At 40.0% G+C, this 288,358-nt stretch overlaps 18 protein-coding genes, 1 long non-coding RNA gene and 1 other non-coding gene across 73 annotated transcripts in view; 11 read left to right on the top strand and 9 right to left on the bottom strand.

Annotated features, from left to right (window-relative positions):
• Nucleotides 1–58,227, top strand: part of LOC120894174 (dopamine receptor 1) — a 68,225-nt gene extending 9,998 nt beyond the window's left edge. For 6 of the 9 annotated variants that reach the window (XM_040296607.1, XM_040296602.1, XM_040296604.1 and 3 more), the window contains exons 3-7: nt 39,736–39,913; nt 40,053–40,232; nt 40,310–40,439; nt 53,814–54,068; nt 55,311–58,227. In XM_040296607.1, the coding sequence (XP_040152541.1) occupies nt 39,736–39,913; nt 40,053–40,232; nt 40,310–40,439; nt 53,814–54,068; nt 55,311–55,848 (1,281 nt within the window). In that variant the 3' untranslated portion in view covers nt 55,849–58,227. Of the gene's footprint in view, nt 1–35,820; nt 35,990–36,026; nt 36,617–39,735; nt 39,914–40,052; nt 40,233–40,309; nt 40,440–53,813; nt 54,069–55,310 lie in introns of those variants that run through there. The other 3 variants (XM_040296610.1, XM_040296611.1, XM_040296608.1) reach the window with 3 other exon arrangements.
• On the bottom strand, nt 9,264–10,218 carry LOC120894176. The gene is made up of 3 exons (XR_005738178.1): nt 9,852–10,218; nt 9,618–9,636; nt 9,264–9,532 (listed from the first exon to the last, which is right to left on the bottom strand). It is a non-coding gene; the product is annotated as an uncharacterized LOC120894176 (long non-coding RNA).
• A 13,796-nt stretch (nt 58,228–72,023) lies between the features above and the next one.
• Nucleotides 72,024–74,554, bottom strand: LOC120895721 (hydroxylysine kinase). The gene is made up of 4 exons (XM_040299290.1): nt 73,920–74,554; nt 73,264–73,588; nt 72,631–73,053; nt 72,024–72,559 (listed from the first exon to the last, which is right to left on the bottom strand). The coding sequence occupies exons 1-4, from the start codon at nt 74,204–74,206 to the stop codon at nt 72,362–72,364; spliced, it is 1,233 nt and encodes a 410-aa protein (XP_040155224.1). The 5' UTR covers nt 74,207–74,554; the 3' UTR covers nt 72,024–72,361.
• Nucleotides 74,555–76,521: 1,967 nt separating this feature from the next.
• On the top strand, nt 76,522–94,267 carry LOC120895057 (Y+L amino acid transporter 2). Of its 6 annotated transcripts, none has more exons than XM_040298061.1 (7): nt 76,522–76,573; nt 77,899–78,175; nt 78,797–78,992; nt 79,996–80,025; nt 92,440–92,810; nt 92,896–93,345; nt 93,421–94,267. In XM_040298061.1, the coding sequence occupies exons 2-7, from the start codon at nt 77,991–77,993 to the stop codon at nt 93,749–93,751; spliced, it is 1,563 nt and encodes a 520-aa protein (XP_040153995.1). In that variant the 5' UTR covers nt 76,522–76,573; nt 77,899–77,990; the 3' UTR covers nt 93,752–94,267. The 6 variants fall into 6 exon arrangements, with proteins under 6 accessions (XP_040153995.1, XP_040153993.1, XP_040153994.1 ...); XM_040298059.1 differs by having other exon boundaries at nt 76,542–76,618; XM_040298060.1 differs by lacking the exon at nt 76,522–76,573 and adding an exon at nt 76,674–77,209.
• On the bottom strand, nt 91,726–91,847 carry LOC120899232. The gene has a single exon (XR_005739035.1). It is a non-coding gene; the product is annotated as a U2 spliceosomal RNA (small nuclear RNA).
• Nucleotides 94,268–96,737: 2,470 nt separating the features above from the next.
• LOC120895973 (signal recognition particle 54 kDa protein) lies at nt 96,738–98,886 on the top strand. The gene is made up of 4 exons (XM_040299740.1): nt 96,738–96,880; nt 96,950–97,838; nt 97,912–98,173; nt 98,256–98,886. The coding sequence occupies exons 2-4, from the start codon at nt 97,054–97,056 to the stop codon at nt 98,721–98,723; spliced, it is 1,515 nt and encodes a 504-aa protein (XP_040155674.1). The 5' UTR covers nt 96,738–96,880; nt 96,950–97,053; the 3' UTR covers nt 98,724–98,886.
• Nucleotides 98,887–100,153: 1,267 nt separating this feature from the next.
• On the top strand, nt 100,154–103,889 carry LOC120898892 (glucosidase 2 subunit beta). 2 transcript variants are annotated; one of them, XM_040305375.1, is made up of 4 exons: nt 100,154–100,236; nt 101,315–101,350; nt 101,410–102,879; nt 102,966–103,889. In XM_040305375.1, exons 3-4 carry the CDS (start codon nt 101,450–101,452, stop codon nt 103,213–103,215), a joined length of 1,680 nt encoding a protein of 559 aa, XP_040161309.1. In that variant the 5' UTR covers nt 100,154–100,236; nt 101,315–101,350; nt 101,410–101,449; the 3' UTR covers nt 103,216–103,889. The 2 variants fall into 2 exon arrangements, with proteins under 2 accessions (XP_040161309.1, XP_040161321.1); XM_040305387.1 differs by lacking the exon at nt 101,315–101,350 and having other exon boundaries at nt 100,178–100,218.
• Nucleotides 103,890–103,997: 108 nt separating this feature from the next.
• Nucleotides 103,998–113,165, bottom strand: LOC120898854. 11 transcript variants are annotated; one of them, XM_040305297.1, is made up of 9 exons: nt 112,948–113,158; nt 111,784–111,893; nt 111,472–111,724; nt 110,137–110,340; nt 109,848–109,972; nt 108,993–109,336; nt 108,788–108,911; nt 107,826–108,703; nt 103,998–107,632 (listed from the first exon to the last, which is right to left on the bottom strand). In XM_040305297.1, the coding sequence occupies exons 3-9, from the start codon at nt 111,591–111,593 to the stop codon at nt 105,965–105,967; spliced, it is 3,465 nt and encodes a 1,154-aa protein (XP_040161231.1). In that variant the 5' UTR covers nt 111,594–111,724; nt 111,784–111,893; nt 112,948–113,158; the 3' UTR covers nt 103,998–105,964. The 11 variants fall into 11 exon arrangements, with proteins under 11 accessions (XP_040161231.1, XP_040161285.1, XP_040161241.1 ...); XM_040305351.1 differs by having other exon boundaries at nt 103,998–107,157; nt 107,233–107,632; nt 111,472–111,893; nt 112,948–113,157; XM_040305307.1 differs by having other exon boundaries at nt 111,472–111,893; nt 113,061–113,165.
• Nucleotides 113,166–114,741: 1,576 nt separating this feature from the next.
• On the top strand, nt 114,742–116,837 carry LOC120898899. 2 transcript variants are annotated; one of them, XM_040305400.1, is made up of 6 exons: nt 114,742–115,031; nt 115,250–115,393; nt 115,496–115,730; nt 115,885–115,998; nt 116,148–116,400; nt 116,487–116,837. In XM_040305400.1, the coding sequence occupies exons 2-6, from the start codon at nt 115,297–115,299 to the stop codon at nt 116,793–116,795; spliced, it is 1,008 nt and encodes a 335-aa protein (XP_040161334.1). In that variant the 5' UTR covers nt 114,742–115,031; nt 115,250–115,296; the 3' UTR covers nt 116,796–116,837. The 2 variants fall into 2 exon arrangements, with proteins under 2 accessions (XP_040161334.1, XP_040161333.1); XM_040305399.1 differs by having other exon boundaries at nt 114,746–115,031; nt 115,882–115,998.
• Nucleotides 116,454–117,652, bottom strand: LOC120898923 (huntingtin-interacting protein K). 2 transcript variants are annotated; one of them, XR_005738746.1, is made up of 4 exons: nt 117,364–117,652; nt 117,169–117,276; nt 116,927–117,105; nt 116,454–116,759 (listed from the first exon to the last, which is right to left on the bottom strand). XR_005738746.1 is itself a non-coding variant. In XM_040305401.1 (3 exons), the coding sequence occupies exons 1-3, from the start codon at nt 117,514–117,516 to the stop codon at nt 117,010–117,012; spliced, it is 357 nt and encodes a 118-aa protein (XP_040161335.1). In that variant the 5' UTR covers nt 117,517–117,652; the 3' UTR covers nt 116,910–117,009. The 2 variants fall into 2 exon arrangements, 1 of the variants encoding a protein (XP_040161335.1); XM_040305401.1 differs by lacking the exon at nt 116,454–116,759 and having other exon boundaries at nt 116,910–117,105.
• A 503-nt stretch (nt 117,653–118,155) lies between these two features.
• On the top strand, nt 118,156–119,803 carry LOC120896962 (zinc finger protein 830). Of its 2 annotated transcripts, none has more exons than XM_040301502.1 (3): nt 118,156–118,235; nt 118,351–118,775; nt 118,903–119,803. In XM_040301502.1, exons 2-3 carry the CDS (start codon nt 118,642–118,644, stop codon nt 119,777–119,779), a joined length of 1,011 nt encoding a protein of 336 aa, XP_040157436.1. In that variant the 5' UTR covers nt 118,156–118,235; nt 118,351–118,641; the 3' UTR covers nt 119,780–119,803. The 2 variants fall into 2 exon arrangements, with proteins under 2 accessions (XP_040157436.1, XP_040157435.1); XM_040301501.1 differs by having other exon boundaries at nt 118,156–118,249.
• Nucleotides 119,804–122,761: 2,958 nt separating this feature from the next.
• LOC120901762 lies at nt 122,762–200,252 on the bottom strand. Of its 12 annotated transcripts, none has more exons than XM_040310010.1 (9): nt 178,377–178,421; nt 177,847–177,952; nt 177,012–177,231; nt 169,378–170,276; nt 159,963–160,115; nt 155,088–155,228; nt 154,882–154,999; nt 130,359–130,555; nt 127,649–127,794 (listed from the first exon to the last, which is right to left on the bottom strand). In XM_040310010.1, exons 4-9 carry the CDS (start codon nt 169,829–169,831, stop codon nt 127,649–127,651), a joined length of 1,209 nt encoding a protein of 402 aa, XP_040165944.1. In that variant the 5' UTR covers nt 169,832–170,276; nt 177,012–177,231; nt 177,847–177,952; nt 178,377–178,421. The 12 variants fall into 12 exon arrangements, 9 of the variants coding, with proteins under 9 accessions (XP_040165968.1, XP_040165987.1, XP_040165944.1 ...); XR_005739325.1 differs by lacking the exon at nt 177,847–177,952 and adding an exon at nt 128,606–128,952 and having other exon boundaries at nt 127,684–127,794; nt 178,377–178,488; XR_005739324.1 differs by lacking the exon at nt 177,847–177,952 and adding an exon at nt 128,610–128,952 and having other exon boundaries at nt 127,685–127,794; nt 178,377–178,488.
• LOC120901714 (multidrug resistance-associated protein 4-like) lies at nt 137,601–147,830 on the top strand. 7 transcript variants are annotated; one of them, XM_040309920.1, is made up of 13 exons: nt 137,601–137,716; nt 139,029–139,469; nt 139,540–139,747; nt 140,763–140,985; nt 141,388–142,110; nt 142,209–142,684; nt 143,579–143,947; nt 144,483–144,838; nt 145,492–145,906; nt 146,013–146,163; nt 146,259–146,489; nt 146,570–147,284; nt 147,359–147,830. In XM_040309920.1, exons 2-13 carry the CDS (start codon nt 139,135–139,137, stop codon nt 147,666–147,668), a joined length of 4,512 nt encoding a protein of 1,503 aa, XP_040165854.1. In that variant the 5' UTR covers nt 137,601–137,716; nt 139,029–139,134; the 3' UTR covers nt 147,669–147,830. The 7 variants fall into 7 exon arrangements, with proteins under 7 accessions (XP_040165854.1, XP_040165836.1, XP_040165821.1 ...); XM_040309902.1 differs by having other exon boundaries at nt 139,009–139,469; XM_040309887.1 differs by having other exon boundaries at nt 138,708–139,469.
• Nucleotides 147,948–155,287, top strand: LOC120901746 (probable multidrug resistance-associated protein lethal(2)03659). The gene is made up of 11 exons (XM_040309936.1): nt 147,948–148,236; nt 148,344–148,676; nt 149,829–150,054; nt 150,122–151,752; nt 151,816–152,116; nt 152,177–152,327; nt 152,399–152,629; nt 152,755–153,050; nt 153,826–154,086; nt 154,296–154,468; nt 154,541–155,287. The coding sequence occupies exons 1-11, from the start codon at nt 148,136–148,138 to the stop codon at nt 154,794–154,796; spliced, it is 3,960 nt and encodes a 1,319-aa protein (XP_040165870.1). The 5' UTR covers nt 147,948–148,135; the 3' UTR covers nt 154,797–155,287.
• LOC120901818 (putative defense protein 3) lies at nt 182,547–185,036 on the bottom strand. Its single transcript, XM_040310115.1, has 2 exons — nt 184,482–185,036; nt 182,547–183,052 (listed from the first exon to the last, which is right to left on the bottom strand). The coding sequence occupies exons 1-2, from the start codon at nt 184,919–184,921 to the stop codon at nt 182,971–182,973; spliced, it is 522 nt and encodes a 173-aa protein (XP_040166049.1). The 5' UTR covers nt 184,922–185,036; the 3' UTR covers nt 182,547–182,970.
• On the top strand, nt 188,766–190,339 carry LOC120901811 (probable phosphoserine aminotransferase). The gene is made up of 4 exons (XM_040310088.1): nt 188,766–188,941; nt 189,025–189,397; nt 189,477–189,646; nt 189,821–190,339. Exons 1-4 carry the CDS (start codon nt 188,766–188,768, stop codon nt 190,194–190,196), a joined length of 1,095 nt encoding a protein of 364 aa, XP_040166022.1. The 3' UTR covers nt 190,197–190,339.
• On the bottom strand, nt 190,208–190,964 carry LOC120901814 (guanosine-3',5'-bis(diphosphate) 3'-pyrophosphohydrolase MESH1). The gene is made up of 2 exons (XM_040310103.1): nt 190,767–190,964; nt 190,208–190,693 (listed from the first exon to the last, which is right to left on the bottom strand). The coding sequence occupies exons 1-2, from the start codon at nt 190,951–190,953 to the stop codon at nt 190,272–190,274; spliced, it is 609 nt and encodes a 202-aa protein (XP_040166037.1). The 5' UTR covers nt 190,954–190,964; the 3' UTR covers nt 190,208–190,271.
• LOC120901748 (pyruvate kinase-like) lies at nt 199,394–205,874 on the top strand. 4 transcript variants are annotated; one of them, XM_040309963.1, is made up of 5 exons: nt 201,736–202,007; nt 202,081–202,121; nt 203,513–204,893; nt 205,058–205,214; nt 205,299–205,874. In XM_040309963.1, the coding sequence occupies exons 2-5, from the start codon at nt 202,083–202,085 to the stop codon at nt 205,309–205,311; spliced, it is 1,590 nt and encodes a 529-aa protein (XP_040165897.1). In that variant the 5' UTR covers nt 201,736–202,007; nt 202,081–202,082; the 3' UTR covers nt 205,312–205,874. The 4 variants fall into 4 exon arrangements, with proteins under 4 accessions (XP_040165915.1, XP_040165906.1, XP_040165897.1 ...); XM_040309981.1 differs by lacking the exons at nt 201,736–202,007; nt 202,081–202,121 and adding an exon at nt 199,394–199,519; XM_040309972.1 differs by lacking the exons at nt 201,736–202,007; nt 202,081–202,121 and adding an exon at nt 200,357–200,466.
• An 8,752-nt stretch (nt 205,875–214,626) lies between these two features.
• Nucleotides 214,627–260,133, bottom strand: LOC120894252 (gamma-aminobutyric acid type B receptor subunit 2). Of its 7 annotated transcripts, none has more exons than XM_040296734.1 (12): nt 259,770–260,133; nt 255,220–256,780; nt 223,660–225,159; nt 223,289–223,507; nt 222,633–222,928; nt 222,118–222,481; nt 221,693–222,028; nt 221,254–221,557; nt 220,399–220,471; nt 219,829–220,255; nt 219,223–219,373; nt 214,627–215,671 (listed from the first exon to the last, which is right to left on the bottom strand). In XM_040296734.1, the coding sequence occupies exons 3-12, from the start codon at nt 224,587–224,589 to the stop codon at nt 214,782–214,784; spliced, it is 3,990 nt and encodes a 1,329-aa protein (XP_040152668.1). In that variant the 5' UTR covers nt 224,590–225,159; nt 255,220–256,780; nt 259,770–260,133; the 3' UTR covers nt 214,627–214,781. The 7 variants fall into 7 exon arrangements, with proteins under 7 accessions (XP_040152668.1, XP_040152663.1, XP_040152662.1 ...); XM_040296729.1 differs by having other exon boundaries at nt 219,208–219,373; nt 259,752–260,132; XM_040296728.1 differs by having other exon boundaries at nt 219,208–219,373; nt 259,770–260,132.
• An 18,215-nt stretch (nt 260,134–278,348) lies between these two features.
• On the top strand, nt 278,349–281,405 carry LOC120904740 (cyclin-dependent kinase 20). The gene is made up of 3 exons (XM_040315009.1): nt 278,349–279,201; nt 279,385–280,050; nt 280,476–281,405. The coding sequence occupies exons 1-3, from the start codon at nt 278,998–279,000 to the stop codon at nt 280,521–280,523; spliced, it is 918 nt and encodes a 305-aa protein (XP_040170943.1). The 5' UTR covers nt 278,349–278,997; the 3' UTR covers nt 280,524–281,405.
• Nucleotides 281,406–288,358: the final 6,953 nt, after the last annotated feature.

Raw genomic sequence — 288,358 nt, 5'->3', positions numbered from 1 at the left:
AGCGACTCCGAACCGTTGGTGCGGCGAGTTCGGGTCGGGTCAGTCTGACCTGTGGTTGCAACGAGTTCGGATCGACCCGAATGATAGGTGCGAGAAAACATAAACGACACCGACCCGTTGATGCAACGAGTTCGGGTCGAGTATTGAACCTATATTGACCCGACCCGACTCGAGCTCGCTGCACCAAGGGGTCGGAGTCGCTTATGCTTTCTTGCACCTACCAGATTCGTTGCACCTACTGAACCTACTAGTACCTTTTGGGTCGACCCGAACGACTCCAGGTCACTTACGGATGACTCCGACCCGGTAGGTTCAACACTACCCGCCCATCACTAGTTCACACCCGATGTGATTTCAGTATAGACGACACGTCATGCATAGTGTAGCACTCGTTGGTCCGACTCCCTAAATTGTTACAAATTGTTTTTGATTGATTTTTATTGGCGCACTATGTTATAACCGGTTCTGGTTTGGAACCTGCTCAGGAGCCGTTGGTTCGGAACCTACTCCGGAGCCGACTATAAAAATGTCTAGCGACGGTCGGAGCCGTTTTGCCCATCACTACCAGCAACATCGACAACAGAGAGAGAGAGAGAGAGAGAGAATGACAAAGAGCAAGAGTAAGAGAGAAAGAGAAATGATACGTTCAGCTCAATAGACCAGCATCGAACGGTTTGTCATGTGACCTGCAAAGAAAGCTTGCGAGAACCATATACTTCTAGGGATAGTTTGCCATGTCAACAAACGAGAATGCTTCATGGATACGTCAGAAGCAACTATGTCAATCTAAAATACATGCACATTGATGGTTAAAGGAACTGTACTGTTTCTACTGTTTTGTACTGTTTCTATATACGATGATTTGCATGGGAACAAATAATCAACAACTTCTCTATCAAAACTAGTTTTCTCTGCAAAATTACCTTAATTTTTGTGCCATATAAGAAACTTTCTCACAATCTAATGTTAATGATCTAATGTTTGGTCGAAAACATATTTCACAAAATAACAATATTTGAAAAATCGATAATTTGCACGATAACCCTGAATTTAACTTCCCTATCCTGTTTTAAATTTTCGTTCCTCGCTGATGCAAAGATCAGTGCAGACTCTGATCAATCTATAGTGAAGTGCGAAAATGTAAAATTATATTTAACAAACGATTTTTTTTCTGTAAGTGAACCATACGAGTGATAATAATATAGAACTATCCATCTATAATGGCGATCAAAATCAGTTCCATAAGCTCACCTGTGTTTTATTTAGCCACCTATATTCAATTAAAAAGCATGCCAAATAAAAAGCATTCATCTATTGAATTCCGACTGTGGTTGACTGACAGTTCAATTAAGAAGCATTCGTTTGAATGGAAAACAGGATTTCGTAAAATTCATAAACATGTTAAGGCCTTTTCTGTATGAAAAAATACACAAAAACTTAACAGCACAAATTCCAAGTTCGGCCGGTGAGGTCCTAGAAGGCTATGTATCGTGAGGCCAATACTCCAATGGTACAGTCGTCAACTTGAACGACTCAATAACATGCCCGTCTTGGATTCAGAACAGAGCCTAGAATGGACCGTCCCCCGTAGGAAGGATTGACTATTCGGCTGCGTGTTAATGAATTAAGTCTCGAAAGACTGAATAGGCCGGCATGTTCGCGTAAGACGTTCCGCCAAATAGAAGAAAAAGAATCGTGAACATACGTTCATCCATTCTTTGCAATATTTTGATTACAACATGTTTCGCAAGTGCATATCACTTCATGATTGTTATATTGAGGTGATGGAAAGACAGCACATATTGTCTATCAATAATACCATCTTTATGAACAATTTCCCCGAATGCATTGGGGATTTTACCGACATGTTTACATCACTGCATGACAACATACTGAGTAGAAAGGCATTCATCGACAAGGGCTGATAGCTCACTTCAAGTAAAGGATTAGTGCATCGATTATTTTCTATTCCATTTGACTAGCTATGGATGTGCGATTGGTATGTGCTTAGAAAATATTGCTATCGACATTGATAGCGACTGAATACGATACCATTTTTATATATTCTATTCCTGTTTGGATTGTGTATGTGACAATTGTATGATGTAATTTGGTATGATGACAACTCTTACGCTTTATGTAAGTCCTTTCCATATCCTTTAGCCATCATAGCAAAGGAGCAACATTCTATTCAAACGTGCCAACCTCCTCCCAAACCATACCGTGGTGATTTCTTTTCTACTTTGAATACACCATACGGTGAACGGGAGAGGGAGGCGATAATGCTTTAACATAATAACTATGTGCGGTTAGGCGAGGATCAATCAGGAAGAAATCGTAACGTTTTCCGTTTCATACTTCCGCCCGGACTCTCGTATCAATCATCGAACGGACGTAAATGTCGATGACTGTCCCCGACAACTCGTTACAGTGCCGATTCATTGTTCAATCAGTGTTCCTGAAGGCGTTTCGTTGTGTCTTATATTCCTTCCGCGTCATATGGTTGTCACGTGATCCCCTGCAGCAACGAACGTTGTGAGTCGATCCATGCTTATCTTCGACGCCTGTTTCACCATGCACAAAATGGTATGCCATGGCGTCTACGGCCATTAAGTGAAGCGTTACCGCCGTCGATTGCTGGACTACTACTTCTTTACTTCCTTTTCTTTCGCTACAACATATCGCAAGAAGATCTGGTTCAACGATATTACCAACAAGAGCCTGCAAGCCATATCTTTACGAGTTTCGCCTTACACTCAATGCACACCGTATCGGACTGTTTCACTTAAGGGTATAAATAAAAATAGCTGTTGAAAGCAGAGAGTAAACAAAAAGCTTTCTTCTATACTGTGGAAGGTTCATAATAAAATTTTATTCTTTTCACACATTCAGCGGACCATATCTTATATTTATGTTATTGTTAACAAATTTTGTCTAACAAATATGTTATGAAATGGTATCGGGGGAATTATACAAGTCAACAAGCCCATTCTGAACGAACAGAAATTTTATCCGTATTATACAAGTTTGATAGAAAAGTCTCAAGCCCCGATGTATTTTTCTTTCGTTGACTCGAGACATTACTGTCCATGTACTCTATTAATGGTTTTTATAACAAATAGCAAAAATGTTAAACCATCTTTTTTTGTTTGGTGCACTAGTTCTTCCAAATCTGCCATGGAAGTAAACATTTCTATAATGTTCATATTCCTCCTGTGGATGCTTTTATTCAGACTCTTGTTACTGTAATAATTATTCCTTTTTGGATGCAGTTTCTTGCAATTGGAGTTGTATACAGTATACGCTCGATACTTGATTAAGTGCAGATTATCGAATGACGTTTTGACGTGTTTTTTCAACTTCTTATTTTTGTCTAGGTTAATTGTTAACTGAGAAATTAATATGAGTTAATTGTTACATTAGATACATATCCATGTTGTAAAAAGAAAGCTTATAATTTAAAAATAATAGAAATATACTTATCTTTTTAATCATAGTTGCAAAAGTTCAGTTAGAGATGTCAAACACGAGACAAATCGAGTTGTACCACAACCATCATCGTACAAAATCAACATTTTCCAGTCCTTTTTTTGTAAAAATCGTGCCATAAAATTGCCCTTTATTTAATAGATTTTCTTTAGTTTCTTCCACCACATAAGTTCGTTTATTATAATTAAAACTACTTACTGTTTTCGAGGGCTGAATATCCATCGCAGCCGCATTATGTACGCGAAAATAATTATGAACTTTTTCCTGTCATAATTGGCAATCAATTAGACGACAATCTGCTAATTCCACTCACACATGTCTTAGTATTATGTCTGTCCGCACTATTCAATTCCACTAAAATGTACCTATACACCGTTCCCTATTACGTGCACAGGAAGGTGAGTGAAGTTTTCGGTAATGGTTGTCCACATCCCAAATGTCGCTCACTTGCAGAATGTTGGGTTGGGAATCCATCTTCATTATCGCAAGTTGTCAACGATGGTTGGTGGTATTCTATGCACATATACCCGCGAAAACACACATACATAACAGTTGTAGGTGCTTGGTAAGCCACATAGCAAATTTCAGTCCGTGTTGGCATGTTTCACGACGGAAACAGCAGCAACAGCGGAGTACCTTGCGGTGTTTTAGCCAATGATAAATTTATTCAAACGCGTACAGGTATGAATAGATTTGTGGTGAGTGTTGGTGTTTTTTAGCCCGGCGAATGGATACGGTATGATGCGAAATAGTAGCAAATCTCAGTATCCAGATTCACACAGCACCAATCTACGGAATTTGACACCGCGTGCATATTTCACTGAATGGTGCTCATGCTATCATGACTTGCGTTGGTCCTGCTCTTGCCCGCTACTGTTATTGCGGTCTAATGAAATTAATTATGGCTCATCATCATAATTTATTAACCACGATCTCAACGCCTGCACCATAATTCCACGTGACCTGCTAAAAGCCGGCGGTATCACTGTGGTCGAGTGTTAAATCCCATGATGACCAGAGCTACGACACTGCGTGGAAGAGAGGTCCGCTGTCGAACATGGCTTCAGAAGATGCGTTGATCATAAACCCTCATTTAACGTGTTATGCCCAATAATCAAGAAAGGACACATAATAAATATTGTTGTGTAAGCACAAATAAAAATGCCTTTAACATACTAAATTGATCTCGAATTACATGATGCAATCTACTTCAGGAAACTATGATTGTTGATTGTGGATAATGCAGCTATTGAATAACCATCAGAGATATTCAACAACGCAGTGTGTGCATGTGTTTGATTCGAAAAATATAAACTCTGAAATTAGTTCCAAACAGCCCGTTGTGCTCTCTAACAATACAGAAAGGGTTCTAATAAAAACAAAAAGTACACCTAACACAAAAACCCTGAGACAAATCCGCAGGCGATTAGCATCAATCAGCTACGCCTCTGTGCTGTCGCTTCTGTGAAACCGAATTGGGTTCGCACCCTGCGTTTTGGACATAAAAAAGTTTTTTTTTCCGTGCAGAAGAACATCAAGATGATCGAAGAAATTTTTCGTAAGGGAACTGAAACAAAAAAATCAGCATCATCAAGGACGGTGATGTTGCTGTAAAAACTCGTGTGCTGAAAGCTTAACTGTTTTTACTGTTGGTGCTTCTATTTATAAGAAAGGACTTCTGTTCTATGCTTTATTCTTACTTTTGTGATGATGCGAGAGCGAATGTGCATTATGTTGATTTTTTAAGTTTGCTTTGGGCATAAGGTAGACGAAAACGTTCATCAATCATTCTGACACAGGCAAAGCCAACATGACAGTACAAGATGTGGAGGTGAAACCCCCAAAAAAAAAACCTTTTGTCGTACGTACCAATCCCCTACCCGGTAGAGGATAAGCTTTATGCGTGCATTGAGTTTGTTTGGTAAATTTGCTTTATCCATTTCATGAACAAAACACACACTTTTCTCACAGAGGGTGAGTGCCCTTAGATCGATCAAAAACAAATTACACTGCTATCTTTCATCTTGTTTGAAATCTCGACCTTTGGCTTACATGTACCGTTCCGTTTGGTATAGAGTAACAGCTCCATTAGTGGGTCAATTAAATGTACTAGCTGGATGGAAAAACGCTCAATGGTAGGTCACTAAAACAGTAATTATAAATTAATCATTGATACGCTGTTTCAATTAAAACAACATTAAATCCATATGGTACAATATTAATAATACCACATTATCATCCGTCCTTGTGCTAAAGAGCAGTGCTTTCATTGTTATATTTATGTGCGTGCAATTTACCCTGCTATTTACTGTGTTACACATACACGTTGATTTCTTTTTAATCCTATGAAAAACGGTTGAACAACGGAATAAAATATCAATCTCATATGAGAGTAACCGCTGTATACATTATGTAAGGTATCGCAATAAACTGAAATATTTTGCACAAGATTGATTCACGATTATCAGCAATATAATGAATAATGCATGTTTAAGCAAAAAAAGTTGCTTTTACTGTACATTAAGCAACTAGAAAGTAGGTAGAGAAAGAAACTACTTTCTGTATGACTCTTTTTCGAATTCTTCTTCTTCTTCTTTGGCTCAACAACCGTTGTCGGTCAAGGCCTGCCTGTACCACTAGTGGGCTTTGGCTTTCAGTGACTAATTGATTTCCCCCCATAGCAGGATAGTCAATCCTACGTATGGCGGCACGGTCTATTTGGGGATCCAGCCCATGACGGGCATGTTGTTAAGTCGTACGAGTTGACGACTGTACAACGAGACCGGCTCGCAATTACATAATAAAAACAATCGAAACGAATCAGATTTTTTGCGTATCACTGTCACAATAAAGCTCTACATTATCAGCTCTTCTCGGTAGCATAGGTTTTACTGTACCACATAGCACCATTGTTGTACCATTCATTGTACATCTGTAGCTATTCCTTTTGCATACGAGAGAATTCATAATTACGTACATGGCAGACATATTGGGTTGATGAGTAGATTTTAAATTTAAAACAAATATACTACAAATTAAGTGAAAGTCCAAAAATAGTGAAAGTAAAAATAGAACTAATAAATAAATTAATCTGAATTAATGTATGTTCAAAATAACAAAATAATTAATGTTTTAAATATATTTCCAACTCTTTTATTGACCATTTTGTAACTCGTAATGCCGAGAAATAAGCCGGTCTCGTAGTAAAGTCGTCAACTCGTACGACTTTGACAACATGCTCGTCATGGGTTCAATCCCCAAATGGACCGTGCCGCCATACGTAGGACTGACTATCCTGCTATGGGGGAAAATCTATTAGTCACTGAAAGCCAAGCTCACAAGTGGTACAGGCAGGCCTTAACCGACAACGGTTGTTGAGCCAAAGAAGAAGAAGAAGAAGTGAATGCCGAGAAATATAAAAATTCTTTATGGTTAACTGGCAGTTTAAACTGTGCATTATTAGAGAGTTTTATAGGAACAAACCAAAAACCGTTAAAAATAAGAAGATTTGTTCAAAAGATATAAAAAATATGTATGTCGAAAAGATATAAAAGGATTACAATGGTGCTGAGGCTCTTGCGTGGTTGAAGTGAACAAATTTGAATTAGAATCTGGTATACTCGTTACAAGCCTACCTGTATGGTATGTCTAGAAAGTCTAGATACCGTTGGTTTAAACCTGTGGCCTTCGGCAAGCGAAAATTTCATCACACCTCCCACTTACTTCCAGCAGGACAATCTGGATGTTATTTCGTTTTTGATCTAGTCACCGAGTGAATATGCACTAGCCTGCCCCTGGGGCCCAATGAAATTGGACTTCTAGTGCATGGTAGCCGCAAGAGTGGAGAGATAATGCCTGTGAAGCGGCTAGCAAAGATATTACCAAAGGAAAATATTGTCTAGCGAATGCGGAAATGTATTCTGCACGACAACAGCACGTTGAGGTAAAGCACTAAAGTTCCGTGGTAGAAGAACAGTTTTTTTTCCTTCTGGTGTCAGAAATCATTTCGAGTTTTGCTCGTCATTCAATCATAACCACATTAAGGTATTTGACAGCCCGGGTGTGGCAAAGTAATGGAATAACCGACCGCCCATAGCATCTCGAGTAGCATACGAAAACGTCAGCAAGAACCCTTTCACTTATATTGCAACCACCGTACACGCAGGGTCACCTAGCATGGTCCTAAGTGAACATAGTGGTTTTAATGAATGTTGATGCCAGTTTGCTAAGGGCTGACCCGTGTTGAACCATCGTAAACTAGACCAAAACTGCGCTTACCAGGAACCATAGGCAAATGAAAGTTTAGGTAAAGGAGGCTGAAATTTTGCAGTTTTCCATTTCCACAGGTACTCTATTCCAATCTCCATTGTTCTCCTTGTGGTCATCCATCATTGCCACCCAGGCACACTGTTACTCCATACTTCTACCGAATCCGAACAATCGATATATTTCTCCGCTTCGATAACTGGGAGGTAATCGGAACGTAGTACAGGAGCTCGTTAAGAAAATGTCCTTTAAGTGGCATCAAATATGAATCGCCAATTGATTCGGACATAAATAGCAGCGTAAGTGTGTTTGTGCTCCTGTTATGGCAATCCACCTTATCTACTGACAGGTTGTCATACGCTGTATTGGACTATAGAAGCCATCAACGTACAGCACGATGAAAGCTTTTAACGAGCTCTTTCAAACCACGAGCTGCATGACTCCGTTGTGCCAAGTTTGAAGTGATTGGGATGTTTCTTTGTTCGCCAAACGAACGAATTGGAGATAGAAATTGTTCTCCTCAGAAAATCTCTTTACCGTTTAGTTGAATTTGACGTTTGTTATAACAAAAGGTAACTTACCAAGGCAACTAATGCTCTGAACTCTGGAGCTTCCCCACAGTCAACGCTGGGATAACGATGTTTCGCCAGACTATTAGGCAAGGAGGCATTTCGGCTTATAATGATTATTGGTTGTGTATACATCGAACCACACCGAAGCACCTTTATCGAAAGGTATTAAACAAATAAAACCGGTTTATCACACAATTATTAGCAATAAATTAAGATATTATACATTCTACGATTAGTGATGATTGATTTCATTTTATTCATTAGTATATGTCTCTAAAGGTTGCGTTGAAATATTATTATGTTTTATATATTATATTATATTATATTATATTTCATATTGTTTTATTTATAATATATTTTATATTGTATACATATATATATATATATATATATATATATATATATATATATATATATATATATATATATATATATATATATATATATATATATATATATATATATATAAATATCATTTAGTTCAGTGTTTTTGTTAATTAAATTTTATAGAGAGTTTGCGTTGACAACAATAATTTACTATTTCAATTGATTTTACGTTTTATGTTCCTTTTCATGATCAATTATACAAGGTGGGTTTTTTGCTATGACCTCAGTGATACACCCTTCTGCTTGCATCTATATTATTAAAAATTATTTATCCTTTTACATTGCATTATTTGAAACACTGCTAAACAGAAATACCTTAAAAATGAAACCGCATTCATATTTCAAGGACTTTTCTTTCTTTTGACAAACCGTCCTTGACCGAAGGAGAAATATCTGTTCTAGTCACTAGACTGTGATTTTAATTTCATCCACCTCCATTACTATTCTTTCTGTAGGGATCCATGATCTTGCTTCCTGTAGGGATAACTTCGCCATACCAATGAATCAGAATGTTTTGAAATGTTGTTGTTGTTGGTAACCAACATCCATCTTCGTTCTATCTTGTTACCCTTTCCCGCTTTTCTATCGTCTTCTAACTCTTTCTATATGTTTTCTCTTCTTTTGGTTTATCTGCAACTGCAGCGGAATATCTAGCATTCCAAGGATAGCACGAGAAAAACCAATATTTAATGTAGCAAACTGCTGGAATGGAAAACATATCCAGTAGCGGTTTGGAAGAATGCCTTCTCATTTCAATATCGTTTTGGATGTCTTTCGATATTGTTCAGTTTCTGTAAAGTTATTTCGAATAAGTGGATCTACAAGGAGGGGTTGACAAATATTAAATTATCTTTATGATTAGGCTTTTAGGTAAGAACAGAAATATGATAAATTTGGCATTACCTAATCTCCTGAAATCTGTCTGTATCATGGAGCAGCGACAAAATAAAATTGGTAGAAAGTTAACAAAATTGATGTTTGTTGAAGATTTTTTGTTAGTATTTTTGAAACGATTTATGATTGTTGTATTTAAAAGCCATTTCTTGTTAGGTGCATATAGACAAAACGACTAACGATCTCATGCAAAAAAATCAAATCATTTTTATTTTTATACAAAACAAGATACTGTACAAATACCTCAATGATTGCTGGATTTTATGATTTTTTTTTGTAATCTTTGTATGTCCTCTGTCTTCATGGCCTTAATTCTCAATTGAGTAATTTCTGTTTTGGGTTTCGTTTCGATGATGTCCGCCTTGACTTCATTCAAGAGGTGGTTCGTTGGGAGCTAATGCTCCCGACTTATTTGAAGGATTTACCGTAAAATAAAGATAAGGTATTTAGTACATTTGTTTTTGATATGTCCGAATTACTTCGGACTATTGCCCACAGGTTCTAGTTTAAAAGTGATTTATTCGGAAGTCAACTTAAGAGAGAGAGTGAGTGATGAGCTATGGAGATGCTTTTATACCGTATGGCTGCTATTTGTTTTCTACTGCATTTTCGTTTTCCATTATGTCTGTGGTAACTGGGATCCAACAGCTTACAACAATCGGTTTAATTGTTGCCGATATAATTTGTTTCGATCACCTGGGTAATGATCATATGAGTAAATGTAGACTACACATTACAAATCAACTACAAATTACTTATCATCTACATATTAAAGGAATTTGGATATTTGACATGAACTCTAACATCCTACATTATATCCATGGATTGGTTGATTTGCAACCAAAAATAAGTATTACACAATGTATCCCAATTTAACAATTCATTGAACCAAATCTAATTCAATTTATACTACGGACGTTGGTAGTGTATGAGTTGAGTATCATCGCAGGAGTTACGTTTCGACATAAATACGGTTAGGTTTTTCCTATTTCATTACCAATAGCTGTGTTCATCCTCGCATGGTATGTTTGAATACTTGAAGGATCAAATGATGCTAACAAACAATTTTATCGCAAACAACCACCTCGTATATGTAAATTTTTTGGCTATTGTGGCGGATTTTCTCAAACAGGCATGACATGAAAGCACATGAGACAATTTGCACCGGAGCGGAAAATTTTAATAACTCAGAATTTTGTAAGTCTTGAGCGAACGTATGGTACATGCAAGAAACTTTTATCTAAAAGAGTGACGAAAATTTGGTATTTCTGCTCATGGTTTAGTCACATGAATGTAGGATAAAAATATAAAATTTATATTGTTTTTTTTTTTAAATAAATGATACAGCCAACCAAGCCGTCCTTACGAGAAATATAAAAAAAAGTTTTTCAATAACTGTACTATAGATGAGTTGCCATGTTATTGTTTTTTTTCATGGCATACATTTGACATCATCATCATCATCATAACTGATCGTAACTGTTAGTTACAGTTGGCTAATATAAGTATAGTATCTATCGTGGGGTCGAGGAGTCCCGAAAAAAAGAACCCACCCTCCGCCCACAAGTAAATTTGCTTCTCAATCCTTTGCTCGTTTAAAATTCCTCATATATTAGAAAGGCCTGTGACCGATTCGTGCCGCCACTCGTGTTGTCATATTGATATTTTTCGCAGTTATTGATTTCGTCTTTTAATGTTTAAAATGTAATTTTAATAAAAAAAATATTCAAAAATGGCAGTTTGTCAGTCGAGTTAGTAATTTCACGAGAGCATTGTAGCGTTATCGATTATGTTATCAGTAATACTATACTGAATCAGCATTCCTCTCGGAATGAAAACTGTAGCGAAAACTGCATTGAAAATTTATAACTGACATACTACCATCTCCGTGGTCCGGTCTCGTGGTACAGTCATCAACTCGTGTTTTTAGTTTTTTTTTGCAATAGTCCCATTGCAACATTGCTTTTTGCGCAACAACAATGAACTCGCCAAAAATTGTTTGCTTAACCATTTTCTGTTATAAGCGTATAGAATGTCTCGATAGCCTGAGTTACGCCAAAAAGAACAAGCCTAAACACTTTACTTAATGATTAAACTAAATCGAAAGCTAAATTGAATCCGTATAAACAGCAACTCTAACATAGTGGTAAAAGTTGCAAAATTTTCCTCTTTTTCCTGAAATTTCTGTTTTTCAATATGAACAATCATAGGGAGTTTAAAACTATTTTCTAAAACCGATCTTTATTGTGATAGTAGTGTCGTATATTGTTTTTAAACAACGTTTTATATTAAAAAATAAAAACATGTTTATAAAACTCATCACATGTATGCTTCATAAGTATTTTAATCATGAAACGTGTAGCTAGACTGCTGTTATTCGTTGATTGCACCTACACGATTACAAAACTTGAAACTTGCTGGTTAGTATTGAAACAGTAAGAAGAAGTAAACCTCGTGAAATGAATGAAGTTTCTCCTTTTGCTGAACCGTATTCTCATACATAATTCATTTTTGATAGATCCCATTAGGTAGGTGCAAGGGTAGTAACAGTTACAGGGTATAGCGGTAAAACACGAACATGTATATTGAAACCCTGTGCAGTCCAGTGCAATAGGTTAGAATTCCTTAGTCCCATGCACGAAGCGTTAGGGCAATTCTTTTCACGTTACGTAAACCTGCCTCCAAATTCTACCTATTTTTCGCCCCGTCCATTCCGCTGCTGCAATGCAGTGCGTGATAGAGTCCTGAGAGAGTTTCATACTACGCTATGTCGTTTACTGCTGAGAGCACAACTAGCCAAAGTTACCCTGATGAATCTGCAGCAACATTGCCGCCGTGGTATATATGTCTAGGTTTTATGCCAGAAGGTAATGTTGTATAGGGGTTTTATGTGATGCGACCCTAACCTTTAAAATAAAGACGATGGAATTCCAACAGTGTATTGCAATGCCTACAACCTAGCGTCCGCACATTTGCGTGAAAACATTCGCCGTGAAAAAAATAGTTTATACGTGGACTTTTCATCGCATTTAATCGATTTTTGTTTTACACATCACAGCGCAAAGCTATTTGGCAGTGTGTTTAACGGTGGTAACGAGATTTTTTTTTCTTAAAATAATAATAATAATGTCCTAAAAACACTACTTGACATGGTATGAGTACAGTGTCACTTAGCAGAATGTTGAAGTTATATTCTAAATTGAATTGAATGGAGTTGAAGGGAACTGTAAATGAATTTCTTTTGTAAATCATATACATGTCTCCATATCAACAGTTTTATCAACCAAACCCATTCTACCATGTAATCAATTATAAAAATGAATCCAGCCTCCACGCAAATGGCTACTTCCTTAATCACACAAACAGCACAAAAAAGCTTCAATCCATATTGAATCGCTGTTCTTGGTTCATTTGTGAAGCAAAAGCATGGCTGCATGTTAAGCAATTCATTTTCTGAACACGTGGATCAAAAATCACAATGGATGACTTACTTCTTCTTCTTCTTATTTCACAACCTACGCGATTATGCTGGCCTTTGCTTTTGAGACATATTCAGTACCACGCAACCGAATAGTCAGCCCTTGCATATGAGCAGGGGCAGTCCAGATAAGTTAGTCTTAAGACCATTACGGGCCTATTGCTAAGTCGTGCGAGTTGACGACTGTACCATGGGACTGTACCAATGAAATGTAGACTTACTTAAATTCCAATAAATAACGATAGCGTATGCAAAGTTCGAATATGTTCTCGATACATTCTTATTGTCATTTTCACCATTGCATTAAATGCATTATAATAAGTATTGACAACTTAAAATATATGATCAGAGATGCTACAATTTGTATACAGTGGCTCACAGAAGTTTGGTTTGGTAAATTATTTTTTGGTAGAGCTATTTTCTTTTACTGTTGTCAATTGATTGAATAATTAACTCAATTAAAAAAGGGGTTTAAGCATCAATTTGGCAAATTTTTTTATATAATAAATGGTTGAAGCCATGTTTGAAGCTCGTAATGGGTTCAAGCTCCGGATAGATCGTGCGCTTATACGTAGGACAGACTATCCTGCTATGGGAAATCAAATAAGTCATCGAAAAAAGAATAATGAGTCTTTTCTATCGAATTGATAGTATTTATTTGGTAAACCGTAGGAATTTCAATATGCTTCGTTTGCAGTGCAGTTCTTAACATGTTGTTAAGTCGCGCAAGTTGACGACTAAACGATACCGACTCAGAAAAGACACCTTATTATAATGATAATAAATTGATTTGATAATTAGATATGGGTTTTATAAATCATATCGTTGTCTTCAATCTTACTCATGTCATATCTTGAATCAATTGGTATTTTTTCCATCTTACCTATTTTATTACAAATTTTCTATCCTTTATTAAATCATGAGTTAACGAATCCTTCTAGAATCATTTAAAATCTGTTAATACCCATAATTAGTAGACAATATGATTTAAAAAATCAGTTCAATCTATCATCCTATTTTTAGTGCAACGTAAGGAAGTGTTTTACCAATTTCCCAAAGGACTTAACAATAATTTATTGATTTAATATATGAGTGGTTCCTAAAGGCAAACAAAATTAAGCCTTTTAGATTTCTCAGAATTGTGCGATAAAGTTTTCCGTGTACTATCTCTCCTGCTGTCTATTCGTTGATTGAAGAACCCCCTCTGGATTTCGAATGCACGGAAAATTGGATCGTACTTGAGTGCATCGGGATTTAGGTGCCGAAAGTTTTCTACCTGTCGATGTTCTTCTATGGCATTGGGATGTAAACTGAAATCTGAATTTTATTCCACATTGCACCAGCGATTCAGATCAAGTGGCAGAGTGGTCCAACTTTGAACGTCACAGTAGGATGCATTACTACTACAGATGAAACGTTCTGGATGATTCGGTGTAATCGGCATGACACACCCTGAGCAAAGTAAATTTCATTAAATTGGGTTGAACAACAGCGTCGTCCCGCTTTATCCGCACTCCCTTAGATGGTTTCCAACTGCCAGCACAGCCTCTTCGTTAGGAGCTATTTTGTTCATCTTCCTAGTTATTTGAAGTTGGGCGGCTCTCGAACGCACCAAAAACAGAACCTAATATTACTGTCTCGTGAATGCATTATGCAGAAATGCTCCTTTACGACAAAGGATAGAATCATGCGGGATATATCAGAAAGCTTTTCCACATGGCTGTCGCGTTTAAAACTCCCTTGTCGTTGCATAACATATTTTCCACCACCTTTGACAAGTGATTTGTTCGGCGCTTCCGACCAGGTGACAAGCAAACGGTATGTATAATTAAGCGCGTAAAGGTAGTTTTATGGGTGCTGAAGGGTAACAGGGAGCATGTTGTCGGGGCGTGCTAGAAAATGTCAATTCAAACACCTTTATTATTAAAATTTTAACAGCAGTAGAACAATTTCCAGTCAGTAAGAGGATAGACTTATCATTATCAAATGAACCCAAACGGCCCAGTAACGCAAATGTAAGAACTGTTCTTATATAAATTTAATTTGACCGATTATTTAAAGTTTTTGAAAGTAGTCAATATCTTGCAGTTGTGGATGCATTACTTGACAAAACTGTTAAAATCCATTGATCCATTGAACTATGGATACTATAAGCTTTTTATCAGTTGTTTCGAAAAGTACGTCATTGCGACCCTTAGAGATTCGAGGGACCTTTCGTCCCAAACGTTCGAATGAGACCTGATCGCCAACTTTGTTACAACGGTATGCGCTCTGCTTCGATCGATCCCTTACTTAGACTCAGAGGGTTTACCTTCTTCATCAATCTGCTTATCTTTTAGCTTCAGCAAGATCTAATTACGCTCAAAATCTGCCCTCAAAATCAGAACTGTTCCTTGATTGAGTGTGCCCTAACTGGGGTAAATAAATTCTTTAAATCTCTACAACATGATTATCGGGACGAGATTTCAATCAAGCAGCTTCGCTGTGGCAAAACATTTTAACCTGTATCTAGTCTAACGTTCATCCTCAGCTTTCCTTAACCCACCCTTTAAATGGCTGACACAAAATGACGGTGAAATGATGGCTTTGAGTTAATGAGCTAAATTTATCCCTTCCTTTTGACGAGCAGACGACGACAAGTTCGATCTGAAGGTTAGTGAAGGCTGGGCATCGCAGTTAGAGTACACGGTAAACCTCCCTCCTTAAAATGGGTTTCGTCGTTCATCGAATCATTTGCGTCCGCGTCGTTACTCTTGTCTTGTTACGCACTCAGCGCTTTGCCATCTCTTTAGTACCCTGTATTCCTCTCTCTCTCTCTCTCTCTCTCTCTCTTCTCTCTCTCTCTTTTTCCTTGCTCTATAAGCTCTATACCACATTTTCGTATAACAGCTACGGGACGTGCTCCAACGCACTGAAGTGTTCCCATGCGTAAGAGAACGACACAACAACGATAATTCTGATCGAATCACTACCACCCAGCAGGCAGGAAGAACTCCTTCGACCGGAAAATGTAGAATCTTTTTCCGGAACCAACAAACGAAGCTAACATACTGCTAGTGTTACTGACTGAACGGAATGTTCTTTTTCTATCACATCATCCGTACCATTTGCACGAACTCTCGCTGCTGGTGGGATTTTTACTACCGCAAATGATCAATATCAAAGCAGTATTTGTAAGGGAACCTGTTGAAATAATCACAATTGCACATGTAGTAAGGTGGAACAATGGCACCGAGTTCTGGGGAAAACTCAGTAAAATTACATAGAAATCTTTGGAATGTGCCAAAGCAAACAATGTACGTGTTCATTTTCATACCTGAGCTGAATTTATGACAGTTTTTGCGTTTTTGTTGTGGTTCGCCGCACAGCTCTGCTCCTGTCGCCATTTATCAGTTGGCAGCTGCGTTTTTTTGTTTCATTTCCTAGTCTACCTTTTTCTAGTGCCATTCTTCTTCCAACGGCGGAAAGCGAATGTCAACGCACAGCCTTGTCATTCGGCTTGTGGGAAATTGGAAATGAGGAAAGCGTGAAATAAATTCAATCTCAGACTAAACCCACAGCCTCCATGGATGAAATGTATTGCTTCTTCGCACAGCGAAAAGTGAGTCTTCCCGCGGCTGAGACTCATACTTCGTCCTTCGTCTTCATACACCTCACCATTCCACTATCTTGCTTCTCTCATCCTCATATTTTTCATAGGCCAAGTAGGAGCAACTAGAAGGTAGCTACTTGGTCGGCGTCGGTTGCGGAAATGATGCTAGGGAAACCCAGAGTAAAATTTACAAGGTTTCCGACCAATTTTCACACCTGACTAGCGATTGAATTAAAGATGGGACGAGACTGTTCGCCTGTCGAACGAGAATGCCAATGGGGAAATTTTTCAGCTCGATGGATGAAGATGCGGCTTGATGAGGTTAGAGCCATGCCAGTGAGTTGTCCGTTTGGAGGCAATCCAAAAGAAAATGGGGCCATGAAACGTAGCTGAGATGAAAAAAATATGCGGATTTTTTCACATTTTTTATTGCTTTCTACCTCATTCTCACCTTCACCTAAACATTTTGCCATTATTACCCTCACATTCGACGTTCTTACCTATGTTGGGAAGACACAAATTCCTTTGATCAACGTTGCGCTGCTGATCGATCGACAAATTTTACACATTGGCTTCCTCCATCAAAGCAGTTACTTTGCTCATCCCCAATGAAGTGGATGGATGTTTCAAGACGTTGAAAAATAGTTAAAATCAATGCCAAGACGAGCCATGAACATCCCCAGACGCCTGGACTCAAGTGCGGTCCTATAAACTCGATGCGTAAGTGAGAGTTCTCGTTGCTCTCGGGTCTTCGATCTTGGGGTTGATTGGAAAGTGATAGATTTGCCCTGGAATTTCGGGATACTCGGTGAGGAATTTAAAACGTTTCGGTAATGGGATCAATTTATAACTCAATGGAGTAATGGAATGTGGCACCTTTTTTATATTTTGTCCCCCTTTTCCTGCTTGTTACCTTTCATTTCAAGCGTGACAAAGATATCGTCATATTTACAGGTGTTGACAAGTGAAAGTGTTCCATATTTTAGCTGTTAGTACGATACGAAACTGATCTTTGTTTTTTTTCGGAATATTTCAATTATTTTCTAACTCATGAATTGCTAAAACTTAACACACTCGGACATATTATCCTTGTTATCCGAGTATCTGTGTCATTAGAGGATAACCGGTGTCCAATTGTATTAGTATAAACATGAAAACTAGCATTAAATCTGTGGCTTTGATTATTAAAGGTTTTGTTGTCAAAGCAGAAAAAGATAAAATAATATGACTGAAATGATTGAGAAAAATGCTTCATTCAAATAAGGCCTTAACATCGACACAAATTGACTAGCTTGTGAATGGATTGTAGTTGAAATGTAAGAGATGTAAAATTGATTTATAAAATACTGCACGCGAATGCTGGCAGTAGAGAAAATGACAAGATCTACCGCAAATATTGTAACAGCTTTTAAATTCACACGAAATTGCATGTCATTTTGTGCCGCTTCACGAGACCGCAAATGCACTTCTTTCTTTTGCGTTACGTTGGCCCGGTCTCCACACTTGAAAAGAGACGGCAAATTTGAATTTCGTTCCGCTCGGGTTGATAAGAAAACTAAGAACCACTAGGTTCCGCTAAAGTGTAGTTTGCATTGCTGCCAAATGGATTTGAGGCGACGATTGAAATGTAAATTCTACGGGAAGTATGTATAAATAAAACACTCCAACACCTTCATGCATACAAACACACCGCCACCACATTCCGGAAAATAAATTCGCAACGCAGCATGGATGCGATAGTTGGCACTATGCCGCAGTCACGACGAGATCATTCCTATACCGTAAAAGCTAATTACAGCGGGACTACGACTTACAAGCGAGCTTTTTAGTTTTTTTCTTTTGTTTTTGTTGAAACTCATCGTCGTCTTTGTTAGTATGTTTGATGGAGTTGGCAGTTCATGATGACTGGCACCAAATATAACAGTTTTCTTCAGGAAATTGTTGAAAAGCTTTCAGTGCTAACCGTGTTTGACATACTTTTTAATTCACTTCCGAAACCATGCACTGAAATGCCAGAATTCACTTGCTGTACTTCTGATGTTCCTTACCTGACCTTGCCTCGAAAATCAGAGCAAAATAAATCAGAGAAAATAATAAAACCAACTAGAATACTTCTCGCCAGCCATAGTGAAAATGGTCATGAATACTAGCGACCCTTGGCCTTCATACTTGTGTTTCGCTAACTTGCTGTAATGAAACATATTTTTGCGTGCTAGGCATTGTGGTGAAATAAAATGAATGAAACGAAACTTTGTGTTCATGTTTAAGTTTAGTAGTTTTTAACTGCAGCAAATACATTCACTTCCCTTGCAGTTCCTTTCGAACACATCCCGTGTCATACTTCTTTACTAAGGGTTTCGCCTTTCGCAACATTTGTCACTGGCACATTTGTACTGCGCTTTCAGGGTTACCTTTATTGTGGGCAATTTTCATTTTCGTGTTTGCAATTTGCCAAACCTTCTTCGTGCCAGCCCCTGAGTTACGGAGTGAAAAGACTCACTCACACTACAAGATTCGTGCTATTATTACGACAAGAGCAAGAAAGTATAAAGTAAAAATAGGGATGCAAATGCATTTCGACTAAGCCTTTCCATTTAATTTAAGCTGTTCTTACTGGTAACAATGTTCATCGTAGCTTATTTCTTGCTTTTCGTCCTTATAAACCATTGACAGTTCCGGATGCAAAAATAGCTGCGAAGAGGTGCCATTCGTTACGGGTGCTTACCCTGCAGATACACATAAACCGATTTTTCATTAGAGCTTTTTAAGTAACTCTCTGCTTGAACATACGTCAATCTGATTAAACTAAGACAAAAACAAAATGTGCAAAAGCCTACCTGTTCGCTCAGCCGTTGGGACAAAGGCAAAAAAGAATGGCACACTTTAAATGGCAACATCGAATCGATGCTTCAATCGTATCCTGAAGAACACATAATACACCTAGCCACAATTTAAAGCTGCAGAATGTGCGGCAAATTTACACACATGAACGTTAATCGTCAACATAGGAAACACTGCTCTGCGAATCGTCTTCTGATGTTTTATTCAGCCCCGTTGTTTCACCGTCGGAACGGAACCCTAATGGGCGGTTTATTGCTATGCTCGGAAGTGGGTGTTACACCAGACGCTTGCTGGACGCTTCAGCTACTGAATTAGTCAGTACCCTGATGTGTGGGTGTTTGAATTGGAAATGGAAAGGGACACATTCTGAGAAACATTTGCGCTTTAATTTTTTCAACAGAAAGATCAACATATTTTTATAGAAAAGTATAAAAATAAAAAATGTCTACTGGTTTCCGTATGATTGTGGAAAAATATACGCATTTTTATACTAATATTGGTTTTACATTTATTTGCGTAAGATTTTTAAAGCGTAAGACAAACCAGATTTGATACAAAAGAAGAATACTAGAAATACAGCCGATGATAAGCCATGTCATGGCTTTAATACGGTGACATGTTTACTTTCCTGGGTGTATATTATACAAGCGTCGTGAATTTAACTTTGCACCTGTGTTCAGACGATTCCGACTGAAATTTACACAGATAATTATCTCGAAATAATTAAGTCCTCCGCGTGGTCCCTGTCAGGGCGTTGTGTTGCGCCGGTAAGCTTTAAACGGTTCCAACGCATCGCACGTTCTGTACTAAAGAGAAGAGGTAGCTAGTAGGAATACAACCAGAAGGATGTACCTTTGGGCACGGACGGATACACGCAAACCGGTTGCGCTAAAGAAAGGAAGAATCATCAACAGCGTTAATGTGGAACCAACACCCTCAGACGCGACTCGAAGATAAGTGATACTCATTCATTCCCTAACCATATTCTCTAACTGCCTCAAACCGACCGTGACCGTTGGTCGAGTAAAGTTGTCGGGTGAAAAGAAGCGGTGCTCGGATGCCATTGTTGATGCGGAACGGTAAAATCTCAAGTTACAACGTTACATACATTGGCTTACCTGTCGTGATCAAAAGAAACGTCTATTTGGGCCGCGATCTGCTCTGTTCGGAATCAAAACAAAATATATAAAAATTATAAATTATAAAAAAGCAAATATAACAAATACAAGCTAATGTAAAAATGTCTACGAAAATGTTTTTTTAAGTTGACGTAATAGCATCTAATTGAAATAATTGCAAGCTGCTGTACAAACGTGTTATGTGACTTAAGCAAAAAAGTTATTTTCCTTGTTACTTTGTGTAAAATGGATAATTGATTGTAAACTAGTTTGAATATTTGACAAATTTAATTTCAACAGCGTGAACATTGCATAGTCATTAAGCAATACGGCCTTTTTGGCTCCTGAACCGTTCCTCCTGAATAAAAAAAAAGAAAACATTGCATAGTCTGATCAGATTTAAATTTCATGAATGAATCTTACACGAAATAAAACAGTATCCGAATGCAAGATGATATATCATCCCGGGTAAGGATCCTTCCAATAAATGGCTCAAAGTTTACACTTCTCCAGTAGCTACAACAAACGAAACCAACCTAAACTGATCCCCATAAATTAGTTGATGATGCCAATGATGATGGTGTCGTTGATTGCGCTGCTCATGATGTTGCTAGGAAGGAGTGTTAGAAGGGTCTTGCTTTATCTCGTTTTAGTGTTGAAAGGGATGGAAAAGTTTGGCGAATGAAAAAATACTCACATTTCAACTTCCTTTTCAAGCATTGGCAGTAACTTCACGGAAAGGGTTGATAAACATTTTTTGAACAGTGGAACGGTTCCCTATCTTCCTATACCAGCAGCTTTTCCGCTAACTAACTTGCTAACTTTTCTTAGAGTTCACTTCACTCCAAGAAAGATCTCCAAGAAATCATCGACAACATCCACCATAATTTCAACCGTAACCATTGGGCTAAATTGACTGACACATCGAATTATGATTATTAAAAAAGGACCTTTTTCATCCGTTGTGACCCTTTCGCAAGCTCTTTTGTCGAATTCTCCATTCTTCTCAAACCTCAAATGAACGAAGCTAGATGAAACATCCAAATATTCGATTGATATTTCTCTTACTCAAATGTCTTTTGAGCTGTCTTCATGCAATCTCTAAAATGGATTCAACTTCTATCAAGAAGCTTATTAAGGGATTTTCTGAAACATAATTTAAATTCACGATGCATGACTTTCAGGAAGGGTTACTAAAGTATTGTCATAAAGAAACATTATTTTCCAAACCACACCGATAAAACCAAATAAGCTGAATTGAGTTGAACTTTGTAAACAAAAAAAATGTTGTAAAATGAACTTGACCGGCTAAATGGACTAATGGTAGACACATGTACTAAGTTCTCAAGTAGTCCTCAAGTACTATTAATCTGTATTTGTTATTTTTTATTTATTGTTAAAAATCAACAGACCACATGTGGCTCCCTTGAAGCAATCCTTATTTCTAATAGCTTCAATTATTACAATCTGGTCAAGCAGTGGCGGATCTAACGGTAGGCGGACTAGGCGGTCGCCTGGGGCTCCGCCGATTTGGGGGCCCCGTAGATCGCCATTCTATAGTATGCCGTATGGACAGAGTACTAGCGACAAGGGCCCCCGGAAGGATGGATGTTGGGGCCCCGAGGCTGGCGAATCATTTGCATCCCCCCTCCCCCCCGCCAGCAAAAATTTTAGAACCTGTGACTGATGATCGAAGGGGCCCCCGACGGCATTTCAAGTTTACTGTTCAATATCCCAACAGCAAGTTTAGTGCCACTACCTTGCTCATAACTCAGTGATCAAATCCCGATCCATTTACTCACTTGTAATTTTGTTAGTTGCTTTATTTTTGATACTAAATGCTATATATGGGAATCTTTAATCATCATGAATAAGGTAAAAGAACAAGTAATATATTCTATCAGGTAAATAATCGTTGTTGTTGTGTTATTTTTTACGAGGTTTTTTAGCATTTGCATGACATCAGAGAAAGTGAAATTCATACTTTATACTATTACAAAGGCATTGTCTGTTTTGATGTCAATTGCTGTCATCGATGAGTAAAGTGTAATATAAATTTTCATAGTGAGAAATACTGCTTCTTAATGACAATCTATAAATCACAAAGTCTTATCATACATTTGGTCAATATTTTATTCTGTTTGTGCTACCCATATATTACATATTGCAGAGAAGAACAACCCATGACATTTTCAAGCTAATATTGTCTAATAAATTTCATTTTTCGTTTGTTTGAAAAAAAACAACAACGCACTTTTGACGACTACAACATCAAACACTCAAATGACCACTGTTGAATAGTACATGAGAAATGTTTACGACTCAAGCTGAAGCATTACTAAGATAAGCAGAATAACAGACAAAAGATAAATTCCTTATAGCCCATCAAATTGTTCCCTAGCCGCATATTGAATATAAACCACGTGGCCGATGCATGAGAATGAAAAGTAGTGAACTCAACAATAGCTGACTCTCGGGATAGCTTTAATACGGGTCGTGATGCATTTTTTATTCATAATACATAGGTGTATTATATCAAATCAGCATTAAGATTATTTTCCGCAAAACCCGACGGAGAAAAACAATATTATGACGGTTGTGACGGTATTTCAGTTGCTATAGACATTGCAACAAAATATTGGTTAGCTTTGAAGATTTTTGTTTGAATTTTTAAGCTATAGACAAGATTTATCTGAACAACTTTAATATGGAACCTTTGCACAATAAAATATTATTTAAAGTTATCCGTCCGTTATCCGTTATTTGGACATTCAAATCGAAACTTGCAGTGTGTAGCGGTGTTAGTTGTGTTTTTTACTCTTGAAACTGCGGATCACTGGTACTCTTGCTAATCTGCACAATTATCCAGCACCTCTGTATATGACAATTTATTTTCAACACAACACAGTTGCCCATTAGTAATGCTGTCACTGTCGGTTGACGATTGTTAGGCTTTAGTTGCATTATATTCCTTAATGGATGTTTTTCTCCGCCCTTGCTCAAATTAGTAGCCTTATCTTAAAGAATGCAATTCCATCTATCAATCATTGCGGCTGTGCTCGCCAAAAAGGTCGTCTGCCAATCTGTCACTGTTACGATAAATAATTATCCTGGATATGGTATGACTGCAACATTAATTAATGCCAAATGGTTGAATGGTTCGGTTCTACACGCTGTGTCGACCAGCAAAGGAAATTCCCAGCTCCGGTCGCCTCTGTGCTACCTTCTTTCGATGCTTTTCTTTTGAGCATTGCCAACATTGGCCGCGTTTTTCACCCTTGTCTCATGCACTTACCGAGCGCTCTTTTGCGTTGGTGCATTGACTAAAATTTTCATCCGTTTCCTCGCCCGGATAAGACAATCAAAAGGCACCCACAATCAGAATACTGAAGTTCATTGTCAGCCATTCATTTCACACTCCATGCGAAGCTTCCCACTGTTACGACGAGTACATTTTTAATGAACCTTCCCAGTATCACACTACGAACAGCTAGGGAAGTGAAACTAGGACGGAAGCTATTCTATCTTTAGCATGAGCGAGCGAAACCCTTGTACGCTCAAAAAGGACAAGAATGATTTCTGCGTTGTTTGTATGTGTATACATGAATGTGTGTATGTACGCATTTACGTGTGTGTTTGTGTATGTGTAATTTGTGGTTGTTCCATACGGAGCTTTTGTATTACAATAATAATCCATTGCTTTTATGATCATGCTGTTGTATCCAGTAATATCAACTTAATAATTCGTCAGCCAAATAATGCATCATTCTTTAGCGCACGATATTTTGCTATACTTCAGTTTTCTGTAAAAATGTAAAAAACATTTTTCTACATTTACATAAACATTGTATAACACCCGAAACGACGAGCAGTTAACTCATGCAATATGTAAACATGTTCTATTTATGCTCCGGTACCATTAATCAGGGTTTAGCATTGTTGAAAATATTATAAACATTTCCCACGTGTACAATACTGTCGCTAGCGAACCATGACAAAATTTACCTTGATTTACGGTTATTGACAAATACTCCGGCCAGGGATGTTTAAATGCTACCCTGTTCGGTTCAGTGTTACTACTAATAGAACAAAGTTATAGGGATTTCCGCTGAATGGGACATTTTTAATTCCACAAATACATTGAAACCGCACCGTTCTCACCACTCCAAGCGCTAAATTCGATGCTGTCTGAACAAAAACCTATGAATAACAGCAACTGAGTTGCGATTTGTCTTCGAGTAGACTGTTTAATGTCGTCCTATTTATTATTATGAACCAACAACATCGTGTATACGAGCCTCTCAGTTCGTTTGTGTCGCGCTATGATGCCCCAAAACTGTTCTGTGGTTATTGATTGGCCCTTAGCAACCACTGGTTGCCTTAGTTGATACCAAGCGGCATGGAACAGGAAATGAAGAAGCGGTAGAGACATCCTATTCTAAACAGTTTTCTACCAACCGTGTAGCAGTGATGGGAAAACCTGCTCAATCGTATTAATTTATCACCCAACGCCATCATTGAAAGGTTAGGCGAAGGCGACAATCTAGCCACTTAAATAATATTGGAAAACTTTTTAATATCCTTTCTCACCCGTTTGTATTGTGTTGCAGTCTAAAATATGAAGCCAATGTCACCAGATTACGACGAAGTTGTGGGGATTTCTTTACAAGATAATGTCCCCTTATGTACGCGGTCAAATAAAAGCATCTTTGTGCAGCCTTTGTTCATCGGTTTCTTTCCCTGTTGTCGCTGAACCTTTTTCTATAGTGTTCTTTAGTCAATCTCATTTTTGAGGACGATTTTTTTCAATAACATCTGAGTTGAAAATGAAGAATCTCTGCTAAGCCGACAAACCACCAGAAAGGATTTTAAGCAAGCACGAAAAATCCTTTAAGCTCCAAATCCATTGCACCGCCCCCTAGCGGTTCAGTTTGTTTCAACCATCTATTCTGTCTAACAAGTCCGTGGAGACTTCGTGCCCGATGACTTCATCCATGCTTCCAACGCACACCTAGAGAGCTGCAGGCGACTGATTTATTGTTCCTATAACACCCTTTACCGTCAATGATTCTTTGCCCGACACACCTTTCACAACTTAGCTCGTCTTTGCACCTTTTCTGCTCTAACCAGGGGACAGTTTTACGTTAGAAAACAATCCACTTATCAAGGCGCGTTTCGTTTTATTTCCTCGCGCTCTATGCTTTATTTCTTTGCCTTTTCTTTGTTGGATACTCTATCCGAATCGGTTTGTCCTTTGGGATGTGAAAGTGAATAAAATCCTCAATAATTTATGATTCCAAAACAATTTGCCATCTACCGGTTGGTCTAAAAAGGTGCGCGGCCTGTTGATATTTGACGGTGGTCAGATTTTATGCTCGCTGTTGACTCTTCTCCCTTTTCAACCACAGCGTAAATATTAGTTAACTGTACACACCTAAGCCTTCACACACAAACACATCCACACACAGCCACACATATCTTACGAGCTAAAACCATACCACGACTTCAGTAACCCCATTCATTCATTCATGTAGCTATTATGCAAAAGGCTTAAACAGGTTCCGGTGTCTTTCATTTAGGCATGTTTTGGGACGAGAATTATACCATAAAGCACCAGGCTGCTCCATTATTTCTTTTTTTTGTAAAGTAAGGGTAATAATTAAAGTCTTCCTTGACACATTGATACTTTAAACCTTAACTTTTGCTTTTGATTTCCTGGTTTTGTACAGTCAGCAAAGTATGACACAACCTTTTGCCTCTCTTGTAGATTAGATTTAGGATGCCATTCTGGTAGAGAGACTGTCATTATTTTTGTGCCATAAAACTCTTGTGCATGCGTCTTCGTTTGTTGCTGCTCCCATTGTTGCGTGACACCGGACGATGAAAACCACATCCCAGCAGTAAAACACAAAGCATCACTGCAAACAGATTGACTGCGGCATGTCTGGCGCTAGTAAGAAACACATGGTTCGTGCAAGATGACCCCTATTTGCTGCTGACAGAAAACATAACTGCTCTGACATATGCTCGTCACCGGCGCTGGGTGGGATTGCCGCGGAGAGAAAAAAAAAGAAAATTTCCACCAAGAGCTGGATGCGAGAAACGCAGAGAAACATACACACAATATCTACACACGATTCAAAGAAAACCTACCGGAATGGCACGTTTAGGCTACTATACAGGCCACATAAAAGCGGCCGGCAGTTGGCTAGAAGCTGACTGACAGAACAGAACGATTCAATAATTCTACAGAGACGAAAGGCGCCCAAAGGAAGAAGCGTTGCAGAACAACAACGACAAAAACTTCTCATCGTTTCAATCCATCCAGCTCAGCCTTCCACTTTACTGTGTGATGGATCACTGAACGGGCTAGTCAACAACATTGGCAGATTGCGAATGCGAACGGGGACGTTTATGTGCTTTTCTTGGTTATCGCACAAAAACACACACCGACCGGGAGAAGTAAGCAGAACTGTGTGAAAAGATGAACCATTATTGCCACATGCAAGCACTCTGCACAACCCAATGTGTGTAGGCATTTTCGCACTGCACAGGTATTTCTAGCTTTCTTTTGGTTGTTGGTCGCAAGATGATCAGCAGCAATTTGAAAAAAAAAATACAGTAAATAACATTCCAACGTTTTACCGAAAATACCGAAAAAAACTGATGTACGGTTTCTTAACTCAGCGCGAACAGACAGGCCGTAAAGCTGCGGTGCGTTTTCAAGTTAAGTAATTAATCTTGTCAATCGATGTGTTATAGCGGAATCGGACAGTTAATTTAACTTCTTTCAAGCGGCACTTTCACGTCAGCTTCATCATTCTTTAAAATTCTATCTCAACATTGTATGCAACGTTTATTTTCACTCGTTGCCTGCCAAGCGTGATAAGCAATTCCGATTTGAACGAATAGCCACGGTTGAGTTCTCGGCTTGAACCGAGCTCAAAACGGAGAATGTTTATTTTCGTTTCAACCCAGTTAGTAGCCCATTAGTAACATAAATTGAATATGCCAACAGAACACCCGTTATCCCGATACAGCCGATAGGGAAATCAAGCGAACGTAATTTGTAAACCAGGTGAACCGAATGCTTGGTACTAATCGGTACCAACATCAAAGATTCCTTGCTATTTGTCTTTATAAGTTCATCTTTCGTTCCACCTTTGCTCAAGATGGCGCGTTTCGTTCACATGTAGCTTTCACATAGCGGCTGAATTGCTGTCGTAAATTTAACTCGCCTTTCCAGACTGCCAAGGTGGGTAGACTCGAGTTCCTGCTAATGTACACAAAACCCCATGCGCATTTGATTTCGTCATTAGTGATAATTGATATCGATGGTATCGAATGTGGGTCGACGACGAAATCCCGACGGAACGTATAAAGATCTTTAGTATCGCATAATCTCTAAGAACGTTACATTTTTCATACAACGTCTGTTTCTAAAGAGCTGTGCTAAAATTAATGGCTCCGCAAATATATAACATTAATTAATGCATCAGCTTCAGATTGTGGCACATGAAAAGTTTTGTCACATTTTTATTGGTTTCGCCAGCTTCCGTATAACGTGAGAATGTTGTTATTTTTGGGACACATTTCAGAGACAGTCACACTGTTTCGCCTGTCAACGAAGGCGAGACAAAGTGACCAAAACGTTAGGAAATGTATTGAGCCCTCAGCGTCCATCAAACGATCAATTAATTATGATTGGCTTTGTTGTTGAAACTTTTGACCCACACTAACGACGAGGGAGGGCCCATATTTACGACCAGGTAGGGCTTAACGAATATCCTGCTTCGTGTGTTCAATCTTAATAACACGACAAGCACTTAAAGTTCCATATTTTACCGGTGCTTACTTTTTTTCGAATCCTTATGCTCATACGAACGAAATTCGTGGTTTCGTTACTAAACTGTGAAAGATATGTACGAGTTAAATGACAGTTCATGCAATAAACTGCAGGATGCTACTGTTTTTACTGATAATTTATCAAGGGGTTACGTTTGTAGGTATGCTTCAATATAGTATAATATAAAATATGAACCAACGCAAGAGAAGAATGATGTTGTATATTACCAATTGTACATAAATTATGAGCTGCGCTCTTACAACTACGGTTGGTTGCAATAAATATTTTGTTAGCTTGGCATGCTGACAGTAATATTACTCAACATTTAGAATGCGTTCATTTACATGGTTGTTAAAAATGTATAAATTAATGCTTCATCGCATATATTTTTATTATATTATATCATATCTTTTTGATTTCGAAACTAACAAAGCATGAATCAGCAAATATCACATAGGTTTGATATACGATATGATACTGTTAGTTATCACAACGTTACAGAATCTAAAAAGTAGTGATATATGAACAATATATTGCACATGAATCGAGAAGCTTGGAGCTTGAAGAAGAAAAATGATGTCTATCTCAGAAAATTCAATTACGAGCATAGTTCGAGAAAACACGTTGTACATACGGATTGTATTGTACGCGGTAAAGAATGTAGCATCACCGGAAGCAGTAAAACACAATCAATAAACATCATATGAAAAAAAAATGTTCAAAGTTTCGCGACAATAAATCTAAACATGGATGTAAAATTTCTACATAATACAATTGAAACCACATAACAATTGTTATGAATACATGTTATTTATGATATCTGTGGAAAGATAGTATTCCGTATTACATTTTTATTAAAGACAGATCTGCTGAAAGGCAATAAAACATACTTTGAAAAGAAACGGTTCCTCTGCACACTCACACTCTGCAAAATAAAGGCAGGAATGTTTTCCAATCAATTTTAATGAAAATAGTTTCAGCAAATTTTGCTCTCCTACGAAATTCATCATGCAATCAGATGATCAACGATAGCGTTATAAACACAAAGCTGACGTACAACGTGGCATAACGTAAGCTTTCAACTCGATACCGCGTTCGATAGGGCTGAAAATTTCATTACCATCGATTTTTAATCGTTTGATGTTTGAATTAAGCTTCAGTAGAATTAATGTGGTTACCGCATACAAACGCTCTTGTAAAGAAGGAAGGCATCGGTTCGGGCATTAAATATAAACTCGGATTCTACGTACCAATCCACCAAAGTTGATGTTTTATCTCAGAATGGTGTGACCAAAAAAAATGCTGTAATTTTATCAAAACCATAATTTATTATTGTTCTACACAGAATAGTTGTGAATGTTACATCGTTTCACTAACTGTGATTCCAAATGGGCTATAGTTTTGCTTTTTTCTCTGTTATTGTGTTTGAAAGCATTAAACAATAAAGAATAACAAATGCTTACAAATGCTTCTTAGTAACAACAAATGCTTACCACAAACACAGACAGATGCAAACACAAAGATGCAATAAAATTGAATGATAAACAACGTATTGCCTGTTTGTGTACTACGTTGTTGCTTGTCTAAAAAATCATCCTTCCCGATTACTGTAAATAGTCATCGTTTCGAATGTGTACGTATATGCGCACTGTTCATTTATTTTATACTTAATAGTCTTTCAGATGAAACTCCTATTATGATATATTTATGGTTTCTTTTCGAACGGATTGATTCGTTTACAGGAAAGTTGATAGGCTACGACCAGAACTGTACCGTGTAAATTAACTCGATAGAGAAGAAAATGCTTAAGCACCAACATTTTACTTCCCAGAACCTACATTACTTAACTTCATCTACCCATCCTGTTGCTTTGTACAGCATAATTCATGCTAGATGAAGGTCATGTTAAAAAAAAACACTGCCAACTTCTCTGTTGCTTTTTATCTATATTAAATAATAATAATAAAACAAATTGGAAGTTGAAAGCTTGAACATCGTTAGAGAAGTTAACTCAATTCACCACCATTTAAATCATAGAGAACATTTTCAAACGATGTGAAATGAAACGTTAATCACCGAAAATATGGTAGCGTGTCTGCAATAACCTGTTATCTCATGTATGTTCGAGTTGCCTATTACAGTTCACGTGTGCGGATATGATTCATTTGTTTTGAAAAAAAATGGTAGGCATACTCAAAACAATTTTTAAAAACAAATATTGATATACTTCCTTTGAACCCACAGTTTTATGTCAGTAGAAATTTCAAACACAGACAGGCAAGATTCATGGATGAGTGGTTGTGCTACTTGAAGTTATGATATACTATACGCAAATACACATTTGACTCGAGTCATTTTATACAATTTTCAAGAGATTTGATTTAAAAATGCCTATAAATGGTAGGCTTAAACCGTAACCCCATTTGATAGTTCCATCGCTTAACCCTTTAAGTTGAATCATGAAAAAAGGTCTTATCACTTGCAGTCGAGTTTGTAGTAATTAATGTTAATGGTTAATCGTCTCGTTAGAGTATGTGAAACATAATACATATCTATTCAAAATGTAACTATGTTATAAGGATTTTTTTCCTAATTATGTAAAGCTTTACAACGGTCAAATGAATAATCGTATATAAATGCTTTGTTTCTCAATGCAAAGCCAAATTTACGAACAAGCTAAGTTTCCATCAAGTTCCAATGTCACAAAGCTGGGATATAAAATTAATTTGAAAACAATCATTTTTTTAGACTTTACCCATAATAGTTTATAACTGTCTCATAAGTTGTATTACATTTAAAGTTAATATATATGATATTAAGTGCTATATAGACGCTTCGTTATTCAATATATGTAGTTCTAAAGAAATTTTACAGAATATGAAGAGTATAAACCTAAATACTTGCTATAAGTGTGAGAATTTTTCATTATTTATGTTTTTCAGGAAAATATTTAAACATGTTATACTAAAACTTGTTAACCAGAAATTGTAAAGTAATCTACTTATTCGCCAATCGAACACTTTTAAAACACAGCACGATGGTTTCACACGGAGTTTTCATGTTTGGATCATTCGTTGTCATCATACTGTCTTGAGACAGTGGACCGATAGTGATAGACTAAACGACGATTATTGTTGCGGCGTACAACGCACCGCATAAACTTTCTCAATTATCCGTTTCAGTTAAATTTAAACAACTCATTTTATCAGTCCTATAGGCACACCACCTCCACCACCGTCGCAATATTTAACCTTGTGAGGGCAGTGATTCTAAGATTATAATTCTTAATAATCCCAGCAATTAATTACCACAGAGCGTCTCTGTTTTATTCATGACCGTAGGCCAATCGCTAAAAACTTTGGTGTTGCGGATCTTGTTGTTTACCTGCACACTTATATTTGTATTGTGCCTAATGGATCTTTAACAGAGTGGAAGTGGCACAATTGAACTAATTGACAAAAATTTAATAAATTTACAACTTTAGCATTGCATTGACCAAGTAATATGTTTGATACTGGAATCACGACAGTTTGCAGTAATTGGTAAAATGTTGATAAGTTTTTTTTACCTATCTTGTAACATTCGTATGTTATTAAAATATGTGTAACACATAAACACATAATTTATCATTATACAGGGTGGCCACTCAACCGGGAAAACCGGGAAAACCGGGAATAAGCCGGGAATTTTATTTTTCCGGGAAAAACCGCGAAAAACCGGGAAATTCTCCAAAAAAACCGGGAAATTATCACAAACTTTGGGTATCACCGTTAACCATCGTACTAAGTGCATTTTCAATTAATGGGATGTTTTGCATATTGTTCCCAACTTAGGCAGCGGTCAGAACCTAGCCGCATGCGATTTTGCCGTAAGCTTTTGTATGGGATTTGACGTCAATGACAGCACTTGCGAATCTGCCGCATGTGGCGATGCGGCAAAATCAAAATCATTTGATATTGCCGCATCGTTGCATGCGATTTTGTTTCAGATGTCAAATGCCTAAAATCATATAAAATAATGATTATCTTTATAAAGAAACAACAAAATATTATAATAATACCTTGAAAAGCTAGAAAATTGAGAAAACTCTTTTCTTGCCCCATGCGGCAAAATCGCATGCGGTGAGGCTCTAACCGTTACCTTACAACAGGCCAGCAACATCACACTAATGTGTAATGACAACATTTTCCGTTTCTCACATATGGTACTCAATAGATGTACTATACTTCTCATTCGCACTGGTGCAATACTTACATTCACCGATATCGGTTCTTGCATATTTCGGGTATGGTGTGCCTATTCGATCTACCTTGCACTCGTCTTTTGTTATTCATCTCTCGTGAAGTTGCGGTCATGTCGAATTTAACGGTGGATTTAGTGGGCGAATCCAATTTTTGAACATAACTGATAATTTTTGTCATTTTAGCAATTTTAAGGTTACCCAATCACACATCGCCTGTACATTGGCATTTTGCATTTTGGTTCCGGGCCTGTAGCTTCATTCCGCCCGGGTGACTGGGTTCCCACACTGGCTGGCACTGATGATTGAGGTGGCGTCGCTTCTGCAGTTCGATCGTTACTACTTTGTTTTATTATCACATAAAGTACACTTCCCGTAAAACATATTCAAGAAAGTGTCCCAAAATTAAGAAAATCCACTGAAATCTCCTGCATCTATTCGTGAGATGCATCATCATCGTCGTGCGAGTAACAGCATAATGCATGGCTGCTGTTTAACAGGAAATCCGTTCTTTGCAGATTTGTATGCTTTCTCCAGTGGCTGGTTGATCCATGACTTCCGGTTTACCTTTTTTAAGGTTGTGTGATGACATCTGTTAATCAACAATTGATAGCAGATGAAAAATATCTATGCCACGGGGTCTTTACACATTGTTGTCATGATGCTAAACCACCAAAAGGCAATATTTGTAGAGCTTTTTTTTCATTTTTTCATCAGTATTTTGCTCATATAAAACTTCCGAAAATATACAGAAATTCATATTTAAATAGCTTAAGATCCATAGTAGCCAAATTTGATCCACAAACGAGTGCACGATTGAAATTTTGTTTGTACAAATTTGATAGAAATCATGCCAAAATGGTTCTCAAATGTGTTGTCACACCTCCAGATTGGATATTATATTGTTGAATAATTCACTAATAACTTTTATCCAGTTTTTATGACAAGTGTCCACCTTTCCCGTAATGCCCGTGTTTACTTACCATCTTCTAGATAACGATTTTTGAAAACCTATGACATACTAATTTGGAATTGAAGTATCGATAAAACCGGCAGGCGAAGCATAGTGTACCGGGAAAACTTTAAAAAATCCGGGAAAAACCGGGAAAAAACCGGGAATTTAAAATCCTGATTCGAGTGGCCACCCTGATCATACATTATCAACAGTTGTGTACATTGTTACGTTTAATGCCAAATCGATAAAATGTGATGATTTTCAATGAGAATTGAATACATCAAAATATTATTCTTTATTTAAGGGACGTGAAACTATGTTTGCAGGCTCAGTTCGACGTCTTTTTCACGATACATAGCGCCAAAACGTGTCTAGGTGACTAAAAGTTATAGTTAAATTTTGATATAAATTCAATAGCACAAACTTCACGTCTGTTTAACTTTTTCTAAACAATACACGAAATAATTTTGAAATTGTATAAATATATAAGGGTATTAAAATGAAAAACTGTCAAACCACTTCCAAATTGGCAACGATCGCACCAAGATGGGAAAGGATCTCACCAAGAATTAAAAGCTGCTGGTCGTAAAACGTAAAAAATAAAATATTTGCTGAAAGGTACACATTGTAAAACGTAATTTTTAAGGAAAAGCGTTCTGGAAATACATAATGTTTTATGGTAAATAATAACTTTTGTGTGACCCATCACCATAATTTCGTGACCATATTGTTTTCACTAACTAAGGGGTAAACGAGGCAATATGAACATGTGGGGTAAAATGAGCAGCCTATATTTAAGCAGCTCAAAATTAAAAAAAATCCCGCTTATTATTTTACATTCTTTTTTAATGTTTACGTAATTTTTAGAGTCTATTGCAATTTTATTCCATCGATAAATAGTGGACGCATATTAGAATATAAGCATAATTGAATTTTGTGGAATTTTTTAATACTCATTAAACATGTTATTGGGCCGTATTTCTAAACGTCCGATAAAAATATTGCTGTTTTATGTAACGTTTTCGACTTGTCCAACCAGTATGTCCTAAGAGAATATGATGGAAAAACAAGCACAATAAAACCGCTATATATTTCACTAGTTGCACTACATAACATGACACAATGCTCGCTGTTAATGAGTCATTATTATTTTAAATCAATAGTTCATATCAATGTTGAAAAATAATTAGGGCACACCTAAATTTCCGGTTGAATACAATACCCGGTGCACTCGATATGACTGTGTACCTGGGGTGGGCATCGTTTTATTCAATTTTAATTGAAATGGAACCATTCGCAATGCCTGCAATGACAAAGTACTGTAAATCGCTGTTTAGCACTGAGTGAGCGTGTCTGGGCGAGAATGCGGCAGCAACATTCAATTTCACTTTGCTGCAATTGCTAATGCATTCATATCTATAACTATGGCATCTAGTGCTGCACATTGTACACGTTGTGCTAAGCAATAGAATTAGAAGACAACCGATGGAATAATATTATACGGTAGTCAGGAGCCGGTATCGTTTACCGGAAATCATTATCTTCTAGTGCACGTGAGACTACGAACACGAAGTTGAAGATAATATTTGCTCAGAAAAGAAGCCATTATTTACGAGACCGGAATAGGAAATCGAGAGTCAAACCATACGTCAACAAAGTGTGATGGTCACCAAATGGAGGGCGCCTGCGAGGGGTATGGAGGCGGAACCATCATTCTATCATTTATATCACAATAAGGATAGGCTTGAACACATACCGTAGCCGAAGCTTGATTGAATATTTCGACAAATTATAAAATTATCATGTTTGGATACTACGTTTGTTACGCGTACAAAGTATTGTTTAAAGAAAGGAATCAGTTGTGTTTAAACTTCATTTCTGAAACTAAAATTCGTAACCCATGTTCTGTTCTTTCGAAACACGTAATTTAATTATATGATAATACGGATCCTTTTAGAGACAATGGAATAGCTTAAATGGTTGGAGTGACTGCTAATTGTGTATTCTGCAATAAAAACAGATTGTGGTCGTTTTTTCCTAAAACATCCAGTGTACTATAATTGGATACCATTTACATAAACTCGAATGGCACATTAGTGCAGTACTTGTTGGGGTTGGTGTATAACTCGCAAAACACAAGAAAAATGCAGCGATCGATACCAAGTAGCGGCCTGTACTAACAAGTTGTCTTTCAGTTTACGTTTTTACTCATAGCAAGTCAGTCGAAACATGTATCAACCGGAGTAAGTAAGTAGCAACGCGGAAGTGTAGCAGCTTCGAGTAAAAGAAGAATCGCAGCACTGTCATTTAGGTTCGAACCAATGGGGTACCAGCACGAAATGATATCTCTCGCTTATTCAATTGAGCTCAAGAGGCTCAAACGCAATCTACTTTTCCAATTGAAGGGAATTCGTACAAACGATTCTTTCGTGACCCGATCCCGAACCTTTAGCTCTGCCGCTGCAATATCTGAGCAGATGAGAATCAGCTTATACGTGCTCTCGGTTCTGCTCTTGCTCGTGTGCCCAAATCTAAGTACACTCGCGTTCGGAATCCGAGATGGAAAAGGCCAACAAATGGATGGTCATCTTCAGTACACTTTCAAACCAATAATGGTGCGAATATCCACAAACCAGGCCACAGAAAAGGACCATTTTCAACCGGTATCACGTTTGCGATTGATTCATGCTATTGATTGATTCGGGCTGTGAATTTGTTAAAAATGTACCGTTTATGTGAAGGATTTGTAACAGTGTAATGTGAAATGTGCAAATGTGTTGAATGGCAACAGCATAGTGTAGAGAATTTGTTTGATTTGTGTTGTGTTTTTAAGGTGTTATTGCGTTTATAGATCAGCACAGGTTGTCAATTTTAATGATGTTAATAATAAAGGCTAGATGCAAATCTTAGTTATTGTATGGATTTATATTGGCACACGGTAGGTATGCATTGTTAAGATGTTGTTTAAATGCAATAAAATGTTTGACAGAAGATATGTACTTCACATTTCATATCTCAGTTAGAGATTCAGTTTGTTTGACATATTGAGTTGGATTCAATTACGCAATACTCGTTCTGGACCGGCCCAGCGGTACAGTCGTAAATTCGAACAAATTAACAATGTACCCATTGTAGGTTCAAGCCTAGTATGGACCGCTCTTCCGTAGTAAAGAATGACTAGCCGCCTGCATGGTTCTAAATAACTCTCGAAAGCCTCTCTAAACCAGCATGTCCGCGTAGGACGTTTACACCAAAAAGAACACTTGTTATATTACCGTAATACTTAAATTAAAACTATTGTAACCTTGAGGTTAGCCGGTCTCGTAGTACAGTCGTCAACTCGTACGACTAAACAACATGCCCGTCATGGGTTCAATCCCCAAATAGACCGAGCCGCCATACGTAGGACTGACTATCCTGCTATGGGGGGAATCAATTAGTCACTGAAAGCTAAACCCACAAGTGGGTACAGGCAGGCCTTGACCGACATCGGTTGTTGAGCCAAAGAAGAAGAAGAAGAACCTTGAGGTTTAGCTGCAATCTCCCATACAAAGGGCAAGATTATTGTTGTTGTAAACAAGTGCTATATGCATTTTGACACTCGGTGTAAGGTGCCTACCTGTTTATACGCGATGTAAAGTGCTCATTAACAACATGCCCGTCATGGGTTTAAGCCCCAAATTAACCATTGTGTTTTGTTTCCTGATCTCAATACTTATGATTAAGATTATTTTTAGTGTTACTTTTTAATCTTCTTGTTTAGACTAATTTATATACAGAGTTTATCTATTATTATGTTAGTAACTATGTAACCTTTCGCCATTTTTGTGCAGTAAGATAAAGAGTTCGTCTGTGGTCATAAGTTAAAATTTTGAGTATACTGATACCCCATACGTAGACCATTAGTGACTTATAGCAGTTCTATATCGACTACAATTATTACGTGATAAAAGATATGTAGCACACCACTACATTGCCACTTCCTCCTACAGTTTGCCAAGCAGGAAATCGAAGGTACTTGTAATTGTTGGCATGGTAACTTGCCATCGTAGCACAGAATCTTGCGTAGAACAGAACAAAGCCGATCACCTATAGAAAGATGCTGGGTATCTATCTCATTGTTAGCTACTTGTAACTTGTTACAACGTTTCGTATTTGAGATGTTCACCGTTGTGTGCAACTCGTTAGTGGTCAGTGATCTGAACAATCACTGAAATGTATTATGAAATAACCATAACCGGGCTTATCTAAAGCAGCTTCTGTAATTGATTAAACTGGAAGGCAGCTGTTTGGCTTCCGGATCATCATGAAATTTCAAGTAGATTTATTATAATTTCTTATCTTTATGGATAATGTTTGGTGAATTGAGTTTACTTTTCGCATGTTCCTGTTCAAGGTTTATCATTAATGTTATAACAGATCAAAATATCGTTTTAGAATAGAGTTATATTTAGTATGCTCATATGAATGGGGCCTTACAATTAGCGGAATAAAATTAAATGATTACTTTGCCTGTAACCAAACTACTACTGCTAATTTTGTAATACGTGTAATTATATATTTAAAATACCACTGTATATTATATTATAATCTAATCCTATGTCAGCTATGTGTCGAATTTTCATAAACATCTTTGATTTATTTAATTTTAACATACCACAGAATGTTTTTAGAGATAGACTCAGGACACAACTTAGGTAATAATTTTATTTTCAAAATACATTTTCTATTCTTGTGTACCAGTTGTTCCCTATCGATTTATGTACCTTACATAGTCTATAAGCACTATTTTAAGTACATTCATGTAGGATCTTCAAGATCCCGATGGATTAATCAATAAACATATTAAACATATTATATATGTAGATATATTCTTTTAAATATACTTACTCTTTTAAATAATATACCTGAAAATACAAGATTTGCCTCTTTGAAAATATAGGTTAACAGAAACAAAGGTATAGGTTTGCAGTCAAAAATCCTATTGACATTTAATGTTTATACACAATTTGCCATATTTGAAGCCAGTTATTTTACAAGAGATTGCTTTCATAACTTTACAACTATGCAAACCCAGGAATAAATGGCATTTCTTCTCGAATCGAATATTTTAAATTACTCTAGTCAGATACTCTAATTCAATAATTATTTATTCTAAGGCCAAAGAATTTTATGGCCAAAATTTCACCTTGTTGGTTGTTAAATGATAAAGTAAATACCTCACTGCAGATTTATGCCTGTTCCATTTGCAACCAACATAAAATGTGCTCATGCGTGTATTGCAAAAAAATAAACAAACGTGATGATTGACAGTGATTAAAGTTTGACTGACGAAAGCTTGTATGCTTCGTGTCATATCGAGTCACTTTCTAGCAGTGCTTTTGACAAGAGCACTGACGAGTGACAGGGCTACATTCAACAAAGTAAAATTTCGTTTATTTACCAATATTCCATTAATACATCATTGTTCTGCTGGAGAATTTCTATGTATATAGATTGAGTATTCCATCGTTTATTCCAACACGTGACTATCACGGAGCAAGTTTTGGTTTTTGTTTTATATCTCAACTCAAGACACGCACACTGTTTCGTCTAGGCCGGATTAATGTAACGCTATCTCTCTTTCGTCAAATCACATCCTAACATAAAACTTACGAGCGGTAAATTGAAATTCGTATCTTGAATATAAAATGAGGATATTAATTTCGCATAAAGATCGTGCTTGGCTAATACGCCAGGCCAGTGGATGAACGCACAGAAGCCGCAGTACGCTATTTCACTCGTCGACTCCAAAAGACTTTGTTTATCAGTCTCACCAAAACAAAAACAAAACAACAAAACATAATCATAGCCCCTGTGACCGTGGAACGCTCCTCATACACCGGTTATAAATATTGATGAAGTTCCAGCTACTGCACCTGTGCTTCCCCGTTTTCGAAAGATGCCTTTCCCTAAAACTGTTGCTTTGTTTTTCTCGAGTATCTTAAGTACTTTTCGTGCGCTACTTATCGACTGAGTTGCCCATATTCTACTATGATCACTTTCGCTTTTCTCCAGGTTGTGTCTGCAACGACAATCGGTAATCTGACGTCGGTGAATCAAACCGATGGCTCGGGAGATGGCAGTGGGAGTGGTACGGGTGCTAGCAGTGGGACAGGTATTCCGGGCGGACCCGGTGAGGACACCGATGATGACGATGTTGATGTCTTATCGCCCCTGTCGATGTCATTTCTCGGTAAGTAAGACACGTCGTCAACTTCCGGACACAGGCATTCCCTAGTGGGATACGCCTTTCTTGAAGGGGAAATAATCAAAACGCAAGCCAAGACCGGTATGAATACATTGTTGCACATTCGTTTCGTACGCAATTGCAGGTGTTTTCCTTTCGATTGTGATATTTCTGTCAGTTGCTGGCAACATTCTAGTGTGTATTGCTATCTACACCGAGCGAAGTTTACGGCGCATCGGAAACCTCTTCCTAGCCTCACTAGCCATCGCCGATCTTTTCGTTGCCTCACTTGTAATGACTTTTGCCGGTGTCAACGACCTACTAGGTAAGCATTGTATGCCTTTTGTCTACATAAACTAGCAAACGTTCTCATTTATGTCCACTTTTGATGCATCCCAATAGGTTACTGGATATTTGGAGCTCAGTTTTGCGACACATGGGTCGCTTTTGATGTGATGTGCTCAACTGCTTCCATTCTAAACCTGTGCGCTATTTCGCTCGATCGGTATATACACATCAAGGATCCTTTACGGTAGGTACACCCTTCGTGCTTGAGCGCTCTGCAACAAAAACAAACAAACAAACAAACAAACGAACCACAGTTCGGCGTTAAAGTAATTTCTAACGAAACAAAAATCCCCAACAGAGTTGCTGCATATAACTGTGTAAATGAGTAACCGTTCCTCTGTAGGTTAATTAGCCCTCATCTTCGTCTGTCAATCACAAAATAGACTGAACTGTGCAAGTCGATTGAGCAGTTTGCAAATGTACCGCTTGGGTCAACCATAAAAATGACAATCTAATACTAACAAATCGTACGACCATTGTATCCTAGTCTCCATTATTTTTATTGCCTGCTGCGGTGCTGATGGGAATTGTGTCATCCACCGAGCACTTCGTCGATACTGGCTCGATAATAGTACTGATGAGTGTTGTACACAGAGTGTTTGTCGAAGCTTTCAATAACAATCCGAAGCCCTTGCTCGACTTCTTTCTCTGTTATCCCATTTTATGTTACATCTTTTGGTTACCCATAGCCATCTAAAGGATTAACTGTTCATTTGCATAGCATTTCCTCTTTCTCTCTATCCCTCTCGCAAGAAGCTTTGGTAGGGCCTTACCTGAAACCTAAGGATGGCTTGTTAATCCGGAATCATTTCCGGATTGATTGGATTACACCCGAAAGTGTTTATCCTACTCGACCACAAGGTCGTTTTGATTGTGGCAAAAGGTCAGCTGCCAGCCTTCAGAGCTCTTCTACATTAACGTTGGGCACAGCCCAGTTCTCGTTGGAAACTGTGGATTACGTTGGGAACAAATATTTTGATTGGCAGCTATTTTCCACCATCCACCCAAGCTTACTTTGTTTACTTCATTCACCAACTTGGATCTAACATGCATGCTACACATAGAAAACAGTTAGAAAACATCAGATGGAAATAAAACAAAAGGTTTTTATAGCATTTGCGAAATAATATAAAAATAAACATGAAAGCATCGTTACTTCTGTCCCAATTGCAATAACAACTCACGGAAACAAAAATGGTACTATACCATGTGTTCTTCTTGCAATACTTTCCTCACCGTTCAGATACCGCACCGAGTAGCATCCGGAAGATGTAATGTACACATACTCGAACATACCACGAGAGCACGTGAACCGTTTCATGACCTGTCTGCATTCTCGTTAAATTATTGTACTTTGCATAAATAATTATACAGTACAAAGACGTACCACCCTTTATGTACTATGAATGTTGAATGAAAATCCCCCTATTGTTCTACAATGGCTATGACAGGGCAAAACACGCAAATTCTGGAACATACATGAGAATACTTGTAACAGTGATGGTGTGACAGTATAGCATTTTGATGATTTTCGTTTGACTGAATTATAAATAAAGGTATGAGTTATATGATGCACATAAGATTGAACGACGGACATAACTTAGAACATGTGGTATTATTTCTGTATTCCTATCTCAAATGAAGAGTCCTAATTACGAAGCAACATTATGTTTCATGTCTGTACCAAAACGATTATGAAACACTCAGGATCAATATGACTAGAGACTACAGTGGCCGCCACCTAAATTCGGACACCTCATATTTTCACCTTTTATCTTACTTTGCGGCACCATGGACAGCTCCCTTGATCATTTATCGGAAAAATTTCTTCACACGTCTTTGAAGATACTCTTTAATTATACATATACAAAAATCAGATCGATATCTTTTAAAATCTCGGAACACCATTGATAAATGTGATAAAAAGTATGAAATTTATGCGGTCCAGTAAAAGTCGGATAGTCCTTATTTCATATCAAAATGACCACGTAATTTGTCAATATTAGCTTGTATGATGCTAAAATAATTTAATATGAGTAATTATTGGCCCATTAGCAATACGGCCGAAGCCGTTCTTTCTGAATAAAAAAAAATTATTGGCCCATCGACTAAAGACATCGAAAGTTATGCTGATGCATACCTTTACCCTTTACTTGGAAATTTTATTGGACCTGGACAGTTCTTAGTTCAACCTCGTATATCGCCTTCACACACGACGAGACACGAATTACAAATGCTGCATTTTCACAACGCTAATGACTAATAACGATAACTCAAAATTTTAGCACTATTTCGGCAAATGTTTGCTAGCTCTATGGCCATTTTGCTAAAGAAATAAGACATTTATTTTACAGTCGACCTCATACAATTTACGCCATTTTAAAGTGCTTGGTTTCTTGAGATTTTTGCGGAACCATAGCACAGTGGGCAACCGCCATACAAACGCCGGGATGAAAATCAATTCCTCGTGCTATTGCAATTTATCTTCATTCAATACAATTGCTCTTACTATACAGGGTAGTCCTATACTAAAATCGTCAAGACAGCGAATAAAACTTAATAATTATCGCTCACAACATTGCATTATTGCGTATCAGTTAACAGCATCAATAATAATTGTTAGGAATTAAAACGAAGGCAGAATAAGTTTCTGACTGAAAACGAATTTTTAAAGTATTATGCACTAAAAAAGTTGTGTTTTTCATGGTTTGATTGGAAAAGAGCCTATTCCTATCTTACGACCTCATTTATGATTTATTAATCATTATTAATCATTTATGAACTTTAAAAACAAGTTTTTGCTAAATATTAAGACATAACATCAAAGTATGACAAAAAACCTTTCCAAAGACACATTGATTATCAAAATCTAACCATCATATACTAAAATATGATGGTTTATGTTCGGTCGAAAAATAGCTCAAAGTTGGGACAAAAAACCCAAAGTTTACACTTTGATGGCCTATATCTCAGCAAGTTTAAGATAAAAACGCGAAATATTTTGGTTTCAACTAAGTTTAAGTATCTATTTTAAGAAAATGATTATGTTGTAAACCTGCGATGAAGTTGGTTTTTCGATTTTTATACAGGCGTTTGCCCAATGTGGCATAGGTAAAGAGTACCCTCATCAATGAAATAAAGAAAGTGCTATTCCAATAAATGGTCTCCGTACTCACCAGAAATCCTCAAAGTCAGAAAATGGGTGAAAATGTGAGGAGACCGACTTTAGGGTGCCTCCAAGAAACAACTACTAAAACACATACTACATGCCATCTTCGCGAATACCTTCCCAAACAAGCAACAATCTATAACTTTAATGTAACGTGAATCGAGCTATAAAGACCAAATGTTGAAACCTTCTTCCTCAGTGTATACATATTAATACACCCGTTTTTCTTATGTTATAATGTACAACCTATTTCTGCTATATTCAAATAACTATCAAGTTCCTCGCGGGCCGTATGTTTGGCATGTCTGATCTAAATAATCAACAAACGGCACTGAGGCAATTAAATCTTAAATGACAGGCATTTTCATTACTCCTTTATTCGGATCTTCTAAAAAAATAAGTTACTCTAAAAATATGAAAAACATTAAGGTTATCTTTAAAATTACTATATTATTTCTTTTGGAACCTTGCAGAAACGGTATTTGGCTGAATAAGGCCATAGAGCGCTTGGCCTAGGTTATATAAAACACCCAAAATAGGCGATGGGCCAATTATAACTGATATTAAATTATTTTACCGTCATAAAAGCTAATATTGGTAAATTACGTGATCATTTTGTTATAAAATGAAGAGTGTACGACTTTTAGTGGCCGGGATAAATTTCATACCTTTTATCACATTTATGAATGTTGTTCCGAGATTTTAAAAGATATCGATCTGATTTTTGCATGTGCAAGGTTAGAAAGTGTCCTCAAAGACGTGTGAAGAAAGTTTTCCGATAAATGCATTGATAACGATCATTTTAAATTCGATGATTTTGTTTTTTTTTTGGCTATCGCGATGTATGTGCATATCGTTCGATGAATCGATGAACTCTCGCATCCATTTTAAAAATAGATGGTACATTGAACACTTAAAGATAAAATGTGGGACGGAATTTGACACAAAATAGATAATATTATCCAAGGGCCAAGGGCTCTTTTAAACTTTAGAAATAGATTTCATCAAACCCCACTGGTTGACTTTTTGTTTTGGCTAACGGACATGAATCCATCGTATCTGGTGTGAAAGGGGTTTTTTAACAAAATATTGAAAACAATTAATGGTAGCATATTTATAATTTTAAATATTTTTTTATATTTCTGGAGTATTTTTTACACTAGCAACATTACTTTATAACTTATATATTTGAAGTAACTTTAAACTTATTCACAACATTTTGTTATATTACTCTATTACAGTTATTTACATAGCACGATATTGAAGAAGAAGATATTGAGTTACAAATTTATATATTGAGACATGCCTTTACCACTAGTGGGTTTGGCTACTAGAGACTTATTGATTACCCGTAATTTTATCAGAATAGTCAAGACAAGTCAAGATAACGTTTTAGGAATAATTTTGGCAGGATAATCCTACGTATGAGGGTACGGTCCATTCGGTGCTTGAACCCATTACGACTGTGTTAAGTCGTACGAGTTGACATAAGACCGGCCTCCTGGTGATCTAACGGTTCTAAATTTGCTCTCCTTTCAGCAAAGCTTATGTCCAATAGTTACATTTTTTTAAACAAAACCCTTTTCACAACATAACTGCTCTATTTATCATTCAACCATCAGTGCATTCGACCACTGTATAGATTTTATCTCACCTCAATGTTATAAGGGTTCTTTGCTAGATTTTCATTTCATTAGCTAACTATTAACCACTGAGTGACACCATAACAATAACAACGCAAACTTTTGACCCTCTGCACCAAACCGGCGAGATAAGCATTGGAAGAGATATTCCACTATTCCTGCTAGCCGATTAGAACTCCTTCTTAATGGTGCTGTTTCCCCCCACAGCCTATAGTCTTTCAGACGAAAGCCTTAGCAGACCAGAATTGTTTTAGTAAAAGACAACACAACCTGACTCAACGAGCAGGGAGAATGAGCAGGTTAAGAGATAGGTAATGCATACCTACCACTTTAAAACGGACAATAGAACATAGCTTCAGTATGAATGGTTTGAACTATTCATGGGCATGTCGGGTCGAGGAAAACCCGGAATTAGCGAGGAAGATAATTGAATTAATTAATTAAAACTTTCACTACAACTTCCCAGTTGAAATCCACCAACAGCCAATCAAACACATTGTCCAACGAAAAGATAAGCATTTTAGTTTCGCCCAAAAATGTTTTGAATTGTTTCGTGAGCTTTATGTCCAACAAAAAAACATAAAAAACTTAAATTAATTGGAAGCCGCATATCTGCTGGAGGGATTTTGAGAAACTGCATCTAATATTTTATTTTTGGTCCACTCGAAATCACTGTTAGATATAGTATAATACCAAAGACAATCATTTCATCCGTTCAGATCATTCTTATTATCATCTTACTTTGTCGTACTTATGAACTAAGTTATCATTGAAACATTTTTTTTCCATCACTTCTCTGCTGTGATCATTTGTTTGACCTAATTATGCGCAATTATGCACGCTTAGGCTGTCACCAATTGGTTGCAAACTTAGTTCCTGTATGCAACGTACTTTCATCACATGCGTGCGGGTATGTCAAACGCAATTAATCACGAAGCAATGTAGACGATAATCTTATCGTGTTCCACTAAAGGCAACTTTATGCGTAAGGTAACAAAACTTCGAAACAGCAACAAATGTTACATTCACTGACAGATGACAGCAAAATTCTTCCTGAGCCAGTTTGGGGTGCTCTGAAAACAGAGAATGCTGCTCAAAAGATTATCACCACGGACCCCTTCTCAACCATGCAGTACCCTTTTCAGCTAACAATGATGTAGAATAAAGGAAGACCTCCTCTGTTGCTTCGTTATCGCCTTTTCGTTGCTGGATGGGTGTAAAAATATGAAAGGAAAGCATTATTTTCCAAAAGCGCAAACCAAGACTGGGAAACTTCTTTACCGACCTTGTCAAAACTGAACACTTTACCTCATATTCGATAGATGCGACACAACTGAAAAAAGATCCACAGACTGAACAGGGTGCCAAAGTCAGCCAACCAACCAGGCAGCCATCAAACCTGCTCGACATAAGTAAGGCTCAAGTATTCTTGAGGAATCACTTTACCTACACATTGCCAGCATAGGTCGAGTCACAACGTCAGCAAACAACACGGAAAGTGTGTACGGATATTTTTCCCTTTGCTGCATTATGCCTCAATATCGGAAACCAACTTTGGTGATGAACTTTCCTTTTACTGCGCCGTCAAGATTACTACCAACCGCGCACTCGTCTGTATCCCTGGGAATGGCTGGTATTCTGCACAAGGATGACTTTTTGAAAACAACTTCCTCTATCAAGTTTGCATGGACTGATCGGGAGTTATCAGTGCATTGTTAGCCGTTTTTAACATCCAAAGTAAAAACACCTTACACTGACTTTACGGTAGGCTTGTCGTACCGAATCGTTTGCTCTGCTTATGTTATACTTCGTAAAAGTTCATGTTTAAATCGTATGACAATAGCACATATCAGTTAGACTAAATGGACTCTTTAAAACGCACCATACTGATTATTGTTACCTAAAATAAATCATACAAAAAATGTCTTCATTCAATAATTTTTCTGGATGAATTTGTCTTTATTTCGTGCCTTCACTGGAGTTATATAGAAAACAAAACATTGAAATGTTGTTACTTGCTCCTAAAGCTCGTCAATAATGTCGTCAACAATGTGCAAAAGAATTGCGTTTGTGATGCATTACATGGGGAAGCAGCACAATTTATTGTTCAATTTTAGGGAACTGTTTTGCGAACCAAGCACCAGCGAACCAACACGAACGAAAGTGCAATAAAATATCTTTATCATAGCGACCTTATTTTTCCGCAATATATATGGTTAGCACCACATACGGCCGTCAAAATTTAATCAAACAAGTGTCCACCGCCAGTAATACGTTAACTTGTTATTTGTGTGAGTATATTGGCGTGCATATGTATGAAAATAAGAGGGGTTCTGTAGTGTTGCTTTTAAAACAATACTTGCTCTGGCCCTTTATGACTGAGCCCTTTTCTGGCCGGGTCCGTGTCTTGCCTGACCATCTGCTGCATGGTTCATCGATCGAGACTTATGCTTACTACTCATAATTTTCAATTGAGCTGTTTGAAAGTTTCAACAGCGTGCTGTGTATTGATGTGGCCAACGCGTCCCAACCGATATGCTCCAGTTCGCTTCATGTATACCACAGACGAGCGAACGTGCGGTTCTAGGATACGATAATCCTTCTTCTTCTGCAACGGGCAAGACTTCATCTCGACGCGTAAAAGGGAGACCATTCCGTGTTGCAACATACCAGCGCTATTCTGCTACCCGTATGACGGCAAACGGTCATAAACATAAACACCACATCCCTCAAATAACCCGCAAACAGCCAAATGGTGCTATACCGGAACCGGTAGACCTTTGCAACAACATTATCATCACGGTGATGGTGGAGCTGACGGCTGGAAGTAGAAGATATTTTCAAACTTTCTATTTTTAATAATCATCCACATGGGACGTACACTACGATACATCACCCTCCCTGCTGGTGCTCAATGTATATTGTGATGGTTTTACGACAGATGATAGGAAGAACTCGTACACATTTTCCACCGTTTATGTATCCACATGAAGGCTGTAGGTACATAAGGCTCCACCATTAATCGATAAACAGTTCCTAATTGATTTATAAATGCGCTATTGAACTGTATTCGATCTAATGAATCTATGCTCGCTTGAAATTGGATATGATAAAGTATTTTAATGAGTGGCACATTTTTGCATATACCATATTTATATGTACCAAATTTAATAAAATTAACACAAAAAAGATCTAAATTATTAAAACCATTTAAAAAATATGCCCAAATATCACGCTTCTGCTAAATTTTAAGAACACGCTTTAAGCATTGTGATTGTTGCTTAGTCTGTACTGCTACCACGCATTCCAGCAAAGAGGAATAATTATGGCAATTGATCATTTTTGTAGCATAAAATTGCATTCATTCATTCGTTAGTCCGAGCAGGTGTTTCGGTTAGAACTCGAAAACTGTATCGTTATCACACTACACCACGATTGCAACCCCTCCATGCTACAGTAGCATTTTGGTCAGCGGTTTCCGTCTGGGGTTTTGGGGTTTGTGTCAAGTTAAGCGCATTCGTCGAACGCCTGCTTCCTGCAAGCGTCGCGCTCGTAATGCTGACGCTGTGAGCAAAAACCTTCGCCTGTTTACATGCAACCGCAGTGTTGTACCACTGCATGAACCTACCATGCCGATAGTGTTGGCCTCCAAGGAAAACATTACTATTACCGCGTCACTATTGTTTTGAGCCAGCCTTTGTAATAATTATGATTAATATCGATCGTTGAAAAAACCTAGAAACGTTAGCTTGGCTGTGCTTGCAATTTGCAAAAGTACGTAACATTGTACACACTAACGTATTTCATGTCGGAATATTTGAAACTAGTGATTGGCAATGGTTAGCAATAATGGAAAAGCTGTGTGATATAATTACGTTTTGTTTGAGAAACGACGACGGTTTTTTGTACATTTTTATTTCAGTTTTACACCTTGAACAGTATTTGTTCGTGTGCTTCACGATCGTAAATGCGTTCCGATGTATTTTTGTACGCCGCATTATTTCAATCCGCACGAAGCAAAGGTTTGGATCACCTGTGCCACCATTAAATACAAATTAATGGTACAACTTTCGTCACTTCGTAAATTGAAAAGTTGGTTGGAAAGAAACTTTTACAAACTGTACCTCTTATGAAATTAACTTGACGCTGAAACAAACGGAGGTTCAGGAATTGTAAATCTAATTCGGCATGAGGACAATAATTTAGCAGTATACTATTAGCGAATACCGAAAAACGTGCGACGTAGAACGAAAACATGACAAGAGCAATAAAAATAATGTAGCTTTGTGAAAACAGTTTAAATTTTTATGTTGTAAATTAAGAAAAGTGAAATGAATATAGACTTATAAATTTATCTTCCTATTATTTAAAATTTTCTTTCTTTCCCAGTGTGTTCTTATGTTCATTGAAAAAAGAATAATCAATAATCTTGTCAATTAAAATCACGTAAGTTTGAACATTTCTCTGTATGTTTAGGCTTGCATCACGCAATAGTTTCAAGGTGGATAGAACCAAATTTGGACCAGATTAAAAAAAGGAAACACTGGTCCGATTTGCAAATTTGGAGATACGAGATGCCTTATGGTGCCACTTTTGTGTTGTAGATCAAACACAATTTACACTATCTTTGACAATCTCTTAACCCATCCCCTGAAACAAATGCACGTCTAAAGTTTGTGCAACGAATTCTAATTTTACCTTTTCGTTCCTTGAAGTAGCGTAACTTTTTTGGCCATCACAGTAAGAGGAGAGATGATAATGAGGGATATGTAAAATTTTGCCTGCTGATTCATGAGATACTATTACTGAAATAACATTTTGTTAGTGCAGTTAACACTCATGAACATTTAAAAACTGTGTCCATTTTTTAATGCAAACGTTACTGCAAGCACAGCAGTTTTACGCCGAGAAATAATTGAAACTTATTTTTTATGTTTTTTTTTCATTATTTCATCAATGAATTGAATCATTGCATTATTTCATCAATGAAAAATCCGCCATGGGTTCAAATCTTAAACTGATCGAGTACGGTGTTTGAATTCGGCTTTAAAACTTAAATAAAATGAATTTAATAAAATGAATTGGAAAACGGTGCACTTGCAATCGTATAACATGTTGCAGTCCGTAACCATTCCCATCGCATGTGCAGTGTACGTTCAACTTTTACGACTAATTGATTGACTTTCTTCCTAGCAGAAACAATCGTAACTATCTAACCCGCCCCCTCCCTCCATCCCTTTTTTCGTGTCACGAATACTTTTTCCTTTACAATAGTGTTAAAGAAACTTTTCACTACTACAAAAGTTTTCGCTCCTTATGCTTTTCCGTCTTTAGGGGAATACTCATGTGTTATGTTAGCTACCTGGACGCTTCAAGCCATCTAAAAGCATTTCTCATTTTTTCCACACACCGGCACGCAATCGTGTCCCTTTCGTAATGGTTTTCTCCAAAGTGTTTAGAAAGCGAACTGAAACCGTCTTTTATTTGAGTGGAACTAATAGAACCGTGACTTCAAACAGAACTTGCATGGCACCCTACCCAAAGACATGGTTTTGCCATTTTCGCTTTGCTAAATCTACTTTCTAACTCCCCTGGTAGTTTCGCAAGATTGTGTTTTTATGCGATCCAACAATTCTCCGGACTATATACACCGTAGATTGCGAGCCTGAGCTACATTCGCTAGGAATGCTGTCATTGCTTCATTCGCTCATACGACGGATGTAAATCAAATATAAATTAATTTCCAGCATGCCTTTCGACCCCGTATATGTGGCAGCCGTGTTATCAAGATTGTGTAAAGAAAACACGTGAAAAGAAATAAAACTGACTTCCATTTGTATCCGTTCTCCGATCCGCCACCGTTTGCCTGGAGGTAGCTTTTCGAGCTTCATTTTCTTTATTCACCCTCCGACTGCAGGAATTATGGTTGCTTTTGCAAGCTTAAGCATCTGCCTTACCGTGGTCCCAGACACAATGAACAATGATAATTTACAGAATTTCAATTTATTATCCTTTTTGCCACCGCCACCGCCGTCCGTTGCTAAGATAAGTGGGAATCCCTTCTCGTTTACCTCACCAAAGATGAAGAAACCTTGACAAAGCATATCTAATAAGGCATATTTTCTTTTGTTGCCTCACGGACCATCACGGTGGTTTGATTTATTTAGGCAACATTTTATTTACCACGCGAATAAGAGCTTCAATTCTCAGTTATTAAACAATGGTTATCGTGCTATTGAAATAACTTTCACTTTTCTAAATTCATCGTGCTGTCAAACATACAAGAAATGACACATCTTAGATAAATTATGGCTATTCTAGTTAAATACACATGTTTGGAAAATGCTGTAGACAGTTGGTTTTTTTGGCAAAATTCAACCTCAACAACCATACTTTAAATCATACATTAAACAGCTGCGAATGCCAAACATTCGCCGAAATGTTGAAAACTTCCGTTTGTTTATAATCTACAAATCCTTTGTGTTTCCCCGTACCGGCCCCATTCCATCATCTAGCTGCCATTGCACACACCTTATCCACGATAATCTTTAACAACATGCCGGCTCTCCCACCAGCTAACTATAGAAAAGATCCGAGGCTTCGTAGGATAAGCTTTCACAATCGTTGCTTGCGGCTAGAACAGCTCCGACAACTTTGCAGGCGCCATGATGTAAAACCTCTTCTAGTTTCAGTGTCTGATGTGGATGCACTTATACCGCTACAACTTTAACATCTGACTGATCAAACAAGAAGGGTCGCGCACGTATCCTATAAATTTTGCACTTCACAACCAGAACGCGGTTTAGTTGGTTGTTTTCTTGAACCTTAATACTTACCGCAAAGAAAGTATTACATATTTTTTTACTACATTTAACAAACAAACCAAACTTGAAATTTTTTTCGCGAAAAACCTGTCATGGATCATAAGCCTAGCACAGTTTTATTAAAATTTTATGCGTACAGCATTTGTTATTAATGTTATCAATCCGTATAAAGCTCTTCGAAAGGAACAGTTACCAAAGTACCATGAAACAATGCAGTTGTAAAATGTGGTATTACTTCTACTTACATTCAGCCCAAAAGGCAACTACAACATACGACTTTCTTATGTAATAACATTGCTTTCCTGCTATGATAATATTTTCACCCGCTGTTTACTTCGTAAGCTAGAATATTTCTCACACACTCCGATGAAAGATATCTGCGAAGTGTAATGCGAAACAACAGCTTTTATTGAATTCATAGCGAGTCACAGGTTGGCCACGATTCTGTGTTCCTTTTTTCAGCCAATTTGTTTCATACCCTATTCAACTTGCTTTCCAACTTCACCGTTCAGGCAATCCAAACGGTTCAAAAGTACAAATGAATACAAATGCTATCTAATGTGCTGCTTTAACATTCAGTGTGCCACCTGGTCGTGGCAAAATGGCTCAGTTATTGAATTTTAAGTTTTGCCTTATTTTGCTGTCGGCCTTATTTTAGAAGGGGAAAATGTGTTTGAATATAAATAGTAAAAGTTTTCCTAGGTTAATAATTTTTTTTTTTTGCAATATTCATACCTGTTTAAATTGTATTTCCTGTAATAAGGTCACATATTTGAGTGAAATTTGCGTAATTCGTAAATCAATAAATGTTTCAATTTTGAAAGTGCTACAAAACATTGTTTTCATCACGTGTAAATATGTTGCTACAAGCTTAACTGTAAACTGTAATTTTGAATAGCAAATATTAAACACTCTTAAAAATGACACATAATTACGTTAAAGCTACGAGGATTTCAATCAGTTCAATAATACTACATGTTTTACTCAACTTGCGCAAGTAATTTTAATGTTACGCAGTTGTTTAGTGCACTATGTAGGTGATAAATGCAAATGCGTTGCTACCTGCGTGTAGATGCGATAAGGTAATCCGTATTTTCACTGGATAATAATAATTTCACACCAGATTGCCAGTATGCCCCATTGGCTATTTTGAAAGTTCTTCTGCCGTAACTAGTAAATGGTTTAAATAATAAATACACAGCTATTTGCACACAGTTGCTTGGACTCGCACACTGCCACTATAAATACAAAATAACACACCAGGCTTTGCTGACTTCAACTTATGGGTACTTAACATATGTACTACCCATCCTGCTTTATTACGAATCATCGTGGGAACGAATAGAGCTTGGTTGTAGCGTTAAAAATAAATAAAATAAAATAACTACGATCCGATGCGTGCTTTTTGCTGTGCTTAATTCATGACACACAGTTGTAAAATGTTCACACATTTAAATTGGCGTCATTAATGACACGAAAATTTTACCATTTTGCTTGCTACTTACCGTAGTGGAATGGTGAACAGACAATTCAATCTCATTTCTCAGCTATGTAAAAAATGGCTCGTTATGTATCACTTTTTTGAATTACGATACATTTTGATGAAACTGATTACTTACTATCCATACGTTACTTTCTCGTTTTCATTTGAATTTCGAAATGTTATTACAATTGTTCACACACATTTAAAAGAGATACACTCGAAATGGGTTAATTATTTATGCTTACACCTTGGGTTGCTCATTATCGATCCTTGTCTTTCCGTTGCATTTATTTTAATTAACCGTTATCATTACTTAATAATTTTCAGTTTCTGTCACTGCACTGGGATCCTTTTTTGTATGTGTGTGTGTCATCAAAATGTTAAACAATTCCATTCACTAAAGTTGATTTAATACCCGTATCTTTCCATCTTTTTTCAGATACGGTCGATGGGTAACCCGACGAGTGGCTATCGGAACAATTGCCGTTATTTGGCTTCTTGCAGCACTTGTATCGTTTGTTCCAATATCACTCGACCTACATCGAGACAAAAGAGACAAAACGGACACATCGCTCAAAATCAATGGCATCAAATACGAGACCTGTGCTCTTGATCTAACACCAACTTATGCTGTTGTATCTAGTTGTATAAGCTTCTACGTACCTTGTATAGTTATGATAGGTATCTACTGCAGGTGAGTAATAAAAAAACACGCTATGCGGTTCTTCTCAAACTAAACATGAAACTAGTGTTTTTTATTCAGAACGGTGTAGTTTCATATATCGAATCAAAATTTAGCACAAAATGAAGTGATCATTTTCATGGATGTGTTATTTCAATGAACAAAGCGTATGTTTAATCTACATCGCGAGTTTCATGTGTTTCAAGCTCTAGCAATATGATAATGTTCTATGCTAGTCAAAACAATGATTTAATCCTTCTCGGGAGTTAAACGTTTGCTCGTGCTTGCAAACGTTGGTTTTCGTCCAGCCCCAGAACGACTGTGGTCATTGAATTTGGTCATTCTCAATTCAAACAACTTTGTAGAACAGATTAAATTCATCCTTCAATCCTTTCCTGAAACACTAGTGGTCCATGGTATTCTCCCACCTGTGTGAAGTAGCTGAATAAAGCAACATTCCTGCACTTCTATGAAACGGGATTACTGTGTACCGATAAGCGATACCAGTTTAATTTTCAGCTTAAAAATTTCGTTTCGAAAAGTTTAAATTAAATTTTACCTTCTTTGTTAGTAGGTTTATCTTAATTCAAAGTAGGTTAGGTAAACTTCCTTATATTGTGTAAAAGAAAAAAAGAAAAATATTAAATCAGATATTATAAATAAAGATATAGCCTATAACGTTTAATTGTGCTCATTTTTTGCCAATGTTGGTTGCACCTTTTGGCAAAATTGTATTCAAGAAAACATTCACACAAAGCTTTTTTTATTATTGGAAAATGTAGTAATTTGTAATATATTTGTGAAAATGTCAATCAAAATTAAGTCTCATACACATACTTTCAACTCACTTTTGGAGCATTATCAATCACATGCTGAGACAGAAATCTTTTCCAGTCAAAGACCAACTCTATACGCTTTTGGCCATCATCTCCTAGCCGATGTATGTAGATTGTAACGGATGACCACTAGGATGACCACATGACAAAAAAGAACGATACACGTTGAAAGGGAAAAAAAACATTGCATCTACGGGCCGGAAAAGTTGATAAAGAAGCATTATTATTTCCTTTCCAAATATTCGAAGAATCTTGTAACACAACCAACCATTGCTTCCAAGAAGGTTCGAGAAAGTCATCTGCCTGTAACGAACCCAAACAATGCGTATCCTCTACCTTTCCAAACGGTCGATTTGTGAAATAATATCGTGCGCTCGTTTGACTATGTTTTTCTACATTTCCTGCTCCCCCTTCCCAGGTTGTACTGCTACGCTCAAAAGCACGTCAAATCTATTCGTGCCGTTACGCGTCCTGGAGAGATTAGCGAAAAGCGCTACCGCAGCATACGAAGGCCCAAAAGCAGCAAGAACAAACTTAAACTCCGCCAGCTCGCACACACCGCATCATCACCGTATCACGTGTCCGATCATAAGGCCGCGATCACCGTTGGTGTGATAATGGGCGTCTTCCTGATCTGTTGGGTTCCGTTCTTCTGTGTTAATATCATCGCCGCGTTCTGCAAGACCTGCATTGGGCAGCAAACGTTCAAGGTGCTATCTTGGCTCGGGTATTCCAACTCAGCCTTCAATCCAATCATCTATTCGATCTTCAACACCGAGTTTAGGGAAGCTTTCAAGCGAATCCTTACCAGCCGAAGCTCCTGGTGCTGTGGCCAGGAAATGGGAAACATTTATCCCCGTAGCAGCGATCGGTACGTGACGGATTATGCGGCGAAAAACGTCGTGATGAATTCGGGCCGCTCATCCGCCGACCTAGAGCAAGTGTCAGCGATTTGACCTTACTAAGCAACATCAACAACTTTACATAGCACTAGAGCTCCCCAATCCCATACCCGTAACGAAGCAGCTGCATTCTAAAGAGCTTAACCATTCCAACACACTCACTGAGATAGTGTCATTGGTAGAATATCTGTAGAAACACGTAAAAGCAATCGCTAGCTACCAACAGACTTCTAGCGCTGGCTACTAAACGATCGTACGTACGAGTCACTCACTTTCAAATCCATGGAATGTTGTCCCTTGTCATACGATTAAAGTTGCCAATAGCTGGTGTGCGCAAAAGAGCTGTACTTTAAAGCGCACTCACTTACGCCGGTTTTGACCTGTCCAACACCACCTAATGCACAAATACACAGATTGCACACCTTGACAGCTAGGGTTTAGGGATTTATGTTCTCGCTGTTGTTGATGTTGAAATTGTAGAGTGTAAAATCAATATGAAGAAACCAAAACGGACAAAGAATCGAAAAGTTTAGCGTGCCGTTTGTAGTAAAATCCTTTTGATGCAGTTGCAAGCGGTCCAATACTCTACCGAGGCAAACCCTAATATAAAAAAATACTCACATATCTGCCAATATTTTCGAAGCTATGTAGATTCATTAGGTAGATTTATAAGAGATAGAGTACCACAAATAGGAAAAACGATCGAATAAATATGTAGAAGACTAAGATCGATTAATACTAGAACACCCCCAGTGATAGATAAATTAAATGTTTTTTTGTTTCTAAAAAATGCGACGTTTTTACCAAGAGGATATACGTGTAGAAAACTTCTAACATTTCCATAATAACTTCTTTGATGTCTCATTCGATATGCATGTTAGAAGTGATCCCCAGAGCGAACAGTTTTTCCATCACTGTACCCATTTCATAAAAGCAAACTTTTTAGCAAACACGAATTTGTTTTACGATAGTGCCACTGACGCTGAAGTGATATTCTTATCAAATTGAAACTATTTTATTTTGTCAATTGATATTATTTATTATATGTTTGTGTTTGTTGCATCGTGTTACCACTCACCGAATCTCTCACTAATTACCGACTATCTTCCGAACGTGATTCATGTACATGAACACTTGCTCTCATTTTATCACGAACATAATTACACCACTCGTCTAAAAAGTAAAGTTACTTGATGATAAGACTGATTACTGATTATTTATTGAAGCATTAGATGATAAAAATAAGTAAGGTCGAGCAAGAAACAAAAAACATTACCCGTTGTGAAGTGTATAAAGAGCGATCATGTTCGTAACGCTAGGGCAGCAGGGTTTACTGTAATGTTACTTTTGTGTTAAGCAACAGCCATTACACACGATTTAATACTATCCACCAATATGAACCAAAGTGCTGCACGAAACTAATACCCTGATACAATCATGTTTCTTTAGCGTACAAATTGTTAATCACTAAAGAATTTATTCACCATCTATCACGATAGTCGCCCTCCCCCTCCTGTACAATAGTTTTCAATTCTACTACTAGGGCGAAAACGATGTGTAAGATAACAGAGAGTATTTAGTTGATGTGAATGTTTAAGGAATCGGTATTAATATAGGTCTGTGTAAAACCGTGTATATGTGATACGTAGGTCACGAAATTTGCTGATAATCACCAAATATTTGACACAAATTCTTCAGGTCTAGCAATGTTCAACTAAAAAACAACATATTTTTTACAATAAAAATGATCCGTTGTATGGAAAAGTATTGTGACTAAGTGATCTTTTTTTTAATTTCAAAACATTTGCATCTACCTACCACAAACAAAATCGCAAATTTGATTTTCCTAAAAATATAAAGTTATATGATGTTAAGAAGATTCGCTGTTGGGTTTGTTGTTATAGTTGCTATAAAAACATTTATGCTATAAAATGAATTGGTAAACATTTTGGATGTTTACCTGTTTTTACCAATTCTGCACTGCTCCATATCGGTAATGTTTGAAATAAGTTACAACTGCAAATAAGTTACAACTCTACAAAAATCCTGCCTGTAAATGAAGTACTCACATTGCTCAGCCTAGGTAGCGGACATGGGACCGGAAAACAACGTATAGATTTGTAAAAACCCAAAGCTGTAATTCATTGATACAGGATTGCGTTCTAACAATCTCTTCCAAAAAAGCATTAGAACGAATTGCTCTCACATTTGCATTGAGCGCTCCTATTTTCAAGCAAATAATAATTTAAAAATAAGAAACGAGCGTTAGCGTAGCGAATGTTTCAATTTAGTCTATAGTTTGTACCTTCCGTAGTAAGACCAATGCCTACCGATACCATACCAAATCTAAAATGATGGAGTTTGTTTACATCCAACGGTTACAATAAAGATAACATTCGGGATGCTGTATGTTCAGCTATACCATTAGAAAAATCCTACCTTATCCCTTATTACCAGCAGTGTACTTACTTACTTATCCGACGCTACAATGACTTGGCGGTCTTTGTCTGCTGCAGTGTACTTATCTATTTAAACCAGGGGTCTCCAAACTTTTCAGTTCGCGCGCCGCATTGCTTCACATATAGTGGTGTTGAGGGCCATTTTTCCGTTGCCTGTATCTAATGCGAACGTTTCAATTTCGTTTTTATAAGAAATCACTTGCATAATATTCAAAACTCCTATAGCTTTCTATTATTTAAGCTTGGTCTATGTCTCTGAAAAGCAACAATTACATTTTCTTTAAAAATAGTCACAATAATTAACTATTTATTTTAACCTTCACAAAGTTGCCACGGGCCGCATAATAGGTTCTCGAGGGCCGAATGCGGGCCGCGGGCCGTAGTTTGGAGACCCCTGATTTGAATTAAATCAGAATCCCCATTTTCTAGTATAAGAAGAGAAAATGATGAATGGAAAAGAACAACAAATATTAAAGTAAAAAGTAGCCAAATGGTACAATAGGTACAGGGAAGTATACAATTGTAAATCTGACACTGAAAACTGAAGTTTGGATACAATTTTTGCACACTGTAAAACACAAACACACACATCCATGCAGATTGTATAAGGAATTTGTACAGCTAACAGGAACTCCAAAGGAAAAACATCCATCACGCTGATTTAAAAATGCAAACGATATGAATAAATATGTTGTCTTTGGATAATCAGCACTTCCTCTGAAATACTCTCAACGTAACACAAAGAGACGGTTTTCGGTAAGCGGATATGAAAGAAATGTAATCTACCATATTACTCTTATTACAGCTTCAGCATTTTGTCAATCGTCATTGTCACCTTCTTATAGGTACTTGTGCAGACATAACTAGTGTTGTGTCGTAAGTAAAATAGTTACCCTGATCGGCTAGCAAAATCAGCTAGCTCCATTCTAAGCAATGAGTGGGTTGGGAAATGTGCAAATTTTCTCACGAATGAGCTCGTGGAGCAGTGTACGATTTTGGATTCCATGAGCGGGCTTGTGTCATGTGCAAAATAGTCTTCGAAAACAAAACTAGTTGAATAGAGCGATGTGCGACTATGTGCGGTATATTTACTCGCGAGTTTAGAAGCTAACACTCAATGTGATTTCAATATTGACGGTTCGCTTTGCATATTATAGAATACGTTGGTCCCGATTCGCTCATTACTTTTTGTCTCGATCGGACCACCCGTTCTCGAGATATGCTACACTAAAGTTTCCTAACGATGTTCAAAATTTATCAAATATTTTGTCAAACATAAATTTCTTACAGTTTATATACTCGGTCATATACTAGCGGATTTTGAATTGGACAAACCCCTGAAATGAAAGGCAGTATATTTTGGATAATGAGCGTGAGCGTTTCGCTTCTCTCACTCAAAAGAGCTACTTGACTCCACACTAACTAAGTCGTATCATCGATTGTGTCGGAATTGTATGCTGTATGTATGTATGCTGTATGTATGTATGCTGTATGTTCTGTATGCTGTGGATGTGTTGCCTAATTTTTGTTTATATAATTTTTTTTTTCTTGATTTAATAAAACAAAAATCATTGTAAAAACCCTATGCGAAAGCAGCCGAAAGCTTTGTTTATTTCGCGTAAATGGGAAGAGTGTATTGGTTCAGCTTTTGGACGAACGGTTCAGCAACATTGACAGCATTGGATGAAATTCAAGATTCAACCGAGCCCCATATACGTCGAAGAGCTTTTCCTACTATTGATGAATAATAGTTAATAGTAATAGCCACCTAAAGTGATATTTGCAGCTACAGCCCTTTGCTAAGTTATTCAATAGTTAGCAATAGTTAGTCATGGTACATCATACTTTCATGGGAAAGATAGCAGACAACATGATTTTTTAACAAACTGCATAGGCTTAATCGAGGAGTTTTCCTACCTGTTTCTCATTGTTGCTAACATATTTCAGCAAAACAAACTTTTTTTTTCACAAGAATTAACACGCGTGTCTATAGAAAAGAGCCTAAACCTGGTTCAACCATGGTATCCAACCATTCTGTTAGCACACAAAAATTGATTTACTTTTCAATCAAGCTCTGAGAGTCCTCTCAAATCTCTAGCATGAGTGACAGGAGATAGGAACGGCAAAAAAAGACATGACCGATTCTTCAGTTTTCCAACTCCAACGTAGTAGTAACTTTCCTTTTTTGCAGATGCTTTGAAAGCGCAGCCGAAATGAATACGATTCGGAGTGGCGTTGTGGGTTAACGAAAATAGAAATTCATTACCCTCCGTTTGCATAGGACTAGTCGTGTCGAAAACCCGAATGTCTCAGCATAGCTGTTCTATCAAAACGCAACAGTACTTCATTATACGGGAAGGAACCTGTGCTATCGATTAAATGACTGCTAGTGGAAATGAGAAAGGTAAGTAATGTAATGAAAAAAGGACAATTTCTCCAAGCTGCGGAAGGTAAGGAATGACAATGTAAACTACCAGACTAAGAAAAAGGTAGTCCAATTTGGTGCCTTCTCTAATTTCATGATCCATGCCTGTAGAACCGACAACTTTTAACGAGTTTTTGACACTGTCAAAACACTAAAGTATTTCCACCGCACTTTTGTACCTGCATTAAAAACGTATATATATGAGACATTTTAATGTCAAAAAAGAAATAAAAGTGTTCTGTGGGCCATCTGCTGTAATAATTGTATTTTAATGCCATTAACCTATTGTTCCCATATTCATCAAGTAAACAGCTATCGCTGATTCATTTCGTACTACACAAGAACATAGCTACTGACTACGTAAAATCCTCGTCCTAACTTATTTTTACGGAATATTTTATGCATAGTAAATAACTCTCCAAAATAACTGTTTACGAAAACATTTCAAAACATAAGAGATGCTCATAATATCTTATGATGATTATGATGATGCTCGACGATTTCCAATCATCGTAAATTCATCAATGATACGCATCCCATACCAATTTGTTGATATACATTATTTGTTGAGTAGAGCCGCACAAAAAGTGGACGGAATTATTTAAAAATGATTGCAACCACATTGCTTATCATTTGTATTGATCTTCTTTTTTTTTAATTTAATCCAGGCTCATAATGTTACAATAAATATATTAACCTTGATCTCTTTTTACATTAAACTTTTATGTGTCGAACCGAATTGAATTAATAAAATTCTGAAAAGAGAAAATCAAAATATAATTTACACATATGCAAATTTCCAATTATTTCTATTTTAAGTCAAGAGATTTTGCTAATTACAATCACTCTCAAGAATGCTTCACTTCATTTTTATATTGCTAAAATTTTCAAGAATAGAAAAAAAACAAAAAAAACAGAACAAATTATATTTTTTTTTACTCATTGCTTACCCTATCCTACGAAATCAAATCGATATTTTATGTTTAATTTCAAAGAAATCACATTATCTGAATCAACCTTTTCATAAGAAGTTATTTAAAATTCCAAACATCAATTTACCAGCTTCAGGTAATCTACACCATTTACACGATTAAATTGAAATGTTGCATTTCGTTTTGCAGCTCTCCTCCGCTCTTCAATCAGTCGGACAGACGCATTCAATGCGAAATGTAATTAAGGTCCAAAAGCTAGGCCAAACACACTGACTATACAACCATTTTGTTAGCAAATCGTTTTTTTACGCGCCAGTTAGACCGAGAACATTTGCAAAGAAGCTGATACATTTGATGTAGCGCTCTTTTTGTACTATTTTCTATGGCAGATTCGATAATCTCAGTGTTTTGCGTTTTTTCTTCAATTTAACCGAGTTTTACGTAACAAATTGCTTCCGTTTAGCTTACCCACATAGACTCTTTCAATGTAAAACCGATGTAAAATATCACATTCATTCAATCTAATTTTGATAAGATTGCAATCGACCAAAAGTTAACGCATGTCATCCACAGAACTTAAATCATACATGAATGCTAAATTGGTTTGCAAACTGCTTTTTAATCCCTTTACACATAATATGAAGTTGTTACACATAAGGAGATTATTCCTAAAAACATATGATGTGTGAAATAAAAAATGACAATATCATAAAATACAATGATAGTTAACAAGAAATACACAAAACAAGCATGACTTAAAGAGTATGTCAATGTTTTATTTTTTATTTATTTGTAACTATTTCTCTAAACTGTGGTTGCATTCGAATGTGTTCCTTTTTTCACTAACAATTAATTAACAAGAAATTAACAACAAAATCATCTCGTGTGATAAAACATAACTTTTATTATTTTTTCAGTGTTTTCATTTTTATAGCAAAAGAAACATGGCTACAACAGCTAAAGAACAATGTTCAACTTTGCTTTCAAAACTTTTGATCGAATAATCATGAGGACATTCGTACCAGAATCTAACTTTTGGACCAAACACTTGGGAAAAGATGTGACCTTGATGATTTACTTGTACTAATATTTACTACCATCAGATACTAAACATTTGGTACTTTCCTCGTTATCTTCGTCATCCCAAACTACCTGAAACTAACTTTATTTATTTTTGCTGATTTCCGACGAGAATTCACCAATATTCGTTCCAACCTTCCCGACGGTGAAACGAGTCATGCTTTAAGAAATGGTGGCATGCTGCTACTCTACCGAGGATTCTGGTAATTGATGAAATGAAATACCTTTGCTGATTATTTCCCATATGGATATGAAGATGGAATCAAGGCTCAAAAAGTTCAAACGAATATGATCGAATGCGTACCCTGAGCCCTGTATGTTCGATCTTTAAATATAATCAGATTTATCAAAAAGGTGTGCCTAAAGCTTCATCAGTCGTAATTAGAATAGTTATGGATTTTGTGAGTAAGTATCCATTGAAAATACTTCATTAGACATTTTATGACCGTTTTGTGTATCTTATCTTAGTATAATGTATCCGATTTGTACATACTTTTGTATGATAATTATGTATCCGATTCAATTTGGAGTATAACTCAAAACTTTATGCATAAGGAAGCATGAACAACAGATAGGTAAAATAACCAAATCCTAGTGTTCGTAAGTGTACCCAAAATGATATTTGACGTGATCGGAATTTTTGTGTTACTGGTGCTCCTTGGCATTGGCCACCAACAGAGGGATCGTCAATATTCGATTGATAGTCCATTAATCTTCCCTCGCTCAATGCGACGCTGTAGAAGTTGTTTTACATAACTTCCAATCACTTTGTCAGTGCCTAAGAAATTCAACTACAAAAAAGGAACAAAAAAGTTCTACTCACCCATAAGCTCCCATTTTAGGCTTGCCCATTACTCGCTCCTTCCGGAAGCGGTGGAAAAAGAAATTGAATTTATCTATCACCGCCACACTTTGCATGTAATGTGTCCCTCCTTGACGCCCCTTCTGCTATCGATAATACCTTCGATCCGGCCCCGTGAAGGATCTCAAGCCTTTCGTGCGGTTCGATTCACCCTCGCAACCTAGAGATTGTTGCCACCGTACGTACGTAGACCGATTTTTCATGTCCCGAGCATATTATTTTCTTCTACTCGTTGGTCACGGAAACCCGATGACAGATTTGCGGGGGATTTGCGCGATGCAAATTGTTGTCCACATGGTAACGATGGTTCCCGAATTTTCTCAATTTAACCATTTCAATTCATAGGACAAGGTGTAATAACTCGAAGCTAGATGGCATTCCAAATCATAGAAAAGTCTCTCGGAATATGCTGTGATAAACATACGTATGTTGAATCACCGTAGAACTTTTGTCGGATGTATCGGGTCACTCCCAGTAACTATGTCAACTATCATGTTTGTTTGCTCATTTCAAATTCTCTACAATCTGTTTCTGATTTTTAAATGCTGTTATTATAGAAGTAACTTTTTTAGACAGAAAACTCTTTTTTGTTTCAACTGTTTTAGAACAAAAAACTTGCTAAGGTGCATAAAACATAATCATAAAATATGTATTAAATACCGCTGTTAAAAAAGACATAATTATGCATGGCGATAGTTCCATTCTACAACAAAAGAACACTTTATTGAAAAAAGAACACAGAAAGCTTTATTGAACCGTTGAGGGAAGTGAGACATCAAAGCAAAATCAATTTTACCCTTGTCGATTAAATGTAAGGATTCATTTTCTACCTTGAAGAACAATTCAATAAATCAAGACGGAAAATGCTATTTTAAGCAGCAAACAATCAAACTTTTTTTTCTTGTTTTGCCTTTGTTTCTACATTGGTTTGAAAAATATCAACTACAAGCTCCACAGACACTCGAATATCTACTTTGGAGCTTGCGCTCGCCAACACAAAGTTCTTCCGGAAATAATCAATCAAAGAACAAATATAAATACATTCACGAAGTCTTTCAAACATTCCGCAAACACGATGGAGGTGAATCGCTGCAAGCTGGTTGTAGTAGTGCTCAGGGGCAAGCTGTCTGGAGAAATTTGATTTATTTATAGCATGCTTACCACTTGCTCTCAGGAAATGAGGATTTTGCTAGCGCCATGCGATTGAACACACCGTGAATTTATTAATAAGCGCTATCTTTTAGATTTGCGTTTTTTTGCACCTAACCTTTTGCATCATTGGGCAAATAAATGAAAGGTTAATTGAAATTGCAGGGATACGAATCGAGTAGTATTAACCGAAAAACAAAATAGTATGTCATAAATGGTACTAAACATTTACCCGGCTCCAATTCCGCTTCTGGAGCTGATTACGAAATCGGCTCCGGAATCTTTAATGTATCCAAATGCACTGGTAAACGGTCAATTATTACGGATATTCCGAAACTGATTCCGATTCCGGAGCCGATTCCTATTGCGAGGCCGATTTCGATTCTGAAGTCAATTCTGGAGACGATTCCGATTCTAAAACCAATTATGGAGACGATACCAGAACAAATCGGAGCTAACCGAACAAGCTTTATATATCTCTTCATTAATTCCCACTAAATAACAAACAAATAACAAGCCGAACTTGCTGCTATCCCAAATCCAAACTCGCATTGCGTTTTGATGGATATTTATTGCGCTTATGTCTTGATTATGATTATGAAAAATTGTCGACTTGCTAATTTTGTTGATATGAAAGGTAAGTAAATTTGAAACCGGGGAAATTTTAAGCCGGGTCGTGGGCCAGTTCCCATATTTGTTCTAATAATTTGTTCAAGGCGGGTAAGCTGCTAGGCCAATAGGTTAATACACTGAGGGCAAAAAAAAACCTGTTTGTAATATTTTATTTTGTCATTATTTTATGAAACTGCACGTGTTATGATGAATTGGTTGAGTAAGATAAACTAAACGTATGTATAAAAAAAACTATTTTGCTAAAGAAAAACGGACAAAAAAGGCAAATTAAGTGATAAAAAATAACAAATTGTTTACTAGGTACTACCCAAGAATGTGTAAAGACGGACGTGTAAATTTAAATAAAAGCCATGCATAATCGGTTGTGATGCATGCAACATTAGCGTACATTCAAACATTTGTTCACAACATTTGATATTGTTGTAAAGTTAATAAAATAACAAAGGTAAAACCTCCAAAGATTCCATATCACTGAGTTACAGCAATGCAAATGGTAAACTCTAGAAAGTGCAGATAAGTCGACCAGGAAGTTACTGTAAACCAGATTCACCCCGAGTTTATTCTTCTTTGGCACATCAACCGCTTTCGGTCTTGGCCTGCTTTACCACTGTGGCTATCAGTAACTTGTTGATTATCCATAGGATTAGGATAGTCAGTGCTGCATACGGTAGTCACGGTCCATAATGGGCTTGAACCCATGATGTGCATGTTGTTAAGTTGTGCAAGCTGACACAAATCCGTCACGGATCATTAACATAGAGAAATGTTTTGTACAACATTATTCGTACATATTTCTATACAATTTAAATAATGAAAAGATTACTCAGTTTGGAAAGACAAGAAATTTTCTCAGTTTCATATACTTACGGAATGTCCAACAATAATTATCAACACGTTTTGTTACGCGCCTTTAACACCTTGATTGTCAGGGCTATCATACATAATAGCCAATTATGAATCCTGGGGGGCATGGCTATCATACATGATATCTAAGGGTAACTGATTTTAAATCTTAAATTCTTCTACAATATAAGGCGCATTACCATGATATTTTTTTCATAAAAAGATAAGAAAGAACGCTAAAGAAGTATAATGATTGAATATCTGAATAATGAATTCCTTTAAATAGCAAACTGATTCCCTTAAAAAGTCAAAAAATATAAATTGAAAATAAAAATTCTTTTGATAAACATATTGTAGCCACATTATTTCTTGTTAAAATTTTAATTTTCAACCCATGGATAGCCATGGATAGCAAATATAACTTAAAATATCTACTACATCACAACATCAACGTACGTTGTTTACATGACCGTTATATCCATTTGAATCAATGAACCATTTTGTTGAAATCAAATCAAAATACACCATAAAACTGTTGTTTTCCAAATTTTATGATCAAAATTAACATAAAATGAACAAATAACGAGAAAACCATCAAAAACTGTGGTACAATTCTTTTTTTTTCGTCACTTAATAATTTGTTTATATGCAATTACACTTTCCTGGCGGCAATGGGCATTATACAGGTATTCCCCGATATACGCTATTGATGCGGATCGGAAGCAATAGCGTATCTCGAATAAACGCTATACCGTAAGTCGAATTTCGAGGCTCTCAGTCAAATTGTAGCTAATTTTCGTGTAATTTTGCCTATAGTGGTTGGTTTTAGCCACTAAATTAGTTATTTGATCTGATTTCAACTACAGATTAAAATTACGATAGCAAAAAAACATAAACTAAGAGTACTTGAACCTCAGAGTAATAAAAATATTAGTCTGGCACTAAAATTGTACGAGATCCAATGGAAGAAAATATAAAGATGGTAAAATCCTGTCACATCCTGTCACATCCTTTGAAGATATATTCTAAATATATTGATGAATAATGCGTAAACATTTCATGTTGTTATATCATAGCGCCTAATAAATGAATTTTCTCTAGTTCCTCAAGTCTACAACCTACGTCCTTGAAACGAATACACAAATGACTAAAACACAACAACAGTCAACAGAAACAATTTTGTCAACTTATGCTTGTTTGAACGGAAGAAGGTGTTGCAATTTATATGAAGACGTCATTATTATGGATAATGTTGCACCTATGCTCAAAATAACTAATTACGAAACGTTTAAAAAATCACGAATAGAAAAAAACCATCACGAATCATTACTAAACGAATCATTAGTAATTGTGTGTTTCCCAGGGAATGGAAGGTGCTTAAAGTTATTCCAATTGAAAAAGTGACCGGTGCAGTTAATGCTTATGAATTTCGACCAATTAACATGGGATATTGGAGTTAGTAGATAAAAATCAATTGATGCACACATTATGTTTTAATTCCTGAGCAATCTGGAGACAGACAGGAACAATCCTGTGAAACGGCACTCAATCTACTGTTGTCAAAATGGGAAAGTTTTGTAGATCAAAAGCACCATGGCTTGGCAGTATTTTTGGATTTCAAACGTGCATTTGAATTTCTTTATTAATTTTAGTTGTACACTAACGACATGAAAAAAATGTTGCGTGCTTGTGAATACAGGTGTATTCAATGCTAGGCGTGACGTGAAGCAGGCCTCCTTTAAACATCGACCTAAATGCTGGTGATGGCTAGTTAAAGCATAAAAAATGACTTTAAATGTAAATACATAATACGTAAATACAATATACATGAGAATATCAAATAACTAATAGCCAGAATCCGCTCTCAATTTTTATCAATCAGGAACAAATAAAACAAGTCTCTGAAATTAAATATCTTGGAATAATTATTGATGATAAACTTACTTTTAGTCCTCACATGGACAACGTCATAGCAAAAGGAAGCTAAGAAATGTGGGGTCATTAGTACGTTAAATAAAGATCTCAAATTTCTTTGCAAAAGTTTAATCATACAAATCATTGATTTTACCATACTTTGATTTTTGGGAATCAAACCCAATTTCAGAGATTACAATGTATAAAAAATAAGATGATTTTAGTTTGGGCCTTGGTACTTTTCATTTGCTATTCTGTTTGACATATTACAACAGAGGTCAGTAATAGCAAAGAGTTGTGTCCTAAATGGTACATCACCAAGATATCTTGGAGGGCAATTTGTTGGAGGAACCGACGTTCATCCTACTCGTAGAGCAAATGAGCCAATAACGCATCACTACCTGTCTTGAAATGCTCACACCTCTTTATTTTTAGTAGTAAATGCAGTTTACCTTCGACAATATAAAAATAAATGTGTATCTTATATTAAACAAGTTGTTCAGTAATGTTGTGTTAAGTAGTAATAAATGTATTTAGATTAATGAGGTTTTTTGTGTAGCATTCATGTTTTTGTGTCGCATTCATCAACTGATGATGGAATATAAATTTGTTTTTCAATTAAATAGTTCTGAAAAAAAACTTAGATTACACACAAAACAATTGTGTTAGTTTTCATAGATTCGAGACACGCGCGCGTAAAGTGGACCATGTACATTGGTCAGTCCATAGCAGATTATTAAACTTAGTGACACCTGATCGGATTCCTTGGCCAAGGTCTTATGTATCATATCATCCACTCGTAATTAAATAAGTAGAATTATAGAAGAAGTAGAAGAATAAGTGAAGTAATAATTATTTTTTATAGTAATAATACAACATATCATAAGATAATTTCATCCTTCTCAAACCTACGAAAGGGAAAGGGTGGGGCCATCATCATCATCGTGTTTGGAACGATACTCAAAAGATTCATTAATGTCGTTGAAATCAATCATTTTGAAGATATGGCGAGTAAATTATTAAAAAAAATCTCGAATATGCCATGGACAAATTAGTTTGCGAAAAACAATCCACTACAAAAAACACTGCTGTAAATGGTATATAAAACAATAAGCCAATCAAAAAAGAGACAAATCTTACACAAAATATCTTAAACCCAATAGGGAACAACATGGGGAAACATATAAGATACAAAGAAACGAATAGAGTAAGCCAATTAAAATAACTCGAAAAAGTATTTTGGCTCATAACTATTGGAATATAAATATGACCAAATACAACATTTGAAACTATTAAAATCCATATTATGATCAATAAAACGAACACTTTGAATTTACTGGCACTATCGATAACACCAATATGCTCATTGCCGATATATTTAACAAATACTTTGAAGAGCGCGTAATGAAAATCCTTACGAATATTCCAGATGATAACATATTCCAGATAACCCTTGACAAATGCTGAACATATTTTGGAAACTGAGTACTTTAAATTTCATTCAATAAATATAGAGCAGCATAAAAGCTTCATATTGTTATGGCTTGAATAAAACAACTGGTATATCTAACATTAATTCTAGGAATATTGAAGATTGTTTTGAAATTATTTCAATCGAAAAAAATAACTACTATTAACAAATCGCTAAGCTCTGGTATATTTTCAACCACGCGGCATGAATCTTGCATAGTGATTCGCATACCAACAATACCCCATACGATCAAAGCAGAAGAATGGAGCCAACGTTTTGGGTCACCTCATGTTTACATTGCATCTTAATGATATTAAGAAAAAAAATCTACTATATTTTGATTCTGATTTGTTTGCAGGTGCCGCATTGATGTTTGTATCAGATAAAACGTTAGAATACGCAAATGTAAAATTAACATACGATCGGTAGCAACGCAACTAAAACTCACCATAACAAAAACGAACCGTATGATCATAGCAGCCATAAAAATCAATACTAATCCAGACATTAGACTGGACGGTGGAAATATTGGGTAAGTCCCAATGAGATTACATACTAAGGAGTGATTGTGGATAATAAACTGATATGTACAACACACATCGACACTACTATTAAAAAAAATAGTAAAGAAGTATGGTGTAGTGAGCAGCTCCTCCTCATCTTAAGTATTGACATTACTCCTCATCTTAAGTATTGTCCAGCTATTTTGTTCTTGGCAACGGAAATGCAAATGCATCGTCTCCAAAGGCTACAAAATTAGGCGAAGCATTTGGGTTGGGGGTTTTAGGTAGACACATTACATCACGAACTATGTTGACCATACTAGTATGGATGCCTCTATCTCTATCTTTTATGTGACCTTGATATTTGTTTACAAATGATTAAACGGTTTGATCCCGGGTACCTTATGAACAGCGCTGTACGACATCCATAGCCACGGTACAAGAAGTGCAAGAATGGCCACACTCCAAAATATTAAGATAAGCTCGTGTAGAAATTCACTGTTTTGGTAAGAAGTACAGCTATTTAACAGACGACCTGACAAAATCCAAAAGAAAGAACCATCAGTGGTTTTAGCGATTTTGTTCGACGTGAGTGAAGGGTATTTCAAAAATTAAAAAATATTATCATAAAAAATCAAAAAATAATAAGATAAATTTGGAAAAAAGCTAAAATAGCAAAAACCTGGTTAACACACTGCATACTTATAAAAAATTAAACAACAAGTTTTTAAGTCTACATCAAGTTTACATATTTGAATAGATAGTGAAATAGGTAAATAGAAAAGATGAAATTATATGTGATATTTAATATTTGAGATCTATTACCCAAGTTACCTATGTAGTGACGAGTAAATATTATAACTTAAACATAAAGTAAAGAGTGAACGGCTATTAGATTAGACCTGCGGTCGGCAAAGTCTAGAAAAGAACCTTTTCGTAAACAAATTACTAAGCGTCTTTTAGTATGAAATGTGATGTTGTCGAACTCTTACAAATTTAATTATCGTAATATGTATATAACACTACCATTGTTTCTACATGACAACTGTCATATCCGTAGTCATAGTCCAAATTGGAACAAATTTAAAAAAAAACCTGTTGTTATTGTAATTTTTACGACTACAACGATTACAACGAGTATAACGATTATCAACGAGCTTGTTTTAGTTTAAGTCACCAATAGCGACTCAACATTTTACTACCACGGTCCTACTCGTATTAAGGAAAAAGAGTGTCTGTTTAGTACGATTTTAAAATGTATCTGAACGACTACATACAGAGAAAAAACTGAGAAAATTATGATGACTATAAAAATGCTCAATCAAACGCTTACACACCTTTGAAATGACATTCTGGTGCCAGCTGGGAATACCTGGCAAATTAATTGCCAACCTGTTTTATCGATGGAACTGGACTGCAAACAATGATCTAAAAAATAACTGATTTATTTTAATTTATAGAAGTACCTAAAATCACATGTCAAATCCAATTTATTAATAGTTCTCATTCATATAAGATTCATAAAAGGTTACATGTGGTAACGTAAAGTGGGGTAAATTGTTCACTTTAAATATTTGCATACAACACAGCGAAGAAGTGTGTACCAAAAGTCACACTAACCACACACGTCAGATGAATGTCCTTTTGTTGGATTGTTGGAATAATTTGGATCCTCCGTGAAAGGCTATTTAAAAAAACGTGTGCCATATATCAATGCTTATGCCATGCAAACTTTGAGAGCAGACCATAAATTAAAAATATGGCTACCGAACGAAATATAACAAACAATCTAAGATCGCAAGATACTTAGTCATACTGTGCGGTGCTCGATTCAATCGAGATCCATATCCATGACAAGAATGTTGTTAGTTCGTACGACATGAACTGTGTTGGCACTCAATATATGATAAATAAAAAGAAATGATAAAAATGAAAAAAATACCTCCACAACAATGATATGCCTGGAAAAGATCCTTTAATTATAAAAAAAATCATGATATTCTACTTTCAATATATTAAGACTACTCTCAGTTAATTTTTTGACACTTTTGAACATGTTTTGGAAATTGGACAAAATTATGCCGGCAATAAATTTATTACGCATTGTAAGCTCACAAATTCTATAAAAAGCTTCAGCATTTTACATTAAAATTGATTTTTTCGCTACTTTTTCTGCTACTTGAATGTTTTAGATTTGTTGCCACCTAAAACATGTTTTGAAACTATTGCTGTGTATACTAAGGCTAACAATTGAGTAAAAATTGACTCAAACCTTCAATAACATGATTATCACTATTCACGAGCTACGTGTTAAATATTCTTCGGCAATTGAATTCCATCGCTCCAAAAGGTCCTTATCACTCTCAGCCCAAAGAGCTTCCAACACGTTCCATCCACGAGTTTGGGAGGAAAGGATATATTGATTGCTTGCATCGACAGTAGCCGTGTAGAGTCCCATAACGAGGCTTTGGCATAGGCGCGCTGCGATTGCAACCTACAAAAACAAAATGAATCAAAGTTACTCATTAGTAATAGAACATATGAATTTGCTTTTAAACAACTCACCCTAAGAATTTCTTTTTCATGCAAAGGAATCAGACGAATCATGCTGTAGCCAGCTATTACCAAACCACCAGTGTTTATATCATTTGCTTCCAAAATCATGTAGGCCATTGCAATCGCCAGCTCGAACACGTACCGTGAATAGCACACATCACCAAAATCGATAATGCCAGTTATTTCGTATTCCTTAACGTTGGATGATTTCTTATTCACAATAATGTTATGCTCGTTGAAATCTCCGTATATAACACCCTGTTCGTATTCATTTATGTTAGGAATCACACGACGTTGAAAAGCATCTAGTACTTGTTCGACTATATCTTTATGGTGCTCATCCTTGATGACATATAGAAAATCCTTTAATTTGGGAAAATTTTCCATCATCCAAATAGACTGCCGTTTAGCAACCATTTCCTTATCGATCGACTGTTGAATATAGAAAAGATCAATTATACATATTACCGATTACTGTTTAATTATGAGCCTAGGTCTAGGTCTTTGTTCGTTTCCCGATAATACAAATAAATCACATCAGTTGATATAACAGTTCCTTCAAGATGATTGATGGGATTGAAAGAAAAGAATAACTGCAAGTTTGTATGTAGGTTATTCATTAATGTAACAAGATGTACCCACCTTTAATGCTGAATCAATCCTTGCAATAAACTGCCCTGCTTGATAAAACAATTTGTCTGGATGAGGAACGCCGTGGAATACCTTCCCGGGTATGTATTCCAACAACCGAACGACATGATTCAATTGTCCCAATTTCTCAACCGAATGGTATTTGCCGTAAATATTCTGCATCGGGACTGGACATTTGATGCCACGCTTGTTCAGATGCAGCATGATCTCATTCTGCGCATAGAAGAAAGATTCATCGCTGGAATCGAGCGAGTTCGCTATCTTCATCACGTAACCATTGGTACTGACTGATTTTAAGATGGGATTCTTCACAAAGCTAAATAAATAAAAAAGAAGACAAAAACAATGCAGATATTAGAAAAATTATCAAGCCATATCAAGGTCAGCAGTCAATTGTCCACAAACTGACAATTTAATTTACTCGCTCCATGGACATCGGTGTGAGTGCACAGTATCCACCCTTGTAGGGCACGATGACATGACAATCGAGACAAATTTACAAATCGAAATCACGTGTTGTTCACTGCTCATAATCGTTATTGTTTTTGTTGCTGTTCGTACCGTAACCAAGAGCAACGAAGCGCTTTAATTCGAAGTGGAGTGTGACTTGCTCCGTGTGGACATTGAGGATCGTAAATTGTACATACCTATCTGCATGGATCATGAAATTACGGTCATCATATGAATCGAGCTCACACATTTCTAGTACTATGATTCCATAAAGCCGTTCTGCCAGTTTCCGCACCTCCTCTTCACTAACCAAAGGACGTATTGGCGAACCTGGTTTCAATGTGCCTTGGGCCACCGATTCCGCACCATTCTCCGTTTCGTCGCGAATGTTTAACCCAGTAGGTGTTTCGCAATCCTCACTTCCATTCTCCCTTTCCATATCTTCAGCTACAGTGCGCTTTTTGACGATAGTTTTCATCTCCATTTATACACGTCGAAGATCACTTTTCTTCTCAATCACTTTCACTATCACCTACGCAGAATATGCTCTTAGAGGCGATGTCTTCTGTGGTGGTCTTCTGTTCAACCAAATTGATACGAGGAAGCCGCCTGAATTCAGTGTAGATTACGAACCGCTTACGTCTGTACGACTGACCCGTAAGCTTCCTAGGTGCATACTATGAGTACAGGCGCACGATCCGCTCTGCGAACGAAGCGATCACGAACTGATTGGAGGACAATCAGTGGGAAGGGCTCGCTTGTACACTGTGATGTGCTGTCATACGATGGAACTTCATATGCAACTCACCCCCCGCATTTACTTCACCGGCAGCTTTCTCGTTAGTGTGCGAGCGATAAAGAAAAAGATAAATCGACCGTCGTGATTACAGAGAGATTCCTCTGCCACAAACATGTTACCTACCGTACCCTTATCTCCTACCGATCCAAATATTCAACGGAACGCAAAGTACATTTGACAAAACAAAATACACGAACATCGTTCGTTTAAGACGATATTTATTCACTTTGCTTCATTCATCCTTCCAGAGCTGACTTATTGTACAAACATTTTGGACGCTGGAATCAGTTAATGCGTGATTTTGTAGATACACTACTTATCATCTAATATAAACTTTACGAATCAAAGTCCTGTTCTCGTTCTTCTGCGGCACCAGCAACCGAACTCGGGTCGTGTTGCTGCTCTTCTCTATTGCTTGTATCATTTATTCGTTGCAGAAATGAGTTTAAGAGAAACTTGTTGATTGTATCGTTTTGTGTAAATTCACGCTCGGTAGGCATTTCGATCTGTTCACTGTGTTCGATGCGATCCGCAGGTATTAGATATCGATCTTGGTCCGGCACATCATGATTCAGTGTTGCTTCAGTTGACATGTCGCTGCTATAATCACCATTTTCGCTCAGGCACTCTCTGCTTTCGGAATTGCTATCGTTTGGCTCTACTGAAGGCATTTTGACGTAGTAAAAGTTAAACTTTATTGTGCCCTGTTTGGGAAATGCTTAATACTGCACACCGATGACTCAGATTATTGTGTATCTGTTTTTTGTCTATAATGTAAACACGAGCCAGAGCTGTCAAAACGCATCGAGCAGTTGTCTCTTGCTCGAAAGGAAATGCTCGATATTTGTAGTGATGGACTTGAATCAAAGCGCACAATAGTACAATCTGTTCCCGAGATACGCAGTTTGTGAATGCGTTTGTTGCGAGAAATCTATATAAGTCGAATTTAAGAGGCGAAAGAACTCCGTTGGAGCCAAGCCTCTATAAACTATTCAAACAAACAACATATATAAGTCGATATTTCGTTATTTTCGACCAAAATATAATTGCTTATTCGATTTTTATATTCAATGTAGTACTTTTATACACTTTATCTTTTATTTAATATGATTTGTGCAGAATATTTTGCAATTTTTGGTTTTTAAGTTAATTAATTTTATTTATAAAATGCAATGTATCCTAAATTGGCATTGGATAATTTTTAAAGTACAGTGGAACGTCAATTATCCGGGCAGCTCGAGACCGGGCGTTTGCCGGTTAATCGATTTGCACGGATAATGGTCCAATAAATGTCAATTTCGTATAAAAATTATAAAATCCACTAGTTTTATGATTAATTCATCTTGAATCAATCGATTAATCGTTAGTAGAATATTATTTTAATCAATAACTATAGGTTTAACAGCTGTTCATGAACAAAAATGAATTTCGAAAATTCCACTAGACACTACAAAGTTGCACAACAAACTGGTTGCCCACTTGACTATCGCAGCAAATGTTCGCTGTACGTTTGAACAGCTGTCACATTTATGCGCACGGTTAAGCCGCCCGCCGGTTAATCCGCCCCCGGATAATCGACGTTCTACTGTAAATTGTTGTGATTTGAAATTTGATCTGTAATATTTAGAACACTGCGTATCTTTGAATCCGTCTAATTCGAGAACCACATAACTCTCGAATATACTGTATTTAGTTTCTTCTTTAGTTATTTTTTCAATTTGACTTTGATTCGCCAAATTTACTTATTTTTATTTTTATTAAAAATTACTAATTATGTGTTTCACAAAATAAATCTCCACCTTATCTTAATTGTATGAATGATTATAACACAATAATTTACAATGATAATAATGCTATGAACACGATTTATTTAATCGAGATGTCTGACGGTGCACCTCCATACAATTATATACGTTCGTTCGTTTCGTCGAGTGTTTTTCGATAGCTGCGAGAGCGCGCCCTAATATCCGTTCCTTTTTTTCAACTCCACAAATTCTATTCTGTGGTTGACGTTTCGATTCAAACTTGTTGTGACTGCTTGTTTACCAGATGGTAATTGTTGTATTGTGATGCGAGTGTTGTCTGTCTAGAAAAGCAGTAATCTACTTTAGAAATAAGCTTGAGTATCTCAATAAATCATGCATTCCCGAATCTTATAATGAGATACCGTGAATTACAGTGAATGTTAGATCTTAAAGAACCATTCACAACCATAGGATTCAATCAACCATTAATCCACATTAGGTGCTATTGATGGTTGCTTGCAGTTCATGAAACATTAACCCGGTTTAGGTGTATTTTTGTGTGAGGCAGGAAACGTGGACTAATTATATGTACATATTTAAAAGTCAGGTTTGCTACAAGCAATATTAATCAGGATAAAATATGTGTTTGTCATTAGAGAACGACCAGTCATAATGCAAGCGAAGTGTTGAAAGAATCTCTGCGGTCTAACTTGTTTACCGTTTACCATTCAATAACTGTGCTATTGTGCCGGTGGCACTTTCATTACAAAATAAACGCCGTGGACTGTTATGGAGCATTGAGTTGTGTTAGGATTAACGGGAACCGTGGGTGTGGGCATGTGCTGTAGACCGGCGTCGTTCCAACGTGCAAGACAAACGAAATTTGCGTCATTTTCTGCTTACTGGCGTACATCGTGATTCGGCGCGCAACGGCGGTTCTATGGTGCGGTAGAACGAAACAGCATCTTTTCCATAGCAACCTCAGAAGCTGTCAGCAAAAAAGAGAAAGTGTTTCGGAGAGCATGCTCTCGTTGTTATTATGTGAGAGTGCAACATACGCGCTACTGTGTGTACGATGTGTTTGCTCGTGCTAGAGTGATTAGTTCGGAAAAATCGGATGGCAAAGAAATACAACAATACACGCCAACGATTCTCGCAACGTTTTCCGATGATTTTTACGTCCAGCAGTGCGAAAACGGTCGGTGATAACAACTCGGCAGTGATAAAGTGTTGCTCTTAAAAATACGTCTGTTATTTGGCCTTCCCTCCTAAGTGCGATTTATTGCTTCTTGCGGAACTGAGCATACCTATGTGCGAGTAAAATCATTTCCGCCTCCAGGTAGCGTACAGTGAGCAGGAAGTTTATTTTATTTCACGCAGCCGGCTACCGGTTCTCGTAGATCGTGATTGCTGGCCAAGTAGTGTAGTACAAACAGATTCTAATATCGATTTCATAGTTTCTCCGATTTATTCGTATTCCACGACACATTCCACAAGTGGTGGTTGCGCATCGTGTGCGATTGTGTGTTAAAAAAAACGGCAATCGGTGAAAACCGGCTCGCAGAACGTGTTGCGTGAAAAATAACGCTAATTTACGTATTGTTCTTTTTTCTTCTGTTGTTCCGTGAATAGTTTGTAACGATAAAATCGCTTTACGGTTGTATGAATTGTCATGATTTGGTGAAATAACAGCGATTGAAAACTGCGATAATTTACCATAAATAATGACTGCAAAGAAAACTGCAGCTCAAGCATCGGATGCCGTGGCAGCCATCGGTAACAACGAAGTAGGGGATAAGGTTGTACTGAAACGAAAAATTACACTTATCAATGGAGTTGGCATCATTGTGGGAACAATTATCGGTTCCGGTATCTTCATTTCGCCAACTGGAGTATTTGTTTTTACCAGGTAATAATGATTTCTTGTAAGTTGTTTTATTGCAAACTATACTTGATATCAGTGGTTTATTTTATAAAGATCTTGCTGTACTAAGTGTTTATGGTACATCGTTTCTTGCTTAAAATGTTAAACAAGCACAAATAGCCAAGTTAGACATTGAAACCCGATTTTTCGCTCAAAAGGAAAGGAATGTTAACTAAAAGCTAAACGGTAAAAGAAGATGAGAATCGTTGATTGCTTGACTGGCTGGTTGTAAACGGATGTACCGAAAAGAACATCACAAAGTAAAGTGCCCGAAAGGTATCCATCGCAACGAAACGTTGAACGAATGAACTTTGTAGGCGGTCGTCATTCAACGGTGTTGTTTGGAGGATCTTTTATAAGCCTGCGTGATTATAAATGCGGTGTATTTTACCTCTCATTTTATTCTTTTCCTTCAATGTATGTAGAACGTGGAGAAGTTGTTAAAAACCGGTTCTGCTTTCCTCAAATCTATGCCCGGAATGATAAAACAGAATTTCTCAGCTCCAGTCTTTTTCTTCGCAATACCAGCATCATTTTTGCACGCACATCCCTTTGCACAGTAATGGTACAAAGCTTTGTATTTGCGTTTTCTCATTTTCTTTTCAGGTCAGTCGGTTCCTCCTTGGTTATCTGGACGCTGAGTGGAATCCTGTCGACGCTGGGAGCCCTGTGCTATGCTGAGCTGGGCACATGCATCACGCGTTCCGGTGGAGACTATGCGTACTTGCTGGTAGCTTTCGGGCCACTTGTTGGATTTCTACGTCTCTGGATGGCACTGCTAATTATTCGCCCAACAACACAGGTACTCAAACCATCATAAGGACGGGTTACTGAGGATTGTTTTAACCCATTACGTTATTCTTGTTTTATTGTCAAGCTTTATATAATCAATGTTGAATGGTCATCAGTTTCATTCACCCATATTAGCAAATAATGTCCTTTGTTGAGATTTAGTTTCCCTCTAAGCTATACTAGTCTGACTCTGGTAAACAAACGTTTCCCGATACATCTGTCTTGAATGTATATTTTGTTGATTGAAATTGATATTTACAAAATATGACAGTAAACAATTGACTTAAATCGTAGGTTTAGGTATTAGAACATTGAAGAGTTTTCACACGTGACCAAAAATATCCAATTCATCAGCTTGTGTCGTCCTTTTTGAGTTAAATGCGAATTAATACATCTACACACGAGCAAATATTAATTATTCATTCTCCGGAACTATCACTGTTGCTATCTTAAAATGACATTGCAATTTTTCCGGTGGTTGATCCACATCGTCCTTTCAGTCTGTCCTCGGGTGTAATAGAAAGTATGCTCACCACTGTCCCTCCCAAGATGGAGTGCATACGTTGTTGTGGCCAACGAGATATCTCACAAAGTTCCTTCCCTGTGATTTCACCGACTGATACAATCCTATTGCTTTTCTGCGTTCGCCCCTCCCATTCGATATCAAATCGACACCGTTTGGAAAGACCCCGTTGCTAGCTGTATTTGTGGGCATCGAATGGCCATGAACTTCCATCAAGTGCTACTTCGTGCTAAGCATTCATTCTTCCTCAGGCTAGTATAGGCTGCTAGTATCAATCAATGTTCCGACCAGTCGGACAAACAAAATGAAAAGCCGCCTGATTGGAAAGTTCTCTTTTCTCCCTTTCAATTGAATTACAAATCGAATTGAATGAACCGGCTTCTTTACCGACTTGTAGCAGCCTGAGTCGCACGTTAAATAACACTAGCAGCTAACCATTTTCCCCTTTATATCATGGTAATTTGTTTGCATCCGGGATATGATTCGTCAGATTAATCTATTGTTGGATTGCATTGAGCAAGTAAGTGAACGCAAAACCACAAATTAATCCATGTAGTTAGTTCAAATGAAACATTCTTGCTCATATTTGTATAAGCAGTTTAATCCTACGTAATAGCATAATAAATTAATCCTACGTTAAAGCTTTCCATATGACTCGAATTGAACATAAAAACAACAGTTTACAATTGTTGACGATGGTTTCAATTACGAAAATTAATTAGTAAGAACTACTTTGCTATTCAATCCACTTAGGTGTGGTATGGTTATGTACAGATAGAAAGATAAAAATATGACTTTAATAGCTCAAGGTCTTTTACAACCGTTAGGTTACCAGCGTAGAACAAGTTCCTCATGTTACACAAGCTGACCTGGCCGTAACTGGCAAGGCCTCAAACCTCAAACCACATTCGTCACAGTACATGTTGTATTCAGCAGAGTGGTTTTGTTTTGCTCTCTTTTGGACAACAACTTTGAGAAGATAGATTTTTCGTTGATTTACGCTGACACATCCCGTTGGTGCTATTTATAATGAAAAATGTCTCTACGTGACGTAAAGGTAAAAAATTCAACAAAATGATAACGTCAACTACAAGCCCATGGAAGGTAATTTTAAACATACAATACTATTTTAAAACAAGAAAAGAATCGTCGTCGTTCGGCTATCGAAAAAATACGGATGATGACGGAAAAGACGGACGGAATCTCGGACCTGCTGTCACTAAAATTGTAACGTGTTACACTGTCCTTGTTATGACGCATTCTTTGTCGTATTTTACTAATACTAGTTAATTTGCGCTGGTTACTTAGTTATGTAAGATAGTTTCGAGGGTAGTCAATACCTTTATGATACGTGCACATTATTTTTGAAAATGCAACGCTTGTTTCAGGCTATTTTTAATTCCAAGGGATGCACTAAGAGAAACTGATTCAGAATGCAAACCGATTCTGGGACTAATCTCAAACCTATGTCAATCCTTGAATTTTACAGAACTCATTCTGGTGCGGAACCAATCCCATACAGGTGTTTAATTAGTCATGAACCTGTCCCTGGAACTGATCCTAGTCCCTTACCGGTCATGGAATTGATCCCGATCCAATACCGCAGTGCTCTCGAACCTTTTTAGGATAACGGACCACTTGGTTTTGAAAATACATTACCCGCGGGCCTCTGCCATTACGGGCCTGGAATATATCTTGCATCTTATCCTGTACTGAAACTGCTCCAAAAACCGTACCGGACCAGTTACACCGTTACACGGAAACCATAACGGTCCTGTAACTGGTCCTGACCCCATGCAAATCGTGTAAAATATACTTAAGGGTACTGGAACTAATCCCAAATCCATACTGGTCCATTTAATAATTTGAGACCTGAATAGTATCTGAATATGTCGCAGTCATGGAACTATCCAGTCCAGATAAATTGTATTCTTATTATTTTTGTTTTACTCGGCCGACTTAACAAGATGCCCAGCCTGGGATGAAGCCTCGTATCGACCGTCGCCCTAAGCAAAGATTGATTATCCGGCTAAGTGGTACTTAATAAGAATCGAAGGCCATAGAAACCCGTTACTTCTAAAAGATGGTTATTTGTTTCAGTTACTTTTTTGGAGAAATGATGCCGCGACATTTTCATACTTTCGGATCTACAATGGCGACCACCTAAAGTAGAACCTATCTCCTGACTTAGAGGCTTTCTGGACTGTTCCTCGGACCAATTATTAGATTTTTTTTTCTCACACGTCATTGAGTTTATTGAAATTTATTTTTGTTTCAAAATACAGTCAGAATTCAATAGTTGAACGCTTTTTAGTTGGCATGCTTTTTAATTGAACACTCGATAGCTGGCTGACAGTTCAATTAAAAAGCACGCGTTTGTATGGAAATACCAGTTTTTGAAAAATTCACAAAAATCTCATGGCTTGCCAAGAAAAATAGACTATGAACGGGGTGTAGTGCAAGGTGAGAGTGACGAACAAGCTTTCGGAATCGTTCGATTCTCACCGGGGTCTGAGGCAAGCGGACGGACTCTCCTGTTTGCTGTTCAACATCGCTCTGGAAGGTGTCATGCGAAGCGCGGGCTTCGACATCGGGGGCACGATTTTCACGCGATCTCTCCAATTCCTTGGCTTCGCGGATGACATCGACATCATCGGACGTACGAAGCGTGCGAAGCGTACACCCGACTGAAACGTGAAGCCGAGAGGATTGGATTGAGGATCAATGCGACGAAGACAAAGTACCTGCTTGCCGGGGGCTCTGTACGTGATAGAGCCCGACTCGGAAGCAGAGTATCAGATAACGGCGACGATCTCGAGGTGGTAGAGGAGTTCTGCTACCTTGGTACGATCGTAACTTCGGACAACAAAGTAAGCAGCGAAATCCGAAGACGCATTGTTCAGGGAAGTCGTGCCTAATACGGGCTCCACAAACTCCTACGATCCAGAAGACTCCAGCAACACACAAAATGCACCATATATCACCACACTGATTCGTCCAGGACTACTGGACTACAGGTACGAGTCTTGGACTATGCTAACGGAGGACGCCAATGCACTCGCCATTTTCGAGCGGCGGGTGCTAAGGACTATCTTTGGCGGTGTGTGTGAGCAGGGCGTGTGGAGAAGGAGGATGAACCACGAACTAGCTGAGCTGTTTGGTGGTGCAGATATCCTGAGCTGGGGTACGTGATGAGGATGCCGGACTCATGCCATACCAGGAAGGTGCTTGTCAGCGACCCGTTCAACACGAGGCGTAGAGGAGCACAGCGAGCTCGTTGGCTGGATCAGGTGCAGTCGACTCTGTCGGAGATCAGATGCAGCCGTGGTTGGAGGACTGCAGCACAGGACCGAGTTTCCTGGAAACGGATTGGCGACCTGCCCATGTCTACGAGACGAGCAGACCAAGAAGAAGAAAAAGAAGTGTTAAGGCCGGGGTACTGTCCGTACGCGTTAGTGTATTTTCGATTTTCACTAGCGCATCTGGCGGCAGCTGGTGGAAGTTTTGTTTTGGTCGTCGGGGGAATGGTCGTGCCGGATCTCAAATTTAAGTAGTTTTTTCATGGTTTTTTGATGCGAAAATGGCTGAAATGCTTGCGCAACCTATCAATTGCAAAGCTTTTCCAGTCCAGTTTAAGTAACAATTAATTAATTTAAGTAAAATTGTTTGGCAAAATGCTTCGGTCAGCCGCCGCCACATGCGTTAGTGAAAATTGAAATTACACTAGCCAGTACGGACTATGTCCCCCAGCCTAAATGTAATAATAATCGTAAAATAAAGTTAAGTATAAGCCCATAAGCCTCTATGATTTTTAAAATTGAGTGAAAATGCAATTTATTTTACAATACAATTCGGAAAACCGTTAATTGTGTACTAGGGCAACCAGTACTTCTTCCTCTTCTTACCTTAAAGGCAACATACTGCTTCGACAACAACTGTTGTCGGTCAAGGCCTGTCTGTACAACTAGTGGGCTTGGCTTTCAATGCCTTCCTATTTTTTGTTTTCAAAATTATCATGAATACATGCACTCATTTTGATGAAATTTATTTAAGTTCGATGTATCTAAAAATCCAGTTAGATTCTTGTAAACTGAGTTATTCATTTTTTAAACGTGAACTGAATGAACGGTACTGGTTCATTTGGCACACCTCTAGTGTGGAGTAGTGAGGTTAGAGAGATTTCACTGTGGTGTAAACACATCGCACGTTGACTTTGTTTTGAAAACGTGAGGGATGATTGTTTGTCCATTTCATTAAAATTTGAATGAGCAAGGGAAAAACGTGTTTTAAATGATTCACTTTTTATATCTTTGTATGTAAAATCGTGTTAATTAGAAAGCACAAATTTAATAGTTGTAATCGAAGTTAAACCTGTTACTTTTTAGTACGTACTATAAACTACAAACGAACAAACGAACAAACTAACATATCGCTTTTGGTATCAAATTCAATCAAACATTTTGGCAATTGAAATTTCCAAATAATTTATGTGAACTCGAAGTAGTTTAAACGCTTTTTTACTGTTTCATTGTATCATTTTTACACGGTTTATTTGGATGAAATTTTATTGTAAAATGACAATAAAGGTTATAAAGTTAGTTTGATTTGAAAAAACGATATGGATGTAGAATTACTTATCGTTTGGTAAAATAGTTTTAGCATGTGTTAAAAAACGGCTTTAGAACCTTTTACTTTTACGCTACCTCCTTTAGCAGCTTAAACCTTTGGATCAAGTTCACAGGAACGGCGGAATTCCTGTCCACGCTCATGAATCCATTTGTTTCCAACTGAAACGTTTAGAAGAAAGATTTAGATTAATTACATTTTCTAGATATGAAAACATGTCATTCTAGGCAGCAACCTACCCCATTTAGAGCCTACAAACACTGGACATGCGCCATGTAATGTACGATGATCGACCGTGCCATTAGCGTGCAAATTATACCAGAATATTGCAGATCCTTTTTGAGGGAAAACACCTAATCCGAGCTGTGGGAAAACTGTCGCACCGCCAATAGCTACGTCACTAAGCTGAAGGAGTAGTACATGGGACATTTTAGAACAGTAATTTCATTTTCCCCTGTCGCTCACATACATACATAGTACATAACGGTGGCTATTCTGTTACCCTTTCCAATGGAAGGATAAACCTCTTTGCCTTCTTCAGCAACAGCATAATCGTAATGAGGTAAATAGTGTCCACCGATTCCATAATTTCCGACCTGCAGCCTTTCGGCCGCCGTCATGGCTAGATTGGTCATATCTTCTGTACGTTGGGAGAGAGTACGTACAACTGGATGCATAACATCATCGAGCCAGGCATTGCTACTGGTGCGCGTTTTAGAAACAGCCTTCTCGTGATCATCACCTACCATTGAACGGTGCATCAACGGCTTGGAAATACTAATAATTGCATCGATTTCCTTGTTAGATATCACGTCGTGATACATAACAATCATTGGATCATGATTTACTTCTTGCAATTTAAGCGGTGAAATTCGCAGAAAAGGTGTCCGATTATGTTCGTAGCGGCAACGTAATTTGGCCAATTCTTTAGCAGGCCGTTGGTCGTCTCCCCGGCATAGACTGGGATAATTTTTTACATAAGGCTCTGGTACTGGCGGCGGCAATCCGTGCTGTTTCTTATACTCGATCCATTTTTCGAGCGGTTCCTTACTATTGAGAGCGCGCTGGTTATCTGGCTGTAGTTTTAGTACTTTTTGTGTCAGTTCTAACGCTTCTTCGTACTCTCCTTGATGGGATAGTGCGTAGGAAAGAGCGTTCATGACCTCCACCTTACTTACTCCAGGACTATCCATCGTCCACAAACGCAGCGATTCCCTTAACCAACTGACCGCATGGCGATAGCTTTTTGCAGCCGTTAGTTTATTTCCTATTTCATAACATTCCGCCGTTTTTAGCTGGCGACCAATAGTCCGATCAAGTAATTTGCCACTTGCCATTTCTTTTGCATTGAGTTCGTACATATCCTGTAAACGAGCTAACCCTTCAACCACTCCTATTAAATCTTCATGTGTCGGCATCTCCGTAGTGTTTTGTAGTTTTGCACCAACATCCATGTCCATGAAGGCACGAAGACGCTCCCAATCGTTGACAAGGCGGTTTACCATCAGAAAGGCACTTACCGGATTCGAAGAATACTCTATATCATCTTTCAATCCTTTCTTCAACTCTTTCTCCAGCAGATCGCGCTGCCTATGGAGAAACTCGATCTTTTGTTCATGCAGTTTAATATACTGTCCAAGACTGGCAACCAGTGATTCTTCGAGCTTGAGTAGCTTCCGCATCTGTTCTACAGAAGAATAGTATTCTCCATGAACATTCGTCCATGGATGGTAGCAACACAACCACCAGCCAATGGCAAAGAAAAACAGTTTTGCTTCCATCAAAATCACTTATTTCTCTGGAGTTATTTGTACCCAACTCCGAGTTGATAGTCAACTCCGATGAAACTAACTGAAAGCCACGTACAATACTTCTAACACTGTGTTAAGTTCGACTGAAAGTCGGCACCAGAGCAACAGTATCGCTCAATTGAAAGTACAATTTTCAATCAAGGTGTGTTGGTGAATTTTGGTGAGACCCTAAGCAAGTAGACTGAAGCTCTTATCAATGAATGATTTTTTGTAGGAAAAATGGTGGATGGTGTCTTTTTTATCTCAAAATCTTGTACCTTAAAAAGGCGGTCGTTATCAAGGTACAAGTTTAAAAACATGTTACTCAATTCAACACTGAACGATGTTGCTTCAATGCGGATGCATTTTGTGTTGAGCACTAATACAATATATATGTATCGTTATACATTCGTTATAAATAATTTCGTTATCGTTCGTTATAAATTATGACATCCTTTACGAAAGCGATATTTAAGGGGATAGACCACGTTACATTCACATCTGCAATTTATCACTTCAATATCTGTTCAGCACACGAACATTTCTACTTAACTACCTCGTTGACGTGAAATTATACACTGTTAGGTGTACATTGTCAACCAAATTTATCGTTACAAGCTGGAAGAAATATTTCATTTTCTTGAAATTTTGATTCACTTGTATAAATAAATCCAGATCTACATGTTCAAGATAAAAATTCTGTTGAAACAGGTGACGCGCGCTCATAAACATTTTGTATGTGGTTGTAAACACCAGTTGTTTTATGGTAAAATTGTTCAAAAAATAATTCATAATGATTAAAAAAATCATTTTCATGATTTTTGTAATTATTTTACTGAACGAAATCGAAACGTGAAGTGTTCGGAATTGAATGCTCGTTTTCAACAAAATGCTCATCTGAGATACGTTGTTCTTGTATAACTAACAGTTTTGTGATTTTTTGCCATTTGTGATACATGCATGCAGGAGACTGTTGTATTTGATAACTAATGTTTATTGTTCTGAATGGTACACTTGAATGAGCTCCGCTGAGCTTTTCTCGCACTGCTTTGAAAGCGGTATGATTTTACCAAATGTCTTTTTGACTATGGTACATGCTATCATGCATAGCAGCTAACGATATAATATGGCTTCTATCGAAAAATTGTGCTGAGGCCGAAAATGAACTATGCTACAAAAATTCGATCGTTCCGCTTTGTATGGCAAATAATCCGAAACGTGTTGAGCTGCGGAAAATTTCGAATATTAGAACAATTCCATAAATCAAGGTTGATGTTTTTCAAAAAAGTTTTGTAAAAGCAGGTTGGTAATTGTTTTGGTTTTTTTTTTCAATGTTTTGGGTGATAAAAAATCATTATTCTTTATTTTAAAAAAAATGATTTGCCTAAACTAAATACTGAACTCGATGATAATCGACTTCATGTTGGGGTATGAAAGAAATCAAATTGCCTTTATTTTGGCGCATTTGAATCATACCCTACAGTGGAACTTCTCGTAACGAGTTTTTCGCATAGCCAGCAAATCTAAATGCTCAACAAATACCTCTCATAATGAGCAAAATCGTGCATAATGAGTAAAATCATTTGTTTTTCTGGTGCATTTTTCGGTGCGGATATGAAATCAAAATCATGATCGGTAAAGATACAGTTGATGACCACTAACTAGATGCATTTTAATTGGAGTGCTTTTGAACTGGAAATTCGCTAATTGGAGTGATTCGCGGTTAAAAAACACGTAAACGTCAAAACATGAAACATCCGGAGTCTCATGAAGGGAAATTCATCACAAATGTCCATTTTTCGCACAAATTTCGGCTGTTTTGCCTGCGTGTGCTATTTCTTTACGTCATCACACTTTAATGTATTATTTATAAAATATATTAGTTAAATCGGCCCGGTTACAGGACTATGTAACAGATCGTCGAGACTTCCGCATTGTCAGGGAAGTACACAGCTATGATAGATTGTGCTTTGTTTGAGGGGCAGAAACATAGTTCATATACTTATCGCAAGCTCATAAACACTTTAACATATTGATTTATTGGAAAAGATTCATATTTACATATATCCCTAATACATGGGGGCAGTACCGTGCTACAGTCGTAAACTTGTGCGACTTTAAGTAATGTCCGGCATGGGTTAAAGCCTCAGATGAATCGCTGTCCCATGTCAAGGACTCAGTATTTGGCTTTGTGGTGCTTATTAAGTATCGAAAGCCTGGCTGACATGATTATTTTGGTCGTTACGCAAAATAGAAGAAGAATACCCCATGTCGCCTTGCCTTTGTTTGGGGGCTTCCAACCCCTATCAATATTTAGATTAAGTCTATTTCTTCCATTCTCAAAATCGCAGACTCTCGGATTTAGCCTCTGCTTTCATTTTAACGCATTACATATCCTATATAATCTCATTTTAAATCTCATAACAATAGTCTGTTTGATTGTTGGTCAGTTCTTGTTATTACTTTTAGTGGAACTTTTGGGTCAATTGCGTGAACATGTTGATAGGCCTGATTCTTCCTGTTTTTCTTATTCTACAGGCTTTCTATGCTATAGTCTTTGCTTCTTGATGATGTTACGAATGAGAACTATCTGATTTTAAAGGAGTCCGCTGGCCTGTGTATCTGAGTTACCGGCATATGATCGTTCTTCCTAATAAATTTATCTTTTAAAAGCCCCGATCTAAGTTCCTGACATACATGCATCAATATTCAGATCCGTTTCTAAGTTTATATCTACTCATATCAAACCTTGTTTCAGTATTCAGGATTATTAGATAACCCGCTCTTTGTACGTCCTTCCCGCCATGCAATGACAGCGATTTGCGAGGGCGCCCTCGCATTAAAGAGCTTGCGAGTCTAGGTAATTTTTTCGCCCATAGTTTTAGCAGTTATAATTATAGCACCGCCAGAGCAAGTATAACAGTGCGATTTGTTGCATGCTAAAACCCTGAATTTAGACTTTTTTTTATCTTTTCGACGAATAACACAGCAAAAAATAAAATGTATCAATAAAAAATAAATATTTTTTAAAATACCACAAGATTTCGAGCAGATGATACTACTCGCAACCCTTGCAATGTTTGACGTTAAATCAGACGTTCAATTAATTGCCATTTATGACACAACTTTTTTCTTCTTCATGTTTAGGTTCCAGCGCAACAAACGTTGCTGGTTTAAGCTTATCTTAGACGCTAATATTCTTGCCTACCTGGTGCCAAATTTGTGTGCCCATAACATGATAGTCAGTCCTACGTGTGAGAGGCCCTACCCATACGAAGCTTCCACCTATGACCGTCATTAAGTTTTATTCCACCAGGGGATGAACTTTCTGCCAACTGTACCCTTTATAAGAGGGATACTAGGTATGGCTGCATTTGTTATTGTCTCTGTAAAGTGTGTAAGGGAAGGAGGATCATCTAAAGGCAATGTGTATGTCATTTCTATTTTGTATATTTCCCAGTCAGCCGCCCTTATTTCCACCTGGGACGTTTTTGAGGGCTGTGGGTTAGTTGATATTCTTCTTCTTTTGGCTCAACAACCGTTGGTTTTTTTTTAAAATAAAGGTATAAGTAGTCAAATTTAGTTGATTCGAAAAATATTAAATCTCCTATCATATCTTATTCTTCCTTGGCACAACAACCGCTGTCGGTCAAGGCCTGCCTGTACCCACTAGTGAAGTGAGCTTGGCTTTCAGTGACTTATTGTTACCATAGCAAGATAGGCAGCCCTACGAATGGGAGCACGGTCTATTCGGGGCTTAAACCCATGACGGGCATGTTGTTGGTTAGTTGATCACTATGGACAAAAACTGGGCGGTGATCACGACCATGGGATATCGTTACGATCGGAAACAGAAAAACTAGAAGCTATAGAAGAGGAGAGAGCACTAAAATCTAAAATAATACATTGCCCACTAATGGGACGTATGGCTGTGGTGTTATGTTCTGATGATTTCGATATAGCTTGTTTCTTCTGCTTCACTGCTCTTCACCGATTGCTTCTTTTGCTCCAGCAAGACGGTGTCCTTCTTTAGCTTTTCCATACGCTGACATTCTGAGTAATTCAAGTGTGCTATCCTCAGCGTTGGTTTCTAATTTGGACAGCAATCTGGTACGCATGTCAGCCTCTTTAGGTGAAAGAAGTAAGTCTTTTAAATTGATCAGTGATATGCTTATTCAATTCAAAATCTTCGCAGTACTTGTTGACTTCTTCTTATTTGGCACAACAACCGCTGTCGGTTAAGACCTGGCTGTACCACTAATGGTCTTGGTTTTCAGTGACTTACTGATTACATATAGCAGAATAGTCAGTCGTACGTATGGGGGTACGGTCCATTCGGGGCTTGAACCCATGACGGGCATGTTGTTAAGTCGTACGAGTTGGCGACTGTACCTCCAGATCGGCTGCTTGTTGACTGTCACTCCAAAATTCACGTAGTCATCGGCATCGTTTATCGTTAGTTGTAAACAATTGTACTATTTGTTAAACAGCAAAATACGAATACTGAAAAGCTGCTTCAGGTTCTCGCTACTATTTCGTATAATGTGAAATCTCGAAGATGATTCGGAAGCACAAAATGATAGTAACGATCGAATTCGTTGACACTTAGGCTTCGAAGGAGTAGTCTATGCCTAGCTGCATCATCCAAGTTTGCGCCGTCCTGCATAAATAAATCTTTCAACTTCTGATACCACCGATCAAAATACAATCCGTTTTCCGAATCGTTCACGGACTCCATTATGTTTAACGTTAGCGATTCGATGATGAATTTGGGGTTATTTGTTTTTGTTAAATAAATAAATAAATAAATAAAACACTTTGATTTCATCCACTAACATCGCCATCAAAGATTCGATATTTTCAAAAGTGGTGTCATGGCACCCACAGTCTGACAGCCGCTCCACAGTATGCTTGCAAAATTCCACCACTCGGCTGCAACATTCCATTATATGATTGCAAACCTCCACATAATGTTTGCACAATTCCACTACCCGGTTGAAACATTCCCTTAACCAGTTGAACTATTCCATTATATGACTTTTTTTTATAAAAATATATTTATTTGCATGTATAGAATAATTTCTATTCACTAGTGTGAATATTTACAACAAAATAAAAAAACTTTACATTTACAAAAGTAGTGCACACTAAAGGACAACTAAATCTATCTCATCATCGTTGTTATCAACGATGTGGAAAATGTAGTTAGCAAACAACCTAAGAATACATATACGTATTCCCAGACCAACTCCTAGCTAGTTCTGGAAATCGCAGATTATTGAACAGATAGGGGCCTCCTGGAGCTATTGAAACTATTTCTTTCAGCAGTGCCCAAGCCGCCGCTACTCTACTACAGCAAGCAAATTTGTGTTCCAAGTTTTCCATTTGAGGACAAAACGAACATTGATTGGAAGCCCTTCTTCCCATCCAAAACAAGAGCTCTCCATGTGATACTTTACCATTTGCTATAAATCAAAACTTTGAATATTAGCCCAGATTTTGGTCCAACAAAGTTGCTGATTTTCATGTGCTACTTTGGCATTTGGTAGCTTGTCCACAAGTATGCGACGCAGTTTACATGAAGAGGGGTTTGAGACATATTCAGCGGGTAAATATGCCAGCTGTCTTACCACGATTTTTAGGCAGGGATACCAGGTTGGAATGGTGGCCAGATTTGGCGGATTACCAGCTTGGACGATATGAGGCTCGCTGTATTTGAGGGAGCTGCATTCTGCTCGGTATCGGTTTGTCAAGAGGGCATATGCAGTTATTCCTGGTATGTGCAGGTTCAGTCCACCTCGTTTTTACGTTTTTATTCCAAAAATAAGTTTAACATTTGTTGTCTCCCTATGGGAGAGCTATCAGATGTTAAGCTGATAAGAACAGATACTACACTTTGATCTTAGCCTTTAGGCCGAGAAGCGATGTGACTCGAAACCCTGTATCCACGACGATTAAAACAGGCGTTGCTTCTTGAGTAACTCGTAACGCTAACGTAACATAGAGGGCTAAGGCCAGTGTCTGTGCTCCATCACATGTGATTTTATCGCACGTGCTGTCAAATACTTTTTTGATTATGAAAAATTAATTTGTATTTGTTCCTACAAAAAACCACACACAATTAGTTTGACAGATAAAATCGGATGCGGCGTCTGACGAGATCATTTTTTTTTATTCCGTCGTACGACTAAATTGCACGTCCGACGTTATCTGTCAAATCCCATATAAAGATCTACTTTATGTTGTTGCCTGTTTTGACAGACCTTCCGATAAAATCGCATCCGATGGAGCACCGACTCGGACCTGAGCCTTAGGCAAATGCTAGACACACGAAAAAATTACTGTAACGAAAAAAATACAACCCGAAAAATAACGCTTGTTATTGTAAACACACACAAAAGTTTTTCTCGTTACGATGGTTTTTTGATTTGGCAGCAGTCTTAAAATATTACTTTTACGCGCACATAATACATTCGCATTACTCATGATACATTTATATCCATTCTTACATTCTTCAGGCTATCGTCGCATTAACTTTTGCACAGTACGCAGTCAGACCGTTTTTCGAAGATTGTGAAGCTCCAGAAAGTGCTGTGCGTCTTCTGGCAGCTGTATGTCTCTGTTTTCTCACGGCCATTAACTGCATTTCAACGAAATGGGCAATGAAGATACAGGATGTATTTACCATAGCCAAGCTTACTGCCCTAGTTTCCATAATCCTGGCAGGCATTTATTTTATGGCAACCGAGTCTCTCGATAATTTCCAAAATCCTTGGGAAGGAGAATATGCGTTATCCAGCCTTGCGTATGCTTTTTACTCCGGACTGTTCGCTTTTGGAGGATGGAACTATCTTAACTTTGTTACAGAAGAGCTTGAAAATCCTTACAAGTAAGTAAAGAAACACTTATGTGCGTCGCGTTGTTTCATCAGGCTATTTAATATCGGAATTTTCTATCTCTTTGTAATTTTGCAGAAATCTTCCCCGTGCAATTTGGATTGCGATGCCTATGGTCACTGGTATCTACGTTTTTGTCAACATGGCTTATTTTGCGGTAGTATCGAGGCAGGAAATGCTTGCATCAATTGCCGTAGCTGTTTCGTTTGGCAATCGGATGTTTGGCTCCGTCGCTTGGCTGATACCAATATTTGTGGCTCTCAGTACCTTCGGTGGGGTTAATGGAATATTATTCACCTCGGCTCGTCTTTTCTCTACTGGTGCACAAGAAGGACATTTACCAGCCTGGTTTTCACTAGTTCATGTCGACCGGCAAACCCCTATACCGGCGCTTATATTTACCTGCATCACTTCTATAATCATGCTGCTTTCTGCCAATGTTTTCGTTCTGATCAACTATTTCAGCCAAATCCTCTGGCTTTCTGTGGCCGCCAGTATCGCCGGTTTGCTGTGGCTAAGAATTTCAAAGTATTTCCATAAATGTTTTCGATATGCGTGTAGTACACATAATTATTTATATTTCATTTTATTGGTTCTTTACAGACCTAACATGCCGAGACCTATTAAAGTTAATTTAGCTCTGCCAATCATATTTCTCATCTGTTGCCTGGGATTGGTGCTGCTGCCGTCGTTCACTGAACCATTCAACCTACTTGTCGGTCTGGCGATTACTTTGTCCGGTGTTCCTATTTATTATGTGTGTATCGTATGGCGCAGTAACAAACAAACTAAAAACCAGCTCATGCAATGGATTGAACGGGGTTGTCAAATTCTGTTTAATGCAGCCTTCGTGGACTGTCACCACGACCGTAAACGGGAGCGAGAATTTTCTGAAATGCAGACCAGTATCGAAGACAAAAGTGTAAGTCACTAAGCTACCGAATGAAATAGTACCGTTGTTGCAGTTTTATGTGTATGCCCGCTACGACAATATTTGAAGCCAAACGACGAGTACCCCAGGACGAGAAAGACTTGTTGCTGCAGTAGTGCCAACAAAGCCAACGCAAGTAAAATTTAGAATTCTGAAGAGTAATGTTCTTGAAGAAAAGAGGCCGCTAGTTTGATTGTTTATTTTGCAACACAAATCTTTACACGCGAATCTGTAAGATTGAATGCAGTGCTTTAATTACGCAGGAACATAGAACAAAGTCTTCATCGTAATAACTACATTATTTTTAAATATTTGTGCACAATAAATGTATGAAACGTACATTATGTTTAACCACAAATATACAAACAAAAAAGATAACTCGTGAACTAAACAATACATCGCTATCTCCAACGAAATGATTTCTACCGAAGGTTTACTCTATGGTCTTTGCTTATATCAATGTACTTAAAAGATTTAAGATAAATATTAATAAACAAGCATCGTTGTTTAACTACTGTAGTGCTTGCTTAATTATCAACTGATCGGTATGGAAAGTTAAAGTGAGTTGAATCGTAAACAGGTGAGTCATTACGTCGCCGTGCCAGATATAAATTTTTGTATTGCATTTCTAAACAATGAGTAAAATATTCTATATTGACATTTGTATTCTGTTTCTACTTACTCTTTCTTTTTTTATCTTTACCAACAAAAAATATATACTTCCTATATCACATAATCCCTACCGTATACATATATACTGCACCGTGTATTTGAGGTCTTCTGGACTCGACCTGGATACTAGAATTACACGGATAATGAGTCAAAGTATATATTTTAGCACAAATTTCTGTATTTTTTAAATTTATATTATGTTTTGGTAACCAGTTTTAATAAATTTCATGTTTTTTCCAATGAAAATGTTTGAAATGTCCTGTAAATTATAAGATTTTATGTTATGATAATGTGCTCTGATAACCGTTTTTCAGCCCGTTAATAACCGTTTCGTTCAAATTACCTTCGTATTGAACTCTCATTTCTCAACAGCCGGATAAAAGGTACCCGGATAAACGGCGTTCTACTGTATATATACATACATTTTTTCTACTCAAGAGGAACGCCTAAACGCCACAGATCTTAAACGACTGGAAAATCGAATATCCTTAAAAAATGAAAGCTTCATAGCTTCATTGGTTTGATCTATTGAGCAACTATTACAACTCAGCATTATATTGCTGTCATTTTCTTGCAATGTATTTCGTTAAGTTTAATCTAATCATGAGCTACAAGCCTTCTAACTTTCTGAGCAAAAACCATATGAATGGTCGTGTGGTCAGATACGTGGGTATCAACACCAACGACTGTTATTCAAATCTCACTTGCTTCAGTGCTGGTGGTTTCCATTGGAGTTTAGTATTTAAACAATCGTATCGCCGTTCTAGTTCTAGCGATGCATAACTTCAATGCAAAATCATACAACAGTACAGAGGGAATGAAAAAGCTCTCCATGCGTGGAAACTTCACTGGTTGGGTATCCCACCAACAGAAGGCCGCACCAGATTTTTGCTATATTAAGAATGCATGAGTCGTTTGTTGTCTGCTAAACGAAGTCTTTCTATATTCCGTGTAGGTTGAGAGCTTGAGTCGTTTAGAACCCGTTTAGTGGTCGTTTAGTGGATTTGTGGCACTTGGGTTGTGTGTGTTTGTTTACTTGCAAATGAACTCATCGATTTCGCTGCTTAGAGCACAGTTTATAGATTTATAATATTGCCGAAATTATGCTGTGATGTAAGTGAATGAGTTAAAGTAAATGATGTGCTAAAATCATGTTCAGCATATTGACCTTAGCCCGCACTTGATCCATCTTTTTCTCGTCAACATGTTTGGAAAAGATGGACTAAGCGTGGGCAAGGTCAATACATCTTATTAGAACTGACAGCTCCAATTGTTCTAAAATTTGGACTGAATCGAACACCACTAAACCGATTTGGTTATTTGGACTACTTCTTAGAGCGTTGCTACATACACCGAGACTGCAGCTGAGAAAAAAGCTGACAGCATGCTTTGACAGCGACTGACAGCATTTTCGGTGAGAGAAATCTCCTCAGCATGCAAAGAACGATGGAGATGAGAAAAAATTAAATTGGCAGTTTATGGCGAACGATCAATCATAGTTTGCATTTTTGCAGTCTAATAATCGTAGAAAAATTACTAAAAAGTAAAAGAATTTTTTTTTACTACATTTTAGCGATTCAAATGGATTTTTTGAACATAATTTTAAAAGTCTCATCTCGGCGCTTTCCGGAGCTTCTACACACACCGGCTTGAGAAACCGGTTGTCAATTCTCTCACAGCTATCTATCAGCTGCAGTCTAGGTATATGTAGAAACGCTCTTAAACAAATTATCGATGATATTCGGTTGTTAGAGCTTTTTGTCGTTCGTGCAAGGACCGTAAAGATAACAGGTCAAGTTATAAGCCCGTTTTGACAGCTAGGTGGAAGAAGAATCGACGAAGAAAACTGACAGTTAGCTTTCCGCGTTTGGCGAACGTTTCAAGTTCTCCAAGGAAAATTTTCATTGGAAATCACGGGCTGTGTTCTAATCAACTAAAATATTCACCCAAATTGATCTCCACCAAATATGGACCATGCAAAACGTAAAAAAAACCCATCAATACATATACCAGCGGAAAACCATCTGTCAAAATCGGAGCCCAGGGGGGGGATCGCCAAAAGCGCTATAACTACACCTCATTATACATTCCACCTTGCGTTCGTGTGTATATTTTTGGTGCGGCCACGAGAAAAGCTCTTTTTTGCTGTTGACAAGCAATTTTGACAAAGTTGAAAAAAAATTCAAAATTTTGTCACCTCCGTGGCTACGCGCCTATATCAACTCACTTTGGTTTTTGTAAAAGGCTTTGATTGTCATGTAGACAATTGAAATGGAATGACCTTGCTTCAATTTGACATTACAATTTGACAGCATGTCGAATGTTGTCCTGCTGGCACAACGGAGCTGTACAAAACAAACCTTTTTCTACGACAATTTGCGTATCGCTGCAATCTCCAATTTATAGTAATATTGCAACAATTAACATTATTTTGAAGTATTATTAGGCCCCTGAACGCAGGTAAACAAGTGGTTTACATAAATACAAACTAGACACTCCACTGATTTTGAAGTGTATTCTTTGTCACAGAAAACGTGCAACTTGATTTAAGGTTGCCTCGAGGCTGACAAAATCCAATCCGGAGCGGTCCAAGTTTTCAGGGAGCGTCGCACTGTCTGTATTAAGTGGTCAAGATGGTGTTAGCCGATTTAGGACGCAAAATTACGAATGCTTTGCACTCGCTAAGCAAAGCGACGATCATAAATGAAGAGGTGTTAGATTCAATGCTGAAAGAGATTTGCACGGCATTGCTCGAGGCGGACGTCAACATTCGGTTGGTGAAGAAGCTGCGTGAAAATGTACGTTCTGTGATCGACTTCGATGAAATGGCCGGAGGTTTGAATAAGCGACGAATGATTCAATCGGCAGTGTTCAAGGAGCTGGTTAAGTTGGTTGATCCGGGGGTGAAGCCATACCAGCCCATTAAAGGACGTCCGAACGTGATAATGTTCGTAGGACTGCAGGGATCTGGTAAGACGACAACTTGTACAAAACTGGCGTACCATTATCAAAAGAAAAACTGGAAATCGTGCCTAGTCTGTGCCGATACATTTCGTGCTGGTGCGTACGATCAAATCAAGCAAAATGCCACCAAGGCGCGTATTCCATTCTACGGTAGCTATACCGAAGTCGATCCGGTCACAATCGCACAGGATGGTGTAGAGATGTTCAAAAAGGAGGGCTTTGAGTTTATAATCGTGGATACGAGTGGCCGACATAAGCAGGAGGAATCACTGTTCGAGGAAATGTTGGCAGTGGCCAACGCGGTCAACCCGGATAACATTATTTTCGTCATGGATGCTACCATTGGGCAGGCTTGTGAGGCCCAGGCAAAAGCGTTCAAAGAAAAGGTGGACATTGGTTCGGTCATCATTACGAAGCTAGACGGTCATGCGAAGGGTGGCGGTGCACTATCAGCGTAAGTGTTTGTTTTATTTTTTCGGATAGTGTACCATGCAAATGCCTGTTTCTATGTTTTGTGTCGTTTGCAGGGTGGCAGCAACTAACTCCCCCATCATTTTTATCGGTACTGGTGAGCACATAGACGACTTGGAACCGTTTAAGACGAAGCCCTTTATTAGCAAACTGCTTGGAATGGGAGACATTGAGGGCTTAATCGACAAGGTGAACGAATTGAAGCTGGACGACAACGAAGAGCTAATCGATAAAATCAAACATGGTCAATTCACCATTCGGGACATGTATGAACAGTTCCAAAATATCATGAAGATGGGTCCTTTTTCGCAAATTATGGTATGTCTGTTATCGTCGTTTTTGTGAAGAAAATACTGATCTTATTGTTTGCACCAACAACCAATATTTCTATACATTGCAGGGAATGATTCCAGGATTTTCTCAAGATTTTATGACCAAGGGCGGTGAGCAAGAGTCAATGGCTAGAATCAAGCGTCTAATGACCATGATGGACTCCATGTCTGACGGGGAGCTCGATAACAAGGATGGTGCGAAACTGTTCAGCAAACAGCCAACACGAGTAACGCGAGTGGCTCAAGGATCGGGCGTCATAGAGCGGGAAGTGCGCGATTTGATATCACAGTACACGAAATTCGCTGCAGTCATCAAGAAGATGGGAGGTATTAAGGGGCTGTTCAAGAGTGGCGATATGACGAAAAACGTGAATCCGACACAAATGGCCAAACTGAATCAACAGATGGCAAAGATGATTGATCCTCGCATGTTCCAACAGATGGGCGGCATGAACGGTTTACAAAACATGATGCGCCAGCTACAACAAGGTGCGGGCGGCCTCGGTAATTTAATGAGTGGGTTCGGTGGCAAATAGATGGAGGATCGCACCAGAACATTCATCAGCTATTCATCTTTATACTTCCTGGGCTCATTATGTTTTATAATGTGTTGAACGAAAAAAAGGTTTGTTTTTAGCAACTTATCTGAGCGTATCGACAAGATCGGAGCAATAAATGGTATGATTTTGTTAGCCTTTATTGATTTTTTTCTTCTTTCATTAAAATGCTGACACGCACCCATGTATTTTAGAATTGACTTTATTTTATAATTTTAATTTTGTTAAAATCCTCTGCTCATCCTATGTTTGTGTTTAATGAAACATTGTATAGTTTTTATTCATATGTTTCAATTCACTGTACAGGTAGTCCCCGAGATACACGGAACCTCTTACAGGGGTTTTCGATAGAACTCATGACCGCGGGATACTTGAAAACGTTGACGATACCGGGGTCTACGGATTTGTATCGCAAGACTGCGGCACACTATCGCACCGTAAGGACATATAACTTGACAACCTACATTTTTATTTATTTTTATTATGAGATCCCACTGTTTGAGGCTTGAAAAATTAATCTGTAATGGCTTTTTATTAGTTTGAAAGCTAATTATTGATGCACACTCTAAAAACATAAAACATGAAATTTAAAAAATTTGACTGTCAAGTTATATGTCCTTGGGATGCCCGAAAAATAGGAAAACCATGTATACGCAGTTTTCTAACCCAGCGCTCTAGCACCAATCGAACACGACATCGAACATGAAAAATCTATGGGATTTGACATATTTGATTTGGCAACCAACACCGCGAAAACCGAGTGTCTCCGAATCCACGTATAAGAGGTACCGTGTATCTCGGGGACCGCCTGTACTGATTTGGCAAACGCCAAATAATTACCCTTTTGATTGTATGTTAAAACCCATTTGAAATGGTGTAAAATTGTTAAATTCAGTCAGAATCAAATCAAATAATTAATTTGGTGCCTAAAACCATCACCTACTTCCAAAATTACACGAAGATTAGTGATGTTTTGGCTGGAAATTATGAGATTCGACTTACGTGGAAATTCGAGATACGCGGTCGTTTTTTGGTCCCCATTAACTGTGTATCTCGAGGGCCGCCTGTAAAAGTAAATTTTACTTCAACTATTGGTTTTTCTGTGCGTTTAGCTTATCTTTCAGTAAAGAATCTGATGAAAATAAATTTTAGCCAAAAGCCCTGCGACAAAACATGCTACTTCAGACGTATTTTGCCGAAAACCAAACTTATTTTTTCTCTTAGTATAAATATTGTCCCATCACGCCTCTATGTCATGGAGTCATTCAATTCATTTATTTATCTATTTATTTTTAAATATCGTACTGATAAAATGCTTAACATACAAAAGGTGCAATTTTAAGAATGTTGCTTCACGAAAATCATTATTCGTTGTACGAGTTGGTGCCTGCGCAGCTGTAATCGACGAAATGCTTGCACTGTCAAAATGACAGAAAAGGGACGATTCGGCTATTTCCAACTTGCTAAGAAAAAGGTTAGCGATTTACTTATGTAGGGTAACTGTACCAGTTTTCGGCAGTGTACCTATTTTCGGCAGGGTAGCTAAAAACGTGAAATTCTTCACAAATGCGGTAAAAAATTTCACAAAATACAATTTTGTAGTGAAGGTGTACTTATTTGATATTCACTTACGAAGTTTCACACCATTTCATTACGTATTTTCCAAAATATTAAATAAATTGTGCTTTTTTTCGGCAGCTTTGCTGTCAGCCAATCGTTCGGCAGGTTTTGTGATTAAGAGAATCAGAACAGTAAAACAATGAAAAAGTGGTGTATATTAAAGATTTTATGCTTATTTAATTTATTCTAACTTGTTCGGAATTTTAAAATCACGATAAACAGGTTATTTTTCACTTTAAATGCTGCCGAAAATAGGTACACAGTAAATGTTCATTTTTGACAGCTCAATGTTGTGGGCTCCTGCCGAAACTCGGAACAATAACACACTTTGAATTTGGCTGAATATTCCTTTTAAAATTGATCAGAACACTACAATGCGTATGTCGACACATAATATGACCTTTCTTGTACCAAATATCACCAATTGTACGACAAACAATGCACTAACTTAAGAGAAAAATAAATATTTGTAAGCCAGTTCGCACCGTACGCTATAACCATCAAACTGTCAATGGCTGCTCTGTTTAAACGTCGCATTAAAATGGCTGTCAAAACGGGCCAAAATAAGCAACATAAAATTAATAATTAAAGTGCTTTTTAACACCAATATTAGGAAAGTAAGAGTGTTACATTGCTTTAAACATTTTTTTGTACATATTCACATTGATACAAACATTTTCTGACCCGTATTCGCGCTGCCGAAAATAGGAACACAGCCTGCCGAAAATAGGAACAAACTGCCGAAAATAGGAGCAAAATCAATGTTTGGATTTTCACGAATTTTTATGAAAAAGGGCTTTGAACCGGCAAATGAAAAATATTGTAACATACTATAATAGTTTATCAACCAGAATAACAACATTTTCAAGAAAAATAATGAAAAATATTGATGTGTGAGCAATTTTTGTGAAACTGCTGCACTAGCCTGCCGAAAACTGGTACAGTTACCCTACATCGAGCTGGATTTTCTTTTCCGTTTAGCAAAAGTAAGCAAAAGTCGTATAAGTATATACAATCAAATTGTGCAATTATTTCTTATTTCTAGGTATAGAACGCGCAAGATAATTACCGAACAGTGTAGGAAAATGTCACCCAAACATAGAAGCGGGGGCTGGTTGCTGCTGCTGGCTACGATTTGTAATTTTGGTATTCTAGTGCTCACCGAGCTACCCCGTCCTAGGGGAGTTTCTATCGCACAAGCTAGTCTGTACGAAGACCGCACCGGTAGCGGGCAGTTTGTATGTCTCGATGGTAAAAAGATAATACACCGGGAGAACATCAACGACGATTACTGCGATTGCGACGATGGTAGTGACGAGCCGGGTACGGCCGCTTGTCCGAGTGGCATCTTTCACTGCACTAATGCCGGCTACAAGCAACTCAACATCCCCAGTTCAAGAGTAAACGACGGAATCTGTGATTGCTGCGATGCCTCGGACGAGTATGCTTCGCAGGCGAACTGTGCGAACACATGCAGCGAACTTGGCAAGGAAGATCGAATGCGTGAAAAGCAGCGTAGCGAGATGCTCAAGACGGGCAACCAGCTAAGGTTGGAAATGAGCCAGCGAGGACGCTCACTGAAGGATGAACAGCGGGCCCGGCTGGCCGATCTCGACAAAAATCGTGCCGAGGCGGAAGCATTGAAACAGGAGAAGGCAACATTGAAAACAGAAGCGGAGGAGTTGGAAAATGCGGCCCTGAAGGTATACCGAGACCGTGAGGAGGAATCGAAAAAAATGAAGGAAGAGGCCGACGCTGTGAACAATCGCGACGAAGCGGAAGAAACATTCCGGAAATATGATTCTAATCAGAATCAAATGCTCGAGCTTGTCGAACTGCAAACGAGGATCGTTTTCGATCGCAATCGGGACGGTGCGGTAACGGAGGATGAAGCTCGCTTTTTCCTAGACGAGCGAGATCAGGTGGACTTCGAAACATTCGTAACCTTGTGTTGGCCGCGCATCAAACCTTTCCTTATGATGGATTCCGGGCTATTTAAACCGCCAGGTGAAGAGCCCCAAGGCACAGCAGAAGAAACGGAGGAAGCGGAGTTGCAATCCGATACCTACGAACTGGAAGGTAGCGAACATGATCCAGCCGTAAAAGATGCCTCCTACGTGGAGGAAGGCTATCTACCGCACAACGGGGAGGAGGAAGACGAAGATACGATGGACGAGCAGGAGGAAGATGACGGGGAGGATGTCGGCGAAGGAGAGGTCGAACGGGCAGGCGGAGGCGAAAAGCCACCAGTTGAATATGATCCGGCGACACAGGAACTGATTAATAAGGCGAACGAGGCGCGTAACCAGTACACAGAAGCGGATCGTCACGTAAGAGAGATGGAACAGGAAATTCGCAGCATTAAGGAGCTGCTGGAGAAGGATTACGGCAAGGATGAAGAGTTTGCTGCCTTAAATGGAGAATGTTTCAACTTCGAGGATCGTGAGTACGTGTACAAACTATGTCCGTTTGACAAGGCGATCCAGCAACCTCGAAATGGTGGAGCCGAAACAAGGTATGCATAAAGCAACAATGCAGTAGTAGTAGTAGGGAAAGGGCAAAATGATAACTAAACAACACCGTGTACTGACTGTCTTTTAGATTAGGAACCTGGGACCGATGGAACGGACCGGGTGACTACAGTGCGATGATATATTCGAACGGAGCACCTTGCTGGAATGGACCTCAGCGGTCTGCTGTGGTGCATTTGGAATGTGGCCTCGACACCAGGGTACTATCCGTCACAGAGCCGAACCGTTGTGAATACGAGTATCGCATGCAAACACCGGCAGCTTGCTTATATCAAGAAGAGCAATCGAACGGTTCCAAAGAAGCGCACGACGAGCTATAGGGTTAAACAATCCACACAGCAGCAGCGTTGGTGATATCGATGGAGCGATGTTCTCATCAAAATCCATCGGTTCACGATGCTGGGTTGTAATGCCAATAATCGGTCCCGCTTATCGAATCAACATTCCCACGCTGGTGGCACTGAGGGTCCGCATTAGCGAAAGAATGTAATCCGTTTATTTTAGTGAGTGGTATGGTACGGAAGACAACAATGACTGACAACACGTGTTTGACGTGCAGGTAATATAAAATTCTTCATGGAGCAATTCAAACGACGAGGTTTGTTCAATACACCCCTCCAGCAAAGGACACAACTTCAAAGAGTCGGTGTTTTGTAGGAAAAACTATGTTCATAATCTCGTGGGATCAGTAAAAATCAGTCATTCCAATTCTCAGGTCAAGTGAAGTATGAGGGTGAAAGATACAGATGACAAACTTTCAGATAAAACAAGTCCAAACCAAGCAGATAGTGATAGCGGATATGTTGTGCCCACCCGTGAACTTCTGAAATTCATTATTATTGGTCTTAAAACAAGAGTAAGTGTCTCGGCTAATAAAACAAAAATGTGTAAAATACCGTTCGTTTGTCGGTGTTTTCATGATACATTCAATGCAATGTGTTACACACCACGATACAGGAAAAATAAACAATAAACACGACACTCTAGTGAAGAATCCATCGACATAAAGGCATTATTTGAGTGCATAGCTGGGCGAAGGTGTTAAAGAAGGTAATTAATGTATTAATTTTTCTTCCATATAGAAAAGATAAACATTCATCTGTTCCATTTTCGTAAGTATTCAATTTAATTAGATCTTCATTTTGTTTTACATTTATTCACAAAGGATTATAAATTTCATTCGTAAACTTTCGCTTTGCATCTTGTTTTTGTAACGTTGTGTATAAGAATTGTTAAATTGCTTTTCATTTTCTCATGTTAAAGTTTGAACAGTAATTTTTAAATGTGTATATATATCGCTCTTTTTAATTCATTAACCTTAAATTATTACGCTGGAATATTTAAGTTGTGCAGAAAAAAAAACATAATTTTTCCCTAAATGTATTCAAACACTCCGGTCTGGCATTACCCACCATTGGAGAATATGCTGCATACCAAGCACGGAAAATAGAACAAAGCACAAAAAATAGAAACAACCAACATGAATGAAACAAGTAATAACGTAATAGTGTCATCAACACCATGCTGCTGCTGCGCCCTGAACCCAGGAAAGGGGGGTTTTGGGTGCTGCTGCTTTTGTCCCCTTTTCTCGCATTATATGAGTAATGTTTATTTCTTTATTTTAGCTATGCAGACATTGCCGATGGTATAGTAGAATAGGTCATATAAATACAAAAAAAATATTTTACGTCTTTAAAGCTTACGTATATTAATAATATAATAATATAAAGCTTGTAACAACAATCGATAATTAATGCTGATCGGAAAACAGTATTATTAAAAAATAAACAAATAAACAAACAAACAAAACACCTTGGTCCGTGCGGGTTTAAAAAGAAAATAAACAAAATTAATAATTAATCTAATATTTTCCCTGGTGGTGGTAAACAATACTTTCTTTAAGAGTGATACATAAAGGTACAGTGAACGTTAGGAAGCGCGTAGTTGGCATATGTACAATCAACATACATAATTACGGGCGTTGCAAGACGTTGTTGTAGAAGACAGCAGCAGAGCTTTTATGTTACATGTTCTGCTGTTGTCTAAATTGTAGGTTACTATTACTAATTACTAATACAGATTGCAGAACTTTCACAGATAAAAAAAAAGATGCTATCCAGGTAATGATTTGGAACGATCGAAGATGCGAAATTATTTAACTTCCAGAAAACAGACTCTCCTCCCCAAACCGGTGCCCCTATCTTATTTTAGCTAAAGTTTTCGTTGTGGCAATGCTCACTATCCCTTGCCTAAAGATACTTTCCTCCAATTGTAAATCACATGATCGAACAAATTCTCGACATTTTCTACAAGCAATCAGCTCCAATACTCGTACGAAATTATTTTTTTGTTTCCTCTTGTCTGTATATGGTGGGATGCTTACTGGGGATACTTCCCGATCAGTCCAGTTGTAGTTTAATCATAGTCGATGTTTCTCTTTTTATCTTTGTATACTCCGAACTCCAAGTATGCCTTATTGCATGAATTTGGTGGAAGAGAAATGCCTTCGACCTTTCCTCGTACTCAAAAACCGCGTGAATGTACCTATCACGGCTAAACGCACACAATATGCATGCAAATGCTATCTCCAGTGCTAATAAAAAGAACTAAGAAAAAGAATACAGTGCTTTTCGTTCTCCCACCAGTTGCTATCGCATACTCTATATGTGTGCGTGTTTTGTTTAGTTGTTTGTTCTTCTTAACAGGCACAATTTACATCAAATGTTCAAGTAATATTACACACAAATGGTACAGCACAGTTGCATTGCAATAATCACCGAAGCCTAAAGACTGGACAGTTAGTTAATATCGTGGGTTGAAGCACTATAACGCTGTGGTTACCACAAGCCACACTACTATAAGCTTCCATTACTCCTATCAGATGGTGTGGATGGCAATCGCTACAACCCATCGCATCCAACGTTGTCATTCGTTTGAAATTTATGTTAATGATAACAAGGATTTAGTTTTAAATAAATAAATAATGTCAAAATTTGTCTGAGATAAAATAATCACTTCTCAGCGAATGCGTTCTATAGTGGGATAAGGGACGATCTAAGCTAAAACAAATCAAACTTGAAAATAATCACTAACCGCCGCTGTCCCTGTCCCATCACTATCCGGTGTGCCCGGACCTCTGCGGACGATTGCGATACCACCAGCAGGTAACACTGGTTGGGTTACAGGCGTTGGAGTTGCAGTATCCGAATCAGTTGTAATGGAATCATTCGTTAATGATTTAGTAACAGATTCTACACCGCTTGCCGCTCCACCACCTCTTCCGACTGCTTCATTGTGCAATCGTTCGTAAGGATTTTCCTTGACGTTGAGATATTTCACTGATTCGTAGTTTGGATCAGATTCACTTCCAGTGAGCGATTCGTAGTTGCTCGATATTCGACTAAGACTGTTATTGGTCGTTACCGTGGTATTGGTGTTGCTATTATGCTTACTGTATCCGATCAGCTGATCCGGGGAGCTTGTACTTCCATCACCATCTCCATCGGTTGAAGAGGGCGTGGTGCGAGTTTCCGAAATACTGGAATATCCTGGAGATGAGGAAAGCGTTCCCATACCTACAGAGCCGGTTCGGTCGGGCATGGGTGTAAAGTTGACACCGGTCTCTATAATACCACCAGAGATCCCCGATGAACCCGTTCCCAGACCAGAGCCACCACCTACCACTAACGCAGATGGTGAAGGAAGCGTCAGTGTACCGGAAGCGGTATGAGGTATGCTGGAATATATATCCGACTCGTCTTCCGGTTCTAGATTGTTGTTAATATTTGGTTTTCGTTTTTTTGCTTCTTCCGTTATGCTGGCATAATCATGACCTGGTGGAGGATTTTTCCGTTCCGATATCACACTATACCCGGGATCGTAATCATCCTTCTCTTTGATACTGCTGTATCCTGGCGTATTGCTGTCCGCATCTTCATCATCTGCCGTTCCTCGCGATACTCCGAAATTCAATCGGCTTCTTGTCCCATTTCTCGTAGTTTGATGGAGTGTTTTGTCGGTCTCCCGTATACTACTGTAACCATCACTATCACGACTGGTGTCCTCAGCGTTTCCTCTCAAATTATGTGTCGCTGATGATTGATTCGCTGCAGATGGTTTGCTGCTAGCTGGACGCAATATTTCGTAATTTGGGTCAGAGTCCGATTCTGTGCGGTTTGAGCCACGATTGAGCGTTTCATATCCAGGGTCGTTGAGGCTCCCACGCGTGTCTGGCAAACTTTCGTACCCTGGTTCTGCGTTCGCTGTAAAAGATCGTTCATAATGCTCATCAATACCGTAACATATTTCCAGCGAACCAAGCGACACTTGTTCAATACCTTGCGCCACTAACGCGCTCAAAGAATTTCCATCACCGCCTGGCAACACGTTGCCAACTGTCATCCCACCAGCAGCTGCGTGATTGCGATGCAATTTTTGAATCTGCGCATAGTCGGCAGATTTACGGGCCATTTCCATACCCTTTATGCTGTCGCCGGGAATGGTCTCATATCCAGGGTCCTTATTTTGGCAATTACCGGTACTATTACGCTGTGGTCCGATCACATTTTTACTGGGTGAGCCACCGTTCAATGATCCACTATCGTTACACTGAGACATATCCGAGTCTGACAGGAACTGTTGCTTCAGGTGCTGCTCATCGGTTGAGCCGTCTTTGCGCAGTGGAACAGGAGATGAATTTTGCGATGGAACTTTTGATAACTTATTCTTTTTCATAACCTGAAACGTGTTCAGAAGAAAAAAATGATTAGATAAGCTATTTAAAACCTCCTCTAAAAATATCATTGGGAGTTATCGAAGAGATTGATCCAGAATCCCGGTGCATTTATCCAAAAAAAACCTATACAAACTTCCATCTTGCTATTTTTTTAGACTTAAAGGCACATTTAATGAACAATTCTTGATAGCATACCTTTGCATACATTCCTTCTAAATCCTTCGATGGACTTTTCTTCTGTTTGCTACCGGATGGAACACCATTAGGTAGCATTGTACTATCAATATCTGCACTAGTTTTGTTAACAGTGTTTTCTCTGTTGATTGCTGTAGATCCACCGCCGCTACATTCAATCACCGAGGCAACTGAGTTACGTCCAGAGGTTATTAACGTAGCGTTTGATGACGCTACACTACCAGATCCAATCATCGACTGGTTCGAAGTGTTGAAGAAATTATTTGCTTGATGTTTTAATGTTTTTGGCGTTGGAGGTAAAGGGCTGTTTGCTTGTCGTTTCTCCGGCTTTGGTGAGCCCAAATTTCCTACTGAACTAGTACAACTCGAGGATGAGGCTTGGCGTGAGTGTTGAACAAATGTTTGTGCTTTTAAACCACCCTCAGTCCCGGCAGATGGTAAAGTGGTAAAGTGTCCATGGCTATGCTCGTCACCGGATGTTACCATATTGCCATGATTGCTAAGCCGATTCGGCGTTGTGGAATTCATTTTGGTGCTAGTAGAACTGCCGGCTGAATCAAGGGAATCATTCATTGCAGCATGCAGCGTTTGCATTGGTGGAGGTTGAGGCCGGCTCGATGCCCCCGTGTTTATTTCAACTGATACAGTCATTGCATTCGGAGGCTGAATTTGTGCGTACGTTTCCGATCCGCTAGTGTACAGCTCACCTTGATTTCCCGGATCATCAATCGCGGCGTACATTTCGTCCGAATCGTCCGATACCGTAGCATAGTGCGAATCGCCCAATACCTGTCTTCGTTTGGCCGTGGTCTGGTTGGGCATGTTCTGTGGCATTAGGTTAGCCAACGGTTCCCTCACACTGATGCTTGTGTAGCCCTCTGTTTTGTATGTTGTGAAAAACGAAATAATTACATTAGCAATCATCCAAATTATAATGATTCCATTCGCAAGCCTCTACTCACTTGAGGAATCCTGAGAATCACCACTAAAATGCTGCGTTGAAGGTTGAACAATGGGAGGAGTCATGTATGGTAAATCTTGACTAGCAGAAACACGTCCAGCAATTGCAGACGCAGCCGGAATATCCTAAAATGGGGGAAAAAATAGATCTTCAAATACCATGCTCCTTCCAAAAACTGTGCCGATTGCGAATGATCAAAATCTTACCACGGTTGAAGTTTCTCGTTCCTCTATATTCTGCGTCGATTCACGGCGTGAAATAGGACTCATCAGTTCGTCGTCATCTTCGTCTTCATCGTCATCGGCATCGCCGTCCCGCGGTTTTGAACGGTTTGCTATTCCAGAAGGGCCACTAGTGCCACCATCGTACACATTACCGCCAACACCAGATCCAGCCTGTGCTACTTGCGCGTATGGATGTTCCATGCGTCGCAATTTGTCATATGCATGTGGCGGAGATCTGACTCGTGCATAAGGAGAACTTATATCATCCGCCTGACTGATGGAACTGTGTTGCGATACACTGGTTTGTTTTTTCAAACTGGCCGATGCTGCGAATAGTAATTATATATTAAATGCGGGCTTTTCTTATTTTTGTATGTTGTATTATAATAAATTGAAATGTGTAAAACTAAATTGAAATGTGTAAACGGCTTTTGGAGTAAAATTTATTAATTATACATAAGTTAAGTAAACAATATCAAACATTGTTTCAAATAAAAATCACGATATCATAGATTCCGACTCTTCCATTTCGGTTATTCTCTTTATATTCAGAGATATTCGACATACGACTATTTCGACTTACGCCAACGGCTTACGGCTTTGGAACATTATTTCGGTCCCAAATACAGGCGTATCTCGGGAAACATAATACAAACGTAGGTAAACAACATTAGAAATACGTTGTTTTTGTTTACTTTTTGTTTTGTAAACGGAAATTCTTTATAAATTTAACACTTTGACGAAAAAATAATAGTTTATTCGGTATTGGTTTCACTGATTAGAAGGGTAAATTAATTCCTTCCTGCATCCTTCTTGAATATAACGTAAAATACTTACGACTCCTTCCCTGCGGAAGATCCTGAACTTTGTCGCCCACGGTTGCATACAGTTCTGAATTGTTATCACCGGTAGGTTCGGCGATTGGTATATCTGGAAGGCTTCGATGAGGTGCATTGGAAGTCCTGGGATTGGGAATGGAATAGAAAAGAGTTAGTCAATACTAATCTAGCTCGGACGGTTCATTCTACTTAACAAGATTCATTCAATTTAAGTCAAGAATAATGTTTGATTACCTATACATCCGTACACATACGAAAGAATGACAAAATAATGAAAATTGACAAACCTTTTGTTGCTGCTCTCAATATCTGAACCGAAAGCACCGCCAACACTGGCAGGACGTAGATTAGCCGTGTTTGATGAAGCTATTCCATTTGCACCATTTGCAGTGCTGGCTGATGCATTAATTGCCATGTTTGAGCCAGTGGGTAACAGGGTGTCCTCAGGATTTGTGAGTTTTACCATACCTTCCAGCCCGAGCAGATCATTTCTTCAGGATTGTGCGGAGTCCACAGCAACGACAACATCAACAACAACAACAACGCGATGTTGAGGGGAGGTTGATGGGAAGGACGTTTGTTCAATGTTGTTGCGGTACCGCCCATTTACATTATCAGACCAAATGCAAGCACACGTAAATACCAATTCCATATACACACACGCACACAACATCCAGCAAACATCAAACAGTGAGAAAGAAAAAAAAGACAAAAAAACATTGCAATAAACCTTATGAAAAAATTAAAAATACCCCAAAATAATAAATACTAATAATAAAAAGCCAAAATAATAATAATAAAAACATATAAATAACAAAAAGGACATGAACAATAACCAACTTAAAAATCGAATATTTATGCATGTCTCTGGTGTGAGATCAGATAAGAAGCTTTTACAACAGAGTGCGACTGTTCAAATTATCAAATATACTTTTCATGCTTGTAATTCTTATGATTCATTAAGTAGTCTTCAGTGTTATATTTATTAATAGATTAATGAATGATGTGGCTACGATTTTCCATCGCATGGTTTCGTTGTTGACGTTTTTTAAACTGGTTTGGCACATTTATTGGAAAATGCAATTTAAAAAAAAATGCAATTTTAGACAAAAATAGATAGATATCAAAACTATGGCTGAAAACCACGAAAATTCGACACTCGCGATTTCTTCAAGGTCCGCATTGGTAACAAATCTCGGGGACAATATGTAGATCTTTTGCATAAAAACTTTAGTTCATGTAGCCAGTAGACTCAAAGCTATTATAAAACAAATTAGGCGATCAAAAATTCAAATTTAGCATTACTCTAGGCACAAACTTACAGCATCTATTGTAAATTTAAATTAATTAAAACAAAACTAAAACACATACAAACATAACACTCAATTTATTTTAATGTGTTATATTTTAAAATATTTAAATGAATGTACGAAATTTAACGATTGAAAATTTAATGTCGGTTAGAGTCTGAGTATAATAATCGTAATCACTCACGGTTTCACCCCCTGATCCTTTAAGTTTACGGCCAAATTATTGATAGTTTACAAGATACCGCTATTCATAACACACACCACACACAATAGGATAATATTATCTGGAAAACGTTTCATAACGCTACTTACTTCATCTCCTGTTTCCGCCGACAGCAGAGGCATGATAATATCGTGGTGATCATGCTGACCATTACAACGGCCGATATTGAATACAACCAGAATGTGTCGTACCCCAGTGTTTGGAGCTGCATTGTGTCTCGCGATTAACTTAGAGTTTTTGGTCAGTGATGCACATTAACACGGTAGAGTAGGGAGTCGAACAGCAAATAATATTGCTCAACACCTAAAACGGCACTGAACACGACCGAGTTGCGTACTGGAGCTGCGATCACAGAGCGTATTACTTTAATGTTTAATTTATCATATTGTCGGCGATCTTACAGCTTTTTCGATTTGTTCGCTAATCGCACTAAAATCTGGCACTGCACTGAAGCAACTGTTGGTGACATTGCTGCATTTTGAACGAAAACAGAGACCGTATAATTACTGCACTGGAATAAAAATAATATAATACATATCACATATCATACAGAGGAACGGAAGGTTATAGCTGTAAACAATCCCCGATATCCCTTTTACTATATTTAAAACACGTTCATTAAATGCTCAAAAAGTCATAACCACTAAACACTTCCCACCCATAGAAATGCAAAGGGAAATGCAATACCTATGGAATGCAAAAGATGCACCATTCACTCAGTCACCTGTGAGCACACTCCTGCACAGCTGTGTCGTGCGAGGTCAAATTAGATGGAGGAAAAAAAACACTGTTTGGTAAACATGGTTCCTTTGGGACAACATACCAGCTCACATCCCCCAACATAGTTTGCAGATTTCGATAGTACACCGTCATATGAGCTTCACACCAATTTTCACCACAATCTCACTATGAAAAAGAAAAACAAACGCTTTCTCTCATCTTTGCACGGACGGTACACATCTCGCGGTTGACCCTCTTTCACTCACACTTCCTTTTGGAAATGCATTGCAGGTTTCCTATGCTCGATATAGATGCTGTGGAGTCGGATCTGCGGCAGAGCAGGGTTTGCACTTCCTCCTGCTATGCCATAGCTAATCCATAAAGAGAAAGGTGTCCCAAGCAATACGATAGCAAAGCGAGCAGAGTATGAAGAGATTTTTTTATTGCTGCAACAGCTTTTTCCGAATAGTCCGCAGCTATGTTGCCGGTTGCTCTATGGCTACCACACGGGGTAAGGTGACACCGAACACATAAGCAATCTTGAAAAACGGGAACAAACTAACGAAAGTCGGCACAATGCCCCGGAATTCAACAAAGCAACCCTATACCAACCCACCGCTGTTGACTTCTCTCACTGAATTACGGAATATGACGGCCTTCGTCTGGTCGGTATGAAGGTGAACATAAAAAAAATGCATTCTAATACATAGTAACAATACTGGTCAAAACACTGCACGATAACTTTAACATTGGTGAACATCCGTGACTCGAACGGAAAGCAATGCAAATGAATCATTCATCATCACTTTTTCACTTTGCTTAGAAACTCAATCCGATAGACGTACCATTACTAGTAAATTGCTTTAATCATTTCACCACGCATCAGGATCACACATCGATGCAATGCAATGTTGCCATGTAATCTTGTAATCGATGGAATATCGCATATGGAACGTACTTTTGCATGTAAAACTATCACAACACTTCGTAGGATCGAGAAAACATACTTTCCTTCGCTATGGTTACGGACGACGAACTACGCGATGCTTGTCATCAGCGAAGAAAGTGTTGTTAAAAATGTCGGTATGCCGCGTTCGAGTTTTTTACCATATGGCCAGTTGGGAAAGCTGGTATTTTTACTGCGAAGTGAATCGCAACATCTAAACAACCCCTTTGTCAAATGACAGTCACCATTTCTATACGACAGGTTTTTGCGAAAATCGCATTTAAAATTTTAAATACAGGCGGTCTCCGAGATACGAGGTACAGGTAATCCCCTAGATATGCGGTACCTGTTAAGGCCTTATTAAACGGAGGAAAATACTGTCATTCGATTTTGGAATCTATCCTTCAAACATGGTTTGATAGATAAATGAGAGTCGGAAAATCGGAATTCGACATGCTCAATTCCGATTTGCTCGAGAGTAGATTTTTACTGTCAATGTCGGTAGAGCATATTGAATTTCTTGTGAATGATGAATAAAAACAACAAAAATGGGAAAAACCGAATGAGTCTTACAGATAAAGCCAAAAACTTCAATAAATTAAATAATAAATGTAAAAGGTGACAGAACAATTCTCTTGCCTTATTACACGTACGAGAGGTATTTTTGTGCCAAAGTCTAAGTTTGACAGATAATTGCCAATCGACCCAAGTGCCACAAATCCAGTAAACGACCACTAAACGGGTTCTTAACGACTCAAGCTCTCAACCTAAACGGAATATAGAAAGACTTCGTTTAGCAGACGGCAAACGACTCATGCATTCTAAAAAAAACAAAAAAGCTGGTGTTGCCATCTGTTGGTGGGATACGCAACCAGTGGAGCGCTTTCCTTGCTTTGAGAGTTTTCTCATTCCCTCTGTACTGTTGTATGGTTTCGCATTGAAAATACGCATCGCTAGAACTAGAACGGTGATACTATTGTTTCAATACTAAACTCCAATGTAAACCGTTTGTTCAGAATCAAGTGAGATTTGAGTAATTGTCATTGGTGTTGATACCCACGTATCTGACTACTACACTACTATTCATATAGATTTTTGCTCAGAAAGTAAGAAGGCTTTGTAGGTCGTGATTAAGATGAAACTTGTCAAAACACATTGCAAGAAAAGGACAGCAACATAACGATGAGTTGTTGTAATACGCCATCGCCATCTATTGAGCAAACCAATGAAGCTGTGTGGAGATTTCGTTTTTTCTTCTATGGATATTCGATTTTCTAGTCGTATAAGCTTAATCTGTAGCGCTTCTGATGTTTCAAGTTACACCTTAATTACAATGCAATTCCACACTTACAACTATAATTTTGACAATGGTTTATGTTGTGGGCAGACACAACAGTTTACATTTCCTATTTCTTCCATTTTTGTTTCATATATACATTTTTTTTTAAATTTTGTATTTTTGTAAAGCAGATAAAACATTAAAATAATCACGAACCTGAAGCACATACCACGGACACTTTATCGATATTAAAGGCAAGAGGAACAGGCAGAAGAACAGTGTGTCAAAAAGCGCGGAAGAAAGGAACTGAGGAACTGATAAGCGCCCTGTTACTATCTTCGCCCAAGATATTGATACCATGCCCCATCATCATAGCTATGCCCCATCATCAGAAAGGCGATAGCAACGTTTGCGCTTTTCGATAAACATTGTTTTCCAGTTAGTCCAGGGGTTCACCTCATATGGGCTGTACAGGGAATTTTAGTGGGATCTTGAGAGCGGACTTGATGTAGTGCTCGCGTTTCTTCGTTCAGCGTTTCGCCGTAGTCGTCGAAGGTTTATTGTAGAATAGGTAGTAAACACGACTACGTGTGCAGCGTACCCCATTCTGGCTCGCTGATATACGTTATTTTGGATTCCAAATGATACACTCGTCTCCGTAGCGTTCGACGGTTGCGTACTATCTCTATCAATCGGGAAACCAAGTACGTAATTATGATAAGAACAAATGAGCTAACACAATACATCGATATACCGCTGCAAATCACCCCAATTGTGCTCGTATTTTCAAACCTCTATCGCCACTTTGATCGTGATTAGTGGCATATTGCATGCTAACGGCAACACCGTTCTTCCACAAAGGCATGTTTTGCAATTGATCCGACGAAAAGTTAATTTTCTACTTTTAAATATGCTGTTTTAGTTGATCCACCCAAAAAAAATGATATCCCGGTTCACCAACACTTTGGAATGGACACTACTAAGATAGCGTACTTGATGCTGGCTGTTTGCTTTAGTTGGCTTCCGGCATTGAGCGGCACAACCACTACGAACCCATTTCACGCAGGTATGCGGGTGCACTTGCTACGCCGTCATAGCAATATGCAGTGGTTTGTGTGCTATACTATTTATTATTTTATATTTGAGTGATTTCTTTGTTCGTTTGCAGCTCTAACTGATAATTTGACGCAGTGTGGTGCTGTAGTTTGTGTCGCGGAAACTGAAGTGTGCAGAGAGGATAGCTTCTGCGAGTGTAAACCACACTTCGAAGATCAAGGATCCTTTCAATGTGTGCCTTGCCCAGCCGAAGGACAGTACTGCCGGGGTTGTTGTATCAGCGATGCACTTACCTGTTATCATGGCGTTTGCCGGAGATGTTCTTTGGATAGCAATGGAAATTGCATGTAAGTATGTGAAAACGGATCGTCACCGGACTTTGTTTTCTGTAAAACCGGCTCAATCAGTGAGCAGTATAGTCTTATAAAGTCTATTGAGCAGTGTGTATAACAATGTTCAATGATGAAATTGTGTCTATCGTGTAAATCTTCTTCACAGCAGCCAGGAGTCTTTGTTCTTCTTGACCGCTGCTCAGGTTGCACTGGCAACTGCTATGGTGCTTGGTGTGATTTCTCTAAGCTTTCTCTTGTACAAAACACTCCGTAATCGTCTGAGGTAAGATCGTCTGATGTGTTCGTTTATCTTTTTCTAGATAGTGATAAAAATTATCTCCAGGATTGGCTTTGGCAACCGCGATTGAACACTGTCGCATGTCAATTGAACAACATTTGTGTAAATAACCTTTCCTTTTACATTTCCGCCAGACGCAACAATCAAGTGCTCGAGAGCGAATTTCGCCAATCTGTTGTTAGTCGAGTTTCTTTATCATCCATACAACAACGCGTCATTAGGCGCTTACGAGATCGTCCACCCAAATATGAAACTCGGCATAATTACGAGTACCAACAGAGGCAAACGGAGAGACAGATCAGTCAGCAGAGTTCATCGGTCGAGCCTGATAGACAGTCCAATCCTGCCCCCGTAGGTGGCCCGCCTCCAGCGTACGATGGTGATACGGTACAGTACTATATTTAGCCATAAACCACATGCAAGACTTGGGGTGTTCGACATCCAATAGTGATATGTTTCATCTATTTGTTCAGATTTCTCTAGCTGAGAATCCGCCACCTTACACACAAGAACAAACTGACAGAACGAGCAGTGGAATAGCAGTAATCGATATTCCCACGACCACCACAACCGATCATGCACTATCCATGGATTTGCCAACCGATCGCACCTCCAGTAACCTTCAGGGCATAACAAATCATGCGTTCGAACCCGATAAACTCACTTCATCGCAGCCACAGATCATACAACCCTCCGATAATGGTGAAACGAATGGACGTCCCAAGGAAGAATGCTATGATATTCCTCTAGTCAATAGCAATGATAAGACGGTTTACATGTAAAGGGTGTTGATAAAAAAAATAGAATAACTAAATTTAAATTGACTTTTTGTACGAGTTAATTTGATCTAAAACGTATAGTTTACAGAAGGAAATTTCTTTTCTTTTCCGCTCATACTTATTTTTGCACTTACTTTGCACTTCTTTTATTAGATTTTAAGCGTCCAGCGGCGCACTTCATATAGCGTATGGAAAGGAACACAAACGGCATAGAGTTTTAGTTTATCAGCGCTTCTAAGGCTGCTACCACGTCGCCCCGGTGCACGCGTAGAGTCTGTTCCGCCTTGCTGCGAGTGATTTCCATTTCACGAATCTGCAACCAATCTTATCGTATCAGGCATTCTAACGTGAGTTTTTAAAACTACTGAATACTTACGATCAATTCTATGTCCTCCTTTTTCACATGTACTTTCTGTAGTTCTCGTTCTATTGCTAGCTTTTCTTCATTTTCCTTGTTGCGTTTATCTTCAAACAAGTTTGCAGCCTAAAAGAAAAGGCAAACGATCGATAATAAGGGCACTAAACAGCATTTGCAGCATGTACGCTACTAGGGCAAAAGATTTATCCATACGTTTGAACATAAATTGTGAGATGTGATCTCCTTCTCCTCGGCGTAATCCGTCACTCTTTCCAAATCGGCGGCTCCACCATCATGCTTCGACGATTTCTTTTGCTTTTTGTCGTTCGCATCGTCGACACCATTTACTACCTCCAGATCGGCCATTTGGATGTCTGATGTCTAAAAATTGCGTCCAGAACAACTTTACTGTTTACAAATTTCCGGCAATGCGGAATAATGAAATCAAACTATAATCGGAAGCACCACACTTGGCTTTTTTTTCTCTGTTATTTGACAGCGTTTACAAATGTCATAACATTGAAGCATGCCAAAATGGCAGGACGGATTCTGCGGCGGAACGGTGTGATCTTTTAAAAAGATGTCTATACAATAGATTTACAGAAGAGGCATATTAGAAAATATTTTAAATAGTAGAAGTACCAATGATAAAAATAAATAAAACCCCAAAATATATATTTTACTGATTATCTTTTATTGTTAATAACCTTGATTGCCGTTGATGGTGAGGCCTTGGTCACATCTATAACCCACACGATTTTGCCTCATCTGGCGAGAAATGTGTTTGTTTTTTTACCGTTTAACCCTGTCACACTGCTTCTAGACGGCCCAAAAAATCTTCCACGACAACTTTTGGCGATTTTTTCCATATGTCAAACCGTCCTTGTTTTAGCACGAAAGTATGGCTAACTTCGATCGTAATGTCGCGAAATGCAAGCGTTGCCTTTCTGTGAAAAAATCACAAACCCGCGACAATCACGGTTGCCTTTCATTTTGTTCTAAAACTAAGATGTTTTATTAGCACAAAGAGCTCGCAGAAAATTTATCGCCGTATCAAAGTTGGTCGTCTAGAAGCGGTGTAAGAGGTATCTCGGGGACCGTCTGTATATCAATTTTATGTCAGAAAAGTTGTTTTGTCTGGAGAACCATAAACTATTTGTGACCATTTTTGACAACACTTCCCTTTTTCCATCCATACAGGTTTTGGCTTGATGACTCGTTGTACAGGCAAATTTAAAACGATTTGGCAAAATCTTATCGTGATATTGTATGACCGAGCTATAGTATTATATGAACCTTGGTCTACTTGTAATATTTTATGGATCTTGATTTTGCCCTTTGGATAATAATGGAAACTTCAAACAGTTGTACCTAACATTACACTCTGTGCATCCACTGTCAGGGCATTATTGGTAAATAAACTGGCCGGAATATTCTCTGCGAAGTTGAGTTTTGTTTTTCCCATTTATCGGCCCGTAAGAAGTTTCGAAAATGTCTGCCGCTTTTAAGTTTTCCAAGAAGAAATACTCTCAGCAAGATCTGAGGCGTATAATGAGTGAAACAAAAGCTGCCAAACAGCAGCAGTCCGACGGCGAGTTGAAACGCATCGAATCTCCACTTGCAAAATATCCTTTTCCAAAACAAAATATTTCGCGAAGGTTTTTAGGTAAAACAATTGAACACATTTCATATATAATATTTACACATAGTACATACAGTAGATTTTTCCTTAACTGTCGATTCCTCCAATACATATAACGATGCCGGACAACTAATGTGTGTTCTTTGTCGGTCGATCGTTCGATCAGCTGCGGTTTGGAAAGTCCACATACACTCTAAGCAGCACAAGGAAAACAATGAGTTAGCAAAAAAGCTCAAGGATGGTTCCGCAGTTGATAGTGTGGAGCTGAGAAACGCTCCCAACGCGAATCTGAAACGAACCGGCGATCCAGACACGGGTGTTGATAGCGTGCCTGTGAAAAAGATTAAAGGAATACTGAAGAATTCCTCGCAGACGGGAGCAACACAGAACGCATTACCAAATGACTTTTTCGATGATGCTGCTAATTCAGCTAATGCTCCCTCTTCTATCCGTAAGGATCTTGTCAACATAAAACTGCCAGAAAAGCATCGTGACCAGGTGGGAGAGCCGATGGATCTCGATCATACGGAAAAAGATGTTGGTGGTTCCTTAATAGTGGCAGATGAGGAAAAATTACCAGAAGGATTTTTTGACGATCCGAAAATGGATGCGAAAGCACGTAATCAGGAGTATAAAGACCCGAACGATGAGGAATGGGAAAAATTTCAGAAAGAAATTAAGGAGGCAACAAACATTTCCATGGCCATTATCAGTGAGGAACAAGAGGAATCCACCGCCGAAAGACAAATTGCGGAGATAGATGAACAAATACGCAACTGGTCTCGTGTGTTGGATTTGGAAAAGAAGAAAGAACAAGTTAAGACCATGAAAGGAGTTAAAGGCTCAGAAATGTCCTCCAGTCCTGCTAAAGGGACGGGCCAACCTGCTCAAACAGCTAATGACAATGATCGTGAGGATGATGATGATGATGCCGATGAAGAGTTTGATGAATTTTTAGATTGGAGAGCAAAGAAATCGTACAAATAGATTTTCATAGCATGTATGTGAATACACAATGAATGTTAACTAATACGAAAGAAAAGATTGAACTGCTTCCTGAATAAAGGTGAGAATAGAAGGTGGCATAAAAAATAATAATATACAGGCGGTCCCCGAGATTCACGGTACCTCTTATACGCGGATTTCTAAATTTGAGCATGTTGTACTGATTTGACATATCAATTGTAAAATGCCAAATTATTTTCCGTTTTGTTCGGATGTTAAAAACTATTTCAAAAGGTTTGACACTATTATATTCAGTCTGAATCATATTCGTTGAGTTGATTTACTCAGCCATTTACCATCCGATTTGGACGTCCGTCCCCTCAAATGAAAGGCCGTGAGGCCGCGGACAGTATATTTTTTCTCTGCTCCTGTCCGAACACTACCGACCGAGTTTTACTACTTTTAAACTAAAAAATTTAAAAAACTTTTTCACTAAAATATAATTAATTTTCGTATTTTTCTATCGATTTGCTTGTACGGCCCTTCATTAGAAAATAATTTTCTCCACGCTCACTGTAAAACGTTGATACATATATGTTCGTCAAAGTCAAAGTAAAAAAAAAACTTTATTCTTTCTTCTCTATTGAAACTATTGCCTCATGAAAATATTTATCTCTTTACCTCCTCTCTGTTCCCTCTTCACATGGGCCGGCCAACGAAAAGAACAAATCGCTTACATCACACCTCTAATCCGTTCGACCACACAAGTCGCCGCATGCATTGAACGGTGGGTTTGGCGGAATCCTCGTCGATGTCGATGTGTTCGAAAAACAATTGTTGGTGCCACCGATCCAAAAAATTGTCACCAAAATTGGTGGACAGCTTTTCACTTGCTCCTTAGACCGCACCTCATGACCCTTCCTCAGATTGCACATCTCGTTCGTTTCATCGCAATTGAACACTAAACAACAGACAATGAAAGCAAGCAGAGCGAGAAAGCATGCTAATTTTGTTGCTTGAGACCATTTGCACGCCCCGCATACTATCGCGATGATCTTTTTCTTCTTTTGGCACAACAACCACTGTCGGTCAGATCAAGGCCTGCCTGTACCCAATAGTGGAAGTGAACTTGGCTTTCAGTGACTTATTGTTACCATAGCAGGATAGTCAGTCCTACGTGTGGGGGCACGGTCTATTCGGGACTTGAATCCATGACGGGCATGTTGTTACGTCGTACGAGTTGACGACTGTACCACCAGACTGGCCCAATTGGGTTTTATAAGTGTATAATAAAATATAGTCCACTAAGTTTTCGGCCAGGAGTAGTAACCGTTGGAGCAGAAGTTGAGAGAAGATTTCATAGGCGGCATTTGGTATGGTAATGCCACGGTAGTTTTCGCAGTATAACTTGTCCCCTCCAGCGCCAATGGGGATGTAGAAAACACGCAGCCTCGGCTCAACACGGACTCTCTAAGGGACAATACTGTTCAACAGGATATCAAAGCCGCTTTAGACGAGTCTATACTACCACAAAACAAATATGAAACTACGAGCGAGAGGACTCTAAAAACAAAAATAATGTGCAAGAAAAACACTCCCATTACGTCGTGGAAACACCTAATCTGGCTGATTTGACGAAGAATGCAGACAAGTGACTGAATGTAAGAATAATGCATACCGAGCAATGCAGCAACGGCATAGAACGCGAGCATGTGCAGAGGAATACTCACGGCTCAGACGCGAAGAGAAACGAGTTCACCGCTCCAAGAAACACGCATGGGAAGAGCAAAACATGCAGGATCTCGAGCAATTCATAGAGGCGTTCGGACCGACGCGAAATTTTTACCAAGCAATTGTAAGTACAGGTATTTCCCGGTATACGCCATACTCGATATACGCGATTTCACTATACGCTATTTTCTAAATTTGTCATTCTTTGTTCTTTGAGTTCTTTGAGCAAAATGCAAAATTTGATGTCAAATGCAAAATAAATTCCCTTTTATTCGAAGTTTTAAAAAACATTTCAAAAGGTATAAAATTGTAATTTTCATGTGAAATCAGATCAAATAACTAATTTGGTGTCTAAAACCTACCACTTCAAGCAAAATTATACGAAAATCAGCTATACCCAAATATCCAAAATTGCTTAAGCTTTCAATTTGGCAAGCTAAAGAGCGCTGCTTGAATTCGTCTTTTGCAGTAGATGAACAGCATCAAATATTGTTACTTCAAATAACTAATCTAACTGGAGCACAAACCAAGAGACGGCGTCTGTCTTTGACATTTTGACAAGAGCCACCTTGTACCTATGTCATGCATAAAGTAAAGCTATAAAGTTCCACCAAGTGCGGTAGACATTCTTAAAAAGCCTTGAAGTTCCATCGTCAACCCTACAGATAGTACTAATCAACCGCTAAGTTGCAAACAGTACCGTGTGCTTGTTAAAAAGCTTTATAGTTCCACCAAGCACCGTTTCATCTCTTAAATACCCACAAAGATCGACATCGGAACGATTTTTCGTTAAACAGCCCCAAATCAGCTATGGAGTTCGAGCTCGCTATTTGGGTTGGGTCCTGAGGCAGGCCAAGACCGCAAAGCGCCGGATAAGTAAGTAAGTAAGTTGAGAACATACTTTAGAAGTGAATTCGATTCAACTCACATGCCGATCCCGGATTCGCTGACCTATCGTTGGATTCCACGTAAACTTCGACCTGATGGCCGTTGAGATGACTCTACGGGATCATCAATATATACTATTCTTCTATTTAATAATAATGTTAACAAATGGAAAAGGAATTTAATTTGACTAAAGTTCGTGTGCACTCATTCGAGATTTTGATTACATATCGTTTGATGCATAAACATCATCAGCATATTTTGTGAGGATAAACAAATTCCAAACTCTCGTTATTCTGTTTATGCTTTCTCTAAATAATCATTAATCATTTAAAAAAGTAATTTTTAGCAGCTTAAATTATAGTACATTGGAGGTCATCATGTGAGAATAAATTAAGAATCAACACGTTTGTGTTTTTTTAGTTTATGTAAAGTAAATAAGTTTCATTAAAAGATTTTAGGTTCTGTAAAGTGATACATCTTAGCTAGATTTTTCATTTTCGTGTTTTGGTTTGTATTTTTTCATAATAGAGTTGTCGCTCAATTTGAGTATGCAGTAATGTAAGTCATCGTCGTGTGCAGCTTGGATTTTCATGCGACAGTTGTTTCATATTGTGCATTTTCGTTAGCTTTGCCATTAGCATAAAGTAATCACCATATTTCAAACCTCATTCACACGCGCTCCTATGCTATGTTTAGCTTCATTTTTGTATCAGGCCAGATTCACTTCACTTGAAGTTTTACATCTGCGTTGCAGCATGTCTGCCTAGTTGAGTTAGTATGTTACAACCGTTAGCTGTAGCGTTCTTCCTCAAACAATCTACTTGCATATCTTAGTTGTGTGGTGTGTTTTTGTGTTTGTACGTATGTAAATGTGGAATTGTGACGAGTGGTGAAGCACACTTTTAGGAATGAAATTGTTCGTGATCATGTTGCCGTGATGAATCAACTATAACGTCCAGTAGTAGTAGGTTACAGTAGCTATCGTATGTTTGCCGAGCGTTTTCGAACGTAGCGTTTTGTCGCAGACTGTCACAGACAATGTCACCCAGAGCATAGTCGCTAACTCTGTCGAACTCTGTATAGAAAAGTAGAACAGAGCCGGTAGAAAAAAAATCTTCTTATGTTGAGACCATGTATAGTAAACAGGAGACAAGGCAGACAGGTGCCAAGACAGTATTAGAAAAATAGTTCCCGAAGGTCTATAGCTAATAGTAGGCATACTGATAAATTGTTCATTACTTCACTAATCTCTGAATGAGCTGTCTAGTACCTACGTTATTCCTGCTCCTGGTTTTGCTACACAAAAGAACCTAAAACATGTACAGCGTTGTACACAGTTGTCGTCGTTTCATGATTATGCCACTAATGGTACTTCTATTGTGCTACATCACTAAATATCATCTAAATGCTACCAACTTGTTGCTATTGCTACTCTGGTCTGGCTGTAAATGAGAAGTATCTGTAGAATGATTGCGCATGGAACGCATTTTTTGTGCAAAAAACGTATGTGTACTGGCAAGTTATCTTCATTGTACTGAATCAGCTACTGAGCTACACACGAAAATAGAAGCTCTCAAAAAAGCACTATAAGTAAATTTGATTCTACAGAATAATATTTGTTTTTGATCATTTCTAGTACATTTAGAAACAGTCTACTCCTTTCGTGTCTCATCTTTGCCTACTCCTGCAAAACGCATGGCAGTCTTTGAAATTCTTCCCCAAATTTCAAATTACCAGGCGTTTTAGCGATTTCTCTTCGTCTGTACTGATAGTTGTTTGTGGTAGAATACGACGCGTACCTTTCCTTTCTAATGCTAGAATGCTGGTAGTATTGCATGCATTCGCTTTCTTCTTAAACAGTATCATTCTCGTTGTACAGATTCTTTTAACTGTTTTTACCAAGATTACGTACGGTCAGAAGCATTCTGCTTTACTACAAGTTGCTTTCATGTTCGGCTACTAGCTATACTCTTATTTGTTTGATTGAAATTTTCAACCTACCGGATATCTCTTATTTACTACAGGTATGCTACAGTCATCGTTCCGCTAGTTGGCTTGCTAGTTCAAGTGTCTGTTTTCTATTCGTCCTGCATTCAGCGATTCATCTGCTGCGCAGTAATCATCTGGAGCCACCTCTGAGATAGCATACGATTAGTTCCGTTGTCTCTGGTGTACGAACAAAGCGAGTGCAAAGAGTTTCGTTTCGCTTGACCATAGCTGAAAACCAGTCCCACTAACGAATGGCTGAGAGGTACAGATGTTTTCGTACTTCATTGCTTCCTGGTTGGTTCTATTTCAAAGATATTATATTAAATCTTGCCACTCATAGGACTAAATTGTGGGCTATATCCATTGTGTTGCGTTATGCATTGTATTTAAACATTCTCCAAAATCTATTCACCTACAATGGTTATGCTTACTCAACGTGGTTTCGTAACATTCTAAGCCATTTTTTGTGTAGTATGTTGTGTTTCTCGTGCTACTTCCTCTATACCATCTTTCTCGCAATATTTGCGGTCGTGCTGTTCAACTACGATCGTTCGCTGCATTATTTGCATTTGCTGCTGCTGTATGCATTCACTTTAGCTGTGATTCTTGTTGTATGAAGTAAGAGTGGACCAAGATATAGATTCTATGTATGTATAACTTATACGTGTTTGTGTATATATTTCTATGTATATATATTTTGTTTTGTATAAAGCCTTCCTATAATTATAAGATGCTTACCTTTAATATATATGTATATCTCAAGAAAGTTATGTCAAGTACATTTTGATTATTTTTTCACTGGTTGCATTACTTTTAATTACTATTGTTTGTAATGTTGACTGCAGGCAAAGGGCTATGATGCATTCTCGTATGATGTGCATGTAGCAGTCGAGGGGTCTTGAGTTACGGAAATATATGCTACTGGCATTGCTAGTTTGAACTTACCGTCACAAACAGTCACGTGTTCAGAGAAAAGAATTTATCATAGATTTCACGGTTTAAAACAGCTACAATAGGAGAAAAGTTAGGGTACTTATTTCGTACATTCATACATTCGTGTAATTGCACACGATCTTATTTTACATTGGTTTGTTCCATTCATTATTAAAGCTTTTCAATGTATTAGATTGATACGGTAAGCTCATGCATGCCGCTACGAATAGGGAAATATGTAAATGTAAAGTAGTAAATTGAAGAACGCTGCTTTTTTCAAAGGTAGGTGCTTACTGTTTTGGGCGATTCTTGTGTAACTGCAGAGAAATAGAATGTTCAGAATATTTTTCCTAAAATCTTCCCCTATTTTATGAAGAATATTCTGATGTTATTTCTCTGTTCAAATGTGAAAATAAATGTGTGTGAAAAACAAACTTCCACTGGTGTATCACACCATAGTGCATGCTATTATCTTTTTTTTACATTTTTGGGCTTCATTGTTTTTATGATTTTTTTGTAATTCTTGTAGCATGTACTAATTTCATTTGGCAGCGCATTGCTTGTAAAATTCTATAGTGTATCAGTAATGGCGATAATAAAAAAAGCCTAAAAATTTGCTACACTCAGTACGTGTGATAGGTTTAAGTATTTTTTTTTTTACTTTTTGAACATTTTTTTGATGTTTTTGTTATTTTTCTTCGTTTTTATATTGTAGTAAGATTTTTGCTTCTACAGCCTAAGCCTAAGAACCGAAGTTCTAAGCGAACTTCGTTCCGGTAATATCACATGCAAGTTGTGGTTTGTAGTTGTCTCTAGAGTAAAATTATGCTCTATAGTTCGTCCTTGTATAGCAACTGCTAGTTGCAACAGTGGAATAAGATGGACTTGCGTTTCGTCCGATCTTAGATCACATGGGTACACAATAGAGATTTTTCTTTATTCGCAATAGTTTGAGTTTATCTAAGTTTGGTGATTATTTAGATCTAATGAGATCTTCATTGCCAATAAAGGTGTTCGCAACGCGATGAAAGCCAAGCACGTTTAGCATTTAATGAAATGCGCAAAGCAATATACCTTCTTCCATTCTCGACAGCAAAATGTACATTTAAAACAAGATCACAAATAACCGTCCAGCAATGAATGTAGCTGAATGTTTAATATAATTTTCAAACAAAACCGATGTTTTTTTCTACTCTACTTATGAGATCTAGCAATGTTATGTTACTGATGAGAAAGCGTTTCTTATCAATATTAAATTATGTTAAAGCATGATACATTTTCAGGTTCACCCCTCCTCTTTATGTTTTAACCATCTTTGTTATCATTCGAAACTTCTGGACACTGTTGCATTGATAGCACACGCAAGATCCATTCATCAGATTTTCATCACGAACAGGATAAACGATCATCGGTCGAAGCATTTTTTCGTTCTAAATTTGTTTCAGTTTCGCTATCTCATGTAGGTTGTTTTGCTTGTATCATTCATTTTTATGTAGTCATTATCATAATCTGTCTTTCCTGCTATCACGGATGATTTTATGCTGCACGGAAAATTTTCCCCCCTCTCTCATGATCTTGATATTTGTTCGTCATTGTTTTTCATCCTTCGATTGTCTTATGTAGTGCACCTAAACTTGTTTCTAAATGTGTTGTTAGTCAGTAAATGTATTCAACCTTTCTGTTGTTGTAATCACCATCTTTATTTTCTGCACACCGGGTTGCAAGAATGCATATTTAATCGAGTTCATGTAATCAATTTGTATGCATTCTCATTAAGCAGCACAGTTGATACAGTTAACAGCGTAAATGAAGGCATAATGAAATCAAATGTCATCCTGTTACAATGTATTCCTGGCTCTCAAAACTAATTAGATCATTTCTCTTTGCAGGGAGCAAGATCGATATTTATTTCACTACCATCAGCTGTTTTTTCTTCTCTCACCTTTACAGCAGCAGAACATTTCATTTAGCAAATATGCACTATATTTAGTTAAAAAATATCTGCAATACAATCCGTGCGCTAGAGCCAGTGTTTGTGTGCAATTGTTTGGATCTTCGTGCGACTAATTCAATTACTAAATTGTGCTTCTACTGTTAGAAGGTTTTGGGCTCTTTAGTGAAACGCGTCGTTTTGTGGTCCCTAAAATGGTAAGTTGTCGGAAGCCGGATGGTTCATAGGACATAGTATTTAAATTATGCCTTATATATGAGGCCTTGATTAATGCTTTGGGAGAGCTTCACAATTAAAGGCAAAACATAACAAAAATGAAATACACATACATATAGTTTACCGTTTTGGCGCTCTTTTGCGGTTTTGTAATTTTCTTTATCGTTTTCCCATTGTTCTGTTCTCCTGTGTTTGTTATCAATTTACGTTTTAATCTCCGCGATCTCAACCGTAACACTCTCGTTCGGGTGTGTTGTACCGTTGTCCTTTATGTGATGGTTTGCACTACGGTTGGATTTGGTGGAAGTTGCCGATGCGTTACTGCTTCCGCGGGAACCACGCCGTGAGCCTAAATCCGATGGTATAAGATTGAACAGTGGTAAAAAATTAGAAATGTGAATTAATTACATACAGTTTAATAGTATCCTAGAACACGAACCATCAATTCAAAATCTATAAAATTAACAGAGTACTCGTTTCTTATGTACTTGATAAAATGGCAGAACAATACATGGAAGGTGCGTTTTCATAAAGTACTTTAACTACGCGGAAAAAGGGAGACTGAATTGCATTGTAAAAAGGTATTTTTTATATCACTTGGACTCACCGAACAAAAGATGATTTTATAAATTTTATAAATTTTTGACACATTGGTAGACACCGATACATGTCCAACATGGATTATACGTGTTTATTTCTAAATACCCAAGAACAGACAGTTCAATGTCAAGATGGACTAAAAAACACATAGCACAACAATGTACGATAGTAGAGTAAAACATGTGAGAATTGGTTCATTGATGCAACTTTCAATTGAAGATATGTGTGATGGAATGGATGGTAAGGCATGCAAACGAATAAGAAGGGGTTTTTTTTTACATAAAATAATGTGTTTATTCATTAGAAGAACATTAGAAGCCTTACTGTAAACGATTCAAGCTTTAGTAGATTGTATCACAATAATAATATCTATTCAGCATACAAATTGTGTAACTAAATATCAATCAATCAAATTAATCCGGTACAAAATGAAGTAAATGATTTACAACTATATTATAGCAACGGGGATAGAGCATGTAAAATAGACCTTTTTTTGAATGGATTAATAGAGCAACACTTTCTACCAACATTACTTAATTACTGTTAAAGCAAATAAATACCTACTAGTGAGCAGTTTTTCATTATTGAGTAACTGCGCAGACATGTTAAAGCTGTTCTGTTTAATGTTACTTTATGTGAATCCGCGAACAATTGTGCGATCAAAAGTGGAAGATTCGTCGGTATAGCCACATTGGAAGAAGTATACAGACTAAATTCTGATCACCTTAGATCGTTGTACGGCGATTATGCGAATAACGTATGTGCCCCCTGTACTGTTCACGGTGCTTAACATTACTTGAGCAAAATGTGGCAAATTATCTCATCTATTGTTTTGTTTGCTGAATTGATGCCGGCGTTGATGCTGCTTGATCTTGCTGCTGGCTTTTTTTGGCATGTGAATGTGTTTCTGCGAAAAATGGGACGAGGAATAGAAGTTGGGTTTGTTTTTCTTTGTGTTGCTTTGTGTTGTTGGTTGTTGTTGTTGAAGAAGCATCTGCATTTAGTATAACATGTTTTATATTGCTATGTTAAATGAGTAGCATTCTTTGCTTACGGTCAGGTACAGGTTTTTTCTTTCTTATTTTTGCTATATTTCCACTTCATGTAGTGGATAGAGACTACCTGTACATAATTAACACAAAATAGCAAGAAAAGGTACACGTAGAGCAGAAAAGAGAGAAGAAAAAAGAGAAAAAGAATGAAAAGAGAAAATACAAGCACGAAAGGATAGACATGTTTTCAGAGTTTATCGTAAACCAAACGAATAACGGCGTTCTAGAAGTAAATCAAAGAAATTATTTACACCACACACAATGCACAAACGATTGTGATTAAAAGTTAACTTTGAATCAAATAACCATTGCCGAACTAAACAACGAACAAACTATAAGCACTATTGACATAAGTCGTGACGCACTATTTGGTGAAGTTAGTATGCAAAGCATTTGCGTGTATGAATATTTTACGAACGAATGAAAATGATCAGAATGGTATTACAAACGCATTTTCCAAACGATTGTTTTCCTCTTTTAAAGGACTGAGAACTATGTGTTTTTTAACCAATCACAGACGAATAAATTTAAAACTGATAATGTCTTACTACAATCAGTCAGTTTCAAGTTTTCTCTAATTAATGGTATTCGCCAATTGGGTAGATTTAACTAAGACTAGAGAGTGGTTGCAAATGATAAGATCGTATGGCAGGTCTATAATTCTAAACGAAATGAAATATTTCTGTGTGAATCTATGGTTCGTTTAAACTGAGCTTGATCGTCGAAAGCTAACCAGAATCATTGGAAATAAATCTCTTAACGTTTATATGCATTTAAATTTAAATTCTAAACAAACGTAACATAATGAGTATATATGTAAAGGTTAATTGATTTTAAACATCATAATATTGATCTTCGTCTTGGTATTTCAAAAATTTTAAGAAATTTGCCAAGAACATAGACATAATATTTTTGTTATTAATTTTGAACAATTGTCATCAAGATTATTCACCAGTAACATAAAAAGTCGTAAAATGGTTCAGAAAAAATCATATCATAATGTGTTTCCAAACGAACAAGAATCAACAGTCAACTACAAGGAACGGCATGGTGAAACTAACCGAATAGGTAATAGATAGGGAAAGATTGATAGTAACAGGAAACGGCAGATGAAGAAGATAAGGTCAGCAAAAGAGCACAAGACAACGGATACTATCGACTTCCAGTGACACTAGAACCGAGAACGACTAACGGCAGCTACGTCCAAGCAGACACTTGTGATAATAGACGGGACATCGGGAGCGGATTCCCATATACAGACCTATCTTACCTATCGATGCATTCGGTGAATGCGGTCGCAGTGATGCCATGCTAGGCTGACGAGATGGTAAACGTACGGACATGCGTGAGCCGCGTCGTTCTTGGCCGTGCAGGAGTTTGTTGTCCCGTAGAAGCGAAACATTCATCAATCGCGGGTTCGGTGTATTGAAGATCGTTCGATTTTCACGCCAACGTGCCCTGTGTAAACGAAACGGAATGAATGAAACGTTATGAAGAAGTTAGACTAAAACATAGGATATACGTGCACACATCAACTAGTGAACCCACGACGAAACTATAAACGATGTACGATATGGTAGTGCTCAAAGATTGCACCACGATGTAACCACGTAGAGGATACTTTATTGCAATTGTTGGCAAAACATTACTTTCCGTTATGAAATTGGCTCTAGAGTTTCTGTTTGCGTTTGCATCAGCCCCTGGCAGCAAATCAACATGACAGCGAAGCTTATCAGTATGAGACTTGCTGGTGCCGAGAGCGGAAAGATAACATTGAACAATACGACATGACCGAGGCCATAAGAGAATACGCTTAGTATAGTTTCAGACATTGCTAGTAGACGGCGTGTGTGTGTGTGTGTACTCTTGCTGTTCGTTTGAACCGGTAAGTATTCGGGGAATTCTAATAGATGAGAAGAAGCAATGGTGACGATTGCAACAATACTAAAACCGTTAACAAGTGCTCGGTAAACATGATTCCAAAATGTGTTTTTGTAGCCGTTGCAACGAAAGAGCGTAGCTCACAAGAGTATATTTCTTCAAACACTCTCTAGACGTAGGTAGGAAACAAAGAGTGGAGAGTTTCGAGCGCCCGCGCGAATGAGAAAGAGAGAACTGTCATTGACAGCTGTTTTTTCGTCAACCAGTTGTGTGGTTGTGTGTGGTAGCGTTGTATTGTTTGCCCTTCATTCATAATCAAACTACAGACGCAGACGGTACCGCCGCGGGTAGGTTGTCAGTGTGTTGAAATTCAGTCGCAAAAAATGCAGTTCTTGTAATACATAACTAATGCACCAATCACCAGCAGCATGTTGTAATGCTGAACTGAACGTACCAAACGTGGGTGTGAGTGTCGAAAACGAAAAATAAAACAGTGGTTCGGATTTTGTTCGCTCTATCTATCAATCGAGGGTGATTGAACAAATCGGACATGGTGTGTTTATACTAAAGGCTTCAGATTCAGTGAAAGTTTAATATCAATGGGCCGTTGCTTTCTATTGTTAAAAAGAACGAACCTTTCCGGCAAACGTTTTTAGAAGGCTTCGATTAAGAGATTTGAAAGCGAAGAAGACACGTATATTGCAAGAAGCTACCCTAATAAGTGATGTTATTGTTCTCAGCCGCCTCACGACTTTAATATATTTAGGTGGTGCTGAAATTAGGCAATGTTGATCGTCCTGCGTATACTTATTGATTGAGCATTGTTTATGAATGGCCTTCGATGTGAGTAAGCCGAAGTTATTGTTTGGGGTTGCTGTTAAGTGTTCACTGCAGGCCCACGGCCATCAAATGTTTCTATAGTAGTGCACGTTGATTTTCTTTCGATTGCCGCTACAAAGGGAGCTATTTTTAGTGTTTGTGCGAATCTATGTTTTACAAATGAGTTAGATTATTCTTCTGTGCTACAAAATACTTGAATAATCGTTGTGTGCAATCGTTGCCAGTAACCATCGTTAGGAAGTCCAATAGAGAGCTAAACCATTCACGGCACGGAACACTGACTCGCAAAACACACATGGTGGTGGACTTTTGGGAGTGCAAAAAGGCGAACATAACACACTTTTGGAACCATTTGGATGAAGTTCGCATCAAACGATTGAAAGCATTTTTGAATCACGATCGACACATCATAGCAAAGCATTTCTCCGGCAAGCGCAGACTGCAGACGGCTTTACACTGGAAAAACCGGTTCCCACGTCGCATTGCTCTGACCGACATAATTCTTCTCTGCGTACTATTCCGGCATGCTGAACATAATGAGGGATATGAAATCGTTGATGCGGAATGATTAGTTTGGTCAGCCACGTTGAATAACTAACTACACAACAATGAATGTGTGCAGCAGTCTGGAACTATTCGCATTGCCAGTTTTGCTGTTCGGTAGTTGGACTATTGTTCGTAAGCAAATTATATTATCTTTAATTTAGTAACATGTATAGTATAAAACTCAAAAGTGTATGTACATTTTTTAGCTTTTTTGGGGGGCTTATAAAAACATCACTATAAACTAGATCTGGTGTGTTTTAGATGCATGAGCTAGCTAAAACTCAATGATTGATCCAATATATTTGCTACGATCATACAAAAATGATTCATCCATTTACTATACCATCGCTCGATGGCTATATTTTTTCAATGATTATTATTTAGCCTTATACCGGCTTTAGATGCTTTGGGGATTCACACGGCGGTGGATTCGGAAATATTACCATAGTATTATAATTTGCAGGGGATTTTGAATGCAATATGTTTTCTTTTTCTTTTTAGATCCAGTTTGTAGCGGAGTACAGCACAGCCTTCCTTATTGACCCTGAAAACGAGCTGTAAAGACAACTTGCAACAGATTGATAATCGGCATATATATTGTGGTGTATCCTGCTAAATGGGACGTCATTTATGGCGAATGACTGCCCGTAGAAAGCTTTGCACTGATCAGTTAAACAACACGAAAAACGAAACGGTTTAGTGAAGAATGAACCGCGAAAACCCATTCGGTAATGGAAAGCAGGTCAACCCTGTACAGAATGCCTCCTTTCTGTCGAAACGTAGTTTCTGGTGGCTACGAGAAATGTTCCGCTATGGACAGCGTAAAGAGATTACGGAAGAAAAGCTTTACGCGACACTGCCAGAGCACAGCAGTCATGGTTTGGCGGAAACATTCGAACGCCTATGGTCAGAAGAGGAGCAACGTGGACCGACTAAGGCTAGCTTTGCTCGTGTTTACTGGCGAGCTTTCGGCAAGGAAACCCTTTTCTGGGGTCTAGTGTTCTCGGCTTTCGAAACGGCCAACCGTGTTGCTCAACCATTGCTGCTGGGAGAGCTAGTATCCTACTTTACTCCTAACCAGGACACCATCAGCGAACGAGACGCATACCTGTACGCGATAGGCGTTATCGCATGTTCGCTGTTATCGGTCATCTCATTTCATCCCTTCATCTTCTTTATTTTTCAACTCGGAATGAAGTTTCGTATAGGCGCATCGTGCTTAATTTATAACAAGGTAACTTAAAGCAAATAGCCCAACGAGATTTACTATTACTAACGAGATTTAGCACTACTTGTAGGCTGTTTGTTGCGACACACATTACATGTTTCACCATGATTCTGTCTTGTAGGTACTTAAACTCTCTAAATCCACCACTGCTGGCGACGGACTTAATGGAAAAATCATCAATTTGCTCTCGAATGACGTCGGAAAGTTTGACATCGCATTATGTTTCGTGCATGATCTGTGGAAAGGCCCCATGGAAGCTGTTCTGCTTGGCTATTTCATTTATTGTCAAATTGGGTTCTCGGGCTTGCTAGGAATGGCCTTCCTGATGAGTTTTATCCCGCTTCAAGCCTGGGTGGGTAAAAAAACGGCCACCTATCGAATGAAAGCGGCCAAACGGACGGATGTACGTGTACGATTCATGAATGAAATCATCCAAGGTATTCAGGTGATCAAAATGTACACGTGGGAGAGCTCATTCGCCAAAATGATCGAAAATATCCGGCGGAAAGAGATACAAGCCATCCGTGGTGGTGCATACGTGCGAGCAACGCTCATATCGTTCTTTACCGTGTCGCGAGTGTCCATTTTTATCAGTCTACTGTCATACACAGTCACCGAGAACGTTATCACTGCCAAAAAGGTGTTCATTGTGACGTCGTTCTACAGCATACTGAACGATTCCATGGTGCATTTCTGGCCCATGGCTATTACCTTCTGCGCGGAGGGATATATCTCGCTCAAGCGTATACGTGATTTCCTTTTAACACCTGAAGGAAAAAGTAGCCTCAGTACAAACATGCCATCAGATGTAAAAAAAGGCAAGAAAACAACGTCTACCAGCGATAAAGATAATTCGAGCCAAATGGAATCTAGTAAAGGAATCAAAGAAGATGCCCTGCAAAACGGCAGTAAAGGCGTGACAAAAAATGAAGACGTCGATTTTGAACCCTTGCTGCCAAAACGTTTTGTACGAACGGTGGATGGAGAAAGAAAAGGCATCGTACTCGATAACGCCACAGCACGTTGGATGTGCCCTTCAGCTGTACCAGTTGGAGCAATTTCTACACTAGGGAAAGGAGGTGGGGATTGCTCAGAAGAGACTACAAATGTTGGCATTGAGTCCGTCAGTTTGACTGTCGATCCGGGAAGATTGTGTGTGCTGGTAGGTCCAGTTGGCTCGGGCAAATCTACTCTGCTGCAGGTGCTATTGGGTGAGCTAGAACTCGATCAAGGTACGGTGGAAATGTATGGAACAGTCAGCTATGCCGCACAGGAACCTTGGCTATACGAAGGCAGTGTGAGGAATAATATCATTTTTACTGAAGAGTACGATGAGCGGCGTTACTTACGGGTGGTTCGTGTATGTGCTCTGGAAAAAGATTTTGAACTTTTTCCACACGGCGATCAAACGATTGTTGGAGAACGAGGCATCAGCTTAAGCGGAGGACAAAAGGCACGTGTCAATCTTGCCCGTGCCATCTATCGAAAAGCTGATATTTATTTATTGGATGATCCACTGTCAGCAGTCGATACACATGTGGGCAAGCATATTTTCGAGCTTTGTATTCGCGATTTCCTCGCTAATCGAGTATGCGTTTTGGTTACCCATCAGTTGCAGTACTTAAAAGACGTACAACAGATAGTGCTAATGAACGCGGGCCGAGTAGAAGCATGTGGCAGCTATAAAGAATTGAAAAAATCAAATATCGAATCGATCATGGCACTGACACCTGACGAATCTCCCCTAGAAAGTCCTATAGAAAAGGAACTTAAAAACCGTCGCCCACGACGGACTAGTGGATCTTCGACCGGTTCGCAGCGTGATAGTGATCTTATGATGGACCTGTTGCAGCAAGACAAACAAGAAGAAGAAAAAGAATCTCAAGGCGGTAGCGGTAGTGTGGGGCTCTCAGTGTACAAAACTTACTTCAGCGCGGTCAACAGTTGCGGATGGGTGTTCTGGCTTAGCGCTTTAATGGTGCTATCGCAAATCGTTGTCAGTGGAGTCGACATATTTGTTGCAGAATGGGTGAATTGGGAGGAGAAAGTGGCTGGCATTCCTCCGGAATTTGATTTGAATGATAATCACACTATTTTGAGTTCTCGCGATGTGCGAATTTTACTGAGAGAGCAGGCTGATGTGAGCAACTTCATAGAGCGTCAGCAATATATCTGGATCTACAGTGGGCTAATTATTCTGCTGGTTATCTTAGTTGTACAAAGATCGTTTTCGTTCTTTTACGTTTGTCTTCGCATTTCCATAAATCTACATGATCGTCTTTTTCGTGGATTGACCCGTGCAACAATGTACTTCTTCAATACAAATCCTTCCGGGAGAATTTTGAACCGTTTCTCAAAAGATATTGGAGCAATTGATTCAGCACTGCCCATGGCACTGTTAGACTGCGTTGTGGTAAGTATTGAGCTGAGTTGAACTGGAACTGGTTGAGAGCTGGTCAAATTGATTGCCTTTTACCCTTAATTATTTTGCAGTTTTTCTTGGAAATGATCGCAGTAGTAGCGGTGGTATCGATCGTCAACTATTGGTTCCTTGTACCTACTGCGGTGGTTGCGGTGGTGATGTATTACATTCGTCAGACTTATTTAAACACGTCTCGTGTGGTGAAGCGCATCGAATCTGTCAACCGATCGCCGCTTTTCTCACACACCAATGCGACTTTGCAAGGACTATCAACGATTCGGGCGTTTGGTGCACAGTCGATACTCAAGCACGAGTTTAACGAGTTTCTCGATGTGAACTCCTCTGCTTGGTACATGTTTATCTCTACGAGTCGTGCATTTGCCCTGTGGCTCGACGTGGTGTGCGTGTTGTACATTGGTATCATAACGATCAGCTTTCTCGTTGGCAATAGCAACCAAATGCTAGGCGGCAGCGTCGGATTGGCCATCACAAAGACAATCAGCTTGGTCGGTATGTGCCAGTGGGGGATGCGGCAATCGGCAGAACTGGAGAATCAGATGGTTTCCGTAGAGCGTGTGAATGAATACACAAACTTACCGTCTGAACCACCGCTCGAGACTGCGCCGAAACATCGACCGCAACGAAACTGGCCTGAGCATGGTACAATACGGTTCAACAACGTTGATCTGCGGTACTCGGACGATGGAGAGCGTGTACTAAAGGACCTTAATTTTACCATTCGTTCGAACGAGAAGGTTGGCATCGTGGGACGTACTGGGGCTGGCAAATCGTCCTTGATTCAGGCACTTTTCAGACTCGCACCCTTCGAGGGAAATATTGAAATTGACGACATAGATACAAAGACCTTGGGTTTGCGCGATTTACGAAGCAAAATCTCTATTATACCTCAGGATCCCATTTTATTTTCCGGCACGTTGCGTAGCAATTTGGATCCATTTGATCAGCGCAAGGACGATGAATTGTGGAGTGCTCTTGATCAGGTTGAGTTGAAAGAGGCCGTATCTTCGCTAGCCGGAGGTTTAGAGTGTCGCATGTCCGATGGAGGGAGCAATTTCAGTATGGGCCAAAGGCAACTTGTTTGTCTCGCTAGAGCCATTTTGAGAAACAATAAATCCTGCGACAACAGCACGTTATGTATAGTGTCCACGCCCGCCTTCTGCCTGATTCAACACGCGTATTTTGCACCAATTTGATCACGGGGACAGTGCCTTACAACATGTCTACCGCCTAGTGGACCAACCTGGCAGCAATACCTGCTGAGGATAATCCGCCGCTGACGGTATCTGGTTGTATCTTCCGTGGATTTGTTAAAAGTAATAGCAACTGATTGTTAAAAGTTAACAGTAAAATTGTTGTAATTGAGAAAACCGAATAATGAAGAAAGTAACACACAAAGCTCGAACAGTAAAACAAAGTTGGTGAACATACGTTGCCAACCTAGAGAGAAGAAAATTGAGCACACATTCCGACAACATAGAGATCTGCTTGCGTGTGAGTAGCGCGAGCGAACGGAGAGATTGAGAGTGATTAAAAGTGGTCCGCATGGCATTGCAACACGCGGTCGTTTGCGCTTTAGTTCGAGCAAGTACGCGAGAACAACAAGATGGTGCGTTTTTCGTGTGAAATTTCGCGTATTGTTTCTATAGTGGCTGTAAACGTGTCTTCAAGCTAAATTATTTTTGTAAAAATATTTTATAAAGATATTTTATTACGAATGAGTGGAGTAGGCAGACGATAAAAATGAGAGGAATGTGGTAGAATGTGAGGACGGAATGTACAACACGATACGACGATATAGTGCGAACATACTGTGTGCTGTTTGGCGTGACGTTAAATTCGTTCAATTAATCTGCTGTAGTAACCGTTTTTGTTTATTTGACCCGTGGAATTGACACAAATCAATTGGTATTCACTAGGGACGGTACGAGTTAAACCGATCTTGTGTGGGTCCGTTACTGTCACGCGTCATTCGCGCTGCGATGAAGAATGATTAATCGGGGACAACACTGCACAAGGCGGTACCACCACCACCACGCGTTTGTGTTTTTTCCGTCAGTCGAACTAACGATGGCAAACAAAATCATTGTCGATTGACCGTGACTTATCTTTATTTTGACGCTGTGCGTTGTTCGTTTCCTTGTCCTGCCGGCTGGCCACATGAAAATGAAACCTATTGCCTGGCGTCATCGTTCATACTCAGCGCAAGCCGCACACTCAGTGAATGCGCCGCATCATTTTCGACGCTACCGAGCACGTGGTTTGTTTTATTTCTACAGATTTTTGTATTGCCAGTCGTGTAAGCATATGCCAATCGTAGTGAGAAACTCTATCGTACGAGTGAGAAAAGACCAATTGCTGGTGAACGTACCCACACATATACGTTTGATGCTAAATCGATAGACAAATTGTTGTTAGTATTTTAAATAAAACATTGACCTTATTAAATTGAAATGCGATGTAAAGATGTTGATGTTGGTTGAATATTCAACCACGACATTCCCACGACAAGTCAATAATGATCACGCGTAAGAATATGCATCGGGTGCTACACTAAATCTTCCAGCATACTCTCTGCTCAGGTTCGAAATGTTTAGACGTGGATTAGAGATTCTCCCTGAAGCTGTAGTCATATTGTCCGAGATAAGAGTAAAGATTGTTTAATCTCCCAGCAGACGCCCAGCGTACGGCGATGGTGCCAGCATTAGTACATTAATGAACCAGCATGCGACACCATAAACGTGTGAGCAATACGCGATCGACTGTCGCAACGTTTTAGTGCAGATAATAATTGTATAGTATAGTTTCGTATTCGCACTATTGCTTGAGTTGTGGAATCTGATGTGGAATTAATTGTTATACTAGAAAACTGTCCTGCATTTTAAAACGATTTAACGATATGAACAGCAGCAATGAAAAATGAGATAGCAAATGTATGTTTAGCTTATTTGCATACATAATGTGAGTGTTTGTCAGTGAAAAAGATCCACTTCCAGACCACTGATTAAGCAGCGTTCAGCGTGATAAAGTGATAAGTTACAGTGTTGTTAAAAGCTGTTGCGTGTATAAGTTACAGTGTGTGTTTTTTGACCTTACATCACAATGAATCCGGCTGAGTATGACAAGGACACAAAAATACACGATCTCCGTCGGGAAACCAACCCGGTCACCGGAGCGAGCTCAGTTTCGTGGTACACTTTCTGGTGGCTCAAACCCCTGTTTGAAACAGGTCTGAAGCGCCCGATCGATGAGACCGATATCTACGAGACGCTTTCCACTCATCAAAGCTCACAGTTGTCGTATCAGTTTGAAAGCTACTGGAAAGCGGAACAGAAAAGCAGCAAACAACCGAGCTTTCTTCGGGTCATATGTCGAATATACTGGCGCTCGATACTTGGCTACGGTGCGATGTACACTATCGTAGACCTACTGGCTAGGTATGATAGGGTCGTCCCAATACCGAGCACCTGTTACATGACATGTGAATGTATTCGTCTTTCATTGCAGAATCTTTCAACCGCAGTGTCTTGGTGGATTGGTAGCGTACTTTGCGCCTGGCCAGCAGGATATTAGCAAAGAGGAAGCGTATTCCTATGCTGTGGGCATTATTTTGTGCTCCCTAGTACCCGTAGCTATCTTCCATCATTTTATCCTGTACATATTTCAAATTGGAATGAAGATTCGGGTCGCATGCTGTTCGCTGCTGTACAAAAAGGCAAGTATCGTTGTAAAACAAAGCAAACAAACAATGCTTCGTTGGCATCAGTTAAAAGGATTTCGAAAATGGGATAACACAAACGGGCAAAAAATCATGCACAAAAGCACCAACTGGCGACAGAAAGGCGTCGTGTGAGAGTATTGCAGTCTGCTAAAACATGCACAATTTAATCAATTATGCAACAATTTCTGCAACAAATTGCTGGTGCCATCGTTAACATTGAGACAGATTCCTTTTGAGTTTTGTGTGTGTGTGTGTGTGTGTGTGTGTGTGTGTGTGTGTGTGTGTGTGTGTGTGTGTGTGTGTGTGTGTGTGTGTGTGTGTGTGTGTGTGTGTGTGTGTGTGTGTGTGTGTGTGTGTGTGTGTGTGTGTGTGTGTGTGTGTGTGTGTGTGTGTGTGTGTGTGTGTGTGTGTGTGTGTGTGTGTGTGTGTGTGTGTGTGTGTGTGTGTGTGTGTGTGTGTGTGTGTGTGTGTGTGTGTGTGTGTGTGTGTGTGTGTGTGTGTGTGTGTGTGTGTGTGTGTGTGTGTGTGTGTGTGTGTGTGTGTGTGTGTGTGTGTGTGTGTGTGTGTGTGTGTGTGTGTGTGTGTGTGTGTGTGTGTGTGTGTGTGTGTGTAGCAAAGAGAAAACCATAAACATCAACATTAAACTAAACGTTGCCAGGTTTTCTTGGAATGGTATACTCAATACAATGCACTGCATTTGCAGATCATTTGTTTGCAGACCATTCGTATGTAAAAATGAAAACATAATAGATAATCCTCATAGGAAATGCGGTTCATCTATTGTATGAACACGAGATTATAATCGATATCTATCACAGTTGTTTATTCACATTGCTTATTATACTATCTAACCCTTGTCTTTGTCACTCAACAATAACTGTTGGATTAATACGAAATTGATTGTATGTTTTATAAGTGTATTTTGAGCTCTTTTGGTAACAGAATTAGAAGAAAGCGTTTGCAAGAAATTTGTAATTAATTAGTTTTTGTTTGTTTGTTTTTACTTTAGGCTTTGCGCATCACAAAAGCAGCTGGAACGGATGGTATGACTGGACAGGTTATCAATTTGTTGTCCAATGATGTGGCCAAATTCGACACGGCGACTGGCTTTGTGCACGATATCTGGAAAGGTTTAATTGAGTTGGTAGTGCTAGGTTTTTTCATTTACAAACAGATTGGCATATCGGGCCTGTTCGGGATTGCGTTTTTACTTAGTTTCATTCCCCTGCAAGGTAAGCATTCGCCCATCATTCTTGTTCAATCAATTGATTCGTGATATTCCAATACGATATATCACGTCAGTTATCATAACATATTCAATTTTGTTTGCTTATTAGTTGTTGCTCGAGAGATTCGCTCGTTAAAAGAGATATTTGTGGAAAATTTAAACTTGCTCCATGTGCGAAAATCTCCAATGAAATGGGTGACTCATTATGAGAGTGTCCACTGCATAACAACCCCTTCATAAGTCCTGTGTATAACAGTCAAAGAAAGAGAAAATAGTAAACATATTATTGGCTGCCATTATCAATTTTCTTTTTTATAACACAACCATAGTATGTTTAATAATAAGCATAAGCACAATTTCATTATAAGGAAATAATTGGAACCATAAACGTTTCTCGAATTTTCAGCATGGCTTGGCAAGAAGGCGGCAATTTATCGCCTGAAGACGGCCAACAGAACCGACCGCAGAATACAGTTTATGAACGAAATCATACAGGGAATTCAAGTGATTAAGATGTACGCCTGGGAGGACAGTTTCAGCCGAATGGTGGACCGCATCCGGCGGAAGGAGGTGAACGGGATACGGGGAACTCTATTCATACGTGCTGGGCTGCTATCGTTTAATCTCGTTTCACGAGTGGCCATCTTTCTAAGCTTAGTCGCGTACGTCCTGTACGGAAACGTATTCACCGCAAAGAAGGTGTTCATCGTGACCTCCTACTTTAACTGGCTATACAGTTCGATGCTACATTTTTGGCCGCTGGCACTCACATCCGTTCACGAAGGGCTTGTATCGATAAGGCGTATACAGGACTTTCTACTGCTGGAGGAGCGAAAGTATGCACCGGACCGTACCAGCGTCTTAGGTGGCCAAGGAAGCAGTACTGTTCATGAGACGCCGGTGGACGAGAGTGCTCGCGGGCTGCTAAATACTTCAAATGGCTATGAGGTAAACAAGGTGGTAGCCGCAGCACCGGAAGGACACGCTGGCAGTATACGCAAAATGGCACCTAAAAGCAAGCGTGTCATTAATAGAAAAGCTGTGGCACGGCAAGGGATTTTTATGCGTAACGCTACAGCACTTTGGGATAAGGATTTGCTAGCTTCCGCCCAGGATATTACAGTACGAGGTAACGTGGATGTTTGCAATGAAACTAGCTAGATTACTGGAAAGTAGCATTTTGCACAGTAGAATTTTGATAAAAACACAACAAACTCTCATTTTCAGCTGGCGGAATAAAACACGTAACGCTAACAGTAGCTAAAACAGAACCGTGCGCAATCGTGGGCTCCGTTGGCAGTGGCAAATCGACTATGCTCCAGGTTATTCTCGGGGAGCTGGAATTAGACGAAGGCCGGTTGGAAATCAATGGCAATCTCAGCTATGCGTCACAGGAGCCTTGGCTGTTTGAGGGAACGGTCAAAAACAACATCGTCTTTACCGAGGACTACCAGGAAAAGCGCTACCGAGAGGTGGTATCGGTGTGTGCTTTAGAGCGCGATTTCCAACTTCTTCCAAACGGGGACCAAACCATCGTCGGCGAGCGTGGAATTAGTTTGAGTGGTGGGCAACGCGCTCGTATCGGTTTAGCAAGAGCTATCTATCGGCGTGCGGACATCTATCTACTCGATGATCCGCTGTCCGCCGTCGACACGCATGTGGGAAAGCACATTTTCGAGGAGTGTATTATGAAATTTTTGAAGGTAACTAACATTGTTTAAAGTCATAAACAAACCGCTTATTATTACGTTGCAGCTACTGCATTTTAAAACATTCCCCTTTCGAACGAGCGTATTGTTCTACAACTAATAGATGTATTTACAGGGTTTTTCAAGTCACTTTCGAATGTGCACCTAATTATTCACCGCCTTCAAGATGTTTTTAAACAGCTCAAATGGTGTATTTGCTTTTTAAAAAATATCAGGTTATTAAACATGATTTTCAACATCACATCGCAAAGAACTGTCCTACTCAATCCAACTTGAGACGTGTCTAAAACCATGTGGAAGAATTGATACATTATTGTGATGCAAATGCAAACATTTGACAGCTATTGAAAAACATCTCGCAAGCAATGAAAAATGACATTGAATAGATGGTAGACATTTAGAATTGACTCAGAATCTACAGTATTTGTCTTCTTTTTCTGCTAAATTATTGTGTGGTTTCTTTAAAGCAGCAACAGTAGAAATATTTTGTTGTTGTATATTTTTATAGAAACTTTGAGCCAATTGGCTTCATTTGTGTCTTTCATCCGGTTGATTAATTCTAAGCAGAAAAACAGTAGAAGTAGTCTCTGGTAACATGAAAAATTCAAGTGTGAGGAGTAGAACGCGTGCTATTGACGACTATTTTACCCACTATTTTACCCTTTACGAAGTTTTCATTTGCAAAAAATCACCGTTTCTTGTATAGATTCATATGCACATGTTTCTTCTCGCACGAGTTCTCATAACGCATATCGGTAGCACATAGACAGCATGGATTAGAAAAGACTAAAAACACCTTTGACCATCCTTTCGGTCGTTGTTTTTGGTTCGTTAATGCAAACGTAAAACATAGACTGCAGTAGCTTACGTGAACGTTGCCAATTGCAGGAAAAAGTTTGCGTGTTAGTAACGCACCAGCTCCAATACTTAAAGGACATGAAGCATGTCGTGCTAATGAACTCGGGAGAGGTAGAGGCGCAGGGACCATTCCACACGCTGGCTGAATCGGGCTATTTTACCACGCTGCAGCAACCGCACCACGAGGGCGATAGACAGAGACAGAAGGAAAATAACGCATCGTCGGCAGTGCCGTCGGCGGAAGGACAGCACACTGCCGATTCCGCGCAATTTCGCAGCACCCTGGACACGGATAGCAGCCAGACACAAAAAGTCGATAGTGTCGCGAACAATGGGATTGAATACGATTCCATCGTCAACATTGATATCAACAGTAAAGCTGAGACGCATAAAATGACGGTAGGTGTTGTATACTATTTTTGCCATCCATTTTCCATTGCCTCCCTGTTCTCCCCCATATGGCCATCGCTTGTGGTGGACGCACCGTCTGAAAGCTATCCCTGTGAATTAAAAAAATATATACATACATGCCGTGTCTTATCCGGCTTTAGATCGGTGACCATATCGCAGGGTTGTTGTTGCGCTTTTTTACATTTCAAAATTGAAATGAATTCGATTTCACTCAACGCATAAGGGAGCGGTAGTGTTTCATAGGGAATAGCTTGTTCCCCCAAGGTGCCAGTACTGGTGGCGAAGTAATTTGAATATTTTAACATCATAACTAAACGCAGGGTAGTAACCGTAGCCGCTGTGGGATTTACAGCGATGCGTTTATTGAATGCTACAATGCACGACAAACCAGTAATTGCTGCTAGATGTGCCACCTAGGGAAATGCTTTCTATGGTTGGAGGGTAGACAAAAAAAAAACTTACATAACTAGTAGTTTCATTTTTAAGCTAATTTTGATATCCAAACAAATCCAAACAACACCAGGAACGCAGACTCTCGATTCTTCCCACACCAGCCCAACAGCAACTGGCGCATCAACAGCATCAGTCACTTTACCAGCCGTCGCCATTTTCGTCCAGTAGCATGGTCTTTGATGGGTACGATGACAGCGATGAAAATGGGGGAACAAAAAAAAGAACAAACCCTTCTCAGAATGGTACTTCCAAGGGCGACCCAAATCACCTTCATAAAGAATCACAACTGACCGGGCGTATCGGGTGGCGAGTGTACAAGAGCTTCTTTGCTGCAGTGGAAAGCAACTTGCTGCTGCTAATGGCTGCTGTTCTGTTCTTGTTGGCGCAGGCTAGCATGAGTGGTATCGATTACTACATCTCCCAGTGGTAAGTGTAAATTAATATCAACATCGAGCGAGCTCACAAGCAAAACGAACGTACGCTTTAAGCTCTTGGCTACGCTACGTGTTGATTGGTGGTAATAATCAAGCTTCCAATCGTAATGGGAAGGCATTCTAGAAAAGAGTTTCCTGGCACCGTCATTCTGTGATGGACGTGACCATTAGGACACGACATTCTGCGAAGCAAACCGACTTTGTCTAAAACATTACAAAGAGAAGAAAGATCCGATCATCTTCCGTCCGTATATGGATGATTCTTACATCGAAAATTAAATCATACGCATATATACGTTATTAAGTAAAAAAGCATTTGCAAATAATATTCCAAACATTGCAAATAATATTCCATTTAGTTTTATTTTTGTAGCATTTCTTTCTCAAAGAACGTATGCTGTAAACCATTACAGCTGTCTTTCTTTTGACAACCACTCTAAACCACCACATGCCTCTTTCATAGAACGTGAGCATGTGTTTGGCAGCACTTGTGGTGTAAAATACGGCGTGAAATGCCCATTATCTAAAGTTGCTATTTCCGCTTCAATTATCCATTGGAAACGTGACGTTCATACCGTTAGAAAGGATTAGCCTACGCTCAATGTCGTTTCTTGCCAGGTATTAATCATTCTCTTCCATCTGCAGGGTAAACTGGGAAGAATACTCAAGCGCTCTTGAGAGACTGAGAAGCAATATAACGGAACTAGGAACGGACGGATCGGACGGTACCAGCAGCAGTAACAGCAGTGAAGCTTTACTGTCGATTCCGCCGAAACTGGAAGGAAGCATCTTCACGCAACTGTCCCGCGACGAGTACATCCTGATGTATGCCGTAGCGATGCTGTTTATGTTTGCACTATCCTTGAGTCGATCCTTTCTGTTTTTCTACATCTGTCTGCGTGCCACAGTTCGGTTGCACGATCGTCTGTTTCGCGGTATCACACGCGCCACAATGTACTTCTTCAACACCAATCCGTCGGGACGCATACTGAACAGATTTTCGCGGGACATTGGTTGCATCGATACCTTCCTTCCCTTCGCCATGATGGACTGCATTTTGGTAAGTATGTGCAAAGCGATCCTGCTGCTATCCTTTGTGACAAAGACACACTTTGTACTGAATTTAATTCCATTCATTTTCCTTTATTGATCGCATGAATCCGCAGTTTTTTGTGGAGTTTTCCGCAATCATAGTGCTGGTGGCAGTGGTGAACTACTGGCTATTGTTTCCAACACTGGTGATGGCCATTATTTTCTACTTTTTGCGTCATGTATACACGAACACAGCGCGTAGCATCAAACGCGTCGAAGCGTCCAGTATGTTGAGAAAAAATGGGTTGAGATTTTATAACTTGAGCACTGAATTTATGTTACACTTTCCTTGTTGTTGTTGTTGTTGTTGTACGTTCCAGCGAGGAGCCCCATTTTCTCCCATGCAAATGCATCTTTCCAAGGACTCAGCACCATCCGTGCCTTTGGAGTGGAAAAAATACTGGCAGATGAGTTTGATAAACATCAAGACCTAAACACGTCGGCATGGTACCTTTTTCTGGCAACAACGCGCGCATTCGCCCAATGGTTGGAAATGGTGTGTGTGTTGTATATTGCAGTGGTAACCCTTAGCTTCCTGATGGTGGAAGATTGTAAGTTTGGACTTTAATGGTATGTGTTTGGAACAATAATAATCTATGAATTATGTTATTTTCCCCATTCCGAACGATAGCAATGAGCGGTAATGTAGGCTTGGCCATCACGCAAGTGTTCAATCTAATCTTCATGTGCCAGTGGGGCATGCGACAAACGGCCGAGTTGGAAAATCAAATGACATCCGTCGAGCGTGTCGTAGAGTACGCCGAGGTCGACCCAGAGCCATCACTGGTGTCAATCGGTAAACACAAACCACCAGCCGACTGGCCGACCAAGGGTGCCATACGATTCGAGCATTTTTCGTTACGTTACTCGGCCCAATCAAATTCGGTTCTGCGAGACCTCAATATGTCAATAAACGCGGGCGAAAAGATAGGCATCGTCGGAAGGACGGGCGCAGGGAAATCGTCCATCATCCAGGCCCTGTTTCGATTGGCGGTTAACGAAGGAATAATACGCATCGACGGCGTGGACATTGGCACACTCGGATTGCACGATCTGCGCAAGCGGATTTCAATTATTCCACAAGATCCGATTCTGTTTTCCGGAACGTTGCGGGCGAATTTGGACCCCTTCAAGCAGCACGGCGATGATGCACTTTGGAATGCGCTACAATACGTGGAACTGAAGGAGGTCGTTTCAGCGATGGAAGGAAAACTGGACGGTAAAATGGCGGACGGTGGTACCAACTTTAGCATGGGACAACGGCAACTCGTGTGTTTGGCGCGAGCTATTCTTCGCAACAATCCCATCCTGATTCTGGATGAAGCCACTGCCAACGTCGATCCTGAGTGAGTTACTGCTTCACACAACAGCATCGATTCATACATTAACTGTCGCTTTATCGACTGGTCCTGTTTTTCAGAACTGATAATCTCATTCAAAAAACCATTCGAGAGCAGTTTGAACGGTGTACTGTTTTAACAATAGCGCATCGCTTACACACTGTCATGGATAGTGATCGGGTGTTGGTAATGGACGCAGGTAAAGCCATCGAGTTGGCACATCCTTACGAACTGCTGCAACGAACGGACGGTGCTCTGAAGCGGTTAGTTGACGGAATGGAGGAATCTACAGCGCAACAGCTCACTGGTATAGCTTATCAAGCTTACGGAAAACGATTGACGCAACCGAGCAGCACTTCGAATGGTTCCAACCGTGCGAAAATGGTTTGATGCCAGCGAAAATACAAAGGATGGCGATAATGTTAATGTTGGTGGATGAGGGTCAATGGGGTCCCTCCTCACATGTCGATTAACCAGTTTACCTCACTAGCATGTACTAAACGAAACCAGGCAGGCTTATCAAACAATAAAAGAATATCAAGCCTTTGTCAATTTTGGCACGTTTTTTACAGTTCCTCCGTTTCACCACGGCACGACTTGCCGATAATCAACCGGCTATCCTGATAGTAGCGATACGCGTTATGCCACTGATAATAGATCTTCGCCGTTAAAACATTGTATAAGATGTCTGGAGAAGCCGTTATCACGCGTCACTGAAGAAAAGAGGCAACGATATGAAGAACCTTTATGATTTTTAGCGTCCGCATCGTTTGTGACAACCACAGTCGTTCGCTAGACACTGTGAAATCTGGAGACAATTGGGGGCAGAGTATTGTGTTAGTGAGACCGACCGAGCAATGGAAACTTCTGCAAAGTTAGACAATCCGAGCGACCAACATTCGACGGCAAAGTTACATCCATACGCCAGTGCCAGTGCAGTTTCGCGTTATTTTTTCTGGTAAACCGTTTGAAATGCTTCTTCGCCCCAACATATTCAACCGTGACTCTTTGTATCGCTTTCTTTGTCCCATATTGTGCGTGATTGTTGCATTTGTCATCTTTAAGGTGGCTGCTTGATGTACTTCGACTTGGCGTGCGAAGGCAAATCGTACCGAATGATATTTATGACACCCTATCCACTCATAAGAGCGCACAGATCGGTGCATCATTCGAGGAGCAATGGCGACGCGAAATATCTCACCACCGTGCCTCGGCCCGCCATGGATCGATCAATGATGGCGAAAGCAAAACACAAGACGACACGAACAATATGCCACCGGCATCGCAGCAACGCAAACTGCCGGCGCCATGGAGGCTTCTGCGGACCATAATACGCATTTACGGGACTGGTGTGCTGGTGTTTGGATTTGTTTACAGCGCTATCGAATCCGCGTGCAGGTGAGCGTTTTCGTTCATATTTTCATCACCAAGTACGCACTCTCTGTTTCCCACGACCAACATCTGAATGTCGCAGCTGTTCAACAGTTCCTTCATTTCGGGTAGTGGTTTGTACCGATAGAAAACATCGACTTACACATTCCAATCGATATGGACAGCACGCTTGGGTGTATGCTAACGTTATACTTAAACCACCGACCAGCAAAATAAAAGTAACATGCCGTGGAAAAGCAAGTGAAAATCTGAACGATGAAATGATTTCATTTTCCAAAGTTATCATTCCATCCAGCTTCGTATTTACGTTTGTTATCTTCGTCATTGGGTTTTTGTTATTCGATGTATTCATGTATTTGCCATCTGAAAGGAATGTCATGTGTTTTTATGAATTTCGTATTGTGGCAGTGCTCATATTCAGCAAAACACTTGTACATTGGCTCATAAATTTGATGGTGGATGATTTTGCTTTCGATTTTTTCGGCCAAATTTTACAACATTATCTTTTACAACATATATATACAGTCGTCAACTCGAACGACTCAATAACATGCCCGTCGTGGGAACAAGCCCAGAATGGACCGTCCCCCCGTTGCAACTATTATCCGGCTACGTGGTAATGAACGTCTCGAAAGCCTGTATAGGCCGGCATGTCCGCGTAGGACGTTACGCCAAATAGAAGAAGATTTGCTTGCTTTAGTGTTCAAAATAATTATTCGGATTATTTCTTTCCCTACATTGACCGAATTCGTACATGCCACGGTCGGTCTGGCCACACGGTTCGATTTGCGACCTATTTTTAATTGTATAAATTTAGACTAACTAACTAAATTAATGCTCCGAAGCACAGAAGTTGTCTAATGGTACTAAATCCGATACAGTTGAACCATCCATTCAGTATGCCACTGTATTAATTTATTCTTTATTTATTTTATTTTATTTATTTATTTATTCATTTATTCTTGCTTTTTTAAATAGCTTTGAAACTCAAATAGTAGAGTGAAATGATAAATATCGAAGATTTTTGACAGCCAATCACATAGAATACACGGGAGAGTTAATTAAATATTGCATTAAGATAATTACACATTACATTTCATTGTGTTTCGATTATCATCCGTAGAACTAATTGTTAAAATTTAAACAAAAATATTGTAGGATAGGCCAACCGTTTCTTCTTGGTCAGCTGATTTTATATTTTGATTCACAACGAAATGTAGCGTCGACAGATGAGCCAGCCACACTTGGAGCGGCCTATGGGTATGCGGTCGGTATTGTTTTGACGGTGCTGGCCCCGCTAGCCATATTTCATTGTTATCAACTGTATCTGCTGCAAGTGGGAATGAAGATTCGGATCGGCTGTTGCGCAATGATTTACCGTAAGGTAGCAAACCGTCACATGGAACATACTCTGCATATGTGTTTGATGTACACCATCTTCTGTTTTATAGATACTTTGCATGAATAACGCCGGAGACGGTTTGTCCGGAACGGTCATCAATTTGATGGCAAACGATGTGAGCCGCTTCGATTATGCAGTAATATTTTTCCACGACCTCTGGAAAGGCCCAGTTGAGTTGGTGATCGTCGCTGTATTAGTTTACCGAGAAATTGGTCCCGCTGGGCTGATTGGGATAGGGTTTTTATTGCTGTTTATACCGATCCAGGCGTGGCTAGGCAAACAATCGGCTAGATTCCGAATGAAAGCGGCTTTAGCGACGGATGAGCGAGTGCGCTTGACGAACGAAATAGTTCACGGTATTCAGGTGATCAAAATGTACGTTTGGGAAAAACCTTTCGAGCAAATGGCACGGAAGCTGCGAACCAAGGAGATAAAAGCACTGCGCGGCAGTGCGATTATAAAGTCCGCACTCTTTGCGCTTCGAATTGTACCAAAAGTGTCCATCTTTCTGACACTAGTGGCCTACGTTTACTTTGGCAATGCTCTAACAGCTCGACGGGTGTACATGCTGATTTCGTTCTTCAGCGTAATCCATCACTCCATGGTCGAATTTTGGCCACTAGCCGTTACGTCCGCAGCAGAAGGATGGATCTCGTTAAAACGCATACAACAGTTTCTTCTTGAAGAGAATGTACGCGACCATGTAAAGCAAGCAGAATCTCGTTGCCCACATGCAGATGTTCCACCGTATGTGGAGTTCGAAAATGTCCATACTTCGTGGCCAAATTCCAATTTCTCACTTCAGGACGCATCGTTCAGAGTAGAGGCAAAAGCTCATCGTACGGCAGCAATTATTGGTCCGATTGGTGCTGGTAAATCGACATTGCTGAATCTCGTGATCGGGGAACAATCAGCAACTCACGGAACAATTACAGTGAACGGTACAGTTAGTTACTGCTCCCAAAAACCTTGGCTGTTCGAGGGAACGGTTCAGCAGAATGTGATCTTCGTCGACACGTACGATGAAACACGTTATCGAACAGTTGTAAAGATATGCGCTTTGGAACACGATATTCAAACTTGGCCCCATGGGGACCAAACGATGGTCGGTGAACGCGGGTACAGTTTAAGTGGTGGACAAAAGGCACGGATCAACTTGGCGCGTGCCTTGTACCGTAGGGCAGATATCTACCTTTTAGATGATCCTCTTGCAGCGGTTGATGCGCATATAGCGAACGTTATATTCGAGCAGGCGATAAGGGACTTTCTTCAAGACAAACTGTGCATGTTAGTAACCCATCAGCTCAAGTACATCCATCAAGTGGAACACATCATAGTGCTGGAAGATGGCAAAATTACTAGTCAAGGACACTACAGCAAGGAGTTATCAGAATGGTGCACATCACATCAGCTTTCAAAAGATCAAAAAGCACCCATGGACAAAATGTTGGAGTGTGTAGAAAAAGACGAACCAGAAGAGAGGCGTACCGACACCCAGGAGCAGACATTGCCAGCAGAGCGGAATGTAAAGGAAGGGCAAGAAGATGGTACCGTCGAGTTTAAAGTCTACATAGACTTTTTGAAGTCGGTTAACAGCATACCTATCGTAGCGTTTACAGCTTTGCTAATGATTGGCTACCAAGCAGCTTCATCGGGGACGGATTATTTCGTGTTTATATGGTAATAAGCGACTGCGCTTCTGCATTTGAAGCCAAAGCCTAATGTAACGTTTGTACTTTCCAGGGTGGACTGGGAGGAAACGTTCAGTAACACGGTGCATGCACTGTGGACGACGGACGACCATGTTTGGTTCTACACTGGAGCGATTGTTATCACCATCATGTTAACTACCAATTCATTTGCTTTCTTCGAAATGTGTCTTAAGGCTTCCCTTCACTTACATGCCGCACTGTATCGAGGAGTAACAGAGACCGCCATGGCTTTCTTCTATCAAAATCCATCGGGCAGAGTAATGAATCGTTTCTCGAAGGATATCGGGTTAATCGATACGAGCCTACCCACCGTAATGATCGATAGTCTATACGTAAGGAATTTGCATTTAAGATTTTGTATTCGCGTATTAAACCCAGCGAAATGTTTGCAGTTTTTCCTTGAGCTTTCTGGTATTATAGTGATAGTGGCGTTGGCTAATTACTGGCTGCTCATACCTACTGCAATCATGGGAGTTGTATTTTATCTATTGAGGGGTGTTTTCCTACGAGCGGCAAGAAATGTGAAACGAGTTGAGGCTATTAGTGAGTGCGACGGTAACGTTTACCATGTGTGAGCGAGTAATCTTCACGTATGTTCTGTTTTTCCTCTAAAGCCCGCAGTCCAGTATTTACGCATACAAATGCAACGATCGATGGCTTGACGACGATACGCGCATTCGGAGCAGAACGCTTTCTGGAAGAGACGTTTCACCAGCACCAGGACGTTAACACATCAGCGGCTTTCCTGTTTGGGGCAACGACTCGTGGCTTCGCTTTCTGGCTTGATGTCATTTGTCTGCTTTATATAGCGTCCGTGGTAATGAGCTTTCTGGTTATCGGAGACGGTAAGTAGCCTAAAGCATGGGTTTCCTCATTGTGTAAATGTTGTGTACATTTGCTCGGCCAACATCTATGGATGTGATAATAATGTGTTTCGAAAACCTTTCGCGGATGTTGCGGAATGCACCAGGCATTATAAGCGGCAATGTCGGACTGGCCATAACGCAAGTTCTCAACCTGATTGGAATGTGCAACTGGGGCATTCGACAAACGGCGGAGCTTGAAAACCAAATGACATCCGTGGAACGGGTATTTGAATACGCCCAGCTCGGACCTGAACCGGACTTGGCGCCGGGTGTCCAAACAATTCTACGCAACGAAGCGTGGCCCGAAAACGCCAGCATAACTTTCCGCGAAGTTTATCTACGCTACTCACCCACTGCCGAGCCCGTACTGAAGCGACTTAGTTTCACGATAAAAGCCAAGGTAAGCGTCACACCCGGTTAAGCAATCGATTTCCGTCCGCTTTGAATCGTACCAACACTAGTTTGAGGTTCCATCAGCCATCCCAGGACGAACGGTCTGCCAAACAACTACAAAACATACCACAAATAGGTTTAATGGTTTACGTGCTCGGCTTCCCACACATTGCCGTACAAACGACAGCGGTTTTTACTCGATGGACGAGCACGAAAACAAAAAGCAATATGCTGAATAGTTTAAAATGTGCCTCATGTATGTGAGCGAAATTTCCTGCCAAATGGTAATATGTCCTTGCGGAGGCTGTGATTTATAATTGAAAACCCCACATACACTGAGCCTAACTGGGCTGTGTGAAGAGCGAGTGGTAAAAATTGGCTTAGTTTAACGCCGGTTGATTAAATTATACCCATATCTGTCGTATCTTAGACTCTTTTCGATTTTCTAACTAACCAAAGGTCTATTTTGTGACATTATCAACGATCGTGGCCATCCCCTTTGTCCTTTGTTCCCATGTAGAAATGATTCAAGTTTTACGTTTGAGGGTGGCTTAAAATAAAATACGCATGAATTCTTCGTTTCATCGGCCCGACCGATATCACTTTGTTGGAAGCTTGCTGATAGAAACAAGACAAAAAAAAACATCCCAATACGGCGTAGGGTAAGGAAATAAAAGAACCGTCATTTCATCGCTGGTCATATTCTTTCTTTCCCGTAAATGTTTCAACCCCACATCGCGCAACGGGCACACCCTGCCGCACGGTCGTGAAACCACGCATAGGAGCATGTTGGAATTGTCGGACGAACCGGCGCTGGCAAGTCGTCAATAATTCAGGCACTCTTTCGCCTAACACCCTTGCACGCCGGCGATGGTAGCATCGAGATTGACGGAATCAATATCGGATCGGTGCCGCTGCGGCAGTCTCGTGGCCTCATCTCGATAATTCCCCAGGATCCGGTCATATTCTCTGGCAGTTTGCGAAGCAATTTGGATCCGGAAGAGCGGTTGCCAGATGAAGAGCTGTGGAAAGCGCTCGACCAGGTAACCCACCCCTAGGCTACATATTTAATCGTAACACATTTCTTCACCAATTTGAACGTTTAGTACATTTTTCGCCCTCACTTTACCTCTTTCACAAACTGCGCTGCGTTCGAAAATTGATTTGTCAGTACTTGGCTTTGTTTAACTTTTGCATATTCCGTGTCTCGATTGACTGGGCAAAACCACGCAAAATAATGGTGATCGAGCAGGTCGAGTTGAAAACCACTATCAGTACTTTTGCCGGCGGCTTGAACACGAAAATGATGGAAGGAGGCACAAATTTGAGCGCTGGCCAACGGCAACTGATTTGTTTGGCGAGGGCAATCTTGAAAGGCAGTAAAATATTAATTCTCGACGAAGCCACTGCCAATGTTGATCCCAGGTAAGAAAAGAACAATGCATCAATGTTCCACGCGTAATTCATACCACCTGTTTTTTTTTCTTTTCTTCGCAGAACCGATGCACTTCTTCAGAATACAATAAGAACGCAGTTCACCGATTGCACGGTTCTAACTATTGCGCATCGTTTGAACACCATTTTGGATTATGATCGGGTGCTGGTTATGGATGCTGGGCAGATGGTAGAGTTTGACAGCCCACAGAAGTTGCTGCAAATTGCAGACGGTTTCTTCCGTAGGTTAGTTGAAGAACACGGGGAACAAGAAACAACAAACAGCAACAACAATACACAACGGTATGACATTGACTAATGGCTGCCTTAAGCGGTATACTTTCAATGCAAAATGGTTTATCTAACGGGTAAGTAGTGATTAGCCATTTGCTGCAAAGACTTACTTGCTGAACAAGCGGAGAACTACACAAATGATGATGAACATGACTGCCATTGCGACTAGGACACCAATCATTGCGGGATCGATGTACTTCTCCGGTTCGATCGGTTTATTGATCGGAGCTACGAATATCCAAAATAAAAGCGAAAGAAAGAACATGAATACTAGTTTATAAGTAATCCTTAATTTCAACTGTAAATATTATCCTACCTCGGCACTCGACGCTTCCATCTGGCTTGAAGAAAGGGTTCATCTCGAAAAGGCAGATACATCTTCCATCACGACACTCGGTTTGTTCGGTCACAGCTTCGCATTGTTCACTGAAGAAGCATGATTCGTTCACTTGTCGTTCTGAATAATTTATAAAGAAAATTGTAGCATTATTGAGAGTAATATAAAATAATAATATATTTCTAGTGTTGATATGCTTGCATAGCAATATATTTTTATATCACAGTTAGTTGCAAGCATTTTTCCTAACTGGTGTTCATAATTAATCAAAAATATGGTTAGCTAGTTTAGTAAGAATTACTTTTTTCGTTTTGTTAAGCTGCAGAGTTTCTTTACAAATATGAAATGACATGCAAAATTTTATCAAACATATTTCACTTTCAGTTTTTGTGGTTTTATCTGTGTGGTAATGGTGATATGGTAGTTTATTCGGCATCGTTCGATCCCCATCTTTTAATCTTCATGAAATCTTGTAAACACCCCATGTAGACGCTGCAGGGTACCCTTTTGTGAACAAAAATCCATACAGTTTGTTCATGTTTGCACAGTTGTTTACTTTACCTCCTACAGAAAAGGCGTGTGATTTTCAACAGCCAAGCCACCGCTATTTCAAAGCTCCATTTTTTTCTGTTATCTTTTGACGGTGTGGTTTTTCCTAAACAAATTCTACCACGAGACCTTACCCATGTAGGGTTTTTGTCATGATCGCTTTGAACATCGTAAGGCACTTGATTTAATCTACAACATATTCTTTTGGGGTGGACAACATTAGCCTCCCTACAATACCGTTCCGAATGGTAGCGTATATACGCTACTGCACATAAATGTTTTGCTGGCAAGTAGATGTTTTGCTGGCATACGCAATTTTCACATCCAGTTTTAGGTAAACAAAACATAATGAAGTGTGAAGAACATGGTTAAATCAAATAGTTTTCACCTAGAAATCTATATGGTATATAGTACAACTTATTACGCGGACATACCGAACTATACAGGATTTCGAATTATAAAAAAAATAATAACAATAAAAAGCGATTGATAAACGAATGTAATCATACAAAGGTGTTATCTTGCCATTGATAAAATAGGATCGTTCGTTCCATAAAGTGTGTGTCTTGGTAAAACTCTAAGAAGAGTATATATCAGGGGTCTCCAACATGTGGTCCGTGGCGTTAACAGATGTGGTCCGCGAAAGAATTTGTTTTTGAAGAAGAAAAGCTAATTACATATAGTGCAATTTTTCCCACAATTAAGATTAAGTAATAAAACAGGCATGTCTAGAACAAGATAAAAACATATTTTTGATCAAAAACGTTGAACTAAGTCTACAAAATGCATGCCCTCAATCGATGTGGGCCGCGGCAAATGTATTTTCAAAGCCAAGTGGTCCGTGAACCTAAAAAGGTTTTAGAGCACTAGTATATATGATCAGTTTTACTAATAGGCAAGGTACATCGAATTCCTTTTTTATTTATTCTATTTTTTATTCAGGTGGGGAATTCATTATTTTATAGTTTGTTTACAGAAAACATTTTATGAATAATTGATACATTATTTTAATAATGAGTATTATATATGTACAAAAAATGATTCTTTTAATTTATTGTAAGAGCCACAGTCAATTTAGTTCTTCCATAAGTTACTCGTGAATTGTTTGGGTATCTATAACTTATTGGTGTATCTATTGCAGGATAGTTAATCCCGGATATGAGAGACTTGGTTCATGACTTATAATGGTAGCTCATGAGCTCATGAAGTTAATGTTTTTAAGTCGTACGATTTGCTGAATGTAACCCGGAACAGATCGAAAATGGATATTATTAGAGGAAATATGATTATTGTCGAAAACTCGTGAGTGCCCAACAATCGGTCAGGTCACAACGCGAGAGAAGAAATGGAGAGATAACGAAAAGTGAGAGGGATGTTAAACGAGCGAGAGGAATAGAGCGGGAAAATAATAAGTTAGGAGATAAAAGCGCAGGATTCATCTGCTCTTCTCTTTTAAGTTGAGAAAACGTTAATCGCTACAAGTGGACAAATTATTCACTATCACCATATCCAGTCACAATAAAATTACGCGATATCTAAAAAAATACACCGTGTTTTTCAACAATTATTATAAACAATCTTTTGTTGTAACTGCATTGAAATCAAACCTTGAAAAATATGTACAAAGTTAAAAACTGTTCAGGCACTATAGTGAACAGTAGCGGCTAGAGCTGCATTGAAGTACACTATATTTAACTTTATAATTATAGTTTAAGTCATTCATTGACATTCTAATCGATAAGCATACTTTGAGTAAATGATAGTTTATTTAAACGCCAACATCGATTGACATGATGACCATCACCAACTGCTTTGAATTAATTGATTGAACCCAGAGGTTTCGGTTCCATCTTTATGTAACTAACCGATTATGTTCGGATAGTCTGTTCATTTGCTTTCGTTCAATATTTACAATAAACCTACCTCAGCACCGATAGAGATCGATGGCACGACCACGGTCACATTTGTAATTCAATAGCAAAAGTTGGTGCATCAATTACCAAAAGCTACCCAAATAGACTTTTTACATAAATAAGTAGTTAGGTGTCTTGTATATTACAACACACTACAACGACACGATCGATTAAGCATCCAATTCGCCTGTTTTAACAGTTTTATTTTTATTTTCATTTTCTTCATCCTTATAAACAGAGAGCAGGTATGACAAGATACATAGTTTCTGGATATATTTTCAGATGCTTTTCATGTTGAGTGAAAATCGGTTTCAAGGAGTATTTAACTCGAAAATGTTAAATATTATTGTTTAGCAACTATAACATTACATACAACTTAATTTTGTTTAAAGAATATATTATTACCAGAAAGAATGAGTATTAAAAAAAACTTGATTCGTCGTTGCTTTTCTTTTGTTATGAATAATAATAAAAGTTAAATCATTTCAAATTTCATAAAACATATGTTAATATGTTATGTATGTGTTCATTATTATTATAAAATATTATTAAAATACACACAACCACTAACAATTATGAAAATCCACCACTATCAAGTGTTGTGAAGTGACAGTTTCACCTTGCATGTTATTCATGCTCTGATATTCAAAAATATATCAATTATACTACACATCGGTATAATCATGGTATTTACAGGTACACTGGTACACCGGATTTCGGTAATCAACAGTGATTTTTGCATTTTCTATCATTTCCTGCGAACTGCTGGCAGCGACGATGCTGAACATTGCAAAATGGATATTCCACCGGATGTGTTACCACAACACATCGCGGTCATGTTCATGTTCAATATGCAATGACACAATTTTAATTTTCTGACCGAGATTTGGCTGATTGTTCGCTAAGCGACAAATGAACGTATGTGGTGGACGAGAATTATTGTGATTTAAAAAAATAGTAAGGCTGCACACCGTTTATTTTTAAAGCTGTTAGTCTAGCTATTTTACCAAAGTTGGGAATTTGTAATGACTGTAATTTTGACAATATAATAAGTTAACATCATGCCCGGCATGGGTTCAAGCTTCATATGGACCGTACCCCCGTAGCGCTATTCGGCAGGGTGATAATGTATAATTCTCAAAACCTTTATAAGCCGGCACCTTTATAAGCCAAGAGTTATTTAAGAAAATAAAATAAGTGAACGTCTCAGTCTATATTGGGAATTATGCCTTGATGGTAAACAATACTTCTAAATTACTAAAACCAATACACTACGGTCAAATATACAATTAAATAATGTGTGGGCCTATACTCGTTGTACAGTCAACGACTCGTATGACTTTATAACGTGTCTGCCATGGATTTGAGGCCCGTATGAAGTCACTGTTAGCCAATCTCAATTAGCGGCTAACGGAGGCCTAGATACAAATCGAAACACATATACAAATACAAACAATAAAGAGGTTATAAAAGTAATGAACAATGCACATTTCCCAAAAATAATGCATAACATAATTTCATTTCACGCCCCTATGCATTTTTGCTAGTTGATGGTACTACAACCAGATTCCTTCTGGTTTTCCTTCCATCGGTATACGAAACGCGACAACAATGTACGAAGTGTGTGAAAAGTTGTGTATGACAACCTTATTGGCAACATAAAAAAGATGTGCATCACTACCATGTACATTGTAATCGAACGTGTACAAACCGATGACGCATAGCATTGTCAATGATAAAAGACACCAACCACCAGGTATAAGGTGTACTTCCATTTTTGCTCACAACATTTGCTCTACTCTGGACAGCACACCATGGAACCACACTCGATGTAATCAATAGCGAAACCTGTCAAGGCAAATACTTTTCTTTATCAATAATCTATGGTAAAGTAGAGTAGAGGATAGATTACAATGGACAGCATTCTGTGATGATGAATGAAGCGGGAAACTACATACATTTATAAAATAGCAGCATCCTACAGTTGAAATCAATTTCGCACTCTCAAACACCATGATATCGCATATCGTATCAGCAGTATATGTAAATGAGGATTTTTGTACAAACACGCAATATATGCAATATAATCTATAATATACGCTATATAATCATCTTGACATTACAAAATACAAATAGCGCAGAATGTCGCCGCTAGAATTGAGATTCATTTTTAAATGACTGGTTTGAACAGTGCAATGAACGAATCATTTTCCGATATAATGTTTTACAACATTTATTGGTAATGAAACTTGATAAAATTTCATAACCTGTTCTTCAAATTATTTACTCGTCTGCGATGCATTAAAAATGTTACATATTTGGTATATTTTATAAACAGTAGAGATAAGATTTATCTAGCTAGTTTAAGTCATTTTAATATAGTCGTACTTACTTTTTCCGCATTTGTCGATATGATTAGTTGCTGGTAAATCGACAGTACACTGACATGTATGCTTCTTCGGATCGCAGAACGATCCGGCGAAGCCACACTCAGTGGTGCTCTCACATTTATCACCAAACTTTTTACTACCGCGAGTAGATGCATCTGAAAAGAATATGTAAATTGATATTAAATTAAGATTCAACAGCTATAGTTACAATCGATCAAAGTTATCCCTGTGATGGTTGTTTTACTAACAACGGCACGGTTGTATTTTCGATAGACATACCGGTTTCCACAATTCTAGACGAGTTCTGTTCCCATTTGGAGTGCCTCCCCGTAGCAAGGCTTCCTGCTTACGTGATAATAAATAAGTCTAGTAAGCCTGTATAGAGTCGGCATTCGATTAAACATAAATTCCCTTGGAAGATTCCTAAATCTTTCGAGATGATTCGTTTTTGATAATATGATTTGAACACTAAACCCATCTTCTTCTACTAGTTTTTGGCCTGTTACAGGGTTATGCAAGATTTCCAAGACCAATGTGATTAGATAAATTACAGGTGAGCTTACAGGGTTTCACACTTTATCTCAAGACCGCGGGACCCCTTCCCGAATTTGTCTTAGCCAATGCCAAGACTGTGGTATGATGCTTGAAAACGTTGATGAAACCTTAATTCATCGGGTGCAATGCTAAATCTGCGGCACATTTCTCGAACACACTGTTCCGCGCCTAGGACATGTGGTCGAACAATTTTTTTACACGTATAACCTTTGTGTACATCAGTGTATTGGAAATATCAAATTATTCTTTATGTTTTAACCAAAAAAGACAATTTAATAAAATGAATGAATGCATATTTGTTTAATTAAAATATTTTAAAAGTCATGACAAGGATGCTAGCTGCCAACCGGTCATTCTACAGCCTGAAAAATCAGTTCACCTCAAAGAACCTGTCGCGACGGACGAAGCTGGGACTGTATAGTACCTATACAGTACTGGTACTCATGGATATACGCCTCTGAGACATGGACACTGTCCAAATCTGAGGAAAGCCTCTTAGCCGCGTTCAAGAGGAAGATGCTCAGAAGAATACTTGGCCCCGTATGTGTGGAAGGACAATGGAGGCTATAATGACGAGCTATACGAGATGTACGGCGACCTCACTGTCGTGCAGCGTATCAAGCTCGCCAGGCTAAGTAAGTAAGTAAGTAAGTATATATAAAGCCAGAATCCTAAAACCTGGTCTAACATTACTATATCTAAACTTGGGAAAAGCTGATCTCTCTATTGATGCCAGAATCAGGATATGATCAACTACCAGGAAATTTGAACAGGTTAATTTAAAATGGAAGACATTATGAAGACGGATCCTATGGCGGAAACTCAGGATACGCTGGCTTGTGGGCGTCCTTCAAATCAGATGCGATTGGTTCCCTTCCGTTATATCCTCAAGAAGCAAAGACTGACAAGATATCTAGATATCTATTGTGTTAAAATGAAAACAGAGACTAAAACCGAGTATAAAATTTTGAAAAATGAAAAAAACATTGTAATTTGAATCAGTGGAACAACCCGAACGAAGGCAAGGGTCCATGGATTCTTCTTCTTCTATTTGGTGTAATGACTCTTCAAGATAGGGCCGGAGAGGTTTACCGTCGAAATGCATCAGCTGATCGTGAAAGCAAGGCGGCCTACGACACCATAGACCGGAAGGAGCTATGGAGCATCATGCAGCAGTACCACTTCCCTCGAAAGTTGTTCCGGCTGTTAGAGGCCACCATGAACGGGGTGCAGTACAAGGTGAGAGTATCGAACTTGACGGCGGAATCGTTCGAATCTCACAGGGGTCTGAGGCAAGGTGACGGACTCTGCTGTCTGCTCTTTAACTTCGCTCTGGAAGGTGTCATTCGAGGCCCGGGGCTAGACAACGACATCCGTGGCTCGATCCTCAACCGATCTCTCCAATTTCTTGGCTTCGCGGATGACATCGACATCATCGGCAGGACAACAGCAAAGGTGTGTGAGGCGTACACCCGACTCAAACGCGAAGCAGCAAGAATTGGATTGAGAATCAATGCGACGAAGACGAAGTACCTGCTTGCCGGTGACTCAGACCATCTGGGAAGCAGGGTATTAGTTGACGGCGACATGAGTTTTGCTATCTCGGGACGGTCGTTACTTGGGACAACGATATCAGCAGCGGAATCCGAAGACGCATTGTGCAGGGGAATCTTGCATACTATGGGCTTCACCGACTGCTGAGATCCAGAAGACTTCGAGCCCGCACGAAATGTGAGATATATCGCGCATTGATTCGCCCGGTGGTCCTCTTCGGACCATTCGAGCGGAGAATACAGACGCTCTGGGCCTGTTTGAGCCACGCTTCCTCCGGACCTTTGACGGTGTGTTCGAGCATGGAGTGTGGAAGAGAAGGATGAACTACGAGCTTGCTGAGCTGTACGGTGAACCGAGCATCCTGACGGTGGCGAAGGCTGGCAGGATACGATGGCTGGGGCATGTCATGAGGATGCCGGACTCATGCCCCACCAAGAAGGTGTTCGACAGCGATCCCCAGTTCGACATAAGGCGCAGGGGAGCACAGCGAACTCGATGGCTGTACCAGTGAAGGTGAAGCGCGACCTGGCGGAGATCGGGTGTCTGCATGAATGGGAGGCTGCAGCCAGGGACCGAGCATCCTATGGAATTGTTGAGCGGGCCATGTCATCAACGTGCTCTATCGTGAACAGGCCAACAAGAGAGAGAGAGAGACCAACATAGTAATATCGGCATATAGTCATGATTTCGAGATTTAATAAGTACTCCGAAGTCGAATACTCAGTTCTTACCGTGGGATAACGGTTCATTGAGCCTTGAACCTATGATGGGCATTTTTTAAAGTCGTTCGAGGTTACGACTGTACCACGGGTACGTCCCCATGTATTTGGGACATATGTAAACATGGGATCTTCTCAAACAAATCAATCTTTCTAAAAGTGTTTATAAGCTCGCGTTAAGTGTTAAAACTATGTTCCTCAAACGTAGCACAATCTGTCATAGCAATCCTTGCCATTGCCTAAGATCCTCAAGATCTATTGTATGGTCCTGTAACCGGGCCAATTTAACTAGTAGAGATAATATAAATTCTAGCAACGACTAACGATGCGTTACTGCAGGGCATCTTGGACCATTTTGCTTGAAAAGCAACGACTGTTGCAGCGTGTGCAAACTATGAAACAGCTCTAGCTAAACCCTAATACTAAAGTGGAGTTGAAAGGAATTATAAAAAAAAAATTCTGACAAGAAGAAAAGGAAACTAGGAAAGGGAAGGTAAGAAACAGAGACAGGAAAGGAGGATCATTGTTAAATAATAATAATATTCATTGGTAGGATTATTAACCCGGTTTTTTAAGCAGCTCAGTAAAAGAATTAGTTTTTTTGTAAAATTTTTGGAGTAGATCTAAGAAGAGTCGAAGCATAATCCAATTAAATCCAGCTATATTTTCAATTTGTATGTTTATGTTCGTGCAACAAAAGCATTAAGTCAGAGACGTATAATAGTAGAAATCTTTCTTAATCAACCCAGTCACTGGAAATGAAATATGGTTCTGCAAGGACTGGTAATTTAAACAAGATTAAGAAAGCGATATGTTCCAGAACTCAAAGGGAGTATGGGGGTGCAGGATAGTAGATGTGTTCAACATAACCTTGCACCCTACATTAGTATACACCCTGGCACAGTTCTGTCACCGAGTCACACAGAGACAAGAATTAAACCAAGAGACAAGAGACAAGAAATAAACCAAAAAGTATATCCGGAATTTGGAGGAACAGAAAAGATAGTAATCCAGCAGAATAAGGGGACAGGGCAAGATAAACTGAGTTCAGGGTAACAAGTTGTAGGATGATGTGCATAATAACTGAAAAACAATTGTTATAAAAATACTAAATAAATACATGACCGGGTTTTCCACTCTATGGCCTATTGTTGAAAATATGGGTTAAGGCTTTGGCAGGAGATAATACTGAACAAATCACCTGTACAGATTGCCATGACAGGAACAAATTATGAGTTGTTTTCCATACGAAAATATAATATCGCATACCTTCGAAATTCGTTTGCGTAACCGTGTAACCGGGCTAAATAAACTAGTTTTCTATAAATGGCTTTAACGTTTAAATGGATACTAACCACGCTCAGAGAAATACATCGCTATAAGAAAAGCGTAGCTGTGGTAGAGCATCTCAAATTTAGTACCACTGCGGAGAGAGTAGATATATAATTAATCTTTAATGAAGCAGCAAGCGACTTTTCCCAGCAATTTATGAAGCCAGCTAGACTACACTCAAATATTCATTTGAACAACTCCGAGCGTGAAGAAGCACTTTGGCCGAAGAGAACCAAAAAATGCTCTATAGATGGTCGAAACAAATCATCTGCATCGAAAGTGTCCTTAGTCCCTAGATCCCTGAGTCCCACAGCATCGGTATCGGTGATAACTACGAAATAAACCATGAGCATCAACAACGTAGAACAGCATCCACGTCGTACAACAAGTAGCGATTTGTGTAAAGGTCTAAATAACCCACATTAAGAGTATAGGCATTAATCGGCGTAAATAGCGCACGGTCAACAATGCTCTTCATTTGCAAGAAAAAGGTCTTTAGCATTTAATGCAGTAAACGAACAGATAAACCGACTTAATGTTGTTTACATTCTACGTTGGATTCATTAGTGGGACCCAATCGAGTCTTAATTATCAAGCAAAAACTCCTCCAATTAGCTTGATCAAACTGAACAACCATTAAACTACTTTTGGCTACCCAGGTACAGAGGCAATACGCAACTAATTGAAACTGGATACTTGTAACTTTCTGCGGTTTTTGTATTCAATGCAGCCCCGAACAGATATTATACAAACAAACATATCGGTTCAATCGGCTAAAGCTGGGTGAAGATGAAAGTACTTGCTTTTAAATATTTTACGTTTCTAAAAGCGTACCCATACCGAAACACATTTGAACACATCTCCCGGGAAACTAAAAATGAAAAAAGTACAAAACGTACCCAAAGCTGTAATCTCATGTAAATTTCATGGGAGCTATTCTGTTTTTCATGTGAAAATCTGAGATATTTGAGGAAACCCAGCACAACCCACTCTCCAGATTTTGTATACGTATAAAAACGGACAAACGGTATTGGTTAGCACCCTCAGGAGGCTCCAGGACACACAGATATACACGCGAAAACATACCTACATAGGGACTCATACAATCGGGGTTTTATCCCGACACCTTGAAGTGTTTTTATCCCCTTTATCCGTGGTAGGGGTTTCAGAACTGCCAAAAATGGCAACATAATCCTCGGTAGTATTGCTCACACGTGCTTAATTTCAATGCAGACGCTACACACAGAGCAACGCATTGGAAAGGCCTTTTACCGTTTAATACTTTGTGTTTGTATTCGAACGAACTTTGAGTCTCCCCTTTACGGGTAGGTTCTTTGCAAGGAATGTCGGAGCGCGGTCTTCCATTGAATTTGTTTACATACCCACGGAAAGCAAAGCTTATTCAATCTAGAAAATTATTAGGCATATCCTGTTCCTTCGAAAAATGAACCCATTCCATCGCGAAAAAAGCCGCCATTTGATAAAAGCACTCGTTTGTTTCACTCTTTAACTGGCCTGTTTTAAGCACATCACTTATTTAAAGCATTAATACTGGTGTCTTTTTTTACTGGTTCCGGTCCCGCAGTTCAGTCGTCAACTCGCGCGACTTAACAATATGGCCGTCATGGGTTCAAGCCCCGAAATAAAATATCAAAGCAAAGCACCATTGAAACGATCCGGCGATACGCACAATTTTAGGACGATAGCAACGTCGCCTGGCGACGAAACGTGCGGCCGTCAAAGCCCAACCGAATTGACATTTCAAATTCTAAAATAGGAGTTCCCAACTGACATTTGTTCTAAATTTTTAACCATAATCTGCTCGAATGGTTCTCGAAATACCAAAAATTGTGGATTTGTGCATGATAAACCATGATAAACGCATAAAATATTCGTTTGTGCGTGTGTATGACCTTCTTCTATCGGATGATGATGATGCGTTTAATTCGTTTTAGATTTATTTGCTTTAATTTGTGATAAAAAAAGCCTTAAACTTCCCTTAAACTGCACCAGTTTAATGTAAAAGTCCATTAAACAAGAACAAGCCCTTTTAAATCGACTGTGTTGTGGATATTTCGTTTCTTTCTTTGCTATACTTTGGAAAATGACGTTTTTGATTTTTAATATTTTTATGATGTGTAAACGACATTAGCTCTATATCGATTGTTAATTAGTGGGATAATGTGCACTCACTAACAGAAGTTGCAGGAATTGCGGGCAACCTGTTATCTACTTAAGCTTACAATAAATATTCAATTGACAAAATTTAAACATTGCAATGTTCACTTATTGTTCCACAGATTAGTTTTTAATCTATACAAACATACACCACTCTTGGTACACTACTGTTAAACCCACTATGCCATAATGTTTACCTTTTCAATGTTGAACACCAATACAGGAAAGCGTAATTACCAGAGCTGCTGGTTGATGTTTTGTTGCGCTGTTGGGCTCAATGATAAATGTAAACGATATAATAACATTTTGATCGTCTTTCTCATCTAATGAACGACGACGGCCGGTTAATAAACACGGTTATGTGAACTTATTCACGTAAACGCTGGAATGTGTGATGATTCCCCAACTTTTGCGGATAGGTTTTGATGAAGCCTTTTTGACGCCAATCGAGCGTAAATTTACTGCTGCATGAAACAACGCGCTAATTAAGTTGCAAAAGGTTTTTCTTTTGTGGGATTAACGCGAGTAAATGTTCTACTGCGAGTAGTTGTATTTGCCCGGCACATGGTCCTGTGGTATCAATACCACATTCCACATTCGCAACCGCTTAGCAGCACCAAGCTACGAAAAGTTGGTCGCCTAGGGATTGAAAATTTTAAATTACAACACCCCACCCTTCGTAGCCGATGTGGTTTTAGTGCCACCCGGTACGTAGGATACAAAATATTTCAAAACTCAAACTGAGTCCAGTGAAGTGGTATAAAGACGATGAGGAGGAGAAAGTCTGCCCCATGATGAAAATTTATGTCCTTCGAACGCGTACACCTGGGCGGACGAAACATATAGCCACGGAGTTACACCACATTTATGGTAAATTGAGGAAAATTTAAGCTCCTTCTGTCCTTCTCTCTCTCTCTATCACTCCCTCTCTTTCTCTCTTCTCTCTCTCTCTCTCTCTCTCTCTCTTTATGAAGTATTTCGTCTTTTAAATCATCTTTTTCCAACTGCTCGCACCTTGCCGCACGCCATTATTAAATATTTCTAATGAATTTTGCCTGCATCTACAGATTCAAATATGTTAAACGGATTTATTAGCTCCAAAGCTCACAAACACACGGTGGTCAAGTTTTTTACCTTCTAAGACATGAGGAAAATTCATGTAAAAAAAGAAAAAAACCCAGTTTACGATACAAATAAAAAAGCAAGAAAAGGTTATTATGTTTTTGTATTTAATTACTGCTTGTGAAATTCAAAATTCACTTGCCAAATGAATATTCTAACGCTTATTGTATTTCATTAATAAAATGTTAAATCTGTAAATGCATAGAGTATTGCCCAACTTGCACCTACTTGTATTCTTGTAATAATAATAATAATAATAATTATTATTATTATAATAATTATCATAATTATAATAATTATAATAATAATTATAATAATAATAATGATTTCAATAATAATAATAATAATAATAATAATAATAATAATAATAATAATAATAATAATAATAAAAAATAAAAAATAATAATAATAATAATAATAATAATAATAATAATAATAATAATAATAATAATAATAATAATAATAATAATAATAATAATAATAATAATAATAATAATAATAATAATAATAATAATAATAATAATAATAATAATAATAATAATTATTATTATTATTATTATTATTATTATTATTATTATTATTATTATTATTATTATTATTATTATTATTATTATTATTATTATTATTATTATTATTATTATTATTATAATCATCATAATAATGTATCATGGTAGCCATCCAAGACTGAGCAATTGCGACGAGAAATTGTCGACAGTACATATTGCGTGAAGACGTGGACCGGTGCAGAAAGTGCAACTCACGAGGTGAATCGATCGAGCATGTCATTGGCGGTGTCCAGAGCTAGCTGGGTCAGCATATGTCGATCGCCACAACGACGTTGCCAAAATTGTGCACCATGCTATTGTCGTTGCTGACCTTTGGCCCGAGATAGGTGAATTCTGGGACGACTTCAAAAGTGGGTTCACCTATCTGTACGTCACGCCTACGTATATAGAAGACGGTTCCCGTAGTCTCCACCCTCGAGTCGCGGATGGCCCTCCACGAATTTGGAACCTACCACAAACCTATATCGGTCCTGGAACTAATCAGGAGCCCATATCGATCCTGGAATCATTCATAAATTCATACCGATCCTGGAATCAATCATGAACCCATTCCGGTTCTGGAACCGACCACAAACCCATACCCAGTGGCAGGCATAGAGTGTCGCTAATACAAGGTCGTACTTTACCAACTGTTATACGTGCAGGGCCAAAGATCTACGGGCCGTCAACAGTTAGATCCGCCACTGCCTTTAACTCGAGGCCTGGTTCAGCTCGGGGTCCCCCGCTTAGTTTGCTTACCGTCGAACATGCCACTGTCCATACCGGTCGTAAAACTGATACTGAACTCATACTGGTCCTGGCACCAATAATAACTTCGTAGTGAAGGTATTAGCGTACAATTTTGGTATAGCTGATTATATAATGGTCAAAATTTTAGTACAGAATTCGTTACCTTATCTGTATTACTTATACCCCTTACCCAACATAAAACATTAAGGGTTTGTGGTCAATGTGCTTAAATTGTTCTATCTATCTGTAGTGTGGGCGAAGTTATAGTAAATCCATTTAGCTTTACCCCAACTATTTATTATTCATGAATCATGGAAATAGTCGTTTTATTAAAATTCGATTACCTACCACAATGGCTTCGATTTATCTATATTTGTTTATGATGTGTGTCTTTTACCGTTTTATGGAAGCATACACACCTAGATTAAGCATATAATCGTCCCAGAGTATGTATCATTCTCATCAGTTCAAAAAAACACCAGAATTACATAAACGGAGCCTCACGGAAAAATGACATAGCCGAGATTTAACATGCTAAATCCTTGCAAGATAATATTTTCGTGATGGTTCTTATCATTAATCATTCCTTCGGATAAATGTGAAAGGGATAAATGCCCTAGGAGATGATGGTACGCGGAATGACGAATCATGACTACACTTACCAAACGGAGCCGCCTCTCCCGTGCCCACATTTTCGTTACTAGATGTGGTCCAGGTTTCTTCGGGTGGAGTAGTGGTCACTTCATCGGCCAGCACTCCGCCCCCATCAGAGTTGCCGCTGAGATAGGCAAAGTCGCTGGCAAATGTTATCAACAGCAGAACGATAGGAACAGTAGCGGAAAGGTTGTTGGCGAAGAAGCGACGCGAAATAAGTGATCTTCCGGAAGACTGCAGCAGCCTGCAGCGCACGGAAGCGGATTGAGAAATCCTGCCGCCGGTCATCTTGGTGCTTCGTCTACTGCTGATAGTAAGGCTAGTGCCCAACCCAAACGGTGCTTGGCTTCTACTGCTATAATAGCTGGTGCTGCTACTAAATGCCGTGTCCGACATTGCCTGCGGCATGGCACTCGGTTGCTTCCACGCTGGGGGCTCTCGAGCCCTCACACGATTGCTCATAGTTTCCGTTCCAACTCCTCATCCATAGCGGATGATGCCGCCGCGGATGGTTTGGATGAATAACAGATTGATAATCTTTGCCTTTCCTTTCGTCGTTTGGACTTCTCCGCGCCTGCAATCGCCACCGTCGTTTTTAAGTTTGCCCGGTTATGGCACTCAGTCAGATTACGTGTATTCTTGGCCGGTTGGTTCTGTGACTTCTAACTGTTCACTTGGTCCAATCGGATAAGGCATGCGATGAAAATCGCGCTAAAGTAACGCTTATTTTGTCCACTGTCCAGGGGCTGACGGAATGCAGGATTAGTGAGAATTATTCTTTCCTCACTTTGACCAAAGATTCAAGGCAACATTGTTTTCCTTGCAACAGACGTGGTCCCGAATTTTCTTTTCGGCACTTTCCGTTATCAGCGTAATTGTTTATCTCGGTATCCTTCTTATGTTTTATCTGTAAAAAAAACGAAAGAAAAATATCACAGGCATGTTAAAATTTCAGACGCGTAGGTAATGTAAACAATGAATTATGGAACATGCTTCCTTTTTTCTACCTGACACCCTCACCAACTGAATACATTATTTAAATGGATCATTTGCTCACATTCAGATTTCTTTTTTCCAAAAAATTACCTTTTGGAAGAAGATATTTGTTAAGAAAAAACTTAAGGCTGTAGGCTGGAAACAACTGTTTCTTTAAAAGGTGCGTGCTTATGCTTCACACGCATAAAAGAAATATTAAAAATTAAAAGCAAAAAAAGAGTGAAGTTTGAAACTAGCGTTGCTGGCAATAATAAAAATCGCTGACCTTATCAAAATAGCACTTCGACACGCATAAACATATATACGAAGACTCTCAATTGAGAGCCTCGCGAAGCAGGTCACCATATGCTGATTATTAACCTTTCTAAAGAATATTGGTAGAATTCGTTGAAACCCCTGTAATGTTGAAACTGAGTAAAGTATCACATATTTTTAGAAATTATTCATATTCTCATTTCTAAATTTATTTCAACAACATTGTTTGTTGCAGAATATTTGTACTCTAAACTGTATTTAACCATATAAAATCTTTATTTAAGCATTGTACTATCTCTCAACTGTTTCATAGCTTTACCGGTTACAGTTGAATTTAATCATTCTACGATACAGCGCTGTTCGAAAGAAAGTTTTCGATTGGACTGCATCGTTTCAGTGCAAACAAACGTGACAATGAATATGAAACAATAGTTCTGTTCTACATTTGCGAGCATTGTTGATTAGTGAACAATGCGACGAACAATTTGTCACCCATCGGACACATTGCCGTTCACACATGTCACACAATTTGCTTGGGGCGTTAATACGTTAAGACAGCGTGTCATTGTTTTACCTATCCATTCCATTCTGCACTATCAACGTATTGTTAAATGTAGAGCATGAACATTTTACTTGTGCATTTTAGGACCCATCTTTATCGTTGCATCATAATCATGTGCTTTTCCTGCTGAATTTCCCATCGGCATTGCCTTGTCGTTTAATAAGAAAAGCTGTCACTACACCGACCGTTCTGCTGTCAGTGCTGTTTCCCTGTTGGGTCCGTTAGTGCTCCAGTATGGAAGCACTCAAAACAGCCGTTGCATACATTGGCCAACTTGTCCGCGAACCGTGATGCGTAGGCGACTGCACGTGTGTATATTTGGTATTCATGAAAAGCAAACAAATAAAATGGTTTCCATTCGCTTCGCACAATGGTTGAACTTTGATTCTCACATCATCCAGCACACTATACCTTGGAGAGCTTTTGACAATATGCGAAAGCTTTTCGTTCCATACCACTTTGAATGAAGTTGAGAAGGCGATTTTGGGCGGCACCTTGGAGTTTAGAAAGACGATATAAAGATAGAAGAACAAACCTTACACAGAAAAAAGGGTAACAGCTAGTGTGAGATTAGCAAATTGAAATGAATTTTTATTAATACTAAAGTTCCCATCCTTATTCCCATATGTAACGGAAACGATTGTATAGTAATCTTTCTAGTTTTGAATCATGATTTTTTGAAAGATGGAATTTAACGGAAAAGAAGCGTTTCATTTGCATTGCTCATGACGAAGATCAATTTAATGTACTACTGCAATGTTCTTACTTACTTACTTACAATGTTCTACCACTACAATAATAAAAGCAAAAAATACATACAGGTAGTCCCCGTGTATCGCGGTTTGCTAACTTTGATAATACTTTGAGCAAATACATAAACATACTTTGATTTGACACATAAGTTGTCAAATGTAAAATAAATTCACTTCTGGTCGAATATTATAATTCTTTCAAGAAGGTTTAAATGTTAATGTAATAACAGAATTAGCATAAAAATACGGATACATACGTGCCGTAATAATGGAATAAATAAATGAGTCTGAATTAGCATAACTGTGCCAGTTTTCGACAATGTTCCTATTTTAGGCTGGGTAATTATGCCAAAACGCATTAATAAATATTTGATAATATTTATTAACGAAATTTCCAAAATATCAAAGAAATGTGCAGCAGTCAACATTCTTCGGCAGATTTGGTGTCAGCCAATAGTACGGAAGATTTCGTGATTAACATAATCAGAATAGTAAACCAAGGACAGTATGAATTTTTATGAAAGATTCGATGCTTGCCGAATTGTTTGTTGGTATTTTCAAAAAAAATAAAAAAGTAATTTTTCAACGCAGCCAAAAAGAGGGACATGATAAATGTGGATTTTTGATACTTTAATGCTGTGGACTTCTGAAGAAACTTGTAACAATAACACACTCTGGATTTTGTAAAATATTCCTTTAAAACTTTTATCAGAACACTACAATACGTATGTAGACATATACTACAACACTTCGTATATCAAATGGGGACGTTTTCGGTCATACTCATGCGACGGCTTTTTTTGACGATTGCATATTATTTTGTTCTGTGAGTTAACAAAAAGCAATATTCAATCATGATACACTCTGTACATACACTTTTTAAAGTTTTTATTGGGTTACTATGAAAATTAGGCGGTGCAAGTACGAAGATAAGAAATTGCAAAATGTATAATAAATAAACTTAGATAAACGTAATACATAAAGCGACTAATTTCACCATTCAAACTATTTAATAACCAACTATACTAGATATGTTTGCCATGTCGATAGTTTAAGCTGATGTGACATCTCCGGTGGGTAATGAAAAATTAATTTCAACCCTACCCTCACATCACCATAAATCATCACCGTAACGCACATATTCCATCGTAGCCCGTGTTACAGTGTTTCGACGGCATTGGCCAGAATGGCACGCATAAACAGAAAACAACCATACACAAGGGAATTCAATGGTACAAAACTGGGTTCAACACATTACTATGCCAGGGGCTGTCTGTTGGTTTGGGCTATGTATGAGCTGTTTGTGATCATCCAATCCGCAATGTTGCTGTAAAACTCTTACTTACTCTTATGTTCTAATTCCTCAAGAGAGTAATGTTTTTGGACTTGTCATACCAATTTTTTTTTCGTAGTTTTTTGTTTCTTAAAGATTTTTCTCTGATCCATACTAGGCTCTATGCTTCCAAATATTCAAACTTCAGAGTCTACACTTCAGCTACAACTTGGATTACAGTAAACATTACATACGAAAAACGACGCTGAAACAACGTACAGTTTTTCAAATGATGGTATATTGGCTATAGAGTGACTTTATCAAGCCTTATTCAAACAGGTTCGTTTTGGCTAAAAGTTGAAATTAACAAAGAAAATGTGGCTTTCTCAGGAAAGTAGCACAAATCCCTAAACCCACGAAGGTTACAGGAAGACAAAGGACTACATTTTGCGGTTGTATACCCGTGGAACAAAAAAAGGCGCATGCTAAACCTTATCCAGCTAGAGAAAACGGTACCTTTCAATGTATGACATTACTAGGAGCCCACAACGGACGTCTGGTCATGCTCCATACTGACAGTACCACACAAATATATGCTTGTACCCCGTCTTTCTTGTGGTGACAAGTGGCCAAAATTTATGCGGTTGCATTTTAAAATGGTACATAGGCTAGTCCAGCGGTACTGCTTGACTCTCCAGTTAATCGAGACGCTATAGCCACACTACTGCCACAGTTAATCAATGTATGTGCTGCTACGTATGTTCGATGCAACTTAGCAGTAATGGTATAATTGGAGTAATATCGTGCGCTTGTTTTAACACGCAATGGCATTAAATCATGCCCTGCCACTGGGATTTTGAATGGTTGGAGTAACAGACAAAATGATACGACACTGCTTAACATCTTTAGCTAGAGCACAATAAAGCGTCCACTTTCCAACTACGGGCAAACAATGACTTTAAAGTTTAAACGATTCTACTACTGATACTTAACTTAAATTAAGACTGTAGTATTTTCAAAAATAGTATTTAAACTTTAGTATTTTCAAAAATACTCCTAATCAGTACTTTGCAGATTTTTATTATTTGAAATATCAGTATCCTTCTGCAATCCTTTTATACCAATGCCCAAAGAATATTATATGGGAGACTCTTCACACCTTTATATTATTTATTAATCTGACCATACTTATTATCTATTATTTATAATGTGTAAAAAACTGGTAAAGTGTGTAAGATTATCATGATTATTAAAAAAATTTATACATTACAATACTGATATTATAATATTATTGATCGTACATCGGTTGTTGTTGTTTTTTACTAACGAAAATTTTGATATCCTTAACTTTGTACAAAAATACAAATACAATTGAATGAATACAATCGCTGCCTACCAATGCAACTAGACAAATAGCTTTGACGTTTGCATCGGATCGAGGAAATCCGCAATCCGGCAAGGCCCTAAATCACAACCACCAGTACGTGGCTATCGATTAAATAACCATGTGCAACCATGTGCCAACAATGTGGAGCGAATCCTGACCTCAGTCTTTTGGTTTGCGCCAGAATTTTTCCTTTTCGTGGCAATTCAAATTTCACGCGTTGTGCCTGCAAATTTAAGCTGTGTGGTAACCGGCAATACAATGGAGAAATTTCCTTCCGGTCAATCGATTGAATTTCGTTTTTTTTTTTGCGGCAAACTTTGAGCAGAGAGTCCACACGGCGCGGCAACGCTGGGAGTCTTAAATATGGCCCAATAACAGATTAATTCAGCTTGTACAAGAGAATTCCCATCAAAATTGGGACGTCTTCATCGATATATTTTACCGGCGTTGAACGTGCGGTTCAGTGCATACGCCCAATTTCCATTTCGATTCATCTAGCTAGTCAGTGGTGGTATACAAGCGAAAGCTAAACACTAAAGTTACCTCTCACCTTATTTAGCCTTGGTACCATTGAGTGATTTATGTGCTGGCGCATTCCAGCTTCGTTGCTTTATAACAAACAAACAACCGCACTTTTGCGTGCATTTTTGGTACAGAACATATAGAGAAAACCATTTACGTATGGTTTGTGCGAAGCACAGAACTGCGTATGTAGCTTGCGTGAGTAATGGTAACTAATTTTGCAATAATTCGTGACACACGAAATCGACTTTCAATGGCGCACTAGTTGATAACTAATCAGCTTAACTCATCCGTTTTATATTTTTCAGCAATTTTTTCACACGATACAGTTATGAAAATCAACCTGCAATAGTATGTCGAATAAATGTGTTCATATATGATAAAGCAAAATATAACTACTACCATATAAATAATCGTAGCCAAAACGTTGGTAGTTATTGCTATACTTCCGAGTGAAGTTGATGCCAATATTTCAACACTTAATGGATCACACTGCCTTGTAGCCATTATCTGGCACCGAAGTGCAGTTGGCTTCAAGTCGGTCTCTGTAACTTTTTCTGAGCAATACTCATTACACGCACGACCGAAATAAATCATGCAATATAAATCCAACGAGGACGATCTTTTGAAAACGTGTTTTATATAAGAAAAGAAACGCAATAGCTAATATTGATGTGTTTTTAATGTTCGTATTTGTTCGCATTCTCAACTGTATAAAAGCCGTACTTAAATCGACTAAAACGATATATGTGTAATTTCAAGCATTGAGGGATCCACTGTGATTTTGTTCATACACTGATTTAAGTGCAATGTATTGCTCATTAAAAGTGACCCTAAAATATATGGTATTATTCGCCAACGCTGTCCAATAATCGGTCTGAAGGGAAATTCTATCCGGCGTATAGAATCTATCCGTATCCAACCCTATCTAATAAATTCACTATCAATCAGTTTCCAAATGATGATTGAAAAGATTTATTCTTGTCAACTGAGCTCTATTGTTAACTTCTAATTTTACCGTGCCGGAGCTTAGTAGAGCTTGTTATGAATTTTCGCGTCTAATGAATGTGTTGATTCTCCTACATTCTATTCAGAACCGAATGCGAATGCGAAGAAATTAAATGTGTGAAATAAATAATTAATCGTAAAAACTCTATTTATACAGGGGAAAATAATGCAACATATTAAATGTTATTGTACAGGATTAAATGTTAAATATCTCTATATTTACATCGTATAATGTTTCTGAAATCCTATCAATGAAAATAATCTACCAAGAGCTGGAGTATTTTTGCAAAGCATTTCGTTGGCTTCTTTCACGAAACTGAATCGAAATGCAATCTATTGTGTTATTGTGTTCAAGATAATTTTTACGTACCATCCATATACTTTTGTTATTTTTAAATTTTATTAAAAAATATTTAAGATGATTTACGTACTCGATTACGCGATAATAAATCGTTCTAAGCTAAGAATACAGAAAATAGAATCTTCTGTAAATAAAAAACTGTATCATAAATAATGTCATATAGTTTTATGAAACATTTTTTAGCAATATACAATATTTTTCATTATCTTTGTCTGGATATCGTTTCATTGCTGACTTTTAAATAAACGGAGATACTTGTCGGCAGAAACATTTCAAACTTCTTCGTAATACTTAACTTCTATAAAGAACACTAACCATCTTTACCTGAAAACCAAACAAAAATTTCGAGTAAAAATAAATATCAATATATAAAGGCGGATAGACAAACTCTCTGAAAGATAATGCATTCAAAACCACACACAGTTATCCGAGTACAACAATTTTTGCTGAAAAGATGTAAGTCCGGGTTTTGAATCCTTCCCTTAAACTAAATTCCATTAAATAGCAAAGTGGAAGGTAAACTTACATTCAAATTAGTTATAGTTCTTTGTTGCAGCTTGTTGTGTTTTTTCCCAGGTGCTTACCAAATGGAGACGCCTGATTGCTATAGCTTCCACGCTTTATATGAATGCCGACACTAACACTACGGTGACACCTAACCCACTCTCCTCACTTAAAGACGCTTTAGTACACACACTCACACGCAGGCATTTCAGAACGTAAAACACAGAGTTCGCGGATTGCAACTAAAAATAGGAAAATACGTTGAAGCTCTTGCTGCGTTGAAATCCTATCAATCCTATTAAATAACATTATTTCAGCTTTATATATCTTACAGTACATACGCCCTACATACATAATATATGGGTAGCATCAAACTGACGTTACTAATCTAAACATTGCGCAGATGAATAAATACCAATCACACCTGCACAAGTTTATCACACATTCAACATTTCAGCATAAACCAAGTTCATGATCGGCACTACTTCTTTGTACATTAAACGAAATAAAACAAATCTGATCATGTAACTCATAATTCAGAAGAGGCAACATGATCTAGCTTGAAATAAAACACCGAAACTTTGTTTTTGGTTCCCACCGTACGCCGATTTGTAGAACGTTGGGACAGTTTTTTTACGCTATTGGAACTGTGCGTTACAGTATGCCACACACCAAAAGCCGCAATCCATGTGACCTAAGCTCCTTCAACTATGAATGCCATTAACAGGACGCACTCGCAGTCAAGTATCTTTCCCGAAGAGCGGATTGGAATAGTAGGCTACGAAATAACACACGTCGAACAATTTCACATCTGCAGAGTTTAATCACTGCAGCAAAATAAGGACAAAAGGAACTACCCTAAACACGCTTTCGTCCGCGATTTCCTTGCACTCTGTGATTCACATTATCGTCGATTGCTTCGTCACTTTAAAGTAATCCTGTTTTACTCCTTTTGCTGCGTCACTATTGACAAAAAAAAAAAAAATGTTCTCGATCATGTCACTTTGCCGACGTTGTTTGAGCAGATTGTGAATTGTGTACACACGGTACTATACTGTTCAATGATGGTATTACAGTTGCGAGCTTTTTGTCTGCCCACCCCCACAGTAGTTCAGATACTAATAGATTTAAACTCATCCAACACTCAGAACATTTTGGTGCCACTTTATTGTTATCATATATCAACACAGGTCATCAAATTTCCCATCTTCTCACGAGCCGCTTTTCGTCACTGCAGTAACACAAATGTGATTTTTTTTATATCTGCACGACCACTGACACAACTTCTTTGTTCCACATTTCAATACACAACTAACTTTATGCAAAAAAAAAAACTCTCACACTCTATTTTGCTGCGGTAAACCACATCCTCATAATGACAACTTACCGCGGTGGTTACGTCGACTACATGAGCGATGGAAACAGTAAGCCCGACTGAATGAACAATCCCGACATCGAGCGGTCAAAGGCGCCGTTTTCCGAATCCTTCGCAGTAAAAATACTGCAGCGCTGTAGCAACCGAACGGGCAGCACACGGAACGGCTAAGAACGCGCATGCGTTCACCAACTCTAGGCTTTCGGTGGCCAATGGCGATGGTACCACTCAGAAGTTGTTCGACACTCACATAGCACGCACGAAGGTGCAAACGTTTTAAAATCAAATCGACTTTCCCCAGTTCCACGCACCAGACCTGGTGATTTTGGATTGTTTAGCAACGATGTAATGTGGTGTGTATCCTCTGACCCATGCTTTGGTACCTAGCGTTAGCTGCTGATTCGAGTTACCAGTCATCATGTATGCGTTTAAAGTTTTCCTTCTGAGCGCGTACCGCCTGGATGGCTCCACACGTCATGTGTGCTTCTTGCCGGGTTAGTCATTTCTCGTCCGCGCCGATGAATGGCAAAAAGGGGGTTTCCTTTCATGTAAAGTCATAATTTTCTCAACAACTCAGCAAGTGTGCGTGAACGTCGTTTGTGGTGTCAATAGCTGAACACGAACCCAAAAGCCTCTGGGTGGTATAGTTGGGGTGGTTGACATGTATGCGCTGCTCTTTTGATTGTTTTTGTATTGTTTTTTTGTTATTCTGTTTTCGTATATTTCAGTCATTAGGTACAGTATTAAACTTTTGAATTGGGAGTGCATGAACAAATCTTCTACTTTCGTTAAAAATGTTAGCAAATGTCCTGAGCGTTCAACTAACAGTCGCTAGTTTAGTTATGTTTTGTGAAGGTTCCAGCTTGTTTGTAGATTTCAGAATTGCCTTTAAGTTTGATTAAGTATTCTAACTGGATCATTATGAGTCAAACGAGATAAAAGATCTGTTGGTGAAGTTTGAGCAATTTTGATCATAGCAGGAAATGTCTTAAATATGTTATGAATTAAATGCGTCCGGTATTTTATCCACTTAGGTATGCGAGAAGTTAGCTAAACACGGACACATTGAGGAAAATGTTGAAAATTTTGAGACATATGAATACATCCATTCATCGATGTTTTATTACAGGTTTTATTTTACATGCATATATAAATACATAATGTTTGAAGTTTCCGTCATTTTTGTTTTTTTTTTTGTTTTTGTGCTCAAAAAAAATGTTATTATCGGTTGTAAAAACCGGAAATATCTGATATGGGAATCATGGACAAGAAATCGTTGGATATCGAAAAGGGTTAACTATATTTAAATATTACCAGTACCGTTTGTGTATTGTGTAGGTGTATTGTTTACAACAATAAAATCCTGGTTATTTACGGTACGGTCCTGGTACGATTATGCTGAGAATTTAAGGACTGTAAGCTACACTTCCAATAATAGAATGAGCAGCTGAGGTTTTACTTACTTACTTATCCGGCGCTACAACCGCTTTGCGGTCTTGGCCTGTCTCAGAAGTGTCCGAAACCGCTCACGGTCCCGCGCCTTCGTCTGCCAGTCTGTTATCCCGGCCTTAATGGCGGACGCCTCAACGCCATCTTGCCACCTCAATTTGGGCCTACCACGCCTCCTCTGTCCTTGTGGACGGCCTAAAAGACTTTACAGGCTGGGTCGTCCGTTTCCATGCGTACAACATGGCCAGCCCACCGAAGCCTGGCGAGCTTGATACGCTGCACGACAGTGAGGTCGCCGTACATCTCGTATAGCTCGACATTATAGCCTCCATTGTCCTTCCACACATAAGGGGCCAAGTATCCTTCTGAGCATCTTCCTCTCGAACGCGGCTAAGAGGGTTTCGTCAGATTTGGACAGTGTCCATGTCTCAGAGGCGTATGTGAGTACCGGAACTATATAGGTACTATATAGTCCCAGCTTCGTCCGTCGCGACAGGTTCTTTGAGGTGAACTGATTCTTCAGGCTGTAGAATGACCGGTTGGCAACCAGCATCCTTGCGCGCAACTCAGATTCCATGCAATTGTCGTTGCTGACCTTTGACCCAATATAAGTGAATTCTGGGAGAACTTCAAAAGTGCGTTCACCTATCTGCACGTCTCGCCTACGTAGATTCTGATAATTTATTGGTAGGCCCGCTGATGTTGCCACCACCAGTTTGGTCTTTGCCTCGTTTATCTGCAATCCGAGGTTCTCTGCCGCCTGCTCGATCCCTTGGCAGGCTTCTACTACATAGTCTCCACCCTCGAGTCGCAGATGGCCCTCTCTAGCGACAGGTCGATTAGGAGACAGGCAAGCCCATCCCCCTGACGCAGACCCTTGGTGGTAGCAAAAGGTCCTGAGAGTTTTCCATCCACCCTCCCCTGGCAAGTGACGTTGGTCATAGTCATTCTAACTATCCTTATCAGTTTGGCCGGGATTCCAAAAGAGCTCATAGCGTCATACAGTTTTACCCTGGCTATGCTATCATATGCGGCTTAGAATTCAATGAAGAGATGGTATGTGTCGTGTCTGTATTCAGCCATCTTCTCAAGATCTGCCGCATGGTGAAGATCTGATCAGTGGTTGATTTTCCGTTTCGGAATCCTCTTTGATAGTTTCCGACTATCTCTTCGACGTGCGGGACAAGGCGATCCTGAAGGATCAGGGAGAATATTTTATAGGCGGTATTCAACACCGTAATACCCCTGTAGTTGTTGCAGCCCAACCTGTCTCCCTTCTTGTATATGAGATAGATGATGCCGAGATTCCAGTCACAAGGCATCAATTCGCTATCCCACACCTCAGTAACAATTTGATGAATCTCGTTTTCTAGTCGTGCACCTCCATTCTTGACCAGTTCAGCTGCAATTCCGTCGGTTTCGGGTGCCTTGTTATTTTTCAGCCGACGGATAGCCTTTTATGTTTCCTGTATGCTTGGTGGCAGTAGCATGACACTATCTGCTAGTGGCGCTTCTAGCTGTTTGTTAAACTGGTCGTTGAGTAATTCATCAAAGTACTGAGCCCACCGCGAGAAGACCTCTGGCTGGTTACTGACCAGGTCTCCATCCTTGTTGCGACAGCAGGTTACCTTAGCTACAACGTTGTTTCGGTGACCTGCTATCGCTTGGTAAAACTTTCGTGTCGGTCCGTACGCCTCTCTGGTTTGCTCGAGTTCCCGCATGTTTTGCTCTTCCAAAGCATGCTTCTTGGAGCGGTGAACTCGTTTCTCGTGGCCCACAAACATTTTTTCTTCTGGTCGAGTGAAATTCCATACAACTCCTCCCTAGCCTATGCTATTGTTTTGCATACGAGAAAGTTTCCTTCAATCCTGAGTTCAAGCTTCGCAGCCCAGGTTCCGGAAGTTGTCAACATGTTCAAATATCGTGCCGCCGTCATTGGTTTACGACAAATCGTTTAAGTGTCCACCGGTCTCGGGATGAATCGCAAAACTCTTCAGTAACCACAGTTTTTATATACAACAATATCTTAGTCGACCTCAAATATAGTCCGATCTAGACTTTTATGGTCGGTAACAACCACATTCAACAAGGTGCTTAAAACATTCAATCAGGTTAATGTGATGGTACTTTATAAAATATATAATAAATTAACAGATGAATGAAAGAAAAAAACATATGTTATATGTTACCATAACATTCGCTTTTGTCTTGCCAATGATATCTGTGTCATCAGCAAAGCCAAAAAGTTGGAAAGATAGGTAGAATATCGTACCACTGATGTTGTTGTCTAGCCCCTCGCTTAAAATGACACCTTCCGAGACGATGTTGAAGAGCAGACAGGGGAGGTCGTCACCTCATTAAATGATGTTTAGTATCAAAACTCTTATAGGCCAGAGCGATAAGAGAAAATAAAGAAATAATCAATGTTAACCGATCGTGATCTTGATTTTGCATCGGCCTCAAACAAGTGTATCCCAACTCCCAATGAAATTACTGGTTATGCGAGGTTTATTCGTTAAGAGAGGTATTTGTTGAGTATTAGGATTTGCTCGTTATGCGAATAACTTGTTATAGGGGGTTCCACGTTCCATGTTTCCAAGTTATGAGTGTAATGTGTACCGATGAAATGCAAGTAATTCGTATTTTCGCGTTAATAAAACTAAGCGTTTTCAATTAAATCCATCGCAAAAGTAGAGGGCATTTCTTCGATAAAGATTTTTTTTAGTTCATTCATTAAGCTTCCTCCGGGCAATTCGGTACCCTTGTCGATTTTGATTGTTTATTTATTAAAATTCTCGAAATCCCCTTGGATATTGAAATAGGATGTTTAGTATACTAGAGTAAACTAGAGTTTTGATTCCTACTCCTAATGATATCCGAAAACGACTCCGTATCCAATCGAAAGATGGAATGTGCCTGAACGAGTATGAATAATTTCTAATACTTCACGATTGCTCTCCTCGTTTGACCGCTCCTAACAATGTTTTGCACCGTGAAGAACAAAACTAATTACATTGTATTTCATCGAACAAGTAGAGATGATAAATTCGGATAACGATTAAACTAAATGAATGGGAAACAATATACTGAACGATGTACTATATTTACAAAACCAGCGTGCTCTGGCAACATGATTGTGCAGTTCTCCAAACTCGTCTTATTGATGGCGCCCAAATGGTGCAGGTACAGCGGCAATTATGCTCGACCAATAAGTACCGTAATTTTTTACAATAGTACCGCTGTAAAAAAAGGAAACGAAAATCATATAGAATACATTAAATTGAATACCAATCTAGAACAAGTACGAAAAGCCTGTTGCAGACGATACACGAGCACAGAAACAACACGACTGAATCTAACTAACTACAGTGGAGCGTCCGGGCTTCTCGGGACTTGACCTCGCCCGGATATGCGAATAACACGAATAATGAGTCAAATGATATATTTTATCACTAATTCCTGAATTTGGAAAATTCAATGGAAATTTTGGAAAATTATCTAATTTTTTGATAAAAAATACTTCGTTTTTATTAACTTTATGTTTTATTCAAAAGATATTTGAAATTTGCCTTGAATTATCGTGTCTTTTGTTATGACACTGTGCTTTTTTAACCGCTTTTTCAAATATCCTTCTCATAACGCAATGTCACCATTGTATTGAACTGTCATTTCTCACCAGCACGGATAAACGGACAGCCGGATAAAAGGTACCCGAATAAACGGCACTCCACTGTAATTCCAATTCCGGTATCTTTTCAGAGTTTATTACTAACTATGTAATTTTGGTATTTTCAATCAAATGATCCAAACATTTTGTATCAATAAAAAAGTGGGCTGTTACTGTTGTTTATTCGAAGACTGTTGATTCCGTATGAGTTACTCCACTGCAACGACACCCACCGACACGTACTGGCATATATTGCAGATATGTTTTCAAAGTGCTGACCAAGTTGCATTCTAAATAGGCCACATGCATTGAAGATTTATGGGCCACAAACAGAAACCAGTTTTCTATGACAGCAGTAGTGACCACTCTCCAAAATCGGTACCGTCAATTTATTGTGCGAATGACCATTATGGAAGCGGGTTTTCGTCAAGCATCAACGAAAATATTGACTAGCGTCAACATAGTGCAACAAGTTGAATAATTGATGGGCAAACAGCAATTGTCTCTAACGCTCATAAGTGATGCTGTAGAGTGTCTTATTATGTAGATCACACGTCCCCATACTCCGAGCGTAATAGTAATAGACCGTTTCGAAGGGTACAGTTTCAACCGGAAGGTATTAACGTCTTAGTAAGCATAAGCTACGCAGGGAACCGGTTTAGCTGTAGATTGAAAACGTCGTTGATGTCGCTCTTTCATTTGACCTACATTGACCTGCCATTAAAGGCGTTCCATATGCAACCCGCTTGGCATCAGTGGTTTTGCCACATAGCCTGGCACCGGGTGGCATGGGAAATTCCTAATGTAATTTACGCTCAACCCACTGCACACTCGCAACTCGCTTGCATGCGTTTTGCACTGACACGCAACTCGCAAGGGTATATTTTGCCCACGACAAATCGCTTCAAGTTAGTTCCACCTTTTAGAGGTTGTTTCGAAAATCGAAAAATCGCACTTTGAACCTGCAACACGTTCGGTGTCGCGAAAGGCGCAGTACTTACGTGAAATAAACCTGCCCTTGGCGGTCTTTCGGTGCCTGCCAGACGAAGGTAGCCTGCTCCTTATCCCTGTTATCGGCGTGTGTCACCGACGAGCACTCTGGGATGGTTTTCGTGTTGGGTGTTTCGTACCACGAGCCGATCCATTCGTTTGTTTGTGCATCACGCGCCTGCAGGAAGAATCCTCGAAATACATCCTGCTGCCCGTGTATGGAGACCTGAATCTGTGTACCGGGACCGTACACGTTACTGCTCGCCGTCACTTGGTAAGGTAGGTTTGCCAGACTTTGACTGCGTGCCGCGCCATGATTCGGCTCGTTGGTGCGACTTTTTACACACGTATCCGCCGGTGCACCGTCTGGAAAAGCGTCCACTTTACCGATAACTAACAACGCGCAACAAACAAGGGTCAAAGCACTAAAGCTTCTATTTGTACGGTGCATTATAATGAACGGTTTCAATAATGTTTTTTGTTTTATAAACTATACTCCGTTTAGCGTGATTTGTAAGTAAAAGCGACAGTCAGCTCTGGGCTCGATTGTGGACTAAACGTCCAAAAACTCTATTACCACTTCTTTTATAATACTTTTGAGCCCCTACCTTTACTCCTTTCAGATTAGCAGTATTTAGAAGGGAGGGGTTTTTCTGTCCCAAGTAGGAGGGACATTACTGCAGCCGCTGCCGAGTTCCAGCCTCGTTGGGTCGATGCGTTCATACACGTGGCCGCAGAGTGGGGACAAACAATTATGTTTCGGTTAATCAAAGTGCACGCACTTTGCCTGCCGGTGGATTAAAAGTGGATTTGATGAATGAACGGTTTAAAATTGGAATTATGTTATGTCTCCCCCTCCTTTCGGATGCGATGCAGACCTATGGAGGTTCGGTTTCGTCTCACCGGTTTCGAATTGCATTCACCATGATCAAAATACAAGACAGTAGTAACCTTCAACTCACCGGTTGATCCGAGAAGAGCTCTTTACAACCACCGGTCCAAAGTTTTATTACGTTGGTTCGAGAAGGTTTTCGTTACTCTCTTGGCCAATACAAGGTTGAAATGTGAAGAGAAAACATTAGGCTTTATTGAAAGAAATAACACTTTACATCAAACGATCGTCAGATCAGATTGTACAAAGTTCAAAGGTTTCATACTGAAATTGTTATGCATAATGGAATATTTTTTAATCAGCTTTATGTAACTAAATATAAGTATATTTTATGATTATTTTGGAACGATTAGTAGTTTTTTAGTCGTTTAATGTTTAGTGGTTTAGTTTTTTTCTTCTAACAAATGCCACGTTATCCGTTTAATGAAGAACATGTGTGTAATATAGCAGGAGGCTCCAGCTTGTGGCTCGCAGACTACTGGAGGTCCACGGAAGAATTGATTTTTAAACGAAAATATAGTATACATTTTTATGAAACAAGATATACTTAAAAATAATGTTTCTAAAGAGTCATGAAAAATCTAATTTTCTTTGCACCTACTGATGTTAGGAAATCACTAGAATCCAAAATTATAAAACTGGTTATAATCGAGATATAATGATGTTTTGCTTTAATACCTCCAACCACAAAAGCAAACCCCCCCCCTCCCTTCTATTTCTCTCTCGCCCCTACCGTATGGAATAGGACAACGATTTTAATTAATATACACTTAATTAAAAACATCTCATGCCTGTTTTTCCAAAGTTATGGAAATGAATTAACAAGGCAATACAATACTTCTTCTACGTTATATTGGCTTCAGGTAGTCGCAGTGACAGTTGCTAACAAAACGAGGACCAAAACGCTTTACGGAGTAATTATAAATTACATTAAAATGTATGTGGACAACAGTAATATTTAAAAAAAAATTCAAATCAAATCGATCAATCAAATCCATTTTAAATTCAATTATTAAATAAAATCAAATGCCGACATCCTCAGTTTCCAAACGCAGATAGTGGCTCTCGGAGCGGTAGAAATATCTGGGAAAGCCCAGAGTCTTAAACAGCTGCGTAATCTACTCTATAGATGATCGAGCGTTGTGTAGACGCGACAATTCATGCAAAGGCCAGGATGTGTTTCGATTCCCATATGGACCATTTACTTAAATTTTAGCAGATCTGTATGAGGCCGGTGTGGCCATATGGCTTTAATTACGAAGAAGTATAAGGACAATAGCAAGTAATTACATTTATCCAGCAGGCTGTCGCAGATGTTTGGCACTAGGCCATCGTTGGCTTGTATTGTGCAAGCGCCAGTTAATCTATTGAGATTGTTCCGTAGTACTACTCACTAGGTTCGTTCGCCCCCGTAATTCCAACCCAAGTGTAGTGCGTTGAGCAGCTATACTATAACGAACATATGAATTCAAATAAGGCGTGTTAAACATGATTTTAAAATTGGCGATTACTTAAAGAGTTTAGCATAAAATGTTCAAAAAAATTCCAGAATTGATTTCGGAATCGGCTCCAGATTCGGAATAGACTCCAGAATTGATACCGGAATCGGAATCGGCTCCGGAATCGGAATCAGTTCCGGAATCGGAATCGACACCGGAATCAACTCCGGAATCGGAATCGGTTCCGGAATCAGAATCAGCTCTCAAATCGGAATTGGCTCCTAAATTAGAATCGGCTTCCAGACGGAGTCAGTTTTGGCATCGCCATAAAAATAGGCGTTTGGGACCAATCATACTACATATTGATAACCGCCAAAAATCAAAATGAACTTGTAAAAGATCCATTCTCATGGAGATTCCCGAACTGACTTCGCTTCTAAAACTTCTTTTTTTTAATTCAAGAACTAATTCACATTCCGGAGCTAATTCTAATTCTGGAATCAATTATGATTCCGTTATCAGAGCAAATTGCGATTCAGATCAATTCCGATTCCGGAGTCGATTCTGATCGCGAAATCGATTCCGGCGCCAACTCGAGAATCCGGCTCCGGAGTAAACTCGGGAATCGGCTCCGAAGTCAACTCTGGAATCGGCAACGGAGTCAACTCCGGAATCGGCTCCGGAGTCAACTCCAGAATCGACTCTGAAATCGGCTCCGGCATCGGCTCCGGAATCGACTCCGGAAACGGAATCGATTCCAGCATAGGAATCGGCTCCGGAATTGGAATCATATGCAAACGAAATATAGTTCCGTTCCCTAGCCTTGGCTACCGTATAGGTTCGGAAGGAAATAGAGCCTATCCGGCCATGTAGGAGCTATGCTATTATTATTTATTTTTCCCACTATCGGAGTATTTTCCTTTTTATTCGTTATTCGCAGGTCGAATTGCAACTACAAGTAAATAAGTCGTATAAGTGCCGTACTTGAATTTCGTTAATCTGTCTACCCCGTTCTGATACGGGTAATCTAATCTGTGCAGCAGTAGTGAGTGTTCCGGTTAAGTTGTTTGTTGCCGATTGTTGCGCTGCTGTACACTTTGTTGTCACGGGCGCGCTTTCATCGGTGGCGATGTTTCAAACCAACCAAGTGATATTTTTATGATCGTTGCCATTTACACACTACACATAGGTACCGAACAGGGCTGTATTGCGGATTGATCGTGTGGAATGCACTACAATGAGATGAGATGCAAAGGGAAGTGGTTACGGTGGAGTGTATCATTCACCCACAGATAGGAACAGTACAGAAGAGTACAATCTAACGATTCTATTATCGTTCAGACGGGCGTTCACGGTAGGAGGAATAGAACAAGTAGGAAGTATAGAACAACAGAACAACATCTTGTTCGTACGATTTCGCCACGAGAGAACAAATCCTGAAAGTGAATATTGGCCAGTCGACAATAACTGATAAGAGGCGCCCCGTACATTGCGATCCAGCACGCTAGAGCGAGACGCCACATACTTTCACAAATCGAATATGCATTACGACGGCGCGCGACGTGTTTGCGCAGTCAGTGTACCCCCGGATCCCGCCCGTCGATCTGCCCTTGCTTAAGTGAGCTGCTCCCTTTGGCTCGTTGACAAACGGGTCTTATTTGCCGCTTGTCGCTATTGCCCACGTTCTTGTAAACCGGTTAGAACAGGCTCATCTTTCGAAGCAGACAGATAGAGTGCCGTCTTGTAGCGGAGGTCGAGACGAGTGGTTCCCGGGTTAATTTGCGGAGCGTAACGGCAATTTTGTTGCCACCGCTGTCCACATTCAAGAACTGTCCGGCGCGAGATACAGTCGATTACAAACGAAACAGTCCGCTCGTGTGCACGCAGGGAACTAGTGAAGGTCAATACAGGGGGTGCTAAGGTGATTTCGATTGAAGCACAACAACCATCCGCCGGTGAAAATAATGGTAATCAACTTTGGGGCAGGTCCAGCGAAGTTGCCTCGCGAGGTGTTGGTGGAAGTACAGAAAGACCTTGTCGAGTATGGAACTAGTGGTATGAGTGTGATGGAAATGTCCCATCGCGGAAACACCTATGTTGCCCTGCATGACAACACATTGGCTCTGGTTAAGGAACTGCTGTGAGTATCGCTACTGTTGGCTAACAAACCGTCCAGAATCGCACATTAGTTGGTAGATTCTCATCCGTTTTCCTCTTCTCCAGTGATGTGCCGGATAACTATAAAATCCTGTTGATGCAAGGAGGAGGAACGGGACTGTTTGCTGCCGTTGCGATGAATCTTATCGGTAAAACGGGAAAAGCGGACTACCTTGTTACGGGAAGCTGGTCTTCGATGGCCGCCAAAGAAGCGGCACGGTACGGAACAGTCAATTGGGTTGTGCCCAAGCAGGATAAGTATACCGGCATTGCGGATCCGACTCAATGGAAGCTTGACCCGGAAGCCTCGTACGTGTATTACTGTGACAATGAAACAATTGGTGGAATCGAATTTGACTCGGTGCCAGAAACCAACGGCGTGCCGTTGGTGGTGGATATGTCTTCAAACATGATGTCTCGACGAATTGATATTAAGAAAGTGCGTACAACTAACCATCATTTGGCGTGACACTGTACATGATAATGCTACAACTGATTCTGCTTTTCTACATCTACAGTTTGGCGTTATCTTTGCCTGTGCGCAGAAGAACATCGGCCCATCCGGTATTACATTAGTGATAGTGCGCGAAGATCTGATTGGGCACGCAATGCCAATTACTCCGACAATTTTTGATTTTAGTGTCATCGCTAAAGCCAATTCAATTAGCAACACGCCGCCAACGTTTATGTAAGTCATGTGTTGAATAGATAACGCACACAGCATCTAGGTTGTTGCAAGTTCTTCATGGAGCGGACTGCTATCACTGACGATGCAAGCAAAACACAGTATGCAGACCGCTGCACGCTTATCGCTTGTTTGTTTACCCTTTCCTTCATCCGTTTCTTCCAACCTTCTCAACAGCATCTATGTGATGGGACGGGTGTTTGCTTGGATCAAGCGCAACGGTGGCGTTGATGAGATGTACCGCCAGTCAATGGTTAAGTCGCAGTTAATATACGATGTGGTTGCGAAATCTAACGGATTTTACTTCTGCCCGGTGGAAGCAAAGGTGCGCAGCCGAATGAACGTGCCATTTCGCGTCGGAGGTCCGAATGGAGACGAAGAGCTCGAGAAACAATTCTTAAAAGGCGCAGAAACCCTCGGCATGCAACAGCTGAAGGGTCACCGTTCGGTCGGTGGGATTCGTGCCTCCCTGTACAATGCGGTTACGGTCGAAGAAACGACGGCCTTGCAACAGTACATGCTGGAGTTTTTGAAGAAGCATCAAAAATCTTAAAAACCTAGTGGTCAGTTTATTGCCGTATACCATCGGGCGGCACGCAGTTTACTTGCTAAGTAGTAAAATATACATTTAATTGACATTCTCCTGCCGAAATATATCATCCAGAATGGATTCTAACGATTCGTTCGTTCCCTTTAGATTATCGCAAACTTTTTTCGCCCAAATGAAATATTCGCGACATCTTTCGTTAGTCCAATTTTTCGGTTTACAGCGTTGAAGATCACGAAGATTGTAAATTTTATCGGCGAGCTTCACCAGTTTGGCCTGATGACTCTTCTTACTAGCATGCTCAATCTGTAGCCGTTTCCGCTCTTGTTTCGGCAGCGACTTATCGTCCGTTACCTCTTGCACGATAGCGCGCACGGTTGGGCCAAACAGAGATTCAATTTCTTCGAACGAAGTGTCAGTATCTTCTACGGTGTCGTGGAGGATGGCGGCTTGCAATACTTCTAAATCCGTAATCCCTGCTTCAGTAAGAATGTAGGCAACACCTGAAAAGGCATATGTTCCATAACCGGCGCTAATTTACTCCCGAGTGCTGGAGCAAGCTGTCTATTCACTTACCGATAGGGTGATTAATGTATGGGGTTTCATCGGAATCCAGACGACGTTGATTCCTATGTTTTATAGCTGCAAAATTTATGCATTTGGTGTAAATTGTTATAAAATTTTGCGGGCTTGAAGAGTGCTCCATGGTATGAAAACATTTGTTTTTATTTACATAAGTTCGACAGACAGCAGAGACAGTCATTTTGTAGTGATGGGCACAAACGAAATACGGAACAGACAGTTCTAATTCTACATGACAGTTATTTTGGCGAAAATCGCATACGAAAGTTCATAAAACCCGCTAAACAAATTCGAGCAGCCCTGGTAGCTCGCATGAGGCCCGTGGCAACGCTCATCGGATGCTATTTTATCGGACGAGATTTATATGGGATTTGACAGATAACGTCGGACGTGCGATTTCGTCGTCCGGCGTTATCTGTCAAATCCCATATAAAAATTTGACAGGCCGTCCGATAAAATCGCATGCGAAAAAGCGTTGCCACCGCCCTGAAGCCTCGCACTTCATACAACTTCATAGCCCCAACCAAGATGGAATATACAGGCGGTCCCCGAGATACACGGTTAATGGGGACCGAAAACGTCCGCAAAATACCGCGTATCTCGAATTTCCGCGTAAGTCGAATCTCTTGATTTCCAGCTAAAATATTACTAATTTTCGAGTAATTTTGCAAGTAGGGGGCGGTTTTAGCCTCGTTATGAATTATTTGATATGATTCTGACTGAATATAACAGTTTTAAACCTTTTGAAATAGTTTTTAACATTCCATCGAAACGGAAATTATTTGGCAATTTACAATAGATGTGTCAAATCAGTACAATTTGCTCAAAGAACTGTCAAATTTAGAAAACCGCGTATCTCCGAATCCGCGTATAAGAGGTACCGTGTATCTCGGGGACCGCCTGTAGATGAAGTGTCTTCTTAGGCAGCGGTCTAATCTTGTTGCGCGCAACATTGTTGTTCGGAAACATATCGCTGAGCTGGTCTATGAATGTTGCTGACAACATTTCGGTCCCAAGCGCCACAGATTAAGCTTAATCGACAGGAAAATTGAATATCCATAGAAAAAAAAATGAAAGCTCCACAGTTTCATTGGTTTGATCAATAGATGGCGTATTACAACTCATCATTATATTGCTATCCTTTTCTTGCAAAGTGTTTCGACAAGTTTCATCTTATCATGACTTAGATAGCCTTATAACTTTCTGAGCAAAATCTATATGAATGGTCGTGTGGTCAGATACGTGGGTATCAACACCAACGATCATTGCTCAAATCTCACTTGCTTCAGTGCTGTTGGTTTCCGTTGGAGTTTAGTATTTAAACAATCGTATCGCCGTTCTAGTTCTAGCGATGCATAACTTCAATGCGAAACCATACAACAGTACAGAGGAAATGAGAAAGCTCTCCTCCAAGCGATGAAGCTCAACTGGTTGGGGTATCCCACCAACAGAGAGCGCTACCAGCTTTTTTGCTATTTTTAGAATGCATGAGTCGTTTGCCGTCTGCTAAACGAAGTCTTTCTATATTCCGTTTAGGTAGAGAACTTGAGTCGTTTAGAAGCTGTTTAGTGGTCGTTTAGTGGATTTGTGGCACTTGGGGTTTGACATTGTTCAGCTTCAAAAATTGCCATTTTACAGCTCAGAGTTTATTTTTTATCATTCACTTGTTGAATAAAGTGTTGAAAAAATAAAATATACACCAAAAAATGTATTATAAATGCTTAAAATCCAAATTTAGCGGATGTCAACAAAACGCACACTGCTGCTGTGTCATTTCATACAACCGATTACCATGACCAAGGTAAATAGAAAATATTGCCTGACAAAAATCAAATTGGTTTGAATTTGGCTGGCAACAAAGTTGCGCGAGCTGTCAAAATCCATACATTTTGCCAGCAACAATGTTGCGCGCAACAAGATTAGACCAATGCCTTAGCGTTTGGCATGTTGCCATTTTGAGATTCAGTTTGACAACAGCCGTCGAGGCAGCAGCTGCATTATAACGTGTAAAAAGCCGATTAATGGAGTGTGGATGCAAAATACAAATTTTTATTGCTAAACAAATGTTTATTAAACGAAAACAATTCATTTATCCTACGCAAATACCAGCAACATTCGAAACTGCCGTCGATCCTGGTTTTGTGCTTTTTTCTAAAGCCTCGATGCCCATTTGTTCTACATGACGACACCTCCCTACACGCAAATTTCCGTTAAATGCTTTCTAATCGCCTTGTAATCGCCGGCGAATTGAAGGCGATCAGCAGTGCATTTAGCAGTAATTAAATGCCTTTGAAATATGTCATTGAAAAATTTCGCTTTTAATTTGAAATTTGAAATTGCAACTGTCTAAAGAAAACCTTACAAGCGTCTTCAGCACTGCGCTGTTGTAGTGTTCCCAGATATGTGCGTGAGATTCGATAGCACGATTTACGTGTTATGTTCTCTTGCGTTAAGCTCTGAGCTATTTCACTTTATTAAATATGGTCTGCATTATTCGGTTGTTAAAGAACAACCCGTTGAAAGGTGTTAATATATCAAACTCATTTCGATAACTCTAATAAAAGGAGAAATGAGATACATATTTCCCCCATTCAGATAATCAAGGGTGAAGATAGAGTAATTATTATGTTTTTTGAAAAGGTATTATTTTTATTTTGCTTCACATAAATTTTGTTTGTATTAATTATAGCAAGAAAATATTAATTTAAAAAGAAATAAACAAAGAAAAAAATCATAAAAATCAGGATTTGAACACACGCTTTCTCAGTTTGGAACCAAAAGCGTTGTCACTGCTCTATTTGGCAGTTACATTGGTGAGGGTGCCAAACCAGTATATAAACAAGCTAAGATGGCGGCAAGCTATCTGTTCTCGTTGAATCAAAAAGTTGAAAGATTTCGAAGAGTACCCGTTACAGCCGTGAAAGTTTCGGTTGAAATCTGTATTCGCCTTCTACACACTTAAAAATGTTTGACGAATCTCGGTTAATTTTTGCCGAGATCTGCACAACTGAGATCTCGGCAAAGATCTCGGTTAAATTTCTGTTGCCGACATCTCGGTTAAAAATGCAATTGACATTTTGTTTTGACGTTTACGTTTAACCGAGATTTTCGGTTAGAGCAATCCGAGATTTCAGCTAATTATAAAAACAATCTTTTTTTAATTTTAGTGGTTTTATTTGCGTAAAAAGTTAGTTTGAGTTATAAAAACAAACACAATTATTTATTGAGCCACAGCTATAACAGCCAGAGCCGATGCTGATTGCCGATGTACATTTTCTGCAGCATGATACCACCATCTTATCTGTAGTTGGACGGCAGGAAGTCACCTCCCCACCCCCAAATAATGAGAGTTGTGGTGGGATGGGAAGCGCAGGGACGGCCGCCGGTACAACACCAGATGGTGTACAGCGTCTGGATGTATTAAAGGTGCAGGAAGATGGGCCGGGCATAGAGCGGGCACCGGTACAGACACGGTTCTGTAAAGCGGGCAGAGTGAAACAAGCCTGAGTGAACCTTGATTGGAAATCACGTGGTCGAGTATTTGGATATTTACCTCGTGAAGGCAGCGGCGAATTTAGGGTGACGGGGGCCCTAAGCGGAAAAAGGAGTTGAGGCCCCCTGTTTACACCTGGCCCCCTTATATCCATATCAGGTACACCTGCTCTCACCAATAAGCAAGTTACGAGATTGAAGAGGTCTCGAAAGCACGTAGATGTTGCTCTTCTTTAATAGACGTCTAATTCTTTTTTTTTTTTTTTTAATATTTTAGCAACAAATACCAAACACCAAGTACGAGATTCTTCGTCCATGGGGCATCTATTGGGGACTGAAGTTTTCGATGAGACTACTGTACACCCTGTAGTATATGCTGGAATCACCATCCACGGGGCTCCAAAATTGTCGGGGCCCCCCGCGGCCGCTCAGTCCGCGCACCGTTAAATCCGCCACTGCGTGAAGGTAACTGGAAATGAAACCTGGAAGTCCGAACGGGCCGGCAAAGGTTGGTCCAATCGGACTAGCATCCGGTAATCCTTGGATAAGGACTGCTTCGAGCGACGATCTTATGTGCACTGGCTACGTGCGTTGACAGAGCTTCCTAGGCCACCCGTGTCCCATCGTACGCTACTGATGATCGGTTTCTTCACGCTGGGTGTCATATGTTCGTTTATTTTTCACACTATTAATTTTATAACACAAAATCACTCCGGAAGGTTTCTGCATCGACAAAATGATTAATGACAGATAGAAAACCGAGCCTCGGCTAACTCAAATAGCATAGCCGAAATTTCGGTTATTTTGACGGATGACCTCGGTGACAGCAGTGTTAACGTACGTAATCGGCATGTTGTGTTGCCGAGTTTCGGTTAAAATATTTGTTTAACTGATATTTCAGTTTTAAATGGTACTGATTATCGGCAATGGGAAATTTTTAACTGACATATCAGCAAGAATCTAAAGAGCCGACGAATTTCGGCAGTTTTTTTAACCGAGGTCGTGAAATATTTTTAAGTGTGTAAGGCGACTAAGGCCTTAAATGCCTTCTGAATGCCTTCAAAGCCGTTTAATGCTGGTAGGGCTCCTTTCTACCCACTTTGGCCCCAACGACCTTGCATTTACATAAGTTGTGAGGGCAAGCAGTTTTTCCGTCCATAGTTTTAGCAGGTCAACTCGTACGACTTAACAACATGCCCGTCATGGGTTCGATCCCCAAATGGACCGTGCTGCCATACGTAGGACTGACCCCAAATAGCCAGCTCGTACTTTATAGCTGAATTAGGGCTGTTTAACGAAAAATCGTTCCGATGTCGTACTTTGTGGCTGATTAAGAGATAGACGGAACTTTGCGGTACTATGGAGCTTTTTAACAGGCACATGGTACTCTTTGGAACTTTGCGGCTGATTAGCACTATGAGTAGGGTTCATGAAGGAACTTGAAGGCTTGTTAAGAAAGGGTACTGAACTTGGTGGAACTTTATAGCTTTTCAATGCATGACATCGATACAAGGCGGCTCTTGTCAAAGTGTCAAAGACGGACGCCGGCAATAATATCATTGCTGCTGCACAAGTTAGATTCGTTAATTGAAGAATGAATATTGAGTGAAGTGATTATGATTGTACAGTAAATTGTGTAAAATTTTGTGTAATTCATCAATACAAAGGATTTAAAAATATACATATGTGTTTAAACGAAACAAATCTTGTTGTTTATTTCATCTATGACGCTTGCTTGAAAATAAAACACAAAGTAAAATAATCCCTGGCATCGTGGCATAAGGAAGCTGCTTAGGCGCTGTTTGAAAGACCCACATAGAACTTTGATGCTGTTTATCTACTGCAAAAGGCGAATTAGAGCAGCGATCTTTAGCGTGCCAAAATTAGCTGCTTAAGCAATTCTGGCTATTTGGGACTATCCTGCTATGGGGGGAAATTAGTCACTGAAAGCCAATCCCATAAGTGGTACAGGCAGGCCTTGACCGAAAACGGTTGTTGAACCAAAAGAAGAAGAAGAAGAAGTTTTAGCAGGTGTATATATAGGGTAAGTGTACCAATTATGGCTATATTAGGTCTGCAAGATACCGATTTTACTCCTGTAAGTATTGGGTAAAATATAAAAATCTATACAGGGGTTCTCGACATACAATAGAGCGCCGTTTATCCGGGTACCTTTTATCCGGCTGTCCGTTTATTCGTGCTGTTGAGAAATAAAAGTTCAATGCAAAGGTGACATTGCGTTATGAGGAGGATATTTGAAAAAGCAGTTAAAAGAGAACATTGGCAAAAGACACGAAAATTCAAGGCAAATTTCAAATATTCTCATTGGAAAAACATGTAGGATAACTGTACCAGTATTCGGCAGTGTACCTGTTTTCGGCAGGGTAACTAAAAACGTGTAATTACGCAAAAACGCGTTGAAAATTGTATCAACATATATTTTTTACATAGAGATATGCTCATTTGTTATTCATATATGAAGTTTTACATCATTTCCATGCATATTTTTCAAAATATCAAACAAAATGTGCAGAGTTCAACATGTTTCGGCAGATTTGCTGTTAGCCAATAGTTCGGCAGGTTTCATTATTAACAGAATCAGAACACCAAAACAATAAAAGTGTTGCTACGGATGTAGCTATCTATTTATTATGAGTAGCTTGGTAGACGTTTTTAGAACTGGCTATGTATGTTTCTATTTATTGCGCAGTTTAAAAATTCGTCTGTCCTTTCTGGCTTAATATTTGCTACTAACCGCGTTTCGCGATGGCGCCCTGTTCGTCGATCAGCTGTTCTACTTGAACCTATTTGACCTGCTTCCGAATTGGCCCTAATTACGGAGATCTGGTTGTCGCACAATCTAATCGTGTTGTCTCTCTTTGTGAATCTTGTACGCCATCTGCCGGGTATTTTGGATATTTGATCGAGTTGTCAAGTCAGCCTAATGTTTGTAAACATTACTGTTCCCTGTCCGATCACACGCGGTCGATATCGTGCCAACAAAAAGTATGGTTTTTATGAAAGATTCTATGTTGCAGATTTTATACTGGCCCGCTTGGAATTTTAAAATCACTAAAAACAAATAATTATTCACTTTAAATGCTGCTGAAAATTGGTACACGGTAAATGTTGATTTTGATCAATGCTTTGGGCTACTGCTGAAACATGAAACAAAAACACACTTTTGATTTCGTTGAATATTCATTTAAAACTTGATCAGAAAACTGTAATGCGTATGTCGACACATAAAACCACATTTTTTGTATCAAATATTACCAATTTCACTATAAATTATCCAGTAACTTGAGAGAAAAATAATAATTTGTGAGCCAGTCGGAGCCGTACTCTGCAGCCGCCAGACTGTCTCTATACTTCAACGCCTACTTAGTTTGCAACTCACATCAAAGCGGCTGTAAAAATTGCCAGCAAAATGTCCAAAATGGGCAACATAAAATTAATAATTTAAGTACTTTTTAACACCATTCTTAGGAAAGTGAGAATGTAAAACTGTTTTAAACATTTGTGTCTACCTATTGGCATTAATTAAAAAATTATCGACCCGTATTCACGTCGCCGAAAATAGGAGCACAGCCTGCCGAAAATAGGACCTAACTGCCGATAATAGGAACAAAAACAGTGTTTGCATTTTCATGAATATCGCTAGAAAATCCATTTGAAATGGCAAATAAAAAATAGCACAACAGAATTTGATAGTTTATCGTTCAAAATAACGTCACTTTCATAGTAGTATCAAGCATTTACCAAATTGCACCCTAGTTAATAAAAACTAGGTATTTACCAGAAATCCATTTGAGAGGTGAAAATAATAAACGGCGCTCCACTATACACGGTACCTCTTAAGGCCTTATTAGATGGAGGAAAATACTGTCATTTCTCGAATGGCATTTATCTGTCAAACTTACCCAAATAGCCAGCTCGAACTCCATAGCTGATTTGGGGCTGTTTAACGAAAAACTGATATAACGTGTGCAGCAGTAATTAGATGATTGACGGCATCAGTCTTTGATACTTTGACAAGAGCCACCATGTACCGATGTCATGCATTAAAAAGCTATAAAGTTCCACCAAGTTCGGTACGCTTTCTTAACAAGCCTTCAAGTTCCATCATGAACCATACACACTGGCTAAACATCCGCAAGGTTCCAAAGAGTACCGTGTGCTTGTTAAAAAGCGCCATAGTTCCACAAAGTACTTCTTATCTCTTAATCAGCCACAAAGTACGACATCGGAACAATTTTTCGTAAAACAGCCTCAAATTAGCTATAAAGTTCGAGCTGGCTATTTGGGATACTTTTTAGTTGAACGCTCGATAGTTGGTTGACAGTTCAATTAAAAAGCACGCGTTTGTATCAAAAACCGGTTTTTGAAAATTTCACAAAAATCTCATGGCCTGCTGAGAAAAATTTCATCATTTTTTGGTATGGAAAAATGTGCTAACTAAAAAGCACATATTCAATAGTTGGCAGAGAATCGAAGTTCAACCAGTGAGTTCAGACTGTATTCGATGACATGACTCGAAATCCTGTATTACAGAAATAAATTAAGAAGAATGTGTTTATGAATGAACGGAATTTACGAATTATAACTTTGGAATAGTCCGTAACTTTTCTGTGTAACATAACAGGTCTGTGACATGTTAAAAGCTGCCATTTAAAAAACAAAACGGTTCAAACATATCGCGTTGAATAACACGGCTGAATAGAAATGCCATTAAAAATGCATTCCAAACCATTAGCAAGTGAAAGTTGTTATTTGTATTAGAGCAAATATCACATGTACAGTTCTACTGATCACATTTTACTTTCAAAACACCCTGCACTTGTCTACAATACTTTCTTCTTGCCGATCTTGGGAAGGTCATGGAGGACGATGCAATTTCTGTGTAGGTTATGAAAAAGCATCGTACCATAATTCTCCCGCAATGATCAACTACGCCGTTGCCTCTCCTTTCTCCCAGCCGCGCTAAGTTCATCATATCAGCTAGCATGTGCGACTCGTGCTATTACCCAATGCTGACTCCTCGGCCGGTCGACGAGATGCCTTTCGCGATGATAACTCGCAACGAGTCGTGCTGCTCTCGTCATTCTGTTGACTGGAGCTCGTGCGGCAAGTTGTAAACGTGTCCTACCTATCCTAGCAAGCGTTGACAATTGTAAATCTCGATTATTTGTTTGGTGTTTCCATAAAGTGTTGTCCAGAATTCCTAATTCCGTGAAACGTTGGTTAACAACAAAGTAAGTAATTTCAATTCACCCTAGTCTAAATAAAAAAGTTCGTCCAAAAATATCGTTATCATACACCAGTGGCTGCTGTATTCTGCGCGACTGTAGAGCTTTCGTTGGAATGATTTTTTGTGCCGCAATACCATTAGTTACTATAGTCAATTATCGTTTCTCGACGAACTAAAAATTCCCTGTTCGGTGACAAATGAATGTAAAAGTTCCGGAACGATGAATTTTAGTATTGGCGCAAATAAATGGAGGTTTTAAAAATGTATTTACCCGTTTAACCTCTGACTGACCTTCATTCTCGCATCCAGAGAATGACGCGTGCCCCCCTCTCGCAGTTACGCCATGTTTTACAGTTTTGCAAGTATGTGTGCGTACAGCAAGCAGCGACCGGCGTTCCGTATTGTAATCTTGTGTTTAGGAACAAAAATGCAGCCGAGACGTTTGTGGATGCACCAAACGTACGAAACAAAATGTGCTGCCAGTTCTGGCCGTATTATTATGCGATTCATAAACAATAACAACAGTGTATCTAAGCTATTTAGACATTGGTTAGCTCGCGTAAGACCAGCGGCTGTTAGGTGGATCTATCAAACCATCGAACTCGCTATCTTACGCACACTAGCATACACACCTCTCTGTCCAATTGACGCACCAGCTGGTTTCTTTTTTTGCCGGAACACGAATGCCGGTGAAGCAGATCTTACATTCCGTCCGAAGAGTTAGTTGGTTTTCTCACGTGCGTGCTCACCGTTTATGTTCGTCTTCGACATTCGGTTGTTGCGTGATTTCTAGTTGAGTTACACAGTTGTGGCCAGTGTATCCGTGGCAGTGTCTGGTTTATTTTCGGAAGATTGTGAAACTGAAGCCAAGCTTTCGGTTTTGAAGTCCAGCTGCATTGATTGTGGTAGCAGTTTAGCATTTTGTCCCTTATTCAGGAACACACCATGGAGGTACGGTACATGTATTACACCCACATTTTAAAGCAGCGTTTTCTTTTCATCATTCTTGGTTTAACACTTTTAGAAAAAATATTTACATTGTAAAATTTATTACGTTTTTGTGTAATACTAAAATCGCCTAGAACTGCTACGATTGTTAGCAAATTATATTCTGCACAATAACACTACCACACACATATGTTGACATCAGATGATCGGGGTAAGTCAGGGATGAACAACCTCAGGTAGTGTTTCAAAATGTTTGCAACAATTCCTATACAGTTCACGCTCAGTAATCCGCATTTGACTGAATGCGGATTATCAAATGACACATATTGATGTGTTTTTTACTTCTTATATTTCTTACATCTTCGTAGTTTACAAAGAAAGCGATATTTATTTTTTAATGAAATATCACTACTTTTTACCAAACTATGCGGAATACCGAGCGTATACTGTAAAATACTTGTTGATAGCAGCGAATATAAATGACAAGTCATCTCATTGTGAGCATAATTGAATATTACCTCTTGCAATAGTGTAAAATAATTTGAGAGAAAAGCATATTGAATTTTCGTTTTACAATGACCTTGAATCTACATAGTTTCTTTCCAGTGTACGCATGCGCTTCATTCGTCCTTCCATGTACAACCGAACCGCTGGATGAATTTCACGAAAAGCATATTCATTTTAAATCCCTCCTGAAATGGGTGCTATAATTTTAATTATCCATCTCCGCTTAGAGCATGGTTTGGGGTATCGTTTTCGTCAACCTGATGGCAAGGATGCTCTAAGATCTATTTTTGAAAACGAATCAAAAGGTGATAGGGAACTGCGAAAACTGCGACGCACACTTGGATACTAGTCTTCCCTGTGTAAAGCAACGGAAGTTTGCGTACAGACAGCAAACATCTAATTTTGTGAGTTATTGTCGTACAACGGAAATGGTAGCGTGTTAAAGTTAGTCGGGAAATGGAACAACATCGTCCACTGAACTTAGTCCACTGAACGTACTCATTTCCGCAAACTCCGATTTCAAAATGCACGGGATAGCAGTAAACAGTTGTGTAAAGAATTTGATCGATCGAAAAGGCTGTAGTGCAGCTGTAATTCTGTTTTCGCGGTCAGATGAAATGATAATTCAACAGCGGCAAAGTTTCTCGTGCTGCTTGCCATTTGTCGCCCAGCACGATCGTCAGTTCATCAGTAGCGTTCATGCGCCGATTCACAAATCGTGGCTAAAAGATGGCATTTTACCAACACGGCTGTATTATGAGCCACAAAACCATCACGTACATTCATTTCAGCGGCGACCGTTGAATCGTGCTAACCTCGCCAAAGTGCCAACCTTTACCGCGGTCACCATATCATTATCGATTGCTGGTGCTAAGCAACCGGACGTGAAAAGGTTTGCCTGCTTTTTCGGTGCCAAGTGTGGAACGTTCTCACCCGACTTCCTATTGTCGCGTTCCATCACTCTGTGTGCATCTGGAGTGACGCAACCTAAGCAGCAAATTCAGCAGTTTGTACTGCATCCGGCCGCAAGAAGAAGTGTAATTGAGCTTTTCCCTCGAGCAGGGCCATTCTTTGATTTCCGCTCATTGATAAGTACCTTTAACCGTTCAGGGATGATGGTGTGGGTTTCTGACTACGATTTCGACCCCAAGGTAAGCGGAGCAGGAGGTGCTTGTGTAAGGAGTCTTCTTGGCGTGCTTTCCGTGTGCATGATGTGCAGTTACGTGTGCTAACACCTATCATCTACCAGCTGGCGATGCTCTGATGCATTATATCGATGATAAATTCCCTGGGATGAAACAACTCTTCAGAAACGAGATAACTCATCATGGTGCAGGAAAAAAAGTGCATACACACATCAACGCAGGAAGAACGGTCAAGGATAAGCAAATTTCGATTTGATGTTTCGGTGCTCATCGTCTTCGTTCGTCGTGCTTTGAGTAACTTGCCAAGACTGCGAGGAAAAAGTGTGCCGAGAAGAAAGAAACTAGATAGCGCTATTTTTAATCCATTTGTTTGCAACTAACCCTTTTTCTGTACGTGCGCTAAGCTGATAGTACATGGTAGTCTTACGTGCAATTACGAGGCGCTTTGTGGACTTCCTTTATGAAATGTGCCATCGGTAGTATGATATTATCGTTCAGCAGGTTTCTACTAATATAAAACGCATAGAATAGGAAAGTTTTAGAAACGTTTTTTTCGTGTGCACTAGCGGGCAAATCGACCGGTTGGTTTGCCCTTGACCAAGGACAAGTGAAAAATTATTTTCCTTCGTCGACGCTGCACTTACACGCTACATCGGTGCGTCGTGACGCTCTAGACAGTATTGTATGCGTTATTGGTAGTCTAAATATTGGTCAAACCCCCATTTGCTGATGAATGTATGGGTTTACATGTTTTTCACGTCGTGTACATACAGTTCTATGTTTACTACAAAATCTAAGGTGCAAGAGAGGGAGGTGCAATATACGTGATTTCGTTCTCTAAGATTAGCTCATCCTCTGCAAATGATTAGTATCGTGTAAATGGATTCATCTCGCTTATTCGAAATGTTCGCATACATACAGGCAAGCCAAACAAATGCAATCTAATTGAAGTTGAATCTGTTTGGGTTACGATGCCAGTTGATAGCAAAAGTATTTATATGTTGTGTGAATTCACACAAGCGCGTGTCGCATTGTGTTATGTATTGATTACATAAACTATTGATTTTATACCACCACCTATCACAGTGGAATGGTACACATACGCATATACACAACACTGGATGTACACGGTTTCCCTATCAACAATAAACAATGGTGCTAACTTTTATTTCATGAGGCAAACATTAAGTCACCAGTGAACACATTTCTAGTGCAGTGCTAAATTTCAAAATGAATCTTCCTTTTAACTAATATTATAGCGACAGTGTGCCTCGATCAGATAAAAATTAAAAGAAATGTGATTGACGTAAATGCATGATGTAGTAGTGCAAAACATTTGTGTTATGATGTGATAAAACGATATTTAACACTCATTTGTTTTTTTTATTTTATTTTAGGGTAAAAAAATGAATCCCGAGGCAGTTTCGCATTTAGAGCATATTTGCTCCCTCGATATTGACTCGAAAACGCCATTCGTTCGTCTGTCGGGTATTATCTGTACGATTGGACCGGCCTCGGTTTCGCCAGAAATGCTCGAGAAAATGATGGCTACCGGCATGAACATTGCTCGGCTCAACTTTTCGCACGGTTCTCACGAATATCACGCCAACACAATCAAGAACATCCGCGAAGCTGTCGACAACTACTCGAAGAAACTGGGCAAACCGTTCCCATTGGCCATTGCACTCGACACGAAGGGGCCAGAAATTCGTACCGGTTTAATCGAGGGCAGCGGCACCGGAGAAGTCGAGCTGAAGAAGGGCGAAAAGATTCAGCTGACCACGGACAAGGAGCACTTGGAGAAAGGCACTAAGGATAAAATCTACGTTGATTATGTGAACATCGTGAAAGTGGTCAAACCTGGCGATCATGTGTTCGTCGATGATGGTCTCATTTCGTTGGTGGTGGAAAGTATTTCTGGCGATACGCTTACCTGTACCGTGGAAAACGGTGGCATGTTGGGCTCGCGCAAGGGTGTAAACCTCCCAGGCGTGCCGGTGGATCTCCCGGCTGTGTCGGAAAAGGACAAGTCGGATCTGGCGTTTGGTGTGGAGCAAGGAGTGGACGTCATTTTTGCGTCCTTCATCCGTAACGCTGCTGCGCTAAAGGAAATCCGTACTATTCTTGGTGAGAAGGGAAAACATATCAAGATTATTTCAAAGATTGAAAACCAGCAGGGTATGCAAAATCTCGACAAGATTATTGAAGCAACCGACGGCATTATGGTTGCTCGTGGTGATCTGGGTATCGAAATTCCGGCCGAAAAAGTGTTCTTGGCGCAGAAATCGATGATTGCAAGGTGTAACCGTGCCGGAAAGCCGGTAATCTGTGCCACTCAGATGCTAGAATCTATGATTAAGAAGCCCCGTCCGACTCGTGCTGAAATTTCGGACGTTGCTAACGCCATCATCGACGGTGCGGATTGTGTAATGCTTTCGGGTGAGACCGCCAAGGGCGAATATCCGCTTGAGTGCGTGCTGACGATGGCTAAGACATGCAAGGAAGCGGAAGCTGCCTTGTGGCATCGCAATCTCTTCAAGGATCTGGTCGACACGACGCCAACACCGCTCGACACGGCAGCTTCGATCGCAATTGCCGGTGCCGAGGCCTCGATTAAGAGTCGTGCCGCCGCTATCATCGTCATTACCACCTCTGGCCGTTCGGCGCACTTGATTTCCAAGTATCGACCACGTTGCCCTATTATTGCTGTAACGCGTTTCGCGCAAACCGCACGTCAGTGCCATCTGTACCGAGGCATTTTGCCCGTCATCTATGAGCGTAAGTTTTGCTAAAAGGGCGATATGCTAAGGCTTTGGGTCTGGCGTTTTTGCAGACAACATGGACAATGTATATCCATGTATATGCCTGCTCCCAACATCATTAGCCACCTGCCTACGTTAGAGGATAGATGATTTTTAATAAATATGTTTCACTCATTTCAGAACCTGCTATGGAAGATTGGCTGAAGGATGTTGATGCCCGCGTACAGTACGGTATCGAGTTTGGCAAGGAACGTGGATTCCTAAAGCCGGGCAATCCAATCGTAGTTGTTACTGGCTGGAAACAGGGCTCTGGATTTACCAACACCATCCGTGTGATGTACGTATACGATCATTAGATTCGAGAACACTGAAAATAATGATTATCTACTTTTTTTAACTTGATCTCGTTTTTCGATTTTAGCAATGTTGAATAAACACAATTCTAAACGTAACACCAGTGCGTCATAAACGGGGTTGGTAAACGGAACCAATTTCCCATTACAGTGTCTAAAACCGTTGTTGGAATGTGTTAAAATAGCAATTCATTTAAAACTAAAAATCTACAACTCCCATTTTACAAATAACACACTCATACACACTTCCCGAGACATACAATGTCCCTTTTTATCGTTCCTTACGTACTTGCGGTTTATTTATTATAAACTAAAATTTAAATTATTATCCGTATTGTGCAGTGTGCGTTAATTGCCTGGCAGCATCAGCGATAGCAAATGCAGCTAAGTAACGATATGAGCATTGCCTTTAGCTCATGAATTTTTATCATAATGTGAAATGAAACAGGTCAAAATCATAAAAAAAAAGTTTAGGTTTTCTACGGAACAGATAGTAGGGATATTAGGAAATGCAAAACACAACTATGCATAAACTCCATCATGTGTTGCACTATTATTCACATACCAATAATCATCATTCAACATAAGCGTTGCTGAGTAATAGTTACATTGAAAATGGCAAATAAAAACTGTGAAACTTAAAATGTTTGTGTTCTATTTTTGGTATCCGAAATAGAAATCCCCAAATTAACCAAATTCATTCCCCATATGGACCCTCCTCATATCGAGTATCTCTCATAACCATTTTCACATAACGAGCAGATCTCCACAAATAGCCCCAACAAGTAGCTCATACATGCTGCCAATCTAATGTACTTTTTTATCTCTTAACCTATACCGCTAATGGATGCCGTCTATATCGATTTCAAAGCGAGATTTGACAAGTTTATCTCTATATTTAATTGTTGCTGAACTCAGAAAACTGAGTTTCGATGGCTTAAATCTTATAATCAGCACCGTTCTTATGTTGTCAAAGTTTGAAACTCATTCTATGCATGTTATTTCCGCCCGCCTGGTGTCCCACAAGGCCATGTCCTTAGTCCATATAATGTTTCTTTATGACTGGACTTCAATCCTTCCTGTTGTGGTTCTAACAACTATTTATGATTATGACTTTAAAATGATAACAGTGAAACACAAACAAGAATATATAATAAGTTCAGGCAGTGGCGGATTAACGGTTATCGGGGGCCCTGGGCGGTAGGACGAGTTGGTCCCTGTAAATGGTAATTGATGATCGGGAGGAGGGGGTACTGGCACACAGCTGTAGGGAGATTGAACAGTATACTTAAATTGCCGGGGGGGGGGTTGGACCATGCGACCCCTACGATCATTCGTCACAGGCCCTAAAATGACATCATTTGTTTAATTTGTTTATTACTCGTTCAATGGATAACAATGGATCCGTGTGAATGTTCTTAAGTCTAATATTAGATTAAAATAAGTAGTAAGATCATCTTAATAATTCGCTTCTAAGGCAGTTTTTAAAGGATTGAGCACTGAGGTTCCAAAATCAAACAAATGACGAACTTCGTTAAACACCCTAATCATGGAGTTGAGGGGGTCTCTAGATCCATATCCAGTTCGACTACGGTTCAGGGCAAGTAACGGACGAGAGCGAAGCTGAACAGCAGGCGCGTAAAAGTTTAACTGCTGGAGTAGGGAAGGACAGTCGATGTTACTTTGCAGTAAACCAGCCACAAATAGTTGTTGTGCGGTACGGCGTCGGATGTGGAGCGGTTGCAGTCCAAGGAGCAGAAGTCGCGTTTCATAAGGTGGTAACTGACTGCCAGGTGGCCAAGGTAACAAGCGTGTTGCGTATCGGGATAAGCGACGCTGTATCGATTCCATTCTCTCAGAAAGTCTTTGGGTTGAGGGCTTCCAGACGACACAGGCGTATTCGAGTACAGGGCGGATAAAAATGTTTGCCGGAAAGGGTGGGTTGCCCTTCGGCAAATGGTTCTCCAGCCAGGGGCCCCAAGGACCATCTTTCCGGGGGCCATTGTCGCTAAAACTCTGTCTATATACTAATACTTGTAGACATACGGCATACTACAGACTAGAGATCTTTGGGGCCCCTAAATCAGCGGGGCCCCAGGCGACCGCCTAGTCCGCCTACCGTTAGATCCGCCACTGTGTTCGGGAACAACTCTTCCGTTACCCTAGAGCAGTGCTTTTTTAGGATCGTGGACCACTTGGCTTAGAAAATACATTTATCGCGACCCACAGCGCTTGAGAGCATACATTTTGTAGACTTAGTTCGAAGTTTTTGATCAAAATTATGTTGAAATCTTATTGTAGGTGTGCCTCTTGAAAATTTAAGCTTAATTGTGGGGAAAAAATGCACAATATTTATAGTAAAAAGCTTATCTTTTTCAAAAATAAATTCTTTTGCGGACCACATCTCTGACCTGATCCCACTAGCGATGGGAAAATGAAAATTTCATCGGAATCGATTCAGACAAACTTCGAAGTTTTCTGGAATCGATTCCGGATAGTAGGTCCATAATCAGTTTCCATAATCGATTCAGGAATCGGAATCGGTTCCGGAATTGGGTCCGCAATCGGAATCGGTTTCGGAATCGAAATCGGCTCCGGCACCGGTCTGGCTCCGAAATCAGGAATGTCTTCGAAACGAAGTCGGTTTCGGCTTCCCCATAGGAATAGACTTTTGAGTCCAATAATACTATTTATTGATAACCGCAAAAAAATTTCATCAAAATCAAAATCAAAATTTACTAGTAAATGATCCATTCTCATCGAGATTCCCAGACTGATTTCGCTTCTGAAACTTCTTATTTCGATTTAAGAACTAATTCCAATTCCGGGGCTAATTCCGTTTCTGCAGGCAATCCTGATTCCGTTATCAGGTCAATCCTGATTCCGTAATTGCGATTCTCAGGTCAATTCCGATTCCGGAGCCGATTTCGATCTCGCAATCGACTCCAGAGCCGACTTCAGAATCGGCTCCAAAGTCGACTCCGGAATCGGCTCCGAAATCGACTATGAAATCGGAATCGATTTCAGCATCGGAATCGGCTCCAAAATTGATTCCGAACACGGAATCGAAATCGGGTAAATCCGATTCTGAGCTTCCACCACCACTACGCACACACCCAGACACTCAGATACGATCGTGCGTCGATGGCCGACTATCGCTGGCCGAGTAATCGCTACTGCGGGTGTGCGGGCGTGCGTGTGGAAAAATCAAAATGTTTTCAATAAACGGAGATTCAAACGCAGAAGTTCTTGAAGTTAAAACCTTTAATTCCAACATCCGAAATAGGACAAAACTCCTAGATTTCCTAGCTAAACATCCCCTTTCGTTTGCCTAGGCTTCCCAACCTTTGGATCAGAGGGATCTAGTGGGAAGAACTGGTTAGTAGGTACAGTGTCAAAGAGTCCGCTGTTTGTTTCTCCTCCCTTACGACCCGGCGACTCTTACTGAATGCCAATCTAGTGATGGGTAAAGTTGGCAACCATCCGGAGTCGACTCCGATCCGACTTCGATAAATTCGCAATCGACGCCGGAAGGTAAGTCCGCGCTGCAATATCCGGAGTCGTTCAGAATCGTCCGAAATGGCCCGGAGTCGTCTGGATTCATCCCGAATCGGCTGCAGACGGAGTCATCCGGAGTCATCTAGAGTCGGCCGAGGTCGGCTTGTATAGGAAGTGCACGCGCAAAGTTAAAGACAAAAAAACACAACGAAAGGAAATGTCTGATCACAAACACATTAAACCACACGGCTCCTGTTGACTCCGACCAACTCCGATTCCGAACGACTCCAGACGATTCCGAACGACTCCGGGCGATTCCGGACGACTCCGGACGACTCCGGACGACTCCAGGCGACTCCGGGCGATTCCGGACGACTCCGGACGAATCTGGACGACTCCAGGTGACTCCGGACGACTCCGGACGACTCCAGGCGACTCCGGACGACTCCGACTCCGGGCGGATCTAGTGGTTCCATTTTGCAATAGTCGGAGTCGGATCCGAGTCGTGGGTGTGCTTCATACAGCACATCACTATGCCAATCCTTCGCGTGGCCTGTCGGAGAAGCTCTGCTCGACATTACCTATAACTGTCGCCTAACCTGACGCTCTAGCACAGGGGCCTCCAAACTGTTCAGCTCGCGAGCCGCATTGGTTCAAAAATAACTATGTTGAGGGCTGTTTGAAGCTACCTTTAACTGATGAGTGAACGTTTAAATCTCGTTTTTATAATAAAATACCAACGATACTTGTACAGTTTCGTGTTACTAAAGCTTGATTTTTGTCTAAGAAAAGTAAAAAATACAATTCTATTTGAAAAAGTCATAATAACGTAATATTTATATTAACTCTAGCAAAGTCATCGTGGGCCGCATTTATAAGCTCTTGAGGGCCGCATGCGGCCCGCGGGCCGTAGTTTGGAGACCCCTGCTCTAGCACAAATCGAATACGACATCGAAAATGAAAAATGTATACAATTTGACAAGTTCGAGTATTGTTTGTTCGAGATGTCTGATGATGCACCTCCGTTTAGCTCCATTCCTTTGTTCGAGGTCTGCCAGAGCGCAGCCTATGCTGGTCCTTCCGGATCGGGTTGTCAATACAGCGCCATCTGTATCGTAGTAGCAGTACTATATAGCTTTGAAAATCTCACATGACTCATCGCTTGGGGCAAAAGGTTTTACAAGTGTCCAAAGTAAAATTAAGAAGAAAACTAACATGATTTAAAATTATTTTGCTCGTTTTATTAATTTCCGACTCAAAATCCAATTCATTAAATCGACATGTCTAGTCCTTTTTCATTTAAAAGTACATGATTTCCACGCCATGCTTCTCCCTTCGGGCTTACAGGGTTTCGAATCATATAAGGGAATAGTTCAACCACTTAGGGGAATGTTGCAAATCGGTAGGGGAATGTTGCAAGCAAGCTGTGGATGTTTGCAATCACTTAGGGGAGTTTTGCAATCGATTAGGGGAATGTTGCAAGCGTACTGGGGAGCTGTCATCAGACGGTGGGTGCCGGTGTAAAAAGCTTCGAATTGATACCGATGATGTTTTTTTTAAAACATCGTTTGAAGTTGTTTTTGTGTGGGATTCTGCTGTACAGATGATAAACTAAATAAATCCTGCTGCGGAGCCATAATTAAACATGATAAGTTAGTTAGATTGACGAAAATATTTTAAGGTATTTACAGCGGCATCCACAGTCTGATGACAGCTCCACCGTACGCTTGCAACATTCCCCTAATCGATTGCAAAACTCCCCTAAGTGATTGCAAACATCCACAGCTTGCATGCAACATTCCCCTACCGATTTGCAACATTCCCCTAAGTGGTTGAACTATTCCCTTATATGATTCGAAACCCTGTATTACTTGCTCTAGACCAGTCATCTAAATACTTTTTGGTATGATGCAGTAGTGCCATCATGTATGTATCGGTATGTTCCAGTGTATCTGTATGTGTGTGTGTGTGTGTGTGTGTGTGTGTGTGTGTGTGTGTGTGTGTGTGTGTGTGTGTGTGTGTGTGTGGGTGTGGGTGTGTTATAAATGTGTTACGCTTACAACAAAATGTACTATTCTGCGTTGCGCCTTTGCCGACACACCGGCGGATGATTGACGAGTTTGGCTGTTACGTGTACGTACATCTGTTATGTATGCTTGAATGTTGCAATGTTAATTACATTAATTTGCCGACATATCACTCACTCTTGTGGCTACTGCTGCTAATTTAAGTATTGTACCTAGCCTTTTCTTCTTAAACTAGTCGTAACGTTTTGTATAGCTAGAAGGTATTACCTACACTTTTTTCGTTGGAGCGCTAGCACTGCTCTGCACTTTGTCTCTTTTTTGTCTATTAGAATATAAAATCAACATTTTATTTGAAACGTTTAACATATGTTTAATCAATCGACCAATACATTAATTTGAAGTGAAACAAATCATCCTACTGTAAACTACTTTTTGGGCGTTACGTTCCTATTGAGCTTTCGATTGACTGGCCAAAGCGTGTTTATTTAGCCTTTTATCTATTTAAAACGGAATTGATCAGCGTATCGCTCATGATACATTCTCAACATAAGTACAACTCACCCAAGAGTGTCCGTTGCGGTGTGTCCTCCGGGATACATACATAATTAACGTGTTTGCAACGATTCTATCTCAACGAGACTGTTTCCTACGTTAGTCGACTAGCCTTTTAATTGATCTAGGATCTCTCAAGCCTACACTAAAAAAACCCACACGCACCCACACATTCGCCCACTAATTCACAAATGTGTGTGTTCAGTTTGGTTGACTCGTTTACTGAGTGTCATTAGCTGTGTTGTCCTACCTAACATTTTATTTTTGTTTTGCAAGTGCTGTCCTTGTGCAAAACGTCGCACCTGATTTTTTCTACACTTGAGACGGGTGTTCGTTGCATTTACTTTCGCTAGTACAACGCATCTGTTGTACACTTACTTATTACGACCACTTTTGTCTGGGCAATCTTCCAGCCTGTGCATGCACATGATAACGCTCCAGCATTATCGTATATACTGTCAACCAGTTCGGCTCAACCCTGATGTTTTTTTTTGCTTTATTAGTAGATTTAATGATAAACAACTCATTCGTACAAACGTCTAACTTCGTTCGATGAGCATGGATTAAAAGCGATGAAAATTAGCAACAAATCTGTTTTGCTTTTTTTGTGCTGTCGTATATTTTTTGTGGGTTCGTGGATGCAATGAGCTAAGCATTGCAGTTTATGCATTTTCTTTTTGTTATAAACAAAACATTTACTATACGCAAAACTGTAGATAGAAAATTAGATTTGTCATTTTTGTCAAAGCAAAGACCCTGCACGAAAAAAGGCCGGTCTGCCCTTTGTATCTTACAACAAACATTAAACAAGTGTTTTTTAACAATTTTAGTTGCCCTTTTAAATGCGACTCACACAACGCAACTAACAATACGGCCAGCCGTTCTTTCTGAAAAAACTGAAACTTTACGCAACTGATGTGGTTTGCGTATGCAGTGCAATGCGTTATCCTTCCATTTCACTACGTTGCGTACATCAGTGCGCGATGCGCTTTTGGGTTCCGGTAAAGCGGAATCTCTTTAACATAAATTAACTTATTTGTATTATTTTTGTTGTGCGTTTCACTCGCCTTAATGTACATTTCAATCCGCCCAATACATTCATTGGTAGGTATCCACCGAGAGTAGGAGAGGAGGAATGTAGCGAAATGATGGAAAAAGAGATAAAAATAAAACTCTAACAACATCAATTTGACATGAAAATTACAAATTCGGTGCATTCAAATGTGTTCGTGTGCGTGCATGTGTGCGTGTGTGTAAAGTGTGTTATTGTTTGATTTTTTATGTTTTTTTTTGTTTTTGTTTTTGTTTAATTACAAACCCCCCTACCATACTGCATAATTCGTTTTCGATCGTAGTCCACCATCGATCGAGTGCGCTTGGGTTTGTGTAGTACAAAGTAGTATCTTGCAATGCCATCCAACCATCTATAGTAGAAAGATGATTGTATACGGGTGGGGCAACAATATGTTCGCAATGTTCGCGACTTTTACAAAATGTGCATAAGTTGAGTCAGTGTGACTTGTTTGTTTGTGGTTTTGCATGTGCATGAATGATTGTGATTTTACTCGACATAGAGTGGTGAAGTTGGTGACGGGGGTAAAGGTAAAACTGATAACACAATGGCTAGGCTGCATTTTGTGCACGTGTTGTATGTGTAGTAATAGTAGGAAGACGATTGTACTTATGTTCACCAAGTTTCGCTTAGTCCAATGCTCCGCGGATCTTAGTTTCACTTGCTATCGGATTTCGCTTTCCCCTTGTGGCAACAACGCCACACCTGAGCACGTTCCACGTGACATCGCTGTTCGTCGCAGCAGAAATACTTTTTTTTTGTTTTACAATTGCAATCTTTTAGGGTTTTTTTGTTGTGTTCCCCACCCCCCTTAGTACGTCTAGCACTTGCTGAACGAACACAGTCTGGATTGATTGATATTTTCGGCTATTTGCAGTTGCATTGATTAATTTTTCTAATTTCTTTACATTACATTCCGCACTATGTTTTGCGTTGTTGCATGTTCGTATGTTCGTGCTTCACCTATCCTTAGTCGCATAGTCCAGTTCAGTGTGCTGACATATGCTCACTAAGGTATGCCTCGATTTAATATTGTGTTCTGTTTTCCTAGCCGGTGGCGCACGTGCTGGACATTTCGCTCAGCCGTCTAATTTCTAAGTCATCCAAAATTTATCATATTAGCCTTAAACATCGATTCGATATGGAGATCGTTGAACTTGCAAATGAGAATTAGAAATCTTGCGTCTCTAAAGAAACAAAAACGGCGTTTAACAACACGTATCATGCAAAACAGAGCATAAACACCCATCTCACCTTTAAGATCAAGTAACCATTCGTTGGTAACCCTTCGCAACACGGCTACATGTAAAGATGGGGTGTGGCAATTGTTACATATTTGTTGCTTACATATGAGGGACCAACCTGCCAGCCTGCTGGGTGAGTTGCGCTAACTCCCCGCGTACTACCTTCCGACGGCATGGGTATGGCTATACTTTAATTGTTTAAATCTATTGTCATATTATGTTTGCACATAAATGAACAAATTCAACACACGATTCAATGCACACTTTTTTGTCTTTCACCTTGGCCGTCTAACAGTCTACAGTAACTGTAACAAAAACACTCTTCTGAGTATCAAAAACCGTGTAAAAACGTGTTTACCCTTGAACGGTACTTGTCCGGCATCGTTTGAACATTTGCATTGGCATTGTGCAAACCCAGCTGTGCAAGTACAGGTGCAATGGAATGCGCAGCAGAGAGTTGCCAACATTACAGTTTCTCCCCGCACGGCCATTCTAACCATCAATCTATCCTACTTTTGTTTTTACTAGCATTTGCTTTGCCGGTTAAATCACTAACAGTCACAATTATCAAAACAATCTATCCTAACGTTTGTTGTCTATTTATTTTACATTGAGTTTTACATTTTTCTGTTCGGTCCCCCAGCCCCCCCAAAAAAAAAAACGTCACAGAGCTTACGTGCAGGGTATGTACATACTGCTTTACTGATCGCTAACACACAGGTAAGATTTTATCGAATGTTATTCTTCCGTACAATTCCTTCGAATATTTGCCTTGATATCTACAATGCTCGTAACTGTTCCTTTTTTGTTTACAGAAACTTGATAATTACCCTGTTCTCAGCAGTGTGGAGTGGGTCTAATAACAGTGACAAAGAAAGGAAACTAGGACAGGAAATTAGTACAGGTAACTACGTTTTTAACCCAAATCACATCCGTTCTATCTGCACATACGAAGTCAAGACACAAGTCGTTTCTGGTTTATTTCGTTCAACGCGATTACTTGTTTTTTTTTTTTGGCGGATCACGGACCCGGATAATTGTACTTCACTATTAGTAAGTACTAACTCTCACGCACGCCTAGCGCATGAGCAGCGCGTTGATCGTACTCTGTTGGCCAGGAGCGTTTTTTTATATGATAAACGTTGCCGCTTGGAAAGTTTACAAATACTCAACAATATCACATTTAATCGATATATTAGGGCAACTGGCGCCTACCATATTTCTTGCTCTATACCTAGACTCCTTTTCGTTAAGCAGCTTGCGGAAGATGGGCAGGATGGCCGTTTCACCATCCAGCAGCTCCGATTCTGAGCACGCACCGTACAGGTTTGGCTTCGAGGCGGAGCCCTCCTTTTTTCGATGCTTGCTAATGTGTCCACCGACACTGCCGCCCGTGCTGCCATCGGCCGTCCCGCGCGAATCACTCGTCCGGTGCTTGCGATCCATCGTGCCTGCTCGCTCCATCCCCGGTGCTACATTCGGTGTCGAGTGATGGTGCGAATGCTGCGACTTGGTTAGCCTTCGTGACGACATCTTGTTGGGTGTAACGTACCCGCCGGCACTAACGCTACCGCCGCCGGCCGTACTGCCGACCATGGAGACGGTCGCCGTCGAGCTGGCCGCCGTCGAGCAGATGGACGAAGAAAAGTTCTGATAGTCGCGCTGCTCCCGTTCACTGTCCGTTTCGCTCTGGCACGCTGTACTCTTATGCTGCTGTTTGTGCCGATGCTTGGTGCGATTCTTTTCCGAAACGCTTCGTTGGATTGGCCCTGGTGAAGTGGTTGCACTATTGTCATAATCGTATTGCTGTTGAGCATGCTGTTGTTGTTGCTGCTGCTGCTGCTGTGGTTGCTGTGGCGTTTGGTTTAGATGTCCATGGTCGGGACAGCGGCTCGAGCCCTGATGCGTTCGCGGCGATTGTCGCTGGTGCTGCTTGGCATGTGATAGCGTGTGCGTGTCCCAAAGATCACTCTGGGAAACCACAAAGTTACCCTTCAGCGAGGACGTCATCTGTACACTGACGCGCCGTGATCCATCGCTGTTCAAATCTACAATTAAAACACACACATAATCAGTAGTACATATACTGCTATTACTATTAGTAGGTGAAATTGACGGATCATACATATGTTCCGTCATTTTCCATTGAGCAATTATCGACCATTTGGCCCACTGATTGAAGGGTTTTAGGCGGTTTTCAACATTTTGGGACACTTTATTTACTCTTTAATACCGGAAATGAACTTTATGTATCGGGAATTGGCTCTACAGCTTCCCTTTTGGACGGTTAAAGAAGTACATTGAAAATTCCTATAGGATTTGAACAGCAGCTTTCCCATCTTCGATCGTAGAGGAACGATAGGGACAGACTGACTAGATAAAACAATTGCTTTAATTTATTTCAAGAGAAGAAGCACATTGAAAATTCCTAAAGAATTCCACCAGCCGCTTTCCCAACCTCGATCGAAGAGGAACGATTGGGGCAGGCTGACTAGATAAAACGGTTGCTTTAATATATTTAATGAGTGTACTACTGAGTAATGTTTTTAAATTTATTACCGTTAGAAGATTTAAGCCGATTGGTCCCATTAATATCGACTTAATATCAACAATTAAATCGAATCTTAAAATTATACTACATTTTACTTTTCCTGGTAAGTAATGCAAAAAATGCGTCATTGTAATGCGTCATTGTTCAAACATTGTTATTTGTTATTTGTTATTTATTAATTAAAATTCAACGGACCGCAAATGGCCCACTTGAAGCGAATTCATTTACATTCATTCATTATAACGTAGTCACATTTCGGTCATTCATTTGTCACGCTTAGTCTTAAGTAACATAATTAACATGTAAAAGGTCGCACGACACGAATACTATTTAACAATGCGGTGCGCGACATGTCAGGTTGATGACGCTCACAAATGACATTAAACTCACGGCACATACGAATAAACGGATCAGAGGAGCCAAAGCGAGTGCGGCGTTCCTCCACGTCAAGTAGCGATCTAGCTCGGAGCGATCTCGGCGGGACATACATGTTGAGCCTCGAAAGAAGCGCGGGCGAGTCGATCCGATTGTCAAGAAGTCCCGCGACAAACAGCCTCTGAGCGTTGCTGTTCCGCTGCTTCAGCGTCTCGATGCCAAGCAACGCACAGCGTCCCTCATAGTCAAGTTGGACACTCTAGGAGCGCAAAGAGAACCGCGTGAATTTGCGCTGGATCGACTCTAAACGAGCTAGGGGGCGAACAGCTGTAGGCCACCATACTACTGAAGCGTATTCTAACACTGGTCGCACCAAAGCACAGTATAGCGTCTTGATGCAGATCGGGTCAGTGATGTCTCGTGCTATTTGTTTTAGTAAGCCGATCAATTGGTTACCCTTAGTGACAACGTGTTCTAGCTGGTCGTGGAAGCTCAACTTTTCGTCAAGGAGCACTCCTAGATCCGTGACACAGCTTTTGCGACCAATGGTAGTTCCATTTAACGCATAGTCATACACTAAGGGGCACCGCTTTCTCGCAAACGTAACGACAACATACTTCTCGACGCACAATTCAAGACCATTCAAAGAGCACCATGACTGGAAGGCACTTAGAGTGGCTTGAAGGCGGAGTTGGTCTGACCGGTCACGGATAGGCAGGAACAGCTTCGCGTCGTCTGCATACAGTAGGTGGCCGTCAGGAGGGAGCAACCGTGTTACGTCATTCAGGAAAATGACAAACAGCAGCGGTCCAAGGTTACTCCCCTGCGGCACCCCCGAAGAAGCATCGATACGGCGCGACGTATGGGGTCCCATCTTCACGCAGTATGTGCGACCAGCAAGATAGGAGCGCATCCAGGCCAGCAGCTGCACAGGCAGACCAAGCGTTTCGAGCTTTGCGAGCAGCAAGGCGTGCGGAACGCTATCGAAGGCAGCCTTGATGTCCGTGTAGACTGCGTCGATCTGCGAGCCGGCATCGATGGTCCTGTGGCAGAGGCTAACGAACTCAACCAGGTTGGTGGTGGTTGAACGCTGAGGGACAAATCCATGTTGAGCTGCGCTAATGTAGTTCGAGGCAGCTGCGAGGAGAGGTTCGTACACCAGGAGCTCGAAGACCTTAGCGCAGGCACAAAGCGATGTAATGCCACGGTAATTACATGCATTTGATTTGTCCCCCTTTTTGTGCACTGGAACAAGCCACGAAGTTTTCCAGCAGGCAGGATAGATGCCCGAACGCAGCGAGTCGCGAAAAATCGAGGCCAGGATAGGCGCGATGGTGGTGCCACAACGCTTAAGCGTGGAAGCCGGGATCCCGTCAGGCCCTGGAGCAAACGAAGATTTTAGCCTGTCAATCGCTTTCGAGACAGAATACTCATCGATGATCGGCAAGTTTGGGGCCATAGCATCCACCGGTACGTTTGACAATGCGTCAGCTATCTGCCTCTCATCAGTTACCGCTGGAAGGAAGGTGGCGGCAAAGCGCGAGGCAAAAATATCACATACAGCAGACGGATTGTTGCCGTTGCGCCCGTTGTAACTGACGGAGCTAGGTAAACCAGAGGATTTCCGACGATTGTTTGCGAAGTTCCACAGTACACGTGAATTGCCGCGGCAGCGCAAAACCGTATTGAAGGGAACTACCATTTTATGTCATTTTTAGCAACCGTTTCGCTCGAATTTGGGAAATTGGCTGCAAATTAGTATGTGCAAAAAGGATGCCGTATAGTCCACTTCCCGTAAAAAAAGTAAAAAAGTGTCCAAAATTATAAGAACTCTAGTGATGGGAAAAGTGAAGTTTTTGTCGGAATCGATTCCGGCTAGCTCCGCAGTTTTCTGGAATCGATTCCGGATAGTAGGTCCGGAATCAGTTTCCAGAATCGATTATCAAAATCGGAATCGACTCCGGAATCGGTTCCAAAATCGGTTCCAGAATTGGAATCGGCTCCTGAATTGATTCCGGAGTCGGAATCGGTTCCGGATTTGAAATCGGCTCACGGTTCGGATTTGACTCCTAAATTAGAATCGGTTTCCAAACGTAGTCAGTTTCGACACCGCCATAAAAATAGGCGTTTGGGTCCAATCATGCTACATATTGATAACCTCAAAAAATCAAAATTTACTTGTAAAAGAGCCTTTCTCATGGAGATTACCGGACTGATTTCGCTTCTAAAACTTATTTTTTTCAATTCAAGAACTAATTCACATTCCGGAGCTAATTCTAATTCTGGGGTCAATTATGATTCCGTTATCGAGGCAAATTGCGATTCCCAGGTCAATTCCGATTTCGGAGCCGATTTTGATCGCGGAATCGATTAGGGAGTCGACTCGGGAATCGGCTCCGGAATCAACTCCGGAATAGGGAATCGACTCCAGAGTTAACTCCGGAATCGGCTCCGAAATCGACTCTGCAATCGATTCCGGAATAGGAATCGAATCCAGCATCGGTATCGGCTCCGGAATTGATTCCGAACACGGAATCGGAATCGGGTAGGTCCGATTCAGAGCTCCCACCACTAAAGAATTCTGTATACCCAATTCAATATAATAACTTCAATATTCAAACCAGCATTGCATAGAAATGACACACAAAAACAGCATACCTCCTCTACTCTTACCACTCGTTTTTGAGTGATGGCACAGTTGATTCAGTTCCGTGTTGGAATGTGTGGTGGAGGTTGTAGAACTACTGTTCGCTTGCGCGCTAAACCTCGCGACCGTCGTTGGACCGTTCGTCGTACGCTCATCGTCGTAGTGCCGGTGCTGTTCCTGCGGAAGAAAGGGGGGAACGAAAAAGAAAAGATTAAGAGATTACCAAAGACAAATGATCGTTCATTGACGACGATTGCTAGAGATGTTAATGCGAATCAAGGGTAGAGATAATAATTTGCAAAAGCGCTTTCCGATGCTAAAGCATTATCCCTCAACAAGTGACAAATTTGTACAAAACGGCCAAATCCAAATGAGAAGCGATTGTTTTTGGCACTACGCCTACTTCTGGCGACACAGGAATCCAGATCCTGGGAGAGGATGCTTTTGAAATAGGATATTAATAAGCGACCGGATCAACAATTGCTGGCCTATGCTAATCTCAAGCTCCGGCTTCAGAAGACCGGGCAGAGTGGTTGAACGGTTTCAGCAAATCTCCAGAGAGTTTAAATTAAAATAATAGGAGGAGAACAAAAACCAGCATTGTGGAAGCATGTGAGCCTCTGGCCACTTACCACGGTTTGTGTTTGCTGTTGTTGGTGATGCAGCGCCTGCCCTGGAGACCACTTGGAGCTAGCCGACACAGACTCCCGCCGGACGTCGTTGAACATGGGTTTGCTCGGATCAACCGGTACGCTCGTACTAACGTTGATGGTTTGCGCGGCAGTTGCCTGTGTTGACTTGGCAGTCGCCGTGACAGCCGGTCCTTGGGATTGTGCTGCTGCATTGTGTACGGTGCTGGTGGCCTGCGTAGCTTGGCTGGTCTGTCCGACCTGCCCTACGGATCCGGTTGTGACCGCGGCAATTGAAGCTACTCCGGCGCCGGCCCCCACTGCCATCGTTGTTATAGCCGTCGCCAGATTGACACGCGAACCAGACGCTGCCGCCGTGGCCGGCAACTCTTCCCCGGGCAGGACTACGGTAGTTTTCTTCTGCTTACGACTGGACGGTGTTTGGAAGAGGAAAGGAAAATAGGTAAAAATGAATAATTCTAAAACTTACCAAACGATTCTATAGCACGAACGACGGCGGCAGCGTGGTACACTGCCGCGTACGAGTGTGATTGCAGTTGCAACAATCGTTACCTTTCAGGTCCTGCCGAATCCAGTGTGTCATTGCTTGAACCCACGCTGCCAATGGATGTGAAGTCAGTTCCTTCTGGAATAGAATCCGTTACGAACGGTATAAATTATTTATTTCAATAATCGTTCCATTCACAGTTCCATCATATGTACGTGTATTTAGCAAATAATAAACTGAGTGTCACAGCAGGGTGTACCAATTGGGCAATGGAAAATATGTTTTGTTCGGTATTCAACCCATCGTGATGTCTCACGAAACATCCTAGGTAATCTAACATAGATGCACAACGACTGTATCGTGGTTTGTTATAATTAACACGCCAGGAATGAAGCCATTTTCATTCCACACCGCCGAAAGCTTCTCAAAATTTATCGCAAATGGCATAACCACTAGAAGCGAGAAATTTAATTAAGCAACCACATTCTCGAATGAATAGCCCGTGAGGGCAACGTAAAGTAACAGCAATGGCAATAGGTTAACCAGCATGTGTAGCCGACCTGAAGCGCAAATCACATTAAGTCGTTATCGTTAGTTGTTGGCGTCCTAACGATTATGTCGTTCGCTGCAAGATTGAAGCAAACCAAAAATTCCACGAACCGAATTGTGAACGATTGTGAGAAAATTGGAAAATTAAATGGTTACGCACACCCATGATGATAACAATTTCAGCTTGGCAGTGTTGAAAACGAAACTGGCTCAATCAATAGCAGCCAACAAATACAAATAAACGCACAGTGAAAAGTGGTGTAAAGTAGCGAACATGATTTGTAGCATTAATTGTATATATAAAAGTAGCATTTTTATAACAACAAATAAGAATACTTAATGGCTATAATCTTGGCCAAGCACATACGTACCACTTGCGTAATCCTTTTTCACCTGCACCTTGACCGATTCCTTGTTAATGTCCGGCTCGGAAGAGGACGCTTCCAGCCCAATCCAAGCCCGAGCTTCCGGGCCAACTCGTTTGATGAGCGCCTGCAGCTCCGCTTCCTTCTCCATCAGCACCTTCCGGAAGCGGCAATTGGTCTGCTTAACGTCGCGCATTCTTTGCTCTAGTTCGCAGACCGACGAGTCACGGCGGTTCTTCGAGACGGGACGCAACGTGGCACGTACCTTTTTATCAACCACCCCGCTAGGGTTGCGTTTCAGTTCCACCAGCTAAGGGCATTTGGTAGCAAACACGTGGCAGCCAAAGTGTAACATAAAAGGAATCAAGATAAAACCAAGATAAAAGAACGCCCTTCCGGATGGACGCGTTCGAGTAACCCCCCCCTCTCTCTCTCCTTTTCTTACCTTTGGCACAAACACCAGGCAGAGTGTGGCCGTCGTGCAGAAAATGATGAACACGGATATCAGTATGAACATGGCATCCTTTCGGTCGGACAGGACGAGCGCGATAGCAGCCCCCATCACGCACATGATCACGCAGTTGTACACCGACAGGCCCACGTGTTTCGAATCGTTCAGTGCCGGTATGGACACGTGGCGGGTTTCCCATGCAAGAAAGGCACCGAAGATTAGCAGCAGCCCTTTGTACGCGTAGATGACACCGATAAAGATGGTCATTTTGCTCGACTGGCAGTATTCGTTCTCCTGCACGATGATCACGTCCTCCAGTGTCGGATGCTCCTGTTTTTTTGTAGACCAAAAAAGAACCAACCAATCAATCAATTGTACGCTAAGGAGGTAATGCCTTCGCCGATGAACCGTGCACCTACCGATGGTTCGATGTACTTCGTTTCGCGATAGAATGGATCGGCTATCTGCCAGGTGGTCATGATCGCCAGATCGATCGCCAGTAACACACCGACCACAATGAACAGCTGATAATCTTTTATCACCTTCTTGTTGAGCTTCAGGTCGGTGAAGATGGAATGCACACGCCACGTTTTGGAGAACATGGCACCGAACGCCAAACTGAAGCCGGCCATTAACAACCAGGCCCGGGCCGTGCAGATATATGGGAACGCAGCCACACTGCTCAGCCCACTGTCGAGGCCGAGAAATATTACGCTCAAGTACGTGAGGATGCAGCCAATGATGATGAGATTGTTCAAATGAGGGCTGGACATTTTAATGTACCTACAAAATGCAGACACAACAAACACGAGGCGAAATGTTTAGTTTGCTGTAACTTAAGTTACTTAAGTTGCTGCTTAAGTTGATTATGCTGGTGAGTCTGAACCGATTGTATAATAGCAAGTAGCGCGTGATTGTCGCTAATCCAGCTTACCTTTGATTGCGGAAGGTAATGTTGACGGCGAGAAATACGGTCGCCATTATAATGCCTACGCAGGAGGTGCTTGCTAACACGACGAAGATGGTGATGTTCACCTGGCTGTGTTCGATAATTCGTAGCGTGCGATCTTTGGGTGGGCTTCGGCCAACCCACTTGAGCGGATGGCCCAAGCTCAGATCCAACCGCCCGGTGAGTGAACTGTACTCGCCAATCTTTACTTCCGCACCGTTCTGGAACTGCTTCAGCAGAAAGCTCGCCTTTCGCTCGTTGTTGTAAAACCGCACCGGACCCTGCGAAGAAAAGAGACGTGCGAACACGGTGCCCCGTCAGTCAGTCAGTCAGTTAGGTCAAGTAGCATCGATGTCGAATGAAGCAGAAAAACGATACGCCAACGGAATGGAGGTGAAAACGACATAACAACGCTGCTGCGCCCAAGACAAATACGCGAGCGTTGAGAGGGGAAGGGGTCAAATGATTGCTATCGGCGAGCAATGGCGTGGCACTGAAAAGTGGCCCTCCATTTACCCGTTCGCAGAGCGATGAGTGATTGCCACTACCACTATCGATACCGCTGCCCGGCGGCCTTTTTGTAGTGCTAGACAGGTAAGGTCTGTCTGGATTCTGGCGGGCGGGCAGAAACCCGTACGTACCGTAACTCCCTCGAAGCTGGTGTTCTTGAGCGCTTCTAAAAATATGTCCTCCCAGTTCTTCATTCGATACTCGAAGTGTGTCAGGGAGTGTTCCTTGCGCTGGGACACGTACTGAATGGCGCTGGCAACGGCCCAGATACCATCGTAAGTGTAGCCGTGAAAGCGCGAATATTCGCCACCCCGTCGGCTGTTGTACTCGGTCAGATACTCGTCGGCCGTCTGGGAAGAAAACAGAGCAAAAGGGACACACGAATGCAATCAGTAGTGTACCAAAGGGTCGGCACAATCTAGCGATCGTAATTAGCGTCACGGTGCGCTCAACAGGTCGCTTCCGTTCCCGCTAACCACGAGAGCGCGGATGTTACACGTACAATGCCGGAAATGGTAATGTCCCCGCTGGTGGACAACGGCAGCAGGTCCACAAGGATCGTTGACTCGAGTGCCGTCGTGACATGGTCGACCGTGCAGTCGGTATCGTTTTCGGCCCACCACTCGTTACCGTACGTGCCCATAACAAGCCACTGGTAGGAGCGACCGAACATGTCCAGCTTGTACGCCTCGCAGAACACCCGACGGGCCCAAAACTCGTTGAAGTTGCCGTAGATGATGCGGACGTCCTTCTCGCGCAGCTTGCGCAGCGATTCCTCCACGTCGTACACGAAGCTTTGCGTCTCGACCACGTCCAAACCCATCGCGTCCAGGTCGGCGACCATGTGGTTGTGCGGCAGCGAGTAGCGCGGCTCGTTCTGGTAAATGGTGCCGATGCGCGTCCAATTGAACTCCTTGAGCAGCGCTAGCCGGGGCGCGTTGAACGCGTTCTCCGACGGTACCACGCGGAAAAAATTTGGAAACGCGTCCTTGGTGAACATCGGATGCGTGTCGGCGTAGGACAGCTGCGTCAAGTGCCAGTGCTTGCTGGCTTTGGCAATTGGATCCGTCACGTGGGTGCAGGCCGCCCCGAACAGCATCAGCTTGTGCGGTCCGGAATGCATCATGTCGAAGAACGATTTCATGCCGACGGCCGCATTGCATTCCGTATCGTTCCACCACATGTGCAGCCGGTAGTTGCGCAGGATGGTGGAGTGCTCGTTCACGTGGTCGAGCGCTAACTTCACGCTAGGCATGACACCGCGCCCGGTCTCGCCGTTCTCTACGCCCTCCCCGTACGGGAAGAAGCCCGCTATGTACACGTCCAGTCGGTGGCTGGAGCCGGGCCGCGATCCGGTCGCTCCCCGGTTGCCCACGAACACCAGCACGATTTGAGCAAATGTCAGCACCAACACTAGCGACGACGGATACATGGCCACGGGGCAGCGATTCCGGCGAGTAAGTAAATTGAGCCGCGTTTGATTTAATTTTATGATAATCTCTCCCCCGCACACTGGTCGGTCCGCGCGGCGAGTTCGTTTTGCGCGCGGCAACGTCCTGCGGTTCTGCCAAACTTGCTTTTTATTATGTTGTGGCCGATCGATTTCGGATTATGTTCGCGGATGCCGGTGGAGGTGGTTTCGTTTTATTCACTGAGTTCGTTGAATGCGACAGCGCCCTGACGTTGATGCGATGCGACGACTTGCGATGGTAAATGCGGCGGACCGAAATTCCACCAGGGTCCTTTTATTTATTTTGCTTTCGATTTTTTGCTGCTGCTGCTGCTGTTGCTGTTGCTAGTTGTGTGCGTGATTTGTTGTGCGCTTTCGTCCGCCATGCTCCCCGCGCAGGCTCGTACATTAGTGATTGGGTTTCACGCTTCCCTCCCCGGGTCCTTTATCCTGGCATGTCGCCGCGTAGCTGCTGGGTTCCGTTGCCGATTCGATGGGGTAAACAAGCAATCATCTGGCTGTTGTGGGCTGCAGGGCGAGAAAGTCGATCTGCTACATGTGCGATGAAAGCAAGAAGCAAGAAAGAAAGAAAGAAAGAAGACACACGAATTCGTTAGCACGAGTTGAATAAAGAGGAAAATGAGAGAACAGCATCGAAAAATCGGTTACGGCTCATGGCCTGGCAGTGGGGAGCGGTGTTGTTGTAGCTTAGATGGAATCTATTTCCGGATTTATGCGAGAGCGCCCGGATCTGGGGCCAATGCGTTGAAAATCATCCATCATGAACGCATAAATCTTCCCCCGACTAAATGATGAGCAGAACAGGTAACAGCAGCACCATTTATCTGTTGTTCTATGTGTGGTAAAATTGGAATGTTTTCCGTTTGGAATCGTTCATGTAACGCCTTTTTGAAGACTTTAGATGTCACCAACGAATGAAGAATGATGGAATCCATCGCGAAAGCTTAACCGTGAAATTACTAATATTTACATGCATCGAAGCAGCACAGTCATTCAAATAATACATTGAATACATTTCATGAAACGATGATAATTTACTTTTAATTTTTATACCAACACAAACAAACTAATTAGTGATATAATAACTGATCCTAAATATTTCAGGAAAACAGTATTTAATTCTTCACTTAAAATTCATATTGATAACTGCGTGCATTGTGACTGTAATATTTAACTTAATTTAAACATTTTGGTTAAACACCATCTTTAGTAAAGTAATCTAAAGTTTAGTGATGAAAACAATAGTTCTTAATAAAAATATACGTGCTACAGGTGTAATAAGAAATGGTCAAACGTTTCACGTAAAATAGCGGTCGCTTACTAACATACATAATACATTTCATTTTAACAAAAACAGCTTATTGTTTGGACGTTGAATTAGAAAAATGGGCCCAGAATCAAAAAGTAATATCAAATCCACAAATGTTCCCAACGTTCCAAAAAGTATTGATTTTACAACACGACAGCATGCTTAATACCAAGCCATACGACATGAGAACATCACGCCATTAATACAAAAAGCGTTATTTTTTTTTGGTTCCTGTGTTGTATTTCTCATATTTCCGGAAAGTAGCATCACTTGATTGAAATGAAGTTCATCAGGAATATCGCCAATATTTCAAATGCTTTCATCGAGCATCTGCAGAAAAATGTTCACGACATATGGTGCTTCCAACAGTATGGTAGTATGCTACGCTTAAGCCTGATTTCAATTTTCTATGATTGACTGTTGGTGAGTGGGTCTGCTCGTTTTTCTTTTTTTTTTATTTGCTCGCATCTTCACTGACACCGTCACGTTCCAGCGTACCATCAGCCGTCGGTTCGTTCGAAAGGATATATTGAAAATATCACACGTACGGCATGCTGTAGCACGACCATAAGCGCCACTACGTACGAGGGAATAAATATTCATCAAAGTCATGAGATGGTTGGTTTCCGTGGGAAAAAATATTAATTAAGATCCGCTAGTGTTATTGAATCTCGGAATGCATATATTCATGCAATTAACGAATGGAAACTTTTCTAAAGTACACATCCAACCACGATGTGTCGGTTATGTTACAGTTGCGTGTTATGCATACACCTTCGACAACATCGACTGAACTAATAGAAAAGCATATAATGAATCGTTAAAATGAGTTGCAAGCGATAGAAATCGTGTATATTATCATACGTATACAAATTGGAGCCTTTAGCGTGGAGGAAAGTTATTATGTTTATTATGTTATTAGTTTAGTGTTATTATGTTTTAGAGCCGGTCTCGTAGTACAGTCGTCAACTCGTACGACTTAACAACATGCCCGTCATGGGTTCAATCCCCAAATAGACTGCGCCGCCATACGTAGGACTGACTATCCTGCTATGGAGGGGAATCAATTAGTCACTGAAAGCCAAGCCCAAAAAGTGGGTACAGGCAGGCCTTGAGCGACATCGGTTGTTGAGCCAAAGAAGAAGAAGAAGTTATTATGTTTTAAATGTGTTGAATAATTGGAGGCTGTGGTATCTTAAGGTGTCTTATTTTACATTTCAGCAGTGATGGCTAAGACCGTACAGTAATTATGTTTTAATGTAGTAGGATAAAGTACTTAGGATAGCATATATTAGAAGTAATAAAGTAAATTTTCCTAGCATTATATTAACTTTAGTCTTTCACGGGAGGGCATTAAAGTTAAACATTATTCCGGATTTAATACATAAAGGGATCTTGTGTTAAAAGCACGAGTTTCCTCGTAGCGCTGTACATATCTACTATAATATATCTTTACCAAAACTATTTCTTCTTTCTTCTTCTTCTTCTACTTCTTTTGGCTCAACAATCGTTGTCGGTCAAGGCATCCCCTTACCACTTATAGGGTTGGCTTTCAGTGACTTAGGATAGTAAGTCCTACGTATGGCGGCACGATTGATTTGGGGCTTGAACCCATGATAGGCATGTTGTTAAGTCGTACGAGTTGACGACTGTACCACGAGACCGGCAGCAAAACTATTATGAAATGTAATTGATTTAATCAAATTCATTGCATCTTGGGCCTATTTTCTCTTGTTTTGTAATTGTTAACCATAGTGCTATTATAGGTACAGCAAACAGCCATGTTAGTGTGGTGGTTTTAGTCACAAAATCAACAACACCCATCCATTCTGAAAAATGTAGGATAATATTTTTGACCACTCGTACTGATAAAAAAAAAACTGAAACACTGTTTGGAAATATTGTATTATTTTACCAAACAAAGACCAATATTCTAGCAAAGGCCATTGCTGGCTGAGCGGAAATCCACGTCAAATGAAGCACATCCTTCCAGGGCTGAGTTGACTACAGTAGTTATAGGTAAGTTTTTATGTTTATTTGACTACCACCACTCTCCAGAAACACAATATGAAAACTATAATCCGTACCATCGTTATGAAGCAATTAGAAAAAATATTGTTTCGTATGTTTGTTGTGTTTAATGGTTGTGTTCCATTAATAAAGCGTACATCAATATTTACAAGTTAAAAAAATACATTTCTTGACCCATGAAATTCATTACAACCTATGTGTGCCACTACATTGCAACACTGTTCGTACATTTTTCCTACTATTTGTTTTGAAAATAGCATTCGTCTCATATTAAATACATTTCATTTAGAATACTTTTTCCCAACCCATTGGATTATATTAACAGCTGTATAGTGTCTCATATAGCTAGGCCAGCGATCAGCAAAGTGCGGCTCACGAGCCGCATGTGGACTAGAGGTGTGCTAAAGGAACCAGAACCATACGGTTCATTCAGTTCACCTTAAAATATGAATAAACCGGGTCACAATAATACAACGCTAAGGTTCTTTTGATAAATTGAAATAAAATAAAATTTAAATAATGCGTGAATGCAATCCTGATTCTTTTGAAAACAAATTATAGAAACAACTTTCAACATTGGCACATTTACATGCAATTCCAGAAACAGTCGATTTTAAACTGCGCAATGCGTTCTAGCGTCATGTAACAAATGCCAATTTTACAGAGCTACCAATTAATCTGTAGTTCTATCGATTTTCTAGTAGTGTACCGATTCGCAGGTATTAGTATTTGTAAATGAACGAATGAATCGAGATCACTTCACGTTCATTGTGGTGAACGACTTGGTTCAATAACGTTCAGTTACTAGAACCGAAATGCCCACCTCTAATGTGGACCTTTGATTTCGAGATGGCGGCGCTTATCCGTTTATATATTAAATATAAATTCCACATTTATTTTACTCTTGCTTTATCTATTTGGCTCTTATATATGGAATTCTCTTCTATATCGATAGGCACTCTGCGATCATTTTTGTACAATATGGCTCTTTTAGCCGCAAAGTTTGTCGATCCATGAGCTAGGCTGACCAGATGAGGTTGATGAAACGACACTTTTCCTCCTGGCAATAGTTTTATATGAAATAAAGCATAGTATCGTAACTTTTTTGTCTATGTGAAATTCAAAATTAAAGAAATGCTCAATGCTAACCGATCGGTCGATCTTAATTTTACATCGGCATCGAAAAACGTACCAGAATCACAAATGTTATCGCTCGTTACGCGAGATTTTATTCGTTTACAGTGGTATTTGTTGAGCATTTAGATTTGCTCGTTATGTAAAAAAAACTCTTCATAAGGGGTACTCGTTATGAAGGAATCGCCGGGTTATAAGCAAAAGAAGTTATGTGTATTGTACCTGTGTGTGCCGATTCGATGTTTCATTTTACTCTCAGCAGTTAATTAAAAGTTAATAGGACTTCTCATATCGAGATGCAACATGTACTGTGCAGTTTTATGGCTAATAAACATTTGGTTCCTCCGGTAAGATCGTAGCAAACGGTAAGTGTTTCGTAGTTACGGAATGGCAAACAATTAAAAAGTCTATCAATGTTTCTGAATACAGGGTGGACTCAAATGACTTCTTCTTATGTCTCCATGAGTGATTGGGCGCAGGAAATTGGAGGATTAAAATATTCTTTTTATAAAACTCGTCTTCTTTTCCGTGTTAACTATTAGGGGAAGGTAGGTAAAGACGGACACTGTGGGTAAGATGAACACTTCTCATAAATGCATGAAAAAGGTAATTTTCGAGTAATTCAACAATGTAGAATCCAAACTGAAGGTAAAACAACACATTTGAGAACATTGTTGGCATAATATATGCTAAATTGGTTAAATCCACGAACAAAATAAATTTTCAATCGTGTGCATCCTTGTGGATCTAATTTGACTACTGCGGATCTTAAGCTCTACAACTTGTATTATTTATACTTTCGGAAGAATCACATGACTGAGTTGTCGTGATTATTAAGCAAAAAACTGGCCAAACAATGAGGATGAAAGTAATAAAAAATCTCATTTTCTGGTGGTATATGCATCCTGACACCAAAGTGGGAAAGACGGACACTTTGTTGTAGGTAAAGATGGGCACCGAATTTATTGATTTATTTGACTTCTTATAGCATTTGGTGATTAATAGATATCTTCAAATACCTTAAATAAAGGTATTTAGAAGATATAAACCATCCAGCAACTAGAGAAGGCATTTAAATATACGAGAAACGACTCACCAGTAGCCAAATAGTAGCCATTCGTTATGCTATTACTCGCTCGACGCTGATGAGGCGCTTTACAAAATCCAATATCTTGCTTCGTCTTGGACAACTTTAAGCAATAAAAAGATGAGGCATTGATACGACATCGTTTTAGCAACAGGAATAGATGAAAAATTCTATGGGATTACAAATATCAAATGTTGAATTTTGACATGGTGGAAAACGGCTTAAACTACTAACAAGTCCCTTAAAAAATACTAGAGTCGTGGACTTTTCGAGGAGTAATTTCCTAAAGGGAAGTTCTAGACTGTTGTTCAGTAAGCTGGTGCAACGTAAGCTGTTGGTGCCCGATATTTCAATAATGCTTTAGATTCTGAATTCTTCGAGGTGTTAGAAGTTACGCTTACAATTTCTAAATTCACGGCTGAATGAATCGTCGTTGCAATTGGCCAAGAATTGGTTTATAAACGTACCAGGACGAGGAAAGCGATAGAATTTGTTAAAATACTATAAACCTCTTCCATTTCGAACGTTTTTTATAGGTGTCTATCTTACTCTTCATGACGTCCATCACGTCCATCTTTCCCCTATCAGGTGTCCGTCTTACCTGAACATTTCAAAACTGCACGAAAAAAATCATGTTTTCCATTCATAAAAAACGCAAAAATCGATGGAAACTTAAAAGTTTCAACACATTTTCTAATAAAAGATGAGTGTAAGATAATGTATGCACATTTTCATGGTCGTTACACTTATATATCCCTAGATTTTAATCATTTCCCTTAACGTGTCCGTCTTTACTTACCTTCCCTTACCCATGTGTTTGTGAAAACTTTTTCATGAAACTGTCAAAAGCGAGATGAAAATAGCAACCTAACAACGGGCTTTGCATCGATCTGTTCTCTTTCAAATACCTTGATATACAGCCACTTTCCCTAACTCGATCGATTTCGGAAGCAATTGTAGCGATTGTCAAAATGACTTTAAATTGTGGTTTCCTTGTATATTTTTTGAACAATTTGCCATATTGTACGCTAAACTGAGCAGGATACTCATGAAATAAATTAAAGCAACCGATGTATGTAGGCAACGGCAACTATCCTTCCTCTTCGATCGAGTTTGGGAAAGTGGCTGATAGACTTTGAGTATGACTAATGTTGTTCTGTTTCTCAGAAGACTCTAATGCCCTTTCGTAGATATATCCGACAAGTGCATAACATTTCAATTTTTATTTAATTAAATAAAACTAAATGACGTTACGTTTTTAATTGTCAAGTTTTTTTTTAAATTCAAAGTTTAATAGTTGGTATAAAAACGTAAAGATTTAAATATGCCTTAAAAACCAAAATAGCACAGATTTATATGAATATATAGGGCAGTACCATGGTATGGCCGTAAACTCGCACGACGTAACAACATAGTCCCGTGGCCAAGTTTCGTTACGCCAATAAGAAGCACAAATCCAATAGTTGGCATGCAGTCGAAGATCAACCCAACGTCTTTAAAAAAGAACAGGTCGATGCATAGCCCTTTGCTAGGTTGCCATTTTCAGTTCGCTTTCGACCGTTTCAAGAAAAATGTGTTTTAAAACAAACGAGCAATAGCCAAGGCAAAAAAGAAAACGAATTTACTGGTAGGAAGATTCTAATGTTTCAATTTCTAACTGTCAATCACTCATAGTTTAAAAAGCATAAGTAATTGCAGTATATTCTGTATCCAGAACCTCTTATCCTTTTCCTTGTTTCCCATTCTGTGACCACGAATTTGTACCATTTGCAACGGTGCTGCGACGGATGAGCCCAAAATATTATTAGACTTATAGTAGCACATAAAATGTTCTTACTGCATGGGAGAAGTCATTTTGACTTTCAATGAAATATCGAATGCTGAGTGCAAAACATCGAATTGGCACATACAAGTGCATTATGCATACCATCCTATGCAACCCGACGACGAAAGCCATTAAACATAAAGCTACTCTATTTAGTTGTTTAAAAAGTGTTCGAAATAGTGAGGGGTGAGGGTTCTCATTAGCACCATAACAACGACCCAGAAATAAAAACAATATTTAATTCAACTGTCAAAATTTTCCCACGGCTATTTTTGGTTGGACCTTGGGGTTCTGACTGTTATTTAATTTTTCTGTTCAAACGCAAACATTTTGTCAAGACAATATTGTAAGCAGTTTGAAACGTTAATTTACAATTTGATGAAAGAAATATAACTCCATTTTAGCTCAATACAGAGTTTCCTACGATTTATTGGTCAGTTCCGATTCATCGTTTCCTATAGATTTTTGGTTCGTTCCCATAATTTATTGGTATCGTCCGATTGAACATCAATACAATATAACCAAAAAATTCTGGGAATCGGCTAAAAAACCGTCTTAAACCGTGTAAAGTAAAACAGAAAGTTTTTCAGATTTGTTTGTACACAATTGTTAAAAATCAATAGGCAGAAACCAACTTACAATCAATTATGAAGTACAGTCTGTTCCCGAGTTACGCGGTTTCTGCGTTCCCGGCGAATCCGTGTAACTCGAATATCCGCGTAAGTCGAATTTCACATTTTTTGAATAAAATACTATTCATTAATCAGAGTTTTTGATTTTAATTAGTACTTTTATACACTTTATCATTTATTTGATATGATTTGTGCGAAAAATTCTAATATTGGGGCCCTTTCCGTTTGAAGTTCGTAGGCTGAAATTTCAGCCTGTCAGCTGTTTGCATTGTATAGCAGTTTTCGAGCAGCTATCTAAGCGTGTATAATATACAGGTGGGCTTATCCCAAGGTGTATGAATGTAGAAGGCTGATTTTTATCGCTTCTGCTTCTGAATGAAGATTTTAAGAGTGTTTTGAGTATTCGTCAAGCCTCCAGAAAGCTCATTGGAGCAAAACTTTTTCACTCGTTCTGTCAAAAAGTGATGTTCAACATTGGTTATAAAAAAATTCTATGAGACCACCTGGACCACATACACTTTGATTCCAGATTCCACCACCTGATCTCTTTAATGCACCTTGGGATAAATGTAAACAACACCGTGTTTTCAAGCAGGTACTCGAATCTAATTCTAGCTTTGATGCTAGAATAATCTAGACTGAAAATTGCAGGCTAGTTTTTTGTGTGGTTTTGTATGGAGTGTTTACATGATTTCAGCCTCCAACTGTCAAACTCCATACAAAAAACTAACTAGAATCGTGAAGGCCCCCATTTCTGGCTTTTAAGCGGTTTCAATATGTTAGCAAAAATGCAATTCATACTGAGTAGTAGTAGTATTTGTTTATTGAATAATTACATTATTGCGCGTATCGCATTTTTCCTACAATTTATAATGGGTCCGTCATTTTAGACTCTCCTCATTGTTCTTTAATATTCGTTATATATAACATTGTTGGAGTTCTATTTTGATAATTCTAGGAATGGTTTTTTGGGTGATAGTGGGAAAATTATCACAAAAACCCACTGAAAAGTTTTATGTAAGAGCTAACCTATAACTATTTATGGCCTAAAGTAACCTATCTAATCCTACGTAATATCTATATCTTACTAACTAACTAAGAATCATAGCACTAGCTGTTGTAATAAGCTTTTGGAACTATTACGGCACTTGTTTGTATAATTGTTGTATAGCTTTTCAATATAGACGTTTATGTATTCAGTGTTTAGCCTACTCAATTCATACTGAACTTGAAGCAAATTGTACTGATTTGACATTTGATCTGTCAAATTTAGAAAACCGCGTATCTCCGAATCCGCGTAAGTCGAGAACCGCGTAACTCGGGAACAGACTGTATGCAACCCGAATGATTACTTTATTTTCACATACAGATTGAATTAAAATTGCTGTATTAAGCCACCAACTGGGCTAATGTACGATTTAAATTAGCAACTCTTATCCTGGCCCTGTCATGAACAAAGCATACAAATACTTTAGAAAATGCCAATAGTTTCCAAACTGCTACATAAATTTACCCGTACAATATAGTTTAAAAATATGGCTCTAGAATAGAACTCAAGAGCAGTGGGTGAGTTTTAGTTCGTGAATATTTTCAACATACGATTGAGTAGAAGAGTAAAAATCACATCGTATACGATGTGACGCAAATTTGATGACAGGTCATATATAATGCATTATCTTTGCTGTTGCTCAATCTAACCCAAGCTTCGGCCGTTGTTATGAAGCTTTCAGCGGTGGACCGGAAAATATGTCCTGCCACAAAACCTCTAAAAAACCCAGCAACCAATTCGCTAGCCGTGTTTTGTATTTTTTTAACCAAAAATATCGTACACTACAATACACCGAGAATGAGCACGGTCAAATGTCGAGCGAGTAGTTTAAAAAAAGCTAACAAAACAAATCCTGCAAAAATAACTCAGCAAAATCCCAACCGCTGGGCAATAACAAATGACGCCGGTCTCCAAACTACCTCATCATCTTTGCGCAGTGGCCTAATGAAGCTGACCGGGGGCCATTCCATCCGGACGGAACGCTTGATGTAAGAAGAAGAACAATCGCGCGGAGATGCTTTTGGCCTGTTCGAATTGCTTCGTTTCCGCAACGCGTTTTCCATCGAGAGTTCGTTTTATGTAATTTTAGTTTCGATTTATTGCTTTGAACGGTTCTCCAATCCAAAACCACCGGTATCGAATGCTGCCCAAATCGATTTCCGGAGAGGGTGAGACAAAACCCCGAGCAGAAAAAAAAACCCGCAGTTAGCCGGGAAGGAAGGAAACGGTAACGGTACGTTATTCGACGGTTCGCTTCAAAATGTGGGCTACGTGGGGGAGCTTTGTTGAACAAGTTGCATTGGTTTGGGGCTGGACGGTGGAGAGGTTTGTTATTTTGTTCTGTTTTCGTTTAACCATCAGGCGAGCTTTCGTCATGAATACACACGAAACTTACCAACAGATTTGCATTCGTCCCGGTTTTTTTGGCGAGCGTGCGCATTCGTTTAACGGCTTTTTTGCATGTGTCAAATGATTTCTATTCCAACGTAATCAGTGGTGTTTTTCCCTACACACTGTACAGTAGAACAAGTTATGCTTCGTTCAAAGTGTCTTTGATTTGATTTATGACGTTGGTAGCAGAGCAAGGAGGAGACAAACATAAAACGCCATCACGGAAAGTGTATGCAATTTCGAGCACCTCGGTTCGATCGACCTAACATAAAACGGGAAAAATACACCGACTGGAGCATGGCTGCAATAGATGGAAAAGAACTGTTGCATCAATCAAACAACGGTGGAGGGCAACAGGCAAAGCGAAATTTCACATCCCTTTTTGTGAGCTCCACAGATTCCCGGGCTCTTTTTTTCAATCGCTGTCGCTGTGGACGCTGTGAACTGTCGGTCCGGGTGAATGTTTAATTGCGAGAAAGTAATTCACATTCAAACATCGCCGTTTAGCTGCTATCCGCTGGACGGAACTGTAAACTAAGGTTACTATTCTTGACAGCTCCATGTGATGGTGCGAACGAAACGAAACCGGCACGGCATGGGTTCTAAATCAAAGAACAAAAGAAGAAGAGAAAAAACATAACTACAAACAAATAAAGCAAAAAGGAAATCAAACTGCTGACTTGGGATTGTTCAACCGTCGCGTGGGTCAAAAATGGAATTTGACATATCGTTTAGCGAGTAAAGAGGCAAAAGGTGAAAAAGAAGAAAATAGAACGGTGCTCCTAGCGTTTTCATCAAGCTGGAAACGCACACACACATACACACACACAAAAGAAACTTAACCGAGCCGAGCACCGGAAAGTGCCAGGCCAATCCGAGAAGGACAGCAAGCTGCCACAACCGATCGACTCCAAAACCCGGAGCCCTTGCCATTCTTCTCTCAAAACAAACTGGTGCCGCCGTGAACAGTGCTTCACTCGGCCACCATTTCAATGGGGATGTTCGGGGACTTACAATGGCAAAGGTCGCTCATATTTTAAGTTAGAAAACACCCGTCCCAGTCGAAAATGGGCCATACAAGGGTACAAATACGTTTGGGTACTGGCGCAGCCGGCGGCACTGACAGGGAAAGGTATTTTGAATCTTCTACCAATTTCGTGCGCACAAAAAAACATTCCACTTCGGAGTTACACATTTGATGGCGCGGCAAAGGTGGGCACGCAGGGCAAATGATAATAAATTTCATAAACACACCAGCGCCCTTGAAGCGAGGGAGAAAAGCAGATACTTCCGCAGAGGGGCAAAAGGGGCAAGCTCAGTCCTCGTTCAAGGTTTATGCTCTTCGCACAGCGTTAGCCAGTTATTAGCATTATTATTGTTTGCTCTTCCGCAGTCCACTTACGAAGGCGTGCGGAAGGCTCGGTGGCTTTCACGCCGAATTGCCATTTTATAGAGGAATACCCTCGATGATAAGCAGAGAGCAGCAATACTGAGAGGAATAAAAAAAAAGGACAAACGAAACAACAGCCGTCGAAAGACACACGGACAAACATACGGGGGCCATTCGTTTGGCATTTCCGTTTCTTTGCAATTACACACCCTGCTAGCGGCCGATCCGGAGGACGACAGGAAGGACCAAACAATTTCACTGCCAAACCGTTGCCATTCATTCGCACTCGTGCACTACCGTCGGTCTGTGCGACGTTCGCAAGGGAATCGCAGCGGTTGCGCAACTAAACCAAAACGATGTACAGTTACCCAACAGGACCACCGCCCGTTTCCGATTGGTCGTTGGAACGGCAGAAAATCGTTTGCGCAAGGAGTCACTAACTCAATCTGCACACAAACATAGCCGGCGAATGGGACATGGTCGTCGGGAAGACGGGGTCTGTCCTATTTATAAAAGGTTTTGCCATATTTATTTACAACGGCCCCATCGCCTGCTCGAGCGGCCACAACGACTGATTCACGAGCATGTTTGATCGCCTGCAAATAGCACACACACACACACGACCGAGGCGGATGATTCTTGTGTGGATGGTTCTACCTGTGCACCGGTGTAGTAGAGAAGTGGCAACCACCATCGCCGTGTGCGCCTGACAAATTATGCATTTTCAATCGGAAGGACAAGCTGTCATCGAGCCGGAACAAGAATTCAATCGGATGAAACAGGTAAGGCTGCCGGAGCAGCAGAGCAGGAAAAACTCACTCGCGGAAAAGCGAACCCCGGAAGAGCTCGTGATGGTGTAGAAAAAGCACAATATCCGCCATTAGCAATGCCAGCGAGACACACGATTCATGGTGGGCAACATGGATGGTTCAAACGAACCAATGAAAATGTTGCCCCTTCCACTCCCTCCCCCTCCCCTCACCACCTCCTGGCATGGTAACCTCTCTCGTGGGGCATTACCATCCGATCCAGAGTGTGGTTTGAACATTGCACAACGAAGCCAATGCAATATGAATGATTGAAGCGCAAAAATGGTTCCTCGTATTACGGCAGGAAGTAGTCATCCATTTCCCGACTGTACCATTGTGAAGTGCTGGGACCTACACTGAGGCCCAGTTCAAAGCGATGCAGGGCAAGAGTATCAAGGATCCCTTATCAGCAATCGAGTTGAAGCTCTGATTTTGCGGCTTGCTCTGCCACCTTGTACATGACATGCCTGGAAGATGCCAGCATGCCGCCAAGGGGTGCCTATACCATCACCTGGTAGGTAAGTAAATGATCCAGAAAATTGATACGCCAATCTCTTCGCCGCACCTTTACAACGCATAATCTTCACAGGACGACGCATCTGTTGGGACCGTTTGGTCTATCTGCTCTCGATTGGGAGCTTACGTTGGCTTCTTGGGCTTCCTTCACCGACAGAGGTGCACCCCCTACGAGTATTCAATTGGCTCGCCTCGCGGCCATGTTGAGCCCACCCGCTCTTCGATCGCTCGGCACACGCAAGACGACCGAGGCCACCGATTTTATGGAAATCGTGAGGCAATCGTGAATATGAAATATCATTACACTCAGCATGGGCGAACCACTCACTTTGGCTGAAATAATTCAGTTAGGAGTAAGAACGTGCACGCCTGTGCTGCCTCCGCAACACCATACTATAGAATACAGCGAGAATTGCTCGGGAGCAAAAGAATGTGCGAAAAAAGCTAGCAAAAGGGAGGCAATGGAAGATCCTTAGCTGGAAAAAGTTGATTGCCGTTATGGTGCTGCCGAGCAGGCACTTCGGGCGAGCTAGTTTGCGATGACCTTATTCCTGCCTTATTCTTAAGCGACGGTGCAACGGGGTAGTGGCATTTGGGGCAACCGCGGACGAGTCTGAGCGGCAATGGGACTGGGAGTAATGATAAAAATAGTAATAATGGTAATCATAACACTACTCCTGATATAAAGAAAACAGCCGAACCATGGCCAGAGTTGCATGAAATATTCGCAAGCACAAACGAACACGTCCCCGAACCCTCCGAGCCGCGGCTCCACCGGTTTTGAGCACGTTTTTACATAACGTCTATAGATCTCAGCCCTGGGAAACTGCCAACATTGGAGGCTGCGGTTCACCGGCGAGCGCGAGAAGACTGGTATGAAGTGCCGTTGTCGGTTGCCTTGCACGGATATACCAAGGATGTGCCGCACCACCTGATCTAGGCTCATCTTCGCGCAAAGCTTGTTTTTCGTCTTACCAAACCCGTCTGCCTTTCCAACGAGGCCAACTGTCTTAAATGTATATGTGTGTTTTTGAGTGTGTGTGTGTGTGTGTGTGTATGTGTGTGTGTGAGAGAGAGAGGGTGTGTGTATGTGTGTTTGTGTGTGTTAGAGATGGAATGAAAAGTAAAACGGTGCAGGAAAAAAGATTTTCCATCCCACGCGCGGAAGGAAAGAGATGAAATAAACAAAGTTGTTGAGCAATGACGGAGAAACCTGATGTATAAATTGACGGTTAAGATTGGAGGGCAGGATCGTTGCGCCGGACCTGGCAGGTGAGCGGACAGGTTGTTTATATCGAGCGGAAAAAGCGCCACCGGTGGTACGTGTTACCAGCCTTTGCGCTTCGGTGAGTTGTGCGTGCTTTTTTAGCCGCCGCCAGCCGCAGCTCCCATTCCGCTCCCGCATCCCTTGTGCTTGGGCAGGATGTGAGGAGCAATTCTTATGCTGCTGCTTAAATATTCATGAGCGTAATAATTCGACTTCGTCAGAGTCGGAATTGAAAATGAAGATAAATGCAGACAGAACCGCTGCTGGTTCCATAACCGCACTACTGCCACTTCCGAAGCAGAAAAACTCACACAAAAAAAAAACTGGTTGACTGGTCGACTGGTGAGCGCAAGCATCGCACAGGCAGAAGAAGACCCGAAGTGGCCGAAGCAACGGGTAGGTGATCTGCAGAAGAGATGGATTGGGTATATTTACCTACCGGTTACGTATAGCTGCTTGCATTGCAGCAACAGCAAATGTGGTTCCTGCTCCTGCTGCTGCTGCTGCTGCTGCTGTTAAGTACCGGTAGTATCGGATGTGGCCTAACCAGGATGCGGATGTGGATGTAACGAGGTACAAAAAACGAACCGAGACCGAATGAAATCAAGGCAGGGAGTGATTTGGAGTTTGCAACCCCGGCGCAGTTAGGTGAATTGAGAGAACGGGACCGAAAACAACAAAACCACCATCAGCTAAAGTGCAGGCATGAGTTACAATAGCATCGTGTGACGTAAGTAGATGTTATATCAACTATAGTATAATATTCATTGAGAGAGAGAGAGAGAGAAGGAGGGAGGGAGAGAGAGAGAGAGAGAGAGAGAGAGAGAGAGAGGGGGGGACAGAAAAAGATAAAAATATAATGACAAAAAATAGAGGACAAACAGTGGGAGAGACGAAAAGAAACCTCAACAGAATGATAAGGAGGGAGAGAAATTCAAATAAAAAAGCAAATTGCCAAAGAAACCCTTAGCAATGCGGGTCAACGGAGAATAAAGGGAGCAGAAGAAATCATGCTGTAAGTGTTTAACGACATTTTCCAAGCTGGTAGGTTCACTCTGCTAATATAAGCTATGAAAAATGATAACAAATAAAACTAAGAATTAGGGGAAGAGTGTCCAAACATACAAAACGATATCCCTGTGACCCATCGCTAAAGAATTACAATAAGAGCTACAAGAAGAAGCTCTATGCTGGATATCCTAGGGTGTATATTGGACACTTGGGCTTGGCAGCTGGGAATTGAGTTAGTGGCCTGATTGCCAGTTGTGCACGAGAATTTCTCGTTCTAGCTTTTATTAAAACTAACCTCGAGACACATGAGCTTCCGACGACCAAAGAATAGCCTGTGTGTTAGCGACTCGGCAGGCTCGATAATTCGTGGTGCTAAACGACTCTTAGCTGAACGTTTCCGGGTAGCGAAGAAACGGAATGGACGGGCACACGACGCTTTACTACGAAAGTGGTTCATGTTTGGGGTAATCATTTCTAATTTGCGATCAACGAAGTTGAATAGTTTTGCGGTTTGACCCGCAGCTAACTGCATTATCGAGGTAGTGCGGGCGCTCTACGCCGTTGTCCATTAGTGCGAGCATGGATCGATAATTGCTGTCCTTCGTTTCGGGCTGCTGGACAAACACTAGCCACTTTACGAGCGTTTTCCGTCCCCCCTCTCCACCCTACGAATAGCTCGGATAGCTCGGAGGGAAAAGTTTAACAACTTTTAGGCTTAAAAGGCTACCACAGCGACAGATGAACGGCAGCGAGGCAAAGACATTACACTCATATGTGCTACACCGTATTGATTTTTTGTCTGTAGGTCTTTTACAGTTTCCCTTACATGTAGGTTGTGCTTGCGATCATCACATGTCAGATACTACAAATAGCCTAAAACCTTCCAATGTCGCAACTCAATACCACTCAGTAGCACGAAATCGAAACCAACCTGTAGGGGTTGTAAGCTCAGGCCGCTCGATTTTTCTTGCCCGGGTACAATGAATGGCAATGAATAATAGCGCAGCTTCCGTTAGTTTCTTCGTTGTCGCCAAAAATGGAACTCAAACCGGTCGAAGCGATGGATGCAAGATAGCAGTGCTGGGCAAGGAACATGCTAGATAAAAGCTCGCTCTGGCATTAATATTTCGTCTATAATATACAGCACAGAACACGTGTACTTTGGCGGTAGGGATCCATCAATGCCACGGTGCAATCATCGGAGCTTCCTGCTTGACAGAAGGCTCCCATCGGAGAGTGTCTTTATCGTGAAGCAAGGACGCAAAGAACCAGCCGGTTTAGGTTACAGTGCACGGCTGGGTATGAATCAATTATACGACTAGCTCTCGAATTCATCTAGTCAAGCATTCTCCGAGGCCCGGAGCAGCGTGCGGGCCGATACATAATTCATCACCGAGCGTGAATAGATTGTTATTAGATGTAAAGGGAGCGCAGCATTGCTATGGGTTGGGAGTATGCTTTTGAAAATTGTAAACTCGTATCGTGTTGCTCCGTAGGGTTTCTTCGTTTACCAATGAGACACTTGCCAGGGCTGGGCCCCAACTCGAGCAAATCGTCTAATTTATATCGTTGTTACAGTGCCCTGTTAAACAAATTCAGTACATTCCATTCGAATGCTGCTTTTTTAAATCTAAAATTGTTTCGCAAGGGTGGCTGTAAAGTCACCACACTGGGTGTGTGCGAGCGGTTCTATATGCCTCATTAAGAATTCTTTCTAGATGGAAACTTTTGTTTCGGTATGTGTTGGGATAAACAGGGCGATTCAACGCGCACAAACCCACAACCCGCAGGCCGTCCTTTTCACATCACTAGCTAGGGTAGCTGGAGCGCATGTGTGCACAATATGTGGGACGGGAAAAAACCACATACACACAGAGCAGTTCTAGCGTGCAGGCAAGGGTGGATTCTGTGAGAAAATGTCTCATCTGTTGTCGTTGGCTTTCCTATCGTCGTGGGTTGCCCGAGCTACGAGCTACTAAAATAAACCGTAGGTGGGGCTTGCCTTCCCTCCCCCCTCCCCCCCCCCCCAAAACCCTTTTCCTCCAATTCCAGTCGGCGACGCTCAACTTGCTACCCAGTTTACAGCAACCCCAATAAAGCTTTGAAAGTTTCGCACTAATTCTAGGAAGTCCCTGTTAATCGACCGTTTTCGATGGGAAACAAAATTAACGAAGCAAATTTGTTGCTTTGTCGCGTCGCACCACACCACGCCTGTGCCCAATTACTAACCATCCAATCAAGCTTTTGTCGATCACTTGCTAAATGTGTGCGAGGAAGGCATACAAGCATTTCGGCAGCCCATTGCGAACCAGCTGCGTTGGAATGCGGTACTACATTGAACCCCAAAGCGATGGCCAACAGCTTTTGTGCTCAGCAGTGAGTATGCTGGGATAAAAGCATGTGGGGTAGCTAAAAACAACATTGAGGGTAAAGTGTATGTTTGTGTATGTGGCATAGATTGGGCAGGTCCTAGGGAAATCAAGCTTCCGAAAGGACAGGTGGAGATCAACACTCCTGAGGATACACAGAGGTTCTGTGTATCCCGTGTACACCCTTCAAGCTTGCTAAGCCATTTCCCTACGAATGTATACTGTTTGGCACATATGTTCGCATACATGGGACACGCTGTTGTAAGAGAATCGTAAAGCAACAAATCCTATAATTCAAGCAATCCAGTGATATTTGCACTTATAATTATAACTTAATAAATGTGTTGAAATGCAAATGTTTGAAAATTTTAGATTGTTGATTTCGGCATTGTTTTTTTTTTATAAATAAACCAAACAGAGAATGAAAGAACCATGTTTGTCCAGAGGTGGTGTGTAGATTGTGTTGAAAATAGTTTATACAGTGAGTCCTATTGAACCCATCCAGTGATTTGTCTGAGTCTCACCCAAACAAGTATAGCGCTTTTGTAGTGATTTGCCTAGGTGTGTCTTAGTTTTAGTGTAGTTTTTTGCTTCATTTTTCGTTGTGCGCGGCAGTGGTTGTTGGATACATTTGTTGTTCATTTCTAGCAAACGCTACATTGATTTTTACATGAAATTAGAATTTTTTATTGAGGGGGAACGGTTCAATTTTTTAGTTTTTATTTTCAAAGTCATCTTTGCTAAAAACGTGAATATTTCTGCATTTTATGTAACTCAAATAAAAAATTGACTAGGAAAAATTAAAAAAAAAAACATATAGTAAACGCTCAATAAAACTTTATACCAAACCAATAAATAAAATAAACAAATAAAACTGTCGTAAAAACACAACTGCATTTTGCATGTTTTCTGATTTTTGAGATTAAAACAAAAGCAGGCAGGTGTTTTACATTTACTATACTATACAAGAAAGCCCTTTGCACACACTCTGCAGTTAGTATACCACGAACACTACAATCGGGCTCAAGACTAGCATACATGGGACACGCTGTTGTAAGAGAATCGTAAAGCAACAAATCCTATAATTCAAGCAATCCAGTGATATTTGCACTTATAATTATAACTTAATAAATGTGTTGAAATGCAAATGTTTGAAAATTTTAGATTGTTGATTTCGGCATTGTTTTTTTTTTATAAATAAACCAAACAGAGAATGAAAGAACCATGTTTGTCCAGAGGTGGTGTGTAGATTGTGTTGAAAATAGTTTATACAGTGAGTCCTATTGAACCCATCCAGTGATTTGTCTGAGTCTCACCCAAACAAGTATAGCGCTTTTGTAGTGATTTGCCTAGGTGTGTCTTAGTTTTAGTGTAGTTTTTTGCTTCATTTTTCGTTGTGCGCGGCAGTGGTTGTTGGATACATTTGTTGTTCATTTCTAGCAAACGCTACATTGATTTTTACATGAAATTAGAATTTTTTATTGAGGGGGAACGGTTCAATTTTTTAGTTTTTATTTTCAAAGTCATCTTTGCTAAAAACGTGAATATTTCTGCATTTTATGTAACTCAAATAAAAAATTGACTAGGAAAAATTAAAAAAAAACATATAGTAAACGCTCAATAAAACTTTATACCAAACCAATAAATAAAATAAACAAATAAAACTGTCGTAAAAACACAACTGCATTTTGCATGTTTTCTGATTTTTGAGATTAAAACAAAAGCAGGCAGGTGTTTTACATTTACTATACTATACAAGAAAGCCCTTTGCACACACTCTGCAGTTAGTATACCACGAACACTACTAGAGACCACTCAAGACTAGAAAGAAACTTTATTATTTTATTATGTTTTTATTTTTCGTGAAAGTAATGTTAGTTCGGTTGATAACTATCGTATTAGGGTAACTGTACCAGTATTGGGCAAGTTAGTGCAGCAGATTCACAAAAACTGCTCGTACGCTTACAATTTTTATTATTTTCCATAAAAATGATGTTATTCTGAATGTTAAACTATCGTTTTATGTTGTGGTATTTTCTTGTCAATTTATATGTATTTTTTAGATAAATTCGTGAAAATGCAAACACTGTTTTTGTTTCCATTTTCGGCAGTTTCTTCCTATTTTCGGCTTCCCGAATACGTGTCGGAAAATGCTTTAATCATTGCAAATAGTACTACAAAAATCTTTAAAACAGTTTAACTCTTTCACTTCCCTTAGATTTGTGTTAAAAATCACTTTAGTTATTAGTTTTATTGAATTTTAATTTTTGATTTTATGTTGCCTGTTTTGGTAATTTTGCTGGAAGTTTTTACTCTGATTTAATTTTTACTGTTTTTTTTCTCAAACATTTAGGGGAAGGTAGGTAAACGGACATTGCGGGTAAGATGGACACTTCTCATAAATGGTCATTTTCGAAAAATTCAATAAAGCAGCATCAAAACTTAAAGTAAAACAACTCATTTGAGAACATTTTCGGCATAATATAAGCAAAATTGGTTAAATTGGCATTTTCTGCACAAAACCTTGTGTAATTATACATTTCCTTCTCATGTACGTGGCATGGAGTAGTTTTTTTTAGTAATTCATCACTTAAACACGAACACAATCAGGAATCTAGTCTCTTAGCTTTTGTTCTCTTGAGCTGCACATGATTTCGTTCTAATTTTGGGCACTGAACTTGTTATAATCGATAATTGCATTATAATTCTATCTTTTTTATATTCGTCGACTTTTTGAAGTACAAAATTATGAATAAACGTCGTAAAAATGACCGAAAATGCATTCAAACCACTGCATGCACAACAACTAAAACCTCAATGCATGCAGTGAATAAACCATTTAAGCTTTCTCATCCAGCTGATAAAACTTTCCCACGCTTTTTGATCAAATGTTCTGGATGACTCAACCTCTGTATTAAATAGACTTTGATATAGACCAGGGGCCTCCAAACTTTTCAGCTCGCGGGCCGCATTGCTTCAAAAATAACTATATTGAACGTTTAAATCTCGTTTTTACAACAAAATACTAACGATACTAATACAGTTTCGTGTTCGTGTCGTCCAATTCATACTACAGGAGGACGGTCTAGGTGGGATTCAATCTCCTCCGACCTAGTTGGTCGAACCCTCTATCGAGTAGCGCCAACCAAATATTCCGCCCCTTAGATTATGTTGGGTTCTATGACTTCAAGGGGGTTTCTTTGAAGACAAGAATAGAATTTGATTTTAAGATTAGAATAGGACTTAAAGTAATTTATGCGATGACACATTATGTCCACAGTTTTCTCGCATGTAGAAATGAGGCCAGGTTGTATGAGTTTGTCAACTCTAGTTAAACCATTTTCCAATGAGTTATACGGAGCCTAAATTGACCAAACCAAACTGTATGTATGTAAAACATGAATTACGTATATTCTGAAATGGCAAGTGACCCTAATTGTTTATGAAAACTAAATTATGAAGTCAAATGTATATTCGTCCATATGATCATAGAAGTGCTTTGTTTGACTTCAAATTACATTTATTTGTTTGACTACAAATTATAATGTTTTCAAAATTTAGGCCTAAATATGACATACAAATCAAGCAAATCTTTTTTTATTTTTAGATTCTTTTATAAAATTATCCAATTTTAACTTGTATTTGGTGTAACGACTTACGCGACCTATGCTGGCTTTCGATACTTATCAGTATTAAGTAGCCGGATAGTCACTCCTTGCTACGGAAGAACGGTTCATATGGGGCTTGAACCCATGAACATGTAGCGGCCAATTCCAGCTATTTCCATCAAATTAGTAAACCACTGTTTAATTCCTGTAACCAATTCAACTGAACAATGTGGTTGTTTTTCATGAAAAAATACTTCAATTTAACTGTTCATTCGAATTAGTAATATGTCTTCACGTTGGTAGCAAATGCAGTTAATTGAAATTTCTGTGTAATACTTTCTACCTTTTGGAAAGAAAAAACAGAAACCATCAAAAATATACTTCTCCTCAGACCGTACGCCTGGCTGCTAGTCACACAGCCATTCTATTTCGCAACCATTCAGTGAGCTGCCAGCATCAGCACCTGTTGGGCGTGTGAGGACGGCGCAGGTAACTGCCTATTTTCCAGTTCGTATTTGTGTATGTGTCCACATTTCTGCACGCTTACGTCTAACCGAGATGGCCTAGATGTGTTGTATCGCATGACGGATGGTGTAGAACTTGTGATGGGCTGGGCAACGCTGAGATAAAAGGGAAGGGTAAATGTATTGTATCAAAACCAACTCGTGCTAAAATTTCCTTCGTTCAACTGCCTCATTTTATACCTTTCCCCGTATGCCTGTGGAAAATTTCCGGTGAAAAACCATTATTATTAAATGGATAATTCCTTCTCCTTTCCTGTCGACCGTCTTCCTCACTTTGAAGATTAATCTAACCTGACTGAAGGACAAACGCTCCACAAAACTCAGGTACACCCAGTCATGACTAACCGCCGTTTAGTTGAGCAGTAGAAATAGTTAAACTTTAACCGGTTTCTTCTCTATCCAACACGCTACCTTCCGAACGTATACTTGCTCTTCCTGTGTGTGTGATTTGTATGTATGGCACACATTAGAATATAGCTGAGATTAACTACTGCTAAGGAAAACTCTCATACAGCGGGTGAACGGGAACCATGTTTCATTTGTTTCATCTAGCGATTCCTCCATCATAATCTCACGTCCACAAAGTTGCTCCGTCTCTGCTCAACTTCCAGTTGGCTTTGGGAAGGAAGCGAAGCCTCGTTACGTTTCATTACACTCTGGACGCATTTGAGGTGTTTAAATGTTCGCCCAAGCTCGCATCCAAACATGGAATCGAGACCCAACTGAGCGGTAGATGAAAGAGAAATGGAACGAAAGGATCCTGCCTCCTCCCAACCGCCATGTTCGTGGGGTGCACATTAAGTATGTAAATTAATTCCATGTGGCTTCTTAGGGAATCAATTTAATTTCTACCAACCGAGCTATCTTTTGTCTCTTTAACGTCGGTTGAAGACTGGATCTTAAACAGACGAGTGAACGAATAGGCGGATGATCGCCGGGATATGAAAGGAGTCGGTCGATGCCTTATGCATTTTCTGTTCCGCTAGCGTAACGACGGAAGGGCCCGCCGCTAATGGTGAGAATAAAAATGAAATAAAATGAAATGAAATTTCACGGATATCTCGACGTCAAACAGAGTAAAACCAGTCCTGCTGCTGCGTCACTGGTCGGACGAACCGGGCTGTTCACAGCCGTCGGGGTTTGTTTGTTTGTTTGTACGGTGGAAGCCGGAAGCAGGTTCAATATTGAACAAAGGCTTAACATTCTCCACGCTGAAAGGAAAACTTTATCCATTCTAGCATTCTAGAATCCTTCTCGTGGCTGCTGCCATCTCGAGCGCATCAAACAATGCTCGCGGTAGAAGATTAATTTACCCCTGGTGGGGATTTATGAATGAAAATACAGTTTTATCTCGACGCTGCGTATCGCATTCCAAATGCCCGGGAAGCGCACACACTTTCGGTGCGCGTATTGAAAGTCCTGTGGAAAAAGTTGTTTTTTATTTATGCGAAAATAATCAAGCACACAACACATACACACACTTCTGATGTAACTGTTATAAAAAAATCACCCATGTGTATGAAGGATGGTCTAATTCACTTCATCACATGTCTTTTTCGCCAGGTATGAAGGATTAGACCTTCATCTTCATCGTCCCGTTACGATGTTAACATCCTTTTGTTCCTACATGTCCTTTTCCCACTTTCACACACACAGGTGCATGCATGCAAAGGATATGTAAATAAATGCAAAGAGTATTGTGATTGTTGTTATTGCTAGACTTAGCTGTAAGCACAAAGCTTCCATTGTGGAAGTTATTACTCACTGTATTCAGAAAACCGGTAACGATCAGACGATGACTTCTCAGTTTCCGCGAGCTTTGCTACAGAAGCATCTCATATTTATTGTAGTGTTTTATTATCTTATTAATTATTTAATTATTAATTTTGGTTCTTGAAAGTTGTTTCTTTTGATTGTGGAAGCTTCGTTGGCGACAATAGAGAATATGATAGGTATGGTTGAGGTAAGCCCTTCTCACCCAGTATCAGTGCGTGGCTGAACACGAAATGGTTTTTCTCCTTATAAATGTGAGGTTTGCTTCAGATGGATTGAGTGGAATCGTACACCGTAAGCAAACGAATAACAAAACCCATTAAAAACGCACACAAACTTGCACAAGTAAGCATTGGTGGCAAGATGCTGTAAGGGACAGTCGTACGCCACTGCCAAAAGAACGTGTTTTAATTTCTATGCGCTTATCACTGTTGCGAAATCGTAATAGAAATGGAAACCCCCATAACATGTGTTGGTGAGAGTGAGATCCATTTTCCCCAAGCAAGTATACATATTCTACATATTCTCCTTTTCATTCATTCCTTATTCTCGTTCTACTCTGCAAATGTGGACTAGAAAGAATCATACACCATGACCATGGCACTCGTATCGCACCTTCACGACATAAACCTTAACACATGCAAGGGTTTTGAGTTTTAGTGATTAAAAAAATCGTTATTCTATGAGACGGATGCGTGTTAATGGTAGATTGTGAAAAAGTAGAAAGGAATCACAAAAGCGTGAAATCACGTCACATTGCAATACACACGTAGCTCGAAGTCGTTTGCACTGATGCTGCTGATTTCTGTTTCTCGGTTATGTCTATGTTTTACTTTTCACCATAACCTATCAACGAACACAAACCTCGCATATTTAGCAGGGTTGGGTTGTTGTAAGACATTGCGTACCAGCTATAAAATTTTCATCTGCAGTCATCTCAGGAAACTCGCTCTTTGCTGTCACCCCACATAAAGTTGCAGGTGCCAAGGCAATGGTATGTTTGAAAGAGTACATGTAATTTCAAACTCATTCGAATCATAATGATGTTTCTTCGTGTTTGCGTCTTTTTAATGAATAAAAAAACATCACAACTTAAAACATGAAAGTCGTATCAACTTAAAAATCAAGAAAACTCAAATCACTTCCTACAAAATTCACAAAAGCGTTCGAAAGCATTACTATCACAGACTATGATTCCAAATCCTTTCAACAAGTGTGATATATGGTGCACATATGACTATATATAACTACTTAACCGCCGGAATGTATAGAGAGCTGATGATTTTAAATTTTTCGTTACTCAACCTACAATACGCTCTGTTCAACTTTAAAACACGGAGTGCGCCATATTGCTTATCTAATAATGAAAAAATGTGCCGTATTAACATTCTCTATTTAAAAGATTTCGATTATGTTTTACTGTATATAATTAAGACAATAATTAAGTTCCTCTCAGTGAGATTGTATGGCGTGAAGTTGAGCTGCTCTCTTTTCAGAACCAATAAAAATATATTAATGTTGTGTGACCCATGCCCGACATGAGCTCAAGCCTCATTTTAACCGTCCTCCAGTAGCCAAGGAGTGTCTGACTATCCGGCTGCGTGATTCTTAATAAGTCTCGAAAGCTGGTATAGGCCGGTATTAATTTAGTCTGTTGTTAAGAATCAATTTAGGCATTAAATTATTAAAGGCAGTTGCAGCTATGAATTAGAAATAGGAATTGTTTAACCTAAATAGGCCACCAAGTTGAATAAATTATAAAATTATGCAATTATCAAATTATGACAGCGTAGTTTGTTACGCCGTAATGCGATTATAAAAAGAAGGAGAAGGAGAGTATTTAGTTAGCAAAGTGTTTCGTTTGACATTTAACGCATCGGGAATGGCTTTAAGGATCCGCAGAGTTAAACATCGGTCGTTTGGTTGTTGAGTATGGTGACTTCTTTTCAGCATTATAGGATAGATATATTGGCGTGTCTTCAAATATGTAACTATGAATACTTCAGATCTGTTAATAAAAATGAATTGATGAACGATGTAAGTTAGATCTGAAACACATTATTTTAAAATAATGAAACTCGATTCGCTGGTCTAATAGCAGACACCTAATGGCTAATGTAAAGGATAGACATGATTCAATTTATTAAAGACTGCTAAATATTTGCAAAAGGGCAAGCATTAGCATGCATGGTAGTGATGGGTGGATCGAACCGAACATATCGGGTCGGAGCCATCCACATGCGACCTGGAGCGCTCCGGGTCGTAATTTTAATTCCAGTAGGTTCGGTAGGTTCCGTAGGTTCAGTAAAGCATACGCGACTCCGACCCGTGGGTGTAACGAGTTCAGTAGGTTCATACGAGTTTGCTAGGTTCATACGAGTTTGCTAGGTTCATACGAGTTTGCTACGAGTTCGGTAGGTTCATATGAGTTCAGTGGGTTTAGTAGGTTTGGTGGGTTCAAGCGAGTTCAGTAGGCTCATACCAGTTCAGTAGGTTTGAACATGTCATGTTGTTAAGTCGTACGAGTTGAAGATTGCAACACCAGACTGTCCCGACAAAAAATAAAAAGATATTATTATATAATTACTTGCAACAAAAATTGATTTGCTCGGTTGCATACATAGTATTGCATCATTAAACGTAAATTTACGCCATGGTCCCGCCATGGGTTCAAGCCCCGAAAGGACCGTGCTCCCCAATACGTAGGACTGACTATTTGGCTATGGGTAATCAATCAGTCTTTCAAAGCCAAACCCACTAGTGATTCAGACAGGCCCTGAGCGACAATGGTTATTGAGCCAAAAAGAAGAATATATTTACAATTAGGAAAGTTTACGTTTTTAATTGAAATAAAGCAACATTCTAATCCTACTAAACTGGAATGGGCCACTGAACTTGCTTGAACCCACCAAACTTCTATGAACCTACCGAACTCGTATGAACCTATAGAACTCGCATGAACCTACCGAACTCGTTGCACCCACGGGTCGGAATCGATTCCGGCCAAGCCGCATCCGACTCCGGGTCGATTCGTTGGTGGAGTCGTATGGCCCATCACTAATGTATGGTGTTACGCTCATAAGAATGGTTCTTTAATTAATAAAAGAGCTCTACAACAATGTGAATTATTATTCAGGAGGGGATACAACAATGTGAATATCAATATGAAATTACTTGTGTTGTTTGCTATGAATATTATTGCATCCTTATAAACATTCCAGATACTTGGCCTGGGTAGTATTGAGAGATGCTGATATTACGTGGATATTATTTACAATATATAGGCTAGTCTAGCAATCGGTTTAGTAATATAAGTTTATTAGTAAAATGTTTAGTAAAATGATTTACTTATTTAATTAGCTTTGTTATGTTATTCTCGATTTTTCCCCATACCCAGGAACAAAATTAGAATTCGTAGCATTACGAAAAAGCCAATATATTTGTAATTGTGTTAAATTTAAACGATTGTACAAACAATAACATTAATTATTTGATATTCGATGATTATTCTCAGAAGTGGACCTCCTTCTATTCTACTTTAAGAGCCAGCACTTGTACTAAATCAACAGTTGACGTTACACATTTGCATGTAAATTTCAGTCATTTCATGATAACGAGATAGAAGATTATATTTCCGTGAAATAATATTACCGGCCTTTAAATTGCCAGTTGTCAGTCAGTTAGAAATGAAACATTTCCTTCCATTTGCATGTTTATTTCACATCACATCAACCACCAGGCGTCTCCATCCGAAGGTAAATACGCCTCCCGGTGACCAAAGATATTCCATTTACGGTGAGTTAATTAAACCACTTCTCAACCAACCACTGCATGCACCCTGCCATTAATTTGTTCCAGTTCTGTGGAATCGTATCTAGAAGCCAGGGCAGATTCTCTCGATTATACAAATAATTATTGGCACGTAGTGCACCAGTGTTCTTCCTTTGTACGTAACTTTTAAGGAACCGAATGCGAAAGTTTGATAATTGCTTTAGTAACTAATAATAAATTATTTTATTAACTAATTGTGCATTAATCAAAGATTTCTATTATAACACTAATAACATAAACGGTAACAACGGTAGATTTCTCCTCCCAACAAACATCTGGACCTACTCTACCTATTTTACCAATAATTTCATTGCAGTATTAAAGCGAAAATCTATTTAATTAAATACCTATACCAGGACTTTCCAGCGGCCCCGTGGTACAGTAGTCAACTCGAACGACTCAATAACATGCCCGTCATGGATTCAAGCCTAGAATGGACCGTCCCCCCGAAGCAAGGATTGACTTATCCGGTTGCGTGGTAATGAATTAAGTCTCGAATGCCTGTATAGGCCGGCATGTCCGCGTTACTCCAAATAGAAGAAGAGGAAGCAGCACTTTAATGTTAAGGTGTCATCCATCAATTATGTAACGCTGATAGAGGGGGAGGGAGGGGGTGTCATCAAACGTTAAGATTTGTTACATGAGGGAGAGGGGGAGTTTAACTTTTGTTACGTAACGCAAAATAAAATGTTAGACTATTTTTTTTCTGATAGCAATTCGCGGTAATGCCGGTCTAAAAAAGATCTCGCTACTTTTGGTTAACACGGACGGACATACGGACGTAAAAACTTAACACTGGATCGTCACAGTATCGTTGCATTCCGTTACTGCGACTACCACTCGATTGTACATGATAATAGCATGCGATTCGCAAGTGAGTGGAAGCAAATGGCACGAGAATCATCTGTAACGCTGTAAACAGGTGTTATACCAATCCAACTCAATCATCCAATCCAACGTTTCAAACAAATTTGAGATGGAGTTGATGCAGTAAGCCGTTTTTTCGCCAGAGTTGATCATTGCTCGTAATTTTATGAATATATCAAAAATTCAGCCGAAACTTTTGCAAACATTACCGATTTTATTTGTAATTTGTAAGACACGCGTAACATGTTAAAGAACACATGTTATGTGAAATAGAATAATCAATTTGACGGTGATACAACATCTATAGCCAAAGAAACATTTCTGGAAAGATAGACATATTTATGGAGGACCAGGAAGATGGCTGGATGAAAAACGCTTCTATTGATGGTGACACAAGAACATTGCAAACCGTGTTGAGAATCAGATTGTCAAATTTTTTTTTGAATTTGATTACTACTTGGGACAACTTTTCTTTACATAAAATAAAGTAAAAAAAAAGAAAAACTCACAAAAAAATGATATTGTTCAATAAACTAAGCTCTAACTACTAACTAAGGGGGTTTCTTCCAACGTAACAGTTTGTTACACTAGGGAGGGGGGGGGGCGAAAATTTGAAATTTTTCCGTTACGTAATTGATGGATAATGCCTAATGTTCTTAATAAAACAACAAAGAATGAAATTCCTTATAATCATCCATATTCTTTAACAGATGACGAGCGCTTGTATCGTGCATAATAGTATAAACATGGCTGCCATTTTCGAGGTAGGGGGCAACAACGTACATATTGTGTGCTTGTTGCCAAGGAATCTTAGCGATCCATACGATCCAATAATAAGCGAGGTAATCAAATTAAGAGTTAATAAACACCATTTTTTTGTTACTTTTGCCTAGGATACTGACACACTGCCAGCCAGTGAATCTGGTATACGGTGAACGGAGTGCGAGAGTGCGAAAGGAAACAGTGCGGTTTATTATAATGTTTATCTGCTAGGGTTCCTGCTTTTGGTTATGGATATGGCATTTGCTGTTAGGATCTTATTATAGAAAATACTGACAAATTTTACTTTAATCGACGCATGTACCCACCTTCATGCAAATAGAAAACGAAACAGAATTCTTCAAACAAGCGGACTGAAAATATGTTGCTGTCTAAATGATATACAAAATGGTTTCTACGATACTAACCAAAATTCCAAGACAACCGTTAACAAGACAACAATCTGGATTCTACCGAACGTTCCTAAATAGCGATGTGGAATGAAAAATATAAACTTTGATTTGCTCCTTTTTCTATTTGTCCAGGATTGCCGGTAACAAAATTGACTGGTTAGAAAATTCCTTTTCTTGTTAGACGATGGAAGCTTTAGCCATGGACTACAATTGCTTTGTGATTCCACTTTCCCAGTACGGCCGGCCCACGTATTTTCAAACTCAAGAATACTTGTCCCCTTGAAATGAATAGGCTCTGAAGACCACGGTAGAGTACAGCGATCCACTGAAGAGCATCATAGTCAAAACGAGAGCTGTGCCTGGGCAAGCCTACACAAAACGAACCAGGCTCGCGTAGTTACGAGAAGTGGAATTGCACTCTCGGAAACCAATTCTCCATCTTTCTCACGAAATTGTCTATCTATCGGTTCTCGTATAGCTTAGAAGAGACGCCGAACGATAAAAGCACATTAGTTTCCATGATTTTTTCCCTCCGTCATTGAATTAAGTGATAACATCGTTACTGTGTTATTACTGGCTTATCTCTAAATTTGCCATCGAAACTAAAACTGAGTTCGTCCTATCCATTCTGGCTTGGCGTTGTGAAGATATTGTTCTTAAGCCATAGTGGCGTAACCAGAATTTTGCTGATGTAACGGAACAGAACAGTGTCATGACGGAGCAGGATAAGTCGCCCATCCATCTATCCATCCATCCATCGTCAAAATATTGGAAGTCTACTGATAGACGAAAGCAGTATAATCGACAGAGCAACGGAAATGGAGGCGAAAGATGGCAAACCATCAAACGTGGCCGTTCAGCTACAACAAAAGTACCTTATCTCCCTAGTAGAGGTGAATATTCCGTGCAAAAAGAGTAAAAAGAACACAGGAATAACGTTCAGTCGTACTACACGGTTCCTGACCACTGCAGATGGGCTAGGGACGCTTCACTTACCTTGATTCAATTTGAGCTTGGAACGTCGGCGTTCGTTCGTTCGTTCGTTCTGCTTCTTACAGTCGTATTTCTCCACGACTTGCCTGTTTTTTGCTAACGTGATCAAAAGATAACGTCCTCAGGTGTACACAAGTTGCAGGACCGCATTTGGCCCATGTGCAACGATGATGAATTGCATCTATCTTCTTGTTCCCTTTGCGCCGTCACACCAGCGCGTGCTATCGTGGAACCTTTTTTATGCAACCGGTGCACTAGACTGGTCACTGGCGATGGGCAAACCCTTCAGTAACAGAACCCTTTTTTCATCGTTTCAAAATGCAATTTCGCTCGCTGCTATGTTTCACTGTCGTCACACTGCAGCTTTTAGATCCCACGGTACACCACCATAGCTCCGCTCACAGTGGATCACATTCCTTCCCCGATGGGCGCTTTTCTTTTCGCATCTGCTTGTCTCGTTTGCACACACAACGATAGAATCACTCACAGGCCCTAAACCTACGCACACATATGATCACATTCACAAACACCTACGTGCACACACACACACACGCACTTACAACACTGTGCAGGCACCAGTGGTAAATAGACACACTAATGCATTCCTGATCGATCCTCCAACTCCGATTACGCCACTTTACTTCATGCGCACCCTTTGCAGCAGCTGCTACTGCTGCTTCTACAGCCGCCGCTGCCACTGAACAACATGATGATACACCACTTCAACCCAGTGACGGATGGATGTGTTTTGGGAGCTTTTGTTGTAGAGCCATAGGCAACACCAACATCAGAGCACTTGCAGCAGTACCGAACACACTCACTCACGCACTCACACACAAATACACCTCTCACAACACTCAGTATTTCCTGTCTGCACCGGAACGGGAAAAATAAGCATCCACCTGAGTGGAGCTGTAAATCGACGCCATAGGCAGCACACCCCGTTAATTCGTTGCTGAAGAGTGAGTTTGTTTGACGATATGACTTACAGCGATGTTGTGTTTGTACGGAGCGGGTGTGCCTATTTTGCTTTTCTTCGATTTCGATTCAAATCGTTCATTCCTAGCAGACAGATTTGTGGAGAATTTTATGCGCTTCCTATGTTTGCGGGTCGTTTGTTTCCATCCCCGTTACTATGGCAGCACTTTACGACCATTCCAACCGCTCCGAGACACGGTACTCTGAAATAACATCTTCACACATGTGGTGCAGTTGACTGGCTTGACGCATTGCCCACCTTCACCAAACAGTCCACGGGTCCGAGGCGTTGACTTGTTATACTGTTGCCAGCTAGATAGTGTCTCGTTGGGTTATTACTATTTGTTGTAGTTTTTTTTACGATTCCTCCTGCCCGTTGGCGCAGGAAGGAAGGAGTTCCTATGTAGAGGATGATTTTGCGCTACTCACAACATTGTCCATAGCCTATTCCAGTTTATTCCTACGCCTACGCAACATTTTTGACACTTGTCCTTGCTGTAGCCAAAATCGATGTTTCCTGATACTGATACACGATGTGAACAAAACTTGTCTCGTCATTGCACGGGACTATCGCCTGTACCGAAATCTTGCAATGTAAGAAAGATAAGTGAAACAGAAAGCTTAGTATGTGGATCCTTCCCAACCCAACGATAATGAGTCAAGGGTTGACGTAAAAAAACAGGATAGAAAGAACATTTTACCCAACCAACCACCAACCTGGACAATCACTGACTTGCCACTAGGATCAGCTCTATTTCCATTTACATACACACACACACACACACACACACACTGACATAGATAGTACAGATTTTGTTATTTCCGAATTTCACTTCCCAGTTCTGAGCGTGTTGTAAACGCTACAAAAACCGCTCGATATGGAGCATGGTGTCTGGGGTGCTTATTGCATACACCCACCCATAAGCTAGTAGAGGTATATGGTATCACGTTAGCAAGCCACTACACATGAATGGGTTCGCAGATATCTATCAATAATTAACGTTTGATTCCGGGCGCTAACCCATTCGGACTTCCGTCCATTTTGATTTTCCTCCCTGTTTACCCCTTGACATGGGCCGTTTCGTTCTTAGTGTTTTCACCACTCACACGCCCTCGACCAATATGTGTTTGCTTTTACAACGAATTGAGTTTTTTTTATGCCCACACAGACCAGCGGTAGATTTCTTGCTCCTTCACTTAGTCACGATATGTCTAATGGTTCACTTGCGCCGGGTAGGCAATTTGGTTTTTGCTCCCTGAAAAACTCATCGGTGCTTACGTGTGAAGTTTGTAAGGATCGTAAATACGAACTGTCAAAAGTAATACAAATTGATATTTAGCAAAGGCTTTTTACATCTCCCGCTGCGATGTAGGGTTAGTTATGGTGTGGTGTGAAGCTTTTCTGGGAAATCGCTTTCTTGGAAGTATCGGCCTGCGTTTGCTGGCCGTTTGTTTTTTTTTTCGTGGAGTTTCACGATTGATTTACAACTTCACCCATCGAAGGCCACCATCGCTACCATCAACGGTTACCTAGTCGCCGCGTTTAACTGTCTTTCTCATTCCGCTTCCATCCACCTTGGTTTCTCTTGCTCTTTTTCGCTCCTTTGTGTCACTTCATAACCGTAAGCTTTCTTCCTTTGCTTACAAGAGGTTACATAAAACGCTACATGTGAACCACCAGTCAAGTGCGTGAGCTCTGCAATTTCGGTTGGCCTCTGCATTCGCGACCGGAGGGCACGATTCCCGTTGACCCGGTTACCCTTAGCCGCACATTACTTGACTGCCAAGGATTCCATGCGTGCTGTCTACCTCGACCGCGTACTTCATTCCAGTTTACCGCCCAACTACCAGCGCAATGTTTGGGACTGTAGCGAAAAGGCCAAGTTTTTCTAACTTCTAACCATCAGTAAGCCACACGAATGTCACACGAATGTTATGTTTCCATAGTATATCGGCCGATGACGATGCTCACAGTGGTGCGTGCATTTCGATCAAGTGAATGGTCTACTTTTTACGGTCGTTTCGCTTTCGTATGCCCTCCTTCTGTATGCTTACATGGTAACGGATGCTGGCTATGTCACACATTGCACAAGAAAGTGATGTGTAGATAAGAATGACGATGGTGATGAAAATGACATCCTTTCTGAAAATTGTTTATCTCGCAAGCGAGCATAGCACTGGATGAAAGCACCATCGTTGTTTAATGGAAAAAGTTGTAAATCGTAATGAATAATTTTTCGGTGGAAAAGAGCGTGAAAACTTTCCTTCTCTCCTCCAGCCGAAGGAATTATCTTTTCTTAAGTAAAATGAACTTTTGTTAAGGTACAGGTTAGTGGTGTTAATGAAAGATGTCCCAGTTACCTTGACTCTTCTTTTGTTCTTTTCTGTTCTATTTTTTTAGTGATTGTTTTTTCGACTGTTTAATCTTTTTTGACTGTTCTTGATGTTCAATCATTTTACATTTCCACACGTAATTCAACTTTTCCCTTCGTATCATACGGTAATTTCAAGAACAACCATTACATTACATGTTCCACGGGAGGAAAGATGAGCTTTATATGAGATATTTGCTAAAGTGGAACGCTAAACCCTCACTAACTATAAACGCTGAACGAACAAGAAACATTCCGATACGAGTGCAAAAATCTTCAGTAACTACTAAGACCCAGTTTTATCCAATACCAAGGAATAATGTACAGTGCTAGCAACAGCAACGTATGAGTGAGAGTTCCTGTGCCAGGGTTTAAGGGACTGAATGCTACGCCGTCTGAGATGTTATTCCTCAGAGCTGAAGGACCCTTCATATTATCCACGAGAATGACAAGTGGACCTTCCAGCAATGGTAACGACACGCTAACAGTGGTGTGCAGCCAGTGTGGTATTAGTAGTAGTAAGTGTAAAGCTTACTGTAACGGTGTTGCTTGGCATTTGAATAGTACGGCTGTACGAGCAGAGCAGTATCAGGTCGGCATGTGCATGTGCCACGAACAAAAGTTGATCTGATCTTATGCAGTACATAATTTTACCGTTCGTTTACACAGCACATCGGATGATGACGATGATGATGCTGGTTCTCTCACCTTCACTCATTACATACGTACGTAGGCACCGTTTAGCAACGTTTAACACCATTAAAAAGCGTTCGCATTTACAGGTAGTGTGTCCTTGCCGAACGGGCGGAGGCTGCTACGATGGCTCGTAAAAACCGTCATTGCAGGAGGGTACCGTAACATTTGCGCTGAGTAATAATTTGGGAAATTCATACACCAATACGCTGCCAGCTCGCTGCCAGCTCGGACAGTGACACACATTTAATGACGTTGCCTGGCTCCCATAAACAAGTAAAAGGGTGGAGTACGGAAAACGCTTCCGATCCGGTAAGCACTCCCGTACTGCTGAATGTTCCGCAAGCAGGCACAGAAAGGAAAGTATGTTGTGTGTTGCCTCCGAATCCTCCGAAAAGTAAGTAAAAACACTTTTTGTTCATTCCTACACGCACAAGCACACGCACGTGCACAAAGTAATGGCAGTTTTTAATCCCAATCGTAGCTACTAACACATTCACAATTGCACACCTCTTGGACGGTACACGGGATCCCGTGAAATGGTTCGATATCGACGGATAAAAAATGCCCACTGTCACTTCAGCTTGGCAAGGACCTAATGGCGAATCTAGAATGCTGGCGTGCGGCATTATGCCACTGATCTGCCTCTCGTTCGAAATGCTCCTCTCAATCATTTTTCTCTTACTCTCTCTCTCTTTCTATATTTCTGTGGATGTGTGTGTGTGTGTGGCTCTCTCTCTCCTAGATTATCTGTCACTCGTGGCGCTACACGCAACCGGGTGGGTTCCAGCTGTCGAAGCAACCTTTCGCTCACAGGACAACGGCACAGTTTGTCCCGCTACTAAAATGACGCCAAACACAGAACAAACACTTTTAGGTACTGTCGCTCAGAGCCTTCGCATCGAGCTTGAACGTAACATTTTCTCGTGCATCATCTTTGTCGAGAAAAACATAGGGAGAAAGAGAGAAAGAGAGATGTTTTTTCCCGAATATCGGAAGAAATGAGCAACAGTGGCCGCCCGTATTTGTGTGACCCTCGGAAAAGTCAGGAGAGATGCAGGAAAATTCGGAAAAGCTATACCAGTAACACCTACACGTACCAGGGATGACCGATGCTTGCGAATGGCATCGAGAGAACGGACTTTTCGTTAATGGAATGGTGGCTTTACCCACCCGGTTCACCTCCTTTCTCGACACGAGCCGCATCTGCCATGCGCGGCAGCAGTGGGTTCGTTTGCAAAATTCAAACGAATTGATGCGTTTGGCGAGAGACCTAACAAAGTGTGAGCAAAAGAGCGAGCTCAAAATTGTTGCCTCACCTTGTACGAGACTTGCTGTGCTGTGGGAATACCGTGTGTAGGATCCTCTACCATAATGCTGCTGTGTCGTTGGGCAGTATACTAATAGACTCACGGCCCAACGTGTCCCGTGTGTCGTCGGTTCTGCTTACAGCATGAAAAGACGTGCTATGCCATACGAAAGAAAAAAAAAAGATTGTCGGAGGGTTTTTCCTGTTCTTTCACATCACACGTTTTTGGGGCCGCAGATAACTTTTGAATTATGACGGTTCAATTCAACGGGCCGGTGTGATGAAAGGTTTCAGTTCCGTTTAACGTTACGATGCCAAAAGCTAACGGGCAAGCGGTTCAGGGCTTTTGGGTAAATTTGGTTCCTGTTGTTGGGCCATCCACGGGGTACTATCCCAGAGACTGCGAGCTATCGATCGTCGACTGCCTCGATACTACGGTTGTTATTAAATACCAGAACTGCTGTCCTTTGCAGATCTTTTTTTTTCGCTCTCTCTGTAAACAACGCAACATTTTCCAACTTTTCAAAGCTTAAAAAAACTTGCAGCCTGCAGCAATACGTTCTAAATCTTTACCGTTCCTATGGGACTCATTATCACCGGATGGCTGGACTATTTGTTGCGTATGGGGTCGCGGAGGGAGTGGGGGGAGAGAAAGGGCCATAAACCCACCCTATAACGTGCGTGGCAAACGGCCATGATGAATCCACGCTGTACGTGTATAGGGAGCGTACGACAAACTCGCTGGTAATACATGAAGGCATCTCTGGGAGTTGCACTCAACCATCAAGCAAATGCTAAGTTATGACGGGCCTGCGGTATGGTGGTTCCATTAGCACTATCAGCCGAAGCGACAGGCAACCGAGCATTCAGCCGTGCACGATCGCGAAAGAAGGTAGCGCCAAATCATCTTTAGCAACAACATCTCCCATAGCAACCGATAGAAATGTAGCAAAAACTCTAGAGACCAGAGAGCACATTGATATGCAGAACGGATTGGATACGTACGTCGTTGAAAACGGCTCACAACATCGGACACTTCCGGGCAGGAAAGTTGTGCGAGAAACGACTAAAACCAGTCGCGCTGTTTGGGATGTGTGTTTGGGTGTGTTTGGGTGTGTGTGTTTGGGTGTGTTTGGGTGTGTGTGTGTGTGTGTGTGTGTGTGTGTGTGTGTGTGTGTGTGTGTGTGTGTGTGTGTGTGTGTGTGTGTGTGTGTGTGTGTGTGTGTGTGTGTGTGGGTTGGTACGGATCGTACCACAACGCCAGCATTTGCATAAAATGACTTTTTGAGCTGGAATTCTTCAATAAAGAAGGAGATATAAAATGGCTAGAGTGATACGATTCATTGGTAGCAAATTGGTGGGTTGTGCAAGGTAGGAATATTACGAGCATCCCAAAAGGGAACATGCATTGTGGGTTTGCATGCCAAACAAATGCAAAAATGATGCAAATGTGACAATCAGCGTACCGCTGCACGATTCAGATGGCTGAGCTGAGATTTGTATAAAGCTCACAATCCATCGCACCAACTAACACCACGTATCGTTAAGGTGACAATGCTTATGATTTTGATAAAATTGTGTAGCTTTCTTTTCACATCTTCTTGATTCGATAAAAGAAAAACTGTGGACCATGGAACAGAGCCAGAAGCACCACTGTGATGAAAGTAATTAAAACAGTATCGTCCAAAACGAACTATCAATTTCTGCATCACGAGTACAACACGTCATCGCTGAGTAACAGATCCACCAAGTAATAGAGTCGGGCAATCACTACCAAAGCGTCGCAAACATCTGCTATTGGTTTAATTTGGTGACGTTCGCTTGAGTGCTGCCATGTGTTTTGGATCTACTCAAGTGAATATTTGTGTGCAGCCGGGCACAAATACACACCGACTCACCAATAGCACACGCACAACACTCATTAGCTTCCAGGTTCTCTCGGAGTTACTAGCTAGGTAAATCGTCAGAAATCACAAACAAAGACAAAGTGTCCGATCTTTGCCCGTACACCCTCCTGGCGTCCGGTTACGGTGGACCTAACCGCCAAACACATTCACATCGAACGTGATGGCGTTAGACAAATGCAATACACAGTAGGCCACACTGCCCAAATTGCCGAATCACGCATTACGCCTGCTGCGTTAGAAGACTGACGGACAGAGTAAGACAGTAAAACTTTAATTCATTAACCCTTAATTAGGTAATTAATTAGCGCACGCGATTCATCTTCTTCGCATGAATACATTCCAAGCACCGGTACCTTGGCACGATATTCTGACGCTCTGGCATGGGTGTCCAGTGCTGGCAGCAGCGATGCCAAACGATTCCGCCTGGCCTCCTGGTTTACGAGCGCAATGTACGTGTCCGAGTTTTCGGGATTCGGTCGTCGCTTCCCAGGTTCGGTTTGCCGGATTTACAGAACCTTGCATTCATCCTTCAATCCATTCGAACCTCATTTAGCATGATACCCCGCCAGTCCAGGCCCATCTCAACCCCACCAATTTCGTTCAAGGATTAGCGCACCAGTGCACGGATACAGCAAACAGGAAGCCTGATCTCATTAGAATATCAAAGCGTTTCTGCAAGCAGCCTCGTAGATTGAGACGGTTGCCGTGAGGTGGAAGATAAGTTTCAATTTAGATTTAAACGGTAATGAGTTGCATGACGGCAAGGCGAACGAAAAGTGAGGCTGTTTGATCGTGCGCTTACAGCACCTAGAAAACTTTGTTCCTTGCTTTGGCTTGCTGTCCGTTTTTTTTTTCACGGACCATTATCAAAATCCCGTTTCACGCAAAGCAGGACTTAAGCAGTACATGTCTCTCAGAAAAGGATGGCCTTGATTTGATAGCAAAATTAATTGAAAACCTTTACTTTACGCGCGCTGTTTTTAACGGGTGACAAAACACTTTACTGTCGTCGGTATTTAAGCCCATCGAAGTGCCAATCATTTGATAAGTGCGATTTGAAAAAGTGCTGTTGTTTGGCAAATAAAAATACTTTTATTACACCCGTAATTGAAATTGTACAGCACCTCACGATGCTGACGGTACTAAATTTTGAACGGCAAAAAGCACGGCTTACGGAAAGTCAAAGTCACGTTATTAAGGAAGATGTTGCTCCATCTCATGATAGGACGTAGTTAAATTATAATGAACAAAACTCACAACAGCGTGCTGAATATTCCGATGATAAATTATAAACATAATGCTCAAGTAGGAACAGGAAAAGTAAGACAGAACGAAAGTACGTAAGAAATGTCGGCAGTTAGGAGGAACAATTTAACATAAACATTACCGTTTAAAATGTCATCTACTCAGCGATGCGTTATGCTCTGTCGTGTATCAATATTATCTAAGAAAACTCTCCCGGGAATGAACAGTATGGTAGAAGAATGCTTGAGAAGCATTATACACGATTTGCCGCCACCATTCTTCTTGCATTGATCGCTTTGCTTTTACTGTGTGACATTGCAAACTATTTACAGAAGCTGAAATGCCGCAGGGAAATATCGCAACATGCCGCTGGTGCTTCAAATGGGAGTTAAATAAATGATTTTTATTCTCTTTTGAGAAAATCAACATATTTCGATTGTCGGCCACAACATTCGATAGGCACAGGAATGGAAGAAAAATAAAAGAGATTTACGAATATCGATGTAACCAGAAGAATCAAACCATTAAAATGATTATCGCTTTATAGTAATGGGACGGTCATGCTAATCCTTAACGCAATTCTACTGCTCCAAGCAAAGCTTTCAATATCGAATTAACGTTTTTAGTATTAAGTTCATGGTTTACATTTTGAAAAAGATGACCTTTTTAAACATACTTACTCACTTATCCGATCCACCGCTTTAAAGTTTTGGCGTCTAGCAGAAGTGCCCGAAAACGATCACGGGCCTATGATTTCTGTTTTTGTCAATCTTGTTTCCGGGCCACATTTGTTTATCAAACGCCTTGGACCTGTTTTGTTCTATCAAAAGCACAATCGATGCTTTCTCTCAGCTTGAATTATTTACGACCGGTTATAAGATCCGTATCGGTTTGGAATCAGATCTAAGATGAAGCGAGACCTGGACCGGGAAACAGTTTTGTTTTAAGTTTAACAACATGCAAACTTCGTATTTCAAAACAATTTAAAGGATCAAATACACCGAAGCTACCGATTTGACACCTTCAAGATAGGCCGTTTTTATTTTGCGCTATGCCCGATTCATATTTCACAAGGCTCGATTAGAAATGACAGTTCCCAATTAAGGGTTTACGTCGCCTGAATAAGTATTTACGGCGACCGATAACGCTTTGACTATGCCAGATTGGCTAGGTAAACCCTGTCATACTTAAACGAGTTTAAAAAGCGAACCATGAAACAATTGAAATCTATTAAGAGGAATAATAATACGAAATAGAGACATAGGAAAAAGGTAGTAAGACTAGTTCTGGCTTCTAAATTGAAGGTTAAAGTTCACAGTTATAATTCGATTAACTAGGAGTAATCGAATGATGCGAACAAATGCGTATTCGTAACATCTGCTTCCAGTTCCTATCTCGCTTCAGCGTGTCATGGATGTCGTTGTCTAACCCCGCGCTTCGAATGACGTCTTCCAGGGCGACGTTGAAGAGCAGACAGGAGAGTTAGTCTCCTTGCTTCAGACCCCTGCTAGATTCGAACGATTCCGACATCAAGTTCGATACTCTCGCCTTGCACTGCACCCCATTCGTGGTGGCCTCTAACAGCCGGATCTACTTCTCAGGGATGTGGAACATCATGCAGTTCTATTGCTCATTCCGGTCTATGGTGTCGTAGGCCGCCTTGAAGTCGATGAACAGGTGGTGTGTAGGGGTCTGGTGCTCTCGCCACTTCTGGAGGATCTGCAGTAGCGTAAAATTTGATCGATGGTGGATTTTCCTCCATCAAACCCAGCTTGGTAGCTCCCGACGAAATTTGTAGCAAGGGGCTCCAGCAGCTGTTCGTCTGACTCTTCAAAACGGCGCTGCTTGGCCTGGAAGAGCAGGGTTTGCTGTTTCCTCGGTCGTCTATAGATCTCCACGTTCTGACGGGTTTCATGCCGTAGCATGCGAGCGCGCGCTGCATTCTTCTCGGATAGTACTCGTCTGCCCTTTTCGTTGAACCATTACTTTTTCTCTCTACGTGCTAAGCGGCCGATGTTGTGTTCGGCTGCAGTACTAATGGCTCGATCCACCATACACCAGTGTTCTGTGAGTGGTAACGCGGCAATGCCGTTGTCGGCCGGAATCGTTTCCCCTCGCGCTATCGCCTACCCCTTCGCCACATCAGCACACTTCAACCTGTCCAGATTGAGCCTTGGGGTGGGATGACTCCGTTGATTATTAAAGAAACGCGGATCTTTTACACATTTCAGAAGTTTCATTTTAACAAGTTTTTTACACGATCGTTCACTTCAACTGATGATTTGCAACTAACTTACAGTAACATGAATCGATCGATATAAAATGTATTATAGACTACTTCTATAAATAAATTGTTACTTCGATTACACGCTGCTATTTGGTTCCTCGATCCTCTCCGACGATCGCTCTCAGGCGCTTACGGGTCGTCAACTGCAGTAACAGTACCGATACATCCTCTGTTATCTTCAAATATTGGGAGAAGTTTTGTAAACTTTAGTCCAAGATCCTTCAAAAGTCTCCCAAATATTCCCAACCAAATAGCTACAGCCGTAGGAGCACTTAAAACGACGTATGCAGCTTCACTGGATGTTGTGGTAACATTTGTTTGTTTTTTGCTTGACCATGAAACTGTGTTTCCAAAAACCTTTAATATGTAGTACCTTAACTGATTTTCGATCGATAACATCGGCTGCCCAGTCTGCATCTGCAAATCCGAACGAGCTGTTCGACTTGTTCGTTCCTTTTCAAAGTCAGTACCAAATTCTTTGTACCTTGGAGATACCATACAATTCGCTTCAGCGCTATCCAGTGTTGGTGTCCAGGATCCTGTTGAAATCGACCCATATATTTAACAGGATAACTCAGAAGTTCACGGTAAGGTTCTGTTATACCGGCATCTCCTGTTCCAAGTTTCTGACCTTTTTCCATAGGTGTTCTTTTACAAATTAAAATCAGCCATGCCAAATTTTTCAAGAAGTCGATCGATATTGGCATCCTGTAACAGCTTCATAATTCCTGCATTTTTATGGTAGTCGATCTTGATTCCCAAACAATATTTCAAAGTTCCACAATCCTTCATCTCGAATATTTCCAATAATTTCAATTACAGCTCCATGATGGTATTTTTGTTTGTGCCTGTTATCAAATCATCGTCATATAGTGCAATTTATATGAAATCGTTACCTTGTTTGTTAAGCCAAGTGTAAAGGAAGTAGTCATGCTTGGAACGAACAAATTCTAGCTACAACAGTGCGTCATTGAATTTTTCATTCCAGCAACGGGGAGATTGCTTTAGCCCGTATAACGATTTTTTCAAACGGTATACCATGCCCCGAATATCCCTTTTGGATACCACCGGCCAGTAGTGTTCGAATTATTCTTAGTTTTGCCACCGGCGCGTATGTTTCGTGATAATCTATTCCAGGCTTCTGCAGAAAACCCTTCACTACTAGTCGGGCCTTATACTTTACTGGATTACCATTCTCATCATCCTTTACACGAGAATGAATTTCAAAGGTTTACACGATGTCAGTCGCTTCACTAATGCTCAAACTTCGTTTGTTTTAAATGACGACAATGCATCCTCGATAGCTTCCATCCATAATGTACGATCTTCCCGATCCAGGATTTCGCTGTACCTAGATGGTGGTTCTGTTGACAACTGTCTAGTGCCGTTCGTTTGGAATGTTAGAATTAATAAGCATAGTTCTGACTTTCTCAACCATCTTTCTGTTAAAACGTTCTGCAACGCCATTCTGTAGACTACCGTACACTGCAATTGAATTCCCTTTTGCTGGTAATATATTAGCTGCTCACTGGATCATTATTCACGACCCTGATGTACGGTTATTTTGCTTATTTTTCTCTTGAAGTGAGCTGGTGCCATTGTTTCATACTCTTTGAATCGCTCAAATACCTCGGACTTACTTGTAATTGTATATACTACCGCAAAGTGCTTGAAATAATTTATGAAGCAAACAAAATATTTGGATCCGTTTCATACAACAGGATCTATAGGACCCCAAACATCTGAATGTATCCTATCTAATATATTCTAATACGATGAATGTGGGCGTGTGGCTCGTATTCGGTTACCATCAAACGGTTCTATACAATGTTTCCCGAGAACGTACGTGTAGCAGAAAAACGCTGCTTTGGCTTTGGATCTAAACCAGCTACCATATTATGCCGCACTAAAGCGTCCATAGAGTGTTGACTAGCATGTTCAAGACGACGGTGCCATAGTGTACTCACCTCAGATATACACATACTTGCAGATGATCCGATCGACTCCAGCTCTAGTTGCAACTCGTAAAGGTTTCGCCGCATATGAGCCACAGCAATCATATCCTTCTTGTGTTGCATTATAGCCTTCTCGCAGACATTTTTGCGAGTGAAGAGATCATCAATTCCAGCATCCGACATTTTCTTGACAGAAAGTAGGTTGCTTCTCAACTCCGGTAGATCAATTACATTCGTGATTTCCACCGTACCGCCTTCTTTGGTTTTTTCTGTTAATCTACCTTCATACTCGCCTACCAAAGTTACACCGTCATTGGCAACGTCCACCACGAACGGTTCGTTGAGTTTCTTTATATTTTTTAAATATTTTCTATTGTTGCTGAATTGGTCATTGCATCCAGTATCAACGATGAAAGAGTTTACTACGAATTCTTTTTTTCCGACTTGAAGCTGCGATTTCACCATAAAACTCACAGTTTTCTCTGTCACGACAGAGTTGGCGTTTCTTTTTTTTTATTTATTATTTATTTATACAAATGTCCGCCTCGAGGGCTTAACAATGTTTCTTAATTACTAAGGAAAGGATAAGGATAAGGAAGAATGAAGACGAAAACGGAAGAGGGATAAAGGAGTGTTAAAATCGAACAAATGATAGTATGAATTAAATGCAATCTGAGCTTTAAGGAATGGGTCATTTTGCCCATATCGAGTTAGCCGGGTGGGAATATAGAGAGGTGGCCTATTGCGAAGATGGCGGGAAGGGGCATAAAAGGATATGGCAGATAAGAGATAAGGAACATCAAGCTCATTAAGGATGACGCTGGCAATGAAACAAGCTTGCAAGTGCGAGTGGCGAGTTTTTATCGAGTCAAGACCCAAGAGTCGACAACGATGTGGATAAGATGGGATTACTGGATTATCATGACCCGAAAGAAAACGCCTCGTGGCAAGTCGAGTAAATTTGCGTTGAACACCTTCCAATCTAGCAATATCCTGCACATTATTGGGGGACCAAACTACACAAGCGTAATCGAGAATGGGGTACCCAGCAACAATAGAGAGACTTGAGACACAAGGGATCGCGGATAAACTGAGACAAACGGGTAATAAGGCCCAAAGTACGATAAGCTTTGCTTGTGACAAAACCGATATGGTCTTTGAACGTAAGCTTTTCATCCAACCAGACGCCAAGATCTTTGACTGAAGTTACACGATTGATGGGAATATCCCTTAACGTGTAGTTCCAAAGTACCTTACGGGTGCAACGATCAAACGAGATGGCGTTGCATTTTAGTGGACAAAGACGCAAGCCATTTTGTTCACACCAAACAGAGAAAGAGAAAAGTACATTTTGAAGATCACAACAATCCTCAGGAGAAGAGACAGGAAAGAAAATGTATAGGTCATCCGCATACATAAGAAGACCATCGGGGGGAAGCACATTTACACAGTCATTTACAAACAAGACAAACAAAAGGGGGCTTAAAACGCTGCCTTGTGGGACACCAGACAAGCCCACAAAGCGGTTTGATAGACAATTTAAGACACGGACTCTGTAAGATCTTCCAACTAGATAGGACTTCAACCAGGCGACCATAGATTCATTAAATCCAAGTTTAGCAAATTTGGCCAATAACAAATTGGTAGGAACCCTATCAAATGCTGCCTTGAAATCCGTATAAATCGTGTCCACTTGACGACCAGAGGCCATGTTGTTGAAAATGAACGAAACTAGGGACATGAGATTAGATGAGGTCGATCGTTTGGACATAAAGCCATGCTGGTGAGGTGAAATATAATGCGCTACACGCTTAAGCAGTGAGAAGTGAATAACATATTCGAAAATCTTTGCCGAAGCACAAAGTAATGACACCCCACGATAATTTTTGGCGTTAGCTCTTTCACCTTTCTTATGTACAGGCACCAGCCATGCACATTTCCGGAAAGGAACCGGAATTTAACGACTTCCTAAATAAACGATACAGTAATAGAACAAAAATCAATAAGCATTTTTTAATCACAGATGAAGGAATACCATCGGGACCTGGAGAGAAAGAGAGCTTGAGCTTAGATATAGCCATAGCAACAGCATCCTCATCAATTGCGACATCAAAAGAAGGGATGACATTTGATGGTGTATGGGTGAGGCCATCCGACAAAGACAAGGGACAAATAGTTGGGTCAACGAATACGCTTGCGAAGAGTTTGGCAAACAAATCACATTGGTCAGCGGGAGAACTGGCTGACTCGCCGTCCAAGGTAAGTAGGGAAGGTATAGTATTAGGGTTTACCCTGGCATTACAGTACCGCCAAAAAGCTCGCGGGTGCATCGAGAAGCGATCTTGGAGCCTAATTAAGAATGCGTTGTGACGCCATCGGTTATAAGAGCGATACGCACTAGCTGCATATTTGTATATACGCAAACAATGTGAAGTACGTTGTCGCCAATATAAATGTAGTTTACGATTTTTATCTGCTCTAAGTACTCTTAAGGTTCGATTAGACCACGCAGGATAGGGAGGGGGAGTAATGAGAGGACAACACAGGGGGAAGGAGGAATTGACAATATTGGTAAACTTATTTACTACTACATCGATATCACAATTTTCTTCGATAAATGCCCAGTCCGTGCTTTCAATGATTTGGCTGAAGTTGAAGAAATCCATTCGTTTAAAGTTGAAACGGTGTAATGAAGAATTAGACGAAGCACGAGGCGTCATTATCGGGATCGAATCGGGAATCGATAGGGACAATTCCATTGCCGGGTGATAACGATCAATTGTGAGAAGCGCATAAGGAGAATCGAGAATACTGGTGCAACTACGAACCGTAGCATCGTTGGCGGAGGCGAGATCTAATTGACGCCATCCGATATTTGAAATAACTCATTTAAGTTCATCCCGTCCGAAAGCCAAGCCCCATTAGACAGCACGTTGTAAGGGATGAGGAATTTATCGGGCGACGGTGCAGCTTTCCACGAGAGAGAAGGAATGTTAAAATCGCCGAGAAGGAGCTTGAGATCCTCAGCATTCATACTCTCCAAAAGGATCGACACACTCTCATGAAGCGATTCGAATACACTTGCAGAACCACTCCGGTCAGGGGATATGTAGATTACGCCGACGTACAGAGAATAGTAACGCAATCGAATGCGAACCCATAACAGCTCGAGCGATGTAAAGGTGTGCAGGATGATCGATGAAGAGAGTTTTGCAGAGCAGGCAATAAGAACTCCTCCACCACGAGAGCACGAACTATTAGACGAATTACGATCACAGCGGTACAAGTTGTATGTCTCGTCGATGATTAACGATGAAGGTATCGTGTTGTCCAACCAGGTTTCCGTCAGTACAAACACATCGAACTCGGACTCAATGATTGTCATACGAATGTCAGCGATTTTTGTGCGAAGTCCTCTCACATTCTGATAGTAAATAAATAAATTATTGGAGAGTGTAGTTGAGACTGTAGTATAGTTGTTTACGCCATGTGGGATTCCTCTGGAACTATTGTACGTTGTAACAGGTTGTTGGTGTTGTGCTGTGGCTGTGTTAGTGGTACACAATCTGGTGCGTGAGGAGAGTGTAGGTATATCGGATCGCTGGAGTTGTTTAATGGAAGATGTTGCGTTGGTGATCGGCATTGTAACGGGTCGCTGATGTAGTGCAGTGGATGAGCCTGTGTTTGTGGTAAACATTGCGGTGCGAGAGTAGCAGTAGGAAATTGAGGATCGTGATTGACAAGCCTCCAAAAATGTTGTGTATTGGTAGCTCGTTTATCAATGACTTCGCCGAACACAATACCTCCATGCCAGGTGGATGCTGATAGTGCTTTCGCTTTGAAGATAAGCGACATTCCGACTTTAAACGATACAAAAGTCAGTGTACTTACTTCACGACCAATTAGCAACAGCTTTATTATAATCACGTCGTCGGTTCCCAGTTGTCCAACGACCATATCTTTAACTTCCTGATCGGAAACCGAAGGAGCAATTCGTGTTATATAGAGCCAAAATCTGGCGTCGTTTGATGCATTCATAGGAATTGTCAACACAGTCCGAGACGAAGGTGAAATGGGTGCTGTGCCAATGTGTAGAGGAGCCGCAGAATCAGGAGAAGGAGGAGTAATATCGACAAGCCTACGTTTAGGCGCATTCCGTTGCGGTGCATTCTGCGAAGCACGATCCATATCAGATGGCCGAGAGCTAATAGGTGTAACTGCCGCGATGTTTGAGGTAGGTGGTGTTGTGTTTCGGAACGGGACGTACGTTTGATACACTTAAATAAAACGGCACACTCGGACTCTTATTTAAACTTATACTCTATTACAACAATTATAAAACATCGACCATCCTGGTCCGCAGCTTGATACCGAGTCGCAGCGATCGATCACCCATTTTTGACATCACATGCTGTCAGTTACGTGACAGCATTGAGACCTGCGCTACCTACACAACAGGTGGACGTTCCAGATTCGATGTGTGCGTGAGAGCGCTGCCTCTATCAAGCATCACGAACACATCGTTGCGAACAGCATCTAACGCTTGAGTTAAGCGGCTATCGAACTCGCAAAGCAATTCCGATTTTAAGTTGGCCAATTCAGCAGAAATGTTATCCATGAGTGAAAGTCTCCCGTTACGTCGCAAATCGGTACAGCAGCGACACATCCATAATGATTGGGTGTTCGGGCGCAGAAGTTCAGATAGCGCCCCGTCATTGATCCCAATACAGGAAACATGAAGAGTTGCCTTGCAGAGTCCATCACACATATACACATCCGCGTTATTGATCAGTAGCGAACACACTGGGCAGGACACTGACATCGTCGAAGTGGTACTAACACAGATGCACTATGCCGAGGCGACAACAATCAGCAGAGACGGAAAGCACTCGAGTAAGATAATCCGAATTAAACCAAGAAGAGGCCGCCAGTGTGCATATAACACAATTTAACAATGCACTTATGATATTTATCCGTCCACATGTCCAATTCACACAACAATAGTCACAAAGGCGTATGAAAAATAACCGATAATCCAGAGCGCAAATAGGAGGCGTTTAAGCAGTGCGTTTGACGTTTGACGTTTTTACGGAATGCCAGCACCTACCTTTACAGAAGAGCACTTAACCTAAAGGAACTCGGTTCTTTTAAACACAAGTTTTAATTATTAATCACAGAGAGTTTCTGGCGTAGCTTTACCATGACCAGGAAATGGTCCGAGTCGACGTTTGCGTCTCTATACGTGTTGACGTCGATAATATCCGAGAAGTGCCTTCCGTCAAATAGAACGAGGTCCATTTGGGAATTTGAATCACCCTTAGGGTGTCTCCAGGTGTAGGTATGACGGTGTGCATGCTAAAAGAAGGTGCTGCGGATGTTCATATGCTTGAAGGAGGCAAAGTTTATCAGCCTGATGCCGTTGTAGTTTGTCAGCTGGTGAACGCTGAAGCTTCCGATGGTTGATTTATATGCTGTCCTGTCCGACCTGAGCATTAAAGACTCCGATGACGATCTTCACATACAGTATTTTATGCAGCGGTCGTGCTCCCCCTCCAGCTGCGTATAGAAGGCCTCCATTTCGTCATCGGTGCTCCCAAGTTGCGGACTGTGCATCGGACTGTGCAAAAGTCAGGGCTAACGGATGTAAAAAAATATTTCGATTGGCTTTACGCAAGTAAGGAAGTCACTTTTTGTTCAAAGGTAAAGGCAAACTGTTAAGGAATCTTTAGAATTGTATTTTTAAGTTAAAATTTATTATGAATATATGCATGAATAATAAAAAAAAAACATTTGTTTTGATGCGGAAAATGTCACGCAGGCTGATATAATCCAGAAGGATTATTCATGCTTAAAAACGGTGAACTTATTAGGGTATCTAGAAAGTTATAGGGATGCATAAGCGCTTATGGCACAAAGTCTTAATCATTATCATCCAAAAGATAAATATAATTCATGTTTTTAACGTGTTCAAACATGTACAGTAACCGAGCCCTAGAACAAAAATGTTCAACCAATTCGAAGTAGTAATTATTCTATCTAAATAATGAACAACGGCATTGAGGAAATTTTGACTTTAAATGCAGGTTAGACAGCAAATTTCCACTACTCCTTTATTTCTGAAAATTACTATACTACTTCTGTTGGAACCTTGCAGAAACGATATTTGGCTGATTGGCGATAAGGCCATATAGCGCTTGGCCTAAATTATGTAGTACGCAGATAACTACCCAAAATAGTCGATAGGCCAATAATAGCTGATATCAAATGATTTTAGCATCATATAAGTTAATATTGGCAGTTTACGTGTTCATTTTGCTATGAAATGACGCCTGTCCGAATTTCAGCGGATCGCATGGTGATCGAGTGAAGGTTACGCTTAACGATGTTATGATTGTTCCGTCACTTGCTGGAAATTTGCTCTCGGTGAGTAAGATTTGTGATCTTGAATTCAACATTTTATTCGATAGAAACGGTTTCAAAATTATGCGAGGACAAAAAACAATGCTTTTAGGCGAGCGACATAGTGGACTCTATCGGCTGAAAAATTACGTGGAAAAAGTACTACTTACAAAATAAAAACACCCGGAACTCTGTGAACATTTGTGGCACCGTCGTTTAGGCCATAGAGATCCCGAAGCCATCGCTGCGATTGTTCAAAAAGAACTTGGATATGGACTACAAATGAAGAGATGCGATGTTCAATGTATCTGCGGAATGTGTTGTGAAGGAAAGATGAGCCGCTTATCGTTCCCGAAAGAATCTTCAAGCAAGTCGCATACAGTTGGTGATTTAATTCATTCTGACATTAGAGGCCCTATACAAGTTACTACACCGGGAGGTAATAGATATTTTATGACGAAGTTAGATGATTTTAGCGGATATAATGTTATCTATCCGTTGAAGGAAAAGTCAGAGGCTGAGTATTTTTGTATCTTGCATCTACAACAATATCTTTTATTAATAATAAGTATTATTTTACACTCGGAGCTATACGATACGTCCTTTGACTTAGCCGGTCGGGAAAGAAGAGAACGATCTCTTTATCCCGAAGCGCGTCGATCGTGCATTCACGCACACGGTCGCCTAGCATCGGGCGCATGACGAATTCTGCCAAGGCTTGTACAGGGTGGCTCCCAACAAGTATAAAATACATATTTTAACTTATTAAAGAATCCGTTTGGGCGCTATCCAAGAGTTCTACGTACGAATGGAGGAGGAGAATATTTTGGAGCAAAATTGAAGAAGTTTTTAGCGGAAAGCGGGACTATTCATCAAAAGACAGCTCCTTATTCACCTCAACAGAACGGAAAAGCGGAACGAAAGAATCGATATGTTGTGGTCGATGTGTTGTTGTCTCGAAAAGCAGTGTTGGGGCGAAGCAATAACAGCTGTAAACTATCTGCAAAATCGGCTACCATCATCATCAATTGAGAAGACATCGTATGAATTTTAGCATGATAAGAAACCATCATATAGTCATATAACAATTTTTGGTTTGCATACGTACATGTACCGAAAGAGAAGCATTTTAAACTTGATGTGAAGGCGGAGAAAATGGTTTTCGTTGGATATGCTGAAGAACGAAAAGCCTATCGTTGTTAGGATGGCAAAACTAATCAGTGGCGAAAACTGAAGATCATGAAACCACGATCACACAGGAACTTGAAACAATGATACATGATGAACCCTCCTTGGATGAACTGGACGATACGGTTTATGAGAACGCGTCCGAGGGTGAGCAGTCATTTCAAGAACTTCAATTAGACGAAATTCCTCGACGATCGTTGCGACCTAATAAGGATGTTCCTCCCAGACGGTTGATTAAGGAAGCTTTAATCGCTACAGACGAGGAGTAGGACGAAACTTACAGGAGGCACTAAACTGTGCGGACAGTTTTAAATGGAAAAAAAGCCATGGCGGATGAGCTTAATATCATGCAACAAATGGCACATGGGATTTTATGGAACTAGCTAGGCCATAAGCCAGTTGGTTGTAAATGAGTTTGTAAACGAAAGCGGAATTATCGATTACATGACGTTCTTGTTGGAATGCAGTTTGTGCAAAGTAATTCGGATCACTGCTTATACACAAAAGATGTTAGCGGCGATCGAATCTACATCTTAGAGTATGTCGATGATATTCTAGCCGGAAGTGAGAAAGAAGCTCATACAGGGAAAATTTATTATTGATTCAAAAAGGATTTTGAAATGACGGAACTACGAGAACTGAACTATTTTTTAGGTCTAGAAGTTCATCGACAGAATGGAAATTATAGTATTTCAGTAGAGAGTTACTTCGAACGAGTTGCTGACGTATTGGGTTACATGACGCGAAAATTGCAAAGCCACCCATGGAAGAAGCATTCGCAAAGATAGAAACCGAGCGTATCCCATTGAAGGATTTGTCTACATACAGAAGCCTAGTCGGAGCACTTTTGTATATCGCGGTGTAGGCAAGACCGGACATAGCGGTGAGTACATCACTACTTGGACGTCGTGTGTGCACCATGTGCACCAAAAGAGGCAGATTAGCCAGAGCTGCCAAGCGTGTAGTACGTTATTTGAAAGGGACGAAACATTGGTGATTACACTATGACGACAAGGCAACAGATTTAGTTGTATATTCAGATGCTGACTGGGCTGGAGATCTGAAGACACATCTACGAGATAAAATCTGAGTTTTTAAAACATATCGGTCTGATTGTTTCTAGTATGTGTAACAGTTGTAACAGAGTACGACCGAGACTGGCGATTTGAACATAAATAAAAATAACTAACTGCGACGAATACCGGCGTGATGGTCTTATGAATTACCCTACCTCTTTGAACGAGTGTGACTTGTCCTAAAAAAACCCGATCCCGATTCTTACAACTTTAGTGACACCCAATCGTACAATAAAGTTGCAGGTGTTACTTTTACTTTTTAGGTTTAAGGACTTATTTTTGTCACAAAGGACCATGACAATCTAAATTATCTTGTTTACAACTTCAAAACCAGATCTTTTACTTATCTATCTCTCTCTCTCAGAAAAAAGTCCAAAGATAGAGAGCGTTTATGTGCTATCGAGGGGACTAGGACTGACCAGATGAGCTATTCTTTAATTATTTGTAGTTTTCTAAAATTTTACGATAATTATTTCAATTTTTTTGAGATATTAAATTGGACAAATATCTAGGTTCTCTCGAATACGCTATTCATGTTCTTTATTCTTTATTTGAAAGAAGACGAAAACAGCTATATTTGTTCTTCATTCGTGAAAGATAACAAAGCAATGTGAATTTATCTTCATTCAACATCTTTCGCATCGAAACGTTTCGTTTCTAAAACAGATTCCGCGATCTTCATCATTTCATCCCTGATTTCCTTCCAGCGAGACTGGCATGAAAGAAAAGGACAACAGAGTCCCTGCAGGCAACGGCAGAGATTAATTAAAAGTGTGCGGCTTATAGCAAAAAGCATAATTTAAGCTGTTAATCACTCGATGCTTTGTGTTGCATATTTTAACCGGTATGAAAACAATGGAAATAAAAACAGTAATACTGCTTAGAAGGGACACAGATTTGCTATGCTGACTTTTGAAAATGTTAAACTTACTATATTATTTCAGATAGTGTATCTGTTAAGTTTTTTCTATGTTTTGAACACATAATTTGATGCACTCAAATCCTTGACATGTGCTGAGGCGTAATCGTACAAAGTTTAATCATTTTGCGTAAAAAATAAAGAATTAGTAGTTGCTAAAAAATTTTAGTACCTTGCTGTACTGAAAAAAAAAACTTAATAAAACACAGCATCGTACATTCTAAAGCAGCATGGCTCAATATCTACAAACAATAGCAACGAATATACCCAAAAGAAATTAAGATATTTAAGTAAACAAATATCGGACAATTGGACATTTACCCGGCACATAACGATATTGAAAAAATGAAAATCAAAATCTATGCCTTTTATGCTTGATATGACTTGTTCCACAAACGTTAAGAACAGCATTTCCCTTCATGGGTAAATACACCCCTAGAAGAAAAATATTAATGATTACGAATACAGTAAGCGAGCGAAGAGGTAGGCTCTAGAAGGGACAGAGATCAATAATGATCTTGATTTTTGATTTTGTCTTTTGTTTTGATGATCTTGATTTTGATTTTTTCAAGTTCAAATATATAGCTTAGGCCCGGGTCTGTGAAAATGTTGCGGAAGCATTTGTTCAATGACCTCACTTCCAGATTGTTGTCCAGATGCCAAAATCTAACCACGTTAAACCATAAAAATACTAAAATTTAAGACAACATTATTTTGTATTCGTTTTGGTTTGCACATGCGTTCGAAGATGTTCCAGCAACATGAAACGAATCGATTTGTTTCTGATACAGCAACAACGTTTCCGCTACATGAGTTTTACAGCTCGTTCTAACCAATTGGCAACAAATGTTTCCGCAACATTTTCATAGATCCTTACGCGTTCCTTACACTTTCGGCATTGGCGTTACCGTTTCCGCAGCACCAAACATCTGGTTGCCAAGGGTTACCGAAAACAACAAACAACCTTTACGATTAAGCATGGGTGATGTTTTTCCATCGCGCTGTTAGTATGTGTTTGTCCGCTGGCGTGTGTTACAGGTTGGCGCATGTTTGAGTGGCGGTTTTCGGCAGACCTACTGGGGCAAATGTCGGTTCCCAAAAGCAAAGCACACTTCGCCAGAACCGCATATACCGGTTGAACGAAGTGACGCTAATTCCATTCTACCCTTTTGTCTTTGGTTGGCTGCTGTCCTGCGGAGGCATGTTGTTTGTGCGATTTTTTATCGCTCGACACTAATTAAAAGTAAACATCCTAGTTGACAGACCTTTCGGTAGAGAGCAAAGTGCCGCAACAAAGTTAGAAGAGTAACCCTCGAACCCCCGTTCACAGTGAATGTTGAGGCTCCGGCATGGTGCAGTAACAGACACAATCTTGGGATTTTTCCCTAACAACGGAAACAATAACAAACCTATCAGCCTGCCGCCGCCTTAATCTAAAAGTGTCCCAAACACAATGGACGATTATATGCCATCGCGCTATCAGCTGCTCGGCAGAATCGGTGAAGGAGTCCATGGAGTCGTCGTAAAAGCTCGTGACCTGCAAAGTGATGACAAGATGGTTGCCATCAAAAAGCTATCGCTGCGAACAAAGTTCGGGGTTATATCGCTCAACACGGTTCGCGAAATTCGTGCCCTGCAGCACTGCCGGTGTGATAATGTGAGTATCCCGTTTGACCGTAAGTACACAAACACATACCTTTTAATAGCCATTGGCTGGATGATCGGTTGCCATAGCGACGAGGTTAGGACATTCATGTTGCAGGCATTGGGATCCTGCAGCTAAGTTAGTTTGGTATGAGGAATCGTTTTTAAAATTGATTTTTTTTGTTTACATTTACAGGTTCTAGAGCTACTAGATATGTATCCTGATTTGGCCGGCATATCTTTGGTATTCGAGTACATGCCGCACACACTGTACAGTAAACTAAAAGACGAAGAGAACCCCTTATCCCGAGCAACCGTTCGACGCTATACGGGAATGCTGCTGAAGGGTTTGGCCTACCTTCACGGGTTACGTTTGATGCATCGCGATATTAAGCCTGCCAATCTGCTCATTGATCGACATGATGTGCTCAAAATAGCGGACTTTGGATTGGCTCGCATCTACACCGAACCACAGCAGCAATCAAGCAAGGTGTATTCACCACAGGTTGCCACCCGATGGTACCGAGCGCCGGAAATCCTGTGGGGCTGCCAACGGTACGGTCCCTCGATAGACCTATGGGCCAGCGGAGCCGTCTGTGCTGAGATGCTTCGAGGTGTGCCGCTTTTCGCTGGCGCCACCGACATAGAACAACTGGCGCTGGTAGTCCGCACACTAGGCACTCCAAATCAGAAGGATTGGCCCGAAGTGCGAAGCCTTCCGGATTATAACAAAATCCGCTTTCCGAACTCGCGCGGAGAGCGCTGGGAGGACATCTTCCCCAGCTGTACCACTCGCGACGAGATCAGCCTGGTCGATGGGCTGGTGAGATATAATCCTGCTAAGCGTCTCACGGCCGAAGAGGTGGGTTTTTTAACCTTTTGTGTTTTCCGGTTCGGCATCGCTTCCTTCCTATTACATCCTTGTGAGAATTTTCTATGCTACCTGCTCAGCCGGGTTGTGCCAGCATTCGAAAGAGCAGTGGTGCATTGTAGTAGCATTTTTAAATCCCACTTTTTTTGCTGCCCCTAACCCTGATTCCTTCTCAATCCCGGCAATGTTCCTGTGCCTAGCTATCCTGCTCCATCGGTACACTTTTATTTGTCTTTGTAACCTTCATTCATTTGCCCACTATTCGTTCCTGTATGTCTCTGTCCTTGTCTGGCTGACCTACCGTTGACCCTTGGCCCTCGCTTACACTGTACCACACAGGTGGTGCTGTGTACCACCACTATATTTCATTGATTTTTTTTCTTCTTTCTTTTCCTCTGATTATGTACGGTTTGTAGGCTTTACTTCATCCCTACTTCAACAACGCAGCAGCGAGTGCAAATTAATTCGCAACAGGCATCCTTCTCCGGCAACCTGCCCTGTAGCACACCCTGCTGATCGTGCGTTTATGCTACACCATATTTTAAAACCAGGAGGATACGCCATGCTCACGCGACAGAAGAGCGGAATAAGTAAAGGACCAAGCATTTTCCATTCCACTTTTCCATGACAGCGGAGCGGCAAGTTGAATTTCCGCAGGCAATTTTGAAGTCCTAGGCCTGGGTAAAAAGTCCTACACCCAGACCCTGTGAAATGTAACGGAACGTAGCACACGCATCACACAGGGAGCTGGAGTTCGTGTTTTGGAGAGTCCCATCGGTACATGAAACAATCGGGCATCCTGCATAATCCGGGCGAAACGGGCAAAAAGTACAAATACTACGAAACTCGAAGATAGCACACTCCGGCGCGGTCCGGTACGTCTACCAACAAAGCAGGAACGCGACTGTAGAAGCTCTGAGGTTCTACCGCGCAATTGGTTCAGCTCCGAAACCAGCGCTCCTTCCGTGTAGTCCGAACACGAACTGTACAGAGTACACCATTAAACGGCAATGAACTTTCTCTCACTCTGTTGCTTCCAATTACTTGGGGCGTGATGTACTGGTTGAGCTTGGGAAAGGTGAACGAAGCCAGTCGGAAAGATACGCGCGTCTGATGTTTTGCGATGGATGAAAGAGGCTACTGGCGGTGAAAAAGAATAGCACTAAACTTCTGGTGTCAGGAGCAAATCCACACAATTATGCCATTCGAACTTTCTCATGTGTCGTATCCCAGAGTACGCAGCATGCATGTAACGTAACGTATCGCGGTACACACATAGTATCTCTCTGTTCGCTGTTCCGATTCAGGAGACCTGTTGAAAAATAATATATCCAAGTTACAACCTACGCTGAACAGCTTGCGCGAACGCATGGAATGGTGCGTATCTTTTCCAGTAGCGTTATTATTATATTAATTTAAAATGCCAAATGAATATGCAACATCAAAATGAAACACATAGCGCAACACTTTATTGTGTGGCTTCCTAGGTAAAATCACTCGGCGGCATATCAGACCTTGAACTCGTTGTAATGTTACTAACATTAAGCACATTTTTACTCAAGTGCTTAATGCGTATCCATTGTGCTGCCGATTAATTGGAAATGTTAACATCAAATCGAATCAACTAAAACTGGGTAGCTTTTTCTTTCCAGCAGCGTCTTCGTTATCCTGTACCAATATTTCAAGGAACGGTTTAACTGGGGAGTAATTCAATTTTCATTAATTTTGGCTGTTCTGCTTTAAGCTAAGGGCTTTAAAGGCTGAATGTCACATTATCGAAAGAAAATTGAATTGCATAACACAGTTTCTCCTGCAACTTTATTCAATTATTTACTCCATAACACTGAGTGTAAATTGCCATTCCATTAATATAGACAAGTGTATAGCTAAGAAGTGTATATTTGTATATATGTACAAGTGTATATATGTAAGGAACATATGAAAACGCTCAAAAATTCTTGTGTTCAGATTTTTTCTTTTCTTTAAAAATGTTTCAATGAATGAACAGCTTTTCTCCTTGTAATGATTTATTTGGGCACGAGATAATTCAATTTAAATAACGAGTCTGCATCGAAAAAAGCTCAGAAATTAAGTCTTAGGGCTAGGTAAATTGTAATTAGTCCCTTTTGTTGCTTATTTGAAATATTTCTTAAAATCCCGGCTACGAAAGGAGCAACAAAATCGAATGCCCCTCGTCATATTAAGCCGTTCCCTTTGAGATCCATGTTTTTGCCTCTTTTATTACAGCCTGGTCAATTTATCTGTGAAAACCCCGCAACTCTAAATCACCACCGACTCGGATGATAAAAAGTTGAATTATTAATCATGGATTTTACCTTGTCACACGGCGAAGTCCTTTCGTGAGTCCTTTTGTTGTACCTTTAGAAGAGTTGGACCGGACCGCTAACTTTTCTTAGACGGGATGGGTTTTTGGTGTTTTTTTTTCTATCTCACTAGATGAATGCCGTTGTGCGTGGAGCCACGCTTCACTCCGCGGTGTGTTTGCACACGTTTCCGCTTTGGCCGCTTTTGTGTATCAAATTAAGCACTGGCCATGTAGTTGGGGCATAAAAATTAAATATTTAGCCACAAAATGGTGTCGTTTAGTGCCACTTTTTCTGTGCCATTTGTGCGTTCGAATTCCAGACCAACTGCTTGCCCCGCGGCACTCCCGCCATTTGACCACGGCTCGACCTAATGATGGTGAAACCCATCCGCGAATCTAGCAGTCTCGCTTCCAGGGAAGCACTCCTTTTCAAAGTTCGCAAGACGCACAAGGGCATGGTAGAGAGCCGTCTTCTTTTTGGCCGATCTTTTCCCAGAAGTGTCATTTGGAGCCACGCTGGATGATTGTTTTCATTTCTCCTTTTATTCGCTCCATTCCGAGTGCGAACATTCGTGATTTTTGGTTTTCGCTGTCTTGGGATAACGACGAGGAAAACCATCGGTTTTGGCAATGCGGAACGTCCTCCGTAGTGATGGGCAATTACGAGCGAACTGGTGGTGTGGTTCCTTTCCTGGTTGGAGTCAATGACATCAGTTTCAAAAAATCATTTTTCAGTTTCATTGCGATACTGTTCCATTTATCGTTCAAAAGTTCCTATGAACAACTGTTCAGTAATTGTTCATATATTTCTGATATTGCGGGGTTCATGTAACCATATTCATGCTGAAATCATGTAACATTGCATACAAAACCATACGCTAATCTACTAGAGAAGGGCCTATTACATTACTTGAATAATTCCGGAATGTATCTGTCGTTGACCTTTTATGACAGGAACATTCACTAAGCAAATGTTATAATCGGGCCTCGACATGTCGAGGGCTAATCTTTTTCATAATCTTTTTCAAATGAATAAATTTTGACTTACCATCTGACTGGCAGATCCTATCGTCCTCGTCCCAGTCCTAGCGGTACGGTATGACCGACAAATAGTGTATGGTTTTGATGCACTGAGTGTAAACAACGTGATTTAACTTTCTAACTGTCCATATTTTACCTTTTAAATACAAATTTAATTTGCGGTGAATAAGCGAAAAAGTACAGGCAGTCCAAAAAGTATTCGTCTAGCAGAATATTTTGTAGAAAAACGCGAATTATGGCCACAATAGACATGGAGCGGTAAAAGTAATGATGAAGTTTGATAAAGGGACCACCAATGCAACACGTTTGCAACAAAAAAAAAACATTAAAATAATGCAATAGCAGCCAAAACACATAAAAAACTAAAAAAAGGCGTTTGAAGAGTATGCAAAAAGTATTCGTCTATTTAGCTTTTTACTCATTTACGCTGGCCAATCACTACGTAGACATGGATTAATTATTATTAATATCAATCTGCTAGTGACTTCATACTAAATTAATGCATTTCTGTTGTTTCAATTGCATTTCGGGCGGTCAGTGAGGCACTAAAGGCGGGGGACTTAAGGAAAAGCTGTTGGAGCGGTTCCATTCCTTTCAAGGAGTGAACGATTTCGATCCGCTCCTTTTTTTCGGATTTTTCCATCTCTATTAGTTAGCGTCAGGTCCGATTTGGCGGGCAATCAACCCACCCTATTGAACACACATACACACACACATGCAAGCACTGAAACATAAAGTTTGATTCTGTCGATGCCTAAAAACCTTCATTTTACATTTTATAGCCACGGAAAAGGAAGAAAGTGTGAACATACAACACTGAACTTTGGCTGCAATCAAGGCATTGCTTACTACGTTCAACGTTGGCCATAAAAATAAACTAATGCTTCTATCTTCACAAGCATGGAAACTCAAATCATGATTTAGCCTCACAGTGTAGATGTGTCTAATACATAAGCTAGCAAAGCTCAATAAAGCAACGAAAAGTCCAACGATTTATGAAACATAGCATTTCAGATATTTTGTGATGGATTTTTTTTCCTATACGACTATACGACTTGTGGAATTGGCTTTCAGTGACTTATGGATTGCCCCCCATAGCAGGATAATCAGAGTCCTACGTATGGCGGCACGGTCCATTTTGGGGCTTGAACCCATGACGGGCATGTTTGTTAAGTCGTACGAGTTGACGACTGTATCACGAGACCGGCCTAACGATTTAAAAAGCTTTAAAGCACTCAATAAAGTGCAACTTTTTTTTCAAAATGGGTGTGTAAAATCGAGAATGAATTTGAACAATCGTGTATCTTTGAATTCGCGTTTAGCTGTATCACAGGTAGCACCGTGTATCTTAGAGTGTATGTGTATTTATTTATATATCATTTTTGGTTATCAGCTGTTCAGTCAGTTGACCGATCAGCATTACCCTCATCGAAATAAAGTGCACGTTTGCACTAGTTCCACCCAACTTCTCCCACGGTGTCCGTTTCCGCCTCGGCCATCAACTCGACGCGCAAGGTCGATCCAGTCCGCGATTCCGCCGACGTAAGCAAGTGCTTCTTTTGGACTTAGCGTAAGTGTGAACAGGTTGACGTAACCGATACGCGACGAATGTGTTTACATTTTGGCGTCGCGTTCCGTACGATCCCCTTCCTCGTCCCACACCCTTTCACTGTGCTCCGCGCATTGACTCACCGAAACGGTTTGAGAAGCGCGGCCGAACCTACCACAATAATATGTTTATATCGACATCTACATATGTATAATGAGTATATAAATATATCGACCTAGAGGAAGGATAAATGTTTGAAACGGTATTAAAAGATTCCATTTGATTGAGATACGATAATCGGCATATTGGAATTGAAAGAGGATTCGATTGCCCCACCAAACCGTGAACACAAAGAAGTTAATCCCAATGTCTCGTTGGTTTACGCATCGTTTGGATCCTTTTCTTTATGAAAAACAACAACAACAAAACTACCGCTGTTGTGTACACCCATTACAGACAGACAGGCTCACACACACACCTCCACCTCCAGACGTGATAGGTTGGCCGCAAAAACTTTACATGTTTTGAAAAATCCCCTCATTTTATTATCTTTTTTATTTCTCTTGAAACGCGTGTGCTTGTATGTGTGTAGTGTGTATCGTTACAATACCTCTTTCTGTCCATATTGCACCACGCGACAGAGCACTAGGCGAGGGCAAAGGATGGAATCAGTAGTGTTTGTGATAAAGAAATGTGTGTAAATCAAACAAAAAAAAAACAGAAAACCGAGCAGACCCGATATAACGTCGTCGAGCACCATTAACGGACAGATGTTATCCTTTCGCCACCCCCCCAATGAAGAAGATCCCGGGCCAGATTTTATTCCATTCTCTTTGCTTTTGGTAGTGGCATTTCTTCCGCTTCGCACTTTGCCACCCCGTTTGATGACAGCATACTACTGTAAGGCCTATAACGAGCAACGAAACCCTTGGGTCTTGGATCAAATTCGTTGCCGTTACCACGGTCGACCTCCGGTGAGACATTTCGTGGTAATTCAATCAGCAATCACTTTCAATGCCCTTCGGTGTTTGGTTCTAGTTCGGCGGGATCGGATCGGGCTAGATGGCCGGGATCGGGGAAAATAGGGTATTTTTGCGATTTTACACGCCCTTTTGCTTTGCGCACCCACTGCCGTCATGGTACGGCTTACATTCAAACGACGGTCAAACAACATGGTGGAAGCTTTCTATAGAATGTGCCGATACGATCGTTCCACGTCGCACGATGCGCACACACATCACCAACCCATCAAACTAGAACACCCCCAGACGCTAACGCTTTCCCCGAAAGCCGAGTGGTGAAACAAGTTTTAAGTAGTGAAAAAAGAGCAACATCTTCAATATTTGAGATGCTGTCCAAACACAGGCAAAGAAAGTTTGTACTGAGATGGTTGTTCATTTCTTTTATTTCTTGATTTGCAAATTTAAAGTTAGTTCTCCGCTGCCAGTACTTCAAGGTAGCGCGGCGTGCTGACTTTTCGTCCAACTGCAGTAACTTGCTATATGGGTGTTCTGGCAAATGTAGTTTCATTTGTGCTACAATTAATTTATGTTCAAAGAATATATAGATTTTTTTAAAATAAATATACATTCAAAAGATCAAATGGTTTTTTTAGTTCCGATTCTTATAACTATTTGGTTGGTTTTTTTGTTAATCAGATAAAAAGTAACACATGCGTTGATAATCCATCACTAAATCTGTACCTTCATTCACCAAATAGTTACGGCGGCTTTATGGTGCTAACAAATGTCAGAGCAGCAAGTCCAAACAACACTAAAAATTACTACTTCGGCGAGTCAGAGAAAGAATGAGTGCACGGGCAGAGATGGAAACTCCGATAAGTATTAAATAATGAGGTAACAAAATGGACTTCTAAGGTCAAAAAGGCAACAACAGCGAAAGAGAGAGTTAGAGAAAGATAGCCATCAAATGTTTTCCACAATCAGCTTTCCCTTGAAACGGCTCCCAGTGCGAAGCAATAAGGACGAAGAGGGAAGGAAGGAACAAAAAACTGTTCAGAAACGTTATCATTTGGCAGTCTGTTTTCTGTTTTCTGTTGTGGGCAAGGTTACTTTCTGCGCCGCGGTACGGGTTCGTTGTGATTTTAAGACGAAAAGCTGCATCAAAAGACGATAACGGACGATCCCTGTGGACGGTCGTGCAGCAACAGCAGCAGCAGCATTGCGATGATTCTGCTTATTTCGCAATTTCATATCCGTGCCAGCTCCGTCCGTCCTGCCAGCCTCATCTCAGTATTTCTGTTTCTTTCTTTACGCCCCATATCAATTACGCTCATCGGGGCTATTGAGACAACGATGGACACACAGAACGGCAGCAGTAAAGAACTGTTTTAAGGAGCCCAAGACACGGATGTAGGTGGAGCGAGTATGGCCCTGCAACGAATGGTTTTGCCGCCAGGGGATTTCATGTCGACTGGTATTTTCCATCATTTCATCACCCTGGCGGCCATCGCCTGGGGCACATTTTGAGTGCACTTGCCGAAAAATAATGCTCAAGAGGATTATGCTCCTATTCCGGTGGTTATTTGTCTTCCAATAGCCAAGTTAAAATTTGCTACACATTTTTCATCCCTCCCTACGGAGCATTTAGCATGACAAATTAGGAAACATGCTGTGCTATTATGCTTTTGCGTGCATACTATAACATCACCGGTGTTAAGTTGTGCAAGAAAACTGGTAAAGTAAGTTCGCTTAAAATGAATAATTAAACTGTTACAAAACAAAACTCCGTGCCATAGAACGGATTCCATGCCGAATTTGTCACGTTTAGCTAACGCAATCAGAAGCAAAATGCACGAAAGCAATTAAAGCAGCTTAAATCGAACGATGATTGTAACGTATGTGTTGGTGTACATAACTACTGATACTGTAAACTGTAAATTTTCATAATAAACCTACTCTAACGCTACGTCGAGATGGTAATTACATACCGAATATTACTGCACCCATTATGTTTCATCATAATAAACCGGAACCTACGAGCCTAACCAACGCGCTGGTATAGGATACCGACGGAAACTGACGATAATAAGCGACTATAATGTGAAAAACTGGAGCCATTCAAAACTTTTAAGTTGATTAAATTTCGTTGGGTTAATTTTAATTTCCTTCTTCCGGCCAGATAAACGTTTGTGCGGCACACGCACATCCAAGGCACCGAGCGACTTTAGAAGATTAGTCGGCCAGCTGCAGCTCTCGGCTACGTGGCTTGAAATTCTCGAGATGGATGAGTTTCTCGCTGAAACTTTTTCTCGGTATGAAAAACGTACAACAACCACCTACAACAACAACAAAAACAAAGTACAACCATCAAAGGAAAGTTTACTGCTACAAACAAACCTATGCATTAACGAGGTTTTTTTT

Source organism: Anopheles arabiensis, chromosome 2 (genome assembly GCF_016920715.1).
Source record: "Anopheles arabiensis isolate DONGOLA chromosome 2, AaraD3, whole genome shotgun sequence".
Classification (NCBI taxonomy): domain Eukaryota; kingdom Metazoa; phylum Arthropoda; class Insecta; order Diptera; family Culicidae; genus Anopheles; species Anopheles arabiensis.
The sequence above is the reverse complement of the archived record's forward strand: the minus strand, read 5'-3'. Positions and strand labels throughout refer to the sequence as shown.

Excerpts from the sequence above, each read along its gene's own strand:
- LOC120901746 (XM_040309936.1), top strand. The coding sequence starts at position 148,136 with ATGGAAACTTCTGCAAAGTTAGACAATCCGAGCGACCAACATTCGACG. Across the intron at positions 151,753-151,815 it reads GATTATTTCGTGTTTATATG|GGTGGACTGGGAGGAAACGT; the intron begins GTAATAAGCGAC and ends TGTACTTTCCAG. Across the intron at positions 152,328-152,398 it reads GAAACGAGTTGAGGCTATTA|CCCGCAGTCCAGTATTTACG; the intron begins GTGAGTGCGACG and ends TTTCCTCTAAAG.
- LOC120898854 (XM_040305307.1), bottom strand. The coding sequence starts at position 111,593 with ATGCAGCTCCAAACACTGGGGTACGACACATTCTGGTTGTATTCAATA. Across the intron at positions 110,341-111,471 it reads CGGCGGAAACAGGAGATGAA|AAATGATCTGCTCGGGCTGG; the intron begins GTAAGTAGCGTT and ends ACAATCCTGAAG. Across the intron at positions 108,912-108,992 it reads AACGAGAAACTTCAACCGTG|GATATTCCGGCTGCGTCTGC; the intron begins GTAAGATTTTGA and ends CCCCCATTTTAG.
- LOC120894252 (XM_040296729.1), bottom strand. The coding sequence starts at position 224,589 with ATGTATCCGTCGTCGCTAGTGTTGGTGCTGACATTTGCTCAAATCGTG. Across the intron at positions 222,482-222,632 it reads ATTACCTTCCGCAATCAAAG|GTACATTAAAATGTCCAGCC; the intron begins GTAAGCTGGATT and ends TGCATTTTGTAG. Across the intron at positions 222,029-222,117 it reads CGAAGTACATCGAACCATCG|GAGCATCCGACACTGGAGGA; the intron begins GTAGGTGCACGG and ends ACAAAAAAACAG.
- LOC120901814 (XM_040310103.1), bottom strand. The coding sequence starts at position 190,953 with ATGACTGTCTCTGCTGTCTGTCGAACTTATGTAAATAAAAACAAATGT. Across the intron at positions 190,694-190,766 it reads ATACATTAATCACCCTATCG|GTGTTGCCTACATTCTTACT; the intron begins GTAAGTGAATAG and ends ATGCCTTTTCAG.
- LOC120901762 (XM_040310044.1), bottom strand. The coding sequence starts at position 169,831 with ATGAGCAATCGTGTGAGGGCTCGAGAGCCCCCAGCGTGGAAGCAACCG. Across the intron at positions 160,116-169,377 it reads GGGAGAGGCGGCTCCGTTTG|ATGCATCTACTCGCGGTAGT; the intron begins GTAAGTGTAGTC and ends TATTCTTTTCAG. Across the intron at positions 155,000-155,087 it reads TGGAAGCGTCGAGTGCCGAG|CTCCGATCAATAAACCGATC; the intron begins GTAGGATAATAT and ends GGATATTCGTAG.
- LOC120901818 (XM_040310115.1), bottom strand. The coding sequence starts at position 184,921 with ATGCACCGTACAAATAGAAGCTTTAGTGCTTTGACCCTTGTTTGTTGC. Across the intron at positions 183,053-184,481 it reads CAAGGGCAGGTTTATTTCAC|CGGTACTATTGTAAAAAATT; the intron begins GTAAGTACTGCG and ends CTTTTTTTACAG.
- LOC120898923 (XM_040305401.1), bottom strand. The coding sequence starts at position 117,516 with ATGGCCGATCTGGAGGTAGTAAATGGTGTCGACGATGCGAACGACAAA. Across the intron at positions 117,277-117,363 it reads CTCACAATTTATGTTCAAAC|GCTGCAAACTTGTTTGAAGA; the intron begins GTATGGATAAAT and ends CTTTTCTTTTAG. Across the intron at positions 117,106-117,168 it reads AGGAGGACATAGAATTGATC|ATTCGTGAAATGGAAATCAC; the intron begins GTAAGTATTCAG and ends GATTGGTTGCAG.
- LOC120898899 (XM_040305399.1), top strand. The coding sequence starts at position 115,297 with ATGGACACTACTAAGATAGCGTACTTGATGCTGGCTGTTTGCTTTAGT. Across the intron at positions 115,394-115,495 it reads TACGAACCCATTTCACGCAG|CTCTAACTGATAATTTGACG; the intron begins GTATGCGGGTGC and ends GTTCGTTTGCAG. Across the intron at positions 115,731-115,881 it reads GATAGCAATGGAAATTGCAT|CAGCCAGGAGTCTTTGTTCT; the intron begins GTAAGTATGTGA and ends TCTTCTTCACAG.
- LOC120895973 (XM_040299740.1), top strand. The coding sequence starts at position 97,054 with ATGGTGTTAGCCGATTTAGGACGCAAAATTACGAATGCTTTGCACTCG. Across the intron at positions 97,839-97,911 it reads GGTGGCGGTGCACTATCAGC|GGTGGCAGCAACTAACTCCC; the intron begins GTAAGTGTTTGT and ends TGTCGTTTGCAG. Across the intron at positions 98,174-98,255 it reads GTCCTTTTTCGCAAATTATG|GGAATGATTCCAGGATTTTC; the intron begins GTATGTCTGTTA and ends TATACATTGCAG.
- LOC120898892 (XM_040305375.1), top strand. The coding sequence starts at position 101,450 with ATGTCACCCAAACATAGAAGCGGGGGCTGGTTGCTGCTGCTGGCTACG. Across the intron at positions 102,880-102,965 it reads AATGGTGGAGCCGAAACAAG|ATTAGGAACCTGGGACCGAT; the intron begins GTATGCATAAAG and ends ACTGTCTTTTAG.
- LOC120901811 (XM_040310088.1), top strand. The coding sequence starts at position 188,766 with ATGGTAATCAACTTTGGGGCAGGTCCAGCGAAGTTGCCTCGCGAGGTG. Across the intron at positions 189,398-189,476 it reads GACGAATTGATATTAAGAAA|TTTGGCGTTATCTTTGCCTG; the intron begins GTGCGTACAACT and ends CTACATCTACAG. Across the intron at positions 189,647-189,820 it reads AACACGCCGCCAACGTTTAT|CATCTATGTGATGGGACGGG; the intron begins GTAAGTCATGTG and ends CCTTCTCAACAG.
- LOC120904740 (XM_040315009.1), top strand. The coding sequence starts at position 278,998 with ATGGACGATTATATGCCATCGCGCTATCAGCTGCTCGGCAGAATCGGT. Across the intron at positions 279,202-279,384 it reads AGCACTGCCGGTGTGATAAT|GTTCTAGAGCTACTAGATAT; the intron begins GTGAGTATCCCG and ends TTACATTTACAG. Across the intron at positions 280,051-280,475 it reads AGCGTCTCACGGCCGAAGAG|GCTTTACTTCATCCCTACTT; the intron begins GTGGGTTTTTTA and ends TACGGTTTGTAG.
- LOC120896962 (XM_040301502.1), top strand. The coding sequence starts at position 118,642 with ATGTCTGCCGCTTTTAAGTTTTCCAAGAAGAAATACTCTCAGCAAGAT. Across the intron at positions 118,776-118,902 it reads ATCGAATCTCCACTTGCAAA|ATATAACGATGCCGGACAAC; the intron begins ATATCCTTTTCC and ends TTCCTCCAATAC.
- LOC120901714 (XM_040309920.1), top strand. The coding sequence starts at position 139,135 with ATGAATCCGGCTGAGTATGACAAGGACACAAAAATACACGATCTCCGT. Across the intron at positions 139,470-139,539 it reads ATCGTAGACCTACTGGCTAG|AATCTTTCAACCGCAGTGTC; the intron begins GTATGATAGGGT and ends CTTTCATTGCAG. Across the intron at positions 142,685-143,578 it reads GTATTATGAAATTTTTGAAG|GAAAAAGTTTGCGTGTTAGT; the intron begins GTAACTAACATT and ends TGCCAATTGCAG.
- LOC120895721 (XM_040299290.1), bottom strand. The coding sequence starts at position 74,206 with ATGGAGATGAAAACTATCGTCAAAAAGCGCACTGTAGCTGAAGATATG. Across the intron at positions 73,054-73,263 it reads GGATTGATTCAGCATTAAAG|TCGATCGATAAGGAAATGGT; the intron begins GTGGGTACATCT and ends TATATTCAACAG. Across the intron at positions 72,560-72,630 it reads ATGAAAAAGAAATTCTTAGG|GTTGCAATCGCAGCGCGCCT; the intron begins GTGAGTTGTTTA and ends TTGTTTTTGTAG.
- LOC120901748 (XM_040309963.1), top strand. The coding sequence starts at position 202,083 with ATGATGGTGTGGGTTTCTGACTACGATTTCGACCCCAAG. Across the intron at positions 202,122-203,512 it reads ACTACGATTTCGACCCCAAG|GGTAAAAAAATGAATCCCGA; the intron begins GTAAGCGGAGCA and ends ATTTTATTTTAG. Across the intron at positions 204,894-205,057 it reads TTTGCCCGTCATCTATGAGC|AACCTGCTATGGAAGATTGG; the intron begins GTAAGTTTTGCT and ends CACTCATTTCAG.
- LOC120895057 (XM_040298061.1), top strand. The coding sequence starts at position 77,991 with ATGACTGCAAAGAAAACTGCAGCTCAAGCATCGGATGCCGTGGCAGCC. Across the intron at positions 78,993-79,995 it reads TTATTCGCCCAACAACACAG|ATTAATCTATTGTTGGATTG; the intron begins GTACTCAAACCA and ends ATGATTCGTCAG. Across the intron at positions 92,811-92,895 it reads GAGCTTGAAAATCCTTACAA|AAATCTTCCCCGTGCAATTT; the intron begins GTAAGTAAAGAA and ends GTAATTTTGCAG.